Below are 288,358 nucleotides of genomic sequence, written 5' to 3' on the forward strand. Positions count from 1 at the left end.
ACATAAAATACTGCTTTTTAAAATACATATTACACATTCTTTGCAGTAGGCATATTAACCATCTGTGCTACACTAGTTAAGTCAAAGCTGTCACTGAACAAAACTCTCATCTCTCTCCAGCAGGTACATAAAACCCTGGCATTTATCTTGACACTTTTATTGTTGCTCGAAAGCTGCTAATCATACAAAAAACTTTGCTGTGCTTTTAAAACTACTGCCTTTGGACCCCCTGGGAATGTGCCACGGACCCCAGTTTGGCAAACACCAAGACCCAGTGAGTCTAGCAGCAAAAAAATACTCTTATGACACAAGCCATGTGTCAAATACGAGCCGGGCATTTCCCGAGCAAAATCAAAAGCCTTCCTACGGTTGCAGACCTAACATCCAATTAGCGAGAAGTACTCGCCCAGCCAATCCATGACAAGAGTTCCCCAGACGAATCCAACGTTATCACGGTCGCCCACCACGAAAGGAATGTTGTTTCCTACGACGTGATTGGCTTTGAGGAGCTAAGTGAGTGTCGATTATGGGATGAGTGAGTGATGTCCGTCGAGAGAATGATGGCGAAAAACGCGTTTCAGTATTAAAAACGGTCTGCCTAAGGAAAGGCAACAGCAGCAGTAGGAATGGAGACGAGGAGGCAGATCTTTTATACGCTGCAAGATCCGTGCGCAGGTTGATGACATCACAGAAGAAATCTGGTCCCCGGGAGCCTAGAGAACGGAGCAGGCTCACAGGGATCATGGAGCTGCAGGTAAATAAATGTCTCAATTTGAACCAGCTGGAGAGTATACTACTTTGCTGCTTTGTGGCACTAGAGAAGGCGAAGAAACATTCTTAAAACTTGACAGAGATCATTAGTCTATTCACTTAAGATCTCAGTCACGTTCGCTCTCTCACAATAAAGAAGGAAAGGAGAGGACGGGCGGGGTCGTATCACCCAGTCTACGACTAAGATGTGCGCCGCTGGTCACACTGCTTTACATAAATTGGGGAAGTTGCTGTACTAGCCCACGGTTTACGGTTTTAGTGTCAGAGCGCTACTCGAATAAGAGTACCGTATTAATGCTCTGAGTGTCCTCACAACAAGCAGGTGGAAGACCAAAGGGAGAAGAAGCCTGGTACTAAATAAGTTGTGCCTACGGCGCGCCTACATGGCATTAAGTGACACCAGTTAGAGATGATATACATTTCCCTGTAGGGGACTGTAATGTTCAGTGTTTTTAATGGAAATCTAGAATGGCAGGTACAAGCTCCTTAGAGTGCCTGCTTGTTTCTGAGAGCTGCTGGTACTCTCCCATTAAATGGATTGCAGCAGTGCTGAGATGTGCTTGTACTCCGTTACGAATTAAATAAGTGCGGGTTCTCAGTTCCGGACAGTGCGTGCCCTTTTAAAGCTTTTTTGTCATTTGTGTCCTCATTCCCTGTGTGGCTGAGTAGGTGTCTTGAATGGTGAGTGTGAATGCTGTAATAGAATGTTGTGTGTAGTGGAAGGTAGGAGTTGGGGAGAGGATGGTTGGACCCCTGACCGAATTTAGCTGTGTAGGCACGCTGTTGCTTAGATCATTGTTTCCTAAACTTTGGGTTACGACCTACTGGTGAGTCGAGAGCCAATTTCTGGTTGGTCTCAATTGTCCAAGCAATAAATAGAGATGTCTTTAGTTTCTGTATTTATCTTGTCACATTTGCTCCGCTGAGGTCAAATGTCAGCATGAATCTTCTGCAGCTTATGTTTTTTTTAAATATGATGCCTAATTTTTAAAGGAACATAAAGTGCAGTAATGATTGTGTGGATTGATTGTCACAGGGCAGGTCGAAACGCTGTTCCCCTCTGAGTCAAAAAAAATAAAAATTTAGAGACCAATTGATTGACCCTGCTTTGAAGAAAAACATAATTGACTGGTCCCACCATGACAATTCCAGAGATCAATATAAAGGGAGTTCATCAATATGTAAAAGGCTATAATAAAGTGACACCGAAGGTTTGACTAGCTCTTTTTCCAGCCTTCTATTTGCACAGTAGTCTTTAAATAGTGTTTTCACCTCAATCCTGGCACTTTTCTGAATACGGCTGGATCCAGTAAACCAACAGGATATGCCAAGGGATCCAAAAGTAACTCGTATATAACTCAACCAAGGTAAGAAATAAGCCTTGTCTAGCATCAGGCAATCCTATATAATGTACTTACATAGCTTAGCAGCTGGGTTCGACCAGATACTAACCCATAATGAAAGTGGCACCAGCTGAATCTTATCTTCTAAATCCCTGGTTTAGCGCGTAGTGGGTAATAAGACTAGAGGTAGATGGCAGTAAACTCAGGAAATATTGCAAAAAGCAGCTTTCCTCTGCCTGTAAGAACTGCATTTTAAAGAAGTTAATGCTCACTCACCTTCCCTTATAGGCAACAACATTAAATATTTACAATACGCCGATGACACTATATTATTGAGTCATTCTGCCATAGGTCTAAGAAGACTAGTTGATTCTTTGAATCATTATATCACCCTTAATGGTTTGAAAATCAATACCAAAAAGACAAAAATAATGATTATAGGTGGAACCAAAACAGATAAGAAAGAATGGAACAATAACAGGTTACATATCGAAACAGTAAAATTTTACAAACATCTATGAATAACATTTGATGATAATATGTCCTTTAGACAGCGTTGTCATGTGCTTTTAGAAAGTTGAGGGACAAGTTGTCATGTCCAAATCACAAACCTCTTTTGAAGGTCATGCAAGCAAAGCTGATTCCAACTTTGGCTTACGGCTCAATGATTTTTCATGGTAAAGACGCAAAAATTCTTGATGACATACAAATAAAAGTCTACGAATCAGTTTTTAGGATCCCCAGGTATATTGGACATCCCAATATTAGATTAGAATTTGGTCTGAAAAGGCAATCTCTGTACGGCAATCTACCTTTAAAAAAATGCTATACTCGTTCTATCGCTCAGAACAAGGTACCCTTGCAAATCAGTGCTGGCAGGAGATAACGAGGTACGAGCACGCTAGTAGTTGGATATCCTTTTTAAGTGAGAGATTACATAATTTTGAGTGCCCCCCCTTCGAAGAAGAAGTTAGAAGCAAAGCTGTTTTTAAATGAACAATAAAGCGATCAGTCACTCTACTATCGAGTCGTCTAGATAAAGATGAGCTCAGAAAAAAACTATCATTCCTGGTCAGTTACCAACTCGTTTATTAAATCAGAACCTTAATTATACATGTTGACCCATTTAAAATCATTCATAAAGAAGACATTTATGTTATTGCGGTTTGGGAGATATCCTACAAAGGACGAAATACCTAAATGGGGAAAAAAATGGCCACCAAACTTTGTGGGTTATGTGGCTCCTATGACAAAACTTTAATACACATTGTAATCATATGCCCCCAACTGCTAGAAGAGCGGAAGACCCTGTTAAGACCTATTTTAAACAAATTAGGGGTGAGAACATGTTGAATGCCATTATTACCTGTCTTGCTGGGACTATGACCTGCTTGATCTCTTAGTTTGTAAAGTATATTTTTATTGCAGAAAAAAAACTATTACCAAAAACTGATACTGATTGTTGATACAATAATATTCGCTATTGATTTGAATCCAAAAATGAAAATAATCTGTTTTTAAATTCTGCTTTTAAAAGTTTTGTATATAACCTCACATCATAGTTACTAAAGGTTTTGAAACTGGTACAGGTTTGGTTAATCAAATTTGAGACTAAAGACAAATCGTTTAAAAGAAATAAATACAAATCTTAATGATTATGTTTGGATATTGTCCTCTAGTCATTAGCACAAACACACTTTATTCATTGCTGCTCTCTATTATTGCTGCTAAATTTTTCAGTGTTAAGCTGTATTCATATTTTATGGGGGAAAAATGTTTTAACCTATTGTGCTTTATTTCCGATTGTAACTATTTTTTATTAATCAACAAATAAAGTAATTAATAAAAAAAAACAGCATCTACTAAAACCCCAAACTTCTGCACCATAGGTGACTACACTAATGCATTGCGAATTATAAACTTTCAGTGGTGGGAGCACAGTCGCCCTAATATCTGGTCTAATATGGTTACAGACTGTGCCAGCAATTTAATTTAACACAGGCCTGAGCAAGGTGGGGATTCCATGAACCAGATGAACTGAAAGTTAGCCCTAAGTAACACAGTTACCGAAAGTCGTTAGAGCATGCCCATTAATATTAATTTTATTTAACCGTAATTTGCTAAGGCCACATCACATAATGTGTGACTTAGTATAATTCGTTTTTAAGTTCAAATTGTGAATAAAATAACCAAAATGATCCACCTGATGCCTCAATGCATTTGGAGTGAGGGCTAGCAATACCGCATCATCAGCATACAGTAAAGCAGGAATTGGGGAACCTACAGATTCTGGGTATGTCTGTGTGGGATGTGGATAAGTGGGCTGTTAAGCTATTGAAGTATAAATAAATATTAAAGGTGCCAATAAACACCTGTGCCTCACACCACTCTTCAAATGGACAGTGGAGGAAAGCGCCCCATAAGAATTTTTATCAGACCCGAGCTGAAAGTTTTGAGTGTTGGCAGTACAAAAAGTTCACAAGAGGAGAGTGCACACCTTGATCCAGCACCATTAACCAAAGTTTGGTTCTGTTCACTGAATCAATGGCAGTGGATAAGTCCTCGAAAGCTAAGTATATTTGAAAATGATCTGAGGCAGGTTCAAACATTGTTTGTTGGTTCTTAATTTTGTCCGGAAACCAAATTGAAAGGGGGAGAGTATATCCTTACAGCTCCCCATTCAACCAAATGGTCATGGAAGACTCCTCCAATGATTTTAATAGTGCTATTAATAATAACCCTGTATTTGTAAAGCGCACAGCTACCTGTAGGTTTCCCAGCGCTGGGGGCCGTCGGGAAGATTAAGCAAGCTATTGCCCAGAGTCACATGGTGCTGGGCAGACCCCTGCCGCCGGTGCCGGGTATCGAACCGTGATCCCCAGCATCCGGCGTCAGTCGCCCTGGCCGCTGCGCCACACCTCTTCCATTGATAAGTGAAAGAGGTCGATAGCACTTGGGTGACATGCAATCCCCCGTTTTAGGTCTCGCCTAGGCAGCGCGTATTCACTGCTCTAGGAGTTGACCTTTTGAAATTGGTCTGCTCCTTTTCAAGCTCACTCCTGCATTGTGCTGGCATCCACCTTGCAGGAGCGAGCAGCCGCGCGCATGCTAATTGAAAAAATATGGCTCTCGGCCGCCGCTGCTCGCTCACGCAAGGCTGATGCCAGCACAAGCACGAGTGCTTAAAAACAGCTGCTATTTATGCTCTTTTGAAAGATGGGAAATTACAGGTTTTCAGAACATGCTGATTCAAGTCTTCATTATAATTGTTTATTTTATTTGTTCTGCATGTATTTATTTGCATATAATAATGTAGTATCCTCAGAGCATTACAAATAGCCACAAATCGTTAAACTCTGCAAACATGTACTCACTGACTATCACACTCTCACTGACCATTCTGGTCCATAATAAACCAGCTCTTTTTCTCCGAAACGCCTAACACAGATATGGACTGTGTGATTTCGGACGAAAAATGGATTAGCCATTTCAGCGCAGTATATGACGGAGAGTGCGCGGATTGCACCCTCAATCGGTTTACTCCCCCTGAGACCACCCCTCTGAGTTTTAATACAGGTGAGGTGGAAAAAGCTATTCTTGAAACCTCTAAGAACAAGGCACCAGGCCCTGACGGGGTGCCGGCCGATCTATATAAACATTCCCTAGGTCTCTGGGCAGGCGTATTGACTAATGTATTTAATAACGCGGCCATTGCTAGCACCCACCCCACTTCCTGGGAAACCTCTATCATTGTCCCAATTTTTAAGAAAGGCCATCGGGACGACCCAGGTTGTTATAGGCCTATTTCCCTCTTAGACTCTGCTGTCAAGATTCTAGGCAGAGTCTTGTTAACTAAGTTGAGGGAGAGTATTGAGAACTGTGGTGGGCTGGCCAACATCCAGTACGGGTTCAGGGAGAAGAGGGGAACAATGGAACAGTGTTCTAATCTGCACCTTCTGATCGCTAAGTATACGGTGGCCAAGGAGGGGTCCTTATTTTTAGCTTTTATGGACCTCTCCTCGGCCTTCGACCTGGTGAACAGATCCAAGCTCTGGGCCATGCTGTTGAGAATCGGGATAGATGGGGCCCTGGTTAGTTTCATGGCCTCTTTACACCAGGATGTGTCTGCCATGGTCAGGGTCACCAGGGAGGGAAGATGCAGTCCCCAGTTTAAGTCCAGGCAGGGGGTACGGCAGGGCTGTATATTAGCCCCCCTACTGTTCAGCATATATATCAACGGTCTGGGGAGGTACCTGGAGGAGGCAGGGGGGATGTTCCGCATGTAGGAGAAGCTAAGATCCCTGCTCTCCTATACGCGGACGATGCAGTCCTTATAGCTCGCACTGGCAACGGCCTGCAGAGTCTGCTGTTTGCATTTGGATCCTTCATGGACGACTTGGACACGAAGATTAACGCAGGCAAATCCCACACAATGGTAGTTGGCGCACATAGGCGCAAAGGGATGACTAAGACCTTTAGATGTAAGGGCCAAGATGTCTCTAGAACGGCAACTTTCCCCTACCTGGGGGTACTCTTCGACGAGAGGGGGTCGTGGGGCCCACAGGTTAGGGCAAAAAGCCTAGCAGTGGCCAGGTCATCGGCGGCCCTTATGGCCTTTTCAAAAAGACTGGGGGCAAGGCCAATGGAGGCCCTACTGAAGGTCTATAGTTCTAAATGTATCCCAATCGCCACGTATGGTGCCCCAATCTGGGGATACTCACAGCTTGAGACCTTTCAGAGAGCGGAAAGTAGGTTCCTTCGCTCTCTATTGTCAGTCCCACCATCGACCCCAACATACTCTATCCACGCGGAGGTGGGCTTGGATTACATTACAGATAGGCTTAACCTTGCTCCGTTGATCTTCTGGTTAAGGACGTGGCTTAACAAGGAGCTAACCCTGAACCACTCCATATTGGAGTATGTCATCACATTAGAGCACTACAAAAAGATCCCCTGGTTGGATTATTTAAGGAAGTCTTTTGACCGACTAGGGAGACCGGAACTTTTTGACTTTCCTTTATGTATAAGAATCACAGATGTAGCCCTGGTTAAGAGGCAGTTTTTGACCCTGGCAAGATCCACCCGAGAGGAAAAAGAACTTCAGAAGCCCTCGGTGAGATCTCATTATATATCAACAAGCTCTACTGCCATGGAACCTTATCTTAGTATTGTTACTAGACCTTTCCACAGGTTCCTCTTGACTAAATTCAGATTCAACTTGATTCATCACCTTCTAGGAAATTATCAATGCTGGGCCAAGCCAGAGTCAGCCCCCCCTGCCTCTGTGACAACTTTTCAATCCAGGACACTATGCACTTTGTCATGTTCTGTTCATTATTTTTAGTCCCCCGAAAGAAATATTTGCTTCCAATCCTGAGGGAGGCTGGCTTTACACAAGTTAGACCGGCACTTCTTTACCTGCAGTCTATGAGTACCACCCGTATTATATTCTGCATGGGAAAGTTTTTGGTAGCAGCAGAACGTATTAAATCTAACCATGTTAGTACTGATACCATCTAATGCTGTTCCCCCAACTGTTGCTCACACTGATATTGCGCAAGGCCCTTTGCTCTTTGCACAAACTCCTTCATCAAACGTTTTTATTGGATTGTATCTGGAATATCTTGAAATATATATTTTAAAAAAATGTTTTAAACTTTTTAATCATGTTTGCACTTGAAGCTATTTGTGTAAATGTACCTTGCAATTTTTGTACGAAATGTATGTCTTTTTATGATTTTACCCAAAATCGAATAAAAGTACTTTGACTGACTGACTGACTATCACACTCTCCCTGACTGACTCTCCCACCCACTCTCACTGACTGACTCTCCCAGCCACTGTCACAGACTGACTCTCCCACCCACTCTCACTGACTGACTCTCCCAGCCACTCTCACTGACTGACTCTCCAAGCCACTCTCACTGACTGACTCTCCCAGCCACTCTCACTGACTGACTCTCCCAGCCACTCTCACTGACTGACTCTCCCAGCCACTCTCACTGACTGACTCTCCCAGCCACTCTCACTGACTGACTCTCCCAGCCACTCTCACTGACTGACTCTCCCAGCCACTCTCACTGACTGACTCTCCCAGCCACTCTCACCGACTGACTCTCTCTCACTCTCACCGACTGACTCTCTCTCACTCTCACCGACTGACTCTCTCTCACTCTCACCGACTGACTCTCTCTCACTCTCACCGACTGACTCTCTCTCACTCTCGCCGACTGACTCTCTCTCACTCTCACCGACTGACTCTCTCTCACTCTCACCGACTGACTATCTCCCACTCTCACCGTCTGACTCTCTCACCGTCTGACTCTCTCACTGACTGACTCTCTCACTCTCACCGTCTGACTATCTCACTAACTGACTGACTCTCTCACTCTCACTAACTGACTGACTTTCACCCTCCTGTTATTTATGCTCCCCATAAAAACAAAAACACATCAAGCAACCATTGAGACAGGCAGATACAAGTTCCCACCATTGAAAGGAAAAAAAACATTCAAGACATTATTTTTTAATACTTTTTAGGTCTCGCCTGGCGAAGCAGCGTATGCGCTGCTCTCGCCATGCGAGGATCTTTTGCAATTGATTCAGCCAAAGCTGACTGCACGTGCTTACAGATGGACAAAGATGGCTGCTCTCGCCATCCACAAAGCTAAACATACACGCGTACGGACAAAAAAGTGCATGCACATGTGGACAGCCCGACTCCATCTTTGTTTACTTTCATTAGCGTTGGGATGTACACACGCGTGTGCATTTTTTTGTCCGTACGCGTGCATGGCGGCGTGCTTTCGCTTTTCCTCTGTCATTACCTCTCACTTGGTGTCTCGTCATTGGGGCCAGTTCCATCTCAAAGAGCCTCTGCATTCGTCACTTCTGTTCACAAGTTGGGACTAGCGTATGTTCTCAGCACACCTCACGTCGCAGTCTTCTGAGTACAGCTTTATATAAGCTCTCTAACCTTCTGTGCTCTCCTGCATTCGGAGACTATGACCTTTGAAAGAAAGGCGAATAATCGCCGGCGGCGTATCAAGAAAATAACGGACTCGAAAATGACAGTCATGTCCCCGCCTCCCTCATAAGGTGAGCAGGACGCAGACATTCCTCAGCCTCCGCATTCACTGATTAGGTTCCTGTAGGCATACACTGTCACATTCCTGTGCTATCTCTTTGCCCTTCCTTCTGTATTTGCGCCCTCCATCTACCGTCTTCTCACTCGACCCGTTAACCCCCTTACCTTTTTCTCATTCTTCACTTCACACATTGTTGCATTTCTCCCTACAACCGTACTTGCTCTCTTTTTCACTTCTACTTCTCGTTTCCCCTGTCATTCTCCATTTTTTCTTCTCCATCTAAAACCAGGCTCTCCTCCCAAACTTCCTCTTTCGCACCCTCTCTCTCAATACATATTTAAATATTTTCCCCTCGCCTTCTGTCTCTCGTCCTCCTTCGTTCCCTTTCTCTTAATTCTTCTTCACTCCTTCTCCTCAATTCTCCTTTCCACTCGCCCCATCTTCATACTCTGTAATCACTCATCACCCCTGTATCCTCCCTCGACTTTCCCCTAGCTCACTGCTTTTTTGCCACCTCTCCTCCCCTTCAAAGTCTTGATTCTCTCATCCCTGCCCCTCTTCTTTCTAATTTCACCCCCCATTTCCTTTCATTCTTCCTCTATCGCTCCCTCGTAGTTTCCCCCATTAAATTCATCCCAATCCGCACATTCGCTTTCTCGTTTTATAGTGGTCTCCTTTCTACCACCATTTTCGTTTTCACCCTGCCTTCCAAGCTCTTCTTTATTTCATTCATTCAATCATTCATTCCTTTCATCTTACCCTCTCGCCTCTTCGTTATTAAGCCCCTTTTAAACCTTCTACACTCTCCTAACTGCCCACCTCTTTCTCCCACCATTTAATTCTCCCCTCTTCCCTCATCTTTCATCTCCCGTTCCTCTGCCTCGGGTGATATCAGAGTCGTGATTATTGTTTTGAGTGGATAATAAATCCCTCCGCACGAGACAAAGGGCTTCCTGCACGCACAGCCACGCTCTGCAGCGCTCGGCAACAGGGGCCACCAATATAAACAGCAGCTGCGCATTTGTCTGGCGAAGATCTGGAGGAGATCGCTTATGTGTCAGGGTCACGGGCATTGACCCTCTGAAACCCCTGACCTGCTAATAATGTGGCAGCCACTGAGTGGATGAAACTGCTTTTCTCTTCTGTTCTGCACTGCGTTTTTAACCAATGAATGGGACGAGATGGCAGAGGACTGGGCCAATGAGGAAATCAGGCGCCATAACAGTGTCTTGTCCTAGGGATAGGGAGAAGGTTAGCCCGGCTGTATTCCAGAGGTAAGGTAGAGGGAAATGCTAGGAGGATGCAAGTAACATTCCAAGTTGTAAAATTCAGGGTTGGGGTCCTAACAGAGTTGGCCTTTGCTCCGATAGCGGCATGGGAGAAACAACATTTTGCGCTTTCTCACATTTGTTAATGTGCTGGGAAAATGGGAGGGGTAGCGAGAAAGTGAGGGGGGCCAAGATAAAGAAGAACAAGCATTGGCATAGCCAATAGGTCTCGCCTTTAATTAAGTTAAAGCTATTTGCTTTGCTATACAATACCATTAGGAAAGCAAATGGCTTTAACTTAATTAAAGGCAAGACCTATTGCATTTTCAATGCTTGTTTAATACGGTCATTCAGTTGTACATAATGCTTTTTTGGTCATATCTAAGGTAAAAAAAAAATGCTTCTGATGCTATTTTATTATAACTTTTTGGCATGCTGCAGACTTCTGTACAAAAACCACAGTTGATGGACAGAATGCAGAACAATCTCATACATTCACCCCAGTACAGAGATCTGGGCCTAAATCCATCGTTTGTTTGCACTCCACAACACCCCAGTTCAGACATGGCCATTTGCAAATCAGCAATGACCCTGTGCCTCATGGGAACAGTCCATCCCGAACTGCCAAGCCATGCCTTCCCTGGACCGGAAACAAGCTTCCGAGGACCTTCTGTACAGCACAGCTTAAACACATAGGTAAAGTGAATATCTATGGCTAAACACTTATAAGTTCCCAAAGCGAGACCTATTGGCTATGCCAATGCTTGTTGAATATGGGCACAATCATTGCAGTAGTCCATGTGGGAGGAATGGTAGTTGATAGACAGGTGTTAAATGTATTCGTAATAAGGGGTCCCCATATTTCCGGCTTGGTTTTCAACAGTTCCATTGGTTTCCCACCTTTACTGTGACAGATAGCAGACTCAACTTCCTGCAGTGTTAATGGGAGGAGAGGAGAGTTCTGTAATGGAGGATAGCTAACATAATTGGTGCGTCCTCAATATGTTAAATAGAAGCGAAGTGAGTGACCTCAGTCTGCGCACAAGATGCTATTTTGTAGAAGGGTGTTAATAGGGAAATTCTTAGTTCTAATAAGCTTTACTAAGTCCCAAAAGGATTTAGTGTCCTTACCCCAGTAAGCATGTTCCAAAAGCTCCCAATCCTGTTTATATAGTTCCCTCTTCCTGTTTGTGAGTGCGATTTTTAGACTCCGAACGTGCCCGGGAGTTTTCGCTCCTAATCATGGGGCGTTAGGTTAGAGCTATCTTCTTCTGCTTTCTATTTGCCAAGGAACAAGCCCGTCAAACCATCTTGGGTCCGTGTTCGAGGTACGGATTGGCTTGAGCATAGACTCCCTGATTCTATATGTTTGACTATTATAATGTAAAGCCATTGAGGCCTGTTCATTCCCTGCTAGAGGAATTTATTTAGGAATAACTTAAAAGTAAGGCGGCTAGTGAATCTTTAGGGGTTTTCAAGCGCCAGACTACTCTTGAACCATCCGCGAAGTGATATGTAATGGTAGCTAAATTACAATTGGAGGCTAGACCCTTGAGCAGTAAGAGCATAGAAACGCTCACGGTGATATGATCACCCCAATCTGTAAGTAGGATCTCTCCTTTAAAGAACCAAGGTAAAAAGTCAGGGCTGACAAACGTAAGAGAAGCTCACCTCCACCATCGAAAGGACGTCAACATATTACTTGTTCTGCCTATGAATTCGAGTAAATCAATCAGGCCATGGGGAGTGAGAAGCTTAAGAAGCTCTGCCCCTTGTATCTTGCATTATGCAATGCCCATTCATATAAGTGTCTTGTGTCCGTAGGGCCCACTAATCTTTGCGTTAAAGTCACTGCAGAGGAAGCAGTGAGCTTGAAAGGCACGATTATCCGTCTTAGTGTTTAATAGAGCTATACAATTAAACAGGCTATTGTATTGTATGCATCTAATATTGATAAAATCGTTATTGTAAAAATGTATCAGAGTGTAACGCCATACCTACAAAGGAAGGCCTGACTACGGGGTGCAGGATGTGCTGGGACTTCAGAAGTGCGTGTGCGCACTACTTCGGCGTGCACTCAGGTGCTGATGCTTGCTTCAGTTTATTGACTCAATTGCCATGTGATGTCTAATTTCATAAAAATAAAAACAAGCATTTGCAATGCAATGGTCTCGGCATCATTAAAGGTAGAGCTATTGGCATTGCTCATGACATTTGTTTTTTTTTCTTTAAATCATAAATAAATGGCATTGTCATTTACATTGCCAATACACAGCACTCTGCACTCAACAGCACACACCACTCTGCACCTGCACTCACTGCTCTGCGCACTCACTCTGCACTCTCTACTCTGCACTCACTACTCTGCACTCTGTACTCACTACTCTGCACTCACTACTCTGCACTCACTATTCTGCACACTCACTCTGCACTCACTACTGTGCACTCACTACTCTGCACTCACTACTCTGCATTCTGCACACTCTGCACTCATTACTCTGCACTCTGTACTCACTACTCTGCACTCTGCACTCACTACTCTGCACTTTGCACACTCACTCTGCACTCACTACTCTGCACTCTGCACTCACTACTCTGCACTCACTACTTTGCACTCACTACTCACTACTCTGCACTCACTACTCACTACTCGGCACTCTGCACTCACTACAGAGTGCTGGGAGTGGGAGGGAAGGGTGGGGGGAGTTTGGTTTCAAGTAGTTGGAATAAATGATAAAATCAAAACGTAATGTTACTAGACGCTTCTACACTTGTAGTAACTGTGTGTACGACTCAAAACGCTTGCATTGTGTTTTTTGTTAGTATATTCTGTAAAGTACACAATGATATTGCTAATAAAAAGATTGTCAAATAAAAATATGAGTGTATATATATTCCCTACTTTGATATCCTATTACCTTATCTCTTTTCGTCCTTCAGTCACTTGTTTATTGTTTTCTTATTATTATATTTTATCTTGCGATCTCTTTCTTCTGTAATACACGCCCTTCTTCTGTGCAATTCATTCTTCGTTATGTTCTCCTTTGTCACCTCCATTGCTTATTTGATGCATGACTTCTCATACTGTCATGTTTTTGTTTTTTTTGTACTGCCTAACTTTCGACCATTGTAGGTTTTAACTGGCTACGTCGTTTGGTTTTATTAATTTCCTTTTTAGCTTTACTCTCCTTATTTATTTATTTATTGTTTGCTCCTTTCTTTCTGAAATCTGTTCATTGCAGCATCCTTCTCTCTTATGTCTCTACATTTCTCCTTTATCGCCTTCATTGATTATTTTGTGTTTAACGTCTCATACTATTGTCATATTGTTTTTATTCTGCCTTCCTGGCATTACTTGTACATCTTAATTGTTTACTTGTTTCGGTTTTATTCATTCTTTTCATTTCAATCTCCTTATTTGTTAATTTGGCTCATTTACTTTCCGAAATCTGTTCATTCCCGCATCCTGCTCACCTATTCCCCGCCCCTACATTTCTCATTTGTTTCCAATCCTCCCTGTTTCCTCCTTAATTTCTTCATTCCGCACGCTCTCCGTTCTGTCATCCTCCCGCCCGCCCACTCTCCTCTCCGACTTTGCCTTCTTTCCGTCTGTCCTGCCTTCTTGCCTTCATGCTCCCTCTTTGCTTCCCTTACGCCCCCATCTCCTTCTATCAGTTCCCGTACTCCTTCTTCTCTCCCTCTAATCGTCTCGTTCCCTCTCCTTCCAATTCTAAAAAAAAACTTCGTGGTTCGAGTGTCAGATTGAATTAGGGAGGGGATGAGGTTCCTTACATGCGAGATTGAAAGCAAGATGTGCTTTCAAAAGGAGTTAATTGCCAGTGCAGTGGCAGAGAGAGACGCCCATCCTACCTGTCTGCTGCAAAATACAGCCGCAAAACATGGTCGGTTTAAAGAGGGGCTCAGAGGTCCAGGAAAGAACATTTCTAACAAAAGTCCAGAATTCAGTATCCGTTTCGTTCTTTAAATGAAAAAGAGGGAGGAGAACGATTCAGGAAGGAACAGATATAATATCTATATTAATATGCGAGTGTTTACGTGAAATGCTTATATTAACTGTAATTGTGTGTGGATAACACGTGCGCGCAGTGTACCAGTTTATCTCCCAAATTACGCCACTTGTGTAAATAACATTATTATGGTCGGAATATACATACTACGAGCTGATGTGCACTCTCGAGGGGGGTGGAGTAACTCCCACTGCCCCCGGAATTCCGCCGCGGCCGCACCGGAAGTCAGGCAAAGTCGCCTGTGACGGGGGCGGAGCCGCGTCCGGACCGGAAGAGGAGGCAGGCGGAGGAAATGCGTCGAGCGGCCTGGGGTTCCTGCGAGCGTGGAGAGCCCCGGGGCCGACAACAGGACGATGCACACGTGTTGCGGGGCTCCCTTGACCAAGAGGGAGTCCCGGGAAAGGAGCTACCACCTGACCGTGTGGAGAGCGGAGTCCCCCAGATTGCGACAGTAAGTTAAAGGGGGAGGGGGAGGGCCGGTGCACGTGTGTGTGTGTGTGTGTGTGTGTGTGTGCGCGCGTGTGTGTGTGTATGAGTGGGGGGGTTCTGTATGTATGTGCGTGCGCTCCTGTGTGTGTTTCTATCTCTGCGCATGCGTGTGTCGTGTGGGATACTTATGCGCGTGCCAGTTTAGCATCGCCTGCGCGCGGCCAGGAGTGTCTCCTGGGGAGCACACTCGCTGACAAAATATCTCGGCGGAGACGCGCTTCCGCGCGTTGAGCCGAGACCTAAAAAGTAAACTGGAATGCCTGTTAGACTTTGCTGGTCTCCTGTAACGCCAGAAGTGGTGACAACTGTAGGAGCTGACTAGCATTGACGTTTAATTCTGATCTAATTTTGATGCAGCCTTTTGAGGCAGTGAACTATGTAATTGTGTTCACTGTGCTGCTTTCATTCGGGTCACAATTTGCTCACCGTTGGAGGGATTTTCTGTTGTATGGTCCTTGGTTTCAGTGCCATGCCAAGTTATGCATTAGTGGCGTTCTTCTTTTGCTGCCTTGTTTTTCATTCATACCATGCTTAATGAATGTTATCTGCCTACAGGTTATTTGTTGTATTCAAGTATCGATTAGCTGCTTGTGCAATACCTTATTACTCTTAATTTCAGTCTGTGATTGAATGGTTGTTTTAGGATGCCAATGTTGACCAGGTTAGTGGTAGTAAAACCCTCCGTATAGGTGCTTGAGCTTAGTTGTTTAAGATGCGCTGCTATCATATTATATTGATTTCCTGTGTAAGAGTACATTCTTACCTGTGCACAAGTTTCCTGTTGAGTGGGAATCGTTACTGAGGTTTTATTGTGATAGATTGATTTCCATTGTAGTGTGAATTCCTACCAGTGCACAAGTTTCCTTTGCGGGGGAACCATCACTGACATTGCTTTCATGTTATATTGCTTTTTTTTGTTACCTATTTTCATGCTGTTATGCTAGATGCCCTTGTTCAAGGATGAATGTGTGGGGTGGAAGTCCCCCATTGCTTGCTTTTACACTATATGCCTTTGCTTGTGGGATGATTTTGTGGGGTGATAATTACCCCTTGCTTGCTGTTACACTAGATACCCTTACTTTAGTGATGATTTTGTTTGGGTGAAAATCACCCATTACTTCTGTGTGAGGTTTAGAGCTCTTCGTTTGGATGTGTGAGGATTGAGAGCTCTTTGTGTATTTCAGTTTGCGAGTTATTTGGGTGTGTGAGTGTTTGTTACTGGTGGTTGGTGTTCCGTACCACTTAATTGTTGGTTTTCGGTGTTATGCCACCTATCATGCTAGTCTGGCCAGCTGGTGTGGTTTGTGGTGGTAATAGGAACGGTATGATTTTTCCCAGTATATGGCAGCATGAGATGAGTGTGAGTTGTGAGGTGCGTACATATTTATTTATTGTCCCTTTCTGTTTTAAATGGTATTGTAGGGCCGTTTTGTTTCCATCTTGCATTTGCATTATTTGTATGTGTTCTGTAAAGGGGAAGATGTTACATAGAGTGTATTTTCATGGCGCAGGGGGCTCGCCGCTAGCGCGCCATAGGCAAGCCCGTCTGCACCCATCCGCGCCTGGACCGCGCCCAGCGCCACCCCCTTTGGTCCTCAGGACCCCCGCACTCCCAGACGCCGCTACACTGCCAGCGACCTCAACACCCACAATCCTGGCCGAACCACAGCATGCTTCCAGTCCTCACGAGGAATACCCACGGACCCTTCTCCTGCCACACCTGCAGCTTCACCTGCGACAGAACCACCAAACCCCCAAAGACCAGAACCAACCACCTCCACTGCATACTCCTCAACAACCGCTCCGCACGCTATCGAGCTCAGGGACTTGCTCGACGATGACGCCCCGGACGTAGCCTTCCTGACCGAAACCTGGTGGAACGACTCCTCAGCGCCCAACATCTCCATAGCCATCCCGGAGGGCTACAAGATCACCCGCAGGGATCGCACCAACGGAACTGGAGGAGGGATAGCAATTGCCCACAAGTCCACCCTCCATGTCTACACCCACACGGACGACACCCTCAAGACAGCTGAACACCTGCACTTCCGAATACACACCGACCCCCAACACCACCCTCAGAGGAACACTCGTCTGCAGACCCCCTGGACCACGGGCACCTTTCAGCGACTCGATCGCCTACCTTGTCAGCACCCATACCCACGCACTCGCCTCCACGGACTACATCCTCCTCAGGGACCTAAACTTTCACCTCGAGAACAACAACGACGCCAACTCCACCACTCTGATCGACAACCTCTGCCTCAGACAACTCGTCACTGCACCCACCCACCCACACAGCTGGCCACACGCTTGACCCCATCTTCTCCACAAGCGCCCACGTCACCTTCAACCACACCACCGAACTCCACTGGACCGACAACCACTGCATCCATTTCACCTTACAGAAACAGATCAAGCACCACCGCACCCTCCCTACAGCCACCCCGCCGCTGCTGGAGCAAAGTCACGGAAGATCAGCTGACCAGCACCCTTGCCCAGAACCCGCAAACCGACCCCACAGACCCAGACACCGCCGCCCACAACCTCCGACAGTGGATCAACGACTACACCAACTCCCTCGCACCACTCAGGAAGACCACCAACAACCAAGCCACCAAGAAAGCCACCTGGTTCACTGAAGAACTCCAGACCTCCAAGCGCAACTGCTGGAAACGTAAGAAGATATGGCTCAATGAACGCACACCTGACAGCCTCGCGGCCCACAAGGACCCCACCTGCAGACACCACCAACTCATCAGACCAGCCAAGAGATCCTCCTTCAAAGACCGCCTGGATAACAACGCACACGACAGCAAATAGCTCTTCAGCATCGTGAAAGAACTCTCCAACCCCAGAGTCAACGACATCCCACCATCTCAAGAACTCTGCAACTTACTGGCCACCTTCTTCTACCGGAAGATCACCGATCTCCACGACAGCTTCAACACCACGACCACCCAACCACGCCACACCCCACCTCTGCAATCACCCCCGCGCCAACCGCCTGACCTCCTTGGCCAACGTCAACGACACTGAGACACGCAAGATCATGAACTCCATCCACTCAGGATCACCGTCAGACCCGTGCCCTCACCACGTGTACAACAAAGCTGATGCAGCCATCGCCCCCCAACTACAGAAGGTCCTCAACATCCCCTTCGAAACAGCGGCATTCCCGGAAAGCTGGAAGCACGCCGAAATCAACACCCTCCTCAAGAAGCCCGAGGCAGACCCACAGGACCTCAAGAATTTCCGACCCATCTCCTTTCTCCCGTTCCTGGCGAAGGTCATCGAGTAAATCGTCAACACACAACTGACCGGCCACCTCTAAGACAATGACATCCTGGATCCCTCCCAGTCTGGTTTCAGATGAAACCACACCACCGAGACCGCCCTCCTCGCCGCCACAGACGACATCAGACGCCAACTGGACAACGGCGAAAACATCAGCCCTCATCCTCCTGGACCTATCAGCCGCCTTCGACGCGGTCTGCCATCGCACTCTAAGAACACGCCTCCTCGAAGCCGGAATACGCCCTCGCAAGACCTTTGTGACTCGCTGGCCACCTTCTTCCATCGCAAGAACACAGACATCCACAACAGTTTCAACGCCATGACCACCATCCGCACCAACCGCCTGCTCTACTGGACCAACATCAACGAGTATGACACCATCAAGATCATGAACACCATCCTCTCTGGATCTCCGTCAGATCCATTCCCACACCACATCTTCAACAAAGCCAGCACATCCATCGCACCCCATCTCCGGAAGGTCATCAACACCTCCTTCGAGACAGCAACCTTCCCGGAGAGCTGGAAGCACGCCAAGATCAATGCCTTACTCGAGAACCCCAAGGCGGACCCCAAGGACCTCAAGAACGTCCGGCCCATCTCCCTGCTCCCGTTCCCGACAAAGGTCATTAAGAAGACCGTCAACGAACAACTGTAATGTAAAAACGTAATGTAAAAACTCATTTATATAGCGCTACTACCACTCCATGGAGCATCTTGGCGCTCAAGCCAACCCAGCTCGAAAGGTTTGTGGACTGAGAGCAACACAAAGCACATTACACACTACACACTCTACACTAAACAACTGACCCACTAACTCGAGGAGAACAACATCCTGGACCCTTCCCAGTACGTGTTCCGCAGCAACCACAGCACCGAGACTGCCCTCATCGCATCAAGTCCCTGTTGGACAACGGAGAAACGGCGGCCCTCATCCTCCTGCACCTGTCAGCCACCTTTGACACGGTCTGTCACTACACACTACGAACACGCCTCCACAACGCTGGGATCCAAGAGAAGGCCCTGGACTGGACCACCTCCTTTCTCTCTGGAAGAACACAGAGCGTCCACCTTCCGCTCCAAAGCCACCGAGATCATCTGCAGCGTACCCCAGGGCTCATCCCAACTCTGTTTACCATCTACATTGCACCGCTCGCCCAAGTCACCCGTCGGCACAACCTCAACATCCTCTCCTACGCCGATGACACCCAGCTGATACTCTCCCTCACCAAGGACCCCCACACCGCCAAAACCAACCTTCACGAAGGAATGAAGGCCGTTGATGAATGGATGAGAAACAGCCGACTGAAGCTGAACTCGGACAAGACGGAGGTCCTCATCCTCGGATCCAACCCTTCGGCCTGGGACGACTCCTGGTGGCCGACCGCACTGGGAACCGCTCCAACACCCACCGAGCACGCACGCAATCTAGGGGTCATCCTTGACTCCACTATCTCCATGACTAAACAGGTCAACGCCATCTCCTCCTCCTGCTTCAACACCCTCCGCATGCTCCGTAGGATCTACAAGTGGATCTCCACTGAAACGAGAAGAACAGTCACCCAGGCCCTTGTCAGCAACAGGTTGGACTATGGAAACGCCCTCTATGCAGGAGCCTTGGCCAAACTCCTGAGACGGCTCCAACGCATCCAGAACGCCTCTGCACACCTGATCCTCGACATCCCTCGCCGCAGCCACATCACATCCCACCTGAGAGACCTGCTCTGGCTCCCGGTCTACAAGAGGATAACCTTCAAGCTCCACAACCATGCACACAAGGCACTCCACAACACCGGACCAACCTACCTCTACAGACGACTCCGCTTCTACACCCCCACCCGCCAGCTCCGCTCCACCGACCTCGCCCTCGCTACAGTCCCCCGCTTCCGAAGAGCGACCTCAGGTGGCAGATCGTTCTCCCACCTCGCCGCCAAGACCTGGAACACCCTCCTCATCCACCTACGGCAGACCCAAGACCTGCTGACCTTCAGAAAACTCTTCAAGACCTTGCTTTTTGAGCAGTAGCAGCATTCCCCACCCCAGCGCCTTGGGACCCTCACGGGTTAGTAGTGTGCTTTACAAATGATATGATTGATTGATTGAATACAAGAAAAGGCCCTCAAATGGACCACATCCTTCCTCTCCGGCAGAACCCAGAGAGTCCGCCTCCCTCCCTTCCGATCTGAAGCCACCAACATCATCTGCAGCGTACCCCATGGCTCATCCCTCAGCCCAACGCTATTCAAGATCTACATGGCCTCCTTCGCACAAGTGGCCCGCCAACACGACCTCAACATCATCTCCTACGCCGACGACACCCAGCTCATCCTTTCCCTATTCAAGGACCTGCGCACCGCCAAAACCAACCTTCACGAAGGAATGAAAGCCGTCGCCGAATGGATGAGAAGCAGCTGTCTGAAATTGAACTCGGACAAGACGGAGGTCCTCCACCCCCTCCGCCTGGGACGACTCATGGTGGCCAACTTCACTGGGAACCCCGCCAACACTGACCGACCACGCACTCAATCTGGGCTTCATCCTCGACTTCTCCCTCTCCATGTCAAAACAGGTCAACGCAATCTCCTCCTCCTGCTACAACACCCTCCGCAGGATCTACAAGAAAAACAGTGACACAGGCCCTCGTCAGCAGCAGGCTAGACTACGGCAACACACTCTACACAGGTATCCCGGCCAAACACCTATGACGCTTCCAAAACATCTCCGCCCGACTGATCCTCAACATACCCCGCCGCAGCCACATCTGCCCCCACCTGAGAGACCTTCACTGGCTCCCCGTGGACAAAAGGATCACATTCAAGCTCCTCACCCACGCACACAAAGCACTCCACAACACTGGACCTGCCTACCTGAATAACAGACTCAGCTTCTACACCCCCACCCGACAGCTCCGCTCCGCAAGCCTCGCCCTCGCCGTCGTCCCCCCGCATCCAACGAAAGACATCCGGCGGCAGATCCTTCTCCTACCTCTCCGCCAAGACCTGGAACAGCCTCCCCACCAACCTAGGACAGACCCAAGACCTACTCACCTTCAGAAGACTCCTCAACACCTGGCTCTTCGACCAGTAGCAGCAACCCCTCCTCCCCCACCCCCGCCTCAGCGCCTTGAAACCCTTGCGGGTATGTAGTGCGCTTCATAAATATCTTGATTGATTGATTTTCACTTTGCATGTTCCCTCATGTAAATACATTATTTCATCTTGCAGCCTCCCTTCTGCTCAGCCCATATTCCAACTGACACACTCAACCTCACTAGCACCCAAGCATTCCCTTGCATCATCAATCATCATGCATTCACAACATTCCTCACAGCACATTCAGATTGTGTTGGTGACTGCAAGCCGAGGATGGTGATGCCATAGCAGCGACAGGAACAAGTGGTCATCAGAGGCAGTGATTGTGAATCTAGGCCATAGTGCTGAGACTAGAAAAATCAAAGATTGAATGCAGTAGGGCATGGCAATACTATAGTGGTTATTACAAGAAACACAAGCAGCTCAGTAATGTGTTGACAGAAACTAACGAGTGAAAGGTGACTGTACTCACACAAACATATCAAAAGATTTATAAACTTTCCAAGAGTGGAACGGCATAGATCTTAACGTGAAACCATTCCTGAACGGGAAGCTTTCGTTAACTTGTGCATCTAAAAAATATAATGACAACTTGGTACATTAATTAAATGGAGCCTTCTTACACAAACGTGTTTGCTAGTACCATATTCCTCAACTAAATAGATTTACAAAATCAAAGTTAATCCTTAAAAAAATAATACATGGAGAGTCTAGTTGATGGCGATTGATAGGACTGCAAAGTGTGACAATGCCTTAAAGCCCAACACTGCGGTCATGGGAAGGGGCAAATATTACCAGGCGATTCACATCAAGCCCGGACTCCAGTCCCCTGGTAGGAGAAAGGGGTCATGAGAAGTGAGCCTCGAAATAACTCTCACAGCGAGGTTTGTGCTCCACTACTTGCCATGCTGGAAAGAAACACAAAAGTGGCAGTAGACGGGATGAAAGCAGATTGTGCCGCTGGGCCTGTTCTCACCATGACAGCGGCTGTAGCTGAGTCTCTGCTCCTAACGCAGGAAGGGAAAGACCGGGTGGTCATAAAAGGGTAGATGCAAAGCCATGCGCACTGGAAGCCTTGCATTTGCGCGGCAGTGGAAATAGAGAGCACAGTAGCGCGAAACAAGCATTTACAATGCAATGGTCTCGTCTTTGTTAAAGTTAGAGCTATTGGCATTGCTCATAACATTATTTTTGTTTTTAAAACATATAAATAAATGGCATTGTTATTTACAATGCCAATAGCTTAATCTCTCGCAAATGCGAGACCTATTGCATTTGCACCCACACACAGCCACACACAGAGCCACACGCACCCACACACACACACACAGAGCCACATGCACCCACACACACACAGAGCCACACGCACCCACACACACACACACACACAGCCACACGCACCCACACACACACAGAGCCACACGCACCCACACACACACAGTTCATGTGTTATGGGTGAGCAAGTCGCACATGAAAAAAAGGAGAAGCCCCAGAAATGTGTGTAGTGATGAAAATAAGATTGAGTCTTAAAAGGAAACCTAAGAGAGAGGCAGATTTGCGCTGCTTTAAAAAAATATATTAGGGCATATGTAGCGTTATTGGGCTGGCTGCCATTGTTGGGGCCCTGCTTAAACAAGACAAATGCATCTTATTAAGTAATGCACATGGAAAGCCTCTTTCAGACACTCCTTCCCGATCCACGGTCAACAATATCATGATTTCAATAAAATCGGCACCCACTGGATGTACTATATAAAGCAACATTCTTTATAAGCACTTAACCACTTAATTTTCAATAAAGTTCTTTTTAAAATAACCTTTGCTCACAAGTACTTAGGGCAAAACAGTGAAACGTGCACTAGGAAGGAGCTATTGGAAAGTAAAAGCACACTGGAAGTAAACCAAGCCCGTCGTCGTGCTTGAAGTAGGACAAACTCAATAAAGAAAATAGTGCTTACAAGACTAAATAACACGTACCGTGTAACAACCTAAGTAAAGGGTCCAGTAAACATGGGAGGTTGCAAATTAAGACATGGCTGTACTAGGCGGGACTAACAAGCCTATTAAGGAATCAGAAGCCAGCATTTAGGAAGGACAAAGGCACAAGCCACTGAAAAATAGGGACTGGGCTTCTTAACCATACTCTACTACAGCAGATCACCAGAGCAGGGCATGCGGGCTGGGTCAGGCTCGACCTAAAAACATGCTACCAGGGTGAAAAAGACTGTTTGTTTACTATTGGAGGGTCGGTTTATGAAAACTGTGGAGGAGTGTGTTGTGCACTGTAACAGTAGCTTCAAAACATAACGTATGCACCAAGAGAGACAACCGCGATTCTTTTAGTTTATTATATTTTTTTACCATTGAATAGATCTACAAAAGTCATGCTACCAGTCAACTAAGGACATCAAACTCTTGTTTTTGTATCCGTTTATCCCGAAACAGCACCATATAGAGCAGGTGGTAAAATAGAATCTGTGGTTTTCAACAGGAATCGGAAGGAGAGTTTGGAGTTTGGTGGGTCAGTCATGTGCTGAGGGGAATTGGAAAGATACATTTGCAACATATTTGAAAGTCATGGGTGGTAAGTTTTTTGTGTGTAAAAAATATGGGTGAGAAAAGTGTTGAGTGTAGGAAAGTGATAAAGCAGATTTTAGTACCAATACAGGTGTTGAATGAGTAGATACAGGTGTTGAATGAGTACGATGACGATTAATCGGAGTACAATGCAAGCTCTGGAAGAGAAACACAAAGCCAAAGTTAACGTAATGGGTAAGCGGAAAACCTGATGAAAGTATGAAAAACACTATTTCAGTTCTAAGAACATTAATGGCATTACATAAGTCCCAAATATTAAACAATAGATCAATTATTGAACAAAATAAAAAATCTTAAGCTCCAAGAAAAGTGTAAAAAAACACTATTTGGACAAGCCCATTTTTAATAGCCAGATTGATTGAAAATGCGTCAACATATGGTAAGGAATTAAATACCGAGGATAAAGGGAAAAAGGTGAAGGGATTTTCTGGCATAGATACTGTTAACAAAGGGTCAATAAGTAAGAAGAATGGATTGCATCCCTAAACGAATGAATACTCAGAAGAATTCTTACAAGTGTGATCGTGTCTGACACATGGCATGCTCCATGTCTTGTCCTGTAATAAAAGTTTGGTGCAGTAACGTTGGCCTCTTCTCCCACGTGTGCAAGAATGCTTAGAATGCAAAAATGGTTAATTATGGCCAAGAGAGTGACCGAAATGAAGCAGTGCATAGTGTTTTGGAACCTGATATGCCGCCATTTTGTATGGAAGTACGATTGGAATGTGGGCAAAAGGTATGGCATTTTGTGTTTCTAAAGCGCATATCTATCCAAACGGCAGCAGAGAGCTGGAGCAGGTTCAAAGCTGAATGATCGGATGGACTGTTAATGCATTGTGACACAGTGCCCTCTGTAAAAAGGTGCATTTTCAACTCTTTCCTAAATTGCAGCAACTTTGGGGCGGTCCTGATGGATATGGGGGTATTTTTCCAGATCCTTAATGCATAGATCAAAAAGGTCTGTTTCTTTATGTGCAGTTTGATGGTGCCCTGGCTGCGCGAGTTATGAGAACTATCTGATATGGTGTGTTAATCTGCAAGATAAGAGGAAGTGCTGATCATGATGCCTTTGTAAATGATGACAGTTGTTTTAAAGAGGATGTGGGCTGGTAAATACTACCTTGTTGGCACAGTAGGCTCGACACAAACCGCAATCAACAGGACACTGGGTGCCTCCTTGCAGAACACCTACAGAAGCGCTGGGCTGATATCGGGAATGGCACTTACTTGTTGTTCAGGTAACATTGATCATTAGTGGGTCCCTGGTCTTTTCCAAGAGAATCTCTAAGCAGAAATCGCCATTGTGGTGTTGAGAGACACCTTGCATGTGATGCCTACGGGCAAAATGCTAGGGAGTGATGGCTTCCTGGTAGAATTCTAGCTTTTGTGTTCAAGTGTTTGCTTGTGGGGACTCGTAGGAGTCTTTCTCTCATTGAACCATTTATACAGGGGAGCCATTTGCCCATGCAGTACCCTTATAATGTACGTCAGACTAGTAAAATCTGGAAGAGGATCACTAAACAATCCTAAAGCATCCACCCTTTGTGAGCTGACTAGATCTATAAACTCTGTATCCATTTAAATCTATATACACAAACATGGCACTCTGGATGCAAGGGGGTTGTAACACACTGAGCGAATTATACCTGGAGGAAGTCTTTCACTCCTTCCAAGATGCACAGGAGTTTTGGGGTTGGCCCAGGCCAGTTCCTATAATGCGCCAAGCTGACTGGAACAGCCAGGGAGATTGACTAGTTTTCCCAATGACCCTTCCTTCACTGGGATCCTAGTGTCTTGTGCCCTGGTAAAAGAGGTTTCATGCAATGCACAACTTATATAAATTAATCTTAACTTTTTGCACCGAAGGCCTGTCAGTCTGTGCACGATATGTCCTGGTAGGTCAACCACATGGCCAAAGTGTGGTATGGACGAGGCCTCCTTCCTACACCATTTAGAGTCCTGTGTCGTTACCGATACCTTCTGGACAAAGTTGACTGGTAGACAGGTTGCAGTCACATGGATATCTGTAGAACTTGTTTCAAAACAATGTTGGTTTGATATTATTGTAAAACCCAAGAAAAAGAAAATGCAGTACAAGTTTCTGCAACTAGTGTTGACATGGAGACGACTGGCGATAGGTTGGACTGGCAGAAGGGCCCCAAGCTCGAAGATGTTGGTCAGGGACATGCTAGAGTGGGCTGAGGAAATGCGTATTAAATTATCCAGACGGGATGAAAAGGTGGTGGATGTTCTGGAATATAGGAAGAGATAGTGAATACATTTGTGGAGGTCAGTGGGCCAGGGTCACTGATTAGAGCTTGGGAACTGTTCCCAGATGAGAATGTGTAGTCATGGCATGTTGGGGGCACTGGACGTCCATAGGATAATGCTTTTGTCTCTCCTGGTAGGAAAGTGTGCCAGTACCGATTCATATGAGTCATTGCTAAGGAGGGTATGTCTGTATATATATGTTTATGCCTCATGTACGCCTCATAGGTGGAGTTGACATTTTTCATTTATGGCATATGAGGGGAAAGACACTGTGGCTTGTTTAATGGTTACCCTTTGATTACATGAAAAGCATTAAATAAATATTATATTCTTTAAAAGTCCTTCATTGCTTCCCTTCTATCCTTCTCTTGGTAGCAGTTACCTCGTTCTCATTAAAGTGGTACCCAGTCGTTTAGGTGGGTGGTAGCTGAAAGTTTAGCTATTATGAACCAACAAATCAGAATGATAGTAACTTTACAGTCCTGGTATGGAACATAATTCTACTGATGATAAACCACCTTATGTCCTGGCAGAGCACTGTTTGGTGTCACTACCGGAGGAACATGGGGAATGAAAAGATGTCATTGTAGTTGGGGGTACATAGATGGCGGTGCAGTCTGAGAGTGATGTATCAGAGTTGTTTCTCCCAAACGTAAATGCAGAATCTTGATATTTTTTCGATTTAATGTAACTCTAAATTTATACAAGAACTGATTATGTTTCTGTACCTGAACAGCGATAGTATATTCCTTGCCAGCCAAGGTAAATGCCGGAAGGATTGCTTTGTATTGCTGAGTGTCGATGATATGCCTACATTTTTGGTTATTGGTGCTTTTATTACATAGGGATCGTGGTACACTTATAAAGTAAAAGTTGATCATTGTTCTATTACCTTCAAATAATGTGACACTGGTTGCTTACGTTGACATCTAAGAAGCTGTTACAAAATCAATAAATTAACAGCTTGGCCAGCAGGTGCTTCAGCTGATTCTGCTCCTTTCGAAGCAGGATCTCTGGATACAAATGTACCATGGGTGGAGGTTGCTTTTCGTGAATATCTTAGGGTGTGGGTGCAGCTAATTGTGAAATGGTGAATTCATGGATATTTCACATATGTTTTGTTGATCTTGTTCAGTATTGAGTTTGTTTTCTAAAGTATGAGCATTTCTTATGACGTGCAGCTTGAGATCTTTCCTAAGTGACCATGGTCCCAATATTTTTTTTAAAGTATAGTTCCAAACCCTGCGAACAAAATTGACAGGTGTGCTGAAGAGTCACAGTTAATACCCCCAATAAAAATATGATTTCGTTGTGGCATCTACACCTGAGATGATGCGTTTTGGATCCTGGCTCTGAGTTTAATTGTGTTAGTCATGATTGTTAGTGCACTTATTGGATTGATCAGAAATTAACAATGGACTATTAATCTTTTTGATCCAGCCATACTGATGCGTGAGGTAGGACGCCGTTTGGTGGTAGGTACTATCATCCAAAACATCCCATTTAAGTTTTGGCCCCGTTTTATTATATTGTAGACATCCATCAAGAATTTGTATTAGTTGTGTCCTGATGTGCTGCTTAAAAGTATAACGTTTGCAGAGCATCAGACTCTCAAGGGCCATCAGAGTTTGATACCAGTGGATATGTACAATGAAATGGACTTAATTACTGTCAATCTAATGTAAACCAATTTAACGGTGTTTGGGAGCAAACGTACTAAAATGAGGACTGTAGCAACAGCATAAACTGTTCAAAGGAATATCAATAGTTAGACTTCTGGCTGTCCTTGATGTTGAAATGCTGTTACCTGTTAGTTTCTTAAGGTAAGAGCCAGGTAAGGTTTGCTCTGGTCCTTTAACTTATGCTATACAGCTTATAAAGTGCATAGCAGCCGCACAATGGGGCTTCGCAGCGCAGGACCCATAGGAGTAAAGAGCTGCCACTGTCTGCACCCAAAAGGGAGGAGGGGGAGGTCTTAGTGGAGAAAATCCATGTCATGAGGAATTTCCTGAAAAGCCGGTGGTTCCGGGTTTTCCTGATGAAGAGAGGAACTGAGTTCCAGAGAAATGGGTCCTGGGCATGGTAGGAGCGGGCACCTCTCCTTACTCTCCTGACTGTGGAACCAATTGCCAGGTTCAAGTTGGCTGAGAGCATGGAATGCGAGGGCAGGTATGTTGTTTTTTTAGGTGGAGCAGGAGGGGACCCTAATGGGACTGAAGGTTCTTATGGGCGATACACAGGGTCATCAGGTGAATGCGCTCTTCCACAGGGAGCCAATGCAGCTTGAGAAGAGAACTGAAGGCGGAGCAGGATTTTGGGGTAGTAAAATAGCAGTACTTTAGGCTAGCTGGAGTCTTCTATTGACAGATTTGTTGACTTCTAGGTACAGAATGTTACAATATTCTAGTCGGGACAGAATTACTGTCTGAATAATGATTTGGCTGGTGTGTGGGTCGTAAAGGCCCAGGATGGGTTTAAGGCTTCGCAAGAGCCCCAAACAAATGCCAGCTACCAATATGGCTTGTGCCTCAAAGGCTACGGTATTATCCATCCAGACTTCTGTGTTTTTGATGGAGGACTTGGGCTTGGGGGGAGGCCAAAGGGAGGTAGGCCACCAGTGGTTGCTTCAGAAGTGGGCATGTTTGCCTAATAGAAGTATTTCTGTTTCATTTGCATTCAGGCGTAGACTTTTATTGGTCGTCCCCTCTGCCACTTCAAGCATTCCCTTTTGGAAGTTGTCCATGTCTCGTGTTGGATTTTCAGAGAGTAAAAGAATGAGATGGATAATGTCAGTATACGATACCAGAGCAAGCCTTGAATATTTAACGACCTGTGCCAAAGGTGAATATATATATTGCACAAGGTAGGGTTCAATGAAGAACCCTGGGGGATGTAGTAGTGTAAAGCATGAAGTTGGGAGCAAAGAGGAGGAGAGATAGGAAAGAGGCGAACCAGGGCAGTGTGGACCCACCTATGCCAATGCCTTGTAAGCGCTCGAGGAAAGGTTTATGAGATACTGTGTGACTTGAGTGCTGCATTCTACACGGTATCAGGGGCGAGGATCTGCCTTCACCCAGGGCACTGTGAAGTTACTTGGTAGCCGTGAGGAGTGCGGATTTCGTACTGTTTGCAGGCCTGAAACCGTTTTTGGGATTTGTGCAAGATATGATTATCCTCCAGGAACGATGCCAAGATACAATTGACGTGTCTCTCTGTTACCTTGGCAAGAAAAGGAAGAAGGGAGATGGGACGGTAGGTTTCAGGCTTTGAGGCGTCCAGAGACATTTTCTACAGAAGGAGGATGACTTTAGCATGCTTCCATGGGCCAGGCACAGAAGCAGATGACAGAGAGAGATAAACCATTTCTAAATAAGGAGGGAGGAGAAAGTCCTGTAGCTTGATGAACAGATCAGGTTTAAGTGGATCTTCGCGTGAGCCGAGTTTAAATTGGCTACAATGGGGTTGAAACAGACAAAGGAGGGGGGGGGGGGTTCAGCAGAGCCATAGGATTGCTGTCTACTGGCAGTACTGTACCATCTGACCTTGCCTGGGGAACATCTGAGGAAATGTGCGAGTTTATCCTCCATCTTGCCAGTGAAATAGTCTGCCAGTTTATCGCAGTGTATGCTGGAGGCTTCAATAGGGACTGCTGATGGAACGGATTTCGTGAGACTATTCAATACATTTAATATTTCTCTAGCAGGGTTGTTGCTATTACTGATTTTATTCGCAAAATGTTCTGCCCTAGATTTCATGATCAGTTTATGATACATTTTGATGGCTGATCTATATAGTATTTTTTATTGACTGATTTATGGTTCTCTTCAGGAGCGTTCAAAGGCCTTACAGTTCTCTTTGGCCAAGGTCAGGGTCTCGTTGACCCAAGGGGCAGCATGCACCTTCTTAATGGAGACCTGCCTGACAGGGATGAAGCCATCTAAGGCTAAGGATTGTAGAGTGTTGTTTGCTGCCTCTGAACTGGAGGCCAGCCTGACTAAAGTGCCCCAATTTTTGGAGGTCGAGCTGGTGCCAAGGGCATTTGAGGGTCAAGTCGGGGACCAATGTATATACACCTAATGTGGCAAGCTGATGGACAAGGAAATCATGAAACGGTTTGTCCCGGTCATGGGGTGAGGGCTCATGGCCTGTAAGGAGTTGAGATTTGAAAAGAACGTGTCTAAGAGGTGGAAAGCAGAGTGTGTGGTGCCAGTGACTGATTGGGTTAACTGCACAGCAGCAAGGTTGTCTATAAAGTTAGTAATATCCCTGTCATGAGTGGCATCCAGAGGAAGATTGAGATCATCAAGGATGTTAAAGTTGGCCAGTTTAAAGACCACTGGTGCAATAAAATTGGTCAGTGCCTCTCCGAAGACTTTGGAACACCCTGGGGGACGATACACTAGAAGCCCCACAAAATAACATTTTAAAGAGGGCACTTTCGCAATCTGCGATGGTGAATTAGGTCAGGCTACATAAAAGCATATCTTTGTAGAACACAGCAATGCCACATCCTCTCCCACTGGTGCATTTAAAATTCTAAAGGTAGCCGGTGGGGAATGCTAAGGCAGGTTTTGCTCCTTTGGCCTTACCCAACCAAGTTACTCTAAGAAGCACAATGTAAGGTGCATGGTGCCTGACTAGGAAATGACAGTTCATTCTGGAGAACTTGTACTCGGTGAATCGTGGTGGGGATCCGGGAGAGCGACCTAGTGGTAAGCCCATTTGAACAGACTCTAAAACTGCAGGACCTGCAACTGAAAGACCATTCCTTTGGGGCCAAACCATACTCCCCATAAAGACATGGGGGGGATTCCTGAGTGTGCGAGGTTTAGAAGGGCAAAAAACTACTAACCTGTGGGAGTTGTGAGGGACAGGATGCCTGGCCCCTGGCGCTGTCCAGGTGCAGATGGGCTTGCCATTGGCATGCCGAAGCGCCCGTTGTGTGTCCACGCTGCTTCCGTCATTAAGTGTCATGGGAGGTCTAACAGGCTCCATATGGCATGTTTCGGATTGGTTCTCCTTTGGCCCAATCAGAGCAGAGAGTTTGATAAAGGTGCAGTGTCAATTACAAAGTCAGAGTAACAGTAAGATGCTGGATTAAAACAGATGAAATAAAGTGCAGGTCGTTAAACTAAAAGCAAATTCAAGTACAGTTTTTTAGGGTTTAAACGGCAAATGACTGTAGAGCGCCAGTTTTACATCTGAAGTGTCCTTATTTTACAACGTTTGAGTCTAAATTGACTTAAATTGATTTTTTTTTGTCTAGTGAGCTTCAGAAATGATGTACCAGCGTATAGTCGCCTTAGTTTGAGTCCTTGTTCTGAGAGAAGAAACTTTTAGCCACTTTACATCTATTTATCTTCTTATTATATGAGGAAAAAGTGGTTTGGTGAGTGAGTAGGTCTCTAAGGGAGTGCATTGATTAAGGGTGGTAATGTATGCTAAGGAAGTGGAAGAGGGTTCATGAAAATGTGTGAGAGAGAGGAAATGAATAAATGACGGAGTGGTGTTTGGTGAATTAGGGTTTGAGTAGATAAGTCGGGGTGAGACCTGGTGACTGAGGGGTGAGGAAGAGAAAGTGAGTTTGTAAGTAGTTGGACAAGCAAATGTTTAAGAAGATTGAGCGCATGTAGATGCGCTGATGAGGGAGGAGCTGCTGAAGAAATCAGTGGAGACAATTGAGTAAGGATCTGAGTGAGAAAAGTAAGGAATATTGAGTGGGGAGCGAATTTGGAGAAAGTAACACTTTTTTTACACTTGTGGTATATTTATGATCAGAAATAATGACAAGTGTGATGAATGGTGTATGCCTTTGCCTAAAAATAAAAAATGATGTTTTATAAAAACATCTTTGAAAATGTACTACATGGTTGATTCATGCCTATTTTTTTTAAGGATAATGTATTAGTACACTTCGTTAAAGTGAATTTGAATTCTGGCGTACTCAGTCACAGCTTTGAAAAACACCAGGTTTGTGTATATAAACACGCAGAAAGTTTCCATGTGTTCTTCCATCCATGTATTTTCATGGATTGTTTGCACGGTGTTTCACGCTCTGAATGACTTTGCTTGACCAACAGTTCCTAGTCACCTTTATCCCTGGCTAGACACTTTTTCACCCTTGCCTCTTTGAATCCTAGCTCCAACCCTCCGTTCATAAGGCTGCTTTTGATTGCGAGCTCATTTTTAGTCACCCAGTGTTTGGATTGTAACGAACAGTTATGCCAATGTGAAACGTCGGAAGAACACTAATGATTTCAGCTGGACAAATGCCAGACCCCCGAAAGGTCGTCACTCGTCTTTGACCTGAAATTGATGGGCAATAGATTCTTACCTCTGTGCTTAACTACTTACTGCATCTAACTGGATCTCTATTGCATGTGTTGTATGAACGCTTTGACTCTGACAAAATCCTACCTCCTCAGGTGCCAGTTACATTCAAGGATGTTGCCGTCTGTTTCTCCGAGAATGAGTGGAGTCTTTTGGGGGAATGGGAGAAGCAGCTCTACAGGAACGTGATGGAGGAGATTCACGGTGCTCTGATCTCATTGGGTAAGGCACTTCATGGCTCTTTTTCTAAACTTTCCAACTTCACCATTTAGTAGTGGTCGTTTCAATTTAAAGTAGCCGTTATAGCGATTGTACGCATAGAACGGTATAAATCTGTGATGAACCAAGCCTCTGCACCAGAGATTGGTTGGTATTCCTAAAAGTATCTGCCTATTATCTAGTTCCTGGCACACTAGATGACTCTCATTGGCTTCCCCTGGAAATGTAGCAAGGGCCCTGTGAATATCGTTAATGGAAGTGCTGGCACATTATGAAAGGCTTTAGCAAACAGCTAATTTCGCTGGAAGACACATAGTAGTTGCTCTTCACAGGCACTGTGTATGAGATTATTTGCAGGAGTTCCTGTGGTCCCACTTCCGTGCCCTGAGAGTGCTGGATGGAAGTGCAGCAGTTCAGGAACCTCCCCTAGACCACCATGAGTCTTTAGGCAAATGGCTCTTTCTAGCAAGAAGGGTCTTTTTTTCGCTGAGCCAGCGTCTCGTCATGAAGATTTTTACAGTGCACACAAATATTGTGAGAAATCCCTCAAAAAACAAAGATTAGCCACAATTAACACATTGTATAAGTATGAGCTGGCTAGTATGTTTACAGTATTTCTGAAGCGCAACTCAGCCGAGGTAACAAAGCGCTGTACAGGTCAAAGACCAGTATAAAGTCAACAAGGAATAGCAGAGATACCTGCATTCTGAACCCTTAATGCATTGTGAAGTATTGTATTGTGTTATAATTGCAACCATATTTTGAGGTCCATATTTATTCATGTCTTACGGCCCCATAGAGTATTAGAGGTTGGCGAACCCTATTATTGCACTCTGAGTGAGTAATTTAAAAAACATGAGAGAATCGGTGTATATGCAGTTCTTTCCACCTTGGTATTGTTTGTCAGGTTCCCCTCTTCTGCTTAACTTACTTTGTCAAGGCAGTTCACCCACCATGGACGTGTATGTGTTCTCTAAGCTCTGCATCTTGGTTGTGAATGCTCTTCTGATCACCAGGATAAGCCATTCCCTGGTGCAGTGCCACAATATTTGTGACCAGTCTTTTCTGAATATTGAATCTTAGAAGAAAATGTGTGGAGCATTGGTGACCAAAAGTCCTTTGAGGCGGCATTTGATATTAAACATTATTTTATACTAGCCCTTTGTAAAATGATTTTGATCTGTTGCATTATACTTCTGTGAGTGTTAGTCTTTTGTCTGTGCTATTGTCTGTCCAATGTTAATGTCACTCAGTAGGGGAGGGCCGAAAGGATTGAGTTCACATCCTCCTCTGTAAATGTCAAACCCAGGTTTTCAGCCATTGTTATCATCAAAATGTCAAGATTCTAGAAAATAATCTCTTGACTTAAATATACTCTGCTTCTGTCCCACCGTATTTAGTGGCCTATTGTGCCTACACTCACGGGTATTTTTTGGTGAGATCTTTGTTAACTACTTTGTATACATCCTACAGCTGTATACTTTTTTTGGTAACCAATCACCAAAAAAAAAAGGGAGTAAAAAGTTTTGTATGGGTTCTCTCCGCCTCCTAGTGCTTAAATGCCTCTCTCCAAGCTGATTAACTACACAAGTAGTGCTTAATTTCATACGCATAGCGACTACAAATTAAGTCGGCATAGGCCTCTTAATAAACGTTTTGGTCCTGAAGAAAGCCATCGAATCATACAGTGTTTGCGACTGTGCCATGGCTTCCCAGACCCTACACTGGCACCCCTTAAGGGCATCCTACACATCTCAGCATGCTTCATTCGTTGCCTGAAGAAATACAATAACACCACCATTGTCCTGATGGAATTACATTGGGTTGCCTTGCTGGCCCGCACCATCTTCAAAACCAGCTGCATCATTTACAAAGCCTGTCCCCAAAGGAGAGAAAACTCACTGACAATTATGTTTTAGCCTCTCGAAAATATCAAGCAGAGCGTCATCCCTATTTGCTTGAAAGGACCCTCGCCTACTAGAATCACTGTGACATGCTACATCCTCCGGTCCTCTCCCAGCATACCTCGTGTATCTGGGCAGGCTCTACTCTCATAACATCGGGTATGGCTTAGTGTTTTGTTATCTTAGTGGTGGTAAAGGCCTCTGCCTCCTGCAAAAAGATTTCAAGTGTATACGTTTATCCATAGTATGGAAGGCATCCCTAATTGTTGACTGTCTGTTGAGTACAGTGATTCTTTCCTTAACCCAACATGCTTAGTGAAAATTTCTTTAGAGTAACTCTTCCCCAAATTATTGGGTAAACAAATATAACAATAACACGTTTGGCCCCGTCTATTGCCTTTTCTAGTCACTAGAACTAAAGTGCTTGTCTGTAGCAGATCAATAAGCTTTAAGTTTGCTGAGCTTTCTTCTGGACTCCATTCACTTGCCTACAATCGGAGACTCGTGATGGGGAACAAATCTCAATGAGGCACCTCAGAGTGTACAAACAGAAGAGAATCACCTGCAAGATCACTCAAAAGTATCTGGCTGTTCAGATAAGACGTTTTTTGCTGTAAATGGCCTGTTGAATATCGCAGCACAATACAATTTTTCTAAATATTTTGCAGCGAGAATGTTCTCACTTATCGCTGAGCTCTGCATGTGCATGCATATAATTATAATCCTTCAGGAGAGGGCTAAAGGCATACTCTCGACGCACCTTTTTATGCTATCTGTGATTGTCCTGTTTGAAATGAAGACACTGCAAAGTTTGCAACACTACGCTTTCTTTATATTCTGTGATACTGTTTTTCCCAAAATGGCCGCCCCACCCTTTAATGCCCCAGTCATCTTTTCCTGTAACTCACCTCACCTGTGTTATTTTATAGCCTTCACTCTGCCTTCACCGCATAGTTTGTTGTTGGCCCTGTTCATAGAGGGCTTACAGTTTAGCGGTGACAACATTAGTACATGCAAGCACTACCAATATGGTGAAAATGTAGTTTGCAAGTCGCTGACACTACTGTCCCTCACATCCATGAGGGTTCTCGAGTAAGAACTACTAAATGCTTTTTTTACCAACGAATGGTAAAACTTTTGATGAAACATTCCTAGAGAATGATACTCTGAAACTCAGTTTTTTTGGTACCATTTTCTTGTGTTACACACTTAACCCCTGTAGCTTAAAACACTACATCCAACTCCTGCCAGACTGATACATCCTTAAACACGTGGACTAATAACATGATTACGGTAGAAGATCTTTTGCAGCCAAGAGGAGTCTTTCTGACTCTAAGACCCGCCCAATGAGATGTGACTTCCTTAATCCCACTCCGAATATCAGATCGTCGCATTGCCTGGTCTGCAGTCAGAAATATATAAGATAAACAAATGTTTTTTTTATTTATGCAACGAAATACAACCGCAGTAACATTTTAATCTCTTAATAAAATAAATGTTTTCCTAGTGTGGTAAACTCGAGCTCGTTGAGCATTGGCTTCTTTCATCCGAATTGGTTTAATATGTATCCATATTTTTTGTCTCGTTGTTGCCTCTAGGTTATGCAATTGTAAATCCTGAAATAGTGTTCAGGATTAAGAACGTGGAGGGGCCATATTCTTTGCTTCAGCAACCCCAGAAGGATCAGCACTGTAAAAGCTCTGATTGTACCCCTGCAGGTATGTTGAAATTGATAATTACATGGAGAAAATATGTTTTATGTTTTATCAGGCCCCCGCCTACTACGATTGGAACAGCTTTGGCCAATTTGTCACAGAGCGAAGGTGGTCAAGATCTTTTTGCCAAGCAGTCTGAAAGCAGAAGCTCCAGTCTGTACCCTCTTCCCGTGCTCCACCTTCCTCCAGCATCAAGCCCTTACGTAATTGTGCTAGCAAATGTACATAGCCTGCCAGTTGCCTGAAATCTACGAGGGTATTTAAGAACAAAGTCATCCATTGGTTGAACATGAATGTGTATGGCCACTGAAATTTCTGTAAAGAGATTCTCTGCTTTGATGGGTGGGGGGCATTGGTTGCTCGAATAAATAGTACATTGGACATTTCATGGTTATAGACTTTAGAAATTCTATGGTTGTGAATGAAATTCTGGGATTAAGCAGGACTGGAATGGTTAAATCAAGCCTGGCTAATATTTTGCCGTTGGGTACCTTTCACAGGCATCTATAATCTGTCACTTTTAGGCCATAGCCTCTAATCCAATATCAACCAGGCCCCCTTTGCATGTGTCACTTCCTTTCCAAAACATATTTGTGGCCCTTGCAAGTTTGGAAGATAATGATTGACAGTCTGGTAGGGAGAGTGGTTGTGCCATAGATGCAAAGGATTGTGGAGCCTTTTGGGAGAATACCTTTACGATGCATGTGACTACTCTACCATTGCCTGTAAGTCCTGGCACAATGGTTGCAGAACCTCTCCTAGATTTTTCTTCAGTGTCTTGTGCAGGTTTAGAGGTGGGTGTGTCTGATGCTGATGTAGTTGAGTTTTGCCCACATATTCATTTTCTTATTTGAAATGTGGCTGGTTTAGCCTCAAAAGTCCAAATCAATGTCTGGCAGTTTTTCATCACAGACTATGGTATAGTATTTATGCAGGAAAACAGGTGAACGAGGTGGTATTTGATGGTTCTATGTGTTTTAGCCTCCTTGCTCTGCCCTCGCCCGCGGGCTGCGCTAAAGGTGGGTTGGCAGCATGGTTTACACTCCATATTGGCGGTCCTGGTGTTTAACCTTTTACATTGCAAATTTTCTAACAATAATTTCTCAAGTAAGGGTAGCTCCAAATTTCAGAGTTTATTTTCTCTGATTGACTCATTTGCTGAAAAGGAGGCACTGGCCGAAAGACCCATTAATTTGCTTCTGGCAGGTGATTTTAATGCTAAATTGGGTTTTCTGCCCTCTTTCTCACTAACAATGTTTGATCCCCTCTCTTTGGAAGTTGACCTTAACGTCATGGATGCAAGAGCTGTGTGCCTTGTATCCCCTGTTGGCTGACTGCGACTTAGCAAATGTGGCCCCAAATTAACCTTATCCCAACATTCACTTGTAGGGGCTCTGGGATGACAGATTATGTTTTTCCTTCCCAGAGTTTTTCTCCACTGATTAAGACTGCAGGAGTCCGACGAGAAGCACTTGGACCCGAGGTGTAGCATGACAGGTGAGAAGTGCCTGAAGTACCACTGTAAGTGTACAACAGCCGTCCCGATGAGAAGTGCTGAGACTGTCTTAGCGGATGTAGAGCATAACTGTTGAGAAGTGCTGGCACCCCCCTTCAAACGTATAGCAGTAGTCCCGCTGACACGTGCTGAGACTATGCAATTACATCACAATACAATACAATAGCTAAGCGGATGTATATCCATTATTCTGACGGCTGAGAAGTGCTGTCACCACCCCTTTAAATACAAAGCAGCAGTCCCACAGAGTAGTGCTGGTGCTGTCCCGTCAGGTGTGTTGCGCAGGGCCGGCTCAAGGCTCATGGTGGCCCTGTGCAGGGAGCGTAGGTGGGGGCCCCGGAAGAGGGGGTCCGGACGGGGCTGAGCTCAGGAAGGTGTTTTAATAATACGTCCAGAAAAGTCGTTAGATGATTGACCAGTACCTGCGGCTGCTCCTACCCTTCGGAATTCATCTCAGAACGATACAATTTAGGAGGAGGAGGGCATTGTGACACACGACATGAGGGACTGGGCGCACAGACAGCTGCAGTGCCAGGGCCATGACAGGGGCATCGGATTTGGAATTTGTTGGGTAAACAAAGATCTAGGTGTCCCCTGCAATAAACTATTTTAAAGTGAAGCCTGCTCGAGAGAAAACAAAGTATAATTAGAGGAGGTATAATACAGCAATATATGGTAGACACTCGAGCACAAGAACAAACGTTCCGTTCGTAGGCAAAGGCAATGGTGGCATAGTCTAGAGATCCGCTAGAGCAGGAGAACAGGCCCAGAACCTGATTCAGAACTGCAGCTCTCGTGTGAAGGTGTGACCTGACTCAGATAGCGGAGTGGAGAGGCACAGGGACTACATCTTAACCAGTGCTTTAAATGGGCCGGTACTCACCGGTACTGAGTACCGGCACTTTCCATTTTTATCGAGCTGGGTACCGGCACTTCTCCACTGCTAAGGAGAGTACCGGTACTCACGAAATCTAAGCTCACTGCTGCTGGTGCTGCTGAGCACGAGGCTGTCAGAGTGGATAGTGTGACCAACCGTACGTAAATTTCACGGACAGTCCGTAATTTCGGTCGTCTGTCCGTTGTCCGTGAAGGATTGTTTAACGGACGCCATTTATCCGTAATTTTAACTGGTCTCACAACCGACACAGCTGGCCCCCACCTCCCTTCTTAACTGCGATGCTGCTGAGGTCGGTTGTAACAGACTCCGAGGCAGTACAAAGGCTCAGATACCCATCAGCATTTGCGAGGCACAGCGGGGTGGCAACCCTCACACCTTCAGCCCTTGATGAGCTGTTAGGAGGTGCTTGAACGTGACAGAGGGAGGGGCGGCAGCTTCGGAGCAGGGGCATCTATTCAGATGCAAACAGCACTGAATGCGTCCTGTATTTTCAATTGGTGTGAGACATTCCCTTTTTGCCCACGGTTCCAAATATCCTAGAACTGGCCCTGATTACACCGAGGCAGCACGTGGTTCACTTCAGAGCTTAATTACTGTCACTAAATTGTAAACAAACCTCGATCAAACATGCAGTCTATATTGTAATAAAATAGAGAAATGGCACAATCACACTCACACTGATTAACAAAGTATCAAGGACAATCAGTTAAATCAGTTCTCTTGGAGTATCTCCTTTCAGTACTGTACATCAGAGTGGGGGGAGGGGGGCAAAACTAACATTTTGGAAACAGAGCCTGTCTTCTCGTTGTCTTATCCAGGAGGGAGTAAGGAACCCTCCCCCACCCTGGAAGAGACCAAGATGATACTAGAATACTGCATACCCACCCCTGTGTCCACCCTGGTGGATCCTGTTCCCCCTCCAGTGATGGCTCTTGTCCCCCCATGTGGTGGCTCCTGCCCCCCCACCCCTCCCCCCGCCTGTGATGGCTCCTGTCCCCTCCTGTAGTGGATCCTGTCTCTGCCCTGGGTGGCTTCTGTCCCAGTCCTGGAATGTCTCCTGCAGCGAGGGTGAAGTTCTTAATGGGCCTCTTCTCAAAAAGGCTCAGCTCAAAATTAATATGAAAAGGTGGGCGAGTGAGTAAGTGAAGGGATGGCTGGATGAATTAGTGAAAGGGGGAATGGATGAATGAAAGATTGAATAGATGGATAATGGGAGGGGATGGATGGATTGATGAGTGAGTGGAAGGATGGAAGAGAGAAAACGGAAATAGCTGGATGTATGGGTGAAAGGGTAGCTGGATGGGTAAAAGGGTGGATGGATGAGTGAAAGGATGGATGAGTGAAAAGGTGGATGATGAGTGGGTGGATGGATGAGTGAAATGATGGATGGATGGATTGATGAATTGATAAGTGCAAGGGCGAATGGATGGACGGATGAGTGAAAGGGTGGATGTAAGGATGGGTGAGTGAAAGGGAAGGTAGATGGACAAAATGATGAATAGACCAGTGAAGGAGTGAAAGGGTAAATGGATGAGAGAAAGGATGAATGAGTGATAGGGTCAATGGATGGATTCATGAGCGGATGAGTAGATGGTTGGGTGGGCTGGATGGATGGATGGATGGAAGGAAGGATGGGTGGATGGATGGATGGAAGGAAGGATTGCTAAGAGAAACAGTCGATTGAGAGAGAAAACGAGGATGATGGATGACTGAAAGGGTGGATGGGTAGAAGGATCAGTGACTGGGTGGATTGATGAGTAGGTGAAAGGATGGCTGGAAAGGTGAAAGGGTAAATCGCTGGATGGATGAGTGAATGGATGGATGGGTAGAAGAGTGAATGGCTAAGTGTACAGATGGATAGGGTGAAAGGGCGGATGAATGGATAATGGATGGATGAGTGAAAGGATGGATGAAGGGATGGATGAGTGAATTGAAAGATGGAAGGATACATGATGGATAGGTTTGCAAATGGCTGAATATGTCTAGATATGGCTGGGCTTACTTATATACAATTGTGCGACCTCTGATGTGTCTGTAAAACTTATCCAATTGTCCTGAAGTTTTGTCCTGAATTTTGACCTCCTGTCCTGAATTTGTGTCCTGAATTTTGACCCTTTGTCCTGAATTTTTACACTCACCGTCCTGAATTTGCACCAATGCCAGTTGGTCACCCTAAGAGTGGACCCTATCTGTACGGCACTGTGACCGCCAAAGCGCTTCTCTGACCCTTAGCTGAGCCACTACTGAACCATTCAGCAGCGGCTCATTTGCATTATGCAAGGGAGGTCCGGGTGTTTGGAATTTCACCGTCCTGCTGTGTGACAGCGTGGGCCCCATCCAGGCCCTGCTCTGTCAATCACAATTGCACCGTGGCTGCTCAGTAACTCAGGAATAATCCAAAGTGATCCTTTTGTGTGAGTATTTCTCTGCTTGTGTGCGTGTGTTTACTTAATTGTGTGTATGTTTGGGTTCGAGAGAGAAACCAGATCAGAGAGAAAGGGTATCTGAACACTCAGGGGATATTTGAAAAGAAATGTGTGAAATCCTTGTTTCTGTTTGTTTGTTTGTGCGTGCATTCTTAAAGATATAAGGATTTCACTTAAGGCAAGCAAGTAGTGAAGAGTATGACATTAAGAAGCTGAAATATTACAAAAAAAGAAACATTAACTTTTCGTGTTTGCCCTTCATTGTATACACTGAGTTAACACGTTTTGTTTATATTATTTGGTATGTCCGGCAACTGCTGTAGAACTCAGTTCAAAATACCCATTATTAATGATGCTGCGCTAGACTCGCGCACACAGATTTTTTAGCCTGAAAGTGCTTAGAGTACTGTAGATGGCTTAGCTGCAATCAGAGTTTAGAAACTCCTTCCGTTATGATTTAGGGCTTGTTCCCAGCAAGTCTTAATGCCACCCTTTATTAGCATAGCTTTAACAGAAAGTGCTAGTTGGGACTCTCTGCAAATGTCCTGGCGCCAACTCATCCTTCTCTGGGGGAGAGGGTTCTTTTAGAAAAACGTGTCAGGGGGCCGCCACTGCCACGATGATTATCAGATCCTTCCGATCTGATCCTCGTCGTGGCGGCCCCTGGGGTTTGGCGGCCCTGTGCAGGTGCACACTTTGCACATGCCTAGGGCCGGCCCTGTGTTGCGGCACTGGGGTTTCACTGAGTGCTGCTGCCCCGTCGAGCTGTGGATGCTGTGCCCTTAGGGCACGGTGGCACAGATAGTGTTGCACCATTAAAAGCACAGCTGCCCCGCACAGCGGCGTCGCTCTGCAGCGTTTGTTAAGATGAACTCCGGAGTCACGTTGAAGTCCAAGAGATTGCCAGTCTAACACCAGTGCATGGCGAGGGCATTAGTTATGGTTACTTTAGGGCACGAATCATAGTTGTATATAGATGTATACACTGAAGCGAAAGGTTACAGTGACGTTATAGTGATGCCTTGTAATAATATAAAACTACAATCCACTGAAATTCACCAGTTGTGGTTTACTGAGCCAACTATAAGTTGCGCCCTCACCATGCTCTGCTTATTACCTTCATATTACATATCTCATGACATGTTAATTGACCTCATTGATGACATCATACAATCATTGTACTGCCTTCCTGTAGGGCTTTGGCCTTGAAATAATTCAACAGATTATAGGTGTGGACATTTTCTTTTTTTTAGTTCACGTTAATAGGATTTCCCACATGCCCTGTAGTTGGGTGTCATGCTATACAGTTCGTTCAAAAAAGCAGTGTCCACCAAAACAAACGTGCCCTGGCGCGGGCCACTGACGATGATGGCATCCTGAGGTTGAGCTCCATTGCGCCGGAGGCACGGGGATAAAAACAGAGATAATTGGCGTTCTTTGGTAACCGCGACTGTTGGGTGCACATCCGGCCGTGCAAGGAATAAGCAGCGCTGCCCAGAAATAATTCCCATGCTCCGCCGAGTCTTTCGCCCTTTTCCCGAGAGGTCTGTCAGACCGCATGGAGCAGGTGCATCGACAGCCCGCTCTCAGCCCTCTGAAATCTTATCAGGCAAACTGGAAAAGGTGGGGAAGAGCTGGGGGAGCCTGACAATTATAATGATTGGAATTATACCTCCTTCATGATCCAGGCCATTTAAGAGTTCATGTCTAGGAGCAACATCCTTCGTTAGGCATCACAGAGTATTTCAGCACCTTGGACAGCTGTGTAAATATTTTGATTAACCACTTGGGGGAGCCAAAAGATAACATATGCTTCTCCTTTATTAAGAAACTCCAACTGGACTATGGTGGTGGCAAAAACATCTATATATTTATATTTATCAACTCGTATGGTTGGTTAAATTTTTTCTGATGCTGTTGCACTTGCAACTTCTCTGCAGCTGCTACGACAGAAGCCTGTAGTAGAAGCAATTTGCCTACCCCAAGGGCTAGAAACCATACTCTTCAACCGCCATCTACCTCATCGCCTCGCCTCAGTGGCCAAGAATCTCCTATAACTGAGCTGGACAGCACAAAAATGGAACCATTTATGCTACACGGATCAGCCTCATGGTGTAACTGATACCCCGAAGGAGTGAGGGCTCAAGACCAGAGTACATTCTGCCCCTTTCACCCCACCAGAGTTCCGACACAACCATTTTTAGTATTCTCCCCACAAGATATAGGTTACTTAGGCTCCCTGGCACAATTAGTCCACCACGTAACAGGAATCTGAAAAGCCTAGCAGTTATCAACAGCACTTGATACCTGAGGGGACGTTTTGGAGTTGATTGTTCACAGATGGATATATTCTTCCTACCACTCAGAATGCTGCATATCTCCCCAAAGGGGACACAGATTTTTTGCTCCTAGGTAACTGCTGGCTCGCAGTATTCATCAGCACATGATCCACACCTTTCCTGATGGCCCGAGGTATTGCTAATCAGCCCTGGTCCATCGCTAGCCTGCGCCCTTTCAGGCACGTTTGGGCTCTGTCGAAAAGACCTGCACTAAATTGACATCCCCTGACGTCCCGCTACAAGAAGAGGAGATAGACTGTCCACATCTGGAAATATCTGTTGCCAATGATCAACTGCTTGCCGGCTCAAGATGACATCCAGGAAATTGACAAGGCAGCTGCTCATCCCAGTAGTGGTCTCCCAAACTAATCCCTTGTCATCTCCACAAGGATATTCGGAGACCACAATGGACCTGACCCTCAAGGAGATGACTTTGGTGGGTCATAGACTGGAGACGATGGACGCAAAAATGACTGACCTCACCACGGAGATGAATTAAATTAGTGCTGAGATCTCCACCTTGTCATGGAAACCAGAGAAGTTGGATTACTGCTTGTCCCCTCTTGAATCCAGGGCCGACTCCTGCCAGATAGAGACCTGGAAATTCATGCATTGCATGACCGTAGTGGACCTTGAAGACCAAAGCCGTAGGGGTTATGTGCACTTCTTTGGAATCCTTGAAAAAGCAGAAGGCACAGATGTTGGAGGCTTTCTTTGTGACTTTTTGCCAAGCCTCCTAGGGATTGACTTTTCACCACCGCTTGAGATACAAAGAGTGCATAGAACTCCGCAACCTCTGCCTCATCTAAACCAAGACCTATTATTGCCTGCTTCCTTCGGCTCAAGCTGGCCTGCCGAATCCTGACTCTGGCAAGAGCTCATGGACCCTGTGATTTTGATGGCCCTAAAATACAGGTTGCAGCAAATGTTTTCAAAAGAAACAAGTGATGGTAAAAAGGCTTTTCTCACCTTTCGACCACTTCTTCGCAAACGTGACATCAAATTTGGCGTCTTTGAACCTACATGCATCTAAATTACAATGGACAGAAAATCGAGGAACTTCTTTGATTCAGTGGAATTGCAGGCCTTTTTAGTTGAACTACATGAAGGGGGCAATGGATACTTCACAATGTCCTCCTGATCTCCCTGTTGCGGAGCGGTACTCTTAATCGGTCAAACTCTGAAACGCATGCAAGGAGCCTGACATCAAGATAAAAATAATTTAATACAGCATGAGAATGAGAAAATACTAAAAGCAGTGGCGTAACACATACAGGGCAGATGGCGAGACAAGTACCAATCGCCACTTAGGGGCTGAATTTGTCTGCAGTCTGATGGCTGATGTATTAGACCTAATACTGGTCCCGTAAAACGTCCCCAACCTGCACCCTGACTATAGTAGACTGAATATTTGTCCCTGGTGGGATCAGCTCTCTCCTTGTTCATTATTAAATATTTGATGTTAGGATCGTATAGAAACACAAAAAGATGAGGGACGGAATGCTGAACATTGTCGAATATTCACTCCTAGTTACAAATCTGGATATGGGTGAAATTTGCGAATTCGCTTTCGCATGAATTCGCGGTCCGCATAATCTGCAAATTTGCAGATTTTTTTTGCGTGTTCGCGGGGCGCTTTGTGTGTTCGCGGGCCGCATTCCGCGTGCCGACCGCAAAGTCACCCATGCGGTCGTACATGGGCGCGGCCATCTTGTTTGCGTTGCGTATTTCCATTTCCGGGCGCGTTGTGCGCGGGGCGCGATTATGTGGTCGTGCCCCGCGCACAACGCGAGAAGCGATTACGTGGTCGCGTGCTTTTTTGCGTGCTCGTGGGGGAAATATCGCGCGAATTTACCCACGCGGTCCTCAATGGGCACAGCCCTCTTGTTTTTCATTCATTGCTATCGTTCAGGGCATGCTTTTTCAATCCTCCCCTAATCTTTGCAATCCTTTGTTTCTTTGAACTGTTTTTTGATCTTTTGTACTCATTATCTATCCCTCTATTTTTCTACATCTATATTTTGTGTGTTTTTCAACTTTTCATTACTTGTATTGTATTGTATTGTATTTTGGATTTGTAGAGCGCCTTATCACCCAGGGGTCTCTTACTTTAAAAACTACTTTTTGTACCTCTTTTATTTTATTGACTTTTTCCCTATTCTTTCCTATTTTTTATTTAACTTTCCTGTTCAGGACCATGGCAAAGGGAGCCGGGAAGAACACCAAGTACCCGCCTCCCTTGCGGGCGATTAAGGGGGGAGGATGTAGTGGTCCGGGACATTTTCAGCGCGGTGGAGGTGGCCGCACTTATCTTTTATGTTCAGCGCCACCTCCCGACCATGGCAGCCGGGGGCAGGCCCGGCTCATTTTAGCAGAACTGCGTAATGCTAGAGACTCCAGTCTAGTCCTTCCATTGTACTCCTGCTGCCACTAAGAAGAGATAGTGGTGGATTGATAGGTTCAGCATATTATGACTTGTTATTTAGTAGGAGGACATTTTTTAGTGGCCTGCAAACATGATGACGGACTGTGTCTGTCACGTCGCGTGCTGCTGAGTGCTGGCAGTCGTAGTAGAACCTTTTTGTTGTTGGTTTAGTTAGTTATTTACATAACTTTCCAAATAGACGGTCTGCGGATCCAGCAATACTGTATTATGTATCCTACTTGACCAGATCAGATAGGTCAATCAATACATGTAGTGCAATTGTTGGTAATTTGTTTCCCCAAGATAATTTTAGATTGTTTTTTAGAAATATTTGATTTCTTTGACCACAATCATCCATGTTTGTGTTTATTTCATGATCATCAGCACCTCCCAGGGGCAAGAAGACCACACCTGAGACTCCGGCGGAACAAGGTGGGCAGGATCGGTCCTCTGCAGGCTCTTTTGCTGGCCCCAGTAAGTTGTTCTGTTAATATTAATAATTATACTTCCCTAACTTTTACAACTCCTATTTATTCCAAACTGTTTCCTAATTCTATTTTTTTTACAAAATAGTCTTTGATGAAATAAAAAACAATTTCTTTATTTTTAATAGCACAGTATTCCCAGCGAGCAGTGGTGATAGATGAAGTTAAAGTTTAAACACCCTTCCCTAGTATATACTTCAACACATGTTATTATTAATAGTAACTGTGCGGGACTCGGGAGCCCTCACCTTGTTGGAACTTCAAGTCCTGGTGGTGATGAGGAGTAGGTGGTTCTAGCTGTAATTAGAAAAATGTTGCACGTTAAAAAAGCAAGCATTCATCAGTTGTGCCAAAATGTGTTGCATGTTATGGCTAAGCATATAAGTTAACACCCTCCCCAAAACCGTGACTTTTTTTCAGTCCCAATAATTAAAAATTGTTTAACATTTTCTCTTCCATTACGAGACGAAATAGGGGGTGGCGTATGGCATCTAAAAATATGACATGTTTTTTCTAGGCGTCATCACAACATCGGATGCAGCACTTCCCACCACCAGTGCCGGGGCCAGCAGCGCCACAAGTGCCACCTGGAGGAGCTGCTGCGGAGGATGGCTCAGCAGTGGCAGACGATGGTAAGTTATTATAATCCTTACTTATTGACATTTTAGAGTAGGCTCGCAAAGAGGTGTATGATATACTGTGCAGTAGACAATACACTAGTAGAAGTACACTGTACTGTTATGAACAGTTACTAATTTAGAACTACATTTTTGCCAATAACTGAGAAGACAGTCACCCTTGACTTAGCCATAGCATTAGCGGCGGTAGTTCTCTAGTAAGCAATGGCCCCCTCTATTTGACTTCAACTCAGCTGTGAAACCTTCGTGGAGCCAAGTCAGATCAGATTAACTTGAGGGATGTGATGAACTAAAAGGGAAAGAAGGGCGTAAGGAAGGACGAGCGAGTCGTAACATTTATGACTGTAAAGAATGATACTTGTTTTTGAATGCATGTGGCTGATCGGAAGGAATCAGATGCATGGCTGCTTGAAGCAAGGATGGTTGGAGGAGAAAGAGAAGATGACTGCCTGTGTGGGTGAATCAGAAAATGTATGTGTGTGAGCATTGCAATATATCATTTGTGTGAAATTGAAATGCAAGTCAAGACAGTGGTTTACCAAATAAAATGAAAAGGGTGTTAGTTGGTTGTTGCGAAAAAATAAAGTTGGTACAGTTGAGACATTAAGAAGAATGGTAGACGTTTACTTTGGAAGCATGGATGGTATCTTCTACCTCATAGATAGCAGAGGTGTATGTAGAGCAGACGCTCAGTGGATGAAGAGTGTTACTTTGTTTGAACAGCATGTCCGTGCCAGAGTAGCAAAGCAGAGGAATTGTTCAGAAATTCTCTCTTGACTAACAGTACAGTAGTTTACTTTGCAAGCACAGCATATATCTGGTGTATGTATTGTATAGTTGACATTCTATCAAGTCAAGTCCCTTCATCCGGCAATTATGGGTACCACACTCACTCCCTATGTTAATAATTTTCTTTCAGCTGTGTCAATCATGGGTGGACTATCACTGTTGTTCACTCAATCTATCACAACAAAGCACCTAAAGTCATCCACCATATAAGCAAAGATCATGTGATCGGCTGGATACATGATCAGAAATGAATAATCTTCATTTTCCATTTGTAGTACTGAAGGCCCGGGGTGGCAGTGCGAAATATAAATTACATTGAGCAGTAGCCCTTGATGTAACCGAGTATGGCCAGTGCCACCCCTATAGAAAAGTAAGAACTTCCCTATGCCCACCTGCATGTACTGCTTAAAGTAATGTGAGTCTGCGTCATCATGGCTTGTGTCTGTTTTTCTTGGGTGCAAGCTGACTGAGCTGGCATTAGCCGGCTACCACAAGTTCACGTACAAGTAATTTTTTTCGCAAAACTAGAGAAAAAAAGAATACTGGTGTACTCTCTGACTATGTAGTAAGTTCATAGTGCTGCTAGTAGAATATTCCTCAAATTCCCACTAATGTTACAGGCCTACAAAGACGGCAGAAAGATACATGCCAAAGTGTTATACTATGCTTGCAAGTTGCTAGTGTTACTGTGAGACAACTTTCTGTTGAATTATTTTGTGTTATTGTTAGAGTATTGGTTACAGTATTTTTCTTTCTTTCTTTCTTCATATAGATGCTCCACAAAAGCTCACCAGAAAGGAGATGGCTGTCCGGGCCAGGGCCCGGAAGCTGGAGGCCATTTGTGCAGAATATCGCCGGCTGTTGGCTCGGGAACAGGAGGAGGAGGCGGCAACAGCGCATCCTCCTCCAGTGCCCCTGGGTCCACCAGCCAGCAGCCTCCAGTACAGCGCCGTGGTCCGACAGCCTCCCGCCGCTCAGCTGCAACAAAACCAGCAGCTGCTCCCCCCAGAGCCTGGATGGCACTCCTGCGCCGACTACGCCACCGAGTGGACTACCTGGAGCGCACGGTGGAGAAGCAGAAACACCAGCTCCAGGACCTCCGCAGAGAGCAGCTGCACCACCTGTCCACAGGACACCGCCGGAAGTGACCGTGTCCCTTGCCCCTTTTTTAAAGACCTTCAGGGGGGTGGGAGGGGGATTGGGAGTTGGGGATTCTGAGGGACTTTTTGCGGGACATTGAAATGGACATTTCTTGGGGTTAGGGAGGGGGTGGTTTGGGTCTTTGGACTAGTTTATTTTTGTTAGGGTAAATATATAATTATTTATTTTACATACTTCAACATAGTGTACGCGTTCATATTACTTTGTGGGGTGGTGGGCGGGGGTTACTGCACGTTTGGTTTCCTCAAACTTACCAGCATGAATGATCTAAAACGTCCAAAAATGTACAAAAGTACCACTAACAGAATTAGTGAATTCAATTGGCCTACTAGTACTTTACTAGTACTACGGTCAGTCTCTCCTCTCCTCCGAGTTCTAGCCCATTATTCTACCTCCCCAAAATGCTTATCTTACCTGTGATTTGTGTTTGAGAATAGAGCTAGGCACAGCGCTGGCTGCATGGCAAATGGCGATTACGGTTGCCCATGAAATCCATCCAGGACAGAAATTCCATTGTTGTGGTGGTAGTAGGAGTGGTACCACACTAACAGTAGGAGCATATGAAAAACAAAGGGGAAAAAAATGAGACATTGAGTGGCCTGAGAGGAGTATTAGAAGGAACAGTATATGTGTAGCCTAAGCAATGCTGAAGATAAGTATGGAAAAAAAAATTCACATGGATGATTTTGGCTACAACAAGAACAGTGACACAGCAGCGTAACAAGTCTTGCAATGTAGGAGGATGATGTTGACGATGGATCCAATAGATGGTGGGCATGAAATTCAGAATTCATTTGAAAAAACTCATTGGTGTTTTTTAAATAGAATTACATTATCCTACGATCATCTAGCTGCCCTAAAATTGATTTGAAGAGGTTGCTTGCACCTTATCCTCCCCAGCAAGTCTGTGGAATTATTGATGTCATTTAGTCACACCTCAATGAAAACCAAACAGCCCGGGGAAGAGCGGGTAAGGGTTTGAAAATTGGATGGGAATGGGATTTTTTGGGAATGTTTTGTGGAGAGACGAAAAAAACAGTATGGACAAACAACAAATGAAGAAAAGCATACATCTTTTAAGGGACATAAAGGAAGTGCATGCATGAAGTTGTTTGCTAAATGGATGGTTCGGTTACTGAAAAGTACTAACTACAACTTACTAAGTAGTACTAAACTATTAGACCGTACAGGGCTGCTGTAATTACGCAATTTCACTTGGAGAGAGAATGACTTAGTAGTACATTACATTAGTTTTAAAAATAGCAAAGAAAGTTATGAAATAGCTGTAGGGATGAATTTGAAGCAGAGAGTCGCACTCATAGAAGTTCAGAGCAATAAGGTATTTAAAAGATAAGGAGAAGTGAAGAGGATACTGTAACTGTATGTTGTTGTTGTCCTGTTCAATTTGGGAAGTTGCATGCATCCAGCCATTCCTCTTATTCGCGGTACTCCTCCATTGATTCCATCTGACGCTCCGTCGATCAATCTTGGTGACCAGACACACTGTCCACTGCCTGCCTGGCGGATGCGGAATTGCGGATTGATGTTGTTCCCATGGCACAAGGTAAAAACTGTCCTGCGATTGTTGATGGAAAAACAGGAAGGGATATTAAAACAGCACTGAGAAAAAATATAAGGCGCGGTGTGTAGTGCAAAAATAACAGTTTCAGAGGCGACAGTATTACATACAGGCATAATTTCTAAAGTGCATACTCTGAGTCTCCTTTTCAAGGATAGTAATTGCACATAGCAGGCCAGGGCCATGCAGACGGTCAAGGCAGGCACCACTGAGTGAACCAACCTGATGATGTAACAGACCTCTTTGAAACAGACAGACAAAGCATATCTAATTTTATGCAGCAAGCCACACAGCCACAATTTTACATGAACTGCTGTCTGGTATCTGGCATACACTACACTGGCACGACCACTCCCATACCACGACTAGACAGACATGTAGGTCTGCTGTGGTTGTTGTTGACTTGTTTACCTGTTGTTTGCCACTCACGAAACAGCCATATTTCTTCCGTAAACCGACAATGATGATGATCCATCCATCCCAGTGACTGACTGTGTAAAGAATAAGGATAATATGTAACTTTAATCATTAAGACTCATCATCATCATGGTATGTTATTGGCAAACTCAATGTTGTCTACACACTGAGTCCAAGGACATTTCCCATATTGAAAAATGCAACGTAGTGGCTGGCCCCTGCAGTAAGAGTACAATTTGTATTAAACAAGGTACAGAGTACACTTGAGTTACATTTATTGTATAAAAGATTAACTAATAATAACCGAACACATAGATAGGATTCACTTCATGCACAACAAACCAAAAACAATTGCTTTCATCAGAGCCAGACTGCCAGTGTTGTCCACCACTTCTTAAGTGAAGGGCCACAGGGCAGCCTCTTGTGTCAATTTCAGAAGGTGCAGTCAGCATAGTGAGTCATTCCAGTCCCATTTCTTTTGAGGGGACTCGTGTACGGACTGAAGCAACAGTTTCTAGATTCTGCGTAATCTGGCCATCTGCCTTGAGGGAAATGGATAGGGGGAGTCTGGAGGAGGAGGATAGAGGAGCATGACTGAGTTGTGAACTTCAGGAATGCAGACAGCGGCACCTTCAATATGGAAAATAAGACGAAGACAGTGCTGCTGATGGATTTGTTATGATTAAAGTTTTGTTGTGCTAAAAGTTGTAAATCAAAGAAAGACACACAGAAATAAAAGTAAAAAAGGACGGAAGAAAACAAAAAGTACGTTTTTCAAGCCTAGTTATCAGGGAAGTTGAGCTCGTCCTCAAACTCTGTGAATTGAACATGGAGTAGGTCAGCTAACAGAGAAGAGGTTCCGTCACCTAAGTCGGTGTCCTCTTCTTCCTGCGTGGATTCACGTATTTTGTAATCTGGTGGTATGAAGTGCTGATTCATCTTGATCATTGTTAACCTCTTCACATTTTTGGGCGAGAGGCGGGACCTTTTTGAAGTGACAATGGCACCAGCAGCACTAAAAACTCGTTCCGAAGACACGCTTGCGAGTGGGCAAGACAAATAATTTATAGCCAGCCTGCCGAGCAGTGGCCAGTGAGGCCTTTTCCCATACCAATACACCAATGGGTCACGATCAATGTAGACCTCTGTTGGGTTATCCAGATAGGCCTGCACCATCCACTCAAGGGCCTCCCTGGGTGGTGCTCCACTTTGCGTACCATGTGTTGCCTTTGCATCAACACTGAAGCGAGCAAACCCTTGCTGAGTTATCCAATCCGCTTCCGACAATATTATGGCTAGGCCTGGTGCAGGTGATGATGACGAGGATACTGTTGCTGCTGTCGGTAACGGCTGTGAGGGAAAGTGACTGCCTTCGGCCACAGAAATGGACCTTGATGCCGGATGGTCTGCTGCTTCAGTAGTACTTGTGGTATTTGCTTCAATTTCCTGCCGCTCTTTTTCGAACCGAGTGGCTGACACAGCTAGCCAATGTTTGTACTTTGAAACATCTTCTTCATCAAAAGGAATGAATACTTTGCTGGCCAGTGCCTTTTTGTACCGTGGATCCAGAATAGTGGCACAAATGTAATGTTGTTCTGAATGTATTTTTTTTAAGCCTTTCATTGACAAGTGGGCGGCTTACTCTGCTCTCCGCCAACCGATATGCGACTTGTTTGTGAACATCAGCTCGGAACGTTGAAGACGCCGCCTTCAGTTGTTGCTCTAGCATGAACAACAATGGGATAGCTTTGCCCAAACTACAGTCTTCTCTGCTGACTTCACGGGAGAAGACCTCAAAAGGACAAAGCATGTCTATCAGGCTTTTAACTAGGTCCCATTCCTTCGGCTCTAGCCTCATGTCTTTCATAGCAGCAGACCGTATCTTAATGCTATTGACATACTCATTGATTACCAAGTACTGCTCAAACAGACGTTCGAGCATGTAGAAGGTTGAGTTCCAACGTGTTGCCACCTCCTTGATGAGTCCTTTGACTGGCACTCCACGGCTACGTTGAATGATCCTCATCTCCTTCCGGGCCTTAAAAGAATGGCTGAAATGTGTGCAGATTCTTCGGCAGGTGGTCAGTAACTTGCTGACTGTGTTTTCTCTTTTCAAGAAATCTTGAACAATAATGTTAATGCAGTGCGCCTAACACTGCACTCTGAAGTAGCTACCATCATTCATGTCCTTAACTACATTACTGTCATTATCCGTGGAAACATAACCAATCATGCGACTTCTTGGCACCAGCCATTTAGAGACCTTACTCTTAAACTCATCCAAAATGTTTACTGCAGTATGAGATTTCTCAATGGCAAACATGGCTACTGTTGCATGTTTCCGAGTAGCATGAAAAATTGTGCCACTGTCAACACCTATAGATATCTTATATCTAACCCCTGCAAAAGAGACCCAGTGTGCAGAAATGCACATGTAATCCACGGCTTGGCAACTGGTCCACATGTGGTGGATAGTGTGAACAGCACTCTTCTGCAAAGCTGACCCAATCACTTCCAGCACATCTTCATTTAGTGCTGGAACTGCAACTCTGGCAAAATAGGACCGGCTAGGAACCTTCCATTTAGGGCAGACTGTTGCCACAAATTCTAGAATACTCACCCCTTTCACGAAAGAAAAAGGGAGAAGGTCCAGTGCTATCATTTTAGCCAGCTTTGCGTTATACAGACGTGCCGTTGGGTGGTTGCATTCAAATGGCGCCTCCGACCACAACATGCTTTTAATGGTGGTCTGGGCTGTTTTACGTGATGATGATGATGATGATGCAGACTTCTTCAACCCAGTTAGGCTCATTGATGTACTTTTTCGCATTGGTGTCTCTCCCAGACTCTTAGTGTGGCTCATACATGTTGCTGGGGTAGAGGGTGTGGGCGCTACCACTGCAGTGCTGCTGCCAGGGGTACTGGGTGTACCTGAAAAAATGTCTGTCGCTTCGTCACTTCCCCCTGCACGATCAGCCCCTCGTCATCATCAGATGCAATATGAATGGATACATTTGGATTTGTTGTACTTTTGTATTCCCGGATCTTCCTTAGGTGCGCCTCCCAAATAATAGTGTGGTGTTTTTTGAGATGGCCTCCGGTACCATAGTTAGTACCAAGCTTACACCGACTAACTACACTTTTACAAATCGAACAAACTACCATGTTTTCCGCCTTTTTGCTAACACTAAAGAAGTCCCAAACTGGGGACTGGAGATGTCTACTGGTGGTGGAGGTTCTACTTTCAGTTTTAATGCCAGATGAAGTGGAGGATGGGCGTGGCTGAATTTGTCTCTGGTGTGCAATTACAGCACCACTACTTGAGGTAATGGAGGTCGAGCTGGATGGAGGTCCCTGCCGGCCCTTCTGACGAGAAAATATGGAAGCTGTAGGTCGTGTTGTTGGTGTAGTAGTTAACTGCGTTGGTGGTGGTACCAGTGCCACGCCGCCCACATCCTGCTCAGCAGCAATTCGGGATAGGGTCAAAATGTTTGTCTGCTGCATGCCCGCTGGGGCTGGAGTGACGACTGTGATGACTGGGTCATCATCAGACTTTTCATCAACATCAGCAACACCACTTCTTGTTCGTCATCATCACCCATAAGTGGAAGCCTTGCGGGAACCTTCCTTTTAGGCTTAGCTACCTTTGTCGGCTCATGGCGTGCCTCACTCTCAGACTGCGTTGGTGGGTTCCAATCAACATCAAGATCATCAGAAGAAAGGGGGCTTGAAGAAGCTTGTAGTAGCCCTCCTTGACCTTTTTCTTGCTGGGGATCTGGAAGACAATGGATCATCATCTGGAGGAGTGGCTTCCTCGGATGATACCTCCACTTCAATCTCGATTTCCTGATGTGCCCCTACTTCTGGAGGAACAAGCATTGTGGGCAGTTGTGCTGCTCCATGGGCCTCTAGTTGCGCCTCTCCATGCGCCTCTCCTTGCGTATGTAATTACGCTTGTACTAGTTGCACCTGTGGTTTTCGTTGCGGCTGTGGTTGCTTAACACTTGTCAGAGGAGTTACACCCTGCGTTGATTGGATGCTACTTTCTTGCGATGAGCCAACATCACTGGTCGATGGTGATTGAGCAATTAAAGTGGCTGCCTCTGCAGCACTCATGGTCTTGGACCTAACTTGGCGTGGTGGCACTGAGCCCAATGAAGCGGAGGTGCTGCTCCAAGCTTGGTCCCCGGCGGACCCCGCTGCTGCAGGCGTAGTTTTTTTTTCTCCCGAAAAAAGTGTCTGTGGGCACACCAGTCTCCTTGGTAAGTGGCGCCACTTGCTCTTCTGCTCCTTCTTACTGGCAGTGGCACTGGCAACTTTCTTGGTAGAGGAGGTACGGCCACCTTTCTTTGGGCCCATCTTCTTCAGATGTCAGAACAGCAGGTCGCAGTTGCACGAGTTGCAGAGATGTCTATGGCCAAACGTGACGTCACGTAACGTTGTGCTGCACACACCGCTGCAGGACTTCTTCCTGGCACTGATGAACGATGACTGATGTGGTTCTCTTGTGCACCTAAAATCAAAGGAAGCCAGAGGAACATCAGTTAAATAAATGTTGCATATGTCGTGCTTCAATTAATATTTGCAACTAGGCATTTATTATTATTACAGCACACCCAAAGACCCAAAATAAAAATTGCAATTCTAATCAAAAATGGATGTTTACATTAATAGAAGAGAGACCACACAGAGAGAGTTGTTTCATGCACCACTGAGTAGCCCTGGGCCTAATGGATGAAAGCAGGTCAAACTGGGTGCAGATCTGAGCAAAAAGTTGAAAAACACACAAAAATCACCACAATCCAATGCCATCCATGCCCTCAATGATGTTTAAATTCGAGATACGCCACAGAAAGACTTGGTCCATGCACCACTGAGTACCCCTGGGCATAATGGATGAAAGCATGGCAAACTGGGTGCAGACCTGAGCACACTGCCTGGCTTCAAAATGGCCCCTTGACCCCCACCCACATGGCCAGGCCCCAACAACACCCAAAGAAGTAAAAAAACACACAAAAATCACCACAATCCAATGCCGTCCATGCCCTCAATGATGTTTAAATTCGAGATACGCCACAGAAAGACTTGGTCCATGCACCACTCACTACCCCTGGGCCTACTGGCTAGTGTGGCTTTACAGGCACCCCAAAATAAAAAAATAAAAAATCCACATATAAGTTATAACGGTGAGCTAAAAATCCATGACAGAAATGAGATTTAGGTTCAACAACACTCACAGAAACAGTTGTATCATGCACCCATGACTAACCCTGGGCCTACTGGATACTGTGGCTACCCACAATATATATTTTTTAAAGTTGTGAAAGTTTTAAAATTGTAGTTGCAGCAACTGCAATGCCCCAAACAAACAACACCAACTTAATTGTAAAATCTCAAATCCAAAAGTGATCCGAAGTCCAAAAAGGCCTCAAATACAAATATCCAGCAGCAGCCATAAAGAGTAATCCTTCCAGATCCAGATCCAAATGAAAAGTGACCAGGACATGGACAAAGCACTGGGAGGAGCCTGCTGGACAGGAACAGGAAGTTGGAGACTCTGGGGCACTTCCGTCCTCCCACCCCCCCCAAAAATATACTCCTTGCACCAAAAAGTGCAGCCAAATGTCAATCTGAGAAGTTATTCTGATCTAAATCCTCATTTTCAGAAGGTCTATGCTGCCTGCGGTGGATTTCTTGTGCAGAATTGCAATTTTTGCAAGTTCGGGAAAGCGAGCTGTACAAATCTCCCTCTGGAAGTCAGCTGCTCGCCGCATCTACGTGTTCGCAATTGTTTACTCCCGCGATATTTGATCGCGGGCCCCTATGACGTACTCGCGTTGTCAAACTCTCGCAGTGCAAGATGGCGGGCCAAGATGACGTACTCGCGGTCAAAAAACTCCCGTGCCATCACGCAGCAAGATCCAAAATGGCGCAGCACACGCAAACCGGGAAAAAACAACTCAGAGAACTCAGAATCACGGTAAGTCAACGCCGCACACGCAATATTGTATTTTTGAAGCGTGGCCAAGCAAAAAAATCCACCAGCTTGCGAATTGCGGATCTTTGGGCAAATTCGTGTGATTCGCGGACCGCAAATTAGCCAAAAATCCGCAAATTCTGCGAACTGAACGGATTTTCAACCCATACTTAGTTAAATCCATCATTTATTTTCTCACCTTGACACCCCAGTTAGGACTCCGCTATATGCAAATCGGTATTGAACCTGCTCACCCCATGGAACACATCCTAGGACCGGTTTTAGGGTATCACCACTCATCTGCCAGGCTAACTTGATTCCAGTGGTATAGTGAACCTGAGACCTATGTTTGGGTATACCCTTCCCACTAAGGGCAATTTATAGCAACACAAAAAGATGGACGGAATAAGTTTTCATCGGTTTTTTTCATACCATGCCGCCTCGGGGTCTATCCATTATTGGTCCAGCAAAAACAAACCTTCATTTCCTTTTTATCCCCCGTTCCATAGAATAACATACAAACTCGTGCTCCACTTGGTTGCACTTTTCACGGATTAGAATATTAAGAACATTGCACGTCTTCCCCACCGTTTATTTCTCAAATGTACGCTCTGAGTCATAATTCGCATAGAGCATTCTCTAGTCTTAACGCCGAGACACTGTTTGTCCTATTTCCCGTCAATTGCCTTTCCACTCAGCTTGAAGACATAAGAACACGTTTTGGTTCTTTTTTTCTCCATTTCCTTACTCACCCACTATCTGAATGTTGTCATAACCAATGTCCTGAACCCTTAATAGTGTCTATCTATCCCCGATCATCCAATTTCGTTTTCTTCTGAAACCTGGGGCCTTCTGGATGTGAAGTCCATTCAGGTTTGGCTCCTCCGACTGCAGTTAATAGGACACAACAATTATACTGATTACATTATTGATTTCTGGCTCACAAACTAGTGTGTTAATTTGTACATTTTCCTTTTCTTTCCCCACCCTACTTCTTCCTTTCCTCCTTTTCCTTCATCTTGTCTGTTTTCGGTTAAGCCAACTAGTCCCAACTTTTCTTTTGCACATTTTCTTTATTGCTTACCCTACCTCTCTTCCTTCCTCTTGTGCGCTCTGATCTGCTCTTTCAACAACAACCCGTAGACTTTTTACAGGACCTGACTAACATTACTGCACATTTACAACCCTCTGACTCTCTTTTAATCTTGTGACAACAATGAACACACCCTTGCACGTTCTTTCCTGGAATGTCAATGGTCTTACAAATCACATGAAGTAAAAAAGTGCTCTCCTATCTCAACTCTTAACACTCAAACATGGCACTCCTCAAGGAGACACACCTTAGCAAGAAAGAAGCAGAGAAGCTTTGGCAAGATTGGATGTGCAAAGAGATACAAAGTTGTTTTCCTCTGATATAAGCAGATACCTTACCAACCCCATTAAGACATGGTGTATCCATTTTGATTCAGAAATCATTATCCCACGTATTAAGACATGGTTCGATCTGGAGGGTTGTTTTGTGCTGCCAAATTAAAGATTAATGATACGGTTTTATGCATAGGTTCAGTGAATGTGCCCACAGGTTTGAAGCGTGAACTTACGCAACTATTGATTGAGATCGATACTGTCAACAGCATGATACGCTTAGATTGAAATGGGATGCGGTCTTAGATAATAATGTGGACAGAGCCATGGTAGAAGATCATGTGGCTGATCATGGCCTCTGCAACGTATGGCCTCTTTTGCATTAGATGGATCGGGAATACACATATCTGTCCCCAGTTCTATGGTATGCAATTCAAGTTAGATATTTTTTATCCCCGGTGGCCACTATTTACTCTGTTCTCTGCGAGACCTCCATATTAAACTGCGCACTTTTGTACCACTTACCTGTTACCCTAGAGTCTTAGCTTGGTCTTTCGCAGACAGTTTACAATCCCTGGCGTCTCAACTTATTCCGATACAACCACCACTCGGTAGGCAAGACACAGCTTACAGCTCATGTGCTTACTTACCGGGAGAACAATGATGGTTTGGTCGCCCGTACCTGACACTTCTGGGTGCTTGCTAATGCGACCATCAGGGGAGAGTTGATGAGGGATGCAGTCCTGTCCAACAAGCAGAAAGAGGATCTTCAAAAAGTACTAGAAGCAGATATAACCCACCTCATGCCTGCTTATATGGACCACACTTCCACTATCAACAGGCGCAGCCTTGAGAAGGGGCACATGAAACTCCATACTCTCTTCACTTCTAAAACTGAGCATGCGCTACCGAAGCTGAAATACCATCACTACGAACAGGAAGAGACGGCAGGGTGTCTTTTGGTTGCGCAGCTCAAGCAGAGGGCGGCAGGAATGGCCCTTCCTGCTATCATTACTGACTCTGGGGCGCTGGTCACCAACCTGCAGGAAATTGCAGAAGTGTTCAATACCTATTGTAAGACCCTCTACTGATCTGTTGTTCAAGAAACAGATCGGATAAACTCCTTCCTCAAAGGCATTTGCCTACCTTTCCTCTCAGAGGACGGCAAACCGCTACTTCAGGGCAAGATCACCTAAGAGGAGAAAGAGAAGGCCGTCTTGAATTTACCCTATCACAAAGCCATGAGTGAGGATAGTTTCCCGGCAGAGTTCTATAAATGGACTAATTATGAAGCCTTCACTGCAGCTGGTCACTCAGGCTTTTTGAGTATATAGTTCAACAGAGCGCTGATTTTGGTCCCAACCAAACCAGGAAAAGATCCTCTCCTTCATGGAAGTTATTTCCCCATATCACCACATGTCACGTTTTTCACCACAGTCACCTATTCTTTCTGCAATTAAATTTGTAAATTGCAACCGCCTTGGATAGTTGACATTTTTGAATACAGTATTCATTTCTATACCTCTGTGTGTGGTAAGTCATTTTCTTCCTTTAAATTGCTGGTGTTTACTACATGTAAGCTTGTGCTGCTTGAGTACTTTAAAGTAATTTTTATACCCCAACAGAACCAATTGTTTTTGTTTAACATTTATACCCAGGTTCTGAGGGACACCGGGTCGCCCCATTATTGTTGCTAATAGTTTAACTTTTTGCAGCATCCATGTGCCAATCAGATCGTATAAGTAAGTATTCTAACACCCGGAGGTCCCTCAATGTTGTACCAATATGCAGATGACATTTTATTTATCTTATCCACCTTACCCTCCTCTGTCTCTGTGGTGTTATAGACTTTTGATGCCTTCACAGCAGTATCTGGCTACAGAGTGAACGAGGAAAGAGTGAGGCCTTGCTGTTGTTGCGTATCATCACCTGCACCACAATAGCTGATTACCCATTCCTTTTTTTTAAAATATATTTATTTGAGCAAGTTCAAAAATATACAACATACAGTTTATAGGTATAAAAGGTATAAATACTTAAACCATACACTGCATCCAGCATTACAAAATCACATTGCATACTCATAATAATAGTTTTAGCTATGGTTAATCAGAAACATGGCAGAGTAAAATTGTAGCATACATACTGATAGATACTGAGTTCCCATAACACGTCATTTTAGCAGCTTACAAATTTATTTTAGTCTTATACCAGGCTGAAACAGGAGCCCATATCTGAGCCCCAAAAATTCTAGATTTTTTCCCCCTGCTTTTATAGATGGAAGTCTCCTGTTAATATATTCCCAAAAGTTTGCTTAGCCACATTTGAAAAGTAGGAGCCTCTGCCTCTTTCCAACGAGCTGCCAGGATTATTCGGAGTACAGCTGTACCCAGAAATATGGATATTACTTCCTCCTTACTGTATCCAAGGGAGTCATCATAACCTAAAACATAAAGTGTCGACGATTTTCTTAATTCATGCCCAAAAATTTCTGCGCAATATTCAGAGATCTTTCTTTTAATTACTTCTTACTTAGGGCAGTCAGCGAGCATATGTATAAGATTAGCTGGACCAAGAGCGCATCTTGGACACTGATCGTTTGGCCTTTTACCCCAGGTAAACAACTTTGCAGGGGTATAATAAAGATCATATATTGTTTTATAAATTTGGGCCTTTAGGTTAGAAGCTAAAAACAGTTTAGAGGATAGCATCAAGGACATGTCAACATCAGTATTTGAATTGTCTAATTTAATGGCCCAACCACTTTCAACCCGTTCTAAATCGTCAGGGTGGTTATTCATCAGTGGTTCATAAAGATTTCCTATCCTGGTTGCCCGCCGAACTATTAATTCTAAAAATGGGATATCTTTTAATTCTATTCTAGGTACAAGTTGCGTGATGGTCGTATAAACTTGTATATATTTCAAATAGTCAGTAAAGGGGATCATACATTTTTCCCGTAGGTCCTCAAATGATGGTGTAAGATCGTGACCAAGAAAATCCCCTACTTTTACGATCCCCAAGCTCTCCCATTTCCTGGAAATGCTGTCATTAAGTTGGATTGGCCAGAGAGGAGTGTATTTAGTATACTTTGGTATTATCAGATGTTTGCTAGTGTGTTTCCAGGTTTTCCATGCATCAATAATGATCTTAAATGTAATCTTTTTAAAATACGAGGGTTCAACTTGCTTTAAAAGCAGTCCTCTGGCTTTGTCTCCTAATAACAATTCATATATTGAGGGTATGGTATGGCCTGTAATAGTGCTTACAGTTGGTTTAGTGTCAAAAAGAGGGGCCATTTGTTAAAGGAGAGTTGCCCATAAGTAAAATGTCAGATTTGGTATAGCTAGCCCTCCTCTTTGCTGTGGTAATGTTAACTTTGGCAAAGTCCTCCTGATTTTCCCATAATTCCACATAAATTTCGACATGCAGGAATCAAGAGTATTAATAATACCATTCTCAACCAAGAGTGGGATTTCCCGGAAAAAAGACAATATTTTCGGGAAAATCCTCATTTTGAGGTAGTTCCCCCTGCCTATAATTGACAAGTGAAGATTGTTAACTCTATTAAGATCTTTTTTGATTTTCTTAATGAGTGGGTCGTAATTAAGTTGATTAATTTCATTTACTTTAGGAGAAATGGATACACCTAGATATACCGCATTATTAACTCTATATGAACTTTCAAAAGATGTATTTTCAGTACATATGACCATTGTCTTTTCTCTATTCTGAGAATACCCTGAATAGGAGCAAAAGGATTGGGTAATTAATTCAATCTCCTGGATTGCCTCTGTGGGGTTAGGTGTTAATACAGCCACGTCATCGGCATATGCCAGTACTTTGGTATAGAAACTACCAACTTTCACAGGCTCAATTACGGGGGAGGTAAGCAGTTTTAAAATAAGTGGGTTGATATAAAGAGCGAATAAGATTGGGGAGCACGGGCACCCTTGCTTCGTGCCCCTCTGGATATTAATAACCTCCGATTCGCTGCCCCCACGGTGAGCTTAGCCTCAGGGTCGACATACAATGCTTTGATGGATTTTGCAAGAGCCGGTCTGAAATTATTTAACTCCAGAACTTTCCATAAGAACAGCCAAGAGACCCGATCAAAGGCCTTCTCGGCATCCAGCAAGATCATCGACATCCGGCCCCCCGAAACTCTCATGGTGTCAAAGAGGGAGATGGCTCTACGGGTGTGATCTGTAGTGCCCTTACCGGGGATGAAGCCATGCTGCCACGGGGAGACCAGATGTTCGATAATCCTGCTGAGCCGGTTGGCAAGGATTTTGGCATAAAGCTTCGAATCAGAATTAATGAGTGAGATGGGTCGATATGAGGAAGGTAGCTCAGGAGGCTTACCTTTTTTAGGAAAAATGGCTATATTTGTGTGTTTCCATGATTCAGGTGGATTACCATACCATTGCTCGCCGAAAAACAAATCTAATAAATAAGGTATGATCTGCTTTCCAAGCACTTTATAAAGATCAAGAGGGATTTTATCTGGGCCTCCGGCTTTTCCAGTAGCAAGTTCTAAGAGTGCTAATTCCACCTCAGTAGTTGAAATCTCTTTATCCAGGTCATCCCTAGTCAAATCATCAATAGTCTTGCTTAAGTTTGTCTCCAAAAGCCAGTTATTTAAAAATTCGTTTGTATCGGATATTGAGAATTGATCTTCATTTTGATATAGCTTCTGACAGTAGCTTTGGAAAGCCCCTGCAATGCCTACTGAGGACGTGTGTTTGTGCCCTTCATATTCAATAGATTGTATAGCATTCTGTGTTTGTTTCTGGCGTGTTCGAAGAGCGAGATGTTTCCCCACATTTTCCCCATTTTCATATGCTTTATTCTGATTTGCCTGAAAAATTTCAGCTGCTCTTTGGGACAAACCACTATTAATTTCTGCTTTTAGGACTAGAATCTTACATAGAGTGCTCTGACATTCATCTCCACGGTGGATCTGGATAGCATGCTGTTGCTCTAGGTTTATTAGCTCTGAAGTCAGTTGTTCGTTCAGTTTATCCTGATCTTTTTTTCGTTTGGCCACAAAGGCGATAGTCTCTCCCCCTTAGGGCAGCTTTAAAACAATCCCAGACCACCAGCCCGGGGGCACTATACTGATTAAAATCAAAAATTCTTGTGTCCAGAGCTTTATATATGTTATATATTCTTTATTCACTAGGAGCTTACGATCAAATGACCATTGAAAGTATGGCCCCTTGTAATTGGGGATGTCAAAGGGGATTATAATGGTCTGATATAGTTTTTGGGGATTTAATCATTACAGAGTTTAAGGCAATATCTGTGGATGCTATTATATAGTCGATCCGGACGTACTTGTTGTGGGGGTAGGAAAAGTATGTATAGCCAGGATCCTGATTATTTTTCAAGGTCCAGATGTCAATTAAATTATGGCTATCCATAAGTTGCCTTACAGCCCTATAAACTTTGGGCTTATGTCCGTTATATGCCGACTATATTTGCCTCCTCTGTGTATACCCTAGTGCTATATTGAAATCTCCACAGATAACCAATGATCCTGTCCAAGAAGCCAACTCCAATTCTAGGTCATAAAGTATCTGTGGGTCGTCCAGGTTCGACCCATAGACCGAGCATATAGTGATGCCTAGGTTAAGCTGTACTATGACCCACCTACCTTGGGGTCAGCCAATTTTTGCCTAGGTTTGCCCAAAAAAGTTTTTGCTAGAATAACAACTCGTGTCTTAGATGTTTGTGTTGTCAAATCGAGTGTTATATCCAGCTATTCTTAACAATTCTTTATCCCCCACTGGGATATGGGTCTTCTGTAGGCAGAGGACATTGTATGAGCCTTGACAAATTATTTGGTATAATTGTGCCCTCTTACCCCTATCATTGAGACCCGCCACATTCCAGCAGCAGAGTTTTAATTTCCCCATGATGCACATTGGATACTCAAACCGAACATAGCACTACATAGCGTTAAATGATTAAATAGGTATGCACACATTCTTAATTTTTCACATTGCGTTGCAACTGGTTGAACCTCCTTTGCTACCTTGTTTGGTAATCCATTAAATATATTAATTGTACATTTTGTCTTGCTCTTTGTGTTTTTGCAAACCCACCCCTCCCTCCCCAGTGGGGAGCTACCCCCACATACCCCTCCCCCCTTACACCCCAAAAACGGGCAATAAGACTCTGTGAGAGTCTGTGGTGATGGACTAGTGCTACCTGACCAGTACACAGTGAATATACAGAATAAGAAAGAGAGAACAGAGAGAGAAAAAAAGGGGTAATGAGAAACGAAACCAAAGAAACCCCAAGAATCACCGATAAGAAGACAGGATAGGAGAAATGGACAGGAAAATAGATCCATCTTAATTGCTCTATCTTATCCCATCATATAGTATCATATCGTATCACCAAACTTAATTTTCCAAGCAACTATCTTTTTGATCATTACTAAAGAAGAACAAAAGGAAAAAAAACAGATCTAAACAAATACAGACATGCCGTAGTTGCTGATACTGATATCAATATCAATAATAGTATAGCAAAACTTTCCTCCACACTCCCCACCTCCCTTCCTGATAATAAAGTTAGTTCAGAATATCTAGGTATTCCTTTGCCTTTATCTCAGAAGTGAAAAATCTTGTTTGTCCTCTAAATATAATTTTCAGTTTGGCAGGATTATTGAGATATACTTGCGCCTTATTCTCTAAAAAAAGGCTTAATTAACTGTCGAAGGCGGCCACTTCTTTCCACTGTTACGTGGCAGAAGTCCGGTCGCACGAAGTAGGAGATAGTCTCTGCTGCGGCGTGATTCAGGTCTAGCTTTGTCAGAGATGGCTTGTCGTAGTAAAAAATTCCCAAAATACACTAGGATCGCACGGGGGTATCACCCCGGTTTTACTGAGGTTTTTAATGTTAATGGAACTCTGTGGGCCCGTTGCACCTCAAGGTTCCAGTCCCAGCTGGAGAGCTCAGGTAGAGTGTCTCGAAAAAGTTGTACAATGTATGAACGGGCATCTTCTCCCTCGCTTTTTCCAGGGATACCTAGGACGCGTAGATTGTTTTGGCGTAGCAGATTTTCACAATCCTCTAATTTCCATGTCACATCCTGTAGCTCAACCTCATGAGAGTCGAGTTGCTCGTGAGTTATAGCTGCTTCAGCTTCGTTTGATACTATACGTGTTTCCATCTCATTCATTCGATCGCTGAATGTGCCTACTGTTTAAGTAAGCTTATGTACAACTCCTTGAACCTTTTGAAGAGCTACCCGTGCTTTACGGCCATCTTTAGAAGTTTCTTTGCGATGTGAGGCGATGGCCTGAAGCACAGTATCCATAACTTGAGTCAGTGTGGCCCCTGACTGATCTGGTTGATCTAGTGATGTTACTTGGAAAGAGGGAGATGGAGTGTTGGAGTATAGTCCCAAACCAAGTCAGTTGCACCATGGCGGCTTTTTTCTTTTTTAGAACTGTCTTACATCCGACCCTGGATTCATCAGTCTTCAGATTTTGATCGCTCTCTGTAGTAATATCCGATTCAGCATCATCCTCTAGGTCTTCGATATCATCCTCAGTGCCCTCAGAGTCCTCAGACCGACCAGCATCCTCGGAAAAAGAATAAAAATCTGTAGGGTTCCTATCTGTCTTGACTGTCTCTGTAGATTCAATAGTATCAATAATATCAACAGTCTCAGTGATCCTAGGGATCTCAGAAGCTTTCTTTCTATGTGGTTCGTTTCCCTCCTTGGGTTCTGGGTACTCTGTATTATCATTTTCCACCTGGGAATTTACAATTTCTTCCCCAGTGTCCCCTAACAGTAATGGAGAGGTAGGTATTACAGTATATACCCCAGGGGGACCAGTGGAAGCATTCGGGCTGAACATAGTGCACATTACAGTGGACATCTCAGAAACATTTGCATTTAGAGTCTCGCAGGAATTTACCATTGGCGCCACTCCAGGGGACATACCTCCAGGCTGTGCATCCTCCGCTAATTCATCCACCTCGACCAAACTGGCAGCCCCCAAAGCATCTACAGCCTCCTGTCTGTCCGGCAACTTTGAAGCTATGACTGCGCCCCCGCCGACAGAGGAAAACTCAGGTCCGCCATCATGGATGGCCCCTCCAATCCGTTCTACAGATACTTCATTCGGGAGCGTCGAGGCCAGTGTTTCTATCGGCACCGGCACCTTCACCCCTGCAGAGACTACATCTTCCAGCGGCACTATGGAAGTCTTGCCGAAGTGCTGGGAGCTCTACGAAGCATCTCCACCACACAGGGTGGCGGCATCACTGTAGGTTTCCTCACCGACTTCGGAGATGGTGTTGCCTCCTCCGGCCCCCTTAACTCGCCGCTACCAATGTTCCCGATGCTGGCTTTCCCGCCGCGCTTGTGCATCATTTCTCGGTCGCGTAATGCCTGCTTTGCGGCTCTAGACTTCGCGGCGGCAGCCGCCACCGCTGCTGCATTTTTCGGGGCCATTGCTGCAGCCAGGTAAACGTCGTCCTCAGAGTCTGTATGCCGCTGATTGGGTCGAATAGTTTCAGCTGGCCGTAGTCCGCCGAGAAGCTGCAAGACCGTGACTCCGATCAGTGATGTAAAGAGGGAGAGCTGAGATTTTAAAACCGTCTTCCTTTCATAGCTCACTACTTCCTTAAATTCCGTCGTCATGTCTTTTCGAGCCGAAATTAATATCCCATAGATGAAAAAAGTTAGATTGTATTAATACTGCTGTAGGCTGGGTTTTGTAGTAAAACTCCTGTCCCGCCGTCTCCATAATCACCGGTACTGGTCAGGACGCAGCTAACAGCGGTTTAGCATACCGCCGCCATCTTGCCCCCCGAGAGTTGATTACCCATTCCAGTGGAATAATTCCCACCTTAATTATCTGTGCATTCTAGTAAATAGCAGCCAGGAACGCACTGTGGTGGATAATCTGTACCAATTAATGGAGAAAATGCGACCTGACTTCTCAAAGTGATCCCACCTAAATCTCTCTCTCTGGGGACGGACTCAAGCGGTAAAAAATGGTTACCCTTCGCAGAATCACATACTTGTTAGCCATGTATCCCCTCATAATACCCCTCTCGACCCTCCGTCTGATAAATAAGACCATTAAGGCCTTCCTCTGGTGCTTATCGAGACCTTGTCCGGCAATTCAGAAGCTTATTGCCCACAGATCAGCAGGGGAATTATGCCTGCCTTCTGTGGAACATTACTATTTAGCCCTGCATTTGGCACAAATGGCAAACATGCACGCCAGGGTCCAAGACCCTCCATTGTAGGTTGTGATAAAAAGCAGATTCCAGGAGGCATTGTTGGAAGTACAGACCCTCTATCTTCTTGCCCCCGCTACCGTCAACTTCCCCAATCCTAAGATGAAAACCATGTATGCTGCTGGGATACAAGCTCACAAGTTTTTCTCGGTGGACATGAATCTTTATTACAAAGCTCCCATCTGGAATAATACAGGGATTTTCTTGTGAGGGACCATACTTGACTGGGGCCCTTGGCGCAGAGCTGAGGTTCTGACTCTTCGCACTTGAACTGTGGTGGTGAACTCAAGTCTTTTGAGATACTTGGCTCGTCACAAACCCAACAATGGTGATCTATACAATTATGTCATTGTCTACTGAGCAAATTGGGTCCCCAACCCTTAATCATCCCCTCTTCCCCACTGCTGTCAGTTTATAGGTGTGATGTCTGGATTATGTCAGCTCCTGATTCGTCATCTTTACTCTCTGGCCCAATTGGCTAGCCTCGGAATGACCTTGCAGGCTTGTTTGCAGGTGGAGTATGACGAGGAAGACGGGACAGAACTTTTTGAAGCCCTAGAACGATGAGTCCATGAGGTACCGATTAAACTGTCTTTTGAAGATCCTTCAGGTCTGTCACTGGACCCCAGACAGGCTGCAGGGTTTCTCCCTCATTTTGCCTGCTGGTGATGTGATCATGCGTCCTGTGATATTGTCCATATTTTGCTGGAATGTTCAGAGTCTAAGCTCTGGGAGTCTATGAATTTGCCCTTGCCACTTCCAAAACCTCTAATTCTCATCCATGACTTATCGAACATTCCAGAATCGACCCGCCATGCTCGTTGATTGCTAGTCACTGCCCTTACAGCTGCCAAAATCTGTACTCTGCGACCTTGGCACTCTCCATATTTGCTGTCACATGAGGAATGGCTTGCGGAGATGCACAAGGCCTCATCCTATGAAAAGATCATTTACAATTTAATGGACAAAGCAGATACTTTTCTTCTTATACTGTCCCCCTTCTTGCAAGATATCCTCCCCTTCCCCCATTTTTCACTTACTCGTTCTTCTTCCTCATTACCATCATTGTACTCCCTACTCCTCCCCCTTTCTTCCCTGCTTTGTAGTTTGTCTTTCTTCTCTTATTTTTTCTCTCTGTCCTTCTTCCTCTTCTCTCCTTACTTTCTTCCTTATATAGCTTATTCTCTCACCCCTCTCTTCCCTTTTCTAGCTCTCATAAATATTACATAGAAGTATTGTTTGCTATTGGTGCATGTATCGCAATCAACATTTATGTTTCTATATGGTCATAAGCTAGAATTTTCACTGTATTTGCTGTTATTTCTCCATTCTTTTACCAATAAAATAACTAATGCACATCAAAAAACAAACCACCTTACAGAAGTATACTTTAAGAGGGCTGTCTTAACGTGCATCTAAGACAGAACTTGCTAACTACCATGCATAATCATTTGCTGAGCAGTAGGCACCCATACCAAGTAAGGAAGTATGCTGGCAACTGAAGCACACCTCAGTCTCAGCAACCCAAAACAAAAGGTCAAAACTTATTAAAATTGATTATACTCCCTCCACCTCCAGAAATCCTAACTAGATCTGGTCTGTAATGAAAAGTATTTGGAGAGTCATATTCCAGACTGATCGCATATTTCACGCTTTAGAAATGCTAATCAACAATAACTATTTTGTTAACTATCAAATGCTCTTTGTGAAATATGGTATGCTGCATATATTTTAGTTCTCCGATAGTTTGCAATGAAGTAAAAGACAACCAATGCTACGTGCATATGAAGTAATAATAGGAGGACAAACCCGATTCTTGATGATCAAGTTTTCAGACGTGAATAATTAGTACAATAGGATGCTACATGGCAAGTAAATCTTAATGTTATATTTCTGAAATAAGGTTGGGCTTCATTCAGCGCAAGATGTAAACAGATCATATTTTGGACTATATCTCATGTCATTAGTCAGGAAATTGCATTGATTGCTTTTTAAGAGGACTTTAGGCTTAAACGTATGGGGTTTCACACACCTGGCGAACAGTTTCCACTAACATGCCCTCTGCTGTGTCAGAATGGTGTAATTCATTATTCTGGCTAAGCATTGTTCTAATTGGATGGACTAGTTGAAATGAATGGTTATCTTTCACACCAATCCCTTATATCTTCCCCTATAGGATATTCTTCAATTAATCCTGACCTTTTACTGAGGGTTACGAAAAAAAAAGAATCTTATGGAAGAAGTTGCGTTTCTCCAGAGGAAAAAAACTGTAATGGTTCCAGCACAGGTACGTTTGTGTTAATGAACTGTTATTCGTATGCTGAAAGTGGAATGTGTTAATGGTTCATATATGAAAAAATCAGCTTGTTGCAGATAGGAAACTAATGATTGGAAAGAGATTATGTGGGTGAATGAGGAAAGTGGAGGAGATTATTAGATTATTTAAGAATATATCGCTAAAGCTTTTTCTCTAAGTTGTTTGACAATAGTGTTGAAGTAGTCTGATAGTATGTTAATAGATTTATCTGTTAGCATTCCAAATCTACAGTCAAATATACAAAATCTGCAGAAATTTGAAATCCTCAGAGGGTATAGTAAATTCCACATAGGACAACCTAAATGAATCCTCACTGTATGTATTTAAGTTCAGCATTCATGATTTTTGTCGCCTTCTGTGTATTATGATGTCAGGGGAGTAGTTGTTGTGGAAGATTAGGAATTCGGTTTGTCTGTGTTGAGTCTGAGGCAGTTGTTTTTCATTCAAGCAGCAGTGTTGCTTATGCAGTTGGCAAGTTTGCCTTGGCTGTGCTGGTTGAGTCGGTAAGGGAGAGGATGAGCTGTGTCTTGTCGGCGTAGGATACTATGTTGATTCAGTGGGCTCTCACCATGTCTGTGAGCCGTGTCTTGTAGACGTTGAAGAGTGATGGGCTGTGCGACCATTCTTGAGGGACTCCACATATCCGATTCCTGGGTTCTGATGTATAGGGGGGAGGAGTCTAACTCATTGAGTTCTGTCCTTGAGGAAGGTAAGTATCCACTTGAGGTCCGGTCCACAAATACCCAAGTGTTGAAGCTTTCTGATGAGTGGCTTGTGGGAGACCGTATCAAAAGATGTGGAGAGGTCGAGAAGGAGGAGTGCGGCCATTTTTCCTCTGTCAAGGATGCTTCTGATGTCATTGGTGGCCGCAAAGAGCTGTGCTGTGGTTGGTGCAAAGCCTGATTGAGAGCTGTCTAGGAGTTGATGGATTTGTAGGTGGTCTGCGAGTTGATGGATTTGTAGGTGGTCTGCGAGTTGGGTAATAATGACTTTCTTAATGACTTTAGCCGGAAAAGTCAGGAGCGAGACTGGTCTTTAGCTGCTAAGGGTGTAGGGAACTGCTGTTGGTTTCTTCAGTAGGGCATTGACTTCTGCAGTTTTCCAGCAAAATAGAAAGGTGGCGGTGCTTATGGACGTGTTGATGATAGAAGTAAGCGCGAGGGAGATGATTGTTCTTCAAGATTGTATATGAAGTGAGGGCATGGGTTTGAGTCTGCTCCTGAGTGGATAGTATTTATCAGGGCGGTGGATTCTTCATTCAAGAGGGAATTCCAGTTACTTAGTTGCTGTTTGGCGAAGGGGGTATGTGGCTAGTTGGAAGGGGTTCATATTGGTATTCTGTGGATCAAATGTGTTTTAGATCTTGGCAATCTTCTGTTCGAAGAAGTTTGAGAGGCGTTCCAGAGTGCTTGAGATGGGATTTATGACATTGTTGGCAGCTGCGGATTGGAGAACTCCTTGACAATGATGAAGAGTTCTTTGCCATTGTTGGAGCTGGCTCTGAGTTTGAGAGTTCAGGCCTTTTTCTTTGTATCTCGTAGTTGTTGGTGGTATAAATGGGGTCCAGGTGCCTACTCTGGACTATTCCAGTTTACTATGTTTAAACTGTAGGATCTGAGTTTGATAATGGATCATTGCTGTTATTTGCCCATGATTATGTGACATATTTAGCCTATATCCAGATATGCTGCGCTTCTACTATGTGATTCAATGTTATAATTTCTAAGTCTCTTCATGTATATTCGTAACATTTTTATGACTGAGCATGTTTAAACAATATCGTAAAAATGTTTGGAAAAACAAATGTGCTGTTTTACAAAGATTGAATTGTCAAAACCAGATCTTGAAGATGCCTCTTGGTCACGTTTTTTTGTCTGAACTGGTCTGATAATATACACAATAAAGAAATACTTGTTTGTTAATAAGAAAAGATCAATGAAAGCAGATTAATAAAGTTAAGGTTCTAAAACAACGTTTTCTGTGTCAATTCTCATTCGTCAAGACAGCCCACATTTACTTCTATTAATTTAAATCAACGGATCTGAGAGTTCCACTCTTTCCAATTGGCTTCTAACCCATGGTGTTTTATGAAGGCACTAAAACTGGTTGTGACTTGTTGAGGGCATAGGCATTGATTTTTTTGTCTCTTGATTCATATAGATGGTATCTATAATGCAACAGGACAGTGCCATGTGGCTGAAAAACATGTGTCTTTGCCAATATGCCACATTAATGTAATGGCATGCATTTAACACGCATGCCATTACAACTCAGTTATTACAACGACCGTGTTGTTAAATCACATACAATGACTTGCTATGGGGAAAGGGGGGTGCTGGATTTTGGAATAGTATAATTTACTATTCCAACTCCAGGCTGTGCAACAGTAGGGAAGGTGTTGGATTTAAAATCCAACACCTTCTGCCCCCTACAGCAAGTCGTTGTTCCGACTTGCGTTGTAATGGCCTGCGTTGTAACAACGCGGTCGTTGTAATGACTGCGTTGTAATGGCATGCGTGGTTTCGCATTCATGGTAAATGATGTTTACCGTCTTAGTATTTCTGAAATGGCATTTTTGAAATGTTGATTTACCACAGAGTGTAAGAGGTTACTGCTTGAATACATTTTCCATTCATCATCTGGCAGGTTGAGCTACTGTATTTCTGTTTCCACCCTCTTCACAATTTAAACAAGTGCATTGAGACCTGTACTCTGTTTTGCTGTTTAATTTTCTTCCACCACAAAGTAAGGATGGAAATTCAGTGGTGGCTTACTTGCATAAGCGAGGTTTCGCATTTCAGCAAGTTTTGCTGCTTTGATCACATAATATTCAGCTGAAAGCCACACAATTCAGTGTGGTAGGTTGTGCTCATCATCCAGTGTTGGTATAATGCAATGTTTATGTTTTATCAGCATAATATCATGATAAGCATACCATATCAGATATAGGTTTGAACATGCTAGTTGGCATAGAACTCTTTTTGACTGAAATGTTTTTAAGTGTTTGATGGCTTGTATCGTTACGACCAACAACCCGTTTTTTAGGTCGAGGACCGAAGGCTGGCTTTCCAGCCGGAAGTCAGAGATTTAATGATCTTCAGTAGGGCAGTTTAACCCTCCTCTCTTCTCTGTCTCTCCTCCATTGGCTGGCTTCCTAAACGGAGGGCAGCCATTGGAGGAGAGAGGCGTCCCTCGAAAGAAGCTCCGTCTCTTTCGGATTCGGGGGCGTGTTCGTGCTGTTCTTTCCACTTTTTAACCTTGCCCCTTTTTAGAACGTCGAACACGCCCCCGAATCTGAAAATGTTTGGAAGCTTGCGGCCGCCATTTTTTTCCCCGCAGTGAAGGTGAGCCATTGCTTTGCGTGTATTCCAAGTTCCCATTGTTCCTCCGCTGCTTGTCTCCCTCCACTTGTACACCGGTAAATTGCTGATGGTTCGGCTGATGAAGGAGCCAGTCTCGACGGCGATTACCCCTCGCAAAGCTCCCTGGGAGGCTGGTGAAGAGCTGGGACGAGGCTGACTCCTCCTGATCATCCCCTGGCCCCCCGAGCACGACAGCAGTTTCTTCCCCTACTGCCCGCCCTCCAGCTTCTCCTCCGATGGGACATCCGGGACACGTGAGTGCAGTGTTAGTGAACCTACTCGGCACTGTGGTGCTCCCGGGCTTTTCCGTACCATCCTGAGCCTGGGATGAGGTCTCCCAACTCGATGCATTCCGGGTTTGACTTCTGCCACTTCCCCGATGGCCTTCCCTCCTGCTTTGTTTCCTGTGGGATGACTGGGTCCCGTGAGTCTTAATGCTATAGTTTCCGTGTAAATCCCCCGCCAGCACTAAAATGAGAGCTCCCACAGCTGAAATGATCACACAGGTCCCCGGTGCGAGGGTCTGTGCGCCCCCGTGCCTTTGTGCGCTACTACAGCTCCAGCATTTCAAAGAAAGTAGTGTTTGTGTTATCTTCCCCTCGGGCATCACTGCCACTGCGTACACCTCCAGACTCACGCACCTACCCCTTTTACCACGGGCCTTGCTGGGGGTGGAGGCGAGCCAGTTGGAGTACTGTGTGGGTCTCTTTGTCATCCTTTGCTTGTATGATTTTGCACATGTGTGTTGGGCAGGGAAGCCCGGCGTCGCTTCGGACGAGTGTTTCTCTCTGATTCTTAAGAGCTCAATGTTGTTTTGGCCCCAGCACAATTTTCGATTCTGCCTTTGAGAAAGAAAATGAAAATTAATACAGGGGCCGTCCCTCCCAATGGTTGCCATCTATCTTGTTCCTTATCTATTTGCTTGTCAGTCTCTGAGGAATTGCAGCAGCCAGAGATCCCCCTTTGTGGTCTAAAGGTACAACAGAGGCTGCAAACCGCTACAGGGACGTCACAATTGGATCGAAATTGTTTATGGGGGCGCTGCCACTTTAAAAGTACTACACTAACCATGCGAATTGCCAGAAAAGTGTTGCAGCCCCGTGCCTGTTGTCTACTTGAATTCCGGAGAGGAAATAATACGCTGCCACTAGTCTTAAAAGAAGAGGTGGTTGGGCGCCACATTACAGCCTGTTCTGATGAGGCCCTTAAAAAAAAAAAAGCAAACCCCTCCCTCTCCAACCGCAAACCAACCAACAAATGCAGACAAGGCATTGTTCTAAGCCATCAACTGGACTCAAGAGACCTGGCTCTCATTCATACATTCTGTCTTAATTAAAAAATTATTTTAAAAAAAGCCACTTTCCTGCGCTCACCTCCAGTCACGTGCATAGCAACGAGTGCAACAAACTCTTCACTTAGTGACAAGCACTCACAGGTTCTCTACACATCAATACGTCAATCACACGTACACAGCCACGCACACACACGTACACCCACGCACCACCCCAGTGGAAGCCCACGCCGAAAGCACCTTTCGCAGTTCCACTGTTTTGACTCTCCGTCCTCTTATTTGTTTTTCTTGCCTTCTGCCCCCTGATTACTCGTTTTTCTTGCCTTCTGCCACCTAATTGCACTCGTTTTTCTTGCCTCTGCTCCCCTGATTGTGCTTGTTTTCTTGCCTTCTGCCCCCTGATTATGCCATTTTTCTTGCTTCTGCCCCCCTGATTGTGCTCGTTTTTTTGCCTTCTGCCCCCTGATCGCACTCGCTTTTCTTGCCTTCTGCCCCTGATTGCACTAGTTTTTCTTGCCTCTGCTCCCCTCTATTGTGCCATTTTTCTTGCCTCTGTTCCCCTAATTGTGCCATTTTTCTTGCCTCTGCCCCCATGATTGTGCTCGTTTTCTTGCCTTCTGCCCCCTGATTGCACTAGTTTTTCTTGCATTTGCTCCCCTGATTGTGCCATTTTTCTTGGCTCTGCTCCCCTAATTGTGCCATTTTTCTTGCCTCTGCCCCCTGATTGTGCTATTGGCAATGTAAATAACAATGCATTTTTTTTGTAGGTGGCTCTGTGTGGGTGGCTCTGTCTGTGTGAGGGTGGCTCTGTGTAGGGTGTAGCTATTGGCTTTGTAAATGACAATGCCATTTATTTCACGATTAAGCTATTGGCAATGTAAGTGACAATGCCATGTATTGATGATTTTAAAAAAGAAAAAAGAAATGTCATGAGCAATGCCAATAGGTCTACCTTTTAATGATGCGGAGACCATTGCATTGTAAATGCTTTTTAAAATATGTATTTCGATTGTATAAGCTGATATTTATGAGCAGTGCAAGAAGACCATAAAATATCTAGGTGATTATAGTTGGTTCGATCACGCATCTAATGTTTAATATTGACTTTGGTTTCTAATATTTGTTACTAAATGCTGAAATGTTTTTATGGTTTTAACCGATATAAAGCTAAATGAAATAAAATATGTTGGTAACATTTTTAATGTTGCTATTCACAAGGTTGCTCACCAGACCCACGAAAAATTCCATTAAAGCAGTGAAATGAGGTATGCCCTACTGTTTTGGAATGTTGGTTTCTATGTCCTCCTCCCCTTTAGTTCCGTCGCCCTGTTCAGGATCAATCAATCAATGTCTTATAAAGTGTGAATACTCATCTGTGTGGGTCTCAAGACACTCGGTAGGCGGCTGGGTCTTCAGTTCAGTCGAAGAGCCATGTTTTGAGGTCCTTCCTGAATTGCAATAGCGATGGCGATTGCCTGAGGTGCAGAGGCAGGGAGTTCCAGGTCTTCGCAGCAAGTTAGGCGAAGGATCTTGGTCTTGCGCATCCATAGGGCGGTGGCCAGGGCCAGTTGGGTGAAGCGGAGATATCTGGTGGGAGTGTAGGAGTGGCAGTGGTTGAGGTACGCAAGTCCGACATTGTGGAGGGCTTTGTAGGTGTGTGTGAGAAGCTTGAAGGCGATTCTCTTGTTGACCAGTAGCCAGTGAAGGACTCATGTGGCCGGTGATGTGGTTGTGCTGTGGGATGTTCAGGATGAGTCTGGCAGAGGTATCCTGGATTATCTGCAGTTTTTAGGTCTCGCCTAGGCAGTGCGAATGCGCTGCTATAGGAGATGACCTTTAGAAATCGGCCAGATCAGTTTCAAGCACACTCATGCTTGTGGTGGCATCCATCTTGCGGGAGAGAGCAGGGCGTGCCATCCATCTGTTTTCAATTTGCAAGGCTGTGATCGCCGCTCCTCGCTCCCGCAAGTACGAGTGCTTGAAAACCGCTTGCCCTCACCACCCTCTGTCTCCTGCAGTCACACAGGCCTTGCTTATCACTGGTGTCTTTGAAGGTGTATGCTTATACAAGATGACTCTTATCGTCTTGAATTTCGGACATTGTCCATTTTCTCTTCTACCACCTTTTCTTATCATTAAGTCTCGCCTAGGCAGCGCTTGCGCTGTCTCGTTGAGACATTCAGTATACACTGTAGTGTATATAAGCTCCGCCCACTCTCCACCAATCAGTTTCATTGGCTTGCGTCCTAAATGCTACCTTCCTATTGGTTGTAGGCTTGGTAGTCCCTCCTTATGATGGACATGTCTTCAGTTGTGTCCTTCCACTGCTATTGGCCCCTTTACTGCACAGACTACTTTCTTCCCCCATACTATGGCATTGCCAATGCTTGTTTTATTAGTCTCTTCCCCTCTGAGATCTCTCTTTAATTATTCATGATTAATACAGTCCAGCCATGCTCTAACAATGTTTTTTTTATTTTTATTATTATTAGTCTCTCCCCCACTCCCCCAGTATCACTTTTTATTTATTTATGATGAGGTGATACAGAACATGCTGAGGCTCCAACCCTGCTCCCCAGCTCCAAAGTCGGCAGCTTTATATGTTAACCAACCTCGTCGCTGCAAGACCAGCCCCCTTCAAGGGGTTTATCTTTGTTTCCCTCGCTAGGTAACCCTCCCACCATGCACTCACCCATAACCCCTTCCTCCCTCTTGCGTTCCCCGTAAATGCATGGGAAGTGTGCAAGCGCTATCGCTTAAAAGTAAACCGTCTTAGAGCTCTCTTCCAGAGCCACTCCCTGCCAGCCCTCACAACATCCATGCACGCATGGTGCATTGGGGATTTTGCAAGCAGGGGTGGTAACCATTTTATAACTGTTTTAATTTTTGTTGCAGTTTGTATACAGCGCGACTTAACCCAAATGCAATTGAGCGATTTATTTGAGCACTAGCTACATTACACAAGTATACATTTTTTGGGTAGGGACACTGAGCCGAGTCCGAGACTCAAACCAGGATCTCCCGATCCAAAGTCAGTGGCCGGGGCTGTTGGGCCACAACATCTACCGAAGTCTTTCTAGATTGTGTGCATCTCACGTGTCAAAGGTATGTAAATACCATCATTGAAATATGGCCACTAAAAGAGAGTTAGGCTTCTTTCTAACTTATCTTTAATCTAATGACGGCAGCGCTCCTTGCATCTAAGTTCAGGTAGGTTTTCAAGCGGCCCCTGCTTCAGTCTATACTTATCCGCCCATATTGTGCCCTCCGCGTGTTCATTTGAAGTGTATAGTTCCAGTCGCCGCTTCTGTTCTGTTATATGCGGTACTGCTTCGTCCGGGTCACTAAGGGGCATCTGCTGCTGTAAATCCTCATCTCTGAAGGACTGCCTGTTTAGGGGCAGGTTAGATCTAATCAGGCGTGGCGGCTCTGTGCTGCAGCTTTCGTAGCGCTGTTAGGAGGAGGTCAGACAGCAAGGGAAGGGGAATTAGTTTTTATTTGGCTAAGTTACACTCCTGCAGGGTCCTCATTAACCTTTTTTGGCTCTACACCCACTTCCGTTGTTTACACATGTGGGTAATTGTTGCCTCTCGTGAATGCAGTTAGAAAGAGGATCTAGTTCCCCTGCTTAGTGCTCGAAATGGACTGTGCAGCAGCCTCAATCGTGCACCGGGGCTGCCATGTGAAATTCTAATAGCGCTAGTGACCCTATGCTTGGCGCTTGAGATAGTGTAGACGTACCCTCTCTAAGACTGTTTACACATTTGAGAGCATGCTAGTTCAAAATACAGTTTAATCTTCAGCGTCGACAAGAACTAGTCTTAGACTTGCGGGCTAAGTGGCTGTCAGACTAGGAACAAGCCTGTAACGCTTCTTTCCAGAGACCAATGCTTTACTGTTCTTGGTTCTGGCACTTTCAATTTCGTTTGTATTAATATTTTGTGGATTTAAACATAAAAGAATGAAAAAGACAAAAGGAAGAACAGCAATCAGCTCTGCTACTCGAGGTGAATGGTGTATGACCAGTGCGGACGCATTGACTTTTTAAGACGCCAGCTGGCGTTTGTAAATGCTGTATTTGTTTCATACATTAGCACCTATTCTTGAACATTTAATGGAGAATAGGTGAAACTGGCAAATATTGAATTAAGTTCTAACATGTACTAGATATTTCTGAGATTGTATTGCCTCTTTAATACCTCTTTCGAGAACGTTCTTTTGCTAAGGGCCTGCCAGTATTCAGGAGTCGATGCAAACATCAACGTTGGTGGAATGGTTGCAATCTTTGTATTCCTCTTTGAAAGGTAATGTGTGAGGCTGGGTGGGCGCGTTTTAAAGTTTTGATAGTTTATTGCTTTCGCGCTTATTGTAGTCATGGCCGTTTATGCCGCTTGTGCAGGCTAACTCCCTCTGCCTGCAGAGTTCTGTGATTTCCTGTGTACCTCCAGATTCGCTCCGGCCCATGTCTCTTTGAATCTGGTGTTTAGAATTTACTCCGAAGCAAAGCCTTTCGAATTGAACCATGCAATTATGTTTTCTCTTCTTGCTGCAACTGCTCCTGTGATTTGGCTCTTTCATAAGACCCCTCAATCGAGGGCACCCCATTGCGATCCATGTTTCCTGCCTCCAGTGCATTTTGGTCCAGAATTGCTGATTGGAATCCTGGAAGCAGATGACTGCCACTCATTCAAACCACAGAACCACCCCATTCAGACTGTAGGCACATATCTAAAACCGAGCCAGGTTTGGGCCTTCTAGTGCAACACCACCATTCTTCATTTTTGGAAATAAGAGACAATATCGGGTTTGCCACCAATTGACCAATAATATGTTTCCACATTGTAAAGTTGACCGAATTATGAATAGTCACTAATTGCTTTGAAAATTAAATGTATAGATGTATGCGCTGTGAAAAGTTTTTGAATTAGCCTAAATTACTAAAGAGTCCTCTTCAGGCAGCTTGTCCATTATTATCTCTACTGCCGCTGCCTACATCACTATAAGCTGTCAAATTGCCATAATGATGAATCCTGTTTTTTCAGCTTGTCTTGCACTTGGCTACACTTTTCTGTGAGAAAACAATAAATCTCAAAATCGACAGATGAATTGTGGGCTTTGTCTCTATGTTCTTATGAGTGTAACTGACTACCTATTGTTTCTCCGAAATCAATATTTTCTGGGCAAATGAGTGTTATCAATACAACCCCTAGCTGGCGGAATAATACACACTGTGAATCTAGAATAGTATGACGTTGAAAGTATTGCTAAAAATCCTAACTTCTTAATTTTAAGTGGAGCATTCGATACCTCTTGTATATACTTTAGTATATATACTTTAGTATATACTTATATGTGTATGTACTTTGTGAGCTCTGGAGATTAGCCCTAGGACTTGTCTCTTTCTGCTTAGGGACTTTTTTCTGTTCAACCGCCTCTATTTAGCTTTCTTGATAGAAAACGACCAGCAGAGGTGAGTAATATACCAGAATCACTTAAGCATTCTCTAGATTCCAGTCCACAGATCTTGTCTTCCACGAGCAACCGTAGACAATATTTTTTTCAAATCTCCTATTTTCAGTAATATGACCACCGAAGGCCTTGATTTTGTATTACAAACAGAGCTTTGGACTATACCATTTCCAGCCGAAAGGCAATATTCCTCTCTATGTGTTCCCATACCTGGCGTGCCATGCAGTTTGGTGCTTACTTTCCCTCCATGTTAAAGAACAGTAGATGTTTCAGCGCCCAGGCTAATGTGCTGCACAGCTAAATACATACACAGTCCCAAATGCTAGACCGATGCATTGCAAATGCTTGTTTTTGGTTTGCCACCACCGTTTATTATTTTCGGTTTGCCATATGTTTCGCACTGGCCATTCTTTACTCTTTTTTCATTATTCATTTTTCGTTTTAATTTTCATTAATCAATTGTTTACTTTTCCTCTTACGACCTGGATTCATCCCATCTATATGGAATATTTATGCTTTCCAACATGGCCGCCCCTGTTTGTATGGAGTTTTCAGTCCCTTTTGATGGTAGCACCATCGGGAATTGAACTCGTGCCTTTTTGCTCCACTATTTAAAACGTTTTTGTTCGGGAGGAATGAGTCCTCCATGATTCATGCGAGCCATCCGGGTGAATAAGGTAAGATCCACGGGACCTTTTCATTGTGTCCAAGCAAGGATTAGTTGAGGACTCTAATTGTAAGTTTGCTGTTCGGTTTCCTTTTAATGTTGATACCGTGAAATGGGGCACATTTGCAAGTTGTAGCACTGTGCGCCCTGATTGATTTTTTGCGTGATAATCAAGCCTGCTCTGTGACTTGTTACATGAGTCTTCATCGACCTGGGACACGTTATTACTGCCTCTTTGTATCATATTTAGTTTCCCTTATATTTTTCAGTTTTGGCTCTGATAGTTACTTCTAGTTAGATTCATTCTGTACATACCAGTAGTGAGCATAACACATTAGGTTAGTCAGCCACTAAGAGCTTGTGCCTACTATTCATTTGAAAATCTTTTCTGTTTAGATTATATCTAACCGTGGCATAACTGACCCCCCACCCCTCTTTGCAATTCCCTACTGGCCCCCATCCATCACATACACTCAAGTTCCCCTTGATACTGCCTTAGATCCAAGCCACACTGCTTCAATAGAAAGATGAAGCAGACCGAGATGTAAAATACCTGAGTAATCCTCTACAGCCAGGCAATATGGGGAAGGAGCTTGCCCAGGATGCACTCTGGTACGTCTTGTAATCAATAATAACGTGAACAGAGACTTATTATAAGCATGGGGGAAGATGGATCCATACTACTGAGTAACTGTCGGTCTAATCATGAAGTGTGATAAGCGTGTCGGACAACTGACCTCATAGCTGCGCAAGGTACTTCTTCAAGTGAACAAAGTATCCATCAGTCAACTCTTGGTTCCGCCCTTGTCATCATTTGAGACTCCTTTCACCAAGTAGAAGACTCTTGCATCAGTTTAGAATGTACTGTATGCACAAGTATAACCCAATGTAACTCTGTGGGTGAAAGATGTAACCAACTAGAGGTGACTGGGATGCAGTGCGTGAAGTGAGTGAAAAAAAGGTGAAAAAATGTGAAGGGATTTAAAAATTGGAAAATAGAGAGCTAATGACTTTAATAGGTGTCTCTCGTATTTCCAAGTCTAAAAGCCAGTGTGGGATCATAGTAGTTTTAGCAAATATCTACTAAATCGATGTAAGTGGTCAACATGTTTCTGCAGTTTGTGGACCTCAAAAGTGTCCGCTGCTTTCTTCAGGACCGTGTTGTCGCTACTGCATAAAATGAAAGAACTAAGTGTATTTAAAATCAACCAAAAAGATGTCACCTGGACGTCTTTGTGAAGTACTCGTCTTACTGTCGGAGATGGAGTCCAAGTGGAACAGGTCAGTATATCAGACAAACGTAACAGCACATGTAAAAAGAAACACAAACATGCAAATTTTAAGGTAACATTACATACACAATAGATACATACATATATCTTTTTGTGCCAACAGTACCTAAAAATAGGTGTGCTTCACCTCATGTTAAAGCTGTCGTCCACTTACCGAATTAGTGGGACGTGAGAACTGCGACTCACCTGGCTGCAGCTCAGGTAAATTAGAGCACCGCTGGATTTCAGTCCTTATCTTTCTGTGTTCAATTTATACACCCATCTCTGTTCTTTCTCAAGGAGAAATTTACTGACATCTGTTGTATGTTCAGGGATCAGGGGCTGTTCAATCACTGTCCACGTAAAATCAGTAACTAGCTACTATCAGACATATTACATCTGATATGAGATCACACATTGCGTCGATAAGCCCTGACTCAGGGTGGTCCTATTTTTGTTGGCCTTCTGAGATGTTACTGACCGGGAGGAACTTGAGCCGGGGGCTCTCGAGACTTATGTTCTTTCCTAAGGCACGAAAGCAGTGAATAGCGTTTGATGTTGGACAAACAATTAGATACTAAAATCTCCCTGATCAATGTTGCTTGTTTTTAATAGAGCGGTGCTCTAATTTACCTGAGCCGCAGCCAGGTGAGGCGCAGTTCTCACGTCCCACTAATTCAGTAAGTGGACGACAGCTTTAACATGAGGTGAAGCACACCTATGTTTAGATACTGGTGGCACAAAAAGATATATATATGTATCTATTTTGTATGTAATGTTACCTTACAATTTGCATGTTTGTGTTTCTTTTTACATGTGCTGTATTGTATTGTATTGTAAAGGCTCTTCTATAGCGCATGGCTACTCGTGCTGTTACGTTTGTCTGATATACTGACCTGTTCCACTTGGACTCCATCTCCGATAGTAGGACGAGTACTTCGCAAAGACGTCCAGGTGACATCTTTTTGGTTGATTTTAAATACACTTAGTTCTTTAATTTTATGCAGTAGTGACGACACGGTCCTGAAGAAAGCAGCGGACACTTTTGAGGTCCACAAATTGCAGAAACATGTTGACCACTTACATCAATATAGAAGATATTTGCTAAAACTGCTATGATCCCGCACTGGCTTTAAGACTTGGAAATACGAGAGTAGTATGTGTAAAGTTATTAAGGGAATGTAACTGTTTTCGGTCTCTAAATATTTCCCTAGGACCCTCCTTGTATTGGTTGTTTTATTGTTGGAAGATGGATCCAGACATACTTTGAGGACATCATGTTCACTTTCACCACATGCTATCCTTCTCTGTATAAGGTGGAAAATACAAACGACTCAAACCCCCCTCCCCAATGACTACCTCTCAGAAGTCGCCTAGGCATGGCTCGAGACACAAGATCGAGAAATCCTTAATTCTCCCTTTACAGCTGAGAAGATCCCAAGAATACTGGATCTTTACTGTGAAGTTTGGGTGTCCATCATTCTCCCAAATCCTTCTGGGAGGCAGCGATTACAATACTGTACAAACAAGACAAACTTCGGAAGAATGACTCTTGTTTTCACCCTTTGTCCTTACTTACTTGAACACCAAAAGTCTAGCGAAGATCATTGCAAAAAGGTTCCAATCCAGGCTATGAGCTCCAATCCTTACACAGCTCTTTAATGCACCGCAAACCCTGCATCACCCTGTCAGTGTGCCATAGTTACTCCATTAAAAAACAATGTTCTAATCAGCATTACAATGTTACCCAATACACGTAAAAGTAACAAGCATTGGCATAGCCAATAGGTCTCACCTTTGGAACCTTACGTTTTTCGCAATGCAACAGTTGATGTTGTTGCACCAAGGATGTTATGCTGCATAACGAAATACTTATAAGGTCCCAAAGGCGAGACCTATTGGCTATGCCAATGCTTGTTTTTGGAGTTTCTTGGTGGGACCGACATAGAGTGCATTGCTGTAGTCGAGTCTGCTGCTGATGAGTGCATGGGCGACCGTTTTCGTAGACCCGGTGCAAGGATTTGTGCATGTTCTGTGGGAGTGGGGGGGGGGGGTTTCAGAGCGCTGTGGGCCACCAAGAGTCGTCCCTGGTGGATGGGGAGGAGCCCAGGATGCTGACTAAGGTCTTGTCTGAGTTAAGCTTGAGGCATCTGTCCTTTATCCAGGTGGCGACTGCCTTCATCCTGTTGTGAAAGTCGCTATTGGCAGCTGTGGGTTTGTTTGTGAGGGAGCGAATCAGTTGGGTGCCGTTGGTGTAGGAGATGATGAGTCTGTGGCTCAAGGATCACAGTTCCTGACGTGTTCCCCAAGTCACACCCTACAAGAAGGTACTTGGGTGGTGACCTTGTCCCACAAGGGGCTCAACACAGTAATAGGGATAGTACTCAAGTGACAAGCTTGCAGTCAGTCAACACATAAGTGTTCAGAGCTCGGAGGAAGACAACCCTTCAGAATTGGGATCCAGGCTCATCTTAGAAATCGAGGCCCACAGGTTTATTTACATATGCAGACTTAGAATATAGTTTAATAGACAAGAGTTCCTAACCCAAACTGTGTATTCAATTCCCAAAGCAGCTCTTTGAAGAAGATAAGGTTTGAATTGGACTGTTACAGTTTGATTTGGTAATGGTGCATTTGCAATGATATTTACTGTTGTTATAAGGAAAAGCAACAGGAAATAGCTTGACTAATCATAGTCTTCTTCTTGGTCACCAAATCAAAAGTTTCCCTCCAGTATTTCTTGGAAAATGTGTGCATATTGTGGCTTACATGTCCTTCTTAGCAAACATGATAAGGTAGGAACATACCATCATGAGTTTTATAGTTACTGTAACAATTTTTTCTACAACAGGGCACCCAGTTGTTGAACATCCCACTCCAATAAAACTTAAACAAGAGGAAGAGTTATATCGCAAAACTAGACAAGACAACAGGAAGGTCGAAAATATAAACAATTTGATAACAAGTAAGTGCTTACAAACCAATAAACATTTTTTCATCTGTTTCTAAATGTTTAAGTTTTGCACATGATTTACATCTGATATAATTTGCTTGCAAATGTTTCATAACCTGCAGCTCAAGCTCACTTCCTCCCACGTTTTGCCTTTGCTATAAATAGTATATTGATCAGCTAGGGAATGGACTTAAATGTGCTCAAAGCCACCTATATTGTAGTAGAACAAATTGAAGTGTTAAGGATGATTTTTACCGGTACTTCTAATTTCTTAATGTATTTCCATGGATCTGTCCCACTTTCCTCCTCCTGGAAGGTCTTTGTAGCTAGTTTTTGCCCTCCCAACACATCTCTACTCTTTCCCAGCTTTCTCACATGAATAGTTATATTCTTTGGTACTTTATTTCCCTGAACAGGCTTTGTTTCAGTCCTGTTGTACTTTAGACGTAATTGTTAAAATGCATTTGTATCATTATTGTGGGAAAAAAAGAAACAACAAAAGAGGGGACTACCGGTCAGCGAGCGTCGAGACCCAAGACAATTGGATAGGAGGTAATAAAATACAGAGCAATACAAATTCGGCTTCACTCTATTGAGATAAATCCCATCAGCCCACCTTACTGGCGGAGCGTCGTCATCTGGGAGTGAACTTGGTTATCTGAACCAGTGAAGCCCACACCATTCCAGGGGGAACCAAGCTGCACTTAATTCAAATCTAGTGATCAATCCGACCAACATGAAATCTCAAATAGTGGTGCTGATGATTTGCAGTGCAAAAAAGGGGGTGAAATGTGAACAGTTAAAAATGACTACTGGGATACCAAAATGAATTTAATAGACGCTATCCTAGTGTCAAGATTAAAAACACAAGCTGATAGTTTGAAAAAATAACTATCTATAGCAATAGGACATAGGTCGACCTGTTTCAGCCGTAGAGGTAACACTAACCTGGCTTTCGTCAGGACCAAGAGAAGTATACGCTACTGCAAAAAAAATAACTACAAGAGATGTGTGAAAACATAAATATAATGGAAAACGCTACACCCTACCAGAACCTGTTTTTCACAGATGTTCTTAAATTTTCATTTTCACTGGAGATGCATTTTCTTTCCTAAAAAACGAAAATGTTAAAATAATTAATATTATGCTCTGGTACATTCTTATCATACCAATCTCTGTCTCTTTCCACATAATGTCTCAAGAGGAATTTCTCAAGAGTTGTTGGTATACAAAGTGATACATTTCACAGAAATATATATACATTATTTATGTATTTATTTGTTTGTTTCTTTAATATGTACTCACCCAAATTTGTGTGGGAGTACGCCTCACCTCACCCAGCAACTGCTTGGTAAATGAGGCCCGCTCTGTATACGGGTAGAAAAGAGCACACAGAGATGAAAACCTCATGTGCCCCCTTTCTTATTCTACATATATTTGAAACCTTGCTGTTGACGCAAAAGTGGACTGACCATAAACCCACAGTTAAAGCCAAAAAGTGTAATAAAAAGGAAAACTCAATGTTGTCTGATAAGGATCCTGTCAAGACCCTGGTTAGCAAAATACTATTAATAAAGTCTCAACATATGCGTGTGTGCATTCATGAATACTCACATGTGTTATAGAACACCAAACACTACCTTAGTTTGATGAGAGAAAGTGCTCTAATGCTTAGCCATCAGTGGTCCTTCCAATTTGCTGGATAAACAATATCAACAAGGGACCGGCGGCGCAGTTGGCCTCAAAAGAGTTTTGCACAAAGAAAAAGGAACAAACATGCAAACATGCATAGAGGCCCTAGATTACTAACCTGTCCATTGGTACCCCTGGCAGGAACCAAGCCGAAGGGGAGGTAACCAGATGACAGGAAGGAACTCATGAAATAGATCCGTTTATTGGATAATTCAGAGCATGTGAGTCCCATCGTCATGATGATCAGGTTAGATCACGTAAGCGCTGCTCTGCGCATGCGCTGTGCAGTAGATAATGATCTCTATCGGAGTGGAAGTGTTGTACATCTCACGTCATTACACATGTGGCCCCGTTGAGCGAATCACGCAGGTGCGCATTCGTGCATGTGCATAGGGTGTAACACTCTCTATCGTGAACGTTCATGCTCTTATCCCAGACACTATCTGTGTCTACTGAGATATGTAATGCTTTGCAAGGGAAGAGAGCTGTATCGGGGCCCTGACTATAGGGTAATACCGAAAGGATAAAATGATTAAACAAACGAGGTAGCCTTCATCAATACGTCAATATGAAGGATCAGTTCAACACCTTGACTAGATGTTGGCTGATGGTATACTGCGACTAGAAAGGGTAATCATAGAGCATGCGTATTGAATTACAATAGCCTTCTATTGCATATAATGATGGAATACATATGATTGTCAGTCTAGTTATATGGCGTCAAAAACACAATTGGATATGCATATGTTACCAAAAGGCCCCTCCTGGATACTCCCTCCTAGTTGATAGAGGGGCTAGCCATATACACCGTTCTTAATAATCCTTACGCTGGCATACGATGTTTGATGTAATCAGATGACTCCCAGGCTCAGGGTGTAAAGTATATATATATCAATGTGATTGTCTCAAAGAACCATGGTCGTCCGAGAGGAGAGGAGACTTTTTAGACATGGGAGCTTAGTGTTCATAAAAGCGCTCTTGTAGTGTAGTTGTAGAAATCTCAGAAATAGTATTGAACACTTGGTCAGTGAAGAAGCCATATGACAAAATTCATGATCGGATCATCATATCTCATCGAATGAAGGTGGCCATGTCATGGTGGAAGGTTCGGGAGAACTTGAACCAGGGTGTGTCTTTCGTACTCCAGAGCCACAAACATGTGATGACGTCAGATGCTTCGTTGCAAGGATGGGGTGCGCATCTCCAGGAGCTGGAAATCCAGGGTCTCTGGTCGGAATGGGAAGCGCAACTTCACATAAATATGTTGGAGCTCAAAGCGGTGTTTCTTGGGCTTCAAGCTTTTTTCCTCAGAATTGGGGATTGTCGGTGCTTGTGCAGACAGACAGCACCACAACAATGTTTTATCTCCTCAAACAAGGGGGAACACGGTCCAAACAACTTTCCATACTAGCGCAAAGGATTTGGAAATGGCTGATAAGACACAACATCTCTATCCAAGTACAACATATTCAGGGCATTCTCAATACAAGAGCAGATGTCTTAAGTCGCACGAAGAATGTGTTGCACGAGTGGGAGCTGAACAACACCGAGCTTCACAGAGTGTTTAAAAAATGGGGCACACCAACGTTAGATTTGTTCGCGACTCGGGACAACTCAAAGTGCGAACAGTTTGCGTCCAGGTACCCTCAACAAAATTCAAAAGGAAATGCGTTTCATCTGAACTGGACGGGAATGTTCGCTTACGCGTTCCCACCATTTCCTTTGATTCCAAGAGTGCTTCGCAAGATAAGATCGGAACCATGTCCGATAATTCTGGTGGCGCCAGCTTGGCCGAGACAAGCATAGTTTTCAGACCTGCTACAACTTTCAAAGGGCAACTAGTTGCAGTTCCCGACGTACCAGAACCTCATATCAATGAACAACGGCCAGATTCTACATCCAGACCTGACATCGCTAAAATTGTCAGTATGGAACCTCATGAGCGAGAATTCCAGGCCATGATCATTCCATAAGATTGCAGGGACATATTATCGCAATCCAGGGCTATGTCTACGAACTAAACATACATAGCGAAATGGACACGTTTCTGTCACTGGTGCGCTGGTAAAGATCTTCACCCGCTTACAGTACCACCTGAAGGTATTTTACCTCACTTGCTGTCATTATCAAAAGCAGGTCTCTCTCATGCCTCCGTAAAGGTGCATTTGGCGGCAATATCAAGATTCAGGAGGACGCCGGGTGAGCCGTCTATTTGGCCTCACAGACTAATCAAGGAATTTGTCAACGGGCTCTTTAGAGCTTTTCCACCCATTCAACGGCCGCCAATACCATGGCAACTCAACACAGTTTTGGCACTGCTTATGAGGCCGCCATTCGAGCCTATACACAAGGTAGACTTACAATTTATCTCATGGAAGACAGCTCTGCTTCTAGCACTCAGCTTGGCAAGGAGAGTTAGCGAGATTCAGGCCTTCTCAGTGGAAGAGCCGTTTCTCCAATTTCGACAGGACAGAGTGATACTGAGGACAAACCCGAAATTTATACCCAAGGTTCCTACTTCGTTCCATCTTAATGAACCAATTATTTTGCCTACTTTTTTCAGCAATCATTCTTCTGATGCAGAAAGGGCTCTGCATTCCTTAGATATATCCAGGTGTTTGAAATTCTACATTGAGCGAACAAAGACATTTCGGAAATCGAAACAACTACTTGTTGCATTTGAGGGTCAGAGGAAAGAACTGCCTCTGTCAAGGCTGAGTATTGCCAGATGGATATCGTCGGCAATCATTAAATGTCATGAAAAAGCTGGAAAGCCGCTGCGTTCCAGGGTGAATGCTCACTCCACAAGAAAGATGGCGACATCTACGGCATTGTTTGCAGGAGTGTCTCTGCCTGACATCTGCAGAGCGGCAACGTGGAGGAGTGTGCATTCATTTACCAGGCATTACTGTCTGGACACTGCGTGGAAAGAGGACACAGCAGTGGGACACGCTGTACTGAGATGTCTGTTCCAAAGAGGTATTCTTTACTCTGTGTTGGTATTATGTACAGTATATATATTTTAATATAGATGGTTTAATAAGTCTTTCTGTGAATAACTTGTCATGTACTCTTCTAATGTTGTTCAGTTTTATTATTATCTGCTCTGCGTATATTTAGATTATGTTTTTAAGGTATCTATGCAGCAGAACCATACTACTGAGTTCTACCATGGAAACGCTCCAGGTTTTGGGTACTACTTGCTACTCTGATACAAGCATGTGAATCTATGAAAGATGTAATACTGGACAAGGAATTAGTTACTTACCTGTACACTATAGTTCTCCAGTATTATGTTTCATAGATTCACATGGGCCCGCCCAATTCCCCGCTTCTCAGGTAGAACCTGTTATCTCTGTATTTATCCATGTCTCACACTTTGGGCTGGAAATCTGAGGCAGGAAGGTTCTGCTGGGGAGTGTGAGGTCAGGGCAGTAATGCTGATTGGCTGACTTTTGGACCAAACAATGAGGAGGTCTGGTTACCAAATAATACAGTCCCTATGGGCTTTTCTATGCCGTTTTTTTAGGTCTCGCGCCTGCGATGCATATGGCGAAGCCATATGCCATCGCGCAGGCGCGATACTATTGCTGGCGGGTCTGCTTCCCAGGAGACAGGAGATGTAACGCGCACGCTCTGGAAAGCGATCGGCGCCGGCCGCGCGCGCGCTTCCCCATCTCCTGTCTCTCTGGGATGCAAGCCCAGCAAGCCCCGCCAAGGTAACTTGAAATCTTGTACAGACTGATGCTCGGAAACACTCGATGTGAAGTTCTCGGGACTCACTGGGCACCTTCCTAAGTCATTTAACCTCGTTTATGGTGAGATTAATCTACTGGTCGCATCGGAGCTCCCTCTAGCGGCTTGTGATTGTAGTGTAGCCGGAGACTGAGCTCCCTCTATCGGCCGGTGCCCTTCGTTGTTGCTTTGAAGCTGCGGCAGCCTCGAGTCGCGCAGTGTTGTCCCTGGACACCTGCGAGAGGAAACTCCAGACGCTATAATGCAATGCTGGCAAACAAAAAGTTTTCACTTCGACGCGCTATATAAAGGTCTCATGTGGAAATATTTTACACCAAGGGTGACTTTGCAGAGAAAGGCCCACTATCCGTGGACTCTGTGCTTTCCATCCCCAACTTACAAACATATCACTGCACGAGCAGTAGCACAATTAAACAGAATAACCCAGCCCAAAGTAGCAGTTGCACACCATGGCATTATGGGTATGCAAATGAGCCCGGGAACGGCTTCTTTCTCCACATTGCAGTATGCGACCTGTAAAAATTGAAGGCAACATTTCAAGTGTCGTGGGAAAAAAATGTCAATTTTGCAGTGAATCTCGCGTTTATTCAAAGACAGTTAAATAAGTCGCACACACTTTCTTTGAGATATTCAGGACCGGTGCAAAATACAATTCAGTGTCAAAATTACATTCTGTTCGGTTTTCATAAGTAGATGTGCTCCGCTGGAATTCATTCACCTTGACCCATCCCCGAGATAAAAGTTAACATTGAAGTGCTCAAAAATTATGACACAAAAAAGTAGTTTGTCAAAGGCCTGTGCTGCTGTACGGGGCGCACTTTATAGCCAGCCAGCAGACACCACTGATGTTTATTGTGGCCACGATCTGTATATTTCACAAAGTTTCCAGCAAGCAGAGCCTGTGACTCTGTACAGGGTCCTGAGAGTGCTTGCACCCCAACTGCTAGGGCTTTAATCACAGAAATGTAGGGCCTCAGTCGCGGCAAGAAGGTGGGTGTGATCTGTTCTGTGATGCCGACCAGCAGACCCTCTGAAGCTCATTGCTGCCCCCATCTGTACATTTCAAAGAGATGCCTGCCAACAGAGCACACAGTCTGCAGGGCTAGCGCCACATCTCTTACGACTTTAATCACAGAATACAACATCTCCAGTTCCCGCAAGATGGTCTCAATGGCACCCTGGGGGGCGCTGGGCATAATTTGGGTGTGGGGGTGATTATCCCTCCTCAGTCTCCTGAAGGGGCAGGGCTCTCTTTGAGGGCAGCTGCGCGCCCTCCTGCCCTGTCTCTTCCCCATGGTTGGAAGTCTAGCTCCTTACAGATGACACTGCGCAGCGCGGCTCTAGGCGCTGCTTGGGTGAGGGCAGTTCTCTGCAGACTGCTGTTCCGATGACAGTTTGAAACCAGTGATTGACTCGGAGGCAGTTCTCGGTATTTTCCACAGGTACAACAGTAGTTGTGTGATTGTGTTAATAGATTTTCTTTTCCTTCAGGAGGTCGAAGTGAAGTTCTCGGGACTCACTGCTACAACAGTAGTTGTGTGATTGTGTTAATAGATTTTTTTTCCTTCAGGAGGTCGAAGTGAAGTTCTCTGGACTCACTGCTACAACAGTAGTTGTGTGATTGTGTTAATAGATTTTCTTTTTTTTCAGCAGGTCGAAGTGAAGTTCTCGGGACTCAGTGCTACAAAAGTAGTTGTGTGATTGTGTTAATAGATTTTCTTTTTTTTCAGCAGGTCGAAGTGAAGTTCTCGGGACTCAGTGCTACAAAAGTAATTGTGTGATTGTGTTAATAGATCTTCTTTTCCTTCAGCAGGTCGAAGTGAAGTTCTCGGGACTCACTGGGCACCTTCCTCAGTCATATGAGGGCCGGCCATTTTAACCTCACTTTTGGTGAGATTAATCTAGTGACTGGTGGGTTTAGATGAATCTATTGACTGCTGGGCTAATCGCATCGGAGCTCCCTCTGGCGTCTTGTGATTGTAGTCAGGAAAAGAAAATAGCCAGAGAACTGCCCTCACCCAAGCAGCACCTAGAGCCGCGCTGCGCAGTGTCTTCTGAGGAGGGACTATCACCCCCACACCCAAATTATGCCCAATTATGCCCAGCGCCCCCCAGGGTGCCCTTGAGACCATCTTGCGGGAATGAAGGCCTGGACTCGACAAACTTAATGTGGAGAAAATGGAGGGGCATGATTGAAATAGAGAAGCCTGGGAAACGAGGCAGATTGATTGGAATGAGAGGATTCAAAGCGCAGTAAACTCCAAACCATTATGGATGTCCTGTAGCGCTTGAAACGGTGAAATCTTCATAGAAGCCACCAGTGAGCTTTGTGCAAGTTCAAATGAAGAACAGGGGGCAGAAAAACAGAAATCTAGGACAAAAGTTTGGGAAAGGATATTAAGAATGAGCAGAGTGGGAGGAAAGTGAAGGCAGGTTGGGGTGCTTGCTAGAATTTGAGGAAGAAGTAGACGTGTGGGTTGTAAAGAATAAAGGAAGGCAGGTATGTTGTACAGAAAAAAATACTTGGTATTGGCACTTCACAGCTCGCGTAATTATTAATGGTATTTGTGTTATTGCTCATGCTGAGTTCCTAGAGTAGCAGATGTAGATGTTTGATCACTGCCTGCATAGTTATGATATGCAGACTCAGGACTCGAATCCAAGCCCAGATCACCAGGATCCAACCTTCTCCGGAGTTGAAAACCCATGTATTCAAGCAACTTCCATAACTGTGTAGCCTCTTCAGTGCTATCTGCTCCTAAAAGGAGGAGGGGGTAGGGTAGACATGGTCCTTTCCAAGGGCAGTGGTGTTATGGGTTAGTCCACCGCTGTGCTCAAAGGCAGTGAGGCACATTTATTTTCCCCCACATTTTCAGTGGGTACTTGCTGTCCTGCAGCAACATTTGCAATTGTGAACTGGGCACCGGGGCAGTTGTCCTCTTTACCACATTGAAAACAAAATGAGGTGAAGGGTCCTTGTGATATCTGCAGTAGCACCCTCTCTGCTTCTGAATAGGGTGCTGGAGCATGTTTAGCTGTCCTGGTCCTTCTTGGCCTACAATTCTTTGAGGTATTGTCACCGTCTTTGAAATTTAGGGGCAATGGATTTCAGGACACTTGATAGTTATCAAACCAGTACCATAAGATCCAACATACATCCTTAGAAATCAATGACATTTCCTGAAAAAAACTAAAGTTTAAGACAAGACAAGGTTGAGCATGGTTTTAATAGTGGCTACAGTGCAAAACCAAATTGTCTGCCAGGGTTTCTGTTGCTTTGTCAAGCCTCGCCAAAGTTACCAGCAAATTAAACAAGCATTTGCAATGCTACAGGTGTCGCATTTACTAGAGTTTGAGTTATTGGCATTGTAGATTACAATGCCTTTTATTAATGTGTTGGTTTTTTAAACAAATAAATAAAAGGCATTGCCATTTACAATGCCAATAGCATAAACTCTCGCAAATGCGAGACCTATTGCATTGTAAATGCTTGTCTTCTCTATGATACTGCTCTGGTCATTCTGTTACAGTGAGACTCCCACCATGACGACGGGGAAGATACAAGCATGTTAAGCTATGAAAGATAATACTGGAGAACTATAGTGTACAGGTAAGTAACTAATTCCTTGTGATCCAAGGTGATGGGCTTATGAAGCAAAAGACGTTATAATGTAGCTCCCTTTTGTTGGATTATGCTCTGTTCTGGGAAGAACTAACAGCCATGGGTCTTGTACCGGGTTTGTGACATGATGCTTTGGGAACCGCTTTTGTCTACATCTTGTTCCACCAAGGAATAATCATCTGAAGCTTGGTCTTCTAGGTAAAACCTTTGGTAGACGTTGGTTTATTGGTTGAGCATTTGTACTTCTCTCGCTCTGAGCTGAGGGACCCCCGAAACAATACGTCTCGGGCTGTGACGCTCCCCTTGCTTAGATAAGCATGTTTCTGGAAGTGATGGTTTGTTAGAGACTTGCATTATGCAAAGTGTTCCTCTGGTTTTCTGAAGGTTTCTTGGCATGCATCAAAGTTGACAAAGGTGGGAGAAATGTCTACTAGGTTTTGCTGAAGGTGAAAAATTAGCAACTGAGAGCCACTTAATCGGAGGTGCTGGAGTTGGTCTAGTTATGTGTTAGGAATGTGGTCCATACATAAAGAAAGCAATTACATCCATGTCTCTGTGTACAGTGTTGAGAGATTCCTTTACTAGCTGCAAATAAGACCGAGATTTCCCTTCAAATCATTCTAGTTTTGCTCCTGTGTTCTTTATCTTTTTGTTTGTGGAGAGAGGGATATGTATATTTTGGTTGTATAGCCTAGTTGTTATCACCTCAAGGAAGCTTTGTTTTCTATTGAGATGTAGCTGGTGATGTCGCTGGTGAACTGGTAGGTTGGGACTGGGGGCGTTTATTGCATTCACATTTACATCTTTTTAGAAGACTGTTTCCGTTTGTGCCTAATCATTTAACCTTCATTTGTCAGTTGACCTGAATTTAAAATGCTGTGGGTTTAGATTTTAGTCTTTTGGGTCCAGATATGGGTGTAGGTAGTGAAGAATAGCAATATAGTCCAAGAAAATGTACATTTTGTGGCCTGGACCACATTTGTTAACCCATGTAGTATAGGACTAGTGGAGCATTGCTCCTGAAATGGTAGAGCAGGTTTTCATTCAAGTGTTTTCATTCAAGTGACGAACGCTGAAAGATGCATAGGTATTCCTTATAATGATTCCTCTACCATAATCGGGCCTCAGAGTTGCTCATGGACACTTTGTATACTTAACTTGAGTTAAGGAGTTTAATCTCCTTCTCTTTGTGAATACAAATAGTGTTTTCATTTAAAATAGCAACTTTGCTGTTCTAAATTCACGTTTTCATCCTACAGTATTTGCAAAGCATTAAAATTCACAAGGGTAATGTAAAAAGGTATTTACCTATTTCCTCGGGACCCGCAAATTCTTTTTGTCCTTCCTTTTTTAAGGAGGAAACAAATTTCACATTGCTGTGGAATAGACCAAATGTGTGTCGAATGACACCCTCCCCCGAATTATTGAGAGTTGGAAAAGTAAAAGTAACTAGGTCATGTCCCGAAGATTTGTAACCAACAATTCTCTTATGGGGGATTTCCATGTATGTCATAAGCACTGAATAGTTCCGCCTTCCTAAGGGGACCCGAGAGCAGTTCTTAAATGTATGTTCTTAAGTGGAGATGTTCGTCTCTCCTCAGGAAGGCCTGTAAATTCACTTAAGAAAAAGACCGATAATGCAGTCTATATACCTAAGCTACAATGGCTATATTCTTCATCATGAAGTCAAAAAAGGGCCAGTACATTAAGTATGAGTATAATTTTAGATGGTTTGCAAACCTTATAAATCTTGTGCAAAAACCCACGTTCGAGGTATGTGGGCTGCTGAATTCATATCTGTGCATAGATTGCCGCCTAGTGTTGGGTCCGGATGATTGCACATTGTTGTCCTGGAAGAGTCTTCGAAGTATCACGAGATAGGTGGCTCCTCCCCTGGACTACAGTGCGCATGGGCATCCTCTCCATCCTCGGATTGTTTTTTTCCGCCATTGGGTTCGGATGTACTTTCTCGACTCTAGTTCGGAAACTTTGTATTGACTCTTTCCTAAGGCCAAAAGGCCTTCGAAGCGTCGGTATTGTCTCGTTCGGTGCCTGTTTTCTTTTCCAGTTCTTCGAACCGGACGTCGGAAGCCGATTCTCGCCTTCGACACCAAAGGCCCGGACTACGACGACGATGGAACGGAGCCCGTTTAAACGATGCCCCGTCTGTAATTCCAAATACCCCCACATCGATGTGCACCCAGTGTGCAATAAATGTTTGTCCCCCGAGCACGACGAGGCCAGCTTTATGGCCTGCTCAAAGTTCTGCTCCAAGAAGACGCTTAAACTTCGGCGCGCAGCGAGGCAGTCGGCTCAACAGTCGGCACCCGAGCCAGCCAACATTTTCGAGGCCGGTGACGAAGAAGGCGTCGAATATGAAGAAGAAGATGAAGAGGTTCCCGAAGAACGGTCGTAACCGGCGTCGGAGCATGACTCCAACTTTGAGATGGACGAGCAAGCTGAAGAATACGTCCACGAAGAAGACATCGTCGAGGTAGGGGACGACGAAGGGGCCGTCGGAGCCGTCGATGACGACTCCAGTGATGAGCCAGGCCCAACTGCAGTAGAGGGGCCTATAACTGACATTACGCTCCCTTCGGCTCAGGTCGAGGCATCACCGAAAGGCCTTAGCCAAGATCTTTCTACCCGTTCTATAGCCCTGCGTTCAAGCCAGGCTAAGAACAAATCGAAGGAGCCATCGGTCTATTCATCAAAATCGAAACCGAAACCATCGGAGCAGAAATCGAAACCAAAACTACTTAAGATGGTGGTCGGTTCGACGTCGACGTCAAAGGCTATCGACGACCCTTCGACGCCGAAAGTGCCTATCGCCTCGAAGACTGGAGCGTCGAAGCAGAGCTCGACCAGCAAACACGTCACCTCGACGCCGTTGGCATAGACGTCGACGCACAAACATGGCGACAAGGCCAAAGGCCTCCAGGAGAAGAAGGCCGTCGAGCAGAAAATCTCAGGACTCAAGCCACTGCTCAGCAAGCACCTCGAGCCGAAGGCCAAAGCGGACCCAAAGCAGCAGGTCTCGTCGACGCCCAAGGCTGGGGATGCTCCACGCCGGGAGCTCGGGTCAACGCCATCAAGCAAGCATCCTCCTCAAGTGCTAAAGCAGCCTGAATCGACTACCACATCAAGCTCCAAGACCGTCTGACAGACCCCGATTAAGTTCGGTCTTCCGCCAACGGCTCGAGCAAAGCAGCTCGAACTCCATAAATGCGCCGAACCTTCCAGGACGTCGTCGAAGCCCGCCAAAGAAGGGGTGGTTTACCACGAACCCTCGTACGACAACCAGTCGAAACTCTTTATTGACGCGGAATCAGGCAGGCTCACTATCCACAAGCGGAAGATCGCGCCTGAACGTCCCTTGGAGGGTTATAAAATTCCTTTCAAACGAAAAAAGGACTCGGCCACCTCACCAGTTCTCTTCGAGCACGTTCAGGACTATTCACAGCAAATGGCATATTCTCCAGCACGGAGTGAGGAGGACATGGGGACGACTATGGTCAAGCGGCCTACACTTATAATGCTGACACTGATCAGGATGAACCACAACAGTGGTCTGAGGCTATAGATCAATCTGTGGACCCTGATGATCCACATGCTGCACCTTACGCTCAGTCCTATAACGTCAAAACATCGCCAACAGAGGACACGGCGGCGTTTAACGCTTTGATAGAAAGGGCAGCACTCAACCATGACGTGGAAATGCATGCGGAGCCAGTGGACGAAGATTTCTTGTTTGATACTTTCTCCACCTCTGAACGTTCCACTAAGACTTTGCCTATGCTTAAAGGGGTCCTCAAGCATGCTGCGTACATCTTCAAGGAACCCACAAAAGCTAGGGTTATTAACCCACGTATTGAGAAAAAGTACAGGCCTGCTCCAGTGGACCCCACCTATATCAAAGGCCAGCTCCCCTTGGACTCACTTGTAGTGGCCAATGCCCGCAAGAGGGCAAATTCACAAACCAGTGGCGACGCTCCGCCTCCGGACAAGGAATCGAAGATTCTAGAGGCGTCAGGGAAACGAGTGGCAGCGCAGGCTGCAAATATTTGGAGGATTTCCAATACACAGGCCCTGTTGGCTAGATACGACAGGGCACACTACGACACACTAGAACAGTTGTTGCAACACTTGCCTGATATGTACAAGGAGGGAGCAGAGATGATTATACAAGAAGGAAAATTAATTTCTAATGCGTCCATCAAGTGCGCACTGGACGCAGCAGACACAGCAGCTAGGGCCATAAACACTAGTGTGATGCTGAGACGTCACGCATGGCTCCGCATCTCTGGTTTCAAGCCCGAGATTCAAACTACTCTGCTCAATCAGCCGGTTAACCCGGACTTCCTTTTTGGTCCCGAGGTAGACACAACACTCGAGAAAATAAAGAAAGACACTGAGACAGCCAAATCCATGGGGGCTCTGCAATCTCAGCAGTTTCGGGGCAGTTCCTTTCGTCGCTCCGGCAATAGGGGAGCCTCTAGAGGACAGGCTTTACAGCAGGCACAGTACACCAAAGGCAGCACGTAATCCACCTACACAAAGAATACCAGGGGTGGATACCGTGGGAACAGCGCCAATGGCAGAGGACGTGGCAATAACAACGCCAGATCCTCCGCTCCCAACAAACAGTGACGCCCTGTCACTGCCCCCGACCATCTAACACCTGTCGGGCAAAGACTCCAGCAGTTCCTGCCAGTCTGGGAAAGCATTACCACGGACAGGTGGGTGAGACAACTTATCCGTTACGGCTATTGTCTAGAACGAACCCCCACCCGCCCAACATACCCCCAAGGCACCGTCCTATGTCCGCAGAGCACATGCACTTATTGCAGCAAGAAGTACTCTCCATGCTGCAAAAAGGGGCAATAGAACTCGTGCCTGCAGAAGAGCGAGGTACAGTGGTGTACTCTCTGTACTTCTTAATCCCAAAAAAGGACGGATCCCTGCGGCCCATTCTAGACCTCAGACCCCTCAACCAATACATACTTTCAGAACACTTTCATATGTTAACCTTACAGCAGGTCCTGCCGTTGCTCAGTCAGGGCGACTTCCTTGCGACACTGGACCTCAAGGATGCATATTTCGACATTCCCATTCACCTAAGTCACAAGAAATATCTCAGGTTCACCATTAACAATCAGCATTACCAATTCAAGGTTCTGCCTTTTGGGGTCACCACTGCCCCCAGAGTGTCCACCAAGTTCTTAGCGACCGTGGCTGCGCACCTTCGCAGACAACATGTTCATGTCTATCCCTACCTGGACGACTGGCTCGTTCAGGCCAAGTCGGCCCAGCAGTGTGCCAGCCACATGTCGCGCACAATTCACCTCCTTCACTGTCTGGGGTTCTCACTCAACTACACAAAGTCACACCTGAAGCCAGCCCATGTGCGACAATACCTAGGGGCAACCTTGAACACTCTTACAGCAACAGCGCAGCCGAACTCTGCCAGGGTCGACAGCATGCAGCTGCTCATTCGGAGGTTCAGACCTAAACAATCACTCCCAGCGCAGGTGTTCATGCACCTAATCGGTATGATGGCATGATGCATATTCATAGTCCCGCACGCGAGACTGCACATGCGTCCCCTTCAAGAATGCTTAGCGCGACAGTGGAACCAGGCTCATGGGCATCTAAAAGACCTAGTGTTGGTGACCGGTCGTGCTTACAACTCTCGGCATTGGTGGAATCCACAAAACCTTTGCAGGGGACGACCGTTCCAAGAGCCTGTCCCACAAATAGTGCTAACAACGGACGCATCTCTCCAGGGTTGGGGAGCGCATGTCATGTCCTCCACTACACGGTGCAGGGACTATGGTCAACACAACAGCAGAAAATGTACATCAACCTGTTAGAGCTGATGGCAATCTTCCTGGCACTAAAGGCGTTCAAGTTGCACCTATGCAACAAGGTCGTGTTGATCCGGACGGACAACATGACTGCCATGTATTACATCCAGAAACAGGGAGGCACACACTCCCCGCAGTTATCTCACCTAGCCCTGAGCATGTAGAAGTGGGTCATTCAGAGGAACATCTTCCTCATGGCGGAGCATCTCCCAGGAGTGGACAACCAGATGGCGGGCACAGTCATCAGATGCACGAGTGGGAAATCCACCCCTCGGTACTCCAGCCATACTTCCAGCAGTGGGGTCATCCAGAGATCGACCTCTTCGCCACAAACGAGAACGCAAAATGCCAAAGCTTCGCCGCCAGGTTCCCACACCCGCAGTCTCAGGGCAATGCGATATGGATGAACTGGTCAGGCAGATTTGCGTACGCTTTTCCCCCAGCCCCACTCATCCCGCTGGTGGCGCGCAAACTGCGACAGCACTCCATGACGCTCATCCTGGTTGCTCCAACGTGGGCACGACAGGCTTGGTACACCATGTTCCTGGAACTTTCAGTGGTGCCTCACCAACGGCTACGCCTCACCCCCAGCCTCCTCACTCAGAGCCATGGAGACATTCAGCACCCAGATCCTCAACAATTGAGCCTAGCGATCTGGCTCCTGAGGTCATAGAGTTTGGCTACCTCAACTTGCCCCCTGAGTGAATGAACATCAGAGAGGCAAGGCGGCCTACGACCAGGGCGTGCTATGCAGCCAAATGGAAACGGTTTGTCATTTACTGTTCCAACAAAGACATTAATCCGCTAGATGCATCCACGCAGAACATCATATGTTACCTACTGCATCTGTATCAATGCAACCTGGCGTATAGTTCCATCAGGATACATTTGGCTGCTATCGCCGCTTACCTTCAGAACAGACAGCACCTTTCACTCTTCAGGGTGCCTGCCATCAAGGCCTTTATGGAAGGCCTTAAAAGAGTGATTCCTCCCAGACACCCTCCTTCGCCTGTCTGGAATCTAAATATCGTTCTCACCAGGCTCATGGGACCCCCCTTTGAGCCTCTCCATTCTTGTGAGATACAGTTTCTTACTTGGAAAGTGGCCTTTCTAATAGCCATCACATCGCTGCGAAGAGTCAGCAAGCTTCAAGCCCTCACAATTCAAGAGCCCTACCTACAAATTCATGCTAATAGGGTGGTGCTGCGCACCAACCCCAAGTTCATGCCAAAGATGATCTCGCAGTTCCACATTAATCAAACCATTGAACTACCAGTTTTCTTTCCAAATCCTGACTCAGTGGCAGACAGGGCACTGCACACCTTAGATGTCAAAAGAGCTCTCCTGTATTACATCGACAGCACAAAGGACTTTCGCAAAACTAAACAACTGTTTATTGCCTTCTCTTCACAACATAAAGGCAACCCTATTTCCTAATCAGGTATAGCCAGTTGGATAGTTAAATGCATTCAAATCTGCTATAAAAAAGTTAAGCGCACTTTAACAGTTCCCCCAAGAGCGCATTCCACACGCAAGCTAGGGGCATCCATGGCTTTCCTGGGTAACATTCCTCTAGAGGATATATGTAGAGCAGCCACATGGACCACCATACATACATTTACCAAACACTACTGCGTAGATGTACACTCCAAACAGCAAGCTGCTGTAGGACAGGCTGTTCTCAGAACTCTCTTTCAGACTGCTGCAGCTGGCACGGGCAACCGCCGATAAGGAGGAAACTGCTATTTATTCTATGCACAGATATGAATTCAGCAGCCCACATGCCTCGAACGGAATATGCTACTTACCAGTATGCATCTGTTCTTGGTATGTAGGGCTGCTGACATTCATATCAGCCTTACCAGCGCCGGTTTTACTCCGAGGGTTCAAACCCCTCATTTGCTTCCTGGAATATCTCAAAACCAACAGCATCAAATATCCTAAGAGCCACAGCATAGGCAGGCCAGAGGACCCTCTGCCCAACATCCCGCCCAAGGTGGTAAACAAACATCAGGCACAAAACCATGAATCCTCCCTTCCCCCACTTCTGTTATCCCCTCTGGTAAGGGGACGCATTTCACATTTCCTGAAAGAGTGGCAATGCATCACAAAATATGCCTGGGCTTTGATTTTTTTGTGCAGAATGGGTACTGTCTCTGTTTTACCACCCCACCACCGTCTATTACACCAAAGCAGTGCTTAATTTGTAAAAAAAAAAAATAAGTTCCTGGTCTCTCAACAGGAGGCCACTGCAGCCTGCACCACACATTGCCCCTGCCAGCCCTGCCAATAATAGTAACAACACAATACGAACCATCACACTCCTACAAGTGTGACAATTTGTTCTATGTCAGGCCCCAAAGCTATACGAATCGCTTGGTTTCTGGTAATAGTAATTTTTTATGTACATTGAATTAATAATTAATTGTTGTTGTGGTTATCTCTAAATTAGCCAGACAGTGCTGCCTTGTGGCAGACTAACACAAGAACCACTATCCATCTCGACCTACTCAGAATGGAACCCAACTTCTTGTTGCAAAAGAATGCAGTGGAAGCTGTTTCCGGCAGTCAACAGGTAGCGAGCATTATTCCAGGTATTTCCTCATACTAAAGGAAGATAAACAAAAATTCAGACCCATTCTCCGTCTCAAAATCAGCAACAAGTGGATTTGGAAGAAGTTCTTATTGCTGGTTTTACATCCTATTTATTCCCAACTACACCAGGGAGATTGGCTTTGCTCTATCGACCATCACAATTCCTACTTTTACATTCCCAACGCCGGGCAGCATCGGAAATTTCTCTAGTTCGGCGTGGGGCCACGACCATTACTAGTACACAGTAATACCATTTGACCTCAAGTCAGCATCCAGTACTTTCTCCAAGTGCATGGCTGTGGTAGCAGCCCTTCTGAGAAAGCACCTAATCTTTGTCTATCCATATGTAGACGTCTGGCTTATAAAAGGTGTTCTTTTTTTGAGGAAGCCCAACCACATCTCAAATGGACCTGCGATCTCCTACATCGCTTGCGTTTTCACGTAAACTTCAACAAGTCCACGTCGACACCAGTCCAAACGTTGCACTACTTTTCTTTTCTTTATTGGCAAAACACAGGATACACCTTGATCAAATAGTGTATCAGGATTATGCCATGACTGATAGATGTTACTCTGATATGACAGTATCTATAACCTTAACAATAACAGTTGTCAATGGTACAAGCATTTTTGTCAGTACATTGGGGACAACATTTCAAGTAGTTATTCTCATCTGTGTTTGTAATTACAACTTTTACTTCACATTGGAAAAATTACTGTAGTGGAGTGTCAGGTCATGCAGCGTGCACAGACTCCAATTGCTCTGGGATTGTCTCCCACCAAACGACCCGTCACTTCCTTGCACCCTGTCTGTTTAATCATCTGTTGACATGTGCATGCTTAATCTACCCTGGGTTCACCCGTCTCCTTCCTGATCAGGTACACCTGATATGCCCCCTAGTGATTTTAGGGTGACTTTGAGGAGGTAGAAGTTCTCTATATACAACTGACTGCATATTACAAAAAAAAAACATGTCTGTATGTCACTCTGGTAAGGTAGGGGTCGGACTTCGAGCCCAACGCATTGCCATACAGCGTCTGGACAATAAGAGCCCAAGGGCCGGCAATTTCCGGTCTGCTTTTTCCACTTCCCTATCCCAACCTAAAAGAGCTAGCATGGGGTCCCGTTGCAACAGAGAGCCGATAATAGTGCACAATCACTGAATGCTGCGTTTCAGAATTAAACTATTTTAGGACAGTGCCATGCCACATGCATGAATTCAGCAACACCCTCACTACATCTGGGACACTCCGCTGTTTCTCCAGTCCATATTTGAAGAGCCTTTCTGGGATGTAGTATACTCTGTTAATATATTTAGAATGTATAAGTCTGTGCCATCCACTTAGTGACACTGAGCAACAATATCTCCAGCTCTCCTCATCGATGGGTTTGTCCAGGTCCCTTTGCCATGCTATGCCTCTTGTGTCAGGGCGTATATTTGTGCAACCTGTTTAGTGGGAGTGTTTGATTATATTAGGGAGGATAGCGCGGGAATGTCCGGAGGCTCCTGCATATCCTCTCCCAAGAGATCTCGAGACATTGTACTACTTAGGGGCCTCCATTGACACCATTCATGCAAAGGTGTGTCCTTCGGAGCAGCGACGCTTAACGATCCTTAAGAAATGTCAGACTCTCAGGAAGGTGCTTCATCCAACAGTAAGGGCAGTCTTATCTCTTCTCGGCTCAATGGCCTCCTGCATTTTTCTCACTCCCATTGTTTGCCTTCATATGCGGCCCCTCCAGGAGTATCTAGAGGATCAGTGGGACCAGCTGATGGGCAGCTGGGATGACAGGATCACACTTTCTTTACATACAACACAGTGCCTCAAGTGGTGGTGTACTCCAAACATTCTCCTCCAAGGCACGCCGTTTCACCAACAAGTTTCATCTCATACCATTGAGACGGATGACTCACTACTCGGATGGGTAATATTAGAGGCTCATGGTCTCAGAGAGAGATGTCATACCATATCAATCGCCTTGAACTACGCGCAGTTCAATTACCGCTAAAGTCTTTTCATCCATCATTTACCACTGACACCTTGCTTGTTCAGGATTGTTCAGACAGACAATATAACCACTATGTACTGCCTGAACAAGCGGGGGCACCAAGTCCAGACCTTTGTCACTAGAGGCCCAGACAATCTGGAATTGACGATTGGCGTGGAACCTGAAGGTAATTGCAACTCAACTCACAGGCGTCAAATATGTTCAAGCAGATGCACTCAGCAGAGCTCTCGCCAAATCGGTTTTGTTCAAAGAAGTTGTTCAAAGTATCTTCCACTTGTGGGTCACCCCTTCTATCGACCTCTTCGCCACAGTGGAAAACAGAAAATGCCTTGGCTTTGCCTCCACGTATAACCATCCAGAGACCCTGGGGAATGGCTTGTGGATCGACTGGTCTTGCAAATGTCTTTACACCTTTTCACCAATTCCTCTGATCCCAGAGGTCCTGATCAAGCTCGCCGACGCGAAAGCCAAGATGATCCTCATCACTCAATGGCAATGGCAATAGTAGTTGCCTGACCTTCTTCACCGGTCATTGCATCCACATCACAAGCTGCCATGCAGGCCAGACCTACTGACGAAATTTGGATGCCAGATGGTCCACCCAAATCTCTCCTCTTTGAATGAGGCTGCATGGCTCCCTAGTTAGTGCAGTACGGGCACTTAAACTTGACACAAGACTGCATGGAGATCCTCAAAGAGGCTAAGCTTCCTTCCACTTTCTCTTCTTAGGCTTTCAAATGGAAGAAATTTAACAACGTGTACCTGACTACTTGCCTAGAAGATGTGATTTTACCATACCTCTTACACTTGGCTATATCTGGCTTGCAATTAGCTTCCATGAAGGTTCATCTGGCAGCTCTTACTGCATACAAGAAATACCTGTCGCAAACCTCCTTTTTCCAAATCCCAGTCCATAAAGTATTTCTTAGGGGAGGTTGAAGAAGGTGTTCGAGGCATGAGGGCTGCTGAATTCATATCTGTGCATAGATCGCCGCCTAGTGTTGGGTCCGGATGATTGCACATTGTTGTCCTGGAAGAGTCTTCGAAGTATCACGAGATAGGTAGCTCCTCCCCTGGACTACAGTGCGCATGGGCATCCTCTCCATCCCCAGATTGTTTTTTTCCGCCATTGGGTTCGGATGTCTAATCTTAACTCCAGTTAAATAACTTGTAATCTTTCTATTCCTAAGGCCAAAAGGCCTTCTTAGCGTCGGTATTGTATCGTTCGGTGCCTGGCCCTTTCGGTTCTTCGATCGGCGTCGAAAGAAGATTCTCTCGACAACACAGGCCCAGACTACATCGACGATGGAACGGACCCCGTTTAAGCGGTGCCCCGTTTGTCATTCAAAGTATTCGAACTTGGATGTGCACCCAGTGTGCAATACCTGTTTGTTCCCCGACCACGACAAGTGGAAATGTTTCGCCTGCTCAAGGTTCCGCTCAAAAAAGACTATTAAACTTCGACGCGCGGCAAGGCAGTCGACCCAGCGGTCGGCACCAGCGCCTGCAAACCTCTTCGATGCCGGGGACGAGGAACTCTTCCAGGATGAGGAAGAGGCGGAAGACGACGTTCCCGAAGAAGTGTCGGAACCGGCATCGGAGCAGGACTCCAATTTCGAGATGGACGAGCCAGATGAGGAGTTCGCCCACGACCAAGACGTCGTCTAGGTAGGGGACGACGATCAGGCCCTTGTCGCCGTTGATGACGACTCCGGTGGAGTACCGAGTCCGCCCGCAGTTCCGGATCCTATCATTAACATTCAGCCCTCTCCAGCTCCAGTTGAGGCATCGCCGAAAGGCCTTAGCCAAGATCCATCCTCTCGGTCTACAGCCCCGCGACATAGCCAGGCTAAGACCCTTTCGAAGGAGCCATCGGTCGATTCAGCGAAATCGAAACCGAAACAGACGGAGCCAAAATCGAAACCGAAACTACTCAAAATGGTGGTCGGTTCGACGTCGACGACCTCCTTGAAGGCTGCCGACGATCCTTCGGCGCCGAAGATACCTGTCGGTGCCAAGACTGGGACTTCGAAGCAGGGCTCAGCCACCAAGACCGTCGCCTCGAAGGCCTCGGCGTCGGTGCCCGCGTCAACGACCAAACATGGCGAGAAGGGCAAAGGACTTCCGTTGGGAAAAGGTCTGCAGCCACCCCTCTCAGGACTCAAGACTGGGCTAGCTAAAAGGGTCGAAGCCACGGGCAAGGACGCCCCGACTTTGTCGTCGACGCCCAAGGATGGAGGCGCACTGCGCCGGGAGCTCGATTCGACGCGGTCGAGCGAGCGGCCTGCACAGGCGTCGAAGAAACCCGAAACAAGCGCTTCCGGTTCGAAGCATGCGAACTCGACGCCACTTAAGTTTGGCCTTCCGCCCACGGCCCGTCCAAAGCAGCTCGAGGTTTCCAAGATGGCAAAGGTGTCCTCCCATGCACAAGTCGTCTATCATGAGCCTTCTTACGACAACCAGGCAAAACTGTTTATTGACTCGGAGTCGGGCAGGCTTACCGTCCACAAGCGGAAGATCGCGCCTGAACATCCCTTGGAAGGTTACAGGATTCCCCTCAAAAAGAAGATGGTCTCCACCACCTCTCCGGTTCTTGTTGAACCTATTCACGACTACTCGCACCATGCTGTTCAATCTCCAACACAAAGTGAGGAGGACTTGAATGCGGACTATAGCCAAATGGGCTTCTCTTACAATACTGACACTGATCAAGATGTCTCAAATCAATGGTCAGGAGCAGGAGATCAAGGCGATGACCCTGATGACCCCCATACCGCTCCAGACTCTCAGTCCTACATTGTAAAACTATCACCAACTGAGGACACTGTAGCATTCAATGCATTAATAGAGCGGGCAGCCCTCAACCATGACGTCGAGATGCATGCCGAGCCAGTGGATGAGGATTTCTTGTTTGATACCTTCTCCACATCTGAACGCACCACCAAGACTCTGCCCATGCTTAAGGGAGTCCTCAAGCATGCCACAGCCATTTTCAAGGAGCCAACCAAAGCCAGGGTTATAAATCCCCGGATCGACAAAAAATATAGGCCTGCCCCAGTGGACCCAACCTATATCAAAAGCCAGCTCCCATTGGACTCCCTCGTGATGGCTAATGCACGCAAAAGGGCTAATTCTCAATCTACTGGTGACGCTCCCCCTCCGGACAAAGAGTCAAAAATCTTTGAGGCGTCTGGGAAGCGTGTGGCAGCGCAAGCCGCTAACATTTGGAGAATAGCCAATACACAGGCCCTGTTGGCTAGGTACGACAGGGCGCACTACGACACCCTAGAATAATTAATGCAGCACATGCCTGACATGTACAGAGAGGCAGCAGAAATGGTTATACAAGAGGGTAAACTGGTTTCCAATGCGTCAATCAAATGCGCACTGGATGCAGCAGACACTGCAGCGAGGGCAGTCAATACTAGTGTGATGCTGCAACGCCATGCATGGCTGCGCATCTCAGGGTTTAAATCCGAGATCCAAACTACTCTTCTCAATCAGCCGGTTAATCCGGACTTCCTGTTTGGACCCGAAGTGGACACAACACTTGAGAAAATGAAAAAAGACACTGAGACGGCGAAATCCATGGGGGCTCTCCAGTCACAGCAGTTTCGGGGCGGTTCCTTTCGTCGCTCCGGTAACAGGGGAGCAACAAGAGGACAGGCTCAACAGCATTCACAGTACGCCAAGGGCAACACACAATCTGCCTACACTAAAAACACCAGAGGTGGATACTGTGGGAACAACACCAAAGGGAGAGGCCGCGGCAATAACAACGCCAGGTCCTCCACTCCCAACAAACAGTGACTTCATGTCACTGCCCCCGACCATCTAACACCTGTCGGGGGGAGACTCTAGCAGTTCCTGCCACTCTGGGAAAACATCACAACAGACAGGTGGGTGAGACAACTTATCCGTTACGGCTATTGTCTAGAGCTAACCTCCACCCCCCCAACATACCCCCAAGAAACCGTCCTATGTCCGCAAAGCACTCGCTCTTATTGCAGCAAGAAGTACTCTCCATGCTGCAAAAAGGAGCCATAGAACTCGTGCCTGCCGAGGAAAGGGGTGCAGGGGTTTACTCCCTGTACTTCTTGATTCCAAAAAAGGACAGGTCCCTGCGGCCCATTCTAGACCTCAGACCCCTCAACCAATACACCCTTTCGGAGCACTTTCACATGCTAACTTTACAACAAGTCCTGCCGCTGCTCCGTCAGGGCGACTTCCTAGCCACCCTGGACCTCAAAGATGCGTATTTCCACATTCCCATTCACCCAAGTCACAAAAAATATCTCAGGTTCACAATCAACAGTCAGCATTACCAATTCAAGGTTCTGCCGTTCGGGGTCACTACTGCTCCCAGGGTTTTCACCAAATGCTTAGCGACTGTGGCAGCACACCTTCGCAGAGAAGGTGTTCACGTGTACCCCTACCTGGACGACTGGCTCGTGCAGGCCAAATCTGCCGAGCAGTGCGGCCGCAACATGTCACGTACAATTCACCTCCTTCACAGTCTGGGGTTCTCTCTCAACTACGCAAAGTCTCACCTGCAGCCATCCCATGTGCAACAGTACCTGGGGGCAACACTAAACACCCAGTTGGCCACGGCTCAGCCGAACTCAGCCAGGGTCAACAGCATGCAAACGCTCATCCGGAGGTTCCAACCTCAGCGATCCCTCCCAGCGCAAGTTTTCATGCAACTGATCGGCATGATGGCCTCCTGCATATTCATTGTCCCGCACGCGAGGCTGCACATGCGACCCCTTCAAGAATGCTTAGCCCGTCAGTGGAACCAGGCTCATGGCCATCTAAAAGACCTAGTGTTGGTGACCAGTCGTGCTTACAACTCTCTGCATTGGTGGAACCCACAAAACCTTTGCAGGGGACGACCGTTCCAAGAGCCTGTCCCACAGATAGTGCTAACGACGGACGCATCTCTCCAGGGTTGGGGAGCGCATGTCCTCCACTACACAGTGCAGGGACTATGGACAGCACAACAGCAATGGATGCATATCAATGTGTTGGAACTCATGGCAATCTTCATGGCACTGAAGGCATTCAAGCTGCACCTGTGCAACAAGGTTGTGTTAGTCCGGACGGACAACATGACCGCCATGTATTACATCCAGAAGCAGGGAGGCACGCACTCCCCGCAGCTGTCTCACCTAGCCCAGAGCATGTGGAAGTGGGCCATTCAAAGGAACATCTTCCTCATGGCGAAGCATCTCCCGGGTGTCGACAACCAGATGGCGGACCTGCTCAGCAGGCACAGTCATCAGATGCACGAGTGGGAGATCCACCCGTCGGTTCTCCATCCGTACTTCCAACAGTGGGGTCATCCGGACATCGACCTCTTCGCCACAAGCGAGAACGCAAAATGCCCAAACTTCGCCGCCAGGTTCCCACACCCGCAGTCTCAGGGCAATGCGATATGGATGAACTGGTCAGACAGATTTGCGTACGCTTTTCCGCCAGCCCCCCTCATACCTCTGGTGGCGCGCAAACTGCGGCAGCACTCTATGACGCTCATCCTGGTTGCTCCAACGTGGGCAAGGCAGGCCTGGTACACCACGTTCCTGGAACTTTCAGTGGTGCCTCACCAACGGCTGCGCCTCACTCCCAGCCTCCTCACTCAGAGCCATGGCGACATTCAGCACCCAGATCCCCAACAGTTGAACCTTGCGATTTGGCTCCTGAGGTCATAGAGTTTGGATACCTGAATTTGCCTCCTGAGTGCATGAACATCATCAAGGAGGCAAGACGACCGACTACCAGGGCCTGCTATGCAGCCAAATGGAAGCAGTTTGTTATTTACTGCTCCAACAATAACATTAATCCGTTGGACGCATCTACGCAAAACATCATATGTTACTTATTGCATCTGTACCAATGCAACCTGGCGTACAGTTCCATCAGGATCCATCTGGCGGCCATAGCCGCTTACCTTCAAAACAGGCAGCACCTTTCCGTTTTCAGGGTACCCGCCATTAAAGCCTTTTTAGAAGGACTTAAGAGAGTAATCCCTCCCAGACACCCCCCTTCACCAGTCTGGAACTTAAATATCGTTCTCACCAGACTCATGGGGCCGCCCTTTGAGCCACTCCATTCCTGTGAAATTCAGTGCCTCACCTGGAAGGTGGCCTTCCTAATAGCTGTTACATCGCTGCGGAGGGTCAGTGAACTGCAAGCTCTCACAATTCAGGAACCCTACCTGCAAATTCATGCGAATAGAGTGGTGCTCCGCACCAACCCTAAATTCATGCCAAAGGTGGTTTCGCAGTTCCACCTTAACCAAAATATAGACCTGCCCGTTTTCTTTCCTAACCCAGACTCCGTGGCAGACAGAGCACTGCACACCTTAGATGTCAAAAGAGCTCTCCTGTATTACATCGACAGGACAAAAGACTTTCGAAAGACTAAACAACTGTTCGTTGCATTCTCTCCACAACATAAAGGCAACCCTATCTCCAAGTCAGGTGTAGCCAGGTGGATTGTTAAATGTATCCAGATCCGTTATCAAAAAGCTAAGCGCACATTAACAGTTCCCCCTAGAGCGCATTCCACACGCAAGTTGGGGGCTTCCATGGCTTTCCTGGGTAATATTCCTGTAGAGGACATATGTAGAGCAGCCACATGGACCACCATACATACATTTACCAAACACTACTGCGTAGATGTACACTCCAAACAGCAAGCTGCTGTAGGACAGGCTGTTCTCAGAACTCTCTTTCAGACTGCTGCAGCTGGCACGGGCACCCGCCGGTAAGGAGGAAACTGCTATTTATTCTATGCACAGATATGAATTCAGCAGCCCTCATGCCTCGAACGGAATATGCTACTTACCAGTATGCATCTGTTCTTGGCATGAAGGGCTGCTGACATTCATATCGCCCGCCCTCCTCCCCGGTGCCTGTCGCAGCTGCAGCTCTCAGAAGCATTTTCAGGCATGATCATCACTTTCAGTATTACACTCCATCTCTCTGCCACAATGCGAAAAACAATCTGGGGATGGAGAGGATGCCCATGCGCACTGCAGTCCAGGGGAGGAGCCACCTATCTCGTGATACTTTGAAGACTCTTCCAGGACAACAATGTGCAATCATCCGGACCCAACACTAGGCGGCAATCTATGCACAGATATGAATGTCAGCAGCCCTTCATGCCAAGAACAGATGCATACTGGTAAGTAGCATATTCTTTTCCCTCCCATCAGGCATCCTTAGTCTCCCTAGGAACTCCATATAGTGCATTTTCGCCTTATGCAGGATCCTTTTGAACCCATCCACAAGGCTTCCCTACAACAGCTTACGTGGAAGGCAGCTTTCCTTGTAGCGATAACATCCGCTCGCCAGGTTAGCGAGATACCAGTAATATGTTTTCATGAACCATACACTGTCTTTCTAGCGAAGTGGTGATCAGCATTCACCTGAAATTCCTTCCTAAAGTAGTTTCTGACTTCCATGTAAACCAGACTATCTCATTGCCTACAACTTTTCAGAATCCTTATACTCCAGCAGAAAGCTCTATCCATTCTCTGGATGTTATGAGGGTTCTAAACGTTTATCTTGACAAGACAAAAGATATCCGCCGAATGGACCAATTGTCTATTAACTACAGGGGAGGAGCCACCTATCTCGTGATACTTTGAAGACTCTTCCAGGACAACAATGTGCAATCATCCGGACCCAACACTAGGCGGCAATCTATGCACAGATATGAATGTCAGCAGCCCTTCATGCCAAGAACAGATGCATACTGGTAAGTAGCATATTCTTTTCCCTCCCATCAGGCATCCTTAGTCTCCCTAGGAACTCCATATAGTGCATTTTCGCCTTATGCAGGATCCTTTTGAACCCATCCACAAGGCTTCCCTACAACAGCTTACGTGGAAGGCAGCTTTCCTTGTAGCGATAACATCCGCTCGCCAGGTTAGCGAGATACCAGTAATATGTTTTCATGAACCATACACTGTCTTTCTAGCGAAGTGGTGATCAGCATTCACCTGAAATTCCTTCCTAAAGTAGTTTCTGACTTCCATGTAAACCAGACTATCTCATTGCCTACAACTTTTCAGAATCCTTATACTCCAGCAGAAAGCTCTATCCATTCTCTGGATGTTATGAGGGTTCTAAACGTTTATCTTGACAAGACAAAAGATATCCGCCGAATGGACCAATTGTCTATTAACTACAGTCCTGTCCGCACTGTAATAGCCACCTCCAAACAATCCCCTCCAAACAATCCATCTCCAATCCATCTCCAAATGGATAGTTTCATGTATTTTGTTGTGCTACCAAAAACCTCACAAACTTCTAGTAGCTTAACCTGTAGCACACTTTACTAGGGAGAAAGCAGCTACTGCTGTTTTGTTGCACAATATCCTGATTCCAGAAATATGCAAAGCAGCTTCCTGGAAATGAGTACAAACATTCACCGAGCACTACTACCTAGACTCTGATGCTCGAGAAGATACTCTAGCATCTGTTCTAGTAGAACAAGTTTTCCTCAAAAATTTATTTGCCTAAGCTCTCTAGATTACCCTCTGTCTTCTCCACCACGCTATGTAGGGATGGGCTTAAGACTGTACATGGAAATCCCCTATGAGTGAAGGAATAGTTTCTTACCTGTAACTCCTGTTGTCTTATAGGGGTATTTCATAATAAGTCATAAGCAACCCTCCCTCCTCCCCGGTGAAATAGATGGAGGTATCCTTGCAATCTTCACATGGCGCACACCGCCTTCAAAAAGAACTGAAGCAACTGCCACCAGTTGGGCATGATGGGATACTGGTGGTCTTTGGGTTCTTAAAGGCATGGCTTTTATTTCAGTCATATAATGGCAGAATGTGGGGCTACTCTGCCCTTCCTCATCTCTATCACAAATAAGTTGTTTGTGAAGGAGATTCATACTATTTACAAATCATGTTAATTTTCTACTCCTATTTAATGTACTGGCCCTTTATTGACTTAATGATGAAGAATCTGGCCATTGTAGCCTTGGTATATAGGCTGCATTATCTATCTTTTTCTTAAGTGTCTTTACAGGCCTTCCTGAAGAAGGGCGAAAATCTCCACTTAAGAAGATTATATTAACACCATGCGCGCTAGCGGAATTCCGCTCGCACGCTGGGTTTTGCGGAAACGCACTTTACGTGACGAGCTGGGCTCGTCATCAGCGTGCGAGGAGGCTACGCCATGACGAGCCCAGCTCGTCATCAGCGTCGAAGGGGTTAAAGAATTGCTCTGGGGTCCCCACAGGCGGGCGGAACTATTCAGTGCTTAGAACTTATCGTGGAAACACCCCTATGAGAGAACAGGAATTACAGTTATAAAAACTATTCCTTTTCCAACTTGTTTCCATTTTGACCAGTGCAATACTTCCTGGTCTAATTTTAATGCCTTGCATGCACATCACCTGTGAGTTGATGTTGATGTGGTTAAGGAGTTTCTAATCTGTTTTACGAGCGCTCCACCAGTGTGAGTTAAAATTCTTTGCTTCTTCTTCACTTCTTAGTATCTTGGGCATAGTTGTTTGTTTATAGTAAGCAGGTACATTAGGTTTAATTTAACTTGCAGTGAAGCATGCGCCTATAGCACCTGATAGCTTGTAACACTCCCCTTGTACAAAAGGGGGTAACACCCCAAAGATTGTTTATAACCATTATAAGTACAAAAAGCCCTACCGGGAACATGCGTTTGATGTACCTGTGCATTCAATACCATATCGTGCTAACTGACCACAACTCAACTAACACATTCAGCATTCTCAGTTGACACTGATACATTTTGAAGCTAGATCTTTTCTACTTTCTGGTAGGGTTGGCAGATACCATTTCATTAATGTCACAACACACTTCCCCTTCGAGGGGGAAATAGATAGAAGATAAATGCCAAATATTCCACCAATGTCAGACATGAAAGCCAGATAAGACTGGCATCACACACCTGCAAGAACTGGACCTCAGATCGTATGGCAGAACACCAAAGCATAAATCTCAAAATGTGAAACAAAAAGGCTGCACACCACATGCCTCTTCCCAAAAGTGAAGCGAACTATACTCTATCCATTAAATGATTTATTGCATAACCACAGTGGTACTCGACTTATATATGTTTTTTTTTCCCTGGAGAAATGCGCATCTGACACTTTATCCACTTTAAAAAAGAAATCTAATGCATTCAATATATAGGACTCTAGCTCATTTAAGGGTTTCATGTTGAATTTAATTGGTCCCCTCGTCTCATGGCTTTTCTTGAACCCGCTGAACACAGAAAACAATACAGTTCATTTAGGGACTCATTATGCCCAACGTAACATAGTAAAGACTTGCGCTTGACAACGTGTAGCAGGAAAGGAAATAACCTGTTTAACATTTGGAAGACACAAAATTACATACTCTCTCCCGTATATTCAGAGTATCTTCAAATCCATAACTGTTAACAGATGCCGAAAAAGTGATGCCCTATAGTTAAACTAAACACACTCTAGAATAAACTAGATAACAAACTGTCAAAGAATTAATCACCAAGACTACCTTTGTCCCCGACCTCTTCACATCTGTGTGACTGCCATACAGTGACTCCCTCATCAAAGGTTGGTAATTCACAGCCAACCGTGCTTCATTCTCACCTACGCAGGTCCACTAGATTTCATCTCGCCAGTCCATAGTCTAAAGGTGCATATCCATAGCATATGCAGTCCAAACCTGCTGTGAAGAGCTCGCACCTGTAGGAGAACCGAATGGCAGAGCAAAATCTCCTGCATAATTTCCTTCCTGCCATCCGTCAGAGCGTGCCACAAAGAAGGTGTTATGTGCTGAAAGCACATACCTGACCATGAATGCTGCACTTCTCTGCCTTGTAGTGGTAATCTTGACCGTTCACACAGCCTGCATCATACGCTAACATGAGCCCCTTACCATTGCATGACACTAGTCAGTCAGTCAGTTCAACTTTATTCGGATACAATAGTACCCATAAAAGCACACAAAACAAATACATCACAGTAGGTAACCAAAAATTAGTTTAAAAATGACTAAAATATCCAATATACAGATGCTAAAGTGACTTGTGCAGAGCTATACAGAGTATCAGTACAAACAATAAAGAAATCATTTACAAAATATTTTATGTAGCAATGTCAAGGGTCCATCATGGATCTTCGCTCCCTTACTGCAGATTTTAAAAAGTACTAGTACGGAAAATAAGATCAACTTCATCTAATTCTATCATTAATCAATATGCTACCTCCAAACAGATTGGTCTTTTTTTGTTAAAATAAGAGCATAAAAACTGGTTAAAATATTTGGTATAGTATTTGCAGAAGAATATGAAGTGCATAATGGTTTGCTGACTCCTCCCGCCACAAGGGCACAAGTTGAGATTTGATTTTAAGCTACAACCACTTGGGAAGCAGAGCGAAAATCTAATTGTGCTGGCTCTCAGACGAAACAACAAACTAGTTTCCCAACGGCTCATAGGTAAAGACAGGTATTTATGGAGTGGGTGACTGTACCATTCAATAGCCATATAATTGCGCACAGTTGTCTTCCTAACCTCTACAATCTCCCGCTCGTTCTTGTATAGGGTGTACAGTGTGTTCTGTAATTCTTTTTTAGCGACCGGGGCCGCAAGTGTGGACTCATAAAAGATGCTTTCCATCTTTAAACTGCGCAAGCTACCCAGCACACCACTCAGCCAAGGGATAACTAAACACTTATTGCAACGTAAGCAGTCCTTAATTATTGACTGTGTCAAGGAAGCTGCTTCGTTCTACCATACTGCAATCCACATAAGTGCCGGACTTGCCCGAATGAAAATGGTTATAAAATTGATGTTAAGCTCTTTGTGACATACATATTGGGAGGTTGAAATTTGGACATTCAATAGTTTCCTGCAGAGCCTATTCTCTTCCTGCTGTATAGGTAAGCAATTAGACGTTCCCCAGATCTCAGCACTGAATGAAGCCACCGGGGTACACTGGAGTTTGTAGATTTTCTGTACGGCTAAAAGTGCACCTACAGTCTTAGGGCGAGGTATACTTAAAATCAAGTTAGTGGCCTTTGAGAACTTGCTTCTGGCGTGAGCTATATGCTCACCCCAGGAGCTGTTCGCAGCAAAGGCCAATCCCAAATAAACAAAAGATTTTACAGAGGTCATTTTATGGCCATCAATGGAAATTGGACGTAAAATGTGCTTACCCGGGCCACTGCTCATTAAGATGATTTTTTAAAATGTACCCGCAGGTCTAAATTTTTCATATAACTATTAAAATTTTGGACAAGGAGGCGCGGTGAATTAGCTGTACGGCCAATAAGAACTGCATAGTCTGCATAAAGCAGCACAGGGATGGGTTCTTTGTTAATGTATGGGACAACTTGGGTGGCCAGTTTCAAAGATGCACTCAGGTCATTGATATATATGATAAAAAGCAGGGTGGCCAACACGCATCCTTGTATGACCCCCCTGCTGATATCAATGACACCCGAGACCTCTCCACCCATCCCGACTCTTACTTGGGCCTTAAGGTCTCTGTGCAAAAAAGCCAGAAAATTCAAAAAAGTTTCATCAAGGCCCCCCCCCCGCCAAAAGGATTGCCCACAGCTTTCACCTATTAACTAGGTCAAAGGCTGTGGACAGATCCATAAAAGCCATATAACTGGGTATTTTCTGGCGATAGCATATTTGCCAATAATTAGGTTCAGGTTCAGGCATTGTTCTTTAGTTCCTACATTTCCCTTGAAACCCAGCTGACAGGGGTCTAAAATATTATTAGCATCTGTCCAATCTATGATCTTATTATGGAGAACTCTAACATTTTGAGCGTGTTATCTATTAGGGAGATGGGGCGGTAATTACACGATAGGGATCTGTCTCCCTTTTTAAAAATCGGGACTATTCTACTTGAGGGGCCCATGTGGCAGGTGTCTTTGCCAGCGTCAAGTTGTTAAAAATATTCAGAAGCAGGGGCGCCCAAAAAACCGGGTTCCACTTAAGTAAGTCTATAGGCAGCCCATCAGGGGCTGGCGCCTTATTGCCCAAACTTTGATTAATTGCTTCAATTACTTCTGAAATACTGATCTCTATAGGAGTTGGTTTGCCTGAAATAGGAAGTGAATTACTTGGGGGTGGGGCAGAATAAATAGTTGGGAAGTGATCCACCCAAGCATCAATAGCTATATTGCAGCTAATTGGCATCAGTGACTGACCCATAGGGCGCACGTTTCTCACTGCCGCCCAAAAGATATTACCATTTTTTTGGTTAGCTGCATCAGACAATTTAACCCAACGTTCAGTCAAAACTTCATTCTTCCTATTTTTGATTGCCACCTTATGTTCCTCTCGCCCGTTTAACTGTCATAGGACATTTTGGAGTAATAGTTAGTGCCCTACGTAGGTTCCTATTCGCCTCAGAGCAATCATGGTTGTACCATCTGGGGGTAAATGCCACCTTTTTAAGAGGTTTGGATAAAATGTTTTTGACCATCCTGCAGATCTTCCCGTCCCCAATCATCTGCAATGGTGGAGTTTCGAGAGAAAGGCGGTAATCAATAAGTGTCCTATTACTATTTACCAATGTCCTGAAAATTTCTGAATTATCAACCTCTTTCCAGTGTAATCTTAATTTATCAGTTGAGACTGATAAATTGGCTGCCCCGCATTCAATCTGAAAAATCGGCCAACGGGTTGTATGTAGTATTATGTTAATGGGGTTATGATCCCCGAAGTCAGAAGGTATGACTTCAGCAGTGGCCAACTATTTTTCAATTATTGGGCATACAAAGATATAATCTATTGTGGAGCTACACCCCCTTTCCCTATATGTTGGGTAATTTGTCATGTCAGGACCTGCTGCCAGGTTCATAACGTTAGATAGATTATAGGATTTTATCAGCCTATTGAGTTCCTTGCCTCTACTAAGTGATGGTTGTACAAAAGGGGATGTGCCCTTCGCTGTTCTTATTTCGTTAATCTTCGCAATAAATTTGCCTCCTACTAGAATTCCCAAAGGGACTCCCTTATCAGATTGGTTATCTAAATCTGAGATGAAGTCGAAAAGCTTTATGAAGCTTTTATTTGGAACTGACTGGAAGTCATTATTATAAAAATTTGACAAATAAAATTGGATTCCTCTTTTAAACAATACAGCCTAAAAAATGTAGGCTGTGAGTTGGGATTATTTTAAAACTTCCCCCAGCTGTCACCTTAAATCCCATAAATAAACCACCCGGTGGCCTTCCCATCCTGGGTATTTCTGAAGGTACACTGAAACAGTGGTATCCCTCAATATATAAATCTTCGGTGACCCAGGTTTCTTGGAACATGAGGATATCATATTCCCTTATTCATTTTACCCATTCAGTATTGTCTAGTTTTGACCGTAGACCTGCCACATTCCACAGACCCCCCAGGATATAGCGGCATAGACTTGCAAATTTAGCGGCACAAAAATGGAAATTTAGCGGCACAAAAGTGGAAATTTAGCGGCATTATTGCGGCACCTTATTTTATTTGTAATCATTCTTTTTCAGCCTTAAATCAATGTAAACTGATCTAACAGGGTATTCCACTGTGAAACTGGCATGTTTAAAGTGTCTGCGGCTCTACGGAAGCACAGCTCCAATCGGCACCTCGTGACATGAACTGGTGTGAATGACATGGGCAGAGCTTTTAGTGCTTAATTTTTGTGTTACTTCCAAACTGGAAAGCTTTGGTTGTGACAATCACCCGTTAAAAAAAAAAATCCTTTTTTGATTTTTGTGTTGCGTGCTTCTCAAGCATTCGGCTGGATCTGCAGGAACAAGAGTGTTTTTCGGGTTACTTCTTTGCCCATACCCGCATGGATAGTATTAATTTTGTTGGCAAAAGTGCAGACACAGAAGCTTGGGAACACCTCTGTAGTCAAATGAGTTTAGCAGGTGGTGATGGTTTCACATTCTGAAGAAAGGCCAACTTTGAAAGATGGTACTTGAGTTAGTCACACCTCATCAAAGTTATGTGTTCAAGGACACTTGTGTGTTCTACCTGTCTCCGTAATTCCCTTGAGTGGCATAATTGGGGGGGGGGGGTTATAGATAATGACTGTACACAAGTTTTGGGGCATGCTATGAAGATTAACATTACTTAATTTGCTCAACAAGGATAAATACCCAGACTCTTCTGGAAAGGCATGCAACATAAGTAAATATCCAAAATGTATATCACTCTTAATGTTAGTATTCAGCTTGCTTTAAAGAGATCACAATTTAGATGGATACAGAAACAGACAGAAACATATCAAGCAGTAGTTCCAAGAGTCTCAGAGTTTTGTGACTTTTCAGTCACGAACAAGGACTTCAAATTGAAACCCTTTACCCCCCACCCCAGCCGGCAAGGTAAACTCTGCATTGTATTTGTGGTGAAAATTGTTTTTTGCAGTGCTCTAGCCATTATTTCGTCATGCTTGAAAACTTGACAACGCCATATAAAATTAATCTCCCAACTGCCCTACAGTAACTTGTTCAGTTGAAGTACTCACTTTTAGTCCGTGTATTACATTTTTTCATTTCACACTGTATCGTTATTTTAATTGGTAAATGCATACCCTCTGGCTAATTCCCCTGTGAACAAGATTAGTGGATGAACGACAAATACTCCGATATGGTAGCCAGTGAATACCGTTCACCTGAGAGAAAGATGTGCAGATGCATTTACAATGACAAAAGGACACTTTGCAATTCTGTTTTCTATAAGCGCCGGGCGTTTATCCAGTGATTAATGGCCCTGCACTTCCACAGAGCACCTGGGAGGCTGGACAAGGCCTGTTCAATGGCAGAAGAGACCCAGCTGGCCCGGGTGCTCCTGCCTTCTGCATGCGTATCAAAGTCAGCCTGCAGAGTTCTTTCCGGATGTTTACGGTACTTGATTATTTAACCCTGGCCTCGGCTGTCCTATCCTGGGATACTGTTCGTCTAAACTGAGAAGACTCATGCTGTGGGAAGACAAGATGACATTACAAGCCATGCTCACCCTGGGGCGCTATCAGGTGCTGTCAGTGAAACAAGTGTCCCACACCGAGGCGGCAGTAGGAACTTGCTCAATTAAAACAGAGCCAGGAGAATCTGTGAATGTGCTGAGCAGCTGGGGACTGAAGATGGCAGCAAAGAAAACTCCCAAACACTGTGGGTACTGCAGCAGGCCAATGATGAATGAGACAAACTGTTCCGCAAAAGGCAAAGCATGCTCAACATGGGGAGAACCATCTATTTTGATACGGTATGACAGATATCCATGGCACTCAATCCTCCACCAAGTGGCACGCAAAACCATCCCAAAAAACAGTGAAACAGTGCCAGAACTGTCCTGAATGAACGAAGGATCTAAGTAAGACAGTTTACATCTGATGTCAGCATTGGGAGGGATATAACGAAAAACTTGTCACAGTCAAGGTCTGAATTGTTAATCTGTGGCGAACATACTGGGAACCTCACTAGCACGGGGGCAACAATCTGTATAAAGTGTGACAAGATCATTGTTAGCTAAAGTCGACGCTGCCTGTAATGACAGCCCACGTCAAAGTATACATATACAGTACCACATCAACCACCATTTCTTAGCATCAAAGGGTAATCATGTCCAAGTTCTTCGTCATACACACTGACAGAAGTAACCTCATCTGCTGCAAAGCTGTATAGTTCCCGGTACTTGATCAATGAAGCCTGGCCTCGGCGTGCTAATATAAACAAACAGACCCGCCTGCAGAGCATCAGGGTTGGATACCAGCGCTGAAACTGTAGTGCTGAGAGGAAGCTGGTATTGGACGGCTGGGCGACGGCACGTAGTGACGTGTGCGCGCACAGCCAATAAACAGGCATTGTCTATTTTAAAGACACATTATGGTAAATATCGCGGCAATAATTGTAAATATCGCGGCTATCGCGCTAGTTGCCCGATTTCGCGATTTTTTCGTGAATCGCGAAATCGCGAAACTCTGGAGGGTCTGATTCCAGCTCAATACGCTCAGACTAGCTTCCTTGTCTCCATTTACCAGGTCTTTCTTCCCTTGGTCAGGATTTGGTGCCTTCAGTGTGTGTTCTGCTGGCATATTGCTTTTGATCGCAGAATCTAAGAGCTGTGGGGGTCAATCTTGGAGGTCTAGGTTACTGAGAGCTTGATAATTATTGGTCAAGGGTATAGCTGCCCTCAGGTTTCTGTTGAAGGTGGGTGGTCGTTTATAGAAATAACCCAACGGAAGGGCATTAATACTAGTGGGAGGATTCAGAGATTCGTCAATAATAGACAAGAGATGGCAAACTTGATGGGGCCTTTTAAAATTTAGGACAATGCAGTCCCCTTTGATGCATTTATTTGAAAGGCCTACCCATCCTACTCTTCTGGCCATAATTATTTCCACCCTTCTGTATGGATCAAAGGTTTTATGCTTGTGAAGCCGGTCCACAGATTTTCTTTGTAAATCAAACCAAGACTCGCTCTGAGAGAGTGACAGCAATAAAGAGACTAGGAGAGTGAATAGGAAACTCTGAATTCCAATATTTTAAGGGCAGAGTAGGAAAGAGACATGCATTAGACAGGCAATGTGGATGAGAAAAACGAAGATCAACGCACGACAGGAAGAGAGCAATAAAGACACTGAGTGGAGACAATGAGAAATGATAGAGAAATGTAAGTGCACCCACGGGAGAGACTGGGTGGGGCAGGACAGACAAAGTGTGATACAGAAAAGAGACATGCATCATACAGAAGGGAAGGGGCAAAAAAGAGATAGAGACAGTAGAAAGAGATGGGCAAAAGGCAGTACAGTGAGAAAACAAAGATGAAAAAACATAGAAAAGGGTAGCGAAGAGAAAAGGAGGCTGGCAGAAGACAAAGAACGGGTAAAATAAAAAATAAAAAGTTAAAATAAAAGGAGACACTGCCTGGAGGCCGTGAAACTGAAAGTATGGCCGGCCGGCCGGCCGGCCGTGAATAATTAGGGGAGCCTTTGATGCAGCAGGGGGCGGAGCGGGAAGAGCTGCTGGCGGCACCAAGCTGTGAGTGAGATGCAGAGCGTGAAGGGGTAAAACAGACAGAAGAGGCCTGAGTGTCGCTCAACTATAGAGGAAGAGACAAGACAAGAGACGGGTCAGAAAAAGGAAGAGTACAATGAAACCGAAAGGATGACAGAAATAGTCAAGAGAGACAGATAAAGGGAATGGAGTGTGCAGGACAAGGTGAGGCATGGCAGAGTGTGAGGCATAGAAGAGGCAATCAGATAGGTAGGAATTTGCAAAAGACAGCTGGATACTGAGACCGAAAAAAAAAACCAAGGCAGCGCTGGGAGGGGGGATGGGCAGAAATGCGATTCACGGCCTGGCGGCCGTCAAGTGTGAAGCAGTGGGCAGGGAGGCAGGAGCAAATGGTTAGGGGAGCCTTTGAAGAGCAAGCCAGAAACACCAGGGGGGCGGAGAAGCAGATTGCCTAGGAGGGAGGCAGAAGGCTCGGGCTCGTGCATGTGCACATGCACTCGTGGAAATCCTCTATTTGGGAAACCTTAGTTTAAGTCTTGGTTTCACTGCTATAGAGTCGTCCTATTCCATTCCTGCGGAATGGGAATAGGCCGAGACCTAAAAAGGCAGTTTTACCTTGAATACTGGATCGTTGGACCTTTAATCGCAGCACCAAGAGGCATGGCCCGGCCCGGCCTCTTCTGGCCCCTGATGTTCACAGATGACCCGCCCTTTGCTCGGGCTTAGCCCAGCGGCCGTCCGCGCGCGTCCCGCGATGCATGGGGGCGGGAGCGCTTTGAGGTCTGTCACCAGCGCGCGGCTGACGTTGCTCCCCTGGTGGCTGCTGGGAGTTGTAGGCGTTGATGCACACTGCCGCGAAGCCGTTCCCCTCACGGCGCTATGGTCACAAGAAGTCGTTCCCCTCACGGCGTGGGAGAAGGTCAGAAGGCCGTTCCCCTCACAGCACAACACGTTGAAGCCTCAGGACAGCCGTTCCCCTCTCGGCGATATGATAATCTATTAGCGCGTCCCGCGATGCGTGGGGGCGGGAGCGCTTTGAGGGCTGGCGCCGGCGCGTGGCTGATATTGCTCCCCTGGTGGCTGCTGGGAATTGTAGGCGGTTGATGCACACTGCCGCAAAGCCGTTCCCCCCTCCGGCGCTATGGTAACAAGAAGCCGTTCCCTTCACGGCGTGGGAGCAGGTCAGAAGGCCGTTCCCCTCACGGCACAACACTGTGAAGCCTCAGGACAGCCGTTCCCCTCACGGCGATTTGATAATCTGTTAGCACGTCCCCTAGATCAAGTTTGAAAATATTGACCTGCAATAATCCTGCATATGCTATGTTGCCTTTTGCAACATTATCAGGGTAAATATATTATTGCACACACATCTAGAGATAATGGCATGCCTGCACCAACTTTGATGAAAAACCACAGCAACTTTGAAGTTAGCGTACTGCATTTACCAGAGTACAATGGGGTGAACTGTTCTGGGATGAGAGGCAATATGCTCCCTCCCCTCTTGTGAATCATTCACACAATCCTGTTTATTTAGGTTAGAACAAATTCAGCTGTAAATACTATCAACATTATAAACCTACATATGCTATGAAACCAGAGTTTAATACAGTAAATTATTATCCGAGTCAATAACCCATTCTATCAACTATATTTATTTGATTTATAAAGCACCTCAATCACCCCCCCGGAGGGGTATATCTGTGTAGAGGAAAGAATGCCACAGACCAGAGAGAATTAGTTGGAGAAGATCTCAGTTTTAAGAAGTTTCCTAAAAGAAAGATAATCTGAGCTTTTCCGAAGGTCGAAAGGAAGTTGATTTCAATAGTAGAGAGCTAGGTAGAAGAAGGCTTTACCACCTGTACGAGCTTTCCTAAAGCGGGGAATCACAAGCAGGGATTTTTCACCCGAACGTAAAGATCTACTTGGCTAGTAGGGAATACGTTTTTCAATAAAATAACCAAGTCCTCTTCCTTTTGAAGCTTTATGTGCAATACAGCAGATCTTGAATTTGGCTATTTTACGTATAAGGAGCCAATGCAGCTGTCCCAGAAGGGGGGGGGAGGCTTGCAATTCCTTAACAAGTCAGGCAGCTGTATTCTATACCACCTGGAGTCTGTTTAATGTGGAATCACTTGCCGCAATCAAGAGAACATTACAATAGTCCAAGCGACTGATCACCAGCACCTAAACGAGTGTTTTTCGCACAGAGTGTGGAAGAAGAGGAAAGAATCTACGCAGAAGGCTCCGCATGTAGAAGCAAGAACCAGAGGTGGCCACTTCCTGATCTCTCATAGTGAGATTTTGATTTTAACGGACACCCAGATTCTTAACCATAGTCTTAGGAACATGAGCTCTACTCAGCTCAAGAGGCCACCACTCTGGAGATCAGAGCGATTGAGCATTACCAAAGAACATAATCTCCGTCTTACCAGCGTCTAACTGGAGAAAGTTCTCCATCATCCACAATTACATTTCTTTAATACCATCCGAAAAGTGAGAGTGAATGTTCGTTTTGCTCTTATCAAATGATAGGAGAAGCAGAGTATCATCTGTATATAAGATGCCAACATTTGTCTCCAGCAGACTTGGTAGATAAAGGGATCTTTTTTTCTTTACTCTCGCCATGCCCTCCTTAAGGGGACGCCCTAAAGGTGGGTTGTTAACCCTGCTGTACCTCTCACTAGATTGCAGGATGGAGCATTTGATTACACATTCCCCTAATGTGAAATCCATTTCGTTTTCCTCATCAGTGGTTGGTGGTGATTTTGTGGTCTGAATTTCTATAATGCAACAAAGAGCCTCACTTTTTGTGACCCACTTTTTACACTTCAGGCTAAGCTATTGGACCTTGATTTCAAGGGTGTCAAAAAAGAGCTGGGTTTATTTTAGTGTTTGATTTTAACATACATCCATATCCTCATTCTTTTACTCAAAAGTACTGTGAAGAAACCTTACCATGAGCATAGTCGAGCAGGATCCTGTTTTAGAGAGATATTTTGGCAGAATAAATTTTTTCGAAATTTAGATGGTAGCTTCCCACCCACTTTTTTTGTGTCATAATTTTTTATTGGAGTTCAAAGATAGGCAATTTCATTCCCACCCACTTTTGTTGGGCATGGTGTGAATTTTACCCTAGATTTTATTTTTTTATTTAGCATCGCTGCGAAATTGGTTAGGTTCCTTTTGATATGCATCACAGGTTTTAGTGATCACTGTTGTATTTTTGTTTGTATTAGTAATTTGTTTAGCCCAAGCCTCTACAAAGTACCACAACCCTGCTGGACAGTTAAGTGACCAATCAGGATAGACAAATAAAGGGGTCAAGTTCATCCCCCAAGACGTCCTGAAGAGCCTCGTGCTTGATAAGGGCAAGGAATTTGATTTGTGCTTGGGAGATCGTGATGACAGTTCTTTTTTGAGTGCTTATTATGAGATCCAGGCGGATATCAAAACCAGATTGTACCATCCTCCCAAAAAAGGCGCTGAACAAAAAACCCAGTTGATTCAACAAAGATGGTTTTGACGTCCACAAATTGTTATTGCCTGCGCTAAAAGCGTAGCCGTGTACAAAAAGGCGTTAGAGGATGAAAAGGGACCTTAGAGAGGACTCTTGGTTTGATCTGATGGAGGCCTTAACTAAGGCTGATAGTAGCCAATTTTGGAAGATAGTTTACTGCCATCTATTTAGTGGGAACAGAGCTCATGCTGCTTCCTCCCACATTCCCCCCGAGAAACTGATTGATCTCTTTGTGGGCATTTATCGTTCTGCAGTTTGTGTTTCTTATCATGAGCGAGCCCCTCGTTACAGTATTACAACAGTGTTACCTAAAATTTGATGTGGAGGAGGTTGCCCTAGCAATGGAACGCATGACAGGCCAGACGGGATCCCACGCGAATCTGTTTAAGATGTCACCAAGTTTGTGGGCCCTGATTCTAACTCCATTATTTAATTTAGTTGTACGCACAAGGCTATTGTGTTCATGGTCCCAGTCTATTATTATTATCCCCACATATAAAAACGATTCTAAAGACCTCCCCTCTTGCTACAGGCCCATTTCCCTAATCAACTTGGATGTCAAGGTAATGGCCAGGGTGATCTTAGAAAGGGCCATATCGTGGGCTGAAGATCGGTCTGTTTTATCTCATCTGGCTTTCGATTGGGCCTGGGTACTTGTGACTGTGTTTACATGTTTACTTGTTAATCAACAAGTATACTGTGACGAAACCAGGTTCATTGTTAATCGCATATATGGATCTATATTCCGCCATTGATAAGGTGAATAGATCCAAGCTCTGGCATATTTAGCTGAATATTGGCTTAGATACAGCGATTGTCTAGGGCAGTTGTCCGATATAATGCAGATGTGTCTTGTGCTAGCTCCTTTAGGCGGAGGAATGGAGTTAGAAAGGGGTATAAAATTGACCTTTTTTTTGTTCACCTGTATGTGAATGACTTGGGAGCTAGATTACCTAATAAGCAGATGACCTAACCTCGACTAGGTCCCCTCCAGATTCCTGCATTTCTATATGCTGATGACTCTGTGTTAATGGCAAGAACAGCCCTAGGTCTCCAGACACTGATTGATGGTTTTGTGGATATATGACTGGTTTAGATCTTTCTACCAACTATAGTAAATCACAGGTAATGGTTCTGGGAGCCAAAAAGACCAAGTTGAGATATTTTCATGTTCAGGGCAATAGGCTGTCTAGGGTCCAGATTTATACCTATTTGGTGGTTGTTTTTGATGACCGATCTACGTGGAGCCCTTTGATAACATTCACGAGATTAGCTCTGTATGGGAACTATAGGAGCACTCTTCTTTTTCTGACAGAATTGGTAGTAAACCACTGGGTTCCCTGATTTAAGATATACCAAGCCAAATCAGTTTCAGTAGCCACCTATGGTAGTGATGTATGGGGTTATACAAATTTAAGGGAGCTTCAAGTGGTTGAAAATGGGTTCTGTAGGCATTTATTGGCTATTCCTGCTTCTACATCTGCTTTCATGGGTAACGAGGAGATAGGGTTGTCCTACTTGTCGGATCTCATTGCCCGACGACGCAGGTTCCTATGTCAGTGTCGTCGACTATGTGTCCTCGACGAAGAGGACGGTGGTGATGACGGCGATGACGACTGCTACGATGGTACTGATGTCGAGCTCGTCGACGGTACCGTCAACGGTTTGCCCATTGTCGTTGTCGATGATCCTTTCTCCAAGGACGGTGCTCTCGTCGACTATTCCTTCGACGACTCAGACAACGGTGCAAGAAGTTAAAATTTCTATTCGAAGACTTAAAAAAACAGCGGAAATGACCTCTTCGCGGAGGGTGACGCCTTAACCTCCTGCATTGCTTTTGGATGAAGAGTACTCAGATGAGGAAGATAGTTCTTATGGTGATGTGTACAGTCCATCTCAACTCCTGGTGAAATACCAGGACTCAGATTCTGATGACTATTATGAAGAACAGCGGCAACTCCATCCTCGAGGAGAGACATCAAAAACAATCACATTAGGGCATGGCTTCTTTGCCTTCCTCCCTGATAAGTGACTTGCAGATCATGTTGATGAATTATAGAAGGAGATTTCCATCCCAACCCTCTGAATCCATGCAACCACCTCGGCCACCACCACCACCGTCTCCTCTGTCAACTTCTACAGTTCAACCACCTGAACCGGAACCTTTGGAGGAACGGCAGAATATCATCACGGGGCAGCCGAATGATGATGATGATGATGATTCCTCAGATGATGAACGGAATGTGAGAGATGTCCCGAATCCGGATAGAGACTGGGACGAATATATCATACCAGATCCCGCTTCGCCTTTACCGGATCCTGTAGATTCTCCTCCAGCAAACATCGGAGGTTTCCATAATCTTATAGAGAGAGTTTCAAAGAGATTTGGTCTTTAGGTTCCTGTAGTTCAATCGGACTGCTTTCTCTATGATTTCAAAGAACCTTCTAGGAAATCCATCCCCTCTATCCCCAATATAGAGCACGTATGGAGTGAAGGAGTGAAGGTTATGCAGTCTCCAGCTACTGTTATCCCAGTTCTACAGTGTCTGGAGAAGAAATATAAGCCTCCTGATGGTAGTCCTGCTACCCTGGTTGGACAACCGAGGCCAGACTCTGTGGTCTCCCAGGCGGCTCAAAGAAAATCAAGGAACCCATTGGCTCCTCTTACCACATCGCCAGATGGGGTGGGCAGGCGCCTTGAGAACGTGGGCAAGAGATTCTCCTCTATGTCCAGCCTCCTGGTTCGAGCCTCCAATGCACTTGCAATTTTAGGACAATATGATCGCCAAATGTGGTGCGATTTGTCTCTTTTTGTGGATCAGCTGCCGGGCAGTTCCAAAGCGGATGCAAAGAAAATCCTTGAGGAGGGGGAGCAATCTTCCTCAGAGATTATGGATTGTGCCATGGACCTCGCCACAACTGCTTTTTGCGCCTTGGCAGGTTCGGCTGTTCTGAGAAGGCAAGGCTGACTTCGGGCTACCTGGTTTGGCCCTGAGGTACAGAATACCATTTTGGATTTACCGTTTGATGGCGACCTGCTTTTTGGTAAGCATATAGATGACGCTTTACAAGACATCAAGAAGGACACGGAAATGACAAGGTCCTTGGGCACGTTACAATATCGCAAAGTGCCTTTCCGAGGGACAAAAGGTAAAGGTTTTTCTACGTACACAGGAGGATACCAACAAAACTACTCCTCCTATTCTCAATCCTCACAGTCTTACAAACCTCAATGCTCTCAGCGCCAAGGCCAATCAGCGTCTTTCTCTCGCCAACCTACAAGAGGTCTACCGTGGTGTCAGGGGATAGATTCTTCTAAACGCCAATAGCGGCCACTTGGCACGGTCTACTGTACCTCCACCCCCGGTTACATCAGTGGGGGGCAGGATTTTGCAATGTCTACGCAGCTGGAAGATCATAACATCAGATTGGTGGGTCCTCAATATCATTCGGTTTGGCCACACATTGGAATTTCAACACTTCCCACCTTCCAGAGACCCTCGCACCACCGAATCAAAATATCTACATCTTCTACGTCTCGAAGCCCATCAGCTGCTCATCAAGGGAGCGATATAGCCTGTATCCTATCTCAACGCGGAGAAGTGTTCTATTCCAGGTTTTTCCTGGTTCGCAAGACTGAAGAAAAATGGCGCCGAATTTTAGACCTGAGGGAGCTCAACACCTATCTCATAAAACTATCGTTCCGGATGGTATCCCTTCACAATAATTTGCACCTTCTCAATCCAGGAGATTACATGGCAACTCTGGATCTCGAGGACGCCTACTTTCACGTCCCGATCCACCCAGCTCACAGACGATTCTTAGGCTTCACAGTAGCCAAGAGCCATTTTCAATTCAAAGTCCTGCCTTTCGGCCTCCGATCCGCGCCTCGGATATTCACGAAGGTGTTAGCCCCGGTGGCAGCGTTTCTCAGAAGACATTCTCTACAGGTTTTTCCCTATCTAGACGACTGGTTGATAAAAGCTCCATCTTCTCAAGCAACTACAAGAGCAGTCAAAAGTTGCATTCGACTTTTCAGTCATCGGGGCCTTCAACTCAACAGGGACAAATCGGTCCTTCTCCCGTCCAGGGAGGCCAAAATCCTAGGTTCCATTCTGGATACAAGATGCTGCAAGGCTTTTCCATCGGAGGAAAGACAAAAAAGGCTCATTCTCTCTGCTCGTCAATTGCAAAGAAGACGATCTCTATCGATCCGTCTATACAAGTCGCTCCTAGGATAGATTTCATCCTGCATACCCTTAATTCCGCCTTGCAGATTACGTATGCGCCCTTTGCAGGAGCAACTAGACCGGCAATGACGCCAGGCGGAGGGCGCATTCGACGACAAAATAATGGTCACACTTCTCATGAGGGAAGCAGCCAAGTGGTGGACGATCAAAGACAATATCTCAAAGGGTCTCACTTTCAAGATTGCTCCTTCTCCCTTGGTTCTGACCACGGATGCCTCGCTGGCAGGCTGGGGAGCGGTTTTAAAAGACCTACAAGTGAGCGGTCATTGGACACCCAAGCAGCGTTCTCTCCACATCAATCTTCTGGAGCTCAAGGCAATTTGTTTGGCTTTGCAGGCTTTCCTTCTGAGGATTCGGAATTCCCTGGTACTGGTTCGTACGGACAAAACGACGGCCATGCATTACGTGAACAAACAAGGCGGAACAAGATCTCGAGTTCTTTCAAAGGAGGCTCGAGAGATATGGGAATGGGCAATTATCCACCGAATTTTTCTCTCAGCAGAACATCTCCCAGGTACCCTCAACACGACAGTGGATACATTGAGTCGTCTAAAATCCGTCTGTCACGAGTGGGAACTGGATCAGGACACTCTCGACGGGGTCTTCGCATGTTGGGGCACTCCGTCCATAGACCTATTCACAACCCCAGGCAACAGGAAATGCCGGTTCTATGCAAGCAGGGATCACCATCGCTGCTCATTGGGGAATGCTCTTTCGATAGCCTGGTCAGGTGCTTTTGTTTACGCCTTTCCTCCAATTCCCCTGATTCCGAGGCTACTCAGGAAACTCAAGACAGAACCCTGCAGAATGATTTTTATCTCACCAGCATTGCCCCGCCAATTCTGGTTCACAGAGCTTCTCCTGATCACTCAAGATCAGCCGATTCACCTGCGGCCCATTCCATCTCTGTTGACAATGTCCCAGGGCCAAGTGTTGCATCCAGACACGAGCGCTCTCTCTATTTGACAGCCTGGCTCCTGTGTGCCGGAAATTTCAGAATTTAAATATCCCTCAGGAGTGTAAGGAGATTTTTATCTCAAGCCTGCGCACCAAGTACAAATAAGATCTATCGCGCGAAATGGAAACGTTTCTGCTTACGGTGCCACCGACAAAACCTTCATCTGTTATCTTCTGCTCCTCGCCAGCTATTGCCTTACATTCTTTCTCTGGCTAAGTCAGGCCTGGCACATTCCTCCATCAAGGTACATCTGGCGGCTATCTCTAGATTCAGGTGGACAGTCTCAGGTCCTTCTCTCTGGTCCGCTAGGATTGTCAAACAATTCCTGAAAGATCTTTTCAGGGTTTTTCCTCCAGTTCGGCCTCTTCCTATAATGTGGAAACTCAATTTAGTTCTGGCTCATCTCATGAGACCTCCATTTGAACCTATTCACAGAGCGGATCTAAAGTATCTATCCTGGAAAGTGGCTCTCCTTTTAGCCTTGAAGTCGGCTAGGAGGGTTGGGGAACTGCAAGCTCTTACCATTATGGAACCCTTTATAGAGTTAAAAAAAGACACTCTAATCTGAAGAACAAACCCGAAATTCATTCCAAAGGTCCCTTCGGATTTCCATTTGAACGAGCTTTTAGTTCTGAAATCTTTTTTCCCTCGACCTACGTCTCCAACAGAAAGGTCTCTGCTTTCCTTGGATGTCCAGAGGTGTCTGAAATTTTATCTGGAACAGTCGAAGATTTTCGGAAAATCTTCTTAATTCTTTGTTGCTTATAGTGCTCCTTGAAAAGGCTTTCCTCTTTTAAAACAAGGAATCTCACAATGGATTTCCAGTGCAATTCACTATTGCCACCAAGCGGCGGGTAAGCCGCTAGAAAGACATGTATGAGCTCACTCCAAGAGATCAGTTTCCTCTTCTGCTGCTCTCTTTGCTGGAGTTCCTATCACGGACATTTGTAGGGCAGCTACATGAAGCAGTGTCAACACGTTCACAAAGTATTACTGCTTGGACTCTTACACAAGGAGTGAGGCGGCAGTAGGTCAAGCGGTCCTGAGGAATCTCTTCCAATGAGTGGTGAGCTTTCCCTCCTATCCCTCCTTCCTATTATTGCACATTTTGTATCTGATAATGTTTTCTGACTACTGTTTCAATGTCTATTTGCTTTTTATAAGAGTATGGATACTAAAGGTATTTCGATGCTTATGTCACACAATGTGCTATTATTGCCTGCTGCTAGCTACTCTGATAAAAGCTATGGGAATCTATGAAAGTTCCAATACTGGGGCAAGAAAACAAGTTACTTACCTGTAACTTTGGTTCCCCAGTATTGGTAACTTTCATAGATTCCCATGCGCCCACCCTCCTCCCCTGGGAAAGCTCAGCCTTCAGCAGAGGTGGTTACTGTTACACAACGGCTACGAAAATCTGAGGCTCTGAGGTTCTCTCAGAAGGCTTCTATGGGGTGAGGCTAATCTGATTGGTTGTTGCAGGTTTTTGGTCTCTCTTACAAGAGGTGGATATGCTACAAAATGAGATAAGACCTAGGCCTTTCTTTCTCTTTTGTACCTACTGCTATGGTTTTTTTTTATTTACAGAGACTTCCATTCCGACGACGGGAAATGATCCAAGCTATGGGTAAGTAACTTGTTTTCTTCATCAATATGGACTAATGTTCTTTTGAAATATTTCTTTCTGGATGTCAGATTCTGGGTGGGGGTTATGCGTGATTTGGTTCACAATCTGCTTACTTTTAGCTTACCTCTGGCCTGTGATATTTCAAACTCTTAGTTGGAGTTATGCAAATAAAACGGTCTTTTGGGTAAAGACTGACTGATCTTAAGAAATTAATTAACAAAGGAACTCTACGCCACAGGCTCCTTCAGGTTACTCCTGTTTGTCTTTCATAATCATCTTGTATGTAATCTAAACGTTGAACTAAGGTTCACGTGCACACTGTGGAGAAAGGGTGGTTGTGCATAGGCTACATAGAAGTGTCATGCTCCCAGGCTGACCTAGCCTCAAAGCATGCAGTTTGTGCTTACTCGGTCCAGCTTCTGGTTCTTAAACCCAGTAATGTAAAGGCATCTCTGGTCTTGGATGATCTCAGTTGCTAAGGAAACTTTTCTTGTTTTTTTCTCCACATTGTTGGGATTGAATAGTTGAGATTATGTTGCATGTATATATTAAAATAGCTGTTTTAAAATATGTTGTCACAGTACCTATTTACTTTGAAGTCTCGGATGTTTGTAAGAAACTCAACTTCTTTGTGTCCAGCAAGAGATTTGATAACTCCTGTAAGTATCATCCTCCACAGGGTCGCTATTTGTTTTTATGCAGCTTAAAATATTATCTTTGGTAATATAGCTACCAATTTATTCTTTTTTGCTCCATAACAGCCCATCCAGTTGTTACCTCTGTCTATTCATTGAGAGTAAAACAAGAAGAGGAGGCATTTTGCAAAGATTTTCTGCCAATGGAGAGGAGGAAAAGAGTTAATAGTCCAATAACACGTGAGTATGAAATATGCTTAACCTCACTCTATTCAGTATCTTCAAATAAATACAGTATCATATGTCTTCATTGCTGCTTCTTAGGTATACTCACATATGTGGTCTCAGGAGTAGTACATTAGCCTCTTTAATTTAGGGCACTCTGTCGGAAGCTGGCTCTGTATATACTACACCAAAGTAAGGTAGAGTGTGCATAGAGTCAAGTGGAACCCCAAAGGTAGGCAGAGCTACACTTAGGCAGCAAATTATGTTGCACACCCAAAGACTGAACTCAGAGCAATTTGTTTGTATCAAAAATATTATTAAGTTATGTTATTACTAGAACCAAGCCAAGCCTGGTGCTGGTAAGTGAATTAATACTTTCCAGAATCTTATGCAATGTTTTACAGTTGAATGCAGATTCAAATTCAGTTGGTTGAATTACAGGGAAGTCAGTATTTCGAAATTACTTTTCAGTTACTTTACAGATTACTTTGTATGTTACTTTTTAGATTACTGTTTAAGTTACTTTTTCTACTCTGTGTGATATGCCTAGATATCACACTGGGACATTTCCTAGAGAAAGGGTAAGTACATCAGTTTTTGTACATTTTCAGTGTTTCATACAAACCAATTCAAGGAAAACAGTCAATTCAATCCCATGGAAGGAAATTAAGTTATCGGTGTGCAGGTAAGTACAAGTTTGTGGGAGTTGGTATTCTGGGGTTAGAACCAGGGTACCCCCTGGGTCAACAATACATCCTCCGCAGCACTAGGGTGGACGGATGCAGAGTGCTGAGGCCCAATGTTATCCAATGTGGGCTAGAGGGCCTTTGGTTGTTGGCTGCTCATGAGCATGCCACAAGGTTGTGGGAGCAAAGCTCCTGGTGTTAGGCTCAGGGCAAAGGGGGATCCGAGTTAGCACCCAAAGTATACCCGCAGCGGCGCAGGAGCGGCTGGGTGCAGTGTGCTGTTTTGGCGTCGGGTGCCCTGGTGATTTCAATGGGGATTCTTCGGTTGCAACAAAAACTGCAGGCTCGGGGACGAATATCTTCTGGAGGTCACCATCAGTTGAAGAGGTAAGTTGGGATGCCTGGTGATGCTGAGACACTGTTGGTTGGGCCACCCAAGGCTGTGGGACGTTGGGTGCTGGAGTGTCTTTAGGTGTCGGGTGTTGTTAGCAGCTCATGATGGGAGGAACCCCCAGAAAGAGACTGCAGGCGTCGTTTGGAGACTTAAGGCAGGTCAGAGATCACCAGATCTCAGGTCAGGATCGCGGCGGAGACTTCCTTGTGGTGTTGGGCCACTCGAACTCGGGTAGTGGACGTTTGGTGCAGAGTGGTGCAGACTCACGGTTTTCGACAGAGCCAGAATCTGTGGGTGAGCAAATCCGGTGCTCACAGGATACAAAGTCTTGGGTTTGGAAGGCAGGGCAGGTACTTTGGGTTCTTGAGGGCTGCTGGCTGTTAAATACACCAGAATTTCACAGGGGCAAGTTCGAGGTGTGGACAGGCCGGTAGGGCTGAAGACAAGTCAGTGGGCGTCGTCCTCTTCTTAGTTCAGCACAGCTTCTTTGGTCCTTCTTCTCTTCTTCTGGTTGGTTCTTGTCTGTGGAGGCAAGGTTCAGTGTTGCCCCTAAATACTAGATTTCGGGGTGTTACAGGTAAGTAAAGGTTGGGACCAATGAGTCCTTCCTTGGGGTGGGTACACCCCCTATTATGCCACCATCCATTGGGAGGGGGACATACACCACTCTCTGTTTGTCTGAGTCCCCCCATCTGCAAGATGGCGGGGACTGAGAGTTGGGCTTCACCTCGCCTCCCCCACCTGAGGGGTGGGGTTGGCAAAGGTGGGCACACCTCCCTTCTTACTTGGTTTCCCCGCTGATTCTCCTGCCCAAAATGGTGGTCCGAACTGGTGGGAGCCAGTTGCTGGAAGCGGCAAAGGGCTGAGGTAGCTCACAAAGGTGGCAAGCCTTTGCAGCTTCCCCTTCGTGGACCCTGCCCATCCTGGGGGAGGAGCTTGGCATCTTGTCCCAGGATATGCATTGTTTCAGAGCAGGAGAGCAGCAGGCTCTCGACAAAGGGGGTCCAGAACCTTTCTCGTGGTGGCAGCTGGCGAGCTGCCACTCAGCCAGGACACTAGAGTGAAGTCATTTTTCAGGGGGCATCTCTAAAATGCTGTCTGCGTGCATTTTTCATGAAATCCCGCAATGGTATCCGTGTGGGTTTAATGTGCTGAGACTTTTGATACCAAACTTCCCAGTTTTCAGTAAAGCCATTCTAGTGCTGTGGAGTTCATAATGACAAACTCCCAGTACCATATACTCCTAATGGCATTACTGCACTGGCATTGTCTAAGAATTGTCTTAGACACTGTAGGGGTACAGGGCTCATGCACCTGTACCCTCACCACTGGTATAGTTCACCCAGCTACATGGGTGGCTGATCTATGCCAGTGCAGTGGGTTGTAGGCATGGCACACAGGGATGTGTGCCTTGTTGACTGTTTACTTTGTTCTGCACCAAAACATGCAGACTGCAATGGCAGTATGTGTGTGTGTGAAGGTACATGGCATCTAAGGGTGGCACAATAAGTGCTGCAGCCCTTAGAGGCCTTCCCTGGCCACAGTGCCCTTGGTACCTGTGGTACCATTTACAAGGGAATGACATGTGGCCAAAGAGTGCCAATTGTGTTTTGTCTCAAGGCAGTTTAGGGAAAGCCCATAGGCCCTGGGTATCTGATTGGCAGGAATCCAGGGTACACTCAGTCAAAGTACATCAACAGTTTGTGGGGGTGAACATGTAAAAAGAGGGCACTTCTCACACATTCCAAACATAATGACCATTGAACCCTAATAGTAGTTATACTAGGTGGAGAAGTGTGGCTCAGGGGTTAGAGGCGGCAGACCCGGAAGCTGAGATCGGCCCTGGACCAGGGTTCAATTCCCCGCCTCGGCGGGTCTTGGGCTCAAAAAAAAATTCCACGGACTCGATAATTCTCGCTCCGGTGCCTTCTCGACTCATGGATTCACACTCTGCGACTCTGGGCAATAGCTTGCTTAATCTCCACAACGGCCCCTCGCGGCGGGATGCCTGGCTTTCACCTTGTGGATACCCTGCCGGGGTTATCTCACAGGGGAATACCAGGACGGGTTCCCTAAGCAAGCGCCGGGAAACCCTTTGTGGGTAGCTGTGCGCTATATAAGCTCAAATACATTTACATTTACATCCTGCTTAAAGTAACCGGTCACTACGGTGAATATTTCATTTTATGTATTCATTAGATTTTAAAACCTTCCCCTTTACTTGTGCTTTATTTCATGACCTCCGCATGGCTGCAAAAGTCTTGGCTAGAGAATCTTACTTCATTAAATGCCCTCACAGTGTAATACTTCAGCACAGTAGCAATCGATTAAAAGCTGAATGTTCTATGTAAACGTACAGAGACTCGCCACAGCTCTCTATTTCTTTGATAATGGGTAAAGCACAACATTCGTTAGAGTTGATGTTCTAGGACCCTTTTTGGGGTCGCACAAGACATACAGAGTGTACTGGGCCCCAGCCATGGTGGTTCAGTGGCTTGGCACTGGTGTCCTGGTGCCCGCCCTACTATTGCTCTGGAGACTGGGCCATGTACAATCCTTTGCACTCTTGACTTTCAGGGTAGCGAGGGTGAGTGGTCACAGGTTTTTCAGGAGGTAGCATGGAGGAAAGAGCTCAGAACTCAACAGTTGTTTAACAGATGCAATATAGTAATTTCCAGCCTATTACTTATGTTTATGAAAAATGAAGTATGTTTAAACTCTGAGCAAAACCAAATGCCATAAAGTTATTTACGCCAGTTTTGGAACTTTCATTAATTCACATGCTTTAGTCATTCCCTATCGTCAAGATGTTTTTTTTTGTTTTCGGCGCGATCGATGTCCACGGAACCATACAATAGCATTTCAATGTTAAAGATAGAGCATGAAAGCCCTAGGCCCTTCAATTTCGGAACCTACCATAGTCTTTTTAAAAAAGACACCAAACTTAGATTTCAGCCAATCCGGCTGCTTTGCCCTCTAGATACTTATGAGATAAGCCCCAATCCGTGAGATTTTCTACAGGACATCGTGCTAGGGAGTCGCCACTGAGCTCTGCTCAGTTATTTCATACTTGGATACTTTCTAGGATTATTTTCCATTTCTTGGTGCTGTGGGAGTATTTACCTTTGACCACTGTGCTTTCCGTCCAGGAAATCTGACTTTGTGTTCATTTAAAACATCATGTCAAACAAAGAGAAGAATTGTCACTTCAGGGCCTGCAGTCTCTGTGGTAAAAAGTGATTTCACTCTGAAGACCCTCACAAAGACTGCATTTATTGCCTAGGACTGTATAGTATGTTGTACATTTTTCAACCAAAATATCGATGGATAGAGAAGGAAGGCTGCTATTTTAGCTTCAAAAGCTCAAGACCAGAACAGAGACAGTTTCTGACTCTGGTAGCGAGGACTCCTCTTCATCCTCTAGAAGATCTCATCAGAGGAAGAGATCACCTCATTCAAGATCCTCCTCCGAGCGGCTTCAAGCCTCAAAAACACTGCTCATTGGCCTTACAAGGGTTCCAGTCAATCACAAATCTCCCCAGAAATCCAAGTGTTCTGACAAAAAGGAATAAAAAAAGGACCTTCTACCTCCAGAAAAGGCTGAATGGTCGCCCTCTGAACCACCTACACCACCTCCTAAAGACAGTCACTCATTCAAGAAGTCTTCTTCAGCTCTTCTAATCAACAGATCTTGAGAATATCGTTAAGTGCTATTGACGACAACATATATGGCAACATCTTTGACAACAGCTACAGTCACCACGTTGTCCACCCACCACCTCTTCCTTCTCGATGACGACATCTTAATTGACCGTGTCTATGACTAGACCGTCAACGCTGAGGATTTCAATGATTTCATCTTCTACAACAGTCAGTAGCCCCCTTGTCAACAACCTCGTCATAGGCAGAAAAATTGTAAAACCACCAAAAAGCATGGTTTTGACCTCGGAACACGCCTCTCCGTGCAAGGTGACACCACTGATACCAGCTTATCTCTCGGATGAAGGTGACTCTGAAGATGACGGGCCCTTTGGTGTTGCACGCAGCACCCTTGATTTGAATGTCACTTGCCAAGAAGAAGGAAAGGACTATGATGAAGAATATGAACACTATCATTATTATTCTTCCAATGACCTGTATCGGCAGCCATTCCAAGAAGAGATGGTTTGTCGACCTGGCTTTCTTGTTTCTGACTTACAATTCATGCTTTCAGATTACAGGTAGCAATTTCTGTCTACTGCACTACAAATATCAATGCCTACCAGATCACCTGCTGCTCAACCATCCACTCCAGTACAAAGACCTATAACATTTCCTATCTCAGTAAGGCAGACACCACAGAGAGTGTTTCTCCATGTATCCAGCTACCTCTGATGATGAGAGAGAGGAAGGGGAGCTCCGTGAGCCCCATAGGTAATGGCATGAAAACATCCTATGCCATCATCTCCGTCACCCACCCCAGTGGACACCCACCGGAAGATATTGGGGCTTTTCATAATTTGCTAGAAAGGGGAGATCTAAAAGAATTGCACTCCCCATGCCCACCAAGCAGATGTCCTGTTGTTTTCATGTTTTTAAGGAGCCTTTTCAGTCCATGCTCATTGTCAACTATATATTAGAAGAGGGCTTAAAAATAATAAACTCTACGGCTACAGTAACTGAGGGTTTCCACTCCTCAATAATAATTATAAAGTCACAGAGGATGCTCCGGCTTGTCTAGCTGTGTAACAGTAACCACCTATGCTGAAGGCTGAGCTTTCCCAGGGGAGGAGGGTGGGCACATGGGAATCTCTGAAAGTTACCAATACTGGGGAACCAAAGTTACAGGTAAGTAACTTGTTTTCTTGCCCCAGTATTGGAACTTTCATAGATTCCCATAGCTTTTAGGCCATTCAGAGCCAGACTCATTTATTACACAGGCAGCCCAACGAAGATCCAGGAATCCCTCCACTCTGATCAGTGCCTCAGGATACGGAGGGGAGACACTTGGATAATATCAGTAAGCATTTTTCATCAATGTGCACTGCACACCTCCATTCCCAAACATCTACAACTCTCAAATTGGAGGTCAAGACCATGCTCCGAAAGAGAGCGATAGAGAGAGTCCCTCCTTTTTTAACAAGGAAAGGGATTCTATTCCCGATTGTTTGATTCGCCAAAGGTTGAAGGAATGTTGCCCTGTCTGCAACCTCTGACACCTCAATACATATCTAAAAAAAAAAATCATTCAGCATGGTAAAATATTTTCACATCCTCATCCATCGTTCTCACAAGAGATTTCATTGGTTCACAGTAGCTTATGCCACTTCTAGTTCATGGTTCTACCTTTTGGTCTGAAGTCAGCCCTCAGAATATTTACAAAGTGTCTTGCTCTTTAGCAGCCTTCTTAAGGAAACAAAAATACCAATGGGGTCATTATCATAGCGGGCGGATCGCCACCGCCTGTATGGCGGTGGCGATCCGCTCGCCAATTCCCACAGCCCGCCTACCATTCTCCCGCCATATTACGATGGCAGGGGGACCCCGGCGGACGGAATGACCGCCAGCCAGTTTTCCGCCGTTCGGACAGGCGACTGGGCAGAAAAGTGCTCAGATATGGTGGCGGTGTCTGCAAGACACCGCCATCCATATCATGATGTGCAGCGGTGCAGGGCTTTTCATGGCGGAGACATCGCTATGGAAAGTCAGGCAGAGAGCCTGTTGAGGGCCCCCAGGATGTCGGTGGGGGGTACCTATGGTACCCCCTGCATATGCATGCACAACATGGCAGCCACCGCGCAGTGCCTTCCACGTTGTTCATGGAAATGCACAACATACACTTTTTACATTGCAGCGGGTGCTGCTGAAAGCATCGCCCGCCGCAATTTACTAAATGCGGGATGCGCCCCATCCTAATCTGAATCACGGGACCACCGCACATGTGGCGGGCGGTCCTGCCGTTACGGAAAGTCCTTCCGCGATTGTGATAGACTCCCAGGTATTCCCCTTCTTAGACGACTGGTTCATCAAGGCGCATAGCAAACAAACAGCACAGAAATCAACAAATACTTGCATAGCCCTGTTTAATGAGCTAGGTCTCACTCTGAATTGGAAAATGTCAAGCCCGCAACCATCAAGAACTATAACCTTTTTTGGGGGCAACACTGGATATGATGAACAACAAGGCCTGCCCCACTTCAGAAAGACAAATAAAGCGAATATCATTGGCAAAGTCCGTTTCAGTGCGCCTCTCCAAGTTATTATTGGGAATGATGTCATCATGCATTCTGCAAGTTCCATTCTGATGGCTAAGGATGCAACCCTGCAGGAAGAACTAGACCTCCAATGAGTACAAGCGACTTGGAAAAATAGACATACCTGTATACAACACTTATGTCTGGACTGGACTTCTTGAGGTGATATAGCAATAGGCCAAGCAGTTCTAAGACCTCTTTTCCGGACAAGATAAGCCATCTAGGGCTTCCCACCATCCTCTTACTAGTGCCACACATTGCCTATAATATAATGTGTTTTCTTTCCTAACATCATACTGAAATATGCTCATATGTTTAACTACATCTTATGAGATATGTACTTAGTTATATCTTCGTTTAATCTATATATGGGTATATTTTCTAAATGTGATATCTCTATAGCAGTGTATTCTTAACAACTCACACTACTGCTTTATACTCTTGATTCAAGCGAGTGAATCTATGAAAGTTCCAATACTAGAGTAAAAGACCAATACAGAGGGCATATCACAGGTTGAGCTGCGTTATCTTCACTCTTCCAGCGGTAATTTTAAATTTAGTATTTTATTTTGCTGCAAACTCATTGCTTTTACTTCTTTTGTCCTACGCCCTAAAACTATTTACTTACTACTTACCAGACTCCTGTGAAAGCACTCGGCACCCTGCAGTCTCCGCGGTCCACCGCCAGTCATTAGCGGACTGTTTGATGTGGAGGGAGACCCCGGGGACAGCTGTTCTGTCAGAGTGCCTCACTTCCTGCTAGGACCATCCATAGCCGCCATCTTGGGCAGGTCAGCGGTTTAGTGTTCCGCTACCAATCAGGCCGGGCAAACCCGTCTGCGCCCGTCTGCACCTTGACCGGGTCCAGGGCCTGTTCCCCTGGTTGTTCAAAAATAACCCCAAGTCGAATATTGCTATCTTATTCTAGCTCTCAGCTACTCGACCTAAACAATATCAATAATAATCATCACTTCCCTCCTTTCAAAGAGGACGCTCTATTTAACAAACAACTCTCCACATGCCCTAACTGTAGGCTCAACATAGAACCAACTAAGGCCTCTCTTTTTCCTAGTACACATATTCCCCTAACTAAACCAGATATGATCTATTTTGCACTCATAAACTCCCGCTCCCTACCCAAGCATAAGCTTGAAATACATGAATTTCTTATTAAACACAATTTGGATTTTCTATTTCTGACTGAGACCTGGGGTTATTCATCCTCTGGTTCTGATTTTTGCGCTGCCACCCCCGAAGGCTACTGTGTATTTAGACAGAACAGAACGTTAAAGAAAGGTGGGGGGTTAGCAATTATTTACTGTGACAAATACACAATTAAAACTGATACCCCCAATTTTTCAGTATGTGAAGCATTAACTTTTTCTGTTATGCTTTCAAGCACTCAATCTTTCAAAGGAACCTTACTGTATCGACCATCAGGTTTGCGATCGGATTTTCTTGCGGAACTCCATACTTTATTAGAATCAGTAGCAGCAATACCAGATTTTACTATCCTGGGAGATTTCAATTTCCATTTGGAATGTCCTAACGACAAGCAATCCTCTTCTCGGATTACTGATCTTTTATCATTAGGCCTACACCAGTTAGTCACCTTACCTACTCACAGGGCAGGTCATACATTGGGTGGTCTCTTCACTAATAATAGTAACATCTCCCTATTTACAGTCACCCCTTTGATATGGACAGACCATTCTGCAATACCCTGCACCATTCAGATTAAGAAACCCAACTCCAGAGGTATGGGTTTTCACAAATCTAAACAGATCCGGGCATGGAATAAAATTGATGCCCAACTCTTGCAAGAATCTATCCTCCTCCCATTATAGTCCTTCAGAAGACCCCGAAATAGCCTCCAATAATTACTCCGTCTGGTCACACGACATCTTTTCTTCATTAGTACCATCTAAAAAGATCTTTACTAATCGAAGGGTTCGCTCCGCACCTTGGTTCTCAGACGAATTAAGACTCGAGAGACACCGTTGCAGGAATTGAAGGACACTGGCGTAACGCTAAAACACTATACAAAGAGGCAATGACAAAATGTAAACATCTGAATGTCTTAGAAAAGAGTAAATATTACTGTACTCCAATAGAATTGGCCCAAAACTCCCCAAAGGAACTATTTCAAGTAGTAACTAAACTCTCCACACCCCCAACAGGCACTTCTATTCAAGATTTATGCAATTCGCTTGCCAATTTCTTTAAAGATAAGGTTACTCACATTTACTCTAATTTCACCATAGAGGCTAACTTAGACTCGCCGACTTTCAATAATTCATCTAATGCCTCCTTCCCTACCGTATTTTCAGAATTTACTCAGGTCTCACCTGAGCAGGTATGCAAGCTTGTTCTCTCTACAAAATCCGGTTCCCCTTTAGACCCTTCTCATAATTGACGCGTTTGTTTTGCACATGGTATAGGGTGCTATAAATACCATCTCTGAAACATAAGCTGACAGTAAATGCTCCACAGGGAGGGGGTGAGGAGAAGAAGCCAAAGTTAAGACATGGCCCTTGGGTGTTTTGTCGCTTAACCCCGTCCGTCAGATGTCATGTCTAAAACCTTACGTGAGAATCTGTGATGAAGGGCATTAGCACGTAAGCGTTGCTCTTGCCTTGTGCTCTCATTCTTGCTTCTACTTTCCTGTCGGTGATCCATGTATAATTTCCAAGCTGTTGGCTTATGCCAAGGGCATCTCCAGAGGGAGGGAAAGGAACTGACTAGGAAGAAACATAGACTATGAAAGAGTGATTAGGTCTGATACGCATAGCGTTGAAGCATTTATTTGAGAGAGAAGCAGGAGCATTTAGAGATATTGGGGCAGGAGTATAATCAATGAAAGGGAACAGACTGGGAATAATGGACAATGCAGGCGGGCATGGCAGGTGCATCAGTAGTAAGAGGGTCTAACAGGAGTAGGGAAGGAGCATCAGCAATAGGAGGAAGAGATGCAGGATCTGTAGGGTACTCGGTAGGACCAGGAGTATTGGAAGTAAAATTCAAAAGGGCAGGAACTGAGAGGCATATGGCAGCAGTGTCAGGAAAATTATTAAAAAAATAAAAAATAATGTGCAATGCACCCCTATACTATAGAAGGATTATTGTTTAGATATTGGTGACATTTGTTGTCTAAGGTGTTCTTTGCTGGATCATGCTCTGCCAAGACACGTGACCTTATTGTACCGATACACCAGGCAACACTGTTTGTTTGGAAGCAGCACGGACTATAAGTGAATTTATCACTTCAATGTTTTTCATTTTCTATAATACTGTGACGGGGAGGCGGGTCAGGATGATGACAGGAACGTTGTAACCGCAGACGGATGGTCTGCTCTACCGTTGACCCCCCTTTCTGTCACCCTCATACAGACTGATGCCACCGCTACGGGACCTGAGGATTGGTGGTCGGCTGTCCCGCGGTCCCCTCCTGCCATGCCTGCGCTGTCTGAAGAAGCCGGTCTGCAGGATTGGGGCACGAAGGAGACCGATAGTGTATGGCACTATGCTCCGATAGAAGAAGACGGTCCCTTTAACTGTGGACTGCGAGCCGGCGTAAACACGCCCCCTGCAAGCATCGAGGAGTCAAATGCCGGAAGGGAGAAGGAGACGACGGACGGCGTTTCCCTGGAGGCGACAGGAGTGTTGGAGTGGAGACGGAGAGAAGCGGAGTCGAGTTGCGAAGGCGGAGGAAGAGAGCGAGGACGGAGCCCAGCTGAGAGCGACAAGCCAGGAGGCCACCGATTTGGCGCTTCGCCCTGCCACGGTCCCACGGGAGGAACGTGGCTGGACAAGGTACGGGGTTCTGTGGCTGGCTGGGTGGGGAGGAGCGACACGAGCAAGCTGAGAGACCCGGTGTAAATAGTGTACAGCCTATAGATTCCCTCCCCCCTCACGAGCACTATTGCACGGCTTTAGTTAAATGAGCACTGGTTTCCCTCACTCCCCGGGCCCTGGCAAATCGTGTACGGACGTACCAGTGATTGTGCCTTTTTTCTCTTTATTTTCTGGGACACCTCCGGACGAGTCCACGTTACCTTGAAGACTCCACCTGCCTTCTGAACCAACGCGAGGGTCGAGTTAAAGGACTGCATTCTGGAGTATTCCGGATTCACGAGAGGTGTCAGGACGGAGACCTCGGACTTTGCCAAATTACGTGTGACTGCTAAGAGGCGTAAAGCTTATCTAAAAATAAAACCATCTTTAAGAGCACTTTTCCCTGACTCTGCCTCGTTAGACCATACTTCCCTGAGTCCTGACCCCTCTTCCTCGGCGTTGCACGTACCTGACCCTTTACAACTGGTGTCAGAAGTGGGATTCACATCCCAGTCCACCTGTGATACCGAGATGGACGCCCTATTACAGCATTTGATAAAGGGACAGGAAAAACTGGAATGGGCCGTGGAACGCCAGATGACCTCGGCACAAGCTGACAGAGACCTCTTTAAGAACACTATAGCGGCTCAGATGGATAGTATGCAGAAAACCATGATCCCTCCCACCGGGGCGGTAACTCTAGAGAACAGAGGCCATGGGCCAAGCCCGTCCGGCATCTCACTGCAAAAATACGTACAGGGTGAAGACCCGGACGCCTTTTTGATGAACTTCGAGCGGGCTGCCAGAGCGCTGGGGTGGCCAGAGGAGAAGTGGCCCTTCTTCCTAGCCCCGCTGTTAACTGGGGAAGCCCAGTTCGCCTATCAAGTGGCGAATCCGGCGGGGAATGCTACGTATGCCGTGATAAAGAACGTGATCCTTGATCACCTAGGGCTTGATTCAGAAGCCTACCGCCTCCGGTTCCGCAAGGAAAAAGGGGTACCGGGAGAAAATCCAAAGACCCTCTTCTTCCGCTTAAAGATGATGGCGGATAAGTGGCTGAAGGCGGGTACCAGTACCAAAGAAGAGATCTTGGCCCAGATATACCTGGAGCAGTTTATGGAGGCACTCCCCTACGGTACCCAGAGGTGGCTGAGGCAACACTCCGGGCTTACAGTAGAACAGGCGATCGAGATGGCCGCCAACTATGCCCGAGCGCAACCACGGGGCATGGGTTGGGAAACGGAAAAGGCCTCCAGACAACCGTCCTTGATGAAGAGCGACAAGAAGACAAAACCGGCTCTTGAGCCGTTCAGGCCTCGACCTCTTCGGATGGAGCCTCCGGTACCACGGGGTCCCCAATGTTTTGAGTGTGGCGAGTGGGGCCACATTGCTCGCCTGTGCCCCAGGAGAAGACCTCCCGAGGAACCTATGGAGGTGGGGTACCTACCGAAGGCTGTCCTCTATTCCTCGGAGCTAGGAACCTCATTTCATGTAAGTATGAGGGTAAATGGGGTTTGTATTAAAGCCCTCCTGGACTCCGGGTGTAGACAGTCGGTGGTACAAGAGAAGTATGTCCTGCCCCACCAATATGACCGAGATGCCATAGTACACATAAGGTGTGTGCACGGGGACGTCAGACCGTATCCTGTGGCCCAGGTGTCCGTTGCCGCTGACAACCAACCGGTTTGCTCAGTGAGGGTGGGAGTACTAAAAACAGACAGCACGATCGACTCTACTCACGGAGGAACCCTGGGTCCTAGATCGCAGCTTCCGCTTCGCACAAGCAGAAGATCGGACCCTCTACAATGCGTGGGAAGCGGCACAGGCATCCCAGGAAGATTCCAGCATCTCCTACCCTAGGTTTGTAATAAAACGGGAGCTCCTGTACCGAGAGGCAGCGAGTGGAAAGGAGTTGCAACTCTTGGTACCTACATCCTTCCGAGAACAAGTGCTTTTCTTTGCACACGCGCATTTGACGGCAGGTCATGCGGGCAAGGAGAAGACAACAGAGAGCATTATCAGGCATTTCTACTGGCCTGGGATATACAGGGACGTGCAAGAATACTGTCGTAAATGCGAGATCTGCCAGAAGAAGAACTCCCACAAGCCCCCGGCAGCCCCCCTACAACCCATGCCAATCATCGGGGTACCCTTCGAGCGGGTAGGGATGGATCTCATAGGGCCCCTCCCAAAGACCCCCCGAGGACAGTTGTACGCCCTTGTAATAGTGGACTACGCGACCAGATACATAGAGGCCTTCCCCCTGAAATCCCCCACTACCGCCAATGTGGCGGAAAAGTTCGTGGAACTGTTTTCAAGGGTGGGATTCCCGAAGGAGGTAGTTACCGACCAGGGAACCCCCTTCACATCCCGCCTCATGAAAGAAATCTGTAAATCGTTAGGAATACGTCATCTAAAAACCTCGGTCTACCACCCTCAGACCGACGGCCTCGTAGAGAGGTACAATCAGAGCCTCAAAAACACCTTAAAGAAAATGCTAACCTCCGAAGGCCCGGCCTGGGACCGGCTACTACCATTAGCCCTGTATGTACTCAGAGCCCAAAAACAGAGCAGCCTGGGTCATTCTGCCTTCGAGCTGCTATATGGAAGAATACCTAGGACCTTGCTGGAGATCACGAAAGATGCGTGGGAAGAGCAAGAAGAAATAGAGAAAAATACCCCCTTGGAATACACAGCTCAACTGAGGTCCAAGCTGGGGAAACTACGCAGCCTGGCATATACAAACCTTGAACAAAAACAGAAACAACAAAAGAAGACCTATGACCGAGGGACCCGGCTCCGAAAGATGAGAGTAGGTGATTGGGCTCTAGTGCTTTTACCCTCTGTTACGAAGAAAACCGAGTGGGAAGGTCCTTATGAAGTAGTAGACACCATAGGTGAGACCACATATAGGCTAAGACTCTCCCCAGCAAAAACTCAGACCTACCACATAAATATCCTGAAAAAGTGGATTGGTCCACCTCCTCAGAGGGTTCACTTGGCTATCCCGAATAAACAGACGGAGGAAAACACCCTACGTCACCTAGTCGTTAATCCGGAACTGTCGGACAAGCAACAACGGGAGCTACATGCCACCTTGACCCCCTTTACGACTGTCTTTTCGGATTTACCGGGGAAAACCACCCTGGTAGAACATAGGATTGAGACGATTCCAGGGAAGGTAGTGCGACAGCGGCCATACCGAATCCCCGCTGCCAGGAGGGAGGCAGTAAGACAGGAAGTAAGAGACATGTTGGAGTTAGGGGTAATACAACCGTCAACCAGCAACTGGGCCTCCCCAATAGTCATGGTGCCCAAGCCGGATGGCACTAAGCGCTTTTGCATGGACTTCCGGGCCTTGAACACAATATCCTCTTTTGACGCGTACCCCATCCCCCGGGTCGATGAATTAATCGAGAAGCTCGGGGAAGCGGTTTACATCACAACCATCGATCTGACCAAGGGGTACTGGCAAGTACCCCTTCGAATGGAAGACCGGAAAAAGACTGCCTTCATCACGGACGAAGGGCTTTTTGAGTTCAAGGTTCTCCCCTTCGGGCTTCATGGCGCCCCCGCCACTTTCCAGCGTCTTATGAACCGCATACTCAAGCCTTTCCCAACCTTTTGCTCTGCCTACCTAGACGATATAGTCGTCCATAGTAAAACCTGGAATGAACATCTACGACACATACAGGCCATCCTCAGGGCCCTGCAGGAAGCCGGCCTCCACATCAACGCGAGGAAGTCCCGGGCGGCTTTCACCAGAGTCAAGTATCTGGGGTACGTGCTGGGCGAGGGTACCATCGCTCCCCAAGACGAGAAAGTCCGAGCCATTAGAGACACCGGTTTCCCCACCAACAAAAGAGAGCTGCGCGCATTCTTAGGACTGATCGGGTATTACCGGAGGTTCATCCCCAGATTCGCTGAGCTGGCCACTCCTTTGACGAACCTCCTACGCAAAGACGTGAAGGTCAGGGAGTTCCAGAACGCCCCCGAGGGGGCCTTGGAGGCCTTTCGGTCATTGAAGGAAGCTATCACATCGGCCCCCGTTCTGATGTCCCCGGACTTTTCCAAAGCCTTCATACTCGCCACAGATGCCTCGGAAACCGGCATTGGGGCTGTCTTGTCTCAGACGGACAGGGACGGAGTGGAGCACCCTATCTTGTTTACGAGCAGGAAACTATACCCGAGGGAACAAAAGTACTCCACGGTGGAACGTGAATGCCTCGCCATTAAGTGGGCGGTGGAAAAACTGCAATATTATCTGGAGGGCCGCCCCTTTGTCCTTCACACGGACCATGCCCCACTGACTTGGATGTACCGCAACCGTTCCCTCAATCAAAGGGTCCTTAGGTGGTTTCTATCCCTCCAACCGTTTTCCTTTACTGTGGTTCACAAGAAGGGTTACGACAACGGGAATGCGGACTACCTGTCCAGAGTGCAACCTCTCCCCGATCGGGAGAGTCCAGGAGGGGAGGTGTGTGACGGGGAGGCGGGTCAGGATGATGACAGGAACGTTGTAACCGCAGACGGATGGTCTGCTCTACCGTTGACCCCCCTTTCTGTCACCCTCATACAGACTGATGCCACCGCTACGGGACCTGAGGATTGGTGGTCGGCTGTCCCGCGGTCCCCTCCTGCCATGCCTGCGCTGTCTGAAGAAGCCGGTCTGCAGGATTGGGGCACGAAGGAGACCGATAGTGTATGGCACTATGCTCCGATAGAAGAAGACGGTCCCTTTAACTGTGGACTGCGAGCCGGCGTAAACACGCCCCCTGCAAGCATCGAGGAGTCAAATGCCGGAAGGGAGAAGGAGACGACGGACGGCGTTTCCCTGGAGGCGACAGGAGTGTTGGAGTGGAGACGGAGAGAAGCGGAGTCGAGTTGCGAAGGCGGAGGAAGAGAGCGAGGACGGAGCCCAGCTGAGAGCGACAAGCCAGGAGGCCACCGATTTGGCGCTTCGCCCTGCCACGGTCCCACGGGAGGAACGTGGCTGGACAAGGTACGGGGTTCTGTGGCTGGCTGGGTGGGGAGGAGCGACACGAGCAAGCTGAGAGACCCGGTGTAAATAGTGTACAGCCTATAGATTCCCTCCCCCCTCACGAGCACTATTGCACGGCTTTAGTTAAATGAGCACTGGTTTCCCTCACTCCCCGGGCCCTGGCAAATCGTGTACGGACGTACCAGTGATTGTGCCTTTTTTCTCTTTATTTTCTGGGACACCTCCGGACGAGTCCACGTTACCTTGAAGACTCCACCTGCCTTCTGAACCAACGCGAGGGTCGAGTTAAAGGACTGCATTCTGGAGTATTCCGGATTCACGAGAGGTGTCAGGACGGAGACCTCGGACTTTGCCAAATTACGTGTGACTGCTAAGAGGCGTAAAGCTTATCTAAAAATAAAACCATCTTTAAGAGCACTTTTCCCTGACTCTGCCTCGTTAGACCATACTTCCCTGAGTCCTGACCCCTCTTCCTCGGCGTTGCACGTACCTGACCCTTTACAAATACACCAAAAATTTGTTTGGAATCTTAAAAAAAAAAAAAAACAAGTATTTTTATTTGGAAGAATGACAGACAATTACACTGTTACTCATACAATTCACAATGCAAGTTACATTAAGCATCATATTAAACATTCTGCTCCTCGTCTCTGTGCCTTCGCAATTCCAGTTCCACTACAGGCGATATGCAAATCTTCCCCCTATACAAGTTCCATTTGGACCATTTCCTGTTCCACTTCTTCGGGCACCCCCTAGCAACAAACACTTCCTTCTCAGCTATCATGCATCTATGTAGCTCCCTCTGCCAGACCGCCAGTACAGGAGGCCGCGCTCCGCCCTATCCCCTAGCAATGAAATAGTGTGAATCCTAATGTTACAAACTGCTGCTCTGTCTCCGTAAGGTCCGTCGCCTCCCATATCTTAAGCAGGCCCGGCGTCCGAGTAAGTGGCTTTCCCAGCGCGGAATGCATATGTGTCGTGATTCTGTCCCATCGACTCTGCACCAGCGGGCATTCCCATATCATATGGTAAAAGGTAGCCGACTGTCGGCAGCCCTTTAGACACAGATCATCTGGCCTGGACCCAATCCTCGCAAGAGTGACCCCAGTCAAATATGAGTGGTGTAGAATATGAAGTTGGATAAGTCGGAATCTAAGTGTGATGGCAACCTCTCTTGATGACATTAGCGCCTGCCTCCAATCCTCTTCTTCAATCGTCCCAAGGTCCCCCTCCCATTTCTCTTTAAGCTTCGCAAAGGAATCAGGCACATTATTACTAAGTTTCTTATAGGTGCCTTGACGCCCGTTGGGCAAAGTTGCGCATTATAAATTGCTTTTCATTCATTCATTCAGGTGAGTGAGATCGCCTTGCTATGCAACTGTCCATCTAGCAGACGATCTTCCAGAGGGAACGACTCCGGTATGTCCACACCACTGGGAAACGCCGTCATCAAAGCATGACGTATGTGCAGATAACGAAAGATCTCACTTGGCGCCAACTGATAGGCCTTCTGTAGCTCCTCAAACCAAAGAATCTTACCCTTGATCATGTCGCAGACTGACGAAATAGCAATCATATCCCACCGATCAAATCCTGGATGATGGCAGAGCATACCCAATTTCTGCGAATACCACAGCGGCGTTGCTTTAGTGAGTACTCCCGTCCAACCCAAAAGGAGTTAGCTAACCTCCAGATCTGCAATGTGTGCTGAGTGGGACCTTTAAATCGTGGCTTCTTAGTGTGAGAGTAAAGCGCCCCAAGATAACCAGATCTATCCATCTGATACCTATCTAGAGCACATGCCGGGTCACCCGGCGGGGCATATTGCCACCTGTTCAGTCACCAGTTGCGAGGCCCAATAATACAGCCGTATATCAGGTACGCAATGCCTCCATCATACCATCGCTTCATCAATTTTTGAAGCGCAATCCTCGGGGCTTTCCCATCCCAGAGTAGCGTACGTATCTCCCCTTCAACCGCAGTAAAGTAGGTATCTGGAACCCTATGTGGACGATTTTGGAGAATGTTTGTTTGAATCTTGACAATCAATTTACATTTATTATAAAATAATATTATTATTCTTAACTATTATGTAGATCACTCCTGCAAATTATGTAGCAATACATTTTGGGACTACAGCATCCCTTCTTCAGGGGAAGCTAGAAACAAAGTGTGAGAAAGTGCCATCTTTTTGCCCACTTTTTTCTGAACTGCTGATGTGCTTTGACTGAGTGTGCCCTGGGTTCCCGCCAACCATGTACACAGGGCCTGTGTTCTTTCCCTAAAACTGTGCTGAAACTAGAAACCCAATTGGCATCTCTAGCCACCAGTCGGCCCCTAGTAAATGGTACCCTTGGTACCCAGGGCATGGTGACCAGAGAAGACCCCTGAGGGCTGCAGCACGTATTGTGCCACCCTTAGGGACCCTGTACCCTGGCACCCACACACTGCCTTTGCAGGCTGAGTGCCTAAGTACAGAACTAAACTAAGAGTCGACCTGGCACACATCCCTGTGTCCCATGCCCACAGAACCCACTGTCCTGGCATACTTCAGTCACCCCTCTAGCTGGGTGCCCTATGCCAGAGGTGTGGGCACAGGTGCATGAGCCCTGTGCCCCTACAGTGCCCAGGCCATTCCTGGGAACTGTAGGTGCAGTGATGCCATTAAGAGTATATGGTGCTGGGAGGTTGTCATTACGAACTCCCCAGCACCATAATGGCTAAACTGAGATGCCCTCTGAAACCCTAACCTCCAATCCACATCTGGGGTGAGTGGCTGCAGAGGCTGCCACACAGCAGACATGTTGCTGGACCCCTGGGTGGAAAGCCCCCAGCTCTCCTGGGCCTGCAACAATGCACGTCCTAGGTGTGGTGCTAGGTCTCCTCCCCCAGGATGGGCAGGGGGAAGCTTCAAAGGCATGCCACTTCTGTGAGCTTCTCCAGACCATTTGCTCTACCCAGCAACCGGCCCCCACCAGTTCTGACCCACACTCTGGTGGGAAAAACTGCGTCAGGAAGTGGGGTGTGCCAGCCTGTGCCAACCCCACCCCTCAGGTGGGGGAGACGAGGTGAAGCACGACCCCGGGCTCCGGCCATCTTGTGGATGTAGATTGTACCCAATCCCAGCTAAGCTCCTGCCCCCCTCCCTCACGAGATGAGTAGGCTAGGGGGTGTACTCACCCCAGGACAGGGACCCATTGGTTTCTGTCCTTGCCCTACCTGTAACACCCCTAAATTCAGTATTTAGGGGCTCCCTGAACCTTCCTGCCTCAGATCCCGATACGAAAAGAAGAAAGAAGATGAAGAAGAAGAAGACCCGCCGTGCAGCTGCTAACAGGACAACAACATCTGACTTGGCCCCAGCCCTACCGGCCTGTCGATCCTGGAACCTGCTCCTGCCTAATCTCTGCGACTCCTGCAGACCGCAACCTTGGATCACCCAGAGGACCTGCCTGCCTAGACCCTCTTAAGACTGGGACTCCCATCAGCAGAGGCTCTGTTGCAACAACCCACCTGGTGCAAGCCAGGAAGTTCCGGACCAGCCCTCTCTGCACCTGCCGAGCCCGGGCCGGGCCCAACCGAACCAAGACCACAAGGACGTCCCCCTGGCGACTGGGACCTGAAGTCCAGTGCCCAAAGACCCTCCCCGACGAACCAGACAATGCCTGCAGACTCAGAACCAGGGGCCACCCCAACCGCGACCAGCTGAGGGTACGCTTTTCCAACACCCAAAGACACCCCTGCACCCGGCGCCCTACAGCCCCCTGTGCATCCCTCTGGGGTACCTACCTGTGCTCCAAGATCCCAACTTACCCCTCGAAGTGCTGGTCGCCCCTGGAGAGTCTCTGTCCCAGAGCCTGCAGTCTTTGTTCCTTTTTGACCTTTCCATTGGATAACATTGAGCGTACGACGGCTCAAAAGCACCCTGCACCCAGCCGCCCGAGTGCTGCTGGCTGTACCACCCTTGTCCTATCCTACTTCTTCCCCCTTGCCCTGAGCAAGTGACCAGGAGCCCAGCTCCCACAGCCGCGTGGCCTGCTAGCCAGCAGCCACCAACCGAAGGCCCCCTTTCCCTCATTGGATATCATTGGGCCTAACTACCTCTGCACCCGGCCGGCCCTGTGCTGCTGGGGCTGAACCAACTGTACCTACCTGACCTTGGGGGACTCCTGAGTCTATGCCCAGAACTATAACTTCACCAGTCAAGTACTCACCTGGAAACCGGTAACTCACTTACCTGCCATTGTACACATTGACCAATTTTGACTCAAAGTTTCTAAGTGTGAAGTTTTGAAAACTGAAAATATTCATACAAAATCAGCCGAATTCCGAAGTACTCACCTGTGATCAGGGGAGAAGCCAGTACTGTACCTTTCAGCCCAGTACTGAACCGCAAAAGTAATCCTTACCGGGTTTACTAGTAATCTGTATTTTCTCCATAGGAACCCATTGTCTGCTTTTCTATGAAATTTCTTCTAAGTGTCTACTTTTGAAAACTTGAAATATTCTTTGAAAACCATATGAAATACTGAAATGCAATTACCTACCTGTTTTAAGTTAGACCCCAGTGCTGGCCTTAGGAGACCAATGCTGGATTACAAAAGTAACGCAATCGTACTTTACCTGCAACTTGAATTTTCTCCCATTGAATAACATTGTCAGATTTACATTAAAAGGTTTCAAAGTTTTAACTTTATAAAACAGCTTTATATTCATGAAAAGTCATTACAGTAACTAAAACGTTTTTGCTAATCTGGTTTCAGCTTAGACCCCAGGACTGAATCTAGGATTTAGACCTGGAACTACTAAAGTAATCTACACTGTAATTAACTGTACTTTTATGATAATAATCCATTGAGCTCAATGCTAAAGTGTGTCTAGACTTGTGTTGCCTTCAGCAACCCCTGTACCAATTGTGTTCATATACCTTATTGCTTCCTTGCAAAGTAATTACATGAAAGTATTCATACCTAGCAAAGTATATTTGTATGCCTGCTGGTTCTAAAAATAAAACAACGATATCTTTGGATATAACAACCATTGGCTAGAGTTCAGTCTTTGAGTGTGTGAAATCTTTTGCTGACTGAGTGTGTACAACAAATGCTTTGCACTGCCCTCTGGTACTGCCTTACTGCTCGACCAAGCTACCACTTTGGAGAGTAAGGTCATTCCTGACTTTAACCTCTGTTACACCTTTGGGGTTTGTGGAGTCTATACAGACTGTACTTCCTTATTGTCCAGTATATATAGAGCCACTTTCCCACACAAAGTAAGGAAACAAGGAGGGTTTGAAACCAATAAGAATATCTCTCCATCAAAAAGATCAGGAAAAGAAAGTGCAAATGAAAAATGGTGAGTGCCACTCTAAGCAAAATGCCCAACTGTTCATGCAATTGTGCTCTATGTTAGACATGGGAAATCCATTTGTGCATCAAAGGTTATCCTTTTATAGCTTATAGCGTAATTTACAGAAATTGTTATATACAAACGTGTGGCATTCATAACGTAACAAAAGACAAAAAAGGCTAGTGATGTTAGAAGGCAAAAGTGACCCAATTTTTTAAACGCCAAGAGCCAATTAATAGTGGCTCAAACTGTAACCGATTCTTGAATTTATATAAACAAATGAAAAAATGCCTTACAGTGACCAAGCAATCCACCAGTGATTAAATATATGATGCTTTCAACAAATTCATGAAAGAAATATCCAGGAGTTTCCCATTCTTAAATTAATCCTACAACCTATTCTTCCGTCCTCTCCTGTTTGAGATCAAGCCAAGAAAAACGAATGTCATAACCTGGTAGTACAGTGCCATCGTACAAAGCCAAACAAGTTAGCAGAGGTAGAAAGGGTGCTCACCAGGCAGTGTGTACACTTGTTGATGTTGTTTTGACGTACAACACAAAAATCCATATATGATGGACCGTGGGAACCCAGCCAGAAAACGTTTTAGGTTTACCCAGATTTTGGGTGTACCTTTTCAGAAAAGAAAAATAATTTTCTTGAGTCCCCTCACTCACCCATTGTTTCCCCTAGGTGACATGCTTCATCATTGGGGCCATTCCAAGCATCCACTGCTTGGGGCGTGCTGCGACTTGCGAAAGAGACGTAGGAGCACTGGTTTGTGAATCTATGTGTAGTGCAGTGTATGGTGGAGTGGTGATTTGTGCTAGTTAAAAATACCTAACTAGTAAGCTAAAGTTTTATTCCTGATCCTAGCTGGTATGATAAAAAGGGGGTAGATAGAGGAAAAATAACTGTTATGTGGTCATGATCCCTAATATCCTGTCGACATGTTTCAAGGTGTCCCCTACACCTTTTCTTCAGGAATAAACGAGGGCCAGCCCCATGTGTACCACTCCTGTGAATAAACCTAAATTGAGGTGGTGAATTTTTTTTAAAGAAAACTCACCTAGTGTGTGTGCTTTATATTTATACTTACGGTTAGCGCTGAACCCGCAGTATCTGCATTGTTGGAGAGAAACACAGGTTTGAATGTTAATAAATGCATTGCCTGCCCTTTCGGGCAGGTCCTGTTTCAAGCAATGGCTGATAAATGTGATTTTTTTTCGCCTATACAAAACTAAAACAGTGGTGCGTGCATTAGTGCTCCTAAAAATAAACAAACAGCTTCTCGTGTTGCATTTGTGGCCGTTATTGGTGTTCCTGTATAGAGGAATTTGTTTGCAAACAAATTGTAAAACATTCGTTTCACTGGACACACTTACTCACATGCACAACATGTAACATTTAACATTAAACATTAATTTGTTTTCAGAAGAAAAACGTACTAATCAGTTAGCAATATTATGCCCCGTGGTCTGCCCGGGTGGAGGGGCCTGTTGACCCTGTTGGTGTAAAAAAGAAATGAGCAAATGGTGTAATTCGCTGTCTTTTGCTAGGAGATTAAGAGCACTTACTTGTCTCGGCTGCCCTCCGACTGTTTAACCTGAGACAAGTAAATGCTCTTAATCTCCCAGCAATATTTTCCACCAGGACAGGCTGCACCTTGAGAGATGGCAATACCGGCATTACGGTTTAACTCCTGTTTTGCCCGCATTTAGATCTTCCATCTTCCGAATCAAAAGACAGCGAATTACACCATTTGCTCATTTGCATGAGGAGCTGTTTGTTTATTTTTGGGAGCACTAATGCACGCACCACTGTTTTAATTTGTATAGGCACTAAACCACATTTATCAGCCATTGCTAAACAGGACCTGCCCAAAAGGGCAGGCAATGTATATATTAACCTTCAAACCTGTGTTTCTCTCTAACAATGCAGATAATGCGGGTACACCGCTAACCGTATGTATAAATATAAAGCACACACATTAGGTGTGTTTTCTTTCTAAAAAAAATAATACATTTTTTTTTTCCACTACCTCAATTTAGGTTTATTCACAGGCGTGGTACACATGGGGATGGCCCTCGTGTTGTCCTGAGGAAAAGGTGTAGTGGACACCTTGAAACATGTCTAGAGGATGTTAGGGATCATGACCACATAAGTTATTTTTCCTCTATCTACCCCCTTTTTATCATGCGAGCTAGGAGCAGGAATAAAACTTTAGCTTACTAGTTAGGTATTTTTAACTAGCACAAATCACCACTCCACCATACACTGCACTACACATAGATTCACAAACCAGTGTTCCTACGTCTCTTTCGCAAGTCGCACCGCGCCCCAAGCAGTAGATGCTTTGGATGGCCCCAATGATGAAGCATGTCACCTAGGGGCAACCCTGGGTGAGTGAGGGGACTCAAGAAAAGAATTTTTCTTTTCTGAAAAGGTACACCCAAAACCTGGGTAAACCTAAAAACTCTTTCTGGCTGGGTTCCCACGGTCCATCATAGATGAATTTTTGTGTTGTACTTTAAACTTAGGAGGTTGAACCTAGCCGTATCCTCCTTCTCCCTCCTTTTTGAAAGATGTTGTTTTGACAAACAGCCTTCCTGTGGTCTTTGAGAGGAGTAAAGAAGAATTCAAAACACTGTCTGTATCACTTGACTCATTAGATTGCTGGGATCTTCCATGCAGGTAGTTCAGCATAGATTCAGCATGAATTTCAGGATACGGGCAGCATGCGGTCTCGCACATTCTGGGAACATCATTAACAGAGTCCACGCAAGTATGCCAATACGCTGGAGAAAAGCTCCATATATTTTTTCTGAATCCCAGATGTTGGGCAGCAGCCCACTGCCAATAGGTGTCTGCACACTGAAGTAAATAAAATAAATCAAGTTGAACCAAGAAGATTGGAGTAGAGCTTCTGACCGCAGGGGGATTTCTGCGAAGGGCACCTTCCGCTCTCTAGTAAGAATGCGTTGTGGTTGCCACTGCTTACGTGTAACTGGTGAGGTACAGCATCCAGTTGGCCGGCTCTGAATCCTTGCATCCTCATTCCATCTAGTCTTAGGAACACAGACCAGAAGAGGAAGAATTTGGTATATATCTATTCTTTTTTTTTTTTTTGTCACCATGAAGCATCTAGTTTCCATCTTTTAAGTGGTAGATCATCAAACATACCGAGGTATGCAATCAGCTAAGGGAAACCAGAAAGACCGGGGTACTACTAGAAAACCTAAATTTCCTATGGTCACATGCTTAGTATTGCAAATAATATGCACATAATGTTTGCAAACATTTCACAAACCTGGAGGGGACTTAGCCACTAGATTTACTATAGACTGGAGTCAAATAGTTGTAGCTAACTCAGCTCAAAGACCTCCAGATGCTACCACCAGAGTCGATATGAGGAAACCAATACAGTGTCTGCCCATCTATGGGTACATCAACAGGTGTACCTGATGAGCACCAACTCTGCAGTGGGAGAGGTTCCTCAGGATTAGAAGCCCTACAAGCTCTTGCTGAAGGTACAAAAAAGCAAAAATAGGACTACAGCTTTTGTCTAAGAAAGGGAAAAGCATTTGTTTTGAGAGTCTGTTGCGGGGGTGGGGGTAACGGAGCAGGGAGGGTTTCTCTAGCAGTGCACGTTAGTCTGTTGTCCTTGCATCGCTTCTTTGGTAGATTTTACTGACTTTTTGCACATTTGTAACAAGGTGAAAAAGCACGAGAAATATGTTGAATGTTGTTGTTTTGGTCTGCGTAAGACAGATTTGCTTCTTTCACAGTAGCTTACAAATTCCTCTTGACAAAGAAGTGGAGATAATATTGCTTGGGGTGTTTTTATTTTTTCAATTTTTTTTTAGAAACATAAGCAGTGGTTTCTAAAGATTATAAGTTAATGGTGTATTTGCTGTCTCTAGGTGCTCTCTTTTGTATGTGCTCGCCCAAAGGCTTTCCACCAGTGAGACTGGGCAAGAGTTAGCTGGTTTTTAACTTGGGTCCACGGACGGTCCACGGACTGTTCTGAAAATTAAATAATATCAGCAGATTAATAAACTATACATAAAATAGGAACGATGAACATTTTTAAATGCTCTCTAAATGTGAAGATATTCTGAATTGTATTTTTGTGGGAGCAGCCTAAGTTCAGCAAATGGAATGTAGTATAGACGATTGATTTCCCTAATTGAAGCACATACATGCAAAGACTAAAAGGAGAGCATACATTAGGACCAAAAAAGACAAAAGTGATATGCTAGTTAAACCACATTTTGAAAAGATCCAACCTTCCCATTAAAATTTCGAAATTTGTAAGTTTATGAAGGAAGTAAGTTATTTTATAATGCAGGTATTTGTTTGATGTGTACTTGATTCTGCATTTTTGGTGTATTGTTTTAAGGCGAGGTTCAAATAGTATAAATTGCTTAGGCCGGGGTCTTCCGCTTCCATATTGATTCTGTAGTAGTCCACAGAAGTTAACATATTAGGAAATGTTCTTCTAACTGTCAGCGATTCTTGATTAAACTGGTGAACATAAATTCAGTGGTCTTTTAATGGAGTTAGTACAGTATCCTGCCTCAGATCAGTGGTAAGTTCTTGAATTTCTTGTTTTTGACCAAAATGACTTGAGTTTCAGAAAGTTTTGTAGATGGTCTTCAAAGGAATTATTGTTTGCTTGCATTCCCAACAATCACTAAGCGTTCTGTAGAAGGTTTTTTACTGGGGTAATAATGGTTTATGGGCGAAAAATCGAGTGTTTGAGACGACATGGATATTTTCCATTGGATGTTTCTCTTGTGCATCCTCCCATTTGCATTATTGTTTTTAGCATCCCTTTCTGTGGCACCGATCTGAAGGAAGACTATTCTTTTGGGCTAGTCTTATTCTGTGTGTCAGCACCTTCTTCATATTCACACTCTCAGTATTTTTGCTGGTATTGTATTTTTTTTTTAATTGTTATGTTAAGTTAATAGTAGCTTGTAAAGCGCACTGTCACCAAACGTTTCATGGCGCTGATCGTGTATGATATTGTTGCGGTAGACCGGGTTAGCAGGATTGCACGAATAGCCAAGTTTTCAAGGCCTTTCTAAAGCCCAATAAGTTGTCGCAGGTTTTAATTGTGAGGGGGAGGGAGTTCCAGAGCATGGATGCAAGGAACGAAAGCCTGCAGCCTCCCTACCTTTTCAGCTTGATGGTCGGAGTGGTGAGTAAGTGAAGGTGGGCTGAACGGAGATTCTGAGTAGGGACGTGCTTGTGATCAAACTACGGAGAAATTTTGGGCTGTTACAATGCAGTGCTTTGAAGACTAAGCAGCCTGTCTTGAAGGCAGCTTGTTGCGCTATGGACAGCCAGTGGAGTTTTTGCAAGGAGTGCCTGGCCGATTGCCATCTCGGCTGTTTGTGAATTAATCTTGCCGCCTGGTTCTGAACCATTTGCAAACGGTTGAGCAAGGCCTGAGGTAGCCCAATATGAAGGGAACTAGAGAAGTCTAGGCGTGAGAGCACCAACGCAATCACTACCTGTACAATTGTGCACAACAACTACTAGAATGTTTTTATTTTCTTGATCAGTTTAACATTTTATGCAACATCATACTATTTATATCTTACCGTCTAACTTTTAATCATCAAACTGATCAATATTTTAAATCCCACCTTTTCCTTGGTGCCTTCATTAAGATAGTTTCTTAGAAAAGGCAGTGTGTGAATAAAATGCAAATTGTTGAGTACCAGTTGCCTGTGACGAATTATGTTTTCAAGAACAGGATTTTGCTTTCATATTAGTACAGCTACATTCCACTTTTTTCTGTCAGTCTTTGAATTCATATCTGTCTTTGGGTGCCAGTTGTATCATGAATTGAATGTTATGCTCTGTCACTTCATTGGCTGACATTCTGCAAATGTACCTGTGGATGGAATTTTGCACACAGTAATTATATAAACCTTGAATAATGTTGGTACTGACCAATATTTTGTGCCTTTTTATTTTTGCAACAGACAATCTGCACCACATTCCGGATGTGACGGTCCAGATTGCCCATGAAAAGTCTGATTGCCAGAATCTCAGCAGATCCAGCGTGGCATTAGCCAGTAAGAATGATTTACCAAGTGAGTACCAAATTCTAGGACGATTTTGATGCTTCAATTTGCAATTTACAGCTATAGTAAACAGTGTGGCTGCTGTTTTCACACTAACAATAGTCAACAGTCCTAGGTTCCTGAAACTGTGCTAAAATTTTGCCAAAAGCAGAAACAGAACCGCATGGCATTACCATTACCAACCTGGCTCCTCTACCTTTAGGTAGTAGCCTTACTTTCTTTCTTGTTCTGTAGCCTGGCATGTCTGCCACTTGGTCTCAAGTCCCTTGTGTTTTAATATTGTATCTGTAGTGTAGTTTTGGCTGATTTTTCACTCTGTTTTCTATTTCCCTTCAGCCCTTGCTGTGGGCTGGTGTCCCCCCTCATCTCCCCTCAATTTTCCCACCGCCATTGACCCCTCCCTTACTGCCCCGCTTCCACCTCTCAGCTCCTCGTCCCTCCCCTACATCATGGTGACCGCTGTGCGGTCACGCCTAAGGTAAGGACTGCGCAGTCCGTGCCTGGACCGTGCCCAGCGCCAGACCGCCTGGTCCCCGCGAGCACCACGACCCCAGACGCCTCTACGACACCAGCACCCTCCATGCACTCAACGCCAGCGACCCTCCACCTGCTTTAAGGCCACCTCGAAACTCACCAACGGACCCTTCACCTGCCGAAACTGCAGCTCCACCTGCCAGCGCACGCCTGCACGTCCTGCCCATCCCACCAAAGCGGACCACAACCACCTCAGATGCTTACTGCTCAAAACCCGCTCATCCACAGGCATGCTGTCGGACTCTGGGACCTACTGGACTCATCCTCTCCGGACGTCGCTTTCCTGATGGAGACCTGGATGAACTCCTCATCGGCACCCCACATTGCCATAGCCATCCTGGGTGGCTACAAGATCACCCGCAGGGACCGCACCAACAGACCGGGAGGAGGAATCTCGTTCGTCCACAGAAATACCCTCAGAATCTCGACCAACACCGAAGACACCCTCAGTTCCGCCGAACACCTGCACTTCCAGATCCACATCGATCCCAACACCACCCTTAGAGGAACTCTCGGGTACAGACCCCCCGAACCTCGGCCACAGTTCATCGACTCCATCACAGACGCCGTCAGCACGCACACCATGGCCTCCACAGACTACATCCTCCTCGGAGACCTGAACTTCCACCTCGAAAACACCAACGACAGCAACTCCACCACACTACTGGACGACCTTTCCGACCTCGGCCTCAAACAGCTAGTCATGGCACCCACCCACTCCGCCGGACACACGCTCAATCCCATTTTCTCCGCCAGCAGCCATTTTCTCCGCCAGCAGCCACGTCTCCATCAGCCACACCACTGGACCGATAATTGCTGCATCCACTTCTCCTTCGAGAAAACCACTGCACACAATCATCAGCAAAGAGTTCCCCCACCGCAGTTGGAACAAGATCACCGAAGACCACCTCACCACCACCACCCTCACCTGAGACCCACCGTCCGACCACACCGACACAACCGCCCGCAACCTCAAGCTTTGGATCGGGAACTGCGGCAACACTCTCGCCCCGATCAAGAAACCCTCAAACAGACGCACCGACAGAAGAGCCATCTGGTTCACTACAAACCTCCAGGCATCCAAGCAGACCTACCAGAGACTAGAGAAGAAATGGTACCACAAGCAAACATTGGACAACCATGCAGCCCTCAAAAACGTCAGTCGCCGACACCACCAACTCATTCGAAAGGCCAAAAGGACCTCCTTCAAGGAACGCATCGACAACAGCGCACACAATAGCAAAGAGCTCTTCAACATTGTGAAGGAACTCGCCAACCCCAGCTCCAGCTCCAACGAGATCCCGCCATCACAAGAGCTCTGCGACTCTCTAGCTACCTTCTTCCACCGCAAGATCGCAGACATCTACAACAGCTTCAACACCCAGACCTCTCCGACAGCCACCAACACCCCCAGACTCACCGCCCCCCAGTCACACCGGTCACCTGATCTCCTGGAACCACGTCATCTTCGAAGACACTATCAAGACCATTAACACAATCCACTTCGGCTCACCGTCAGACCCCTGCCCCCACCACATCTTCAACAAAGCGAGCTCCATCCTCACACCCCAACTGCGTAAGATCTTCAACAGCTCATTTGAGACCGCCACCTTCCCGGAAAGCTGGAAACATGCAGAGATCAACGCCCTACTCAAGAAACCCAAGGCAGACCCATAACTTCCAGCCCATCTACCTGCTCCTGTTCCCGGCGAAGTCATCGGGAAGATCGTCAATAGACAACTGAACAAATTCCTCGAAGAGAACACCACCCTGGACTCGTCCCAATCTGATTTTGCAGCAACCACCGCACCGAAACCGCCCTCATCGCCGCCACTGACAACATCAGGGCCCTACTTGACAACGACGAAACCTCGGCCCTCATCCTCTGTGACCACTCGGCAGCCTTCAACACTGTCTGCCACCACACCCTGCTCACACAACTCTACAACGCGGGAATCCGCAACAAATCCCTGGACTGGATCACCTCCTTCCTCACCGACAGAACCCAGAGAGTCTGCCTCCCTACATTCCAATCCTAAATCCTAAGCCACCTTGATCACCTGTGGCATACCTCAAGGATCATCCCTCAGCCCGACCCTCTTCAACGTCTACATGACACCGGCTTTCCAACATCGTCCGATCACACAACCTCAACATACTCTAATACGCCGACAACACCCAGCTGATCCTCTCCTTCACCAAAGACCCTGCCACTCCCAACACCAACTTCCACGCAGGGATGAAGGCCGTCGCCGAATGGATGAAGATCAGGTGCCTGAAACTGAACTTGGACAAGACGGAGGTCCTCATCTTCGGCTCCACCCCTTCCGCCTGGTGCGACTTCTGGTGGCCGGCCTCGCTGGGAATCCACTGCACGCAACCTTGGGGTTCATTCTGGACTCAACGCTCTCAATTACCCAACAAGTCAACGCCGTCTCCTCTTCCTGCTTTAACACCCTGCGTATGCTTCGCAAGATCTACAGATGGATCCCCACCGAAACCAGAAGTACGGTCACCCAGGCCCTCGTCACCAGCAGGCTGGACTACGGCAACGCCCTCTACGCTGGAGCCACGGCCAAACTCCAGAAGAGACTCAATGCACTCAAAACGACTCTGCATGCCTCATCCTCGTCATCCCCCCGCCACAGCCACATCACCGCCCACCTGAAGGACCCACACTGGCTGCCTGTCAACAAGAGGATACCCGCCCTATGTTGGCAGGGTATGCTCAGACGTGAGTCCCTTGCTCACTTTGCCACTGGATTCAAGATAGCCTGGCTGATGAGGATTATGAATCCGAAACCGGTTCCATGATGCCTGTTTCCGGTCCAGGGAAGGCATGGCTTGGCAGTTCGGGCTGGACTGTTCCCATGAGGCACAGGGTCAGACTGATTTGCATATGGCCATGTCTGAACTGGGGTGGCGGAGTGAGCTAAAGAATGGTGGTGGATTAAACCCAGATCAGTTGACTGGGGGTGAGTGTTTTAATCTGCTCAAACGCTCCGTCCATCACCCCCTTTTGTATCGCAGCATCTAAAAGGGCATCAGTTACGGAGATGTGGAGGTTCAAGAGGTGCATTAGTGCAAAGATGGTGCATAAATTATGCACAGTGGATCAGGCTGGAATAAATCGGGATTGATCAGGCTTGACTATTAGTGACAGAAGTGGCTGCCAGTGATTAGTCAGTTTCTTGTTTTAGATTTTATCACCTATGTTAATTAAGGAAAGGGGCCTATTAGAGTTGCATATATTTGCCAGCTTGTAGCGTTATTATTACTGCCTCTCTTAGTGAGGGCGGCAAATACCCTACATCCAGGGAATCCTGGAACATGGCCAACAGGTGCGGGCCAGCAAGGAGGCATGGTCAGACCATCTAGTCCGGTCGCCTTGTCGCTGGGGAACCGATAATCTGTACTATTTCTTATGCAGTGGTGGATGAGTCTAAATAGGCCCGATGGGCACGGTCAAGCCGTAGCAGTTTTATAGTGTTAAAATCTGCAGTGAGCTCAGCTGATCCCAGAACTGATGTAGCCTTGTGTAAGCGAGAATAAAAAGATGACATTATTTGAAGTAAATCTGACGGGGAGGAGGTAGGATTAAACTTCTCATCCAGTAGTTCTGTCACATAGGTGGAAGTCACTGTCTGTGGAGCTTGACCGCAATTGTCTTTCCCGGGCAGTCTCTCTCACCGTAGCTCCGACCTTGCTTGCCCTGGTGTAAAATGCAAATTTCCTGTTCCGCTTCTTTGTGAAACTCGGACAACACCTCCAGAATGTGAGCCAATGATGTGGTGTCTTTTGAGTGGAAATATTCCATCTCCCACATTCAAATGTTCCCCTCCAGTCTAGAGAGGTGGCCGGTATAGCCTTCAGAACCCCGATTGCTTAGATTTGCAAGCTTCCTCAATAACCACCTTGAAGGTATCCCAAATTGTAGATGGCGACTCAACAAAGTCCACATTATTGGCAAAAAAGCCCACAATGGCTCTGCGAATTTCCTGCCGGAACACTGCATCACGTAGTGCATCGAGAAGCAAACACCAGGTGAATGCACAAGGTGGTGCCTGGGGAGCTGCAACTCCAACAGGACAGGGGTGATGTCCGATAGAGTGCAGGGAAGATGACCCAACCTAGTGATCCATGTTTGGACATCTCTGGAGGTTAGCCTGTAGTCCATCCTGGACCAGGCAATACGATGTGTAGATTCACAAAGTACCTACAGAGGACTTGAACAGTTATCTTGGATGATCGTACTGAGTGTCTGTGCGAAGTTCTCGAGGGGTCGAGCCGGTCATCAAGAGCAACATTGAAATCTCAGCCCCTCAGTGCATGAAGGCCAAGATTTGAAATTAATCTCCAAATCTCAGGTAAAAACTGTAGGCCATCAGTATTTGGACTGTAAATTGTGCCTACGATCTCTGAATATTTGTATACTAGTCCAGCTAGAATTACATCTCATCCATCGCTGTCAATGAGGGATTGTGATCGCTGCCAAAGGAGCCCTTTGCTAAATAAAACCGCAACGCCTCTGATATAGTTGGAGCATGTAGAAGTATGTTTCCCTGCACCATCTGGAATGCAGCCCAGAGGAGCTCACCAGGTGTGTCTCCTGTAGGACGCAAATATCTACTCTGTCTGATGAGGTAAGCATGTACTAGATGCGACTTCCTGTAATCATGAAGGCTGCATATATTCCATGTGATGCAAGTAGTAGTGGTCATGGTATCTCTTTAGTGCGAGACAAAAGCTAAATTGATCTCTGCAACATGTCATGTATAGCTCAAACAGTAGAGATATGGTTAGTGTACTGTGGCTGGGTCCTAGGAATAGAAACAAATCACAACAGAGACAAACATGTAAAACAAACATCCCCCCTCCTCCTCACACCAACCCAAGAACTTGGTTGAGAGTCCTCATCCCACCCCCCTCCCTCACAGCCCCCCCTCCACATAGTAACTTGAATGGGAATCCTCCCTGGAAGCATCCAGGAGAACAAACCCTGCAGAGGTGGCCGAGCTTTTGATATCACAGGGCCACATTTCTGCAAGTGACTGATAGGTGATTCCCATTAGAATAGCATATAAAAACAGAAATAAAGGCACATCCAGACTGGGCTGCCTATTGGTTAATGAGGACAATACAAACTTAGAGAGCAGTAGAGAAGGTCCTGTCGACCAGGGGTGGCCAATGCAAAAAAACCTCTCACAGAACATTGCCACTTAGTAGACTCTAGTCAGCTTCAATTGGTGAAGTTTGAGGGGAGTGCTGATCCTTGGTGGCGTGGTTGGTGAACTTCAGGGTAGGTTTAGCGTTTGTGAAAAAATGCTGTTTGCCCTTCCAAGCATCTCTTACTTTGGCATAGGGGATCCACTTTCTGAAGGATCCGTTTGGCTGGCAGGAACTCACGGTTTGCAGCCTGCACCAAAATTGTAAAGTTTGGATAGAATGACATCTTATGCCTTTGATATTGGATGTAACCCTGTTTCTTCTTCCCCGTGAGACGAAGGACCACATCACAGCCCCTGAAGTTCAGAAGGCATGCGACTATTGGGCGAGCCTGTGCGCCTGGAGGTGGACTCGGGACCAGTGTGTGAAGTGCATGTTCAACAATGAAGACCGTGGACAGTCCGTCCCCAAACATATCACAAATCACGTAACATAGGGCCTCATTACCATGTTCACCCACTGCTCCCGGGGCTGGTCTGACCTACAGTAGTGCGCATAACCCAAAATCACAGGAAACATGTAATCAGTTCACACATGCATGACATATGCTTTGTGCACCATGTACTCCATTGCTTGAGTGTGGTGATCTGTGCACAGTCGAGTCAGTGGGGATACATGCCACCTACGGACTTGCCTGCATTTCGGCACCCGCAGGGTTGTAACTTATTAGCTCAGCTGCTGTGGTGTAGGGAGGACCTGGAGAAAGGGATCCACGCCGGAGACTGTTGGGGAGGGGCTGATTTGGGTGAGCATTCACCCCACATCCATAGTTTCCGACTTCTTGAGGCAGGCGGTCGGACCACCGGAAATGCGCATTGTAATCCAGATGGCGGGCTGAGATCCCTGTACTGACCTATGGATGTTGTTTTTTTCTGACCACCTGATGGTGGTCGGAGAAAGCCTAGCAGAGTTGGTGGTCTTTCAGTAGTCGTTCAGAGTACAGGAGGAATGCATTGTAATCTGGCAGTCGGACCGACTGCTTCCGAGGAGACCACAGCAGTCAGACCTCTTCAGACAGGACCGCTGAAGCTGGTCGGACTGGCATCGTAATGAGGCCGATAGTCTCAACATAGTCTTCCATTTTAATAATATTTGTAGATTCCGGCACACCCGTAATCTGAAGATTATTGCGCCGGGAACGCGCTTCAAGACCTTCCTTTATGACATTTATAAGTTCGAGCACCTTGTCCATCTTCAGGAGTTGCTCATATGATTCCACCTGTGCGTCATCCACATCTGACACGCGATTCTCCAGACGGTCCAGTTGATCTTCGTGTTTGTTTGCTCGCTATTTAACTTGGTCCAGACAGAAGGTGAGAATGTCTAGTTTTCAATCTATGCATCTTAGGCTTCTTCTCACATCCACCAGGTGCTATTTTACGTCCATGCTTTGTTGTAGATCCTTCTCGGATCTCTCTGGAGAGGCCTCGGATTGGTTCCCGTGGTCCACCTGTCTGGTGAGGCGCCAGCTTTCAAACTGGATCTTTGGTTGTTAGGTATCTTACTTGCCCATGTCTTGGGATTGTGGCCGTGAGGGCTGGCTTATAAACTAGGTAGCCGGTGAGCGGGAGAGGGCAGTCCCGATACACAACAGCATTAACCAGGGCAGGCTGGGTGGTCTGATAGTTATTGATCCATAGCAATGCTCTTAGAGCCCCTCCACACCCTTAGCTTCTTAAGCCAGGGGGCATGAGCAGGCTCAGATCCCAGGTGCCACAAGAAGATCCCACATGATCTGGAGGGGGCAGAGACATCACCAGGCACATCTCACCCTGGATGTACTCATGATTTCAATCTCCACATGAAAATCACGCCAACTTGGCAGAGTCGAAGGCACAGGATAGCAGGATGCACTGTGCGGTTACGCGGACGGCCCCGAGGGCAGTCCAAATACAACTTTACCCCCACCACCCTAGAGCTGCTGCTGCCACAATCACCGTTGCAGGTTCTATAGCTGGGCATCCATACCACAGGTCCAGCCATATAAAGTCCAACCACCGCCTCAGTCCCCGGTCTCAGGCGAGGAGTTGATATCCCTAGGTGGTCAGGGGTGCAATCAGCAGTGCTGGCCGACAGCGGGTGGCCCCCACAGTCAGAGCTGGCCACCCGCAGTGTATGTAGAGTCCCACACCCAGAGCACAAAAAGAAGCTGGGGCTAATCTCACAGTGCGATTGTCGCCCCTGCAAAAAGGTGTTCAGATTCACAAGGGCCGAGGCGGCTGAGTGCTCCGCCTGTCAAAATTCAAATACTCTGGCCCCCCTGGGCACAGGACTCCGGCATCTGTCTTCTGCTGCCAGCTGGGGTCTCTCTTCCCAAGTCGCCAGCTGCCCCACTCCCTCTCAGTCTTGGTGGTGACCTCCAGACAATGCCCTCGGGTTCCTCCTCACCTTGGGTTCTAGATCCATCAGCTGCTCTTACCCTGTACACAGCAGCCCGCAGATGGTGACAGCTGCTTCCATTTATGGAGCAACTCTATGCCACCGCCGACACCCTGATTCAGTCTACCTCAGATATCTGGCTGTTTTTATAGCAGATGTTTTTCAAGTTTCTTAGTTCTTAAATTAACAAAGAACCACTGGGCACATGGCTATTACTGAAAGTGTGAGGTTGTCTTTTTCCTAGTCTTTGAGAGATTTAACACATATTTGTCTTCTATTTTCCTACCTGCTTTTGAGTTTTTATTTGTTCGAGGCATGTGTGCTGTAGATACACATGCAAGAAGTCTTTTCCAGTCACAAGGTAAAGTGACTCCTCCTTTCGGTGATAGTGCGCATGGCCATCAACTCCATTGTTAGATCGTTTTTTTCCTCCACCTGGTTCGGACCTGTATTGCTGCGCTGCGCTCCGATTCGAAACAGTCAATCGGGATCCCTTCGGTTTGCAATTCACTCTACCTTTGTCGGTTTTGATCACGTTACTATCCTCTGCGTGTCGAAGAACTTCGAAAAACTTTCATACTCCATAGAAAATGTTAACCCGGCCTTCGGGCCTAGCTAACATCCTGCAGCGAGTCTTCCGCCGATGGTACGGCTGCCATTCCAATTTTGTCCTAGGTGCTATTCCAAATTCCCACGCAGCTATCTTCATAAGGTCTGTAACCTTAGTCTCTCTCCGGAGCATAAAGAGGAAGACTGCGCCTCGTTTCGGTCGCGCCTCTCTCAGTCCATTTAGCGTTGGGCAATTCATCACAAAATCCATCTACTAGCAGAGCACCTTCCAGGCACAGACAACAAATGGGAACTTCAACCACAAGTTCTACTTCCGTACTTTCAGCAATGGTGATTTCCACAAATAGACCTCTTTGCCACGGAACAGACCTCACAATGCCCAGACTTCGCCTTCAGGTTCCCACACCCTCTATCCAAAGTCATTGCCCTATGGATGAACTGGTCAGGGATATTTGCTTATGCTTTTCCCCCTCTCCTTTCATTTCTGGTTCGGAAAATCAGGCAGACATCTTCCATGGTTCAAAACACTGTTGGAATTGTCAGTGGTTCCATATCAGAAGCTTCACATAACGTCAAATTTACTCACACAGAACCGTGGAGAAATCAGACATCCATATCCCAAAGACCTCTACCTTGCGATTCGGCTCCTGAAGTCATAGAGTTTGGTTGTCAAAACCTACCACCAGATTGTATGATACTTCTTAAAAAAGCAAGAAGACCTACCACTAGAGCTTGTTATGCAGCAAAGTGGAAAACGTTTGTCATATATTGTACTAATAATTCAATTGATGCGCTAGATGCATCCATACAAAATATTATTTGTTATCTTTTACATCTACAATGTGTAGGTTTAGCCTTCACATCTAACCAACTACGTCTTGCAGCAGAAGCTGCATATCTTCAGAACAGGCAACATTTATCTTTGTACAAAGTGCCTGTGATCAAAGCCTTTATGGAAGGCCTTAAATCAGGGGTCTTAAAACTGTGGGGAGCGACCCCCAGGGGGCCGTGGAGTGGTGTGAAGGGGGTCGCGCCTTCACAGTCGCACGTCTGCCCTGGCCTCCAGGGTTTAAGCCCCCCTCTTCCCCCGCCCTGTGTCTCAGCCCGGCTGCCGCAATGAAACTCGAGCTGCTGGGGGCTCGGCTGGGTAGTGTCTGGAGTCTTATCTCCCAAGGCCATGGTTTTTCACAGGTCTTTAAAGACCATTAGCATATTTACATGCCTTTGTAAACTGGTTACAGAGGCTTAATGTTTTTTATGGTTCCAGTACCCCCTGGGCCCCCACTCTGCCTATTCCTTACATTTGTATTTTTACACTTCTTGCTGTAGTGTGAGAATTCATTTAATGAAAAGGAACATAAAGTTGGGTTGCCAAAAGAAAAATGCCTCCTCTTGAAATAGTTATAAATAAAAAAGTATGTATTAATTAGTTATGTGACTTTTCTGTGCTTGTTCTCTTTAATTCTCTTTAATCTGGCAAACATCAGCCAAACGGCCCGAGGGTGTTCTCCCGTGAGGCGCCTTCCCCCTCACCACACAATTTTTTGTATGTTTGTTGCATTCTAAGTGTGGGAAGGTGGACTGTCTCAGCTGAGCAGCTACTGGTGGCTTTGTCGAGTTGAAAAGTGGTTTAGGACTCTCCTCTTCTGTTTTTATATCTAAAGAAACAATAATTTGTTTTTTGGATGGTTGTGGCATTTGAAGATAAACGCCTAACTTTGAATTGTAGTAGGCTTTTGCGTAAGAATTAATATGGGATATTTTCCAGCGCAGTGAGATGCCTCATTAGATGAATACTAATCCATGCCCAGGGTACAGGGATTTTTTGTATTGATGCTTAGTGAGTGGAGGGCTATCCCTACAGTACCCTTTCTTTCCCTCTTAGCTCCTTATTGTAAGGTATATGTTGGACGGCGGCTCAGCCGTGAGAGCTTGTTTTTAAGATACTGGGGAGTTTCCTTTTTATAGCGGGCCCTTCTTAATTCTGGGGAACGCTCTAATATTGGTTATCTTTAGACCAAAGGGATTGGTTACCTGATTTCACCACGCATAAATCAATTCCCTCTCTTTACCAAAACAAAGTGACACTGAGTAATATCTAAGTTTTGGTGGACTTTATAAGGTTCTTGCAAATGGATAAGAATTGTCTCGCATTTACAGACGAACAAATAGCGGCGATATTGTCAGGCCCTTCATTATTCCCTGGGGCTCCTTTATAGGGAACTACTACTGCAAGGTAAGAATGGGAGAAATTAACCACATTGAAAAAGAAACAGGTGAGGGTTGCCTTAAACGGTGCATTGACGACTGAATATTATACATCAGGAGTGGCACCGGCGAGCTTACTTGTTAGAATTGAGCCTCGCATATTCCTTGACGATAGCAAGTTTAGACTCGACTGGAGCTTTATTGCTAACAAATGTACCAGAGATTGGTTAATTCTAATAATCAGTACTGCACAACGTTTAAGTGAGGACCTCCTTAAAGAAATACTTGAATTAGAAGAGAGTATAGCAAAAGATACGACCTTGTTGGACACTAAGAAGCAGTTGCAGAGAATTCAGGATGATCTGACTGATTACAAAAACTATATGGTCAACCAAAAAATAAAGGGACTGACCCGGAATTTGGAAAAGTACTCACACGAATGGGCTTTCCCTTATGTGAAAGACGAGTACTATCAGCAGGCTCCAGAACAGCAAGGTGTAGGACCACGCCAGAGAGGGAGGGGTGGTAGACAACAGGACGTTTGAAAATACGTCAAGTGAAGAAGAGGAGGAACCCCAGCAGAGCAACAGGGTGAGGTTTAACCAACAAGACCACCAGAACGAGGATCTAGGGGCCCTCCTACGCTCTTTTTTAGGACAGGGTCAGAGAACAAATCACAACAGGGGAAGAGTGACTTCAGTAAGAGGCAGAGGGAGAGGCAACCCCCAAACCACCACCCCAATGGCAGACCCACTCGCGCAGGGTGACCCGCAGTCGGGGACGTACACCGAACTGACGGAGAGTATTGTGGTGAATCTATCTGACCACATATTAACATCTAGTGAGGAAAGAGTGCTCAATAAAGGCCTGGGGTTTGTCCCCACCCCTAAACACGACTCATTCAAGTGCTGAGTTGAATTCCACGAAACAGTGCGGAAGATCAAACTTAAAAAATTCTTCGCTAATAAGAAGGAAATGACGGATCCTTTTCGTGGGACTAATTTGAAAAAGCCATCCACATTTTGTCCACCGGCTATGTCAGTTGGCCTTGAGGTGGCCGTTTTTGAGGAGAAAGTTCTCCAGGACATAGCAGCATTTGAGAAGTCTCAGGAACATTTTCAACATACCAACATGACTAGAGAAGATTGGGATGCGATCAAGGGATTGGAGGAGAATGTATCCCTCACCATCAAGCCGGCTGACAAAGGCGGTGCGGTGGTGATTCTTAACACACATGACTATGACACAGAAGTACAGCGGCTGCTCAGTGTACGTACCAACTACAGACCACTAAGTAGGGATCCTGTTCAGGACCTTTTACAAACAATTCGTGAGATGGTGAGTAGGACCAAGACAAACAAGTGGATTTCCACTACAGAAGCTGAATTTTTGGTCAACGAAGCCCCTAGAACCCCTGCTTTTTATATCTTGCCAAAGATTCATAAACCCACCCACCCACCGCCTGGCAGACCTATTGTTTCTAGGATCCAATCGGTTCTCGAACCCCTCTCCCAGTATGCAGATTATTTTCTTTGTGAATCTGTGGTGAATCAACGGTCTTTTGTAAAGGACACCACTGATGTGTTGAACATATTGCAATCCACCCCGTTTGACCCAGAAAAACAATACTTGGTCACAATTGACATTGAATCATTGTATACGAGCATTCCCCAGTACGCGACGCTGGTGGCAGCAGCATGCGCCCTGGGTGAACTTGAGTGGTTCTATGATACTCCACAATCACTGGTCATGGAATGTGTGGAACTGGCTTTGACTAGAAATGATTTCTGTTATAAGGACCAGCTGCATTTGCAGACCTCTGGTACTTCCATGGGTGCCACTATGGCCCCCAGCCTGGCATGTATATATGTGGGGCAATTTGAGGAGCACGTCGTCTATCCAGTTAACATCAACCCGTTCCAGAGGAACATTGACCTCTGGAAAAGATATATAGACGACGTGCTCTGCATTTAGACGGGACCTGAGAATTCCCTGCTAGAGTTCCTGTCTTGGCTGAACCAGCAGGATCAATGTTTAAAATTCACGTGGACATATAGCCATACCAATGCCACTTATCTGGACCTTGAAATTTCGGCAGGTTCTAATGGGGGTCTCAAGACTCAAGTACATCAAAAACTGACTGATAGGAACTCATTGCTTTTATATAACTCGTACCATCCCAGGGCACTCCGTGACAATCTTCCGGTGGGCCAATTTTTGAGGTATCGAAGGAATTGCTCCACCACTGATGTGTTCGAGGCATGTGGGCTGCTGAATTCATATCTGTGCATAGATCGCCGCCTAGTGTTGGGTCCGGATGATTGCACATTGTTGTCCTGGAAGAGTCTTCGAAGTATCACGAGATAGGTGGCTCCTCCCCTGGACTACAGTGCGCATGGGCATCGCCTCCATCCCCAGATTGTTTTTTTCCGCCATTGGGTTCGGATGTGTTTCGGTTCCCTCTGTCGGAATCGATAATAGTTTAACTTTCCTAACTTGAGACCAAAAGGTCTTTAGGCTTGGCGTCTGTATCGTTTTTCGTTCGGGTTTGACTATTCTTCAGCTCCGAACTCTTGCTGCCCTTCCGCGTGCTGTCGGCGCGGACGGGCCTACACGACGCTCCAGACATGGAACGAACCCCGTTCAAGAGGTGACCGGTGTGCACCTCCAAGTATTCACACCTCGACGTGCACCCAGTGTGCAACAAATGTCTGTCGCCCGACCATGATGAGACCAGGTGTATGGCCTGTTCAAAGTTCCGGTGTAAGAAGACTCTCAAGCTTCGTCGGGCCGCTAGACTCCAGGCCCAGTTATCAGCACCCCCGCCAGACAACATCTTCGAAGAAGACGTTGGAGACGACAATGTCTTTCAAGTTTCGGACTCTAGCCCGGCGTCGGAGGAAGAAAACTACGACGCGGGAGACGAGGAGTTTGATGAAGTCGTCGGTGAGGTAGGGGACGACGATGGGGCCATTGCCACCGTGGAGGATAGCTCAGAGGAGGAGCATCCTCAGACTGACTCAGGGGTCAACCCCCATTCTACGGCCCGGGTCGAGGGATCGCCTTCGGGCCTTACCCAAGACCTTGTTCATTGTCCCACGGCCTCGCCTACGGGCCCGGCCACGGACATTTCTGATGTGCCACTCCCGTTAAAGAAAACGAAAGTGAAGCCATCGGGGTCCACACCAACGGTTTCGAAACCGAAAGTGAAAGTCGCTCTGGTGGGACAGAAGGCTCCAGAGGCCTCGAAGTCAAAGAAATTCAAAATGGCCGACAGCAAGAGCCACGCCAAGATGGCCGACCCGAAGACCCCGGTGTCGAAGCCGAAGGCGAAGACGACCGACGCGGCCGCGTCGGCGCCGAAGGTGGTCGAGGTCGATGACCCGAAGAAGGCTCCGAAGAAGCGTCAGGGCGACGCCGAAGCTCTGGCTGCGCCGACTCCGGCCTTCAAGGCCAAGGATGGTGATGTGTCGGCTTCGAAGACCGTGCCTTTCGCCGACCCAACTCCGGACTCGGGGAAATCGCTCGAGCAGGTCCAGCCCTCTCCGGCCTTGGCCAAAAAGGTCGTCGAGTCCCTGCAGAGGATTCGGAAGGACGCTGAGGCTCCCGAACTGAAGGATGTGGTGCCGAAGCCTACACCGAAGCCGGCAAAGGCGCAGACGCCTATCCGCTACACGCTGCCGCCGAAGACGACGCCGAAGGCTTTCGCTCCGAAGCATGGGGCCGGGGTGCCTTTGAAGGTGGTGTCAACGCCCAAGGCGTCCTTGGTGGTGCCGAAGCCTCGGCTCCAGCCACTCGCAGATGAGGAGCGTCGAGAGGTTATCATCGACGCCAACACCGGGAAGCTCTCTCTCCTCAAACGGAAGATCACCACGGAGCCGGTTTTAGAGCATTATCGTATTCCACTCAAAAACAAGAAGGACTCTGCGGGTACTTCTGCCCCTATAGAGCCTGCATCTCCACATAATTTAGAACTTTCACCAACGCATTCAAACGCTGGGGAAGGTGACGGAGATGAAGAGGACGAGTACAATTATCCAGCATACTCGGATCCAGAGGAGGTGCATGAACCTTGGTCTGCCGGAGGAGACCCTGAGGACCCTCAGTCGGGTCATGAACCGCAGCTTTTTGCAGCAAAGACTTCTCCAACAGAGGACTCTGCAGCCTTCAACGCTCTGATTGAGAGGGCTGCAGCTAATCATGATGTTGACCTACATTCAGATCCTGTGGATGTCGATTTTTTGTTTGACACTTTCTCAGTGGCTGAGAAGTCAGTCAAGACATTGCCTATGCTAAAGGGAGTGCTGAAACATGCGCCAGAGGTTTTCAAGGAGCCCACTCGGGCGCGAGTCATCAATCCTCGTAATGATAAAAAATACAAGGCAGCGCCCTCGGATCCAACTTACATCAAGGGGCACTTGCCACTGGATTCTTTGGTGGTATCCAACGCACGTAAGCGGGCGAACTCGCAGACCACGGGTGACGCTCCTCCCCCAGACAAAGAGTCGAAAATATTTGAAGCCTCAGGGAAAAGAATTGCTGCGCAGGCAGCTAATATTTGGCGCATTTCAAACACGCAGGCCCTACTTGCACGCTACGATAGGGCGCATTATGACACCCTAGAAACACTTCTGCAGCACTTGCCTGATCAGTACAAGGAGGCAGGGGAAATGTTGATTCAGGAGGGGAAGCTGATCACCAACGCTTCCATCAAATGTGCGCTGGACGTGGCTGATACCACCTCCAGGGCAATCAACACTAGCGTGTTGCTGAGGAGACATGCATGGCTTAGAATATCAGGATTCAAACCAGATATACAGACGACCATCCTGAACCAAACAGTTAATCCTGACCACCTGTTTGGCCCCGAGGTGGATGCGACACTTGAAAAAATGAAGAAAGACACGGACACCGCCAAGTCTATGGGGGCCCTCCAGTCTCAGCAGTTTCGGGGTGGTTCCTTTCGCCGCTCTAATAACAGAGGCACCTCAAGGGGTCAGGCATCACAGTCCACACAGTATTACAAGACCAACACCCAGACCTCATACACCAACAAGGGTAGAGGTGGTTACAGGGGCAACAACGTCAAAGGCAGGGGACGTGGAAACAACAGCTCCAGGTCCTCCACCGCCAACAAACAGTGACGCCTTGTCACTGCCCCCGACCACACAACACCGGTCGGGGGGAGACTCCAGCAGTTCCTGCCCGCGTGGAAATCCATCACCACGGACAGGTGGGTCAAGTCTCTTATCCAGTACGGTTACTGTCTGGAACTTACTTCCACTCCACCAAACATACCTCCAAGAAGCCGTCCCATGTCCGGCGAGCACTTGCACTTGTTGCAGCAGGAGGTTCAAGTCATGCTGCAAAAAGGGGCAATAGAGCTCGTCCCACTGCAAGAAAGGGGAGCAGGAGTTTACTCTCTGTACTTTCTAATCCCCAAAAAGGACGGATCCCTAAGGCCCATCCTGGACCTCAGGCCCCTCAACTGGTACATTCTATCGGAGCACTTCCATATGCTCACGTTGCAGCAGGTCCTCCCCCTGCTTCGACAGGGGGACTTCCTGGCTACGCTAGATCTAAAGGATGCGTATTTTCATATCCCTCTGCATCCTTCCCACAGGAAGTACCTCAGATTCACGATTCAAGACCAGCACTACCAGTTCAGGGTTCTGCCTTTCGGGGTCACCACAGCGCCAAGGGTCTTTACGAAGTGCCTGGCGACTGTGGCAGCGCATCTACGACGCCTGAACGTCCACGTCTATCCCTATCTAGACGACTGGCTCATTCAGGCAAAGTCAGAACAGCAGTGCGCGGACCACGTGTCCCGCACAATTCACCTCCTGCACGATCTGGGATTCTCGCTGAACTATCCAAAATCCCATCTCCAGCCCGCCCATATACGGCAGTATCTGGGCGCGACAATAGACACTCTGGCAGCCACTGCGCAGCCAAATTCAGTGAGAATTGCCAGTATCCAAACGCTGATCCAACGATTCAGACCTCAGCACTCGCTTCCAGCGAAAGTGTTCATGCAGTTGATAGGCATGATGGCCTTCTGCATCTCCATCGTCCCGCACGCGAGACTACATATGCGTCCGCTTCAGGAGTGCCTAGCACGCCAGTGGACTCAGGCTCACGGACAACTGACAGACCTAGTGTTGGTGAGCGGTCGGGCATACAACTCTCTGCATTGGTGGAATCCACAAAACCTTTGCAAGGGCCGACCGTTCCAGGAGCCTGTGCCACAGATTATCCTGACAACAGACGCTTCTCTCCAGGGATGGGGAGCGCATGTACTCCACTACACAGTGCAGGGACTATGGACACTACAGCAAAGGAAGATGCACATCAACGTTTTGGAACTGATGGCAATCTTCATGGCCTTGCAGGCCTTCAAAGTACATCTGTGCAACAAGGTCGTGTTGATCCGGACGGACAACATGACGGCCATGTACTACATTCAGAAGCAGGGGGGCACACACTCCGCAGCTGTCTCATCTGGCTCAGAGCATGTGGAAGTGGGCCATTCAGAGGAACATCTTCCTCATGGCAGAGCATCTCCCGGGCAAGGACAACCAGATGGCGGACCTGCTCAGCAGGCACAGCCACCAAATGCACGAGTGGGAGATACATCCATCAGTACTCCAACCGTACTTCCAAAGGTGGGGTCATCCAGAGATAGACCTGTTCGCCACAAAGGAGAACGCAAAATGCCAAAGCTTCGCCGCCAGGTTCCCACACCCGCAATCGCAGGGCAATGCGATGTGGATGAACTGGTCAGGCAGATTTGCGTACGCTTTTCCCCCAGCACCTCTGATACCGCTGGTGGCACGCAAACTCAGGCAGCACTCGATGACTCTCATCCTGGTTGCTCCAACGTGGGCTCGCCAACCATGGTACACCACGTTTCTGGAACTCTCCGTGGTACCGCATCAAAGGCTTCATCTCACGCCCAGCCTTCTGACGCAGAGCCATGGCGACATTCAGCACCCAGATCCGCAACAGCTCAACCTGGCGATCTGGCTCCTGAAGTCCTAGAGTTTGGCTACCTCAACCTTCCCCCCGATTGCATGGACATCATTCGGGAGGCAAGGAAGCCCACTACTAGAGCTTGTTATGCGGCTAAATGGAATAGGTTTGTCATTTACTGTGTAAACCACGATATTGACCCGCTGGATGCTTCCATTCAGAACATCATTTGTTACCTGTTCCACCTGTACCAATGCAATCTGGCGTACTCTTCCATCCGCATTCACTTGTCTGCAATGGCAGCATACCTCCAGAATAGGCAACACCTATCACTTTTTAAGGTCCCTGCTATCAAGGCTTTTCTGGAAGGACTCAAAAGAGTCATTCCACCACGGACACCACCAGCTCCGGAATGGAACCTCAATGTGGTTCTTACAAGGCTGATGGGTCCTCCCTTTGAGCCACTGCACTCTTGTGAGCTTCAGTTTCTGACTTGGAAGGTTGCTTTCTTAGTAGCAATTACATCGCTACGGAGGGTTAGCGAGTTGCAGGCGCTCACCATCCAGGAACCTTTCTTCCAAGTACACGCTAACAGGGTGGTACTCCGCACTAACCCTAAATTCTTACCCAAGGTTGTATCTCAATTCCACATGAACCAGACAATTGAGTTGCCAGTGTTTTTTCAAAACCCAGAGTCGCTGGCGGAGCGGATGCTCCACACCCTTGACGTTAAAAGAGCCTTGATGTACTACGTTGGCAGGACAAAAGATTTTCGTAAGACCAAGCAACTTTTCGTTGCTTTTGCCTCACACCACAAGGGAAACGCTATCTCCAAAGCTGGGATCGCTAGGTGGATCGTGAAATGCATTCAGATCTGTTACGCTAAGGCTAAACGTACTCTCACAATTCCACCAAGAGCCCACTCCACCAGAAAGTTGGGGGCCTCTATGGCTTTCCTAGGTAACATTCCCTTAGAAGATATTTGTAGAGCAGCCACATGGTCTACCACACATACTTTCACTAAACATTACTGTGTAGACGTGCACTCCAAACAGCAGGCAGCTGTTGGTCAGGCTGTTCTCAAAACACTTTTTCAGACTGCTGCAGCTGGCACGGGCGGCCGCCGATAATAGGAGGACTGCTATGTATTCAATGCACAGATATGAATTCAGCAGCCCACATGCCTCGAACTGCAAATGCTACTTACCAGTATGCATCTGTTCTTGGCATGTAGGGCTGCTGACATTCATATCGCCCACCCTCCTCCCCGGCGCCTGTAGCAGCTGCAGTATTCATATATATATATATATATATACATATGCTCATAGCATGGGCATCACCCACATACTTCACTCCATCTCTGCCAATGGCTAAAAACAATCTGGGGATGGAGGCGATGCCCATGCGCACTGTAGTCCAGGGGAGGAGCCACCTATCTCGTGATACTTCGAAGACTCTTCCAGGACAACAATGTGCAATCATCCGGACCCAACACTAGGCGGCGATCTATGCACAGATATGAATGTCAGCAGCCCTACATGCCAAGAACAGATGCATACTGGTAAGTAGCATTTGCATTTCCTTGAACAGTCGTTGGCTTTGACTGAGAAACTTGAACATCGAAATTACCCCCACAAGGTGGTCAAAAATGCCAGAAAAAGAGCTTTAAACGCACCACGCAGTGTCCTACTGGAACAAACAAACAGAGTACGAGAGGACTGCCTACCAGTAGTATTGACCTTTGATCCTATGGCAATAAAATTCAGACAATCCATCAGAAAACATTGGAACATTCTATCTAATTCTACCTTTTCTATGCCACCACCGAGATTTGCTTTTAAACGATCTAGCAATCTTAAGGATAGACTGGTCCACACTCGTGAACGGACAGCACTGAAAAATGATTCTACCACCATTCCCAACGGGCATTACCCATGCGGGTCTTGCTCCGTTTGTCCGCTCACTAAGAAGTGTAACAGTGTAATCTTGGCATCAGGTAAGGAGTGGTTTTTAAACCACTTCAGTAACTGCAACACTACCAACGTTGTGTACAGACTACTTTGCAGTTGTGGGCTTCAATACATTGGCCTGACCTCACAAAAATCAAGGTCCGTATTCAGGAACACCTGAGTACTATTAGGGTAGGTAAACTTACAACTAAACTGGTCAAACATTGTTCTTCGGAGAAACATGGATTCACATTGATGGTACTTGAAAGAGTCAAGGGTAACCCCCTATATTGTGGAAGCTGTGCTGCTGGCCAAAGAGGCGAGATGGATCTATAAGGAAGGCAGTGATACCCGGGGGCTGAATGAAATTATTGAATGGAACAGAGTAGGATAAGTTACATCTGGTAACTCTGTATCCTCTGCGATCTGGCTCCCTGTGTCCACAGTTATGAACTTAAATCCAGTTTAGAGAATGATTGCATACTGGCATAGCTCCATGGCTTAACATCCTATACTCTATATAGTTATATACAGCAACATATACAGAGTAGGGAATTGGTATGCCCCTTCTCTCCTAGCTATCTGAAGTGACACATTATGATGTGATATCACCAGTGAGATGTCCTCAAGAACAACATAAATACATGATGACTTTACCCTGTATCCTTTGTGATCTGGCTCCCTGTGTCCACAGTTATGAACTGAAATCTACAATAGAGAATGAAATCTACAATCGAGAATGATTGCATACTGACATAGCCTCATGGTTTAACTTCTTATACTCTACACAGTTATATATAGTAACATATACAGAGTAGGGAATCGGTATGACCCTTCTCCCCTAGCAATCTGGAGTGAGACATTATGAGGTGATGACACTAGCGAGATGTCCCCAAGAACAACATAAAAACATGATGACCTTAGAACGCGATACAGTCATTCATAATCACATAATAGCGCCATATCTTGGATGCGATACTTTACTTATTTATAATTTATTCTAAATGAATTTTCCCGAACTATTAGGTAATGTGTTAAACATGTACGCTATATTAACTGTGAGTATGGTCAAACAGACTCAGTAAGATCCAGAGCCTGTAAGAGCTAACTCACTATCAAGTCCATTAACTCCATTTCAAAATGGCGCCCACACTTTACAATTCCCTCATTGCCCCGCCCTAGGCACCTGTTTGACCTTGTGACCGGGATCTAGCAGCGCGTCTCTAGTCGCGCGTTTTTTCAACTTAAAATACCGTCCGAAAACACACTGCTGTGTTCCTGGGACGAATTCCGGTCCGGATGCCCTTTCTAAATGGTGAGGAGTTGGGGGTGGTAATCTATGATGTGAATAGCTATATCGGGAGACTGAGTGTCTATTGCGGTACAGCCCCGGAACACTTTGTGTTAATTGAAAGGTTGTGCAAACACGTGGATCCGAGAGTGTTTACTAACGGGGCCCACTGCTCCACTCGGCTGGGTAAAGAGGGGTGCTTTCTTACCACTAAGGGAGTACAGAAAAATATACAAAACACACAATACCTTGTGGGAGGAACAGATTATCGTGGTATTTCGACACACAGTATCGACATTGTGTTGAAAACATACATAATGATCTGACGAATTTAGAACTTGGTCAGTGTTTGAAGCAGCTTAGAAACACCCTTAGCAGCTATACCGAAAAGAGAGTGGATCCCGTCTATGGTTAGGGTAGATAGAGGATACACTTCTTTACGTGTTTCTAACTTTTAATATTATTGTACATATTCTTTCCAGATTGATGATACAATCGACAGTAAAGTCTTGTTCCTCTTCCAGCTGGTATGAGAGGATATTGCTGGAAAAGGGTAACTAGATTATGTATTGGTTACAAACACCTTTGAATTTGTGAGAGTGTCCCCACAGGATGTTTTTAAATATGGCCTTTTCTTTTCAACTCGACAGTTTCCACTATGATGTTGTCCAATACTGGTGCAGTGACCAAGTGGTGAGCCCTGATGAATCTGCCGATAAGTTTGTAGGGCAGTGAAACATGTTGGCTATGGGTACTGGTATGCGATACTAAGCTACCAACCTTTTTAATCTATCGGCGCACACCATAACTAATAATAAAATTGTAAAATTGGTGTGTTCGCTGATTTTTAATCACATTTTTCTGTTCCTAGGAGTGATTCCTTGGATGGTTTTGTCTTGCACCTGTTTGTTTACACACAACACTTGTGTTTTGGTTTGTTTGGACACTTTAATTTGAGGAGATAAGGCGACCGATGATGAGAAAGGGGCCAGAATCTGGCAAACATCAGCCAAACGGCCCGAGGGTGTTCTCCCGTGAGGCGCCTTCCCCCTCACCACACAATTTTTTGTATGTTTGTTGCATTCTAAGTGTGGGAAGGTGGACAGTCTCAGCTGAGCAGCTACTGGTGGCTTTGTCGAGTTGAAAAGTGGTTTAGGACTCTCCTCTTCTGTTTTTATATCTAAAGAAACAATAATTTGTTTTTTGGATGGTTGTGGCATTTGAAGATAAACGCCTAACTTTGAATTGTAGTAGGCTTTTGCGTAAGAATTAATATGGGATATTTTCCAGCGCAGTGAGATGCCTCATTAGATGAATACTAATCCATGCCCAGGGTACAGGGATTTTTTGTATTGATGACTCTTTATTTTTCAGTCATGGATCATTGAGGCAGCCCTAGAACACAATTAAAAGTGACCCAATTAAAAGTGCTTTCTATTTATAATTGCTGTTCTAAGTATTCACAGATAAGTGCTAAAAATACAGCTTTAGGCGACTGCTTAATTTTGGGCCATCAAAATAGTGAGCTGGTAACCCTAATCATAAGACTAGAAGTTTGTTGCAGGATCAGCACATTATTTATTTCCTCCACAATCAATCCGTGATTAATGCCATTATAGCAATAGTTTAACTAATATCTGAAACCCTACACTTCAAGTTTCTGGGAATGCACCCTGCTTTCAGACAACTCACTTCTCATTCTCGCCTTCACTTTCACGCTCACCCTGCACTCGCAGCGATCAAAATGCACTCGCACTGACCACCATGCACTCACACTGATTGCTATGCACTCGCACTGATCGCCATGCACTCACACTGACCGCCATGCACTCACACTGACCGCCATGCACTCACATTGATCGCCATGCACTCACATTGATCGCCATGCACTCACATTGATCGCCATGCACTCACATTGATCGCCATGCACTCACATTGATCGCCATGCACTCACATTGATCGCCATGCACTCACATTGATCGCCATGCACTCACAGCGATCGCCATGCACTCACACTGATCGCAATGCACTCACACTGATCGCAATGCACTCACACTGATCGCAATGCACTCACACTGATCACAATGCACTCACACTGATCACAATGCACTCACACTGATCACAATGCACTCACACTGATCACAATGCACTCACACTGATCACAATGCACTCACACTGATCACAATGCACTCACACTGATCACAATGCACTCACACTGATCACCATGCACTCACACTATTCACCCGCTCACCCTGCACTCACACTGATCACCATGCACTTACACTATTCACCCGCTCACCCTGCACTCACACTGATCACTGTGCACTCACACTATTCACCCGCTCACCCTGCACTCACACTGATCACTGTGCACTCACACTGATCACTGTGCACTCACACTGATCACTGTGCACTCACACTGATCACTGTGCACTCACACTGATCACTGTGCACTCACACTGATCACCGTGCACTCACACCGATCACCATGCACTCACACCGATCACCATGCACTCACACCGATCACCATGCACTCACACCGATCACCATGCACTCACACCGATAACCATGCACTCACACCGATCACCATGCACTCACACCGATCACAATGCACTCACACTGATCACAATGCACTCACACTGATCACAATGCACTCACACTGATCACAATGCACTCACACCATTCACCCACTCACCTTGCACTCACACTGATCACAATGCACTCACATTGATCACCATGCACTCACATTCACCCGCTCACCCTGCACTCACAGTGATCACAATACACTCACACATATCACAATGCACTCACACTGATCACCATGCACTCACAACATTCACCCGCTCACCCTGCTCTCACAGTTATCACTCTGCACTAAAAATGTGCATGCATTGTTCACTCTGTACCTCACCCTGCAGTCACACGAGCCCACGTCTCATCCTGCACTTTTGTGACACTTCACTCACCTGTCCCTCCCCTCACTGCTCAATCTGTAGCTCACTCAAACAAGGCCATCACTAACCATGCACTAATTTGTCCCACTCTGCACTTACAGCCGACCCCAAATTCATATGGTCACCTCACTCAATCTGTAGTCACTCCTTTTAGCCTACTCTCACACTGTTGCATTGCTCTCCGTGCAGTCAGATGGGCACTCTTGTCACCCACACAATGCAGAAGGTTAAGGTACCTGGTACACAGAAGATGTACCATTCACATCACAGAAGTGAGTGCAAGTAAACTATGAGTATTTTGTCAGACAGGTGCCATAGAGAGATGAGGTGTATTGTTGGTGAGTGGTAGTGAGGGAAATCATGGAGAAGGTGGAAAGACTGATGCACCGTGTGCGACCATTGCTAGGGCCAGCCATGCCTGCGAGTGTTAAACCCCCCCGAAGTTCGGGTTTAGTGGATCCCCTGCTTCTGCCTATTATTATTTACATTTTTAGTGCGCTACTGTTACCGAAAGGTGTCATGGGGCTAATAACAATCTGCCTGCAATGTGAGAGAGGGATCCGGGGTTGGGAGAAGAGAGAAGAGAGGGATGGAAGGAAGGGGTGAGAGGAAAGGGGCATGGGTTAATTGCTTAACTATGCACAAGACCTCCAGGGTTTGAAGGGACCATTGCTGGTCCCGGCAATGGCCAGGTGAGCTTCTAATGTGGCAGAGCGTATTCCTGCATAGTGGGAGGCCCTTCACAAAGGTTGACTAGACATCTTTCTGATGTTAATGCTGTATTTTGGTTATAAACTGGCACTAATGGGGTGAAATCTTTCCTCAGTGTTACTGTGTTTAAAACATTTCAAAATAATAAAGCAATGCTATCCCAAAATACGCAGCATCACAGAACATTATTTAAATTTTCTACCCAATTTAGTCAAGCCTGTCCCATAATTTGGTACTCACCTGCCTCATAACACCAGTAGCCCTGCCTAGAGGTTTAGACATTTTTTTCAGGAGGGGGTCCTTACGCCTGTAAATGTTGACAGGGAGGTCTTGGCATCCAAAAGTTTGAAGACCTCTGCCTTAAAAGAATAATATCACCCAGGGTCCCACCTGCACCTGTCTGGAACCTTAACATTGTTCTTACAAAACTTATGGACCCACCTTTTGAACAATTACACAATAGTTCACTAAAAGGTTTTTCATGGAAAGTTGCCTTCTTAATAACTATTACCACACTAAGACATGTGTAGTAATGGATTCTGTTGAATGTTAATATGTCATTTGTAGAACACACTGATGTTGCTACATGACCATGTAGTTATTAATAAATATACTCAAATGATATGCCGGTTCCAGCGTTACTACAAATAACCAGGGAATGTGAATAATTAGAGCCATGCACAACTTTAGAAACTTTGGATAGATTGCACCAGTGCCCGCCTTCAACTTGAACAGCATTTCCATGAATTTGAAAAACATGGAGTGATTTGCAAAATGTACTTTCCCCTTTCTTAGCATATATAGGAGACTTAGTTTTGACAAAATTGCCAACGTTAAGATATGACAACTTAACGCCTTTCTTAGCATCAAACTAATCCTTTTGTTTAGACTAGGTCTCAAATACATTTTCTTTGACCAGAGCAATCAGTCTATCAATACTAGTGTCAGAATTCAACACTTTAGTCATCCACCCTGGTCTAAAGGTGGGGTTTGCCTTTCTTCCCCTCATGAGAACCAAGGGTGGAACCTTAGTAGAGGAATGAGGCGTGGTCCTATAGAACCAAATCCTATCGTTGAGGCAAGCACTACATCATGATTCCCAGCTCTGGCCTATTTGACACAATCCCCAACAACTCAATTCATTCTCTCTACTAGACCATTTGTCTAGGGATGATGGAGTGAGCTTCTCACATGTTTGAAACATGAAGATTGCTGGTAAAGCTGAAATTCACTGCTGACAAAGTGCTTACCATTGTCCGACACTATGACTTCTGGAAGCCCTTCCCTCAAAAAGACAACACTGAGGAAATCAATGATGGCTTTAGTATTAGCTTCCTTGACAAATTTTATCTCAGATCATTTGGACGCGTAATCCATTTGAACTAATATATACTTATTCTGTCCACATAAAACATCATATGGTCCCTGGACGTCAATCCCCACATTAACCCATGGACCATCAGGGCATTCAATAAAAATTAAAGGAGGGGTAAACACTTTCAGACTCTTATCTGATGTACTGCAAATGCAATGTTCACGAACCATGCACTCCACATCAGCATCCATAGACAGCCACCAGAAGGTGTCACGAATGCGGAGTTTTGTAAGCGTGGCACCCAGAGGTCCTTCATGGACCTTTCTTAAAATGTTCAACCTGAGGGAAGAAGGAGGAATGAGCTTCTCACCTCTCAACAATAAAACATCCTCTAGGGATAATTCACTTTCAATCTTGCTATAAGGTTGCAACAAAGAAGAGAGCAGCCTTTCACGTGGCCAACCTTTCATTACCAATTCACTAACATCTTGGTGAACAGAATCAGTAAGAAAAATGACCTCCATTCTTCTTTGGAACCCACCTTGAGTTCTGGGATATCCAAAGTGGCAACAAAACAGTCTTCGTAAACAAGATCTGTAAATTTAATTTCCTCTTGTTCATTGCTACCAACTGGAAATCGAGAAAGAAAATCTGCCCTGAAATTCTTTCCCCCAGAAATGTGCCTGACGTCAAACTGAAACTGTAGAAGCCTAGTAACCATTCTTACTGGGTGTGCAGTACTTACTCATGTTGTCGCCCAGAATATTTACCAGAGGTTTGTGGTCTGTGAGGAGCAAAAAACGCCTACCCCAAACAAAGGGGCAAAACTTCTCTATGGACCAACAACATGCCAAAAGTTCCTTTTCAATAACTGAGTATTGATGTTCGGCAGCTCTCAAAACTCTAGAGGCAAAACCAATGGTTTGTTCGACATTATCAACAGTTTGTGTTAACATAGCCTCCAAACCGGCTTGACTGGCATGAACAGTAATGCATCATTCATGAACCGGATCAAAAGGCTTGAGTGCTTGACAGTCAATTAACAAAGACTTCCCATGTTCCAAAGCAAGCACACACTCATTACTCCATTCGAACTGCACACCTTTTTTTAAGAGAGAACTTATAGGGCAAACAATGGAATAATATTCACAAAGTCCTAATAATGATTTAACTCCACACTTGTCAGAAGGAGCAGGTGCATTGGTTATGGCTTCCAATAAGCCTGGTTTAGGACTTGCACCTTCTTGAGATATAACATGTCCCAGGTATTCCACTTTCTCACAAGCAAAAGCACATTTTCAGATTTAAGGACCGCACCATGCTCCCTGAATAAGGATAAGACATTCTGAAGCATAACGTCATGAGTTTCACAGTCCTTTACAAAGACTCAGACGTCATCATGAAATACTAGGACAGAGTCCAAGTCCTTAAGAATATTGTTCATGACCCTTTGGAAAGCAGAGGCTAACCCAAAATGCATGCAACGGTACTGAAAGTCTCCTATGGGAGACATGAAAGCAGTGAGATGTCTCGATTCAGGAAAGAGCTCCACCTGAGGGTATGCACTAGCAAGATCAAGTTTGGAGAAACACTTAGCTTCCTTGGTTGCAGCAAACAAATCACATAATTTTGGTAGGGGATCTGAATCAACCCTTATCTCCTTTTTAAGGGTTCTCAAGTCAACACAGACTCTGAGTTGCGCGTTCTTCTTGCGGGCCACCACCAAGGGAGATTGGCAGGATCGATGACTCCTTTGGCACACAATTCCTTGAGTTCTTTCTCCAAGCCAGACCTAACACCAAAGGGTACTCCCCTTGAGTTTGTGCTTGACTGGTATTGCACCATCTTTGACCACTATTTTGTGCTTGAAACCTTTGATTTTACCGAGATGTTCTTCAAACACAGAAGGGAATTTGGCGTTCCACATTTGTTTAGTATCATCACAGCATCCCACTACCACCACTTGTTCGAGGGTGCTGAGTCTTAAAATCATCCCGAATAGGCCCTGGTGAAACCGACCAAGAATGTTTAGACCTTTGACTGCAACATAAATATATCCTGTGATGCACCTCCCTTTAATAAACATTTGATTCTCTAAGTCCAAGATCAATTTTGCGCCCTTCATGGGACACTGGAGATCGATCAGGAGGAGACAAATTTATGGAATCACCCCAAGTCTCTTCAAATAACTTCTTAGTTTGTGTTATTCGACAACCAGAATCAACAAGTAAAAAAAAAAAGGAAGAACCCTATCCCCAACACCAATGTCGACAATGGAGTCTACACATGTGGAGGGATCGCGCTCAATCGCTTTAGAAAGAGAACTGATATGCTCATTCGCACCATGCAATGCAAATTCATTCTCTTCACAAATTACAAAAAATGCCTTCGGAATCGCTCTCACAATCTGAATCGACAACGCATACACCAGTTTCTTGGAGTTTTTCCTTTTTTTGACAAACCTTGGTGAAATGTCCTACCCTCTTGCAATAATTACAAGTGACAGTGATGCCAGGACATTCCTCATTCTTTGCTTGAGGAGGATTGCCACACCTAAGGCAGATATTGGGATTTGTGCCTTCAGGTTTCACAGGCTTGGGAAAGCTCTTGGTACTAACATTTTTGACTTTGGCATGTGACTTGCTAATTTTAACTACATTAACACTTTCAATTGCTTTGTCAGTACTTCTGTCCTCAAGTTCTTTCAAAGATACCATAGAAATGTCAATGCTCTTAGCAATTTTGATTGTCTAATCAAGAGTGGGGTCACTTACTCTTAAAAAGTTTTGTCTCATTTGTTTTGTCTTTGCATTGACAAACAAACTGGTCTCTTATGAGCTGGTCTGTGAAGTTTCCAAATTTGCAGGCTGCAGTCAATCTCCTCAAAACAGAAATGTAAGAGTCAACATCTTCATCATCTGTTTTCTCTTTAAGAATTTATGTCTTACAATCGTAGGACTAGGCTGTTTGTCAAATCTGTTTTTCATTTTTAAAACTGTCTCGCGAAACCCATCTATACCATTACTTTTTTCTGGTGACAAATTGGGTAAATGCTTGAAAATAGATCTCCCTTCAAATCCAAGAGAGTGAAGAAGACAACATGTTTTTTTCTGTCGGCACTAAATCTAGTTGCACCTATGGCTCCTAGGTAAGTTTCAAAAGAATCATACCAGATAACCCAACGGATGGGAGGTTCACCTGGGGTGTCTAAAAAAGCAGGTGGTGGGTTGACTGTTTGGAATGGTGCACATGATATAGCTAGACAGAAACGAAATTCAATGAGAAAGATAAATAACACTATGTAGAAAACTAATGGTATGTGTATCACCATGTGACCCACAGAAACAATGAAAGCAAAAAACGTGAAGAAATAACAATGCCTCAATAATGAAAAAAAATTGAACAAACGAAGTGTGTGTCACTGTAAGAAAACGGAAATGAACTGAAGTAAGTGGTGCGTGTTTCACCGTGTGACATACATCTTGAATGAAGAAAATGTATTAGGTAATAAGTGGGTGTGTGTATCACTGCATGACACACAACGTAAAATTTCCTAAACTGATGAAAAGGAAACCAAGAGAATAAGAACTCGTTGTTGTGCGTTTCACCGCATTTCGTAAACAAAGAAAAACAATCTGAAGCTTGCAATTGAGGTGTGTGTATCACTGCGTAATACACAGCAGAAAAGCAGATAAACATGAAAACAACGCTTTATACAGGGCTAGCAGATTGTTAATATGGTGATGAGCCTAAACAAAATGGCCACCATTGCGTGACGTTGTTGATACGCATCGTAGCATAACCGTGCGTTCCCTAGTTGGAAAATAAACACTAGTTGCGGTTGAAAGGCAAATAGAAAATTTGGAAAATGCGGTCTCTCAAAGCTGATAACCAGAATCCCCAAAACTGTAACCAAAGGACTAGTCAAGTAACAGGCTTATTGACAGGACGCTGGGCCAGGACACACATAGGATTTGAATAAAAAAAAAAAAGTCTCATAACATCACAGCGCAAGCGCCCTATCGCAAAAGTTGAGAATATTGGTCAAGTAAAGGGATGAACCGCACTCTCAAATCCAGCATTGCTTCAGACAGCAAAGGTCAGCACTCTCAAATCCAGCACCGCTTAAGACAGCGTAGGCCAGCTCGAAAATGAAGATCTCTTCTTACTTTGGGCAGATAGTAAAATCTTGCTTCTTGGAAGAGGTTGTAGTGTCAGATACAGTGTAGCCGAAGCCGTTGCACGCAGGGTGAAGAATAGTGTGACTATGTAGTTCACCAGTTTGTTGCTAACATATTTGTAGTAATAACGCTAGAACCGGTAGATAATTTGAGTATATTTATTAATAACTACATGGTCGTGGAGCCAGAAGACACAAGCTCCACCAGGCTCAGCAGCCAAGACCAACAGCAATTAAAACATTCCACAGCACTAAGCAAAATAAGTGTTCTACAAATGACATATTAACATTCTACAGAATACAGCATTACTACACAGTGTTAGTGAGTTACAGGCATTAACCTTATAATAACTCATCTTTTAACTTCATAAAGATATAATAGTTCTTAGGAAAAAATCCCAAAACATTTCCAAAGGTTGTCTCTGCTTTTCATATTAACCAATCAGTTGAGTTACCTGTGTTCTTTCCTCAAACTGATTCACTAGCAGGAACAGCTCTACACGCACTGGATGTTTAAAGAGCATTATTATACTACATTGATAGGACAAAAGAGTTTTGCTAAAAAAAAAATAAAAAAAAATTTGTTGCTTTTGCTCCACCTCATAAAGAAAAACCTATCTCAAAATCCGGGATTTCAAGATGGGTGGCAAATGTGTTCAAACTTACTATGTTAAAGCTAAAGGAACTTTAACAGTACCTCCTAGAACACATTCTACTCGCAAAATAGGATCGTCTATGGCCTATTTAGGCAATATTCCCACGGCTGACATACGTAAGGCAGCTAAATGGTCTACACAATACACACATATATAAAACATTATTGTGTGGCTATGTTAACACGCCAACAGGCTAATGTCGGACAGGCAGTGCTAAAAACACTCTTTAAAATAACTGCAACACCCACTGGTTAGCACCGCTATTGGAGGGTATTGCTTTACAGTCTATGCAAAGCATGTGTATCTACAGCGCACATGCCTCGAACTGATTATATTACTTACCCTGTAAGCATCTTTTCTTGGGGGCCCTCCCTCTCCCCGGACACCTATGGTTGTTGCTGTGCTTATCAGTCACATCATATAAGCATGGACATCTCTGTACTACACTTCCTTACTCCATTCTCACCCTCGTGCGGGAACACAATTTAACAAAGGAGTCGATGCCCATGGGCACTATCACTGAAAGGAGGAGTCACTTTACCTTGTGACTGGAAAAGAATTCTTCGAAGAAAAACACTTTGCAAACATCCAGACCCAACACTAGATGGCAGGAGTATGCACAGCATGCGAATATGCATCTCTACATGCCAAGAACAGATGTTTACAGGTTAATTTATATAATCCTTCCTCAGTGTGGTCATTTGTCTCGAGTTATTCTACTGGAGATTGCTTCTTATGTTAGTGTGACTGTGCAAATTTTGTTGAAAGGTTACAATAATGCATGATTCTGTATCCACTCCTGTCAGTTATTCATGCCTATGCAGATCTGTGGATCTCTGTATAAACGTCTCACTTGTACCTTGGATGCTGTTGAAAAGATTTGCATACATACAGATATTCTAAATGCAGTTTCGTCCAGCTACCTATAAATACAGTGTAGATTTTGCAAGGTGTAGGTTAAGGCTTTCAGGGAAAAAAGCAAAGGTAATTGTGTTGCTGAGATGGTATCACTAAGGGTGCTTCTTAGTTCTTCTTTTAATGGGGTACATATGATCTAAATGAGGTTCTGTTGGGGCTGTTTCATCCCTGTCAAACAACTCCGTGTTGTTATTCTTGGCAGGGAAGCAGTTAATTCTACCATGCTCTCCAAACCGTGAGAGACCCAATGAGAGTTCATGCACAATATTTTTTTCCTCCTTGCATGAGAATAACCTAATCCAAGATTATGACAAGCCTGCACACATTAAAGGGACCATTATGGATCTAATCAGCTAGTTAAGGATCGTACCTTGTTAAAGAACTGGTCTGATAACTATTGGGTCTCTTTCTGGATATCTTTGACCGAGTGTACCATTCATGGTAAACCCAATGGACCGAAAATTTGAAATGGAGACCTTAACATGAATCACTTTGAACTCAATGATTCTCTAAAAGCCACTCTTCCTCCCTTTCTGTGAGCGCTCAAGGTCAGCAATGCTCTTAATAACACCAGGGAGGCATAGACTGAGATTGTTGGTGATCTTGTGAGTAAAGACTTAAGAATAAGGGATCAGCTACTTAGTACACCTTGGAGCTAAATAAAAGGAAAACATTTACACTTGTATACCGCCGAAAGAGCATACAAAAAAGAAATTATGCTAAATATCGACTCACCAATTGGTTCCACTAAAAAAATAGAGGTAGGACGCTCGTTCAGATTCTCGGATGCAAAGCTAATCCTCCATCCACTCCTAAAGTAATAGAATCTCAACAAAAAAAAGTGAAGAATTCAGTCAGTTCTTCACCAACAAGGCTATCAAAGAATTGCATCTGTGTACTTCCAGCTTAACAAATCTCACAATGAGAAAATACTTGTAAAACTGTTCTAGGTTTAAAGAACAATTGTCAATTATTTCGAAACTCAGAACATTTAAACAATGCATTGTTCCCATCCTACATAGCCAAAGAGATACACGTGAATCTTGTACCCTACACAACCAACGTCATCAGTGTTTCCCTCTCTCAAGAGGAAACCTTTATATTTAAAAAACAAAAAAAAGTCTTGTGAGCCAGACTCTCAGCAATTTTCGACCTATCTCGCTCCTACTAGTATTATTGAATGGCCAACGAGCTGAAATGCTAATATCTGACTTCAAGTGCGTTGCAAAATTTAATTCCTCTTTCCAAGACAAATCTAGTTGTGATTTTGCCATTCTACAAAATACTGCTGACACGCTGCACATTGTGGACAAGGGCAGATCAAGCCTGCTGATGCTTCTTGTTTTATTTGCAGATTTTGGATACCTTTAACACTGACATTTATTCACACACTCACTGACTGAATGGACTTTGAAGGCAACTTTGCCAATTGCTCCTACAGGCCTACTCCAACGCCCTACACGTTCTCAAGGAATTCTCCAGGAACCTGTTTTAGCCCCAGCAGTGGTTGACCCCACTTAAGGTCTCTTTATATGCAGCAGCTTACTTATTCCTGGGGACTGGATGCCTTCATTGATAAAGGAGACACACTTACAAACTGGCTTGCATAGTGCATACCTTTTTACATCACAAATCTATTATCCAGCCAAAAGTTGAAGATCTCAAGTGTCTCTCAAATTCTGCAGGTCCAACAAACCCCGAAATCCTGGTCTTCACCAAAAACTGCACCATTACTCATTTGTTGTTGGAATGCTCTCCCAGGGTATAAAACTTCGTTCCTTTCACCGCCCAGTCCATCTCCTCGGTGAATGATTTCAAAAGAAAACTGCAACTCTTTATCCGCTAACTACACTTCCCTCCATCTTCTCACTAGAATGCTACTTAAGGTGTAAGGAAAGGTTTTATATAGTGCACACTTGACCCAAGACATTGGGTATCAGAGTGCTTTACACGAGCACCAGTTTTAATACAGATGAACACATTAATTGTTGTTAGGCACTGGGAGATTAAGTGACTTGCCCAGAATCACAGGATGTTGAGTGTCGTTGCCGTGACTTGAACCCGGTTCCCTAGGTTCGAGGTCGACCGCTCTTGCCGGTTCGAGGCATGTGGGCTGCTGAATTCATATCTGTGCATAGATCGCCGCCTAGTGTTGGGTCCGGATGATTGCACATTGTTGTCCTGGAAGAGTCTTCGAAGTATCACGAGATAGGTGGCTCCTCCCCTGGACTACAGTGCGCATGGGCATCGCCTCCATCCCCAGATTGTTTTTTTCCGCCATTGGGTTCGGATGTGTTTCGGTTCCCTCTGTCGGAATCGATAGTTGTTAAACTTTTCTGACTCGAGACCAAAAGGTCTTTAGGCTGGGCGTCGGTATCGTTTCGTTCGGGTTTTTGTCTGTTTCTCAGCTCCGAACTCTTGCTACCCTTCCGCGTGCTCTCGGCGCGGACGGGCCTACTCGATGCTCCAGACATGGAACGAACTCCGTTCAAAAGGTGCCCGGTGTGCACCTCCAAGTATTCCCACCTCGATGTGCACCCTGTGTGCAACAAATGTTTGTCACCGGACCATGATGAGGCCAGGTGTATGGCCTGCTCAAAGTTCCGGTGTAAGAAGACTCTTAAGATTCGTCGGGCCGCTAGACTCCAGGCCCAGTTATCGGCACCCACGGCGCCCCCGCCGGACAACATCTTTGAGGAATTTGTTGAAGACGACGAGGTCCTACAGGTTTCGGACTCTAGTCCCGCGTCCGAGGGGGATGCCTACGACGCGGGTGATGAGGACTTTGACGATGCCGGCGACGAGGTAGGGGACGACGATGGGGCCATTGCCACCGTGGGGGATAGCTCGGAGGAAGAGCATCCCCAAACTGACTCAGGGGTCAACCCCCTTCATGCCGCCCAGGTCGAGGGATCGCCTTCGGGCCTTACCCAGGACCTTGTTACTAGTCCAGCAGCCCCGCCTACGGGCCCGGTCACGGACATTTCTGATGCGCCACTCCCGTTCACGAAAACGAAAGTGAAGCCATTGGAATCCACGCCTCCGGTTTCGAAACCGAAAGTGAAAGCAGCACTGCTGCAGAAGGCTCTGGAGGCATCGACTTCCAAGAAATTCAAAATGGCCGACTTGAAGAGCCGCGCCAAGATGGCCGACCCGAGGGCCTCGGGGTCGACGCCAAAGACGAAGTCGACCGACGCGGCCGCGTCGGCGCCGAAGATGGTCGAGGTCGATGACCCGAAGAAGGCTTCGAAGAAGCGTCAAGGCGTTTCCACAGCTCTGGCTTCGCCGGCTCCGGCCGTCGGGGACAAGGAACATGACGTGTCGGCTCCGAAGAAGGTGCCTCTAGCCGACCGGCTCCCGACTCGGGGAAATCGCTCGAGCCGGTTAAGCCCTCTCCGGCCTTAACGAAGAAGGTCGCGGAGTCCCTGCAACGGATTCGGAAGGACGCTGTGGTTCCCGAACCAGGGGATGTGGTGTCGAAGCACACACCGAAGCCCACAAAGGCGCAAGCACCTATCCGCTTTACCCTGCCACCGAAGTAGACGCCGAAGGCTTTCGCTCCGAAGCATGGGGCGGGCGTGCCCTCGAAGGAGGTGTCGAAGCCTCGGCTCCAGCCGCTTGCAGAGGAGGAGCGTCGAGAGGTCATCATCGACGCCAATACCGGGAAACTATCTCTCCTCAAGAGGAAAATCACCACGGAGCCCGTGTTGGAACATTTTCGCATTCCTCTCAAAAACAAGAAGGATTCTGCGGGTACTTCGGCCCCGATAGAGCCTGCATCTCCACAAGCCTTAGAACATTCGCCAACGCGTTCCAACGCGGGGGATGGTGACGATGAGGAGGTCGAGTACAACTATCCGGCGTACTCGGATCCGGAGGAGGAACGTGAACCTTGGTCTGCCGGAGGCGACCCAGAGGACCCGCAGTCGGGTCAGGAACCGCAGCTCTTCGCGGCAAAGACCTCACCGACGGAGGACTCGGCAGCCTTCAACGCTTTGATTGAGAGAGCTGCAGCTAACCATGATGTCGAGCTGCATTCAGATCCTGTGGATGTGGACTTTTTATTTGACACTTTCTCAGTGGCTGAAAAGTCAGTCAAGACATTGCCAATGCTCAAGGGAGTGCTAAAGCACGCGACGGAAGTCTTCAAGGAGCCCACTCGGGCACGTGTCATCAATCCTCGCATTGACAAAAAATATAAGGCAGCGCCCTCGAATCCAACATACATCAAGGGACACCTGCCACTGGACTCTTTGGTTGTATCCAACGCCCGCAAGAGGGCGAACTCACAAACCACTGGTGACGCTCCTCCCCCAGACAAAGAGTCAAAGATATTTGAGGCCTCAGGGAAACGGATTGCTGCGCAGGCAGCTAATATTTGGCGAATCTCAAACACCCAGGCCCTACTTGCACGCTACGATAGGGCTCATTATGACACCCTAGAAACACTGCTGCAACACTTGCCTGACCAGTACAAGGAGGCAGGGGAAATGTTAATTCAGGAGGGAAAGCTCATCACAAATGCTTCCATCAAATGTGCGCTGGACGTGGCTGATACAGCCTCCAGGGCAATCAACACTAGTGTGTTGCTGAGAAGACATGCATGGCTTAGGATATCGGGTTTCAAACCTGATATACAGACGACCATCCTGAACCAAACAGTTAATCCTGACCACCTGTTCGGCCCTGAGGTGGATGCGACACTGGAAAAAATGAAGAAGGACATGGACACTGCTAAGTCTATGGGGGCCCTCCAGTCTCAGCAGTTTCGGGGTGGTTCCTTTCGCCGTTCCAATACCAGAGGCACCTCAAGGGGTCAGGCATCCCAGTCCACACAGTATTATAAAAGTAATACCCAAACCTCATACACCAACAAGGGTAGAGGTGGCTACAGAGGCAACAACATCAAAGGCAGGGGACGTGGAAACAACAGCTCCAGGTCCACCACCGCCACCAAGCAGTGACGTCTTGTCACTGCCCCCCGACCATACAACACCGGTCGGGGGGAGACTCCAGCAGTTCCTGCCCGCGTGGAAATCCATCACCACGGACAGGTGGGTCAAGTCTCTTATCCAGTACGGTTACTGTCTGGAACTTACTTCCACTCCACCAAACATACCTCCAAGAAGCCGTCCTATGTCCGGCGAGCACTTGCACTTGTTGCAGCAGGAAGTTCAAGTCATGCTGCAAAAAGGGGCAATAGAGCTCGTCCCACTGCAAGAAAGGGGAACAGGGGTTTACTCCCTGTATTTCCTGATCCCCAAAAAGGACGGATCCCTCAGGCCCATCCTGGACCTCAGGCCCCTCAACTGGTACATTCTCTCGGAGCACTTCCATATGCTCACGTTGCAGCAGGTCCTCCCCCTGCTTCAACAGGGGGACTTCCTGGCTACGCTGGATCTAAAAGATGCCTACTTTCATATCCCCCTGCATCCTTCCCACAGGAAGTATCTCAGATTCACGATTCAGGACCAGCACTACCAGTTCAGGGTTCTGCCGTTCGGGGACACCACAGCGCCAAGGGTCTTTACAAAGTGCCTGGCGACTGTGGCGGCACATCTGCGACGCCAGAACGTCCACGTCTATCCCTATCTGGACGACTGGCTCATTCAGGCAAAGACAGAACAGCAGTGCGCGGACCATGTGTCCCGCCCCATTCATCTCCTGCACGATCTGGGATTCTCGCTGAACTATCCAAAATCCCATCTCCAACCCGCCCATATACGGCAGTATCTGGGCGCGACAATAGACACTCTGGCAGCCACTGCGCAGCCAAATTCAGTGAGAATCGCCAGTATCCAGACGCTGATCCAACGATTCAGACCTCAGCACTCGCTTCCAGCGAAGGTGTTCATGCAGTTGATAGGCATGATGGCCTCCTGCATCTCCATCGTCCCGCACGCGAGACTACATATGCGTCCGCTTCAGGAGTGCCTGGCACGTCAGTGGACTCAGGCTCATGGGCAACTGACAGACCTAGTGTTGGTGAGCGGTCGGGCGTACAACTCTCTGCATTGGTGGAATCCACAAAACCTTTGCAAGGGCCGACCGTTCCAGGAGCCTGTGCCACAGATTATCCTGACAACGGACGCTTCTCTCCAAGGATGGGGAGCGCATGTACTCCACTACACAGTGCAGGGACTATGGACACTACAGCAAAGGAAGATGCACATCAACGTTTTGGAACTGATGGCAATCTTCATGGCCTTGGAGGCATTCAAAGTACATCTGTGCAACAAAGTCGTGTTGATCCGGACGGACAACATGACGGCCATGTACTACATTCAGAAGCAGGGGGGCACCCACTCTCCGCAGCTGTCTCATCTGGCTCAGAGCATGTGGAAGTGGGCCATTCAGAGGAACATCTTCCTCATGGCAGAGCATCTCCCGGGCAAGGACAATCAGATGGCGGACCTGCTCAGCAGGCACAGCCACCAAATGCACGAGTGGGAGATACATCCATCAGTACTCCAACCGTACTTCCAAAGGTGGGGTCATCCAGAGATAGACCTGTTCGCCACAAAGGAGAACGCAAAATGCCAAAGCTTCGCTGCCAGGTTCCCACACCCGCAATCGCAGGGCAATGCGATGTGGATGAACTGGTCAGGCAGATTTGCGTACGCTTTTCCCCCAGCACCTCTGATACCGCTGGTGGCACGCAAACTCAGGCAGCACTCGATGACTCTCATCCTGGTTGCTCCAACGTGGGCTCGCCAACCATGGTACACCACGTTTCTGGAACTCTCCGTGGTGCCGCATCAAAGGCTTCATCTCACTCCCAGCCTTCTGACGCAGAGCCATGGCGACATTCAGCACACAGATCCGCAACAGCTCAACCTGGCGATCTGGCTCCTGAAGTCCTAGAGTTTGGCTACCTCAATCTTCCTCCCGATTGCATGAACATCATTCGAGAGGCAAGGAAGCCCACTACTAGAGCTTGTTATGCGGCTAAATGGAAGAGGTTTGTCATCTACTGTGTAAACCACGGTATTGACCTGCTAGATGCTTCCATTCAAAACATAATTTGTTACCTGTTCCACCTGTATCAATGCAATTTGGCGTACTCTTCCATCCGCATTCACCTGTCTGCTATGGCAGCATACCTCCAGAATAGGCAACACCTGTCACTTTTTAAGGTCCCTGCTATCAAGGCTTTTCTGGAAGGACTCAAAAGAGTCATTCCACCTAGGACCCCACCAGCTCCAGAATGGAACCTCAATGTGGTTCTTACGAGACTGATGGGTCCTCCCTTCGAGCCACTGCACTCTTGTGAGCTTCAGTTTCTGACTTGGAAGGTTGCTTTCTTAGTAGCAATTACATCGCTACGGAGGGTTAGCGAGTTGCAGGCGCTCACCATCCAAGAACCTTTCTTCCAAGTACATGATAACAGGGTTGTGCTCCGCACTAACCCTAAATTCTTACCCAAGGTTGTATCTCAATTCCATATGAACCAGACAATTGAGTTGCCAGTGTTTTTCCAAAACCCAGAGACGCTGGCGGAGCGGATGCTCCACACCCTTGACGTCAAGAGAGCCTTGATGTACTACGTGGACAGGACAAAAGATTTTCGCAAAACCAAGCAGCTTTTCGTTGCTTTTGCCTCACACCACAAGGGAAACGCTATCTCCAAAGCTGGAATCGATAGGTGGATCGTGAAATGCATTCAGATCTGTTACGCTAAAGCTAAACGCACTCTCACTATCTCACCAAGAGCCCACTCCACCAGGAAGTTGGGGGCCTCTATGGCTTTCCTAGGTAACATTCCCTTAGAGGATATTTGTAGGGCAGCCACATAGTCTACCACACATACTTTCACTAAGCATTACTGTGTAGACGTGCACTCCAAACAGCAGGCAGCTGTTGGTCAGGCTGTTCTCAAAACACTTTTTCAGACTGCTGCAGCTGGCACGGGTGGCCGCCGCTAATGGAGGGACTGCTATGTATTCTATGCACAGATATGAATTCAGCAGCCCACATGCCTCGAACTGCAAATGCTACTTACCAGTATGCATCTGTTCTTGGCATGTAGGGCTGCTGACATTCATATCGCCCACCCTCCTCCCCGGCGCCTGTAGCAGCTGCAGTATTCATATATATATATGCTCATAGCATGGTCATCACTCACATACTTCACTCCATCTCTGCCAATGGCTAAAAACAATCTGGGGATGGAGGCGATGCCCATGCGCACTGTAGTCCAGGGGAGGAGCCACCTATCTCGTGATACTTCGAAGACTCTTCCAGGACAACAATGTGCAATCATCCGGACCCAACACTAGGCGGCGATCTATGCACAGATATGAATGTCAGCAGCCCTACATGCCAAGAACAGATGCATACTGGTAAGTAGCATTTGCATAAGGCTACATCCTCTCCCGAACTGCAATAGTTGATCATCCCATCAATGTGAACTCCTGCAGCAGTTTAATTGCCTCACTTTTGTAACTTACCTAATGTACATAAAAGTTTATAAATAATATTTGTATATAATTTAACACACTATTGGATTGCATTTGCCAAGTGCTACCGAACACCTGCTTGTAAATACTTTTGTTCCTGAGCTGTACTGTGTAGCTTTTGTAAAGCACTCTAGTGATCTTGGGCCTTGTTCACCCAATATGTAAAGTCTAAATAAAAGTAGGTGTTGTCCATGGGTCTCCATATATGAAAGGCATTTCTTCATTATTTAATATGTTGGATGTCATGTCAAAACTGAGTGAAGTTTTTCTAAAGTAATTTCAACTACATTGACTCGATCCTCAAGACTTTTGCTAAGATTTTTCAACTTCATGCTATACTCCATGTCAATTTCCTTACACAGAAAATCAGCTAGATGGATTTTCACCCAACCTGAATGAGGTAAATCTGTTGTCTAAAATGTGACACGTTCATTGTTTTTCAAAAAAACATCCAGTGTGTTATGTTTAAAATGAAATTAAAAAAGGGGAGAAAATAGCGGTCAAATGAGGCTGAGTCTAATTTAAAGCGGTCTTGACAGTTGGACCATCTTGCATTTGCTAAATCTGGCAATCCAAAACTGGAAAATAAATCTGATTGGATAAGGGAAAAAGTTTTCTCTTGATCTGTTGTGGATTTTCAACACCTCTTATAGACTGGCAGCAACTGAAAATGTAAGCTTTGTGTCACAGCAGTGCAAGGTACTGAAGTTTACCTGCTGAAAAAACGGGGTGGGGTAGATGTGCGCGGAATAGTCCCAAAATGGCTGATCCTCAACAAAAAAAAAAAGTTACCTTTTTAGGTCAAGCCTGGCGTAAGCAGCGCGAAAGCGCTGTCGCCAGCGAGCTTTATTGTTAGGCACTTGCCTTGAAAGTGGGACAGGAGATGGGCACGCGCAGAGCTTTCGGCGATTTCAGCAGGTGTACGTGCACGTACAGCCACGGGCTGTGCACATCTCCTGTCCCCTTCCTTCAAGCCAGCATTTAGTTTCACTTTCAGTTATTTCTTATAAAAAAAATTCTTGCCCTATCGTTGGAGCGGCCCGCAAAGGTGGGTCCACTCAGGAAATACATCTGTACACTGTGCTGAAGTAACAACCATTAGACAAATGGAGAATCCACCACTCACCCGTCTGCGGGGGGAACTCCTCCTCAACAGCAGCTGACTGCGGCGCTTTTCCGCAGCACTCCAGCTCCTCTGCCAGCACGACACGGGGCTCTCTCATTAGGCTTGGGAGCCCTGCAGTGCTATCAGCTCGTCTTCACCCGGGCCCCCTCCTGGGACCCGGGACTTCAGCTCCCGCAGTTCCTCTTTGGCGCCGGGGCTCCCTCTTCACAATGAAAGTTACAAATATTGCACATGCACGGGCAGCCCCCGCCCTCCTAGGTCTCCTCCCAGCCCAGATACTGAGCTGCTTTCTGTTTCGCTTCTTATCTCCCTGCCTCAGATTGTTGTCAATAGTGATCTTCCGTGCTCGCTGGTTGCTGCGGTGGCTGCTGTCTCTTATTTTTTTTAATTTATTTATTTTATGCGTTTTTATAAAGCGCAGACTTTACCCGAAGGTGTCAGAGCGCTTGAAGAGCAGATTTGGTCCTTCCCGCTCGCACGGGTTGCCGGGGTAGGGAGGTGTATATTGTGCTCAGACAGCGTGGCGAGAGCACTATCTATCGCACAGCCCCCCGTGCGCGCTTCCGCCCCTCTTGTCAACAGCAGCTCCTTTGCAGCACCCGCGAGGAGGAGGAGGAGGAGGAGGAGGATGAAGCGCGAGGACCCGGCGCAGCCGAGCCACTGGTCCCAACTCACCGCCCTCCGAGCAGCGGGGCTCTAGAGGACGCCCTCACGCCCCTCAGCGCTCTTTGCCAGCGGCAGGGGCCGCGCTCTCCCGTGCCGCACAGCCCTGACTGCCAGGGAGTTTCGCGCTCCGAAACTATTGTTCGGGATCGGTGAATTTTAAACACTCTTTTTGGTTATGAATTCCAGGGAAAAATTAAAACAAAAAGAAAATTAGTAGTGCAACTGTGCACTTCCAAAGGCTTTACGCAGTTGAGCAGTGCAGATTTGTGAGCTTGGCACAGGTCGCAGCTAATGTTGAAGACCCGTACCCTACACCCATCCACTTTTCTGTCATCCATTATTGATGAACATCTATTGGCTATAGCTGTGATTCACATTTCCCCATGGAAATTAACATAGCGTTTAGCACTCCCTATAACTTTTGTCCCTATGATAGATTTTCACAAAACTCTCCAATATCAAGCAAATTAGGATGGAGCGAATGTCAGGGAAGTTTTGTGCAGCATAGTCAAATTGAGCAAGTGATAATAAATATTTTCCTAAGTACAGAGTGATATAAGAATAACTACAGAGATGCCGCTGCAACCCTCGTTATGTGGTGATACAGTTTTGATGTATTATCTGCACGTTAAATACGCATATAGTACTGTATGTTTTGTAACATACAATCCTGGATGCAAAGAAAAACGACATCTTTTAGTGGTTTTATCTCTATTTTCCAGTAAATGACAAAATATACTTAATATGTGTATTTAAATTGTTTTTAGAGAAATCCCATCAAAGTACACTTCTTCGGAATGATTTACCAGAAGGCCTGCCTAAGACACGGTTCTTCAAATGACTGTCTATCTAGTGTCACAAATGTGTTTCACTCCGTAATTTGTGCATATTTCTCGTTTGAGCTTTGGTGGTGGCCACATTTTCCCATTTCCACTAGCATTTAATAAATTGTCAGTAAATTCATTGTGAATCTAGCAAAGGTGCACATCAGATGAAACAAAGGTTCTGACCCATACTCTGATGAAAGTACAGCTATGTTGTGAGTGTGCGTTACTTCGGCACAATAGACTTAGAACAGGTACTGAAAAGAATCCAAGTTGATATGAGAAATGTAGGCTTTTGCTTCACACTTAGAAAGAGCACCATCAGACAGCATGGTCATTAAATTGTAACAGGTATTGCTGATTTCCTCCCTGAAGATGCTGCCAGGCGAAAGTGAGAGCAGTAAAGAATTGGGAGTAGCCTGCCCACCAAACGACGTGGGCTAAAGTGACTGGAGATCTGCAAGGTTTCAAACTTTAATATCTTTTTCACTGAGTACCCAACAAAGAAATGGCTTCGTTTGTAGTAAACGAAGACAAATACGAACAGCACATCATAATATTTCAGTAGCAGAAAGATCTGATTTCATCAGATGAATAACCTGTTTATCATGCCATGAATAACATATGACATTATTTAAAAGAGGAATGGAATGGTTTGCAAGCAAAAGTATCACAGTTTAGATACAGATTGGTCGACATTGAAAAATATGAAAGAAGACCCAAGTTGGACTCCTTTTCCATTATCACAACAGAGCAAATAAGAGTAACCCTGGAAGCAATCAAGTCAGGAGCAGAATCGGAGTGTGTCCTTCCTTTTGTCATGGCAGCCTTGGCCACTACCTTAGCTCCTTCATTGAGGGACGTTTGTAACATATCCCTAGACACAGCCACCATTCCAGACAAGTGGAAGTACGCTCTGGTGAGACCGCTCCTAAAAAAACATAAGCTAACGCCCTAGATATGAAGAACTACAGACCCATATCCCTCTTGCCGTGTGGGGCTAAGGTGATGGAAAAGTTGATCAACCAACAATTAACAAGCTACCTCGAGCAAAATGCTAAGGAAAGTTTTTCCTTGGATCCCTATGGAGGCAAGAAAGACTCTCATTCAGGCGTTGATAGTGAGTAGTATGGACTACGGAAATTCCCTACTAGTTGGGGCCAGAGAAGAACTGTTCTCCAGGCTCCAGGTACTGCAGAATACTGCAGCCAGAATGGTTTTGAATAAACCGAGACGTACCCCATCCCGCCCTCTGCTGCAGTCCCTACACTGGCTGCCTGTGAAGAAGAGAGCAGTCTTCAAACTCCTGATCTTGGTGTTTAAGGCTAGGCAAGGCCTAGGACCGGCTTACCTTAAAAAGAAGGAAAGAATATATGTGCTGGGGCGTCAACTAAAATCTTTTAGCCCCTTGCAAAATCAAGAAAGTGAGAATAGGCTGGCAGGCAGGCTTTTTCTCATCTAGCCCCCTTCCATTGAAACAGGTTACCGGAATCACTACGTGGCTGTACATCCCTGGCACACTTCAAACAGAGCCTAAAGACCTGGATGTTTTAGAAGCCTAGGCCTTCCGATGGGCCTGTTTTTCTGTTCTGCCGGGCGCCAAGAGATCCCCCTGGGGATAATTCGCTGCGCCGTACAAATGCTAAATAAATAAAAATAATTAACAAGCACTAGCAAAGCCAATAGGCTTTGCCTATGTGAGATCTATTAGCTTTGACAGGGTGCAACATAGCTTAGAGTCCAGGAAAAAAGCAATATGACGTGGGCAGCGCTGACGGCGTCACAGTGCTTTCTTAAATAATTTTTTTTAAGCCATTTTGCATTGCAGCTGCTGACTAGACTCTTCAAACAACCATGTCTCATCTGCGATCTGCAAGGCAGCTGTCAAACATAATCATGCACTGAAACTGTGTGCTTCATTGATGCTGAATTGCTGAAATGAAAAACTTTTTTTTATATAATAAATGGATTCCCTCCCACAGATCTATCTATAAGATCTATTTTGCTACGTATCAAGAGCCACTCATCTTGCGTACACACAGATTGGCTCTCAAAAACATTGTTCAAGACCCATGCATTTTGCCTGGCTCAATGTAGAATTTAAACTTTAGGTTGAACTAGCATCAGCATGTCTGAGAACCTCCATTACTACTTGGACATTTTTGCAGTTATGATAGAGATTGGAGGTGGTTGTTTTTATTGATCACCATGCCACTTGTGTTTAGCACAAACGTAACAGGTATTCAAAAATAGGTTGCTGAAAAGTCACAAGATTAGAAAAGGATGGCTGAAACAGATGATTTTACAGCATTTTTCTGCACAAGTTACTTATTCCAGTGTGCTTTTACATCTCTGTTTCATTTGAGCACATATACCCAGGCTTTCCATAAACAAGGATCTCTTGCCTGAGCATCTAGGGGATTTGGATTAGAATGTTTTTTTGCGATGCCGGATCAACCTTCTTTTTTTGTCTTCAGTTTTTATGTGCTAATTGAACGTTTTACAACAATTGTTTCCCTCCTCTCCCTTTGTCATGCCGCAGAAGGACCTTAACTTGTTCTTTATGTTCCTAATGTGTACTCTGTTCGAGCCGCTTTACAGCTGCCCTTTATGACTTCTTACCCTCATGACGGTGTTCCTCGTCATCAGGTACATTAGCAAAGTGGGTGAGTGAGCTTCAAGCTCTCTGTGTCCACCTGCCGTACACCACCTTCTTATTGACTGGTTCTGCGGATGCAAGCATCCTTCTTGCCAAAAGTTTGGAGTGTTTGTTTATTTTTATTAAACACAACCTGTATATTTTATGTATATGTGGTAGGTATGAGAGTTGTGGCTGCCAAGTCTCTCACATCTGTCATACCTACCACATGCACTTACAGATAGAGCCCGATTAGGACTATGGCAGGCCCTATTAGGAGTTTGACGGTCAGTGCCGCTGCAACAGCCAGGGATTCGTGATCCCTCTGTGGTGTTGCATTGATGTGAGGCCGCAATATTCCTGGCGGGGCTGCTGCAGCACCGCCAAGCATATTACGGGTTTCCTGACCACATCACCTTTCATGGCAGTGAGCCTGCCTTTAAAGGGGCTAAAGTGAGAAAACAAAGGGGGGCCTACAGGGCCCCCTGTTGTCTCGGGACCATGAGATGTAAGCAGGGGAGCACATGGTGTGCCCTCCTGTGTGAATGCACCCTATTTCCTGTACAGCATGGACTGCACAATCCATGCTGTGCAGGAACGGGCTTTGGCGCTCCCTTTACGGTGCCTTTTTAATAGTCACTGACGTGGGAACGTCAAAGGACCGCCCACCAGACTACGAGATAACTTGTAATCTGGGGCGCCGCCGGCGGTGAAGTTTGGCGGTGTGGTAGCAGGACTTCTGTATAAAAATAAACTATCAACGTGATATTCGCCATAACCATTCAGAGATCCTACAAAAATCAGTTAAAGTCTGTTAAAATACTACAGTTAGGGGGAAATTAAGGGTGACTGGGTGTTAAATATTGGGTACAGCACAGAAAGCTTGCAAGATAAAAAATTGCACAGTTCAGTTAGTATCATATTTCTAACTCCTACATCTGCTGTATGCTTTCAAGTATACCAAACATGTTTTCGCCATACAATACCATATCATGCAATATTAGTTATTACATCTATAATGATTGCACATAAGGTAGATTCCAACTTCCTGGAACAAACATTTGCAACATTGATGCAATATGGAAAATACTATCAGGAGTTTGTTACTCACTAATTTAACCGAAACGAAAGCCAACCAATCATGTACTCTGTGCCTTCCCATGCAAATATATAGTGTAAAATTGCCATTTAAACTCTGTGCCACTCTTGCTACTTGAACAATCTTACAGTGTCTTACACAGTCATCAAGATATTATCTTTTTGCCTCATTCTCCTCTTAATTCCACTCTTCATACATTCTGGCAGGGGAGAAGCATAGGGTTAAAAATAGAATTTACAGTCTTTTGAAATATTTTGTTGTATCTAGTATGAACATTTGATCAACTTTTCTTAACCCTCATTTTTATATGGATATATTTAGGTATGTTTTTTGACCTGTTCTACTCTTATAAATGTTTTTTTTTAAAGTCAAAGAATCAACTTAATTTATCATTATGAATTCACAAGAAACTGATTCCCATCATTTTATTTTGCTTTTTCCAAATGCAAAGTGCATTTTTCTAAGTCTGTCTAGGTGAAATACATATGACTGGATTCTTATGTTTTCCGGCAGTCCTGGGGAACAGAAATGTTGAAGATGTGGAAATCCTTGAACAACACAGAACATTACAGAGAAAAGCCAAGGAGACCGCTCTCCAACGGCACAACAGGAGATGTATTGACAGCGAATAAAGTAGCATTAAAAGGGATCTAAAAAAATCAGGACACAGTTATAATTCTTCAGACTGTATAAAGTCACTAAATAAATGGGTTGCCCCTATATTTGAACTAGAAGCAGATCTAAGACAGAGCTCACATAAGCATAGCTGTTGTGACAGAATGACCAATAATCAGCCCAGCTGGGCCACCTCCCAGACACCCTATAGAGCAGAACTGCTCCACTGGTGTACAGAATATGAGAAATGCTGTATTAAACAGTCCAAATTTATCTTTTACCAGAGGAGTCACTTGTGGGATAGACATTACCAGTGCAATGAGTGCACCAGGATTTTCCTGTACAAATCCTACCTGGTAAAACATAAACAGATCTACACAGGCGAGAGATGTTTCATACAGGTGTCAAGTCTGATAGTCCATGTGTGAACTCATAAGCGAGGGTGCCATACAAGTGTGAAAAGGGTTTCACTTGCAGCTCAAATCTTCTTCGTCATCAGAGAACACATAGTGTGCCATATCAAAGAGCTCATCCATGCGTGATACATGGCAAATATCTTGATAATTACATTTCAAAGACTACTTTAGAATAGCAATGCTGGATATTGCATTGGCTGCTTGTCTTAGCAAATGATGTTCACATGTGTATTGTTCAAGGACACTGATTAATTCTGTACTTTGCAGTGACAGCCTGGTACATTTCTGGAATTCAAACAGGATGAATTTCATTTTGAATGTTAGATTATTTATTGCTAACCCCTAATTTCATTGACTTTATTGGTAAACAACTACTCTGTGCTTTGAGATAGAAAGTACCACTGTATTACAACTATCCTTTTCAGGCACTGTTGTAATGCCTACACTATATTACTATTTCTAAAATGGAAAACTTGCAAAAAGAGAATATTATTGAAATGTTTTTGTTCGACTTAGTTAAAACCTACACCCAACATTTAAGAGAAAATAGAACATTTCTAAAGTGTTAAAGCAGATTTTGGGGGAAAGTTTGAGAGGTGAATGACCTCTCCAGAATACTTAAGATTGTTGGATTATCTGTTTTTATTTTGTGGGTTGTTGTAGTTTTGTGTGTTTACTTTTTGGAAGGGTGCTTTGTCTTCCTTTGAGGAGCATATGATCAGTATTATCTGTAATTAATTCACCTAGTTAATAGGGTTGATATTTGATGAGTGTCACTCTGGCCCATTTTAATTTAATTTTATATTCACATAAGAATATTTAGTGGAAAGAAAGTGTTTAAGTAAGATCGCGCCCTCTGTTACTCGATTGTGCTCTCCACTGTTGCTCAATTGTCCTTTCCTTTGGAGCCCACTGACATACTTTCAACATCTAATTGAATGTTTGCAAAGCAGTCTCCATTTTCACTACCTGAAATAAATCTGTCAGGTTTGCACTTACACATGAAGGAAATGTCCCCTTGTTTCTTTCTTTCAGTATAATTTCTAAGACTCGCATTCAACATTGTATTCATTTTTTTATTCCATAATCCAGTTATTGTAATCCATGTGACTGGATTTTCGTTTTCTCCAGCAGGCCTTTGGTCAGCCAACAGAATTGTTGAAGAAGATGAACTCCTAGAATCCTGTCCTCCCCAAAACCATAACCTGGGCTACCAAATCAAAGGGCAAATCAGCATCAAAAGAGAAATAGAAAATACAGAAGCTGGACAATACAAATTTTCTGATTGTGAAAGAAACTTACATGAGTGGATTGAACCCAGTATTCAACTCAAAACACATTTACAGGACAATCCTCTGGTCCACAGAGTGTGCATAAACAAAGGTAGGATTCAGTCTAATTGTCCTGTATATCGAAGGACACACCGAGCAGATAAATGTGCACACTGTACGAAAAGTTTTGATGAAGAATCCCAACTTGTGCATCAGAAAAGTCATTTGGGTGGAAGAGACTATCAGTGCAATGAGTGTACAAAGTTCTTCAAGAACAAATACTCCCTTCTTAAACATTGGCGGATTCACACTGGAGAAAAGCCATACAAGTGTTCTCAGTGTGAAAGATGTTTTACTCAGGACTCAAGCCTAATCGTTCATCAGCGGACTCATAATGGAGAACGTCCCTACAAGTGTCCAGAGTGTGAGAAGTCTTTTACTTGCAGCTCTAATCTCATTCGACATCGGAGAACCCATTCAGGGACGCTTTTCATAACAGCTCACCTGTGAGCAGTAACGAACAATAATTGAAATAATTTATATCCAAAGAAGAGTTGATAAATAGCACTTCCAAATCTTTAATGTGGTTGTGAAGGATTGGGGGTGGGGTAAAGGGGGTCATGTAAAGTTCCTGGCAAGTGAAGAAAAAATTATTACAATGTTAATGTCATGATCTTTGGTTTCCCATTGAAGGTGATCCTAATTTATTTCCTACTTAATTTACTGTGATGTACTGTTTATATTCTGTGAACAGGAAGTAGTGTTTATTAACAACATTGATAATGCGGATGCGTAAAATGGTTAATTATGCAACTGGGAACTTTCCTCTTTTAGTGCTAGGTACTGAAAATATGAGGTATTGTGATTGAATGTTTTAGACCTTGCCTTGGAATACCAAATCGCTGAAATGTGGAGGTCCTAAAGTTAAACAGGCGGCAACTGGAGACTTCAGCACACATGTATTTATTTGCCGCAGAAGGCACCAATCTTAAAATTAAACATTTCCTTTTTTTAAGTCGTGTTATTAGAAATGGTTCCTTTTTAATTGTTCACCATTTAACTGTTGCAGCTTATCAGCTACCAGTAGTTCTTCCTTGACTTCAAGACCCAGTTTACTCCCATTCTTTTTCGCCTTGATCTTTAGTTGCTTGAAGCTACTTGAAGTTTTAACTAGTGAAGGCCAAACCAAAGGTTTGCCAGGGTACTGGTGCTCGAAATTTGAAAGTGGCAATTTCATTGACAATTAATTTAGTGAAGAAGACTGTCCGGGTAGAACACATAACTAAAATCAGTCGAAATACTTTAAATAACATATTTTCTTTTTTATACAGAACAAATAACTAAAACATGTTCCAAAATCTTGGGAGAAGGAAACAACCATGATAATTCTTATTAGACTAATGCCAAACATGTGGGCTCAAACCATACTCGCTGGATTTAGTTTCAGCATTTCACTCTAATTGAAATATCAAGAGTCTTTTTTCCCCTCTCGCCAACAGTTCTCTTCAGCTGTAATGCGTGCTGCACGCTTCTCTTCAGCCCTTTTCTTTATAGATGGCAGGGTTTATGCACTTTCAATAACCTATTCTCGAGCTCTCCTTTCCTTGATTCTATAGGTAACTATGCACTTTGCTTGTTTTGAAACTGTTCTTCAAACCTCCGATCAAGCTAAAACGTAATCTGGTAATTTCTAACATTTCTAACATCTTTGGATAATTTATGGAGCTAAGAAGTGTGTAGGTGCTAAAATATCTGCAAGGACTAAGAAATCTTTGTTTTATACAATAAAATATGGGCCACAAATTTGATTTGTGTTCATGTATATTTATTTTGTGATGAAAATATGATGGTATTAGTGAACAGTACTGTCCATAAAGGATTAGCCTTAACATTTTTGTTCACCATGCTAGTATTCTTTCATAGAGGTACTGTGTGCGGATTTGATGCCACACATCGAGTACAAAAAATGAATTACTAAAATGGCACCTGCATAACTTACAAAGAATTGAAACCCCCATGAAAGTTGCTGTATTGAAGTTAATTTCCATTTGAGAAAAATATGGTTTTAATATCTGTTGGAATCCCTTGTGGACAGTCACATATATTTCATAAAGACAAACCTCTACAAATGCAGCTAACAGGGCAGCATCTCCTACTCATGTTTTTATAGTTTTTCCTTAAACACTCTTAAAATACAAGTAGGGAAACAGTAGAAGAGGGAGGATTGGAAGGCTAGTGTTTTAGTGTTACATTGTCAACTCTTGAATAACTATGATTAAACGATCACCTGAACATGAATTTATTGTGAATGTGAATGAGTAAGCACTTTGAAAATTCCTAAAGTAATCTGCATAAATAACTTCTCCTATATGTGTAACATGCAAAGATTAAAAGGAGAATAATGAGGACATATTTATTAGACAGTTTTGTAGCCCTTAACAATTGGTGTCAAACACTTTGTCTTTTTATTTCTTTGAATAACTTTATAACTAATAAAAAAAATGTATGTTGACTGCATTATGATTTTGTGATCTTTTTTTCCTCAATGCGGTCTACATTTATTTGTACATACATTATATTTCCTTACCTGGTTTTTGAATTATGGATGACTTGATTCTTTTCTCTTTTCAGTAAGAGATTTTCCTGGGAACAGTATTATTGAAGAGGATGGATTCCTTGAACTACTGAGAGCATCCGGAAAAGCCAAGGCAACTCTCTTTCAGGAGCACAGTGTGGGATTTATTCGAAAGGAGCTAAACCTTAACAAAAAAGATCCAGAGAAAATGTGGCACGTGCAAAGTAAATCTGCCGATTGTGGCATCAAAAAATTAATCAATCCAATTTGTCATGTGAATGACCATGCACACAGGATTTCACATAATAATTGTGGTAACATGGCTCCAGACCAATCAATGGTTCTGCCATACCTTAGATCTCTGAGAGAGGCTACACAGGAAAATACTGTGCATTGTGGAAATAATTTGAGTAAAATGTCTGGAGTTACTACATTACATAGTTGTAGAGAAAGAAGATACCAGTGCAGTGAATGTAAAAAATGCTTTTGGGCGAAGTCTAGTTTAGTAGAACACAAGAGGATCCACACAGGGGAAAGACCATATAAGTGTTCCTTTTGTGAGAGATGTTTCATCCAGATATCCAGTTTGATTGTTCATCAGCGGACTCATAATGGTGAACGTCCATACAAGTGTCCAGTATGTGAGAAATCTTTCACTTGCAGCTCAAATCTCCTACGTCATCGTAGAACACATACTGTTCCATCACCAAGAGTTCAGTCATGAATGATATGTTGTTATAGCAATGATGGTGACTTTAAAGTGTAAATGTAAAAGGCTTCATAAAGATGAAAACTTTTATTTTCCATAAACTCGTATAACAATTACATTGTCTGAAATGTGTTTGGTTAAAAAATGGTGACAAATTTAAATCATGTTTAATAGGATATGATTTCAACACCGTACACAAAATGTAAATAATTATCTGAAAGTTTTTTACATGTAGTTTTTCCACTCTAAAAAATTGGCATATCAAAGATAATCTTAATAGCTCCATACTGCAGAGCTTAATGCCAAATGTAGAATCTCAGTGTTTTGAAACAACCCAGCCTAACTAGGTGCGTGTTCATAAAGGGATTCACAACCAGATACATTCACACATATTTTTACTGTTTCAAGCTTTCGTATGATCGTCGCAACTGAAAGCATATCCACCAGCTTATAAACTTAAATTTGCAAAAGACTTCGGTATGATCTATTATCCCCTGTTTTATTTCTGGTGCACTGCCAGTGCCTGGGTCCAGTATAATTTCAGTTTTTTAGTCCGCATGCTCAAACCCAGAACACTGCCCTCTTATAATATAGCTTTCTTTAGTTTGGCGGAGTGTTCTCATGTTTAGGTTACTGCATTGATTGTCTTATTAGGTTTAATTGATTTCACATTATGTGGTAAAGGTGTACCCCTCAGTTAATTTTCAATTTGCCTGATTTAGCTGCTTGATCTTTTTGTATCCTAGGTAAGTCTGTCAAATGCTGTGAAATACCACAATGAACAATGTCTTTATTGAAAACTATGAGGTAAGTTGGACCGGGGTATTAGTTGTGGTATAGGCTGGTAAATGGCAGACTTTTCAGATTCAGATTCAGATGCCATCTTGGTAATTGTTCTTTTTTCATAATCTGGAACCCTAGGCATCAGAGGGACAAACACTTCAGTGAGAAAACTTCTAGTGTTTGAAATCCACTCAATTTCTCCTTGCTCACAGCCTAGCTTATCACATTTCAGTCCACATCGGTCAAGTTATGTTCTTAGTGAGATTTATCTCTATACCTGTGTGTGAAGTTGAAGCCAAAAGGAGTGCTTAATAGGTTGCTTAAGCTCTACATGCCTTATGGATGGATGTAAGTGCATTGTGACTGTAAGTAGGGGTTTGATTTCCTCCATCTGTAGCAGAGACTACTCAGACCATGGGGCTGAAAGTGTGAAGTTGCATTCATGCAAGGATGTAGGAGAAATTGCAGAAAGATATTGCAGAAAGATAGACCCAGAGGTGAAGGGAGCAAGCTACCTTTAGAGGTACAATTTTACACTAACTAAAGTATAAGGTCTGTTGTCAGTACATGATTGGTAGAAGACCCACCTGCGGGCATGACTAGTCTGCAACCGGCTATTATATATGTTCTGAGGAGTTAAGCCCATACAAATGTTATATATACGAGCAGCCGTAGTAGTTACTCTGGGTCCATTGTAGCGTCAACTCGGTTATGTTAGGGAACAGCCAGTAGTGATGAACGCTATACACCTGACCATAATACAAATCTTAGTAGCTGTGGCAGGGAGCAAACCACAGTAATAAACATTAAATTGCCAACCATAGATAAATATCTTAGGAGTGTGGCATAGACCAATGAGTTTTAACCTTTATTATGGAAGCAACCAACCATGCTATATGTTTCAGTGGAATCGGAAGAAAATCACTGCAAGTAAGGATCAAACATCACACGCACATGGGTCTGTGGATCTGCCTGGAAGTGATCACTGACATAATATCGACACCGCAAATATCGAGTTACAAAATTATGGATAAATTAATATCATTAAAAAAAATATTGTGACCCTATGCTTATTTTTTAAAAGTCACTAAACGAAAAAATAAATTGACGCCAAAATATCTAATTTAACCTATCAAAAACAAAAATATCAGAAACTAAAATATTAAGACTTAGAACTAACCATAGACTTACGAAAATATTACGACTACCAAGTTGCAGTGACTGTCCGTGGACCGCCAAACTGCCGGTCTACCCACCATATTAGGACCGCCACAGTACCACTGCAACTACCGGGTATCCGTGATCCCACAGCGGTTGCGCAGTGGTCAGAGGCAGCAATATGCAGATGGTCCGCTGCAGTGACTCCAGCCATATTATGAGTTTCCGCCCTGCCATAATTTCCATGATGTTGTGCCTGCCATGGAAAGGATGGCAGTGAGGGAACTCGGGGGTGGGAGGGAGGAGCCTGTAGTCCCCCATGTTAACCTCTTGGCCTGGGAATGTATGTTGTGCCCCCCTGTATTTTTTACCTTCCCTGGTCCTGAATGGAAATAAATGCACAACATTATGCATTTCTTTCTGTGCAGGACCAGGCTGCGGTGGTCTCACGGCGGTGCATGTCTAAGGCACACCTCTGTGCCTTAGATACGGACCTCCGTAATAGGAGTGCCTGCACTGGATTAACACGTGACCCAGTGGGCGGTCTGACTAAGAGTTTGGTGGTATTGTAGTGGGGCGCTGGCATGGCGGCCTGCTGCAAGATCGGCAAACTCATAATCTGCCCCAAGTCAAAAATATCAAAATGAACAATATTGATCTACATAAATATTGTTAAAACAAATAAGTTGCAGCAAAAAATACAATTCACAACATTTTAGCAAACAACAAAAAAATCCCACAGTAAAAACTACATTTTTAAATACAGTATATTATTTACTTAACCAAAGTTATACATTTATAGTACATCAATGTATAACTCCTCTAAATTATATATTACACATATTTACATTCACTAATATACAACACATAGTTCTATTAACAAAAATATTGTTAAATACTAGCATAAAAAACATTAATTGGCGTTTTCCAAACCAAGACATAACTGAAAAAAACTAATTAAAAGGAAGTTAAACCAACCAATACCATGAAACTATACAACACTGTAATCAATATAATAGCTTAATCAATTAAACAAATAATAGAAATGCCTCATTAACATCACTAAAAATTGCTCAAAATGTCAAACGCTTCAAGAGGAAGAAACTCCGCCAAATTTGCTAGCAACCTAGAAGCCTTCAACATACATGACCATACATCCACTTCTACAAGCAAGTAACAATTTTACTTAAAATAGGAAATTAAATTACTTTAACTTTAAAAATAACAAATATTATTAAACAAATAGTAACACAATTTTTCAGTTTATCTTGTTTCACAGATTCTATATTCAGCCAACATTTATCAAAAACTCACACATCAAAGACCATGAAAAAAAAGTAAGTAAAAATATGTTTTAAACATAGTTAAAGAGCAACACTTAAAACTCCAGATAACCTAAACATCTTTAAACATCAAAAATATAATATGTGCAACAAATAAAACAACCTTTTTTCTTCCAACAGAAAAAAGCACCTGTTTCGAGAAGATGCTTGCTGGAAAAAGAATTCCAAGAATAGAAAACTTCGTAAAGAAGACGCAAATAAGTTGGAAACGTACCAAATTCTATTCTAATGCATGCTATTGGAGGGCAATTACCAGGTAAACTATTAATGTAAAAGGGCATAACCACCCTCTCAATGTAACAGAAATAGAAGTTTTAGAAAATATAAGGGAAGCAACCACTAGTTCCCAAGAACCCACTGGACAAATACTTGAAGATGTGCTACCCCACATAACAGAGCATATAACAGGCCAGTAACCAACAGTACCCACCTTAAAATGCCTTATAACTAGAAGTAAAAAAGCCACCAGCAAAACCCCATCTGCCCCTAAAATATTCAGAGATAGAGACATTCAATCAGCTTACAATGCCCCACAGAGGAGCAATTCCTATTATATGACAATAAAAGTAATGAGAAATGTAAATTCATATTAGCTACTCCCTACAAACTTGATAAAACTATTCCAACGTCAAACATGGATGATGGATAGCACAATCAAAACATGTCCCAAATTATTTAATCCGCTGTACATCATCCATGGTGAATTTCACAAAACTACCTTTTGTCTATCCATCACTGCCAAACAAATGGGCCAGTACCTACGTGGAACTGTTAAACGAGATTAAGCAACAAAAAATTACTATCCCCCCAAAATTATTATTGACTTTGAGCAAGATATGATCCAATCTATTCTAAAAGTATACCCCCACAGAGCCATAAAGGGATATTACTACCATTTTAATCAAAGTATATGGTGTCATCTACAGAAATCTGCACCCAAGGCCTTATTACTAGTTTATTAGTCTGTAGACTGCGGTACCAGGGGTCGCAGTCCGAACGCCGCAAGCTCAGTGATCCATATGTCTTATTATGAGATGGTTGGATTGCTTTTGCAAAATCTTCGCTGAACTGCATACACCACCAGCATACTGCACACTGCCGAGGTCGCGGTTGAGAAAAAGCAGAGGCTTAGGGCGGCACAGGGGAGTTTCACCGCTTTCCGTATTACGAGTTGGCTTTTCCATGAACTGACTATGGCGGGGGGATTGCCAGCTTTAAGTCAGTGGAAACGAAGGATTTGGGGTGTGTAGTCACCCCTTTCTTGTTCTTTCGGTCCGAGTTTGACGTGGATCCCTTTCTTCAGGACCATGAGCTGACCGTGGCGGTGGGACTGCCAGCTTTAAGTTGGCAGAAACTAAGGATTTAGGTTGAGTACTAACCCCTTTCTTGTTCTTTCGGTCAGAGTTTGATGTGGATCCCTTTCTTCAGGTCCCCCTTCACAGCATCATCTTCACCCCTAGCATTATGACCCTGTTTGTTGAGATATACAGATGATTCCTTTTTGTACCATATACTCATTGTTTGGACTGCCCACACGGGCCAGACTCCGACAATGGGAAGGTGGTATTTTTTCACATGTACCATGCATATATGTGCATCTGACACATATGAAGTAGTAATGCTCACTGACATCGATACACGTGGACTAGTAATCACTTCCACTGCAAAAACTCTGCATCCACTCCACGGACATGGCGGTAAAGTCGTAAGACGGCGGTTGGAAGACCTCTGGTTCCGCTGTGTTCGGGCAGTCAGACCACTAAAACTGTAATAAGGCCCTAAGTGTTGAATATGCCACCAACTGCCAATTTGCCTTTGGGGAAAAAAAATATATTGAAGGAGCCTACGTCCCTGTGACAGAAGTAACCAAGTATTACAACATCCTAATTAAAAGTTCTTATTACCAAAATAATGAAGACAAACTAGCTCCCCTTATGGACTACTTCGAGGACACATGGGTAGGGGACTACATTGGTCAGGACACAGATTCCAGCCTAAGTTTCACATAACATGGTGGAATGTCTACAACCGCTCCTTTGTACAGTAGGCTAAATCAAACATTGCAGTGGAATGATGGCATAATGCCTTCCAATTCACACTAAGCAGAACTCAGCCTACCTTAGACAAATTTTTTGTACCCCAAAAACCTGGGAACAGCCATCATAACGCGGATTTTACTCTGCGTACCATTACATCGCATACTTTACAATGAATGCGATGTAACTATGCATAGTCATTACTACGCGTACCATTACATTGCATGCGCTTTTACAACGCATGCAGGGCTCGAAAATTCTACTCGACCGCTCGTATATGCAAGCTAAATTTAACAAGGTCAATCTGCTTTTATGTCCTACATGCCCTTTCTGGTGAGTAGGAAGACAAACTAACTTTTGTCCTCTGTCTGTGAAAATGGAGCAAATGTGACAAGATAACAAGATTTAAAGGCATTTTTATTGCTCACAAAGGTAATGAGCAATGAAGATGCCTTGAAATCTTGTTATCTTGACACATTTGCTCCGGTTTCAGAGACGGAGGTCAAGTAGGTTGGAGTTAGGTCGAGGAGATTTTTCAAGGTACTAGTCCTGCAGGACTAGTACCATTTTTTGGATTTTTCGAGCCCTGGCATGCGATGTTATGGTTATCCACATAATTGTGAGGAAACTGAGGCTGTTTCTTCACAACGACGTGCACCGCCCCTGGAAGCAGGAACCGGGAGCAGAGACGGCGACGCTGGGACCACGAGGAAAGAGGTAAGGCTGATTGTGATTGGGGTGGGGGTAGTGGTTCAGGGTAGTGTTGTAGTGTTTAGGGTTGGGTGTAGTGTAGGTGTGGGAGTAGTGTGGGTAGTGTAGGGTTTAGGGTAGTGTAGGGGTGGGAGTAGTGTGGGTAGTGGTTTAGGGTAGTGTTGTAGTGTTTAGGGTTGGGTGTAGTGTAGTGTAGGGGTGGGAGTAGTGTGGGTAGTGTAGGGTTTAGGGTAGTGTAGGGGTGGGAGTAGTGGATTAGGGTAGGGTAGTGTCATATTGTTTTAGGGTTAGGGGTAGTGTAGGGGTGGTAGTAGTGTGGGTAGTGTTGTAGTGTTTTAGGGTAGTGTAGTGGTGGAAGTAGTATGGTAGTGGTTCAGGGTAGGGTAGTGTTGTATTGTTTTAGGGTTTAAGGTAGTGTGGGGGGAGTAGTGTGGTTAGTGTTGTAGTGTTTGTGTAGTGTGTTGGGTTTAGGGTAGAGTTGTAGTGTTTGTGTAGTGTTTTAGGTTAGTGTTGTAGTGTAGTGTTTTAGGCTTTAGGGTAGTGTAGTGTTTTAGGGTAGACTGTAGTGTTTGTGTAGTGTTTAACGGTAGTGTAGTAATGAAGTGTTTTAGGGTTTATGGTAGTGTAGGGGTGGGAGTAGTGTGGTTAATGTTGTAGTGTTTGTGTAGAGTTTTAGGGTTTAGGGTAGTGTTTAATGGTAGTGTAGTGTTATAGGGTTTAGGATAGTGTTGTACTGTTTTTGTAGTGTTTTAGGCTTTAGGGTAGTGTAGTAGTATAATGGTTTAGGGTAGTGTTGTAGTGTTTGTGTAGTGTTTAAGGGTAGTGTAGTGTTTTAGGGTAGTCTTATAGTGTTTGTGTAGTGTAATGTTTAAGGGTAGTGTAGTAGTGTTTTAGTGTGTGTGTGTAGTGTTTTAGGGTTTAGGGTAGTGTAGTGTTTGTGTAGTGTTTTTGGGTTCAGGGTAGTGTTGTAGTGTAGTGTTTTAGGGTAGTGTTGGGGAGTCGTGCAGGGTAGGGTAATGTTATTGTAGGGAGAGGACTGGGGTCGGGTGAGGGTTGTGTTGTGTAGGGTAGGGTGGTCACTTACCTTGCAAAATTTAACCACGAGTATAGTTTTTCCACACAAGCCTTTGCGTTGTAAAGGCATGCGTGGTAAAAGCATGCTCGTGGTAGAATTTTGAAATGTAATGACATGTGGTTGTCATTGACATCGCATAGTAATACCCGCGTTGTAATGGCATGCGTGGTATTAGTATGCGGTGTAATGACATGTAACCCTACAAAATGAGCAAAGGTACTAAGAACTTAGACTAGAACAATGTGTTACAGAAATTTGTCTTAAAGTTGCCAGACAAAAAAAATGAACATCTACAATTCAAAGTAAAACTATTTATAAACAATAAAGGACTAGACTACTTAGAAGTAATAGCCAAATCTATCCTCTAAACAACATATAAAATCTACCATTTTTCTAAAAAACCACAATGTAACACACCAAAATAATGTAAAAATATTTTTCTAAACACTAGTAAAATATCATTTAAATAGCTCTAAATTCTGTATTACTCACTAAGCTAATAAAACAATTAATAGTTACCTAAAAATGTTTTTAAGTCATTTAATGCCTAAAACACTATAGCAAACTACCTACACATAATTTTAAAAATCAGATGCAGATTTTCGTCCAAATCCACATAGTCCCAAAGAGTAATCCACCAAAACGTTGTATGAATAATAGTAAAAAGCTCTCCCCAAAAAAGTCCCTCAAGGCAATGCACAGGTTTGATTTCAAAACCCGAAAAATTGTTTTAAAAAAGAACCACTCCAGGAAACCCAAAATTAATGATATCTATATTAAAAAATGTTGTTTATAATAAATACATTCTTTTGATTTCCTTATTGAGAAAAAAAGAGGCATCCGACTTCCTCAGAACCATCCAGGAAGAAATAAAACCTGCAAAAAAGTAGAGAAAACGCCCTCCGGCAAAAAAACTACATTCCCAAATATATATACGTACATAATATTATTGTATACAAAACTACTCAGCAATACATTCACTACACATAACTTGCATTGAAAAACATTTTAAAAGCATCCAAGAAACTAAATAAGACCATAATCTCACTAATAACACCAAACACATCATATACACAACTATCCTACCTCCCCCACCTTAAAAATAGCTTTAAATTGGTAGAAATAAACCTACCTTTACGGACGAAGAGTAGCACCCAACCCGTGACCTTTTACTTCCACGAACGATTAAACAATAACAGCAATAGACTACTAAATTGAGTTAGCGGTAGAAAAGTGTTTGCAAGATGTTACAAAATATAACTCGTGTACAACAATGTTCCAAAAAGAAATACAAAATGTGTAAAATATTTATGAAATTTTATATATATATTACCTACTGGCGGTCGCCAGTATGTAGTTATAGTTAGGACCTTGTTTCTATTTAAAAAAGCGATAACTTTGGCGCTGGTTGATATATCTTTGAGAAATTTTCAAAACTTTTGGCCCGCTCTGGTCCGCTCCTATCTTAAAAATTTCGGGGTGATTCGGCAAGCGGGGGCTGAGAATAAAGGGGTGGTTCAAAAACGTGTTTTCTCCATGTGAATTCCCATATGAAACTTTAGACACGGCTACGGCCGGAACTGCTGAACTAAATTACACCAACTTTGGCAAAAAGGTAGCCCTTGGTTCGGAAAGAGACCTTTTTTTTAAATTATGTAATCGGTTCAGTAGTTCCTGAGAAATTGAAAAAATAGAGGTTGGAAAATCAATTTCCCAATGGAAACTTGACAGGGTTACAGCCGAAACTGTTTAAGGGAATTACACCTTTTTTTAATTGGTGTAAATCCATTCAGCATCTAAAAATGTAATTTTCAATATTTAGAGGCGCGGTTGATCCACGCACCCTGCCGATCACAAGCTTTATTCTAATTGGCTGTCTACACTCCAAACCAGGAAGTGTTGGCAGCCATCTTTGAAAAGAAAAGAGAAAAGTGCTCAAAAAAATTATTTTTTTTAAATAAAATCAGTCGAATTCGCGCTGTGTGTGCGTGAATCCGGCCGAGAATTTTTTAAAAAAACGAAGCGCGGGCTCCCTTGGTTCGTTGTCTTGAAGCCCCTGGGTAGGCCAGGTCCCGGAGGCAGTAAAATAAAAGTGTAGAGGGAGGCCCCAATCCCTCCCCCAATCACACTGCCCCGGGGACTGCCACCTCCCCAGGGCAAGATAATTGAGTTGCAGGGGGCACGCAGCCCCGGGGGACCTCCACCCCCCGGGGCTTCTTTTTTTATGAGTGATGTAATATGTGACGTCATCAGCAGTGCATTGCGGGGGGCGAGTTATAGTTAGCTGAATTCACTATAACGGGAGAATTTCTCTGGTTTTGTACGAGTGAAATGTCCAACTAACTATAACTTTCCCTTTTCGGTGAATTTCTAAGATTATTTTAAATGCCAATTTCTAGCTATAACGTGCCTGAAACACATGTTTTTTCAGTGAATATATATATATATATATATATATATATATATTTTTCAAGGTTTGCTCAGGAAACGCTGACGGCGGCCCCTCGGGAAGTGGCACCAATGCCGGCCGAGCACGCCGGTACTATAAAAGTTTACGAAAGTTCCAAAATCACAGTGCTCCCAGTCCGCAAAATAACACCACACCACAGAAGTCACGTTGATCAACGTGATCAAGGCTGTCCGCAGCCGAAACATGTCGTTAGTCTAAATAAACACCCTTGGAGACTTCTGTGGTGTGGTGTTATTTTGCGGACTGAGAGCACTGTGATTTTGGAACTTTCGTAAATATATATATATATATATATATATATATATATATATATATATATATATATATATATTCATAACGAGTACGGCTGTCCTGGGAACTGCTGTAATTGCGGTGGCGGTCTGACCACTGTGATATGCCCGCCATATTGAGAGCACTGCCAGGATCCTGTATCACGGGGTGCTGGCGGTGTTGAATGAAGAATTGAGGTGGTGCTGATCCTATATTCCCAATAGGCTCTGCGCATTTAAATAACATAAACAGCAATGTAGACGTAGGACTGAGGTCATTTAGGTCTCTACTGACTATGTTAGACTTAATTAGATTTTGCCAGCTAGCTCAGAGGTACCTAGAAACTTTCTCGAATGTTCAGGAAAGGGTTAACCGTCCTGATTTAGACAAGAAGGGATTAGTTTCTGACAACCGCATAAACATGACAACTTTGCTCCCTCAGAATAAAGAGTGTATCTCTAGAGTCGTGTGAAAACAATAGACAACTGTTTCACTCAGTCAATCGTGCATGCTTAATTTCACCAATTTCAGATGGTTTACCACCGAACTTTGAGAGTCCAGGCGCACATGCCGCCGCCTCGAAAAGGCCTGGAGAAACACCAAATCCACAGAAGCCCACAACAACTTCAGAGCCACCACCAACGCTCACCATCAACTCATCAGAGAAACGAGAAAAAAAGCGATTGAAGACAGAATCTCCACCCACGCACAAAACAGCAAGGAACTCTTCAGCATCATCAAGGAGTTCGCCCAACCCACCAGCGAGTCTACCGACATCCCTCCCTCACAAGACCTCTGCGACAAACTCAGCACCTTTTTCCACCACAAAATCAGCATCTACAACTTCGACGAAGATAACCAACACACTGAACCCTCACCAACCACCCCCGACACCCGGAAACCAGCGATTGATGACTGGACAGCCCTCACCACCAAAGACACACTGAAGACAATGAAGTCAATCCACTCAGGGGCCCCCACGGACCCCTGCCCCCACCACATCTTCAACAGAGCCGCTGACACCATCGCACCCATGCTCTGCCACACCATCAACCGCTCCCTGGCGACCGCCTCGTTCCCCGATGACTGGAAACACGCCGAGGTCAACTCCCTCCTGAAGAAACCCTCAGCGGACCCCACTGACCTCAAAAACTACAGACCCATCTCCCTGCTCCCTTTCCCAGCGAAAGTCATCGAGAAAGCCATCAACAGCCAACTCGCCACATTCATTGAAGAACACAACATCCTCGACTCCTCCCAATCCGGCTTCAGAAAAAACCACAGTACGGAAACCGCCCTCCTCGCCGCAACAGACTACATCCGCACCCTACTGGACAAAGGAGAAACAGTAGCCCTCATCCTCCTAGACCTATCAGCGGCGTTCAACACAGTCTCCCACCGCACCTTAATACGCAGACTCTACGACGCAGGAATCCAGGACAAGGCCCTCGACTGGATCTGCTCCTTCCTCTCCGGCAGGACGCAACGGGTCAGACTCCCCCCTTTCCTCTAAGACCCCACACCTACCACCTGCGGAGTCCCTCAGGGCTCCTCCCTCAGCCCGACGCTCTTCAACGTCTACATGGCTCCACTTGCCCCCATCGTCAGAACCTACGGACTCAACATCGTGTCATACGGAGACGACACCAAGCTCATCCTCTCCCTATCCAACGAGCCCAACACCGCCAGACGCAACTTTCGAGAAGGCATGGAAGCCGTCGCCAAATGGATGAAAAACAGCTGCCTACAACTAAACACCAACAAAACAGAAGTACTCATCATGGGCCAAAACTCAGCCGCCTGGAGCGACACCTGGTGGCCCACCGCCCTCGGAAACCCGCCAACCCCCACAGACCACGCACGCAACCTGGGAATCATCCTGGACTCCGAGCTCAAAATGGACCGCCAGATCAACTCTGTCTCATCTTCCTGCTTCCACACCCTCCGCCTCCTTCGTAAGACCTTCAAATGGATCCCCCTCGAACACAGAAAGTCAGTCACTGACGCCCTGGTCACCAGCAGACTCGACTACGGCAACGCACTCTACGCCGGAATAAACAAAAACCTCATCCGCAAGCTACAGAACATCCAGAACGCCGCCGCAAGACTGGTCCTCAACCTGCCAAAACACTGCCACATCTCCCAGCACCTGCGCACACTCCACTGGCTCCCCGTCGAGGCGATAATCACCTTTAAGATGCTCACCCACGCACACAAGGCCCTCCACTGCACCGGACCAGCATACCTTAACAGCTGGTTCAAATTCCACGCACCCCAAAGGATCCTACGATCAGCCCAGCTCTCCTACGCCGAGGTCCCCCGCACCAGAAAGACCAGATCGGGAGCCCGCTCCTTCTCCTTCCTCGCGGTCAAAGCATGGAATGCCCTTCTGCTCCACCTCAGACAGACAACATCGCTCCCCATCTTCGCAAGAAACCTCAAAACCTGGCTCTTCGACACACCCCCTCCTTGATGGAATGGAACCTGCACCCCCCCCACCCTAGCGCCTTGAGACCCTTACGGGTGAGTAGTTGAACTTTAACAAACTCCTGATTGATTGATTGATACCACCAGGTATTGGATTTGCTGTGATGTTCACTGATGATAGTTCTCTTTTCTCGATGTGAGAGGATCTGTGAGACTTTAGGACCAAGTTGATGTTATGACTTGCTGTGTCCATTGTACTATATTTTCCATCAATAAATGTACCCAAGCATAAAACCATGATGAGCCAAAGCAGGAGGAAAAGTACACCTAACACAGTCCAAAATTCAATCCATGGTGAAATCAGATATGTTTCTTTTAGTTGGTGAAAAAGTTTGGTTATTTTTTCTTTGAAAGTTTTTGTTGCTGGCTTGTCTCCATGTTCACTTGGATCATCGGAAAAGTCATCAAAGTTGATAAATTAGCCAGATGCAATTCTGTCAATTGGTGGGATTGCTTCCGAATTTCCATTTATCTTTGCATTTTCTTTTGTTACATTTGTATAGTCTGAGGCTACATCATTGCAGATTGGTGTATCATCATGAATTGTAGCAATTTGGGTTTCAAGAGGCACGAGTTCCATGGCTTTGTTGCACAGTCCTTTTTTATTTACTGCAGGTTTATCAAATGTGATTAGTCTCTCAGTTTGAACCTCTTGGATTGTAGCAAAATGTGGTCTTCTGCTATTTCTTGGGAGTCCACTGGGCCTGCTATTTATTATCGGCCACAAGTTTGTGGTTTCACCAGGTCGATGGAAACAATTCTGTTTTCCTTTTTACCAGCAAGTGGCGGTAGTACTACTGATCTTGTTCCGCTGACAGCTAAGACAGGTACTGCTTTTCTGTAAGAAGGCCCATATTCCTTCTTCACCGTGATTTTTTCTCTGACCAGTCCCAAGCTTTGGAATCCAGACAGGTCTTGCTGGGACAGGTGGTTCTTCAGTGGTTGTTGGCTTAAACTTTGTTACTTAGACTCTTTCTTGTTTCATTCAAGTCCTGTAAAACAGCCAAACGATCTTTGATATCAAAAGTTTTTTCTTCTACCACTGAGGTTTGACAATCCAAATCCTGGATAATCATTCTAGTACCAAACAAAGGTTCATACGGACTGATACCTCCTAGAGAATTTCTTGGCATGTTATTAAGACAACGTTGGACACTTATTAGATATTTGACCCACCTGTCACCCGAACCTGATACGCTCGCTGTTATAGATTGCTTTATGTCACAGTTTTTTCTTTCCACTACCGCATTTCCCTCAGGATGGAAGGGAGAAGAGTACCGCAATGCAATGCCCATGCTGGTCATGGCCTCTTTGTAAGCTCGAGAGCTAAACGCAGGTCCCTGGTCAGAATGTAGCAAGCCAATTGCGTATGTGCCGGTAAAGACTCGCAAATCTTTTATAACAGTTCTGGCGTCAGCCGAGCGCTGTGGCCACATTTTTAAGTGAATCTAGTCTTAATAATAATGGGGATGCATTTCTACGGCTGGATTTCTGCGTATAGATCGCCTGATGCTTTCTGGCAATAGTCTGGTCCGGTTCACAACTGCGATCTCTGTTGCAGTCTGGACAATCCATTGCAAATTTGTAAATTTGCAAGTTCATCCCCGGCCACCAGTATTCTGATTGTAATTCTATTAGAGATTTCAAGATCTCTTGGTGCCTTAGACCCAATCCCATGTGTGCTTCTTGTATCAAGAAGATTCTCCGGTTCGTGTTTGGAATTACTCTATCCCCGAATCCAGGGATTTTAGCAAAAGGAACGGAGTTTGCATCAATTATGTATGTATTACTGAGTGGATAGTTGAGAGGTAATCCTGCATAATCGCCTTTTAACAATGCTTTTACCGCCACCATGGTTTCTCCATCTGTGTTTTTTAGAACGCTTTTTTGTGGCTAAAGAAGCCGGTTGAACCACTGCCGCTGTGGCTCTGTTAGCCAATGAATTCCCTGCAACATGAAAGCCATCACGTTGATGACTCAGTGTATGTATCACGTGAGTTTTTTGTAGTTCTTTCTGCAAAAGAACTACTTGTTCCCAAAGAGATTTATGCTTTATTGTGGCACCTGTGTCATCTTTGTAACCGTTTTTGCTCCATGTCTGCATGTCACTATTGTATGACTTGACGCAGTAATGCGAATCGCACACTATCAGTGTGGGGAATTCGCGATTGGCATTTTCAAGCGCCATCTTTAAAGATCTTATTTCTGCTCGCTGAGCTGAACAGTTTCTGAGTAATTCAGTTTTGGTAATCATCGGTCTGAATTTACCAGAGCGCCAGCGACCTTTAACAATCGCGCACGCTGCATTGTAGGATTTTTTCTCTACATCGTAATGGTGTGCAAATCTGTCCATATAGATTACACAGGTATATCGTTCGAGAGGCAGAATTTCGATTGGCAGAGGATATTCTTGTTCGTATTCTAGATCGTTTAGTTTTTCATTTTCGGGTCAAAATAGTATTTCACGTCTACTGCAGCAAGAGAATTTTCCCATTGTATCCATTTAGGATCTAGTGTCACTGCATTCAGATTGCGTGGACTTGTTAATGCCTCAAGGGCTGATTCTGCTGTAAAAACAGATATTCTTTTGCCTTGGGCTAGGGCTCTTTCTTTTGCTACAGCAGTTTGAACCGCTATTAGGATTTTTTCAGTTGAACTGAATTTCATTTCAGCTTGTGTGTACAAGTGTGATTTGTAAGCTATTGGTACCGTTTCCCCTTCATTAGATGTCAGGTACGTGAATACGCATCTTCCTGGGATGACTCGGATTACCAGATTGCGTTCGTTTGCGCGTGTTTGAAGTTTTGTTTTAGTTAACATGTTTGTCTGTAATGATCTCAAAATTTCTGTGTGTTTTTGAGTCCAATTATTTGGTTTGAAATCAGGTTTTATTAATTCATAGAGAGGTGTAACCCTCTCTGCATAATTTAGAATGTATGTTCAGGAAGCCTATATTGATTGTAAATTTTTCAGCGTTTATGGTGCTTGGAGTACTGCACACTTCTCTAGGAAGGTGTCTGCCAGGCTTTTGCCTTCACTTGATTATTCATATCCTAAATATAGGACAGTTAGATGGGCTATTCTAGACTTTTTAAAGTTGAATTTGTAACCTTCGGATGCGAACCCAAGTATTATGGTGTTCACTCTTTTCAAGTGAGTCTCCAGGTCATCGTCTGAAAGATAGATGTCATCAACATAGGATAATGCATCATCATCATATATTTGTAGTAACTCTGTTACCCTTGCTGAGAATAATCCTGGGCTATTCTTGAATCCATGTGGGAGTCGGCAAAATTGTGTTTGCGACCCCATTATTGAGAAAGCGGTCAAATACCTGCTTTCAGGTGCTATGTTTTGACAGAAGAATCCATTAGAGATATCGAATGTCGTTTTATATTTTTTGCGCACAATGTTGTTCATTAGTGCTGCACTGTGTGAGTTTTGTACTGCTAAAGTTTTGCAGCAGGATTTTAATGTCTGTAGTCCAAAACTAGACGATATGATTCGTCTGGCTTGGAGACAGGAAACAAAGGATTGTTCATTTGTGAGGTGCATGTTTCAATCACCCCTTGATATTCATATTGATCTAAGATCTCCCTGCCTTGCTTTTTAGCTTCTTGTTTAAATGGGTACTGCCTTTGTGCAGTGGGTTGATTTTTTAACTGGATTTTGTTGGGAGGAGAGTCCTCATCCCATCCTACATGATTTTTGTATAATGCAGGGTCTTGGGCCACTGCCCATTTTCTTGCAAATGTGTATTTTTTATGAATTGGAATATGATTTGAGAAGGCAGGCGTAATCATTTCTTCGCCATGAGGGCACTCCCTGTCAAACTCTGGTGGCCAGTCTTTTTCAGCTGACAGGATGTCATAGCCTTTAGATAGATTCTCTTAAAAGAGACCTTTTATTTTCCTAGTTTTATCTCCCTCTATACGTAATGTTATTTCATATAGTTTATGGGGCACGCTAACTCGCGTGTCTGCAGTTTCCACCTGAATGTATTCATTCGTGTCCACTGTCTCCAGAAGATTCATCAAGATCTTGCGAACTATGGTCACTTCTGCTGCGCTGTCTAGCATTGTCTGGGCCCACTCTCCGTTTTTCAGTTGTGTCCTCAGAATCCTCGGCATGTTTAATTTTAATACTGGATACCTTCTCCTTTGGATAATGTAATTTTTTACTTTGATGAGCAGGTTCTTGGTCTTTGGACTTGACGTCCTCTTCTTTTTGTTCTGACCGTCCTCTTCTTTCCGATTTCTGTGAGGAAGTCACAAAAGATCGAGAGGAACGTGTATCAATATCTTGATATCTATCAGGTTTTCTCAATTTATCCCTATATCTAATGTTGTATCTTTTCTCAGAGGGTTCCCTTTGGGGAGACTTGCCTCTTCAGCCAGGAGATCTTTCTCTCCGTTGAGGAGACCTTCCTCTGGACTGGAATTGTTTTTCCTTGGGAGTGGATTGTTTATTACCATCCCAACTCTTTTTTGGAGTGTTTAGATTATTTTTAATAAATGTTTTTTCAGGATTTTCAGTTAGTTGGGGTTTTATTGGTTTCCCACCCAAACTATCTCTTCCTAGTTCTTCATAGGATGTTTCTATGATTCTGGCAAGTTCAAATGGTTGGTCTGTTATATCTGTCTCCTTCAATTTCTGCAGGTACTTTATATCGTCCCTTGCCAATTGAACTAATTCTCTATATGCCTTTTATAATTCTTTTAGTTTAACTAGGAGTTCTTCGCTTGCCATTTTTTCAATTTCTGGGTGTGGTGTGTAGCTGGCTAGAACCGGCCACGTGGCTCCTGGTCTACCTAGTGGACCGTGCCTGGTGATGTGATTTTGATGTTTTAGGGCGCCATTAAACCAGAGCAGGTGCTCTTGGTAAGTTAGTGGGATTTCAACGTCCTCGAAAGGAGTGTATACATCCGGAGGTTCCTCCATTTTGTAATAGTGGAAATCTTTTGTCACAGCGTGTGCTGCTGGAAAATGTATCCATGAATAGAATACCTCTGTCTGCCGATACTCATGTGCCTCTATCACGAATATGACCGTACCAACTCTTGGTGATAGTCCATTTTCTATAAGTTTAAGAGTTATAGTTTTTCTTATATTGACCGGAATGATTATAGCACTCGGGTCATCATGCTGGAGACTTGTGTCTTCCACTAAGAGTTGAGTTGCTAATGCTTCTCTATCTCTTTCTTCTTCACTTTCCGTAATTTTATTGACTAAAAATGTTTTTGTTGCAGAGCGAGTTTCAAGGAGACAAAGATTAGGTGCACAATATTTTGGAACACTGTATCCTTCAACGTTGACTATACCGTAAACGAATACATAGGATTCTCATCCTACTAAGTTTCAGTGGATATTAACCTTTCACCCACTCCAGACGTCTATTGGAGTTTTTACGGGAGAGACGGGTCTGTGTGAAAAGCACGACTGAGTTACTCTAGTGTCTTGCGTTAGATTATCGCCTTACCAAACGTTGGGCGCCATGTAGTGTAGTTCCTATATTCCCAATAGGCTCTGCGCATTGGAATAACATAAACAGCAGTGTAGACGTAGGACTCAGGTCATCTAGGTCTCTACTGACTATGTTAGACTTAATTAGTTTTTGCCAGCTAGCTCAGAGGTCACTAGAAACTTTCTCGAATGTTCAGGAAAGTGTTAACCATCCTGATTTAGACAAGAAGGGATTAGTTTCTGACAACCACATAAACATGACAACTTTGCTCCCTCAGAATAAAGAGTGTATCTCTAGGGTCGTGTGAAAACAATAGACAACTGTTTCACTCAGTCAATCGTGCATGCTTAATTTCACCAGAGTGCAGAGAAATAGAGAGACGGGCGTTTTTCAATAAAAGGTGTTATTTTATTGAGCAGTCTTCTTTCTCATGCAAGAGAAATGAATTGCCACAATTGCAATACTACTTATTATAAAGTAAAGTGCGTACAGTAAAAGTAGTATTATAAAATAATACTGTAAAAGCATTGATATGGTTTCTTAGCTATATGATACTTTAAAATATATAAAATATATACACACATAAAAACATTGACTAACGAACTCAACTGGTGCTTCTAAGATACGCCTACCCCGGTGTACCTGACCTAAGCCTAATACATGGGAAGGAGTAAGTAAGTTGCAGTTTTAAGTTAAGTTAGGTTTTTGCCAAGAATCGGAATCAAGAATTCTCTCTAAGGTTTTAATCAGCTCTGTACCTTGGTTATAGAATGAAGGAGGTCTTGTATCTCGCTTCTCAGGACTCGATCTCCCACCAACCCGCGAGGGTGACTTGGGAACACCGGAGCTGGATTTTCTGAGTTGGAGAAAAAGACAGCGTCTCTCTCAGTGCATCGAAGGGAGGGGCATTTTCCTTTGGCTCTAGCAACAGCTAGGCTCTCGGGCAAGTAGAACGTTGCTCTGCTCCCCACCACCTTGTGTTTGCTTAAGGCAACGTTGGTGTATTTATACCTGAAAGGTGCCGGGTTTCACGTAAGGTTGGACATAAGACGTCACTAAGAACTAACAGTTCTTTCTGGACTACAGGAGTTCTTGTGCAAATCAAAACAAAAGCAGGGGGAATTACCGGGCTGCTGGAGGCTTGGTTTGTTTAAAGACCGCGTTGTGCTTTCTAGGAGTCTATGGCAGTAGCCTTGCCGTGTTTTGGACTGCATGGGCTATTACTAAATATGGATGTGATTCCTATGCCTTTATAAGGATATTATTTGTTCTAACCACATAAGGGCATGAATCGGGAATATCGAATTAGGGTCCTAGATAGAAATACAACAGATCCAGGCATGGCCATCCATATTGCGATTCCCCAGCCTGTTTCATGGCGGTGTTCCTGCCATGAAAAAGCTGTCAGAAAGGCAAGGAGGTGCCACCAACATGTGGTGCAGGCAAATCTACCCATGGGGGTGAGTGCAGGGGGGCACACACCTGTCCCCCTCAAGTGCATTGTCCAACATGGTGCATGCCACACCATACAAAGACGAGCATTTGGCATAGTTACGTCAGCAGTTTGCTGAATAGGCTGTCCTATGAGCCCACATACCACTGCCGTGAGACCCCTGCAGCATTGCTCGCCCCCAGAATTAGACTCATAATCCGGCGGGCGGGTTGGCTTTGTGGTCTTCCTAGGACCGCATCAGTGGCGGTCTCAGCCAAAGACCACCAAATTCATAATAAGGCCCTTAATATATTTTCAAAATATTCATGTGAAATAACAGCATAAAAATATGTTAAAAATATTCATGAAAAATAAAAAATACCTATACATCTTGCAAAAAATATTAAAATGTACATTACTGAAAGTTTTCAGCTAATTTATTTTTTAACAATTAAACAGTGTTATATATAGATATTAAATAATTTGATAACATGAAATATATATTGAAAATATTTGTTTAGGGTATAAAAATGAAAAATAATAAATACAATTTTGCAAAAAAAGGAAAATATATAACAAAATATTAAAAGTGCAATAACTTGTTTTCTTGAAAATGAAAGTAATTAAAAATGGTGGGGCCTATTACGATGTTGTGTGGCGTTTCCTCCCCTGACATGGTTTCGATCAAGGGACTCACCTACACCAGGTCGGTGGTCCCACCGACTAATTAGGATGCGACCGGACATTGTTCGGTCACATTCCTACACTTTACAATGGGAGCATGTATTCCGACCAGAATGCATGCTCCCATTGTAAAGTATAGGAGGTGCAATTCATCCCTGCACCCCGTGGCAATCACCTTGCGGTGCCTTCCACCGGGTGCTGGGATCGACATGGGAACACCCCTCCAACTGGAGGCCTTGTGTTGGGTCCCCCAAAGTAGAGTTCCAGCAGCCTTTCTGTGTCGAAAAGGCCGGCACAGAAAGGCTGCAAAAACCCAACATCGTAATCCTATGGAAGGTAAGGGACCGCCTCGGGATTACTTTGGGTTTGGGTGCAACGTAGTACTGACCTTCAAACTGTTATGAAAGATTTGTCTGTCTTTGTAGGAACATTTGCCTGTGGCACCTTCCATTCTGACCAAGGTCTTGCTTTTGCCTCAAAGGCTTACCGGGATGCAATGAAGTCTCTGGGGGTGCAGGTGCAATTCTCATCTCCATATCAGCCTGAGGGCAATTCTGTTGTGGAGCGGATGAACTGTGACTTAAAGAAATCTTAAACAGCAAGAGTTGTAGGTACTGGTTGGGGCTGGTTGACTTCTTTATATGAAGTTCAAGGTGGTCAGACCCTGTACGGAATGCTCTTTGGCATTAAATGTTTGTGCCAGACCTGGATGGTCTAGACGTTGTGGCGGCTGCCGCAACCTTTGACATAGATAGTCATTGTGCTATGTTACAGGATCTACAAAAGGATCATGATTCACAAGCGAAAGCCCATTTGCCCTCTTCAACATATGCGGCTGTGCTGCTTCCAGTTTCTGGCAGGCTTCCTAAAGTTGGAGTTCTGGTTCGAGAAAAGGTGGAGAACAAAAAAGAATTTGGTCCAGCATACCGTGCACAGGTTAGAGTCACCCGTACTGTGATTCTGGCTCAACTACCTGGTCGTAAGGAGAATTGTTCAATTTCAATCGAGCCTGTCAAGCTACACCATATGGCTGATATCAAATAGTATGCTTAAAAGCATTCTCCGCTGGGATCTTTCACTAAATCCGTTGGCTTCTGTTTCCTCAATGTCTCCCCAACAAATGTAGGGAAATAAAGAATCTTCACTTGGTTTGTTGCCTGTTATAACTACAAAGGTGGATCGTTTGGTATCCTCATCCTCCAGTTGAAGTTATAAATGACATTCCTGAGAGTACAATTCCTTCCCCTTCAAATGAAAAACATCCCTGTTATTTCAGCTTGGGTCCAGTGGTTACTATAGGGACCGTAATTGCTTTTCTTCTGATACATCTTTGTTCTCATCATCTGTGGCGGAGCCCACTACACTTACCAGTCTTTTTATCTCCTGGTTTAAAAGAACTTACCTGGTCCCGCCCTGGACATATGTCTTGAGGGTGCTGACGATGATGTTCTTCTTCATGTGGATTGGGTTTGTGATTAATGGCCATTACTTACCTGAACCCTCTGCTGTGAACTTGGTATAAAATGAAAAGAGATCAAGTCCTAGTTAATATTTCAGCCTTCTCAGTTGTTGATGGCACTGTTTGGGATAAAGTACCATTCGGAATCCATGGCCTGACAGAAACCTTAAACATTCCATAAGTATTCCGCGTGTCTTTAGGAAATGTGGTTTGCCTGGAATACACTCTGATGACTGGGATGTTAATGCTGTGTATTCATTGTTTTCAGATTTAAAATATACTGCTTTTGACACTGAGGATTTGTATTTGAAGTCAGCAAATTACGCTGATTTGTTCTGTTTCCAAAATTGTGGTCATCATTTTTTGCACAATACTAATACTCAGAAACCCTTTTTAGGTCGAGCCTAAGCAGGGCATGCTAGACTTTTGTAAAGGGGATCTCGAAAGTGCTACCCAGGCGTTTGTTGGCTAGCTACAAGCTTAAGTGCACGTGCGCGCGTGGCCATCTGCCTTTCCTTTGTTGTTGCGCCGCTCACAGCAGCCCCTGCCCCTCCCCCACCACAGAGCGCATCTCACGGCTACGCGTTCACTTTCACGGCCGGAAGTGGTGCGTTTTCTGGCAAGCTCATTTTCCTGCCATTGTTGTCATAGCACTTCATAAACGGCACAAAAGAAATGTACGTAAGCTTTAATTTACCAAACATGTACACCCCATAAGCTGCAGTAGTAGGCACTGGCTCCAATAGAAAAACAATCCTTTGTAAATGGAGAGCGCAAGAACATTTAAAAGCTATTTGAATTCATTATTCTTTCTAACATGTGTACTTCCCATCCCCACCTATTGCTCTTCTCCCCCTCAAAGACGGGACTCTGGGACTAGGAGGCTCACAGCTCTTACTAGGCGGCTGCAGAATCAGAGGTGGCCTGGAAGAGACAGTGGCTGCCATGCCTATTGTTGTTAATGCTGCTGCTCGCGAGACTGACGTCACACCATTAAAACAGGACCGCATTTAGCAAGTGGGCGAATACCTCTATGTGCAGCAGCCATATTGAGTGTGTAAGTGAATACGACCTGTATATACATTTACTTCGGGTTTGGGCACTGCTACATTGGCTTAAGCTCCGATCTATCTTGCGTGCAAGTCTAAGAACACACGATAAAATAACCGTCCAATAAGTTACTTACATTTTGAATGCTTTTTTTCCCTATGTTTCTCCATCCATACCTAATCCTTTCATCCAAGGACACACCATCACCCATTCAATCATTCATCCATCCAAGCATCTATTCAAGCCACCCATCCAAGAACTAACCCACCCATGCCTCACCTACCTAATTATTCAAAACACCCTTCCACTCATTCATCCATTCATTCATCCAAATACTCACCCAGACATCCATCCAAATACCCATCTAAGTACTCAAACAGACATCCATCCAAGTAGTCATCCAGGTATCCACCCTCCCACTTATCCAGCATTTATCTAAACATCCATCATCCACCGACATATCCACCCATCTACTAAATCGCTCACCCACTTACTCAACTCTTCTAAACTACACCATTTTTCCTAAAAGCGATCTTAAGAAATCCAAGAAACTCTGTCGCTCCCTTGAGAAGGCCTGGAAAAAAGACCCAACCACCAGCACCAGGGACGCCTTCAAAAACTCTACCCGCATACACCACCAACTGACCCGGAAGGCCAAGAAAGCCGCTTTCAAGGACCGACTAGATAACAACGCCCACAACAGCAAGGAATTATTCAACATCGTCAAGGAATTTACCAACCCCTCAGCCAACTCCAACGACATCACCCCCTCTCAAGCCCTCTGCGACTCCCTAGCCTCTTTCTTCCACAACAAAATTGCAGACATCCACAACAGCTTCGACAACCGACCCGAAGACCAACCCACCCAACCCCCTACAGGACCCCCACCCCCCTGAACATCCTCAATGACTGGAAGCCAATCTCCACTGAGGATACCATCTGTCTGATGAACTCTATCCACTCAGGATCCCCCACTGACCCTTGCCCTCACCACATCTTTAACAAAGCAGGCTCCATTATAGCACCGCACCTCCGAGACGTCATCAACTGCTCCCTCAACTCCGCAACCTTCCCGGAAAGCTGGAAACATGCCGAACTCAGCGCCCTCCTTAAGAAACCCACAGCTGACCCAACCGAACTCAAAAACTACCGCCCTATCTCACTCCTTCCATTCCCGGCCAAAGTCATCGAGAAAGCGGTCAACAATCAGCTCGCCGCATTCCTCGAAACCAACAAATCCCTCGACTCCTCACAATCCAGCTTCCGAGCCAAGCACAGCACCGAAACCGCCCTCATCGCAGCAACAGACGACATTCGAACTCTACTGGACAATGGAGACACAGTCGCCCTCATCCTCCTCGACCTCTCCGCAGCCTTCGACACGGTCTGTCATAGCACCCTTTTACAACGCCTCAGAAACGTCAGAATCCAAGGAAAAGCACTGGAATGGATCACCTCGTTCCTCACCGGAAGAACCCAGAGAGTCCGCCTTCCACCATTCAAGTCAGAGGCCACTGAAGTCATCTGCGGCGTACCACAAGGATCTTCACTCAGCCCCACCCTCTTCAACATATACATGAGCCCCCTCGCGGTCATCGCACGCCAACACAACCTCAACATCATCTCCTACGCGGACGACACTCAACTGATCCTATCACTCACCAGAGACCCTAACACTGCCAAAACCAACCTGCATGAAGGAATGAAAGAAGTAGCCGAATGGATGAAGCTCAGCCGTCTGAAACTGAACTCAGACAAAACAGAAGTCCTCATCCTAGGCACCTCCCCCTCCGCCTGGGATGACTCTTGGTGGCCAGAGGCCCTTGGAAAAGCACCCATCCCGACGGACCACGCACGGAACCTTGGCGTCATCCTGGATTCTTCACTCTCGATGAACAGACAAGTCAACGCCGTTTCTTCATCTAGCTTCAACATTCTTCGCATGCTCAAAAAAACATTTCGCTGGATCCCCACCGAAACTAGAAAAACAGTCACCCATGCTCTGGTCACGAGCTGACTGGACTACGGAAACACCCTCTACGCCGGTACCACCGCAAAACTCCAGAAAAAACTCCAACGCATCCAGAACGCTTCAGCCAGGCTCATATTAGACATCCCGCGTAGAGAACACATCTCTGGTCACCTGAAAAACCTCCACTGGCTCCCCGTCAATAAGAGGATTACTTTCCGGCTCCTAACCCACGCACACAAGGCACTCTACGAAATCGGACCCGAATGCCTTAACACACGACTGTCCTTCTACACCCCCTCCCGCCAGCTACGATCCTCCAACCAAGCCCTTGCCACTGTACCTCGCATCAACAAAACCACCATGGGAGGTAGATCCTTCTCCTACCTGGCAGCTAAAACCTGGAACTCACTTCCCACTCACCTTCGCCTTAATCAGAACCACCTAGCATTCAGAAAGCAACTTAAAACGTGGATATTTGACAAATAATTCCCCACCCTTAAACATTTATTGACTTGACTTGACTTGACTATAGAAACAATAGCACATTCTTTATGCTGTTTTTTTCTGTGTACATAGGAGCTGCACACAATCGGATTGGTTCATGTTCGAAAGAACATAGGCTGCTCGATGCTGTCAGCCCCAGGAGTCAATTCACATAAATCGCTTATATTTCCAGATTAAATAGATCGCACTTGCACCGGTGCACTTTTTGCATTGGATATTGGACTGATTAATTAATAAAAAAATGTGATTTAATTTTTCATTGACCAATTAGTGCAACGGTCTCTTTTCAATTTGTCGGGTGTTCCAAATGTTGATGTAAAGTTGCATTAACATTAGTGAAGCTATGTAAACTGAAAAATAAACGCCAGTGGAGAATTCCCCTAGATTGTTGTGTCAATGATATAGATACAATCTAGCTCGTGACAATGCACATATTCTTGTATGTCCCTACGCAATAAATCGGATTAAATGTTTGCCAAAACTGTGTGTATGAGTTGAATCACTGGCAACATTCAACATTTGTCCTTTCTTTGTGTGAAGGAAAGATGGCAAAACCAGTAGATGAAGGGCTGCCCCCTCACCTGGGTCTTGCACTTGCATAAACTCGAAACAGACAAAGGGTTGCTGGCCCCTCCCTTCTCGGATAAATGCAGCAGCACGCGTACTGGCCTAGCTGGAATGAGTCACGCTGCCTACTCTAATCCCATCCACACCCCTTTTTCCAGCGCGAAATGTGTGGCAAGATGCAATCCTGCAACTGCACTGAAATACATGTGGGTCAAAGTACCTTAGAAAAGGAAATGATAACAAACTGGGTAAAGGGTGAGCGTTACATAAAATACTTTATAAATACAGTAAAAGTAAGTCAGTTCCTCTACACATTTTATTAGAGTTCTTGTTGCTCCTGGACACATATCCCTAGTCTGCAGACTTGTTACAACAACAGATAAGGCTGCGGACTCTGCTTAGTTTTACCACAGACCCTCCTCCCCCCACCCACCCCCCACTCGCCTTAGGCTATTTCTAGGCAGTCAGATGAGGTGTTTGTAACCAAGGCCTCGTCTCCTATGGTGCGTTTAAAATGCATATGTGTTGTTTGTGTTCACGTTGCGTAGCGCTGCAGTAATTGACTGTTCCCCAGCCCTAGCCTCCCCTGGCTTTTATAGCGCACCGTTATATTACGGTTATGGTGGGCTAAAATGCAGGCCCCTTCACAAAACTAAAAACACTTGTAATCCGCCTGTTTCAAAGTGCCAAAATACAGTAAAGCACATGGGATTTTAAGTATTTTCTTAAAATTGATCAAGGTTCTCCGAGCACATACTTGCCTTTAAAAACACTTCTGTTTTTATTATTGACTTATGTTACTTTTTGCAAAAATATTCACCTTACTAGAGTAAACAAAAGTCCCAGCACTCCTGGTTGCGCCACTAGACCCATACAGGACTTAATTTAAACGAGTTTATCGGAACGCTGTGCAGCAAAATCCATTTACACATGCCATATACCATGCGATAGGGCGATTTACACAACCACACACACACAACGGCACACACACACAACCCCACACAACAACAACATATACAACCACAACCACACACACAACCACACAACCACACACACAACCACAAACAAAACCACACACACCACCACACACACAACCACACACACACACACTACCACACACACAACCACACCGTCAGTGCACACTTTCACAAGGCACAAACACCACCAGCCGACAGCGCATGCTTTCACCAGGCACACACCACCAGCCGTCAGTGCACGCTTTCACCAGACACACACCCCCAACCATCTGTGCACTCTTCCACCAGGCACACACACCACCAGCCATCAGTGCACAATTTCTACAGGCACACACACCACCAGCCATCAGTGCACACATCAGTTGTTAACACATCCACAATTAACTATTGTTGCAATCGCAGTATGGCGCACTTTACTTTTAAATATATTAATCTAAAGCGCTGCATGCCACCATTACTACAGAAAAAAATAAAAAATGTTTTGGCCTACGATTTATCGACTTTTGTTTTAAATGGTGTTGCAATATTTAGCAATGCCAATAGCTCAAACTTAATTAATGCAAGACCTATTGCATTGCAAATGCTTGTTTAAGTATACCCAGAGGGAACATTGCCCAACCCTGTTACCGGGGAGCTCACAAACCCAACAGAGGTAATGTGTGTATTTCACTGGTTGCAATCTTTCTGACCCTGTGTCCTATTTTTTATAAATTTAACATACCCACCCAAACTAAATTTATGCTGACCCATACGAAATTGGTCTACTCCTTGTTCTTCATTACTAATTTGTCCGTGAAAAGTTCTGATTATTGTAAGGACACAGTTAATTTAAAATGCATTTGGGGTACCAAGGATTGGTAAGTGCAGGGCACTGAATGATTGCATTGAGTGTGTTTGATACCGTCTCAGGTCATATTTTTAATGAATAGGTACAACAGACTACTTGTTTTGGTTTATCCACAGCTACAAATCTAAATTCTCCCTCCATTCAGTCATTGGCTGCTTAAGACACGCGGCAAAAACACACACTATACAATTGCGGCTTTAACTGTCATGTTTCAGAATGGCTCACTCAACTCATCCAATATTGGCCGCTTGGGATAGTTATTGTGGCCAATGAGCGCAAATGCATGTCAATTATGCTTTTTGAGTACCACAAAAGGGTTTACGCAAAGTAGACCTGACCCTCGTTTTCCAAATTACCATACTGTTACCACATATTTTTTAGGTAAATTATGCCGACAATGGTTAGAATATTCTACATAGTCATCTGTGAAACAACACCTTTCTTTACTAACAGGTGACATTGATCTTGCTGATTTTCTTTTGGGTCCAAAGACCCCTCAAACAAAACGTTTTGTTTATGCTGCATATAATGAATTTTGGAAGCTATAGCAGATGGAAGCTGCGGTGCGCCTGCACTAAATTGATTGACAATATATAAAATTGCTTGCAACCACTTAAAAGTGGGAAAGTTCCATGGGATTACCTGAATGCATCCACACTGTTTTTACCATTTAATTTGACAGTTAAACAGAAATTAATGTTGATGAAGGACGCAACATATACGGTGTTACATATTGAAAAACTAGACCAGCTACCATTTCCTGTGGCACAGACTGATTCAGCTGTGTGGCTAATACATGGGGTTATTTTACTGCCTATATCTCTCCTCTAGTTTATGGCCTGCATGAAACATTAATCAGTTGGTAGATATGAGCCCCTCTGCAAAAGCTATATTCATGAATTATGGTCCCTGCCTTTCACGTTTTGCTGTCAGTGAGCAGATAGAGGTTTGCCTTACCTGGGAGGATTGTGATTCTACAGTAGGACATTCCCTAGTCTGTAAACAAGTAAAGCTTCACGGTGCCGTCAACGTTTTCGGTCCTAATTTTGCTTGTTTTTTTAAGGGGACCCCGGTCCCAGCTATTATTCCTGCACTGACTTTGCGTTCACACTGCAGTTATCTTGTTTTAATTAATCACGACTTGTGGCTTGTGCACAGGCATCTCATATATAGTAACAGTTTTACAATGTGTTGCATGTTGCAGCAATGTCCTTTTTCCATCCCACATCGGATTGTAGATAGTTCGCTTTAGCCTTCCATTCCAACTTTGAAAACAGATTTCAATAAGCTAAGCAGACTAAAATCGCTATTGTTTAAACAAGAAGTGGCTCTCACATCAGCTCGTGAGACCTTCGAATTGCAGGTGGCTAGAACCACAAGTGAGATTGAGTCATTGCTAAGCCTGAATCTCCCACTCTATTTTGGAGAATCAATTCACCAAATATTTAATGCGTCTAATACAGAGGACCTTGTCCACTTTTTTAAACTTGTGGGATCCGGACTTGTCTCCTCCTTTTAGACTATTTTTGGAGTAATCCCTTCTTTTATTCATTCTATTTTTTCCAGCGCCTTCGGTGGGTTTCCTCTGGTCCTCCTGCCAATTTGTGGCAACCTTGTGCTGCTATTGCTGCTCTGCAATGGCTGCTCGATCTGTGAAGCTGCCAAACCAGGTCCAGGTGCAGCTGTACCGTAATCAGATGCGCCAGTTCTTTGGTTCAATGCCATTAAAGGATCTTAACATAGACTATTGACTGACCTCCCATTATGCCTATTTTACCTGCGTGAAACCTCTGTGCCACTGCCTCCGGTATCCTTTTCAATGGGCCCTGGAGATCTGCCTGCCCGCCCAATACAACACCCACTACCCTGGATTATGAACTGTTAATGGGTTTGTTGAAAGCCCATGACGAGGAATGTTCCTTGGTAGGCGTCTGGTGTGTGATCCTCTACTTGGACAACTGGCAGACTTGAGTACCTGTGCCTCTTGGATGGGAGTTTCATCAAGGTTAACGCAGTTTGCCCTGATATGCTCCTAACGAATATGTGATTTAACAACGCAATCTTTACACTGGATGGCGCTGGACTTGGAATAGTAAATCTTACTATTCCTTAGGTTATAGCGCCATCCAGCGCAAGTCGATGTAACGACTTGCGTTGTAACGGCTGCGTTGTAACTGCATCGCAGTGTACTCACCGCGATGTAAAGGATGTTTCCCGCTCCTAACGGCCTCTGGATGTGAGGAGCAAGTGTGCTCGTTCGACTAAATAGCATATCTTTTTACTATGGAAGGTTCAGACAACATACTGGAGTTTATTGCATTCCGCTTTCCCCTGGATATTTCGGCCTTTGAAGAGTCGCTGTGAATGGATATGTTTTTGGGTACCCAGTTGGCTATTTTTAAATTTGAAATGCGCTTTTTTGGGTCCACAAATATTCTAATTTGGATACTACTATGAAGCTTTGCCTCTGCTTACCTCTGATTTTTGTTTTAGCCCAGTGCTAACGACCTGTCCAAGGAGAGGGTTTCACATGGGGACTTGTCATTTTCTCTACATTAGCATGACCACGCTGCAGCTTGCCTGCTACTTTGCACACACTACTACACAACTTTATTTTTGCAATACTTTTTATGGCTGTTTTCACATGAGTCTTTAACAAAAAGAGAGGGGCTCGATATAACCCAAGGGAAAATGGAGCTCCAATATAAACAAAGTTGTTTTCCGTTGGGAGGACAAATAGTCACAAGTTTCATACATTCACTTCACTCTATCAAAATCACTACTTCACTTATGACCAGTATACCAAAAATTTGGCAAACACTTATCAAGGAAAAAACCAGGTAGGTATTAAATAATATACATTTATTTTTAATTAAAAACATATGAATCAATATACAATTTCATTAAAAACACAATACACAGTAAAACCACCTAATGTGGAAAATGGAGAAGTGTAACCGAGACAACACACTTTGTCTTAATATGTGGTTAATTCAAACCATTTGTTGACAACAATGGGGAGGCTTTCCCTTCCTATACCCAATTCATAGTTGACAACTTCGAATGTAACCCTTCTTTAATGCGTCGACGCGTTTCGGAAACCTTAGATGATTATGGCCTCCTTCTTCAGGACAATTTCAATGTCTTTCTCCACATCCAAAGTGTCACCTGATGTATAAAGAAAACATTCTTTACTAATCAAAAACATTTTAAACCTATACATAATTAAATTAAAACCTTTTCAAGACTTAAATCAAGCATTTCTTTAAATTCTAGGTATTTAAACCTTTACATCATCAAGACAATTCATTATTACACACACTAAACCAGAAGTCCTTCTACATGGTATCTGAACAGTTAACATTTTCTTTTTTATTTTCTCTTAAAAAATATTTCCTGTTTATTAAGGAGTTTTTTCAAACCATGGTAAGTGTTATACCAACACGACACTGGTCTCACAGCCACTCTTGCTCTCTCCATACTCACATCATTCTACCAGTATGTGTCACTCACCAGTGCAATAACATCGTGGTGAGTAGGGTTTAGATTAGACCTATTTTTCTTACGAAGAGACGTTTCTAATTTCTTGCCTTCACCCACAGCTGTAAAGTATGAATTAATACACCTCATTAAAAATCTCGTCGTTTCGCATTAGTGTGACTCTCCTTTATTACTGGCATATTGCTATTACCTATGTGGAAGAGGCTTGAATCGGCCTAGACTGCGATATTCTTATCAGTGGTCATTCCGAAGTTGCTCATAAGCACCTAGCGGTAAACGGAAACATTTTATTATGCTTCCCTTCAACTGTTCAAACCTGAGATCGCCATAAGTTGCCTAGAGATAATTACCTCAACGGCTGGTTTATCTATCCCACTCTCCTTTCGAATGTTTCGTTTATAATTGCAGCTGTCACCCTCTTTACTGTAAGACATAAGCATATTGAGGCTATCTAGTCTCTTCGATTCGACGGAACAGTTTAATTAATCAAACACTTAGCGAATACGCTCACCTCATTTAAAAACCGCTTTTCAGTAATGTGCTTGTCTTCATCAGCCCGGGTATTCCACGATTGTGGCTGCATGATTAATACAAAACGAAAAGACTTTCTCACTACTTCTTTCTTAAAGCAAACTCTATTCCTAACTTTTTTTTAATATTAAATCTTTAAAATGCGACTTGTATTTTGAAAGCTCTCAATCGCTTTTACATGCATACGAGCCTCTCTATTCGCCACAAAGTGTTCTGTTTATTTCCACTCTTTTACATCTATGCCTTACTATTTTTACAAAATACGGCGTTTCACAGTCGGTATATGTGCAACTATTTAGTTGGATGAAACTACCCCCTAGTTACAAAGATTTTTTTGCATTCGGTTTCGCATACCTTATTTAATTCACCAGCAGATTTCCCCAGGATGTCACGACCGCGTATTCCGATCACAATGGTTTTTGGCAAAGGACTTGATCTCGGGCTCGGCAGTTTTTAAATACGTCATTTCCTGACGTCACTATAGTATACACCCACTCCTATGTCAACACTAGATATGTAACTTTATTGTTCTGTGTGTGAATGCTCATTTATTTATATCTACCCTAAGGTTGTCCCACTCATTTAAATAGATTGATCCCTTTTCGCAAAACATTCGGTTCGTGATGGTCGACTATGTATGTTTAAACATTGACATCCTCATATAAAACCTCACTCATGTGGTTGGGCTAGCATATAGATCTATCGCATGTAGTTGGTCAGGTATATAGATCTATCGATTGTGTCTATTGTATACACCCCTCTATTGTATACACCCCACTGCATGTTAACTTAAAACCTCTACCCTTGTGGATTCAGCCTATTTCTCTCACATATAGTAACAAGACCTTGAACCATTATTAGTGTCTGTCTGTTTATAGACTATTTCCACATGCTTAATATACATCGATGCTACTATTCCTCTATTTATAGGTTATGTCTACAAACTTACTTGACCTCACTAGAGTGTCCCCTATGTCCCACTGTATTTATAGTTATTGCTGATCCGTGGGCTCAAATAAACATATCAGAGATACTGCTCTTATATCTCCTTCTGCCTACAGTATTTATGATGTCTAGACTGTAATTCTCATCCAGTCTTTCTTTGTGTTGAGGCCCCTATTTACTGTGTCCAACATGAAATATACCATTGCTCCCTATTTTTGTGTTTCATTTCTATATTGCCGCCTCTTTTAGAGGAGACAATTTTTTTCTACCACAAACCAGGAGAATTCAGTATGTTTATGTTTAAGCTTGGTGAAATGTTCCACCATTGGGGCATTTACTTTCCACGTTTTCAAGGCTGATCTGTGTTCTAGTAAGCGTAGCCTGATCTCTCTTCCTGTTTCGCCCACATATGCTAATCCATATGGGCACAATATGATGTATATTAAGTTGCTGCTCCTACAGTTGTTAAGGGTCTTAGATGTCATAGTATAGTTATTGTAGGTTAGTGCTTTAGTGACAATGCAGTTTTCACATGAGAACTCATCGCTGTGTTCACTCTTTGCACGTTCCTGGGATTTTGACTGAACATTGTATACAAGGTCGAACAACAATGCCCCTTTGTTATTTTGTTCTGGCCAGGCTTTAGCCCTTAGACAAAATATACCGATACAGCTGTTGTTTGGACAACATACTTTGGTCTTATTAGAATACATGAACAGGTAGCACTCACTTGGAGAGGGACCTTTCCAGAGAGAAGAGCAACATCACCTATGATGTAGATCTACCATTTATAGGCTGAGGTTTGGGGTCTGCTGACAAAGCCCAGAGATTGTCTAATATATATTAATACTGCGAGTAAAAAGGTGTGTATTGATACTGCGATTCCTGAGAGATCTGGCAGTGTCGAGTTCTGGGGTGTCTAATAATTGGTTTCTCTGTGAGTGAGTAGGAGGGCAAGTGAGACACTATAGCTAGTCTGTCCTGGGCTCATGGGTACTGAGGTAGTAGGATGACTCAGTCCCTATACACCAAGGTCCTATAATCATGCGCATAGTTCTGTGTTTGTGCAGAATCCCTGCAACATGGCGCCCAAAGTTTGGTCTTGTACTTATTCACGAGACCTGGGTAGCGTTTGTGCTTGCGTACAATACCTTCTCACTGGTTGCTGGAGACGTCCGCGGTGGGGTGACTTAGCCTCCTGTATTTGTAGGGTACCCCTATTTCTTTAGTTTTTTTATCTTGAATTTTAAAAGGTTTTTGACCTGCTGTTTTGTTAGTTGCTTTCTTTATAAACATAAACAGTTTGGGCTGAACTGTTCCCCTGAGGCACTGGGTCAAGGCTGATTGAGATTGTTGTTCTAAGGTATTTGTGGATGGAGGGCAAAGGGATGGTAAATGGGCTCAACCAAGACACCCTCCCCCCCCCACACACCCCCGGAACAGTCCAGAAAGGTTCATTTTCCAATGTTATGGCCAAATACAGAGAGGTGAACTGAAGGTCCTCCCAGAAAAAAAGTGAAATGGTTCAAAATTATGAGGGCAACACAAGAACCCAAGGAATCAGTACATGCTTATTATGAGAGTTTAATTTTGAGTTATAGATAGACAGTGGAATGGAAGTCCCAGCTCACGAAGGCCTTAGATGATTTGTTTCAGCTTTTGTGCTTGATGTGCACCAAGAGTTTAGTACTCAAATATAGCAGAATGTGTTTTTCTGGCAGATAAAAGCTGAGGCTGAATGTTTGATAATAGATTAAGAAAAGATACATGATGGCACAGACGAGGCTGGTTCCAAGTACTGGAAAAGGTGAGTTATTTAATGGCAGATTTGGGTCTTCCATTCTGAGTATGAATATGGCAGTGAGGGGTGTTAGTATACTCCAACAGGGAATTTTGTCCCTCAAGGTGACAGAGGTTTTGCTGGTAATTTGAATGTGAATACAAGCATAAGCACTCTGAAAAAGACCACCTCATGTCATTAATGTAACTAGATGGCACATTGGAACCAGGAGTGTAGACTAATTACTAAGAGTACTTAATGATCCGCCAATGAATTTTCAGTTTCAGAACATGAATGCAATGTCTCAGAAGGAGCTGATGCAGTCTGCAGACCCTGCCCGTTTGACGACTGTGCAGAACATGAAGAATCAGAGAACATATGGTGCCAAAATGCTACACGCTCCATGATTCAGCAAACTAAAGCATTTCATTGTCAGCAAAATCCTAGAATTCAGCAGAAAGCTTTAATAATTGTCAGCATCCACCAATTTTATGCTGCTTCCATAAGCCCCACTGACATTGCCCTAATGAGTTACAATGATGGTGGCTAATATGTAGAAGGTGAAATGAACAGCCACCCAGTTTCATTTTAGATTGACACAAGTGTTACTAGTTCCATGGTTTGTTCGATGGAGGTTCCAAACTACCCCTTCATGGATAATACATTCAAGTTGTAGGCATTGCAAACAAACAAATAACAAATAAAGATTCCGCAAATCTCCCTGTAAAGATTGGCCCTATTGAAAATAATCATTGTTCAAGATTAATTGCAGAATTTTCTGTCCACAGATGGAGTGTCAGTTTATTCCTAAGCGAGGATGCTGACTTCAAAATAAAGCAAACAACACACAAATGATGGATGGAATGAGGAATAAATCAAACACCCTCAGTCAAGGATATTGGGTTAAATCCATCATTCTTTTGCATACCATGCCATCCCAGTTTGGACACAGCCATTTGTAAACCAGTTTCGACCCTGCTCCTCATGGGAACGGTCTAGCCCAACCTGCCAAGCCGGGTCCTCCCTAGACCTGGGACCGGTATTAGGGTAGCACCCCTCATCAGCCAGGCAAGCTTGAATCCAGTGGCGCAGTGAGCCCAGAACCCACGTCTGGGCATGCCCGGAGCACTTAGAGGGAGTAACCTAGCGCCTTAGAGTAACTGGATCAACATATACATCCTCTATCAATTGCAAGCCACTTGTACATCACTTGAATGATCAGGATCCCGGAGTGGCGACCCTGCCGACATCTTTGAAGCTGGTTTGACTGTCGACCCGTGGTGGAGCTGGCCCAGGCATCGCATGGATTTCCCCGCACATCGCTCTCTGCACATGCTTGGGCTGGACTCGCTGCCGGTGTTCGTCGCCAGTCTAATGAGGAGACCGTGACGATGAGCCTAGTGATCCGGCCTGAGTGAAGAGGGCAGAGTTTCAGTGTGGTCCTGGATGCTCTCCCCGGCCCCCAGTGAGCAGCGGAGCAAAATCCCGGGGCACACAAGGACGCCAAAGCGTCGTCACGGATGATGGAGCGGCTTCCCCCTTCTGAGGCAGCCCCTGAAGAAGAGGGCTGAGTTTCGGTGTGATCCTGGACGCTGTCCTCGGCCCCCAGTGAGCAGCTGAGCGAAATTGCAGGGCAGCACATGAACGCCAAAGCGTCTGAGGCAGCCCCGGCTTCCAGCGGTGTGCCTTCACCCGGTTGACCCACCTAGACCCCAGGACGAGACCCGATGATTCCTCCTCTCCGAACGGAGCGTCGAACGGGGGCTGGGCTGCTCGCTTCGGGACCTACTATCATTGAAAGCCCTGGCGCCCCCCCCCATCAACAACTGCAGCGGAGCCACCGCAGAGCCCCGCAGAAACCAACCGTAGCACTGGCATTCTGGCTGGTGAGCAGGGGCTTGGCTGCTCTCTTCGGGACTGAGTCCTCCGCATACCGTCGACGGGAGGAAGTGGCGTCCTGCTGCCACCGTGAAGAGCTCGGAGCCCCTTCTCTACCCCCCTCTTTAAAACGATAAACAATGAAGCCAACGGACGGGACCCACGCAGAAAGGAGACAACATGGACCAGATTGTCAGCGCGACCCCGCCAGATGTCCCTCCCCAAAGGAATAGCGTGAAGAGGGTAAACACAGTGATTTTGACCCCAAGCACAAATGAAAACAAGGACCATCACGCATCAAGGGCTCCTATCAATCAAGGGAGTTTGCTCCAGATACAGCCTCAGACATTTCCTTAGGATCGAGATATTTGTAATTTTGTGCTATTTTTGTTTTCCTTCTACTTTTATTTCTGCTCATTTTCACCAGTTCTACCTTTTCACTAGCAGACCAGTGTTTTTCTCACTTCCTAAAATGGCCGTGGGCTAACTTTTCCTCTTTAAAGGAAAGCAACAGAGGACTACCTAGTATCTACCACTAAGAAATCTGCCATCTTAGCCTGTCTAACTTCTCCTCTTGAAAGGGGACTACCTACCCGAAGGAACCAGGCAATGTCGAGAAGCAATCAGATGATGTCGTGAAGCTTGTCTCTGCAGCCACGTGGTCCATGAGGTGTTGACAATGACCAGGAGCTGGGCACGGACTGTCTCACAAAGGATCTCGCTGTCGGCAGTGTCGGCTTCCGGATTGGCGTCAACAAGCCTTGGCAAAGGCAACCCACACAGTAATCGAAGATGGCTTCTTGATCAGTCCAGCAAGGTCTGATGGGCTTCTCCTTTTCAGGGAAGTAAGGACCAGCCTGGAGCAACCAGGCCAGTGGTGTAAATTTGTAGGTTTGTTGTCAGAGAGGCCACTAGCCAACTGGCAAGTGACCGGACAGACGAGTCAAGCACAAAAACACTAGCAGGCCCCACGCCGCACTCGTGGAGTGTGGGGGGCTGTGCGTCGGTGCAGAAGGTGCTTGGGGCTAGGGCTTCTCAATCCCCAATGCACAGCTTCGAGGGTGCCTCGGGAGCTGCACAGGTAGCAAAGTGCAGGTTTTCCAAGATGGCCGGTCCCACATTTGTCGTCGCCTCCACGGGTCTCAGCTTTGCTGTGGCTGTGGATCGGGCTCAGGGAAGTCTGGAAGTCTGGCTCTTGTCAGGCTCTGTGATCGGGCTCCGGCGGGAGCATCAATAAAGCAAACCGCAGATCGCTAGATGGTGCCTGTTTGCACAGGGTGGTCACTCCTTGACCACAAGGGAGATTCTTCAGTCTTCTATCTTCAGTAGAACGTCGAAGGTCCAGAGTTTCATTTCAAGTTTCAGTTCAGGATAAATCTAAAGTCTCTTGATCCAGCTCCTACCTATATACCAATCTGAGGGGCTGTATTACCTGCTAGTTCCCTCCTATGGGCGGGACCAGGGAAGGGGGTGGTTACACCCCTTTCCCTTTGTCCAGTTTCGCGCCAGAGCTGGGGCTGGAGTGCCCCAGCAACTGGTTTGAACCGGGCTATGCATGGGACACCTTGTGTGCCCCAGGCAGTGTCTCATTTCTTTCAGCCCTCCCTGCCCCAATACACTATGGCATGTCTGGGGTGGTGCTAGCACCTCCCAAGACAGCAAACCTATTGTCCAAGCCTCCCTCGCTGGAAGGACTCCCAGCAGCAGGAAGTCAGACTTGTGTCTGTGGCAGCAGCATCCATTTTGTGATGCTGAGGCTCTGGTTAACTTTAACTTTAAACAGGAGTACTAGGAACAACATGTCTTCTCCCTCTAGAAGGGTGGAATGCTACCCCCGTCACCAGAACTGGTGAGGGGGTAGTATTCGAAAGCGTATGACACCTTACACGACATGTTTTGATAAAGCCAAACCAAAGTTAGCATTCAACCGCGAGGATGATAATGCACTTAAGTGTATATGGTATGGCTATATCATAGAACAGCTATAAGGACATGGTTCCGAAAGCTGCAGACAGGCTCAGCTCATGCTAGAGCCTCATCTCACATAAAACCAAGCACTCTGCCTCCAGGATTGTTACGGCCTGCCATAGGAGTGACTTATAGGTATATATGTGTCTGTATGTAAAGGTAGGTATAGGGATACTACACCTAAGCAAGGGGTGATTACACAACCTTGCCCCAGCTGAGTGATCAGCCAGTTGTGTCAATGTGAATGGACAGCCAGGGGTGGCATAATACATGCTGCAGCCCTTCGTAGGCCTTGGATGCACCTATGCCCTGGGTACCTAAGGTGACCGGATTCCCAATTGGAGATGTACTTAAAGTACATGGAGTCCATTTTACAGTGAGAGCAGATAGCCTGGGGCCCTGATTAGCAGGCTCCCAGGCCAACTAAGTCGAAAACCGGCTAAACACTAGGCAAAAAAATCTGGGGTAACCATAGTCCGGTATCCACCTTCCTACACAACCCCCCAAACGAAAGGATATAAGGCTATCCTTGACCAGGTAAGCCTATATTGCCTAAGTGGCCATATAAGGAAGTACCTGCACTAGCATGGTTACCCACTGTCTCATGGTTCACTACGCAATCCCTTACCCTAAGGGTATCATAGGGTCTCAACCACAGGGAATCTCTACCTGTGGTGTGTTTTGGCAAAGTAAAAGGCTGGTGTTGAGATGGAGTACTGAAGTGAGGCTCCTCTAATGTAGGGCTCAGCTTCCTCCAATCATCTTCCACCACGTGTGCCTTCCTTTCCAGGACTGAGTTGCACTGTGCTCTCAAGGTCAACATCCGGCTGCCTACAGCTGGAGGCTTGGTTCCTTTTGTTGGCTTACTGGAGGGACAGGTCAGGTTTGGGGCCCTTAGGTCCCAGGTTTGGCTGTGCCCAACTGAGTTCATCTGGGGGAGATTCCTAACTAAGTGTAAGGGAGATCCCTCAGGAGTTTTTGAAATTTTCACCTTGCTACGGCTGTTAGCTTTGGTGCCCCTAATCTGCTGATGGGGATGTTCTTGTGGACAGGGGGCCCTTTGGGGTCCACTGACCTCCCTGACCTCGGCAGCCCTGGGCTGACTGAGGCAGGGTAGAGAGGGGTAGGTTACCTGCTCCAGACTGAGTCCCACCTTGGAAGGGTCCACTGACATCAGGGGCTCAGCCAGGCTAGGCCTGACTACCTCTGGGGCAGTTCCTTCACAAGGGGTAGGGTCAGTTCCCTAAGGAGGTTGACTCTCACCTAATGTCTGGTGGGAGGGAGACTTTTCTCCTCCCCAATGCTCTCTGTCTGAGTGGAATGATCCATAGTTTCGGGCTTCACAACACTAAAATCTGTTGGGCTGTGACCATCGCAGCCCTGCCAACCTTTTCAGGGAAGTCTGCTTGAGCTTGGGCTGTGACCATCGCAGCCCTTCCACCTCTTTAGGAAGGAATTCTGCTTCTGATGGGTCTGTGGCCATCACAGCCCCACTAACCTTTTCTGGAAGGCCTACCATTTTGGAATGGGTTTCTTGTTCTACCCCAACCCAGGCTGAGATCCCTAGATCATTTCCCAGTAGACAATCTACAGGCAAGTTTGTAGACACTGCCACTCTCACTCTCTTTGGGCCAGTGACCCCTCCCCAGCTGAGATTAACTACTGCCATGGGATGATCTTTCTGCACTCCATCAATGTTGGTCACCTGAACCCATGTAAAAGTTGTCCTGAGGGGACTAGACTGTCAGTCACCATAGTGATGCTAGCCCCTGTGTCTCTCTAGGCTTCAACTTTCTGGCCATTGATGTGGGGCTTCTGTCTGTACTTGCCCATAGTGTTTGGACAAGCAGTGAAGTTGACAAACCCGATGCCATTTTCACAGACAAGAGTAGCTAAGTTAGGGGACCTGGTTAGGCCAGAGTCCACATGAGTTCCCAAAGTAAACCCAGCCAAATTCTTGGGGGCACTCCCAACACCTGGGGGATTACTACTAATAGTAGCAGGAGGTCTGAGAGTATTACTTGAGGGAATGTTGTCCTTATTGTTGGCCCTTGGGCAACTGCTGTCAGTCTTCCAGTGGCCAGGCTGTTTACAGACATGGCAAAAAGGTTTCCTAGGGTTAGAGGAAGTGTTTTGGGACCGACCCCCACCATTGGAGTTTTGAGGCCCTGTGGAGGACTTGTCTTTTGATTTATCCCCACCTTTCTCTTGAGGCTTGGTAGAATCTTTCTTCTGGTCACCATCCTGATTTTAGGCCTAATCCTCTTTCTGACCCATTTGTCTGCCCTCTTACCCAATTCTTGTGGAGAAGTCAGATCTGAGTCCACCAGGTGCTGGTGTAGAAGCTGGTTTTGACAATTACTAAGGATCTGCTCCCTCATAATCAAATAATACAATCCTGTATAGTCATGTACTTTGCTGCCCAATAACCAGCCCTCCAGAGCCTTAGTTGCACAATCTACAAAATCAGTCCAGTCCTGAGTCTGTGTCTTCTGGGTATCTCTGAACAACAACCTATATTGCTCAGTGATTAAGCCAAACCCATCAATCAGAGCACTCTTCAGGGCTGAGTAGTTTTTAGCATCCTCATCACTAACTGCGAGGAGACTATCTCTACCTTTTTCTAAAAAGGAGAGCCACAAGATTGCTGCCCACTGACTTTGGGGTACCTGCTGTACTTTGCAGGCCCTCTCCAAAGCAGTTATCCATTTGTGAATGTCATCCCCATCTTTGTAGGGGGGCACAATCTTACATAGGTTTCTATAATCATAGGACCTATCTTTATCCTTAGGGATATTGCTGCCACCAGTGGAATCTAATCCACTTAAATTTTGCTCTCTTGCAAGAGCAAGCTTTTCTTTGGCCAAGGCAAGTTCTTCTCTCTCAATCCTGAGATTGACTTGCCTCGTCGTAGCCTGGTGCTCTCTTCTCTGGGGAGAAGTCATTCCCCTCTGGGAACCCCTTGAAGCATTGGAGTGGAGAGATTCCCTAGAGTGGGATCTTTCCCTCCTATACCTCTGGTTAAGTCTACTTATGGGCCTACCCCATTCTCAGCCCCAAGTAGGCTTAGGTTAGCCTGGCTAAGTCTCCTAACTTGGACCTGGCTGTCTACCTCTTCTCCAGAATATTCTGCATCCACATCTTCCTCATCATCTAAGATTGGAGGATCAGTGGCATCTTCTGCTGAGGGTAGGACCGCAACTGCATTACCTGAGGGGCCTGGGTTAGAGGCCTTTTGAACATCATATTCCTCTAAGAGTTCTATCAGGTGCTGAAGGGTAGGGTTGGAACCCTGTTTCAACCTCCTTGTGGTACACAAGTGTCTGAGCTCATGGAAGTTGACCAACTCCGACGACATCCTCACAGCCGCCGAACACCTGCACTTCCAGATACACACCGACCCCAAGACCACTCTCAGAGGCACCCTCATCTACAGACCCCCGGGACCACGCACACAATTCAGCGAAGACATCGCCGACTTCATCAGCCCGCACTCCCTCCCCTCTGCTGACTACATCCTCCTGTGGGACCTCAACTTCCACCTGGAGAACAACAACGACCGCAACACCTCCAACCTGCTGGACAACCTTGCCAACCTCGGACTCAAGCAACTGATGACCACCCACACCCACTACGCCGGCCACACACTTGACCCCGTCTTCTCCTCCAGCAAGGACATCTCCTTCAGCCACGCCACCGGACTCCACTGGACAGACCACAGCTGCGTCCACTTCAGCTTCAGATGGACCACGCTCCACCACCACCCACAACAGGTCCCCCGCAGAAGCTGGAACAAGATCACAGCCGACCAGCCCGCCACATCCCTGAACCAGAACCCTCCCGCCAGCTCAGCGAACCCCAACCAAGCTGCCAGCAACCTCACAAGGTGGATCAGCAACTGCGCAGACGACCTCGCTCGACTGAAGACCCCCCCCGTCAGACCCGGCAACAAGAAAGCATCCTGGTTCACCGACAAACTCAAGAACTCTAAGAAGAACTGCCGAGCCCTCGAGAAAGCCTGGCGCAGAGACCCAACACCAGACAACATGACCACCCTCAAGCTCGCCACTCGAAAACACCACCAGCTGATCCACACCACCAAGAAAACTGCATTCAAGGAACGACTAGATAACAACGCCCACAACAGCAAAGAACTCTTCAACATCGTCAAAGAGCTCTCGAACCCTAGCGCCGGCAACAACGACATCACCCCATCGCAAGAGCTCTGCAACTCGCTCGCCTCGTTCTTCCACAGCAAGATCGCAGACATCCACAACAGTTTCAGCACACAGTCGATGCACCCCACGAACGCACCAACGCCCCCCACCACCACCCTCCGTGCCTGGACACCGGTCAACACCGTAAACATCATCCGCACGATGAACTCCATCCACTCCGGAACACCAACCGACCCCTGCCCTCACCATGTCTTCAACAAGGCCGACTCCATCATCGCACCCCATCTCCGGGACATCATCCATGCCTCCTTCAACACCGCTACCTTCCCAGAGAGTTGGAAGCACGCCTAACTCAGCGCCCTACTAAAGAAACCATCAGCGGACCCCACCGACCTCAAGAACTACAGCCCCATCTCGCTCCTTCCTTTTCCTGCCAATGTCATCGAGAAGACAGTCAACAGACAGCTGGCCACCTTCCTCGAGACAAATGGATCCCTCGACCACTCACAGTCCGGCTTCCGGGCCAACCACAGCACCGAGACCGCCCTCATCGCAGCCACCAACGACATCAGAGCCTTGCTCGACAACGGGGAAACGGCGGCCTTCATCCTCCTGGACCTCTCTGCGGCGTTTGACACGGTCTGCCACCGCACCCTAGAACAGCGCCTGCACAACATCGGAATCCAGGAGAAGGCACTGGAGTGGATCATCTCCTTCCTCTCCGGAAGAACCCAGAGAGTCCAATTCCCACCGTTAACATCCGAGGCCACCAAAGTCATCTGCGGCGTACCACAAGGATCATCACTCAGCCCCACGCTGTTCAACATCTACATGAGCCCCCTCGCGGCCATCACACGCCAACACAACCTCAACATCATCTCCTACGCCAACGACACTCAGCTCATCCTCTCCCTCAGCAACGACCAACCCGACACCGCCAGAACCAACCTACACGAAGGGATGAAAGACGTAGCCGAGTGGATGACGAACAGTCGCCTGAAACTGAACTTAGTTAAGATGGAAGTCCTCATCCTGGGATCAGCACTCTACGCCTGGGACGATTCCTGGTGGCCCCCTGCCCTTGGCAGCGCACCCAAACCAACGGACCACACACGAAACCTGGGCTTCATCCTGGACTCCCCCCTCACGATGACCAGACAAGTCAACGCCGTCTCCTCGTCAAGCTTCAACATCCTACGCATGCTCCGAAAGATCTTCCGGTGGATCCCCACAGAAACCAGGAAGACAGTCACCCAGGCCCTCGTCACCAGCTGACTGGACTACGGGAACACCCTTTACACCCGGAACCACAGCCAAACTCCAGAAAAGACTCCAGCTCATTCAGAACGCCTCAGCGCGACTCATCATGGACATCCCCTGACACAGCCACATCTCCGGACATCTGAGAGACCTGCACTGGCTCCCCGTCAACAAGAGAATCACGTTCCGACTCCTCACCCATGCACACAAAGCTCTCCACAACCAAGGCCCAGATGCCTCAACGATCACCTGACCTTCTACACTCCCACTCGCCAACTTCGATCGACCAGCCACGCCCTCGCTGCCGTTCCCCGCATCCGACGAACCACAACGGGAGGAAGATCCTTCTCCTACCTGGTTGCCAAGACGTGCAACTCCCTCCCCATCCACCTCTGCCTGACCCAAGACCACCTCTCCTTCAGGAAGAAACTCAAGACCTGGCTGTTCGAGCAGTAGAGGACCCCCCTCCCCCAAGTGCCTTGAGACCCTCCGGGTGAGTAGCGCGCTATATAAATGCTTTGATTGATTGATTGATTGATTGATTGAGGGTGCCCTTGGAGGGTCACCTCCCACAGGGAGAGTCACAGTAGGCTCTGCTGTAGTAGACATGGTCTAGTGAGGTGTGGTGTGTGCACCTACCTACACTAAATGTTTCCTACTAAACCTCTCTAGGAGTTGTAGTCCCGGTGTGCTAGGCTTTTTGGTCTACAACAACTAAGTTCAGTAGAACTTAAGTATTATAAGTCTTGTTATATGTACCTATAGGTACCTAATGTGATCTTTCAAATGATATCTTAAAGATTACAATCGGTAAAACAACAGCAAGCTCTTATCCCACAGCTGCCAACAATGTGGGAAGTTGGCTTGATATGTGATGTCCACTATTCTAGTGAGCACCCTGTATCAGTCTAAACAACCCTTATGGTGATGGTTGTGAAGTCAACCTTATAGACCAGCTGTTCAAGTGGTAGCATGGACAAAGCAGTCTTAGGCTAAACTCAAGAGGGCATGTGAAGCCATCTGTTTTACCATATGTAACCACTTTAATACCACACGAAAGGACACCACACAGGTGATATATAAAATATATATGTATTTATTTCTAACACAACCCCTCTGAACTCTTTATGAGGTCAGAGGCACAAGCACTTAACAAGATACTCAATTATACAATAAGTTGCACAATATACAGTAGAGCCCTAGGGGCACGTCAAACCATATACTAAAATAGTGGTATAAGAACCACGTCATGATTAAAGGATAGGCCTAGGTCCTAGGGAATCGCTGGGGCTACGCTGTACTACCAAAGAATAGGAAGTAGGAGGCCGACGGGAGGCGTGTGCAGTGTCTTAACACGCACGCGAGTTACCATGGAGTTAGAATGGGAACGAAAGAAATGGAAACTAGTTCTTTTAGGACACTTCCGGATGGACTAGGAGAAAGCTACTGAAAACTAGGATAGGCAATACCCACAGGATCACTGGAGTACTCTCGTTACCTCTCCCACAGGAAGCAGGTGCATCGGTGTCAAAGTTTGTCGGGTTTCGTCGCTGAATCCTATGGAGCCTTGGAGAAAGATGCTGTAGGTGACCAGGAGAGGAGTGTCCGGTTGGATCCAAGGGAAGATCGAGGATAAAGAGTACCTGAAAACAGAGGGGACAGAGTCTGGGTCACTAGCCAGTGACCAGGAAGGAAACAGGCGATGTCGTGAAGCCAGGTGATGATGTGAAGCTTGTCTCTGCAGCCACGTGGTCCAGGAGGTGACGACGACGACCAGGAGCTGGGCACGGACTGTCCCACGAAGGATCTCGCTGCCGGCGGTGTCGACTTCCGGATTGGAGTCAACAAGCCTTGGCAAAGGCAACCCACGCAGCAATCAAGGATGGCTTCTTGATCAGACCAGCAAGGTCTGATGGGCTTCTCTTTTTCAGGGAAGCAAGCGCCAGCCTGAAGCAACCAGGCAAGCGGTGTAAATTTGTAGGTTCGTCATCACAGAGGCCACTAGCCAACGGGCAAGTGACCGGACTGACTCGTTGAGCACAAAAACACCAGCAGGCCCCACGTGGAACTCGCGGAGTGTGGGGGGCTGTGCGTCCGTGCAGAAGGTGCTCGGGGCTTCTCAATACCCAATGCACAGCTTCGAGGGTGCCTCTGGAGCTCCACAGGTAGCAAAGTGCAGGTTTTCCAAGCTGGCCGGTCCCACGTCTCTCGTCGCCTCCACGGGTCTCAGCTTTGCTGTGGCTGTGGATCGGACTCAGGGAAGTCTGGAAGTCTGGCTCTTGTCAGGCTCTGTGATCGGGCTCTGGCGGGAGCGTCGATAAAGCAAACCGCAGTTCGCTGCATGGTGCCTGTTTGCACAGGGTGGTCACTCCTTGACCACAAGGGAGATTCTTCAGTAGAACGTCGAAGGTCCAGAGTTTCGTTTGAAGTTTCAGTTCAGGATAAATCTAAAGTCTCTTGACTCAGCTCCTACCTATATACCAATCTGAGGGGCTGGATTACCTGCTAGGTCCCTCCTATGGGTGGGACCAGGGAAGGGGGTGGTTACACCCCTTTCCCTTTATCCAGTTTCGCGCCAGAGCTGGGGCTGGAGTGCCCCAGCAACTGGTTTGAACCAGGCTATGCATGGGACACCTTGTGTGCCCCAGGCAGTGTCTCATTTCTTTCAGCCCTCCCTGCCCCAATACACTATGGCCTGTCTAGGGTGGTGCTAGCACCTCCCAAGACAGGAAACCTATTGTCTAAGCCTCCCTCGCTGGAAGGACTCCCAGCAGCAGGAGGTCAGACTTGTGTCTGTGGCAGCAGCATCCATTTTGTGATGCTGAGGATCTGGTTAACTTTAACCGGGATTACTAGGAACAACATGTCTTCTCCCTCTAGAAGGGTGGAATGCTACCCTCGTCGCCAGAACTGGCGAGGGGGTAGTATTCCAAAGCGTTTGACACCTTACACGATATGTTTTGATAAAGCCAAACCAAAGTTAGCATTTAACCGTGAGGATGATAATATACTTAAGAGTATATAGTATGGCTATATCATAGAACAGCTATAAGGACATGGTTCTGAAAGCTGCAGTCAGGCTCAGCTCATGCTAGAGCCTCATCTCACATAAAACCAAGCACTCTGCCTCCAGGATTGTTAAGGCCTGCGATAGGAGTGACTTCTAGGTATATATGTGTCTATATGTAAAGGTAGGTATAGGGATACTACACCTAAGCAAGGGGTGATTACATGACCTTGTCCCAGCTGAGTGATCAGCCAGTTGTGTCAATGTGAATGGCCAGCCAGGGGTGGCATGATACATGCTGCAGCCCCTGGTAGGCCTTGGGTGCACCTATGCTTTGCATACCTAAGGTACACTGTACAGGGGCTCATAAGGTGACCCAATTCCCAATTGGAGATGTACCTAAAGTACATGAAGTCCATTTTACAGTGAAAGCAGATAGCCTGGGGGCCTGATTAGCAGGCTCCCAGGCCAACTAAGTCGAAAACCAGCTAAACACTAGGCAAAAATATCTGGGATAACCATAGTCAGGTATCCACCTTCCTACAGCCCCTTCCCAGCTCTTTCAAGCTACAGCAACACTCACTATCTACAACAATGGTGCTATCCTCATCCAAGCCACTGACCATAGTTTAAATCTCCTAGATAACATCTTCGCTATCATTAAAGAACAAGTGGACAATCCTCAAACTGCCGCACTATCCACCCACACCAACATTATTCATGGCGCTTTTGCCCTATCCCTCCTCGGCTCCCCCCCAACCCACCCTTCCGACCATCACAGGCTTCAGATTCATCCGCTTCCTCTACCCTGACTACCCTGACGTCCACTCCCACTTATACACCTAGCAGCACCTCACCGAAACATCTCACGCTTCTCCTACCCACCATGACCGAGACCACCTTCGCACGTCACATAGCAACGGAAACCACTCTAGGCTTGACCACAGATCCCCACCCCTCTTCCTTCTCAATCTCTTCCCTCATCATCTCTCCCCCTATCCTAGCTACACCTCACAACACCACACACATCATTGACTCCTTACAGCTCAACCTATCTCCCCCTAACATGACTTATTCTACATTCGTGCCCCCATTAACAACGGAAACCACTATGGGAACCACCATAGCTCCCCACCCTTCTATAACACCCTCCCCCACTACTCTCTCCCCCCTCACCTCCTCCCCTACTCACAATAACACACCTTTCAAGGACTCCACTCACGCTAACCAGTCCCCCACAGCTCAGTCGCCTACACTCTACTGTTCACCCCTCAACTTCTCAGACATCAGTCCACCCTCTGAATAACCAATGCATCCTACCGCACCTCGCACACCTGCCCACCAACATGCAAAACCCTCTACTCAGCCACTTACATCAACATCCCTACCACACACACCTGAACATTCTAATTCACGCACCCCTGCACCAGCCCATACACCCAACCAGCCGACACCCCAGACACACGCACTCATCACCTCCCCCATCATAATCACACCAGACACTGTAAATGTATAGGCATTTATATAGCGCACTACTTACCCGGAGGGTCCCAAGGCGCTTCGACCGCTGCGAAACCCTTCCTGGCTTCCCTGAGAGATGGTCCCTTAATGGGTATCTCCAGGGTGAGACCCGGCATCCCCGGCGGTCTGGTGGGGCCGTTAGTGAAGATGAGGCAAGCTAATGCCCAGAGTTGCCGAGTGTGATCGCTGATCAGAGTGGGCACCGAGGCGAGAGAATTATCGAGTCCGCTGACCCTGGTCCAGAAACCTGCCGCGCCGGGATTCGAACCCTGGTCCCGGGCCGTCCTCTGCTCTCGGGTCTGCCGCCTCTAACCAGTGAGCCACACTACTTCACCCAGTGAGCCACACTACTTCACTACTTCAGATTAGAGGAGATCATGTCCACACTTTATTTAATCAAAGAGGATCTCCACGCTTTTAAAGTGATGCTATTGAGTCATCCATGGCTCCCCAGATCCTACAGATCTAATATACCTAGCAAGTCCCCAACTCGCCTCCCTAGCACCCCCAAACACAATGCTCCCAGTTGGAAATCAGTATCCTCCCGCCCATCACGTACCAACAACGATTTTTCGGAGACCGATCTTCGCTCTCTCCTGCTCTCCTACGAACCTGTCATTGCGAACCCCGCTTGACTCACACACATGCCCATCCCTTCTATCCTCGCAAACCTTCACAGTCCCTCTTCTCACAGCAACAGAGGAATCATCGAACATAATCTCTGTAAAGTCCCACTCATCCAGGAACATACCACTTCCCCTGTCACCCCCGTCTTAAATGCACACTCCTGAATCGCAGATCGGCCTCGAAACACGCCACTGACATAGCCGACCTCATTACCTATACTGATCTTGACCTCATAATTCACACTGAAACGTGGCTTACAGAATACTCCTCGCCCCTCATCGACATCCTAGTACCCCCTAACTATGATGTCATCAGACTAGACAGGACTGGTAAGATTGGAGGAGGTATTGCATGCATACACCGGAGCAACATCACCATAAACAGGGCTATATCCTCGGTACTCCCTTCTTGTGAATACATAAGCCTCGACATCAACAGTAATGGTAAACCTGTCTGCTCGCTACACATCACCCACCTGGTGACAACCTCCTCTTCACAGAACACCTCATGGATATGATCACATCACAACACACACCGGTCGACGAAACACACAAATTTTCCGGGGTGACTTTAACCTTCACTGGAACCATCCCAACGATACAGTGGTCAACAGCCTCAAAAACTTCCTCAACGCCTTCAACGCCTTAGACCTCAACCAAATTTGCAACAGCCCTACACACAATAAAGGCGCAATTTTGGATTTAATAATGTCTAAGAGGGATGCCACTCATTTGGAGACGATCCTCCCCTGTGATTGGTCTGACCATCACATCATCACCTTCTTCATCAAGGAAACAGTCAAACTTAATTCGGCCCAAGCCACAAAACCTACAGTATGGAAAAGAGACTGGAAAAAACTCAACCCAAACATGTTACCTACCTCAAGCCAGAATCTACTTTTACCCCCTGCTGGATCTTCCAACGTAACTGATCTCACCAACCACTACCTCAACTCTATGACTTCTATAATTAACTAATTTGCTTCCCTGCAACTAAAGAGAGTTTCCACGAAAGACTCTAAACCTGGTTCAACGGTCTTCTTAATGAGGACAGACGTTCTCTCAGAACTGCTGAACGCAACTGGAGATAGGTCCCACCTGCCAACCTCCTTATGACTCCAAAAAGAAAGAGAAATGCTTACTATCGAAAGGTCAAGCGCACTAAAGCAGACTTCTTCAGCCAACAACTTAACCAGGCAAGAAATCGACCCAAAAAACTTTTTGAAATAATCATAACTCAGTCTAAGGACCAATCTCAACGTCCACAAGAACTAACTCACCCACAACCCACGTGTGAGGACTTTTCTAACTACTTTAACCTAAAGTCTGAGAACATCAAGAAAGATCTCCTCCATGACCTAATCTCTCACTCTTGCCCGCTCACCAAAACCTCCCCTCACACAACAAATCCTGTCAAAGTTTGCCCTAAAAAACGGCGCGCCATGGTCATACTTTTACACCTACTCTGAAGACGCTATAGGCAAATTTCTCAATGCTCATGAATCCTTCCAATCACCTCACTGACCCTCTCCCCACAAATGCGGTTAGAAATCTTACCCCTTTGCTACTACCGCTCTGGACTAAGATCATCAACAGTTCACTTCTACAAGGTTGCATCCTGACTCCCTTAAGGTAGGGCAGGTATCTCCCATCCTTAAGAAACCCACAGCTGACCCCACGGACCTAAACAACTACCGCCCAATCTCCAATATTCCCACCTTGGCCAAACCTCTGGAAAAATGTGTTCAACACCAACTGATAAAACATATTGATCACTTCAACCTTCTAAACAAACACCAATCTGGCTTCCGTGCAAACCACAGCACGGAATCAGCCATGACACACATCATTGATGATGCACTTCAAATACTTGATCAAAACGAAGCATGCCTCCTTATCCTACTGGACCACTACTCAGCGTTCGATACAGTCAAACATGAGCATTTGATAGATCTGTTGAAACAGAGAATGGGTCTATCAGGATCAATGCTCAAGTGGTTTACCTCTTCTGCAAAACCGGACTCAAAAATTCAAGGTCAACAACACCCTGTCCAAACCAGTTCCAATTACACTAGAAGTCCCACAAGGTTCCTCGCTATCCACTACACTCTTCAACTTATTAATGGAACCACTCACCAATCTGTTACAAACATCCAACTTGCAATTTCACATGTATGCCGACGATACCCAACTGTACCTCAAGATCAACACCCTGGACAACATTAGTTTGCTTAACACTACTCTTAAGACCACCCAAACATGGTTGGCAGAGAATCACCTCGAACTCAATGCTTCAAAAACTGAATTCCTTCTTATTGCCCCACCCGCCAAAGTCCCCATAATGCACAACTGGATCAAACACTTTAGAGCACTCAACGTTCAACCAACCATTGTGGAATCAGCAAAATCATTGGGTATAACTGGACTGCAACCTCAATATGCAAAAACACATTAGTAATGCAACGAAGGGAGCAAACTTTCATATTAATACAGTAAGAAAGCTGAAGCCCTTCCTACCTCCCAATGACTTCAAGATGGCGGTTCAGGCTCTAGTTCTACCGCGGCTGGACTATGGAAGTGTCTCGCTATGCGGTCTTCCCAAAGCCACTACAGCTCCACTAAAACCCTCTACCAAGTTCAAGTTCAGGAATTTGTATAGCGCACTACTCACCCAGAGGGTCTCAAGGCGCTTGAGGGAGGGTGTGTGCATTACTTATCGAATAGCCAGGTTTTTAACTGCTTTCTGAGTAATAGGTGCCAGGGATGGTCAGGGAGCGTGGGGAGCGATCGCTTCATACGGATCCAACAACGCGGCAGCGAGACTCATCATTGGCTCAAAAAGAAGGGCCCACATCTCCCCGGACCTAAAATCCATAAACTGGCTGCCATTTGAAGCCAGAATCTACCTGAAAATACCTTGCATGACGCACAAGGCCTTACATCATAATCCACCCAGCTTTCTCACACAAAAATTCACAATATCTGGAGGAACAAGATCAACAAGAAGTGAGGAAAACCCCCTTCTAAAACCACAAAAATTCAACAAGAAAAAACGTATAATCGATCCTACTCTGGAATAGTACACAGGATATGGAATGCCCTTCCACCGGAAATAAGACTGAACCCCTCCTCCTCTTCCCTCAAACTGGAAGTAAAAGGCATCCTTATGGCAAAATTCACGTAAACACAGCCTCATGTGTCTGTGAGAACCTCCATTCCTTTCATCATTCATATCAACCTAATCAATATTTTTGCCATTACCATGATTCATCTGTTCGCCCTTGCTCTGCACCTCACCGCTTCGCTTTTTGTATGCTCAGGTCGTTCTATATATTTGAAGTTCTTATCATTATTGTACCACCATGACTTATCAGGCCGCTTCTGTTCTGCTTCATGTTGATTTGTCTTTTTTTGTATGTTATGCTTTCTGGTGCTATTTATTATGGTCCTTCTTATCTTTAATGTATGATATAACTAAACACACTGACTGTAAAGCGATCTGATACCCGCAAGGGTCTTGTACGCGCTCTGTAAAACTTTCAAAATATCTAAATAAATAAATGAATAAATAGATGGAATGCGGAACAAATCAAACATTCACCCCCAGTGAAGAGATCTGGGATTGAATCCAATCCAAGCTGCATGGTCCTGTGGATGTTATTACACTTCCTTCAGTTCACTAACAGTGTCACATATATGTGGCTTTAAATGTGATCCGTCAATATCTGTAGCATTATTGCATCTGCCACCCTTCTTTTGCCATGATGAAGTAATTAGATACGATTTCAAAAACCTTTTCTTGGGAAGATTTTGAGCTTGTGGGCTTGTCACCTGCTTATCTACCAACCACGAATATTATTAATGCCATGTGATAGCAGGACAGCTTGAGATAATAATGTGTCCACAGCTGCAGTAGGAAATGCTCTAACAGTCAGATGGGTTTATAGGAGCCAACTTAATACTGTCTCATCATTCTTCATGATCAGAATCCTGACAAAACATTTCTTTCACTTGTAGGTTATATACAATCATGGGATAAAGGCCAAAACTGCAGTCATATCAGTCAAATAGTCCAAATATCCTTCTAGTTATATAGTAAGTTGGCCTCAGCACCCCCGTACTGCACGTTGTAAACCTCCAAGCGAAGACAAACAATTTACAACACAGCCAACGGAGCTGAGAGGCTTCCAATTGGTGGACCTCACCACACTCCTTATAAAACAATACACATCTCCAAATGGCACGAAACCCACTAAACAAACATTCCACTGCTAAACTCGCTTGAAGGGACACTGTGGACCCAGCGAGACACCGTAGTCTGTTACCTGATGCACATACCTCAAGTCAGGCAATACACTTGCCAGTATTTCGCATGACATTGATTAAAATGGTAAAGATTTCAGACTACACAGCACAAACACCACCAACCGTTGCAACACACAACCAGAAAGGTAAGTATTTGCCACACCCACAGTACTGAAGATTCTACTTAAAAAGAAAATCTACTTCTTTAACAGTTTTATATAGCGCTAATTTGACCAGAAGGTATCGGGTATCAGAGCACTTACACGAGCACCAGTTGCGTTACGTGAGGACACATTCATTTTTGTTAGGCACGGGGATATTAAGCGATTTGCTGTGACGAGGGGGACCAGTCCGGAAACTAGAAGGGAAACGCTCTAACTATGAAGCCAAAAGATATACCGATCTCACCTCTCTCCCCGCAGCAACCCGAAAATTGTAACAGGACGGAGACACCACTCTTCCGCCCTGATGAAGAAACTGGACCTTGCTTCTTTAACTGGGCCAAGTTTACGGAAGGCCCCGCCCCCTGGAAGGGCGTCACGGAGGCAGAGCCGGTAAAACCAGGAAGTGAGGAAAGGAAGGTGTGTCCTACAACTGGAGGAGGAAGAAAGGACGAAGAGGCTGCCAAACCGAACAAGAGGAGAAAACCGAAGGAGGAAGACGCCGGAGAAGATCCAAACCGTCGTCTACCGGAGTCAGGAGACCAATGACACGGCGTATCGCCCAGCCACGGTATCGGCGCGTATCTCGGGTTGGGCAGGGAGGAAGGGTTTTAACCTCATGCGCGCGGGCCGTTTTCCCGCTGTGCGCTGAGTTTAAAAAAAACCCGCGTTACATGACGAGCTCAGCTCATTATGAGCGTACGACAGGCGTAACTCATGATGAGCTCAGCTCGTCATGAGCGTCAAAGGGGTTAAACCACTGTAGCCCCACCAGCGAGAAACCCAGTCACTCCCCTTCCTGAGCACTACCGCAACGAAGTACCTGGTTACTCTTTTGTTTATTTTTGTTTTGGGCACCGTGTGACTCCTCACTACCCTACCGTTTCTCACTGTATATATGGGGACACCCGACTAAAACAAAGTCTTTGTCTTTTCCTTTCCGCATACTCTGGACCGACGACTGGCCCTGTGAGCACCCTGGAGAGGAAGGAAGGTGGAAAAACCCTTCTGAGAGATCGCATATCCACAGACAAGGAGCTGGAAACCTCGCTACCTTATTACAGACTCAGCCCAAGGCGGAAAAAACTGTTAAAACTAATAAAATCCGGGATAACACCACTTAAAGACTCAGACATTTCCTCTAACCCACTAACATTTGCCCAGAATCACAGGATGTTGTGCGTCCTTTCCAAGACTTCAACTCTGTTCCCCAGAATTAAGGTCGACGCCCTAGCCCTAGCCGTTAGGCCAAGTCTTCTCCCCAAGACTCCAGTGTGTATAATGAAATCTCCGATTGCAGAAGATGGAAGTACCCCAACCCGACAGCATTAGGAGGCCATGCTAAAAATGGCAATACAGCACTATCCAAACTTTTTTCAAGCAACAAGTGCTATTTTTACACTCACTTTTTTATCAAATTTTGCAGTTTTCAGCTATTAAAACTCTAAGTTTGGGGAAAGGGTGGCAAACCCATACATTTCTAGTAAGCAGATTGCCTAACAAATATTGTCCCAACTTAGCCTCAAGGAGTTTCTGCACGTTATGCAGAGAGAGATAGCTATGATTGCAGCAGTGAGGCTGGGCATAGAGATATAACCTGACCTTTGTGTCTAACAAATATTGTCTCACCTTAGCCTCAAGGAGTTTCTGCACGTTATGCAGAGAGATATGGCTATGAATGCAGCAGTGAGGCTGGGCCCCAGAGGTATAACCTGACCTTTGTACCCAGTTGTAGCTGTGCTGCACTACCTCACTGATGCGCAGGACCCCGTTGTCCTTGTGTGCATTATGACCCTTTGCTACACTACTGAATGTAAATTGACATTTTATCCTCAGTCAGTGCCGATCTTGCAAATAATGGCGATGAGATAAGGCACAAGTTAGGCACCTTTAACAATAGTTCTACTATTCTCTGCATTATCTCTCATTATAATTATTGATCTTTGAGTGGCACATTGGTTACTTCAAAAACTGTGGCCATCGGTCAAGGTGAAGAAAACTAAGACACCCCCTTACTGAATTCCAATAGTGAGGATGACCTGAAGGTTTCACAGTTCGTGACTGATAATAGTTCATAATATTCGTGACTGTATTCCCTGTAGCAATTCATATATTAACAGGTTGCTAGTGGGTACCCATCAAAGACCAACAAAAGCTTAACGTGGGTGTACGTGTCCAGCGTAGGTCCAGCAGGGACACAACATTTATTTTTTCAGAGGTTGGTGAATTGGGTAGTATTAAATTAGGTAACATTAACATCTATATTTCACAGTGCTTAGAAATGGCGTAAGTGTGTTAGAAAGCCTAATCTTCTAAATGTTATCATTAAATAAAATATGCATAGTCTGTGGTTGTCCTGAGAACCTGGCATGGCTCTGGTCCTCAGACCTGAAAGTCTGGCATGGCTCTGAACCTTCTGGCCCTACACCAGCCATCACAAAAATCCAGTGTATTTTAATTTTAAAACTATTTTTTTTCTGAGGCCAGATCTACTTTGGGTGTTTTCGACACGGCCATGGTCTTTTCATGAACTGAAGGTTTATGAACATGAAACATTTCTGCACATTGTTGAAGAGTATATTTCTGAACCTGTACTATATAATTGCCATGCATTCTTGTTTCTGATATGCAAACTCGACCTGAAGGTATCAGCGCTCTTTTCATGAGCACCAGTTGCGTTACAGGCAGACTCATTCATTTTGTTAGGCCAGGGAGATTAAGCGATTTGCCCAGAACCACATGATGTTGAGCGTCCCTCTTGAGATTGAACCCGGTTCCCCAGCTTCGAGGTCGACCGCTCTAGCCATTAGGCCACCTCTTAGTTTGAATCTTTTGAAATCTGGGTTATCTGGGGATCAAAGTATACACTTAGGGCTTTGATGGTGCTGAATACCTTGGGCAAGAATTAAAAATGTGCAAACATACGTGACAAGAATTTTCAATTCTATTAAGGACAAGGAGGCGAGGATTATGCTTTCTCATTTCTTTTAATAGAAATGCTCAGCAGCCAATTAGAAAACAGTGTGTAAAAAGAAAACTACAATACCCATGAACACTAGGGTATCACATGACAGATCATAGAGTCACCAGTATAAAACGCCACCCAGAGAATACCAAATTATCTTTCTTTTGTGACTAAAACAGTTCAAAATGAAAACAGGCAGTCCAATGTGAAGATCAGAAAGGGAGTAACCAGCGGCACCAGAAATCCATGGAGTGGAAGAAATGGATGGTTGCAGCCGTAGACAACTGGGAACTGAAGACAACAGTCAGGCAGGACGAACCAGGCTGCACATAAACCTTCATTTAGGGTCAGAACCTGAAATGAGATATAGAGCCGTAATACAGATTCCTTGTGCACAGAAGATCAATAAAAAGGAGGGGGGAAACAAGGAACAGTAATAAACAAAATACCATATGCAATTAGCAATAATCAATAACAAGATTACACATGTAAAATACAGAAACATGGGTGGGATAATCCTCTTCTCCTTGTCCTTAATAGAATTGAAAATTCTTGTCACGTATGTTCATAGATTTTGAATTTTTGAATTCTATGTCAGCACAGGGGGCTCCGATTATGCTTGTTCAAAGTTGATCCACCACAACATAAGCAATATGTGCAATTAGTTTATAATAAAAGGTTTTAAACACAGAATCTGAAAATCAATCAGCGGCCTTCATGATGTCCATCAAAGTCACTCCCATTGAAAATGTTTTAGAAGCCATAGCCCCTCTTGCAGAATGTGCACCAAAGATAGAGACATCAATACCAGCCTCAGTCATGAGCCATCAGACCCAACGGGCCAACGTAGCTGGGATGACAGGACGAAAAGGCTTCTGTAAAGCAATTAACAATTGACCTGGCATATCCTGTCGAAAAGGAGCAGGACTCACCTCATAATCCTTACACATTGAACAACACAAAGTTTGGGATTATTGGGAAGAGATGGATAGGTGACAGAAGACATATTACATGTAGTGCGTCTGGAAATAGCAAAAGTTACAAACTCAGGCGTGAAACTGCGACCTGCCAGGTCCAGTGCACGAACATGAGACACGCGTTTGCATGAAACAAGACAGTCAGTTTTGCTGAAAGTTGTTTGCGGGATAAAAAAGAATTGGAAGGCCAGACCTCCAAGAATTGCAAAACAATGGAAACATCCCACAGGGCCACGTATTTCCGACAAGGCGGTTTCACTAGGCGAATGTGTCAGGTTTAAACTCCACGGAATCCGGTCGTTGCACAAATGGCTCCACCTCCAAATGTCACCAACACCCTGATTACAGTACACAAGGTGTTCGAGCCATTAGGTGAGGGAAAATAAGAGAAGAAAAAGAAGGGAAGGGAACGAGAGGGGTCAGCAGGGAAGGGAGAACCTGAAATGACAAAAAGACACCTTCATAAGCAACACTTGTACACATAAAAGCTACTCTCATGATTTCTCGCTAATTTATCAGTGTACCTGCTTAAGAAAGGAAAAGATCTCTACTGTATTACTCTTCGTTCTTCACTGTTGTCTTTGGATTCCGTATTAGAAACATAATCAATACAATATGGCAACCATATACATCCTAAGGCTAAAAACATTATGCCCATAGAACTTCCTAGAACATACCATAGAACAGAGCAGAGGACAGGAGGTAATTGGGGTTTGTAGAGGCAATTGAATAAAGAAAAAACTCAAACTGTCAACAAGCCCACGCCAAGCGGGACGGATAAGGACAAGGAAGTGTGTAGGAAGAAAGAACCACAATACTCCGTTCCCCAAATACCCAGTAGTAAGTTCTTCCAATGTCTTTAACCAAAGGAAATCATAAACAAAGAAATAACATTGAAACGCGTATTTGCGTCCACCACTGTGCTCTGCTCCCTTTAAATTGAATGTTGTAAAGAAAACACGGCAACGCGTAGTTAACTCACCACAGCACTCTGCTTTTCTATTTGTAATCCCAGGTAACACGGTGCCAAAAATAGTACACAGAAACGTGTAGTTTCGACCACCACCACGCTCCGCGTTTATAACAACCTTCTCTTATGCCCAGAGCAAATGAGGATTTATCCTCCTCGTGAAATGAGAACACCAAATGTGCACAGTACAAACACTCGGTATGCAATAATGTTCCTCCTTACTGCAGACGAGTTCAAACAATGAGTACTTGAAGTGGAATACGATGCAGCCTGCTCCGGTGTTCCCCAAATCCTAGGAAGTCCGCTTAATGACAGTCAGAGCGTGAGAATAGCGTCCAACACATAGAAAATATGTGGCATCTGAGTACGCAGTCAGATGACATTGACGCGGCGTGTGGCGTCTCAGTGCACCACGCCGTGTTGTTGAAGTCTGTGGAGATACGAAGATGTGCACAGCAGGACGCCTATGCGGCAATAGCAGACTGAGGCCAGACAGCAGGTACACACGCTGAAAGTTGGCGCCGTCATCAGCGGATGCAGAGGTACATATCGCTGGGGCGCTTTCTGACAGTGACTGGACACATTTGGAGCACGCACACACGGTAACAGCATGCTGCAGACATTCATTTTCATACCCGGAGCTGCAGACATTCACAGCATGCTGCAGACATTCATTATCATTCCCGGAGCTGCAGACATTCATTTTCATACCCGGACAGCGTCGGGACGGGACGCTAGTCGGATATAAAGTGATATACAATGGCAGATCAATAGCCAAATGAACAGTTTTATCTTGTGATGGCATATGAAGACTAGTTCATTTTATCAATTAATAATAACTATCTAAATGAAGTTTACCGATAAGTTTACCACTTCAAAAGTGAAACAGCTGGGGCTTTGTTCAATAGCACCCATGCAAACCTCTTTTTCTTTTTGGTCACATAAATATATATTCAGTTTTTCCATTAAAATTTCTAATTTTAATTTGTTTTGCATATTCTGGTTTACTGAATACATTTGGCAATGATTGGCTATAGTTTGTATGTGTTCTTAACTCGAACTTTGATTTTTTTTATGAAAGTTGGTGTTGCTCAACCTTTACATGTCAGTTTTTAGCAATTCTCTTAGCTTTAGGCCCTATCCTAAATGTTTCTTTCTTTCAGTAACTACTGCTGCTCCAGTGCAGCTTAACCCCTTGGGCGCGGCCGCGATTCTGCGCCTGTGCGGTGCTTTTAATGAGTGGGCGGGTTCATGATGGCCCCCAGTGGTCATCAGCACACGCCCACCCTAGTGCATGACGGCCGTGGGCCGTCATCAGCATGGAATGGGTTAAACACATCTGCTGTGTTCTAATTCACTGCCAAGTGTCTGACTTGCTTATGAAATACAAATGAGTGTCTACTGTTTAAAATACAAGCACAGGAATATTCTAAACGTGCTTCATTATATTCTGTTCTCTACCATTATCATTACATGATTTTCCATTTATTTATAATTTACAACTGATAGATGTGTTTATGAATCATAAAAGAGAGTAAAATAAGGTATCACAGAGTAATTAATGATTATCTCTTTAGGCGCCTGTTATGTTCAGTGATGTTGCTGTCTATTTCTCCGAGGAGGAGTGAAGTCTCTTGGGGGAGTGGGAGAAGCAGCTCTACACAAATGTGATGAGAGAGATCCACAGCGCTCTTATCTCTTTAGGTAGGAGGCCTCTGCAGACTCTATGCTATTTGTGTTTTGCTCTGTAATTTTAAAGAGGCACAGATGAATAATGTACAAGTTGCAGTAAGGAATTGTGCAATAGCTTTTTATTTTCTAACCTACAATCTAGTTTTGTTTTTTATTTTAACTAGTTTGAGTAACCTTTTCCTCGTGACATTTTTGTGGTTAACTGTTGAGATGATGGCGCTATGATGTATTAGAACTAAACAAAAATATAAGTAAAACAATTCCTTCTATGCTAATGTCTCATTTTGCACAGATTTCTAGATAATAACTAATAAAAGTGGCGCATTAGGGTTTAAAAACCCGAAGTAAGATGTAATTCTACCTACAATAGTGTGCTTTAGGCACATTAAAACCTGTTTGATCCTCATTTTTTATTATTGAAAATAAGGATAGTGTGTTTTTATTCTGGGAAGGTAATTGATCTTCACCTGCTATAGGGATGAGGAATTATGTTGTTCCTACATTTGGGAATGAAAATCATTTTGAGGCAATATTATCCCTAAAAAGGATTAGGTTGTCTTCCCAATTTGCCCGTTTTTATTTCTGAACTAGGCTTATTATTGTTTTCTCTTGGTCCAAAGCCTAGCACAGAAGGCAATAATTAATCACCCATTCTTACAAAAGGTGTATTAGTTCAGCAGGTGGCAGTCCACTTGATTGTTGAGCCCAACAATGAGTAGATGCTTTATGAAAAACCTTAAAAAGGGTGGGCACTTCATTTGTAGTATGGTATGATTTGGGCATATTTTTATGGTTATGGGAGGAGCACAACTGCATTATCCAGCACATGCATTTAGATGTAGTGGTCCCCAGCCACTGCATACTAAAAACCCAATAACCAATAATTAGCTGAAGTCTTTGATCGACATTGAAATAAATAAATCTGAATGCTTACTAAAAAAAAAACAGTTGTACAAATACTCTGCATTAGATAATATTAGCTATGGAGCTTAATGTTAAATAGAAACTTAGCACCAACTGCATAGGGATTGAAAACAGTTTTGGCCTTGGAAATCCGGGGCTGGAGTTCGCGCTCAGGTCCAGATGGTGCTCGGCAGTTGTGTTTTTGTATTCATAGTTTATGTTGTAAAACATTTTACGTATGATCAGAAAGATCTTCCGCTGGATCCCCACCGAAACAAGAAAGACGGTCACCCAAGCACTTGTCACAAGCCGACTGGACTACGGTAACACCCTCTACGCCGGAACCACAGCCAAATTACAGAATAAACTCCAACGCATTCAGAACGCCTCCGCCCGACTCATCCTAGACATACCCCGCCACAATCACATATCCGGTCACCTGAGGGACCTTCACTGGCTCCCAGTCAACAAGAGAATAACGTTCCGTCTCCTCACCCACCCACACAAAGCCCTCCACGACCTGGGACCCAAATTCCTCAACACGCGCCTGACCTTTTACACCCCCACCCGCCAACTACGATCGTCCAATCCAGCTCTCGCCGCGATTCCACGCATCCGAAGAGCCACCATGGGAGGAAGATCCTTCTCCTACTTAGCGGCCAAAACCTGGAACTCTCTCCCCACCCACCTACGCCTTACACAGAACCACCTCTCCTTCAGAAAACAACTCAAAACTTGTCTATTTGATAAGTAACGACCACCCCCCCCCGGCCCCCCTCAAGCGCCTTGAGACCCTCTGGGTGAGTAGTGCGCTATACACATTTTTGACTTACCTTGACTTGACTAAGGCACTTTCTTTTGCAAAAAAAAGGACTGCTGGAATTTCATGTTACTAGGTGTTATAGATGTAATTATTCGGAGTGTCTAACCATACACCTCTACCTGGATTAAGCTTGTTTGCTTCACTCCACTACCCTAAGAGAGTAATGGGCTAAATGTGACTACTTGGTCATTTAGTTTTAATGCAACGAAGTTGTGGCCCTAGTAGACCATTAGTGAATAACTATGGCTGTTGCATTTCCCAGTTTCTTCTGATTGCCCTGAGGCCCCAAGAAAAGACTAAACAAAGAGCTGGTTATTTTAAGTCCAGCAACTCAGATTTCAGTTGTGACTTTCTGGTTCTATTTCACTGAAACCGGCGGGTAGATGTTTTCCGTGTCCTGGTCGCCAGGTGTTTATCCTTTAAAACCAGTAACACAACTAGCCCTCTTGTTAGCAGTCTGAATGGAAAGGCGTTGAAGCTTTGATCTCCAATATAACTAAATTAAGAGGCATTTTACTTCCTACAAGTACAGCATTTGGAAATTCACAATATAACTGTTCATTATTTAAAAATTAAATGTTTACCTCTGCATATTTGTGCTTTCTTTAACCAGTACTCTCATTGTCTTTCTTACAGGGTATGCAATTATTAATCCAGAGATAGTGTTTCGAATTGAAAAGATTCATGATCTGTTCACTACCTATCAACAGCCTCGCCAGCAAAGTAAACAGGCTCTGAAAATCCACAGAGGTATATCCATGTGAAGATGTTTGAAGAACTCCCAAATGCTCCATATTAGATAAAAAAAGTTATTTGTCAGCTTAATTCCTCCAGAAGTTCCTCAATGCAGACACAAGTTTTTCTATTACCACATTGGTATCATTTGTTTTTCTAAACAATAATACACACACACACTCTCTCTCTCTCTCTGTCTCCTTATCCCACTTCCTCTCCTTCTCTCTCTCTCTCTCTCTCTCTCTCTCTCTCATTCTCCAAAAAAGTACCCATGTTTAATATTCTTAACAGGTATACTCCAGGTGGTGTTATGCAAGCTTCTATCATGAAAAAGGTGCAGGGTGATTAAAAGCTGCCAGATGTCCTTCAGATGTTTGTGAGGATTAGAAGTGCACACCCCCTGGTCGACAAAATGAGTCACAAAGAGTAGATTGCAGAGATTCATTAATATATACATACATTAATACTCCCACAACGGTATGTGATGTGTAGGTGATTAGATACTTGTGGCAGAAAGGTTCAACTGGGCCCATATACTCTGAAAATCTCCCCAACTTGTGCAAGACCATATATTGTACCTCAAATTAAAAATGGCCCTGTGCAGACATGAGTATGTGATCGTGTATTGAAATTTAAGACCATGCTGAAGACAGAGGGACTTAGTCACAAAGGTAGATTTACATGTGGAAAGCAACATTTTTGTAAATCTACTGCTGCACCTAGTAGTATCTGTACACTTTTTTCCCCTGGTGCAGTGTTCTGTACTAAAGGGAATATTTTAAAAGTATTAAACTTTTGAAAAATATGTAAAATATTTTAAATATAAAACATTCATCAAAAATCATTCTAAATATTTATTTTAAACCTAGAACTTATCAAATAAAAGGTTACACCTTAAAGGTATGATAAATATATTAATATAATGTTAGATATATATTTATTAACCCTGGGCGTAGGACTACGCTATGCTACAGAGCGTGCGTAGTTTGACCTACTATGCGCCACGCGAATTGCACATAGCACAGTGCAAAAACGAATAGCGTTGCTGGCATTTTGTGCTTGCTCGCGGTCCTCAACGTCAAGTTGGAAACCGCGAGCGAGCAAAATCAACATCCCTGCAAGACTTTTTCCTCGTTCACGATCAGCAACATCAAGTTGCTGATTGCGAGTGTGGAAAAATAAACCTCTCGGCGAGATTCTCAATGTGGGGAGGTCAGGTTTCTCATTGCAAGTGGTCGCGTATGCTCGCGACCGCTGGCAATAAGAAACTACCAGTCCGCGTTGAGAAAGCTGCCGATCGAGTACAAATCTCAAATCTACTCGAGCGGCAGAAAACGACCGCTTGCACTGTGCAAGATGCCGTTTGCAATGATTGCACAGTGCGGACAAGCATCTGGCACTCTGCAATTAGTGCGAACAGCTTTTCCCTGCCGCACTCGCAGTTCGCTTAGCTACGCGTAGCATACTTAGTGCGAAGTGCACTTCGCGTAGCGCTACTACACAAATTTTTATAGCCATTTAATTATTTCGTCAGGTCAACAATTGGGAATACTAAAGACATTCAAATGAAGTGATTGTTATTATGCATATTGCATCTGGGCTAATTGTGTGCTGGTATTCCAAGCACTGTGCTCCCTCCTCTTTTTGTGATTGACTCCTTGCTGAGTTATTGGGCTGGCGAGCTCTGGGATTCACCTGTGCTTTAGAAGTGGTACTAAACCTGAGAAGACTGTGAGCAACATTGCCACCACTCGGAGGTCTCGAGATGCTGCCTTCCAGGCTGGAACGGTATCCCAAACACTCTTATGGCGGAGCTCCCATATATATCTTGACTCCACTACCTCCTGATATCAGTGCCAGTCACAGTCAGGGGGATGGGACGAAGTCTCGGAAGCTATGTCGTGACATGAATGCATTTCATTCATTGCCCACTTTGAAGTCATTTTGTTCTTTCATTTTTTCCAATTTTTCTGCAGTTATATTTCATTATTTGGTTTCTCTAGCTCTGATGATCTTCTCTGGCTCGTTTTCTACTCTGGTTCAAGGTAGTTTTGATGCCTAGCTTATCAACCCTTGTATCTTCCATGATTTGCAATCAAGAATCACCAACTTTGCCCAGCAGAGGTTTTGCCCTCCTAACTGAGACTCTGTTATGGAGACACTTGGTAACTTTCACGTATAAATTACTTGCAGGGCGGCTGTCAGAACACCTTTCAGGCGGCCACGGGGCACGCAGGGGCTTCTGCGCTCAACCGTGGTGGTTGAAATATTTTACTCCTGTTGTCCCAGGGCCTGACGTACTACGCATCCCACTCAGTTTGGACAAGTATCCCTTCTACACCTAAGTCTCAGCGGTAGCTGTGGTTGAACAGTCAAGGAGCCCTAAGGAAGGTGGGGTGGTGTACATACAGGTCAGGGAACATGACGCATAACTCAAAATGCAAACAGTACATATACAAAATCAATATCCAGCCAAATTCTTGTTTTTACAAGAAAAAGTCATATTTTATTTCTAATTTTACAGATGCAAAGAGATGCAATCCAACCTTGAGGTTGGGGCTCTAGTAGTTATCAGACAAATCTCTATTTCACCCTCCTTCATTTAACAAGTTCAGGGTTATTCCTCATTCATTGCTGGCCAATTAGGGAATGCAAACTATTAGGCCATACTCAAGAGTTCTCACTTCTGATCTTTTAGGAACTTAGTCAAAAATCTCTTAGGTGCCGCAGCACCATTGTCAGCAAGTACCCCGGGGCCCGAAGACAGTTAGGCAGTGTTCAGTGGAGCAGCGAGTGCCCTCTCTTCGGACACTTCCAAGTCCGGGTCCTGTACGGCACAGTTGGGTCGCTCACGATGCAGCACTCTGCAGCACAGGCACTTCCTGTCGAGCAGCACTGCCTAGTTTCCAGTGATCGGTGCTGCTACTGCTCAGTGGACACAAAAGGTAAGTTGGGGAGGGGGTGACGTGATTTTCCGACTCAAGCGAGGGTGCAAGGTCCTCAGCTGCATCTCATTAAACCTCGGGGACTTCATCAGGTGCTGATCATGGCATGCGGCCTCAACTCACTGGTCACAGCAGTTCTGCATCGATCTGGGCGATGGCCAAAACTATAAGCCAAAGGTGTACTGGCAGCCCCTCCTGTCATACGTGGTTGCCACGGCACTAACGATCCAGACTCCACTTATGCGATCGCCTTCACTAAGGTGACCCCTTCAGGGATACAGGGTTGCCGATCTCAACAGTCACAGATCCAGCACACCTGGCCCGAAGTCAGTTTACTGGTGACATCCTCTGGCATACGGGGTCTCTGTGGCATGGCAGTGCGGCTTGGTGCTTCCTGCCCAGGGCTTCCGATACAGCTCAGAACAACGCCACCCTCTCTGACCTATGAGAGTCGCATAGCCGATACTGCACACAGGCAGCAGCCCAATCAGTGCACAGCTTCACACCTTACCTAGGGAACCCTTGTGCAAGGCTCCCCACTGGACCTCACTCCATCCAACTCTCTCCTCTCCCTCACAGGGCACAGTGGTCTTGGTGAGCAGGCAATGGTGCTCTTAGTTCCAGGGCAGGTGATTGTGGTGTCCAAGGTGATGTCCCCTCGCTCCTCAGGGAGAGTAGCAGGCCTTTGTCCCTAGTCCTGGTCACAGGTAGAAGTCTTGCAGAGCTTCCCCTTCTCACACACCCTTGGCAGATGACAACTGTTGGGGGACTCAACCTCCCCTTCTTGTATCCCTTTCCGGCCAACAAATGTAATTTAGGGTCTTTGAAGTTTTATGTTGGGGTTCTGCTTCTTTTAAAGTAGGCATTTTTCCTTTTTAGGTCTCGCCTAGCGTTGCAGCACACATGCACTGATCGCTCTGCGAGACATATTGTAGTAGGGTAGGTTTTAGACGTGGAGTGGAATCCGCCTCTCGTTTTCATTGGCTTGCGCCATCGTCCATGCTAAATGCTGGCTTTCGATTGTAAATGAGGCTCCTTAGGCACTCCTTGTTACCACCCTGTCTCCTTTTGGGATGGCCTATCCGAACTGGATCTTTTACTTGTGGCGTTACACTGTTCCTTTAACAAGTCGTTAAGCACAAAACATTTTTTCAATCGGCATCGCGCTTTCACTTTAAGAATAGCTGCTGCCCATCCCGCGATTGCTATGTGCTTGGCAGCTGTTATAAAGTGAAACCAGCATCTGCGGCATGATTCGTATCGTTATCGAGGGCCACAGACCCTGAGGCTTCAGGCTCATTGGTGGGAAGGTCTTTGACCAGCCTCTTACCATCTCCAGGGTAAGTGCTCAGTACACCCGTTTTCCCGGGCGCGTGTACTCTGCTCCCGGCGTCCATTCTTAACTCTGCTTTGCAGCCAGGCCCTCCTTTTTTTATCCGACTTCAGAAAACGTAGACAGAGTAGCTTCCCACGGTAAGGCTTCTGCCGTCGGGTGCTTTAAAATATTCAAACTACCTGACTACAGTGTGCGAGTGAGGGCGATGCCAAGACGAGCCGGAATACCATCTCCTGGCACCTCAGTGTGAGACATGGCACAGCGGCAAAAAAAGACGTCCTGCTGTCAGAGCCGCTAGTTTTAATTGAAATTGGGCCGCCGCCCACAGCCTCCTCCTGCTGCGCTTTAATTGCAGTGCATTTCTTTTGTTGTGTACTCTGCATGCAAACAGTGTTTTTTGCTTGTCATTAAAATTGACACAGTAGTGGCTGACACCCACAGCCTCCTCTAGCCCACACTATAATTGAAGTGCATCTCTTTTGTTCTGTACTCGGCACGCAAACAGAGTTTTTTAAAAATTGAAATTGACACAGTGGCGGCCGCTGCCCACAGCCTCCTCCCGCTGCGCTTTAATTGCAGTGCATTTCTTTTGTTGTGTACTCGGCATGCAAACAGTGTATTTTTTTTATTGAAATTGACACAGTGGCGGCCGTCGCACTTTAATTGCTATGCATCTCTTTTGTTGTGTACTCGGCATGCAAACAGTGTTTTTTTAAAATTGAAATTGACATAGTGGCGGCCGCCGCCTACAGCCTCCTTCCGCCGCATTTTAATTAAAGTGCATCTCTTATGTTGTGTACTCGGCACGCAAAGTGTTTTTTTTTAAATTTAAATTGACAACACAGGCGCCGTTGTCAATTTCAATTAAAAACAATGCTGCCTGCCGAGTACACAAGAAAAGAAATGTGCGAGTGCGCTATATTAAAGCTAAAGCGTCCATCAGCCGCTTGAATGCTTCAATATATTCTGTCAATTAAAGCCACTTAATGTTGTTTCCCCTGTATCGGGCCAACCCTCATCCTCCCTAACGCCACCCCCGGTGCCTCACCCAGCAGGTGCCTTCGCCTGTAGTCCCGCACTCTGTGCCGCCTGTAATCTTTCACTTTAATACGTTCCCATTTCTAACATTACTACAACACATCGTACAATATTGACTCAAACCAATCCCCATCTCTCCTTCAGCTGTACGCTGATTAACACATGATCACTAAAAAAACACAAACTTGAGTTTGCGGAATTTGCTGAGTCACAGAATCTAGACATAGTCTTCATTACAGAGAGTTGGGCGGGTATAGCGTCCAAACCATTTTTAAAGTAAACAGGAAGGAAGACAAGCATTTGCAATGCAATAGGTCCAGCATTCGCGAAATTATAAGCTAGTGGCATTGTAAATGACAATGCCTTTTATTTATCTGTTTTCAAAAGCAACACATAGATAAATGGTTTGTCATTTACAATGCCAGTAGACCTATTGCATTGCAAATGCTTGTTTATCTACCGTCCTGAAAGAAATCTCTCACATCATGCACAACTCCGAAGCTGATTGTCCACAACATAATTAAAGGGAGTGACCAGAGTTTACACCTTGAAGTCAGCCACAGTGATTTGTGCATCAAAGGGTTAATCCCAGACCCGTTTTCCTACTCTATATCATTCTTTTATCAGCCTCATCTTCCTTCCCGAGATGTGTCCAGGCCCTTAACTTGTTTTCTATCGTTGAATCAAAGCATAGTCTTGAGAGATGTAAAGGGAGTCTCTTCGTTCCCTCCAGAATGTCTGCACCCAGGTTATAGGAATGCAGTAATACACAAATCTGTTTGGGGATCCTCTCTTCCTCATGTCATTACCAGACAGGCCTGGGCTTCCCAAAATAGATCCCAAGGTTCTATACAATGTACTTGCAGGCAACCTCACTCAGTGTACATTCATAGCACACTTTCTGTTCAGCACCAATACCTTTATGCATTGTACCTTCTCATGTACACATGCCTTCAGTACACACACTCAATCTGCTATCATTAACTAGGGTGTGCTCTTTCAAAATACACGCACTGCCAGCACACACACTCACTGTGTGCGCACTGCACAACTCTTCACCCTTCAAGTATTGTATTTAATTCAAGCACAAATTCACCCTCCACATGCTGTCTCTATGCGTGCACTGCACAGCACTAATTCTCTCATGTAATGTATTACTTTAAGGCATACATGCACTCATTACATGTACAAGCACACATGTACTACCCAGTACTGCTCCATCACTCTACTGTACCATTCCCAGGCACACCTACAAATAATACAGAGTCACTATCCTGTGCTATGCAGTACTCCACATTTACATGATATAAGCCAAGGGTGAGTTAATCACACAGCAGCGGAACCTTTCAAAAAGTGCGTGAGCCTGTATGCCTCACTCCAATGACACAGGGTAAAAAGGTCCTGTTCACTACTACTGATCACTACATGGTATGCTGCCCCCACTGGGCTTGTGCTGCTTAACACTTGGTGAAGTAGGTACCCTTCCACCACCAACAGGGTAGGGCTTTCGGCGCCCCTCCCTGTTCAACAAGACCCCAATCCATGAGACACGCCTATGTCATGGCGCACATGCATGATCCGTGTCCGCCTATGGGCTTTTCCGTCCCAACAGTGACACATGGGAGAAGTTGACCTTTCTTTGGGTAGTCAAGAAGGAAACTTGAGAGATCTTTGCCTCAACCAGTACTTGACTCTGCAGTGCTAAACATGACATCTCGTTGATAATATGTAAAAAACTAGGGACTTAATTGAGGGGTTGCATACTCACCTCAAGTAATATGCACAATCCTTGTCAGGGTGAACCATTAAAATCACTAAATTAACTTGAGCTCAAGCCCGGGTAGCCATGGCACAGAGCAGACCAGCTTACTTTAGAGACAATGTGTAAAGAATTTATGCAGTTTAGATTGTATACCATTAAGCCAGGTGTAGGAGCTACACCTAGTTGGTGAGGCCAAAAAGTGTGTCTGCCATGTTCAACTATGCCGTTTATGATTAACATCTGAGTTTTATCGCCCTTGAGCTTTAGAAAGTTGTTGGTCCTCCAGTTTTGAATGCCCAAGAGCCAGCTGTTCAGCTTAAAAATTAGGCGGTTGATGCTTGATTGAATTTAAGGAGTAACTGGTTGCCATTGGTGTAAGAGAATGTGTTAGAACAACTTTCCCAGACTGCTCAAGGACTACACATAAGGTTTGAACAGATTAGTGGATAAAGCTGAAGTCTTTAGGTGAACTGAAAGATGCCATAGTCACAGAAAGAGTCCTATTCTTCAAAAAGAAAGAAAACCATATAACTCCTGGACTTTGAGTCCTATTGTTTTAAGACAATCTATCAGAAGCTCATAATTAACAGTGCCAAAGGCTATAAAGAGAAAGCTTATTGTCTTGCCAGGTTTGCCACTAACAGAACTTCTGTGCCATGTATAGTACGGAAACCTGCTTGATGTTTATCTGGGATTGTTTTCTCTTAAATATTTTTGGGCAATGTTGCCAGATTCTTTTCCACTACTTTAGCCATTAATGACTGCAGGGTAATGGGCCTAAATATTTTTAGGGACCTCTGTATCCAGCACTTGTGTTTTTAAGAAGGATTTTAAAACTCCTTTCTTAAATTGCTCAGAAGTAGATCAGATCTTAGAAAAGGATTAATAGCTATAGGAGATGTTCTTCAATAGCTGAAAAAGTGCCTTAAAGAATGTGATAGGACAGGGGGAATCTGGGGTCCCCAACTCTTATTAGAATAGAATATCCTTTACCATTCCATAGCTTAGCAAAGGCAGTTGTAGTAATCCAATTTATTGTTTCTGTTGGCTATTCCTCTTTCTGTGTACACCAACCTCTCACTCCTGTGTGTGTGTTTTTGTGCGCGTGTGTACTTGTGTGTGTATATATATATATATATATATATATCTATATATATATATCCATATATATATATATATCCATACAAAATCAATCCTTCGATCAAAGATTGCGCCAAGCCCCAAATATTTTCTTTCAGCGTGCTTTATTAAAATCACATTGCCATTGTTTTGTGATTTTAATAAAGCACGCTGAAAGAAAATATTTGGGGCTCGGCGCAATCTTTGATCGAAGGATTGATTTTTTATGGATGTGAAGGGTCGCAACCTTTCCGGCAGCCCACCACCATCCAGAGAAAATACGCGGAATGCAGTTTTAACTTTTTTTTAAACATATATTCATATATATATATATATCCACAAGAAACTCCTTTCGTCACCGAAACACAGGAGACAGACCACAAGACCAGATGTCAGGTTTCTTTTTTATTTGCTCAAGTTCGTGGAAAAGTGCATAACGCGTTTCGGGCTACTAGAGCCCTTGTTCACATGCCATATATATATTCACTGAAAAAACCATAGGTTTCACATCCGTTATAGTTAGGAATTAGCATTTAAAAAACCTATTAAATTCACTGAAAAAACCATAGGTTTCACACCAGTTATAGTTAGGAATTCACTAAAAAAACCATAGGTTTCACATCCGTTATAGTTAGCAGTAATGTCATGAGTGATGTCACTGACCATGTCATGAGTGATGTAATATGTGACGTCATCAGCAGTGCATTGCAGGCGCGCAAGTTATAGTGAGTCCAACTAATTATAACGTGGAATTTCAATGGTTTTATGTCAGTGAAATTTCCAGCTAACTATAACTGGTGTGAAACCTATGGTCTTTTCAGTGAATTTAATAGGTTTTTTAAATGCTAATTTCTAACTATAACGGATGTGAAACCTATAGTTTTTTCAGTGAATTCCTAACTATAACTGGTGTGAAACCTATGGTTTTTTCAGTGAATTTAATAGGTTTTTTAAATGCTAATTCCTAACTATAACGGATGTGAAACCTATGGTTTTTTCAGTGAATTTCATAGGTTTTTTAAATGCTAATTCCTAACTATATATAAGGCCCCAAACCTATCTTTTTTTCTTTGAATTTCAAAATTTTGTTAATAGCAAATGTCTATAGCTATGAAATGTAATATTTTTTAAAATGAATGAATCCTATATTTTATTTGTATTTAAAACATTTTTTTTTTTTGGACCCTGGAGCGTTCCTGGGGCGCGCCCCGGAGAGCGCCCCGGAGAGCGAAGTCTTTTGAAGCGCCCCGGGGCGCGCTCCGGAGAGTGTCCGGTTAGCGCTAGTGCTGCGAACGAAAACATAATCGCGACGTATCGCGTAGCCGCGTCCGCGTGATACGCACGGCGTAAGCGCACCCGGAAGCACTCGAGCGAATACGATCGCGCAACACAAACATCCGACGTGCTTACGCGACGCGACCCGGGGCGCGCCCCCGGGGGCACGTCGGTCATGTGACCTGAAAATAACACTTTTTATTGGTGCAGAACAGTTTTGGTTTCATAATGATGAAATCCCTGGTCTTGTAACCTGAAAATAACACTTCCCATTGGTTCAGGCCTTTTTGTTTTCCAAATGATGAAAGACCCCACCTTTTTTCCTTATTCTGACTTTGTCCTTTGACTGAGGAAGACCTGTTTGTACCTCTCTGTACCTTTTTGAACTATAAAATGGCTTCAGTAGCAGCAGCAGCTGGAGCATCTGCACCACCACCACCACCACAACCACCAAGAGAACCACCACAAGATTACATTGGTGGTCAACAAGAGGAGGAAGAAGAGGAGGAGGAGGAGGAGGGGAGGAGAAGATGGCTTGAAGAACACAATACCCCATACCAGCCAAGACCACACATTGTATGGGAGTTTTTTTCGATCCCAGAGGGGAAGAAAAAAGTCAATGCGGCCAAGGTGACTTGCCTAATCTGTGGCATGGAACTTTCTAGGGGGAACCCGAATAAAAAATATTCATTCGGAAACAACACCATGATTAGACACATGCAGCGCAAGCATCCAATGAACTATTCTGCTGCAGAGATGAGGGAACTGGCCAGTAACCCTCCCCAATCTACAAGCACCACCTCCAAAAGAAAGCAACCCACTCCGTCGGGACCAGAGGCAAGGGAGACAATCCCTTGCATTCAGCCACGGTTTGCGGATTTCTGAATTACTTGTATTCATTGTGGGAAGACCATCTCTTATGGTGAACTGAGCATGAAGCTCATAGTCCTAGCTGGGGACAACCACAAATGCCTCCAAAAAACGTAATTTTTTCTTTTTTTTCAATTCCCTGTTTTTTCGTTTCTCCCCATGAAAAATACAAAAAAAATATAAAACTGTACAGAAAACCCAAGAAAAGTAAAAAATGTTCAAAAAAACAATAAAAAAATATAAAACAACAAAAAGAAGAAAAAAACAGTTCTTTTTAGAACTACCTCCAATTTATAAAAAAAGGCTACATTTTTTAAAAACTCTGTCATTCTTCTTTCCCCATGGGCCGCTCCCCGGTCCGCTCCCCGGTGCGGGTACCGGGCGCTCCCCCCGCCCTTTTATAGCCCCCACATCAAACCTAGAGGGTCAGGGGGGGTAACCCTGTCCCCTTATGGTAATTTTCCCCTTTTTTTTTTCCACCTCTTGTGTCTCTATCCTACCGAGACACAAGATGGCGTCCGGTCCGGACTGTTTCGAATGCTTACAGACACCCGAGAGCCAATCAGCTTTCCATGCGCACTCGCGTGGCGCGCCCAGAGCGCTCCCCGGTGTGCGTACCAGGGCGCTGCCATAGATATATATATTTTTTTGAACCTAAATTACTCAAAATCCACTGGAGCACATATCTTGAGACATAGCAAAGGCACATTGGGCTACCAGTCCCTACAATTTTGCCAAGTTTGGTGGAAATCCATTTAGCCGTTCGGGCTAAAAGTGAATTACGACCGCCCTATGAAAATTAACATGGAGAAAACACGTTTTGGGACCCCCCTTTTATCTCGGCCCCCGCTTGACGAATCCCCCCCACATTTTCAGGGAAGGAGCGGGCCACGAACTTTGAGAAATTCGCGAAGATTTGTCCACCGGCGCCAAAGTTATTCCCAATAGAATGTTGCGGATTTCCTATGGAAAGTAGATCCTAACTATAACTACCTACTGGCGACCGCCAGTAGGTAATATATATATATATATATATATATATATATATATATATATATATATATATATATATATATATATATATATATATATATATATATATATATATACATATATCCAACACCACCCTTCCGAAAAAAGATCAGAGGCCACAAGTGGATTTCAGTGCAGGAAACCCTTTATTCCAAACATCCCAGCAGCGGCAGATGCATTTCGGCACACTCGCCTTCGTCAGTGCCCTGTGCTGTAATGATCCCAACCCAATGGTGCTCCTCCTGTGTAAAATACTTGCTGGCGACTGCGTCCCCTCCCCCTAATGCTGTCGCCACACCAACAGGAGTCCAATTCCCAGCAGGCACTGTCCCAGCGCAGCAGAGCTGGTGGCGTGGGGGAGTGGGAAAACTGTGGATTAGTGCCAGCTTCAGGTGAGTCGGGTCGGTCCTAGATCAATGGAAAGGCGGGAACCTCCCTGAATCCCCTATAATCGCAGCAGTCAGTCCCTTCAGGTAAGTTCGTGCATGGGGGCAGTCAAATACGAGACTGCACGCCCCCTCGAGATAAAATACCTCAGTCCACATACGACTTCCTGTTGATTAGACACATGCAGCGCAAGCATCCAATGAACTATTCTGCTGCAGAGATGAGGGAACTGGCCAGTAACCCTCCCCAATCTACAAGTACCACCTCCAAAAGAAAGCAACCCACTCCGTCAGGACCAGAGACAAGGGAGACAATCCCTTGCATTCAGCCACGGTTCGCGGATTTCCGAATTACTTGTATTCATTGTGGGAAGACCATCTCTTATGGTGAACTGAGCATGAAGCTCATAGTCCTAGCTGGGGACAACCACAAATGCCCCAATACACCCTAATTTTTTTTTTTTTTTGGGCTCCAGTTGAGCCATTTTCAATTCCCTGTTTTTTCGTTTCTCCCCATGAAAAATACAAAAAAAATATAAAACTGTACAGAAAACCCCCAAAAAGTAAAAAATGTTCAATAAAACAATAAAAAAATATAAAACAACAAAAAGAAGAAAAAAAACAGTTCTTTTTAGAACTACCTCCAATTTATAAAAAAAGGCTACATTTTTTAAAAACTCTGTCATTCTTCTTTCCCCATGGGCCGCTCCCCGGTGCGCTCCCCAGTGCGCGTACTGGGCGCTCCTCCGCGCAAATAAAAAAAAAATATATATATATTTTGCTCTGCGGGGCCCTTTTATAGCCCCCACATCAAACCTAGGTGGTCAGGGGGGAGCAACCCTGCCCCCTTATGGTCATTTTCCCCTTTTTTTTCCATCTCTTGTGTCTCTATCCTACCGAGACACAAGATGGCGGCCGGTCCGGACTGTTTC

At 45.3% G+C, this 288,358-nt stretch overlaps 1 protein-coding gene across 4 annotated transcripts; it reads left to right on the plus strand.

Annotated features, from left to right (window-relative positions):
- Positions 1 to 417: 417 nt before the first annotated feature.
- On the plus strand, positions 418 to 213,764 carry LOC147701906 (uncharacterized). 4 transcript variants are annotated; one of them, XM_086930539.1, is made up of 8 exons: positions 418 to 754; positions 32,671 to 32,797; positions 36,297 to 36,416; positions 69,878 to 69,988; positions 84,930 to 85,043; positions 133,695 to 133,808; positions 161,286 to 161,396; positions 210,225 to 212,881. In XM_086930539.1, the coding sequence occupies exons 1-8, from the start codon at positions 680 to 682 to the stop codon at positions 210,872 to 210,874; spliced, it is 1,422 nt and encodes a 473-aa protein (XP_086786665.1). In that variant the 5' UTR covers positions 418 to 679; the 3' UTR covers positions 210,875 to 212,881. The 4 variants fall into 4 exon arrangements, with proteins under 4 accessions (XP_086786665.1, XP_086786666.1, XP_086786664.1 ...); XM_086930540.1 differs by having other exon boundaries at positions 466 to 754; positions 210,228 to 212,881; XM_086930538.1 differs by lacking the exon at positions 210,225 to 212,881 and adding an exon at positions 212,996 to 213,764 and having other exon boundaries at positions 516 to 754.
- Positions 213,765 to 288,358: the final 74,594 nt, after the last annotated feature.

The sequence above is a fragment of the Lissotriton vulgaris genome, chromosome 7, assembly GCF_964263255.1.
Source record: "Lissotriton vulgaris chromosome 7, aLisVul1.2, whole genome shotgun sequence".
Classification (NCBI taxonomy): Eukaryota; Metazoa; Chordata; class Amphibia; order Caudata; family Salamandridae; genus Lissotriton; species Lissotriton vulgaris.

Excerpts from the sequence above, each read along its gene's own strand:
- LOC147701906 (XM_086930538.1), top strand. The coding sequence starts at position 680 with ATGACATCACAGAAGAAATCTGGTCCCCGGGAGCCTAGAGAACGGAGC. Across the intron at positions 69,989-84,929 it reads CTGTAATGGTTCCAGCACAG|GGCACCCAGTTGTTGAACAT; the intron begins GTACGTTTGTGT and ends TTTCTACAACAG. Across the intron at positions 85,044-133,694 it reads TATAAACAATTTGATAACAA|CCCATCCAGTTGTTACCTCT; the intron begins GTAAGTGCTTAC and ends GCTCCATAACAG.